The sequence below is a fragment of the Oncorhynchus nerka genome, linkage group LG9b, assembly GCF_034236695.1.
Source record: "Oncorhynchus nerka isolate Pitt River linkage group LG9b, Oner_Uvic_2.0, whole genome shotgun sequence".
In the NCBI taxonomy this organism is placed as follows: domain Eukaryota; kingdom Metazoa; phylum Chordata; class Actinopteri; order Salmoniformes; family Salmonidae; genus Oncorhynchus; species Oncorhynchus nerka.
Window position 1 is genome coordinate 2,102,295 of NC_088424.1, and position 209,654 is coordinate 2,311,948.

At 42.0% G+C, this 209,654-nt stretch overlaps 4 protein-coding genes and 2 long non-coding RNA genes across 9 annotated transcripts; all 6 read left to right on the plus strand.

Moving 5' to 3' along the window:
- Nucleotides 1–6,206: 6,206 nt before the first annotated feature.
- LOC115114799 (homeobox protein Mohawk-like) lies at nt 6,207–14,199 on the plus strand. The gene is made up of 5 exons (XM_065013891.1): nt 6,207–6,314; nt 6,491–6,644; nt 7,633–7,947; nt 13,623–13,656; nt 14,004–14,199. The coding sequence occupies exons 1-5, from the start codon at nt 6,207–6,209 to the stop codon at nt 14,197–14,199; spliced, it is 807 nt and encodes a 268-aa protein (XP_064869963.1).
- Nucleotides 14,200–32,116: 17,917 nt separating this feature from the next.
- LOC115114847 (ubiquinol-cytochrome-c reductase complex assembly factor 3-like) lies at nt 32,117–33,066 on the plus strand. Its single transcript, XM_029643341.2, has one exon. The coding sequence runs from the start codon at nt 32,221–32,223 to the stop codon at nt 32,494–32,496; it is 276 nt and encodes a 91-aa protein (XP_029499201.1). The 5' UTR covers nt 32,117–32,220; the 3' UTR covers nt 32,497–33,066.
- A 3,600-nt stretch (nt 33,067–36,666) lies between these two features.
- LOC135565769 (uncharacterized) lies at nt 36,667–37,171 on the plus strand. Its single transcript, XR_010461845.1, has 2 exons — nt 36,667–36,896; nt 37,003–37,171. It is a non-coding gene; the product is annotated as an uncharacterized LOC135565769 (long non-coding RNA).
- A 4,157-nt stretch (nt 37,172–41,328) lies between these two features.
- LOC135565770 (uncharacterized) lies at nt 41,329–42,039 on the plus strand. The gene is made up of 2 exons (XR_010461846.1): nt 41,329–41,764; nt 41,871–42,039. It is a non-coding gene; the product is annotated as an uncharacterized LOC135565770 (long non-coding RNA).
- Nucleotides 42,040–72,995: 30,956 nt separating this feature from the next.
- On the plus strand, nt 72,996–164,185 carry gpr158b (G protein-coupled receptor 158b). The gene is made up of 11 exons (XM_029642072.2): nt 72,996–73,901; nt 78,655–78,760; nt 115,163–115,265; nt 125,589–125,806; nt 131,788–131,856; nt 142,523–142,632; nt 143,879–144,117; nt 147,911–148,049; nt 157,739–157,844; nt 158,159–158,305; nt 160,525–164,185. Exons 1-11 carry the CDS (start codon nt 73,030–73,032, stop codon nt 162,343–162,345), a joined length of 3,930 nt encoding a protein of 1,309 aa, XP_029497932.2. The 5' UTR covers nt 72,996–73,029; the 3' UTR covers nt 162,346–164,185.
- Nucleotides 164,186–170,382: 6,197 nt separating this feature from the next.
- Nucleotides 170,383–197,771, plus strand: LOC115114098 (amyloid beta A4 precursor protein-binding family B member 1-interacting protein-like). Of its 4 annotated transcripts, XM_065013264.1 has the most exons (15): nt 170,385–170,520; nt 172,985–173,044; nt 175,940–176,087; nt 176,707–176,794; nt 178,641–178,739; nt 179,182–179,426; nt 180,392–180,469; nt 180,728–180,887; nt 182,268–182,389; nt 182,759–182,833; nt 182,996–183,139; nt 185,604–185,714; nt 193,923–194,021; nt 195,361–195,481; nt 197,230–197,771. In XM_065013264.1, the coding sequence occupies exons 3-15, from the start codon at nt 176,064–176,066 to the stop codon at nt 197,316–197,318; spliced, it is 1,455 nt and encodes a 484-aa protein (XP_064869336.1). In that variant the 5' UTR covers nt 170,385–170,520; nt 172,985–173,044; nt 175,940–176,063; the 3' UTR covers nt 197,319–197,771. The 4 variants fall into 4 exon arrangements, with proteins under 4 accessions (XP_064869335.1, XP_064869336.1, XP_064869334.1 ...); XM_065013263.1 differs by lacking the exons at nt 175,940–176,087; nt 197,230–197,771 and adding an exon at nt 196,610–196,697 and having other exon boundaries at nt 170,383–170,520; XM_065013262.1 differs by lacking the exon at nt 175,940–176,087.
- Nucleotides 197,772–209,654: the final 11,883 nt, after the last annotated feature.

Sequence of the window (209,654 nt, forward strand, 5' to 3'; positions counted from 1 at the left end):
TAACATTGGGTTGTTATTTTACCAGAAATGGTCCTGTACTCCGACAATTAATCCACAGATAAAACGCAGCAAAAAAAGAAACGTCCTCTCACTATTAACTGCATTTATTTTCAGCAAACTTAACATGTGTAAATATTTGTATGAACATAACAAGATTCATCAACTGAGACATAAGCTGAACAAGTTCCACAGACGTGACTAACAGAAATTGAATAATGTGTCCTTGAACAAAGGGGGGGGGGGGGGGGAGTCAAAATCAAAAGTAACAGTCAGTATCTGGTGTGGCCACCAGCTGCATTAAGTACTGCAGTGCATCTCCTCCTCATGGACTGCACCAGATTTGCCAGTACTTTCTCTGAGATGTTACCCCACTCTTCCACCAAGGCAGCTGTAAGTTCCAGGACATTTCTAGGGGGAATGGCCCTAGCCCTCACCCTCCGATCCAACAGGTCCCAGACGTACTCAATGGGATTGAGATCCGGGCTCTTAGCTGGCCATGGCAGAACACTGACATTCCACTCTTGCAGGAAATCACTCACAGAACGAGCAGTATGGCTGGTGGCATTGTCATGCTGGAGGGTCATGTCAGGATGAGCCTGCAGGAAGGGTACCACATGAGAGCTCAGTCCGATGATGCTGTGACACACCGCCCCAGACCATGACGGACCCTCCACCATGACGGACCCTCCACGCTCCAGAGTGCAGGCCTCAGTGTAACGCTCATTCCTTCAATGATAAATGCGAATCCAACCATCACCCCTGGTGAGACAAAACCGTGACTCGTCAGTGAAGAGCACTTTTCGCCAGTCCTGTCTGGTCCAGTGACGGTGGGTTTGTGCCCATTGTTGCCGGTGATGTCTGGTGAGAAACTGCCTTACAACAGTCCTAAAAGCCTTCAGTCCAGCCTCTCTCAGCCTACAGTCTGAGCACTGATGGAGGGATTGCGCGTTCCTGGTGTAACTCGGGCAGTTGTTATTGCCATCCTGTACCTGTCCCGCAGGTGTGATGTTCGGATGTACTGATCCTGTGTTGTTACACATTGTCTGCCACTGCGAGGACGATCAGCTGTCCATCCTGTCTCCCTGTAGTGCTGTCTTAGGCGTCTCACTGGCCACATCTGTAGTCCTCATGCCTCCTGGCAGCATGCCTAAGGCAAAATCACACTGAGCACATTGAGCAGGGACGCTGGGCATATTTCTTTTGGCGTTTTTCAGGGTCAGTAGAAAGGCCTCTTTTTTGTCTTAAGTTTTCATAACTGTGAACTTAATTGCCTTCTGTCTGTAAGCTGTTAGTGTCTTAACGACCGTTCCACAGGTGCATGTTCATTAATTGTTTATGGTTCACTGAAGAAGCATGGGAAACAGTGTTTTAACCCTTTACAATGAAGATTTGTGAAGTTATTTGGATTTTTATGAATTATCTTTGAAAGACAGTATCCTGAAAAAGGGTTGTTTCTTTTTTTGCTGAGTTTAGTAATCTCTCCTCCTTCAGGCTTCTTCTTCTTTGGACTTTATATGATGGTTGGCACCAACTTTAAGGTGCATTACAACCACCAACTGGACTGGAGTGTGGACTTCAGTTCATCTTTCAATCACCCAGGTGGATATATGCTCCTAAAAACCAATGAGGAGATTGGAGAGGTGGGACTCGTATCGCGTCAAGAGTCACAAATATAACCAAGTTTTATTTTAGCGCCTGACTACGCAGACACTTATTGTCTTGCGCGAGCAGTGTTGGTGCAATGATTTAATAGCATGTATTTTGCAAAGCTAGCTGTGTGGTCAGCATGTAAGAGTTTTTAGGAACATAAAAAGCCATACTTTATTGGATGTGGAGTCTCAACAAGTAGAATTAGACTGAGAATACCAAATCACGGACCTTCCTGTAATTGGTCCTGCTCACTTAGGAGTTAGGAATTTAGTAATTGTATAAGATTGTTGATTGTTTGATGAAAATATGTCTGAATCGTCCAGAAGCATTGAAATAAAAATATTAAGAGAAAATTTGTTGTCTTGCCATCAAGTCAACTATTACAAGGCAACTATTACAATGGAAATCATGTGATTTCATGCAAATATTGCTAAGTTAAAGATACAGGCTTACTGTTGGATGTTTTCAACGGCGAAATTATTTGATGAGGAAATGGTTTATGGTTCCTAATCTTGCAGACCGTCTAATACCAGACTTTTGGACACTGTCCGTGGCAGCCTTGCTGCTAGACACTAGCCATGGATCCATCTGAGCGTGGCAATATAATTTTATAACCACATTGAGCATCCACAGGCACCCTCTGACATCATAACAATCCTATTAAAAAGAGTGTAATGATCCAATGAAAATCCTTCTATTCTTTGTTTACAGTGGCTTGCAGTTCACCTATGATCTATTTTAGAGGTCCAGGGCAATACTTTACTTTAAGCATCCAGGTATAATGCTTGGTATAACTTGTTGTAAGGGTGTATGAGCCTTTATAATTCCTCTATAAAGTAGACTGGTCATTAGAACCATTGATTTCAGTACAGTTAAATATACACAGTGATATGATCGATTCCTATTTTGTAAACGTGCAATATTTTACAAGCTAAAAGTATACGATGCTTCTTTGAGGATCCTAACTAAGAATAGAGGGCACTTGGACACGTTACATTTAGTTACATTTTCAGAATTGAACGAGTTGAAATGGAATTGACTCTTGTAGACTCAATAATGTAACCGTGTCCGGGCAGGATAGGTCCTTAACGCTCTCAAGGCATACAGACAGTTTTAAAAAGTAAGGTAACCAATCTGCTTCGTTTTTATTGTGGAACATAACAGCTCCAAGCTACCTAAAAGAGACAAAGTCAATTCCCAATGTGTTTATTCCACAGGTCTCCAAGCTACGGAATGAAGAAAGAGCAGTCTAATGTATCACTAAGGGACAGGACTTTATGAGCTGTTATGCCATGTAATATTCTCGGACTACCGCTAAGGAATGCATGTGTGAAATGTATGGTACCATGATGGGAGATGCAGCATGTGTTTTTCAGCTTTGAGATGTTTAAACCGAACCTTCCCTGTTGTTGCTGAATTATGGGTGTCATGGGAAGTCTACCTGTACTTTGGTACAAGCTGCCCTATCATTCCAAGTGTGTGTGTGACAAGTAGCCGAGTGCAGAGACAGGGACCGTATAGTGTTTTGGATATCTGGTCTTCAATAGGGTATAAAACTTTATTTTAGCGTCAAACTGCAGTGGAAGGTATGCGCTGTCTGCAATACAGATTTGAGATTGAGAAAAACACATTTTTTGCTTGTGTTGGGAGTATTTGGAAGCCTTTATTTGACTCTTTTTCATTTGAGGGATTACTGTAAAAGTTAAGTGCCCAACATGTTGCTGGGCACAGAGCCTGAAGGTTGTCATAGAGTAACTTATGAACAGTGAAATGTCTCTGTTAGAGTGAGTTTTCATCACCACACAGCTGACTATCAATTATAGTGCTGCTTCATTTTTTTTTTTTTTACACATAAGTGTGCTCACCACTATATTTACACTCACTCTTCTCTATCTCACTCACTCTCACTAATGCACACACACTGTTGCTTGGGGTGGGGTCGGTGCACCGATGTTGTAAAATAAAGTATATATATTTTTCAAATGTCTGGTAACACTACATTAAGTTACTCTTACCCCTGTGTAGTAATGCTGATATTACAGTAACACTGATCTTACATGGTACTTTAGTTACATGTGAAATTAGGAACCATCCCCTATTACTCTTAGAACAACCGCTCCACTATTACTATGTAATTACTTTGGTACCATCTAACAACATGTTACAAATTGTTTCCAGTGCAATTACAGTGTTACTGCACAGGTGTAAGGGCAACTTAATGTAAAGTGTTCCATAAAATGGTTCATTTTCTACTGTCTTCATTGTGAGCGCCTAACATAACTACCTCTCACTCTAATGATGATTTATGTTGATCTCCAGTTATAGACCCAGGTGAGCTCATACAAAACACAGTTGAGGGGTTTCAGTGGACATTAGAAACCGTGTCATTACACCTATACATTTCCAGAATCCCTTCGTAAAAAGTATATTATCTGTAGACATGGCAGTTGAGGAAAAACACAAGGTTTCATGATCCTTGTGAGGTAAATATCGGGAGCATGTGTCAGATGACTTAAGAATGTATGATAGCCTACATTCTTAATGCTTACAAACTTCAAAAAAGCTCAGTAAAGTGCCCACGATGTGCGGATCCCCGTCACAATCCATACACGCTAGTTCATCTATTGGCGTTCTTGTGGCATGGTATTCATCCCAAGTCTTGGTACGACATACAGTGAACAGCTACCTCCACAGAGGAGAGAAATCGGTTGACTTTAATTGGATGTTGAAAGAGCCATAGCCAGCCAGTTAGACACAGGAGAGCAGGTTACTTGAACTACCCAGACAACACTCTCTCATTGGTAAAGGCAAGACTGGCATCAGTGTCTGGTTTGTAAAGGTCTGGTTCCAAGGGGCTCCTCCAGATGAGCTGTCTTTTGGACAAGTGGCCTGAGTCCTGAGCGCACAGAGACCTCTGGGTTACTTCTCTGCTTGTATATGTCACAGTGAGGATGGAAAGCTACAACATGTATTCGGATTTGAACTTCTGCAGTTGCGTCTGATGTTGTTTGGATAAAACGAGCAATCAAAAAATGAACAACATTGTTGTGAAGAGGTCAAATCAACAAAATATTTTGGAGGAGTGCAGAAGAAACGGTGTGGACTGTTTGGTAACAGATAGACAGCATACAGACTCACAACCATGCCAACAGGCAATAGAAGACAACCCTGTTGTTAAGTATAGGAGGTATGGGTAAGCACAATTTCATTTTTTGGGGGGTCGTATACATCGCAATTTACAAAGAGCAAAATAAAAAAAACCTGTACCTAGGTTTCCGTCCAATTATGCACATTTTCCTACCAGTGGTGGGTTTCCACTAAATGTAGTGCACACAAAATGTACTTTTTCGCTTAAGTTTTCATGTACCGAATAAAAATATAAAGTTCACCACGTTTCCTGTGCATGTTCAACTCTAACGAAAGTTCTGTCACAAAAACTGTTCGAGTTAAATGGCAAATGGCCAAGACTGGTCTTAGCACGTACACTCTAGCCAACAGTACGTGGATACAGATACTGATGAGAATATTATGGATAAGAGCGAGAATATTTCTATTTGTCAAATGGTAGTCAAGTATCGATCGTCCTGTCACCAGAATAAGACCCTAAATATGTATTGTAAAGGAGCATCAAGCTCCATCACCATAACTGATTTAATCTGTAGCCTAATAAACTGCACGGTTTCCTGAGTCGTAGTGGAACACACACCTATATTATCGAGTGACTCCAAGTTTACTCCTTGTTATTATATCAATGTTTGCGCATAAATTCCACCACCATTTCTCACATTAACTAAAACTAAAACTGTACCGACATCTCCTGTTTCCATCACAGCTGTCGTGATTTGTTATATACCATGTGACTTTACTCTCGTAAAAACTGTGGATGGAAACGTGATAATTGATCAGATGTATTTTTGCTTAAATATCTTCAGTGCAGCCCCATATTTTGCATTTATATGTTTTTTTCACACACAAAAAAAACACTTGATATTTTATGAAATATATTGAACGTTGTCTGTAATGCTGCAAAAATGTTGTCATATTGAAAATAAATTGTAAGTGTTGTGTATGTTAGACATTACTTATTCAAATTGCAAGGAGATGGCGGACATGATCAGGATCAAAAAGCATGTTCAAAATAATTGGGTATGTGCAAACTTTAGATTGCTTACACAGCCCAACAGTGACATCTATGGATTCCCACCAAAAATACATTTACATAACCTTTACATTTGAGTAATTTAGCAGACACTTTTATCCAGAGCGATTTACAGTTAGTGCATGAATCTTAAGAGACAACTACATATCACATTCGTAGAAAGTACATTTTTCAACTAAGTTATCAGCAAAGTTAGTGCTATGCGCGGGCTGATTTTTGGTCCTAGTCTATTCCTGAAATATCAGGTATAGCAACCCTATCCTTGTAATAAACCAGGAAATGATGACAACTCCTCTCCCATCAGAAGATTAAGCATAGTTCTATCATATTTCACCTTACACACAGGTCTTGTCTGGGCGGGGTCAAAGTTTGCCACAAGCGCCAGGCGCTTCAGGACATGGCGAGGCCTCTTAAGCAGTGGCTGTACAAACACAAGGAAAACCCCTACCCCACCAAGACAGAGAAGGTCCTGCTCGCCCTGGGGTCCCACATGACTTTAGTACAGGTGAGCGGAGGCAAACCACACACCCCTCAAAGCAAGGTATGGGTTTGGTCACATGGATACTACCATGGAAGAAAAAAGCAGAAGCTAGTCAGACATTTTGTTAGCTGACAAGTTGAAGTTCTGAAATTCATCAAATTAATGTTCCTTTTTTCATTTTTTTTATGCTTATGTTGCAGGTCTCAAACTGGTTTGCCAATGCCCGGCGGAGGTTGAAGAATACAGTGAGTCAGCCAGACTTAAGTTGGGCTCTACGGATCAAACTCTACAATAAATACATCCAGGGCAACGCTGAGAGAATGAGTGTCAGCAGTGAAGACACCAACTCTGAGGGTAAGAGAGACTGGGGTAGGCTAAGCAGGGTTATAGCTGAGGATGTAACCTCAAACATTCTAAGTGTTCGTTTTAACACTCCCCAAGTGTCTATAGTGTCCCATACCACACAGAGTTAATGTTACACTTTTTTCATTTCTGTAACTCTGTAAAAAGTAGAAAATGAACACCAGCCATTCAACAAAAAATTCACTCTACAATAACACTGAAGGGTGTGAATTTATGCAGTGGTGGAAAAAGTACTAACTTGTCATACATTAGTAAAAGTAAAGATACCTTAATAGAAAATTACTCAAGTAAAAGTAAAACTCGCCCAGTAAAATACTAATTGAGTAAAAGTCTAAAAGTATTTGGTTTTAAAAATACTTAAGTATCAAAAGTAAATGGAATTGCTAAAATGTACTTAAGTATCAAAAGTAAAAGTATAAATTATTTCAAATTCCTTATATTAAGCAAACCAGACAGCACAATATTCTTTATTTTATTGATGGATAGCCAGGGGCACACTCACTCAGACATATTTTACAAACGAAGCATTTGTGTTTAGTGAGTCTGCCAGATCAGATGCAGTAGGGATGACCAGGGACATTCTCTTGATAAGTGTGTGAATTTAACAATTTTGTTAATGTAACGAGTACTTTTGAGTGTCAGGGAAAATGTTTGGAGTAAAAAGTACATTATTTTATTTCGGAATGTAGTGAAGTAAAAGTAAAAGTTGCCAGAAATATTAATAGTAAAGTAAAGTACAGATACCCCCAAAAATACGTAAGTAGTACTTTAAAATATTTTTTACTTAAGTACTTTACACCACTGAATTTATGTTATGCGAAATGAACTCTGTGTATTCTTTTTACTAATAGAGTTGCTGACCTTTTAACACTGCAGTTGAAACTTAAAAATGTATGTTTGAGATGTTCAGCCTCTTTTGGAGACCAAAGGCAGTTGACGGAGGACCAACATTATTATTATTATTTACTTATTTTTGCAGATGATGAGTGTCACTTACAAACTCCAGCTAGCCAACCAGAGCTCTCCAGGCCCTCACTTAAGAGTGTCATCAAACAGGAGAACAGGACTGATCCTGCCTTCAGTGACGACTATGTCTCTCCACCCCCCAAGTACAAGAGCAGCTTGCTGAACCGGTACATTAACGACACCATACGACACGTGATCGCAACCCCTGATGACGTCACAAAGTCCCACCTGAGGAACCACTCAGGGTCGTTACGCTCCAACGAGTGTGACGACGACCTCGTCTCGCCTTCTTCCTCTGAGGCAGAGGCAAACTCTCTCTACCATATGGGTAAGGGATTTCTTATTCTTTGGAGACACTTTACTTGAAATGCTGAACAAAGTCTACAGAACGCTGCCATATGCAGGATATAAGAAATGTCATATGCAGACATACTAGCTAACGTACTGTATCTTTACAATGACTGGACTCGGTTGTGGATCAGTGACATGGCACTAGCTTACTTCAAGGGTTAACGGTAGAATATGCAGAAATAGCTCCACCATTTCCTGGTTGCTAAAATTCGAATAGTTTGCCTAATTTGAGTTTACGTGACAAAACAAGCAGTCATTATGTAGAGAATCATTGTATTCTCTAAACCAGGGATGGGCAACTGATGGGGGTGAGGGCCACAAAGTTACATTTTATAGTTAATTTTGTACATTTCTGCACAATTTGCCATGGCGTTTAGAGAACATTTAGCTGTTTTACAGCAAGTTTGCTGCATTTCTACACATTTTGCTATGGGGCGGAGAGAAGATTTTGCAATTTTATAACAAATTTCATGCAATTTTGCACATTCTGAGGCGGAGGCATAGCCATGGGAAGATATTGTGGGCAAGTCTCTCTCCAGAATGGCTCAGCTGTCTCCTGACAGTTCTTGCACAATATTGTTTTGTGTTAATTGTTTTCCCTTTGAATGTTTATTTTCATAAATTCCCCATTACATGTCACCTGTAGTAAATGTATCGTTAATCCCCGTCATTTGGTTACATTCATTTCTGTTAATGCATGAATTAAACCTCTCTAGGATAGGGGGACAGTCGCATCTCACTTGGCCAAAAGCCAGGGAAAATGCAGAGCGCCAGATGCAAATAAAACTTTCATTAAATCACACATGTAAGATACTAAATTAAAGCTACACTTGTTGTGAATCCAGCCAACATGTCAGATTTTTAAAAGGCTTTTCGGCGAAAGCATAAGATGCTACTATCTGATGATAGCACAACAGTAAACAAAGAGAGTAGCATATTTCAACCCTGTAGGTGCTACACAAAACGCAGAAATAAAATAGAAATCACGCCTTACCTTTGACAAGCTTCTTTTGATGGCACTGCAATATGTCCCATAAACATCACAAATGGTCATTTTGTTCAATTAATTCCATCCATATATATCCAAAATGTCCATTTATTTGGCGCTTTTAATCCAGAAAAAAACAGCTTCCAATTTGCACAAAGTCACAACAAAATATCTCAAAAGTTACCTGTTAACTTTGCCAAAACATTTCAAAATACTTTTGTAATACAACTTTAGGGATTTTTAAAAGTTAATAATCGATCAAATTGAAGACGGGTCTATCTGAGAACGAGAGGAAACTAACGCTGCTTTTCAAGTACTTTTCAAGTCCAACTCTCAACAGCGTTACCCTTTTCCAAGATGGCCGTACTTCTTCATTGCACAAAGGAATAACCTCAACCAAATTCCAAAGACTGGTGACATCCAGTGGAAGCGGTAGGAACTGCAAACAAGTGCCTAAGAAATATCGTTTCCCCATGCGAAACCAATGAACAGACAGTGACCTCAAAAATAAATAATTCTGAATGGTTAGTCCTCAGGGTTTTGCCTGCTACATAAATTCTGTTATACTCACAGACATGAATAAAACAGTTTTAGAAACTTCAGTGTTTTCTATCCAAATCTACTAATCTACTATCCAAATCTACTACTCTTGGCATGAGTAGCAGGAAGTTGAAATTGGGCACGCTATTTATCCAAAAGTGAAAATGCTGCCCCCTATCCCAAAGAGGTTTTAATTAGGCCTACAGTCATTTACTGTGAAGTTGGAGTGAAAATGTCACAACCTGCTACACTTGTGAGAAACAAGTTTTGTTTTATTTCATACCATCATTTATGAGTTTTGTCAATGTTTTCATTGTATTTTGTTTGAAGCGCTCCATGTGAGCAATGAGCACGTGTCTGGTTTTTCTGTCCTCTTAATGTTGATGGAGCGTGCGAGCATTAGCACACATAGGCTAACTGGATGTCTGATTTCTGATTGTCTTAACTCACCACCACTAAAAAGCTGAGCTTCTCAGTAATTTTTTCAACAAAGTTTTTTTTTTTAAATGCATCCATTGTGACCAATATTTCCTCACAGTATTTGAAAAATCTTTCCAACACTTTCCCCCTCGATAATCACCAGGCTTCGGAGTGAAAGACCAAAACGTCATGCTCCGAGTATCCCATATATCCAGTGGAAATCTCATAAATTAGCCTACCTGAACACGTTTCCTTTTGCGCAAAAACAGCTGTGTCTGTCCGGAGCTCACTGGTGTGGAAATTCTTAGGGTCCAGAATAGGCTAGTTGATATAAAGTTTGCAAGCTTAGGGCTGGACCTTCATATACAGTCATTGGGCTGGACCCAGTAAGACAGATAGAAAGGTGACAGACAGGCGGAGTATAGAGAGATAAAAGTACCTGCATTTTCATCAGGATATTTTATGTTTTTATTTGTCAGATTTATGTATTTTTACTTCGTTAACAATATAAATTATAGGCCTACTGCTACATTGGCCTAGGCTGTCTCATTTATTTGGCTGCCAATGGCTCATGGTGAACCAATTTGTCCATATTGCAGAGGTTGGTGCTCTCACATTGGTGGCATTTTAACTTTTAGATGTTTATCATTTTTCTTCCGATTTGTATTCTTAACTAAGTGAAAATGACTTTGAGAAACAAAAAGCCCAGATATAGCATATATAGAACAGATCTACCGCTTCATAGACTTGCTTTCAATGAGAATGACATATCTATAACTCACATTTCTACATAAATATGGTTTTGTCGCCCAAAAAGTTATATTGCGGCTTTTAAGATTTGCCGCTTTAAGGTTTGCAGAACTTCTGTTCATTCAGTTGGTCTTATCGGTCAATGTTGAAAGCTTAGACTAGACACAACTAGGTTAGAGGGAGATTATGTTTGACACTTGGGTGCACTTCAGGACCTGAAGTTAGGAGCACTGCCCTAAATCAGGTTGACAACTCTAAACTCCAGAAAGGTCCTGGAACCAAAGCAACAGCTAATAAGAACTTGTGCTGACATCTAAATCCATTGCTTATAAAATCCTTGATCTTGTTTAGCCAAAGACAAAGTAGTAGACTATTTCATTGGTCCTATGATTTCCATGATCCATATTCTAGTGTGTTGTTTCCTTGCCATGGTGGAAAATAGCAGATCTCAGGGTCAATTACAGAATGTCTGAGATTTTATCGTCCCCAAGGTGAGACATGAGGACCTTTGCCAAAGTTTCTGGTACAAATGGCGTTTCAATGTGGATTTTTGCTTAGACCCTGTTACTAAAGCACCACAGACTTGCTTCTGGAAGTTCAAATAATTATATCCACACTCAAAGTTGCAAGTACAGTTTCTCAAATTAGTTTATAAAGACATTACAGTATATATCACATACATTTCTTACCTCATTAGCCTATGTCACAAAATACCTAGTTTTAGGGTAGGCTACAAACAGAACATTGGTAGAACAGAACATTACATTCAGATATCAAGAAACATTTCCGATTTCTATACAGGCACACAGCAATTTTTTCGGTGTGTCCTGGAGTATTTAGAGGGTGCTTAGAGCTTCTCTGGAATGGGAGTGGAGAGCAGTGCTGAACCTTGATGCAGTCTCGAAAGAACTCAGTACGTTAACGCTTTTTTACACTGCACTGGGGAGGGGTAAAAGAGTCACTACGCCTATCTGGGACATGCTAATTAGTGTTGTTTCTTGGATGTCCAATATAACGACAGGTCATCAAACACTAAATCTGCCTGCCAAGTGAAAGTCTTCAGAAAGCGTCTATTACACTGGGGATCTTGACGTTGAAATATGCTGTTAAACTATAACAAGTGGTCTTTCCCTTCAAGGAGCCAGAGACGAATAAATCTTACTGGATTCATGTTTTATATGGAGTGAGGACACTGCACACTTTTTTTTTTACCTAGTTTGTTGCAAAATGAAAACATTCATGGTGAGACAGAAGTTCCTCGTTTTCTGATACCCTAGATGAACAGTTATACTTCTTGGTAGCTTGGTTTCAATCTCTCTCATTTAGCAACTGATTTCGATCTGTAGTGCCAATCCAGCTCTGACTAACTTTGGAGGGCAAGTGAACACTCTCTGCCCTGCATCCCCTTGAAGTCCAGGGTTGTGCAACACTACTTTATGAGTTCATGACTTCTATGATCAGAATGGTAATGTTATTTTCAGAGTAAGCCAAGGAATTTCATATTTGTTGTACTTGATGTCCCAGGTCAGACTTGGTCTGAGAGATGCTAACATGATTTTTAAGGTCTTGTACAAAACACTATTTCAGTCAAATGAATGGATAATTCTTGTAAAACATAAATGACGCAGAGACAAACACAGCAGAGTACAATTTCCCCATAATGATTTACATGTGCATTTTTATTTTGGTAATAGGTTTCCAGAAAGTACTGTTGTTGTTTTTTAAACATAAATGTCAGAACCACCAAAAAGAGTAGAGACATTCAGTAGCAAAATGTGAGAGGCGTCAAATTATTTATTGTCTGCCTATAGTTGCTCTTGGCCTGGGCCTTGTTATAGAAATAGGAGTCTGAGATGTTTCAGGCAGCGAATATTGAAAGCGGCATTTTGTATGCTCACAATTGGCCTCTAATTTTCCTGCTCATAGCTCCCTGAAGAGAAATATATTTTGGTCTGTCTGACTTGTCTCAACAAAACAGATAGCCCTACTGCTGTGTTCACATGAAAAACGTGTGAGCAAACATGCAAATCAAAACACTATTTCTTACTCATTTATAAACCGAATCATAAAAAATGATGATAACACCCAAACTATAAACAAAGTGCATTTTGTAGATTGATAAACCAACATTTGAGCTCAAATAAATATGTTTAGTGGAATCAAAGACACCCAGAAGGTGAGACACTGCCACTAAAGTTCCATAGAGGGAGTATTACAGTACATGCCGCTCATTCACACAATACTCCCATAGACATTTCTATGATGTATGATGATCTGCAGTCCTCAGCCAAACATAAAGGGAGAGGGCAGAGGGTGGATTGAAAAACAGTGAAATAACTTTATGGATGCAAACGAGCTCTGGAGACCTGGAAACAGAGTGTCTGCATTCATGACACTGCACAGATATTGTATTTTTCCATCTGAAAAGGCACAGGAGAAACATAATTGCATTTGTTTTGGCCGGAGTGCTTATGAGCAGCCAGACTGGAGTACTTCAGTGAGTTAAGGCCCTCTGGCGCAGTTAAAGTGCACATGTGCACACACACACACACACACACACACACACACACACACACACACACACACACACACACACACACACACACACACACACACACACACACACACACACACACATACACATGCAAATACTGTAATGCACACATAAACTGAAAAATATGAATAGAGAACACAATGCCAACAAACACTCATACATAGTACCAGTCAAAAGTTTGGACACACCTACTCATTGGTTACTACATCATTCCATATATGTTATTTCATAGTTATGATGTCTTCACTATTATTCTACAATGTGTGCAAACTTTTGACTGGTACTGTATGTAAATAAATATTTGCGAAGTATAGGTTCCAGAAAACTCCATACTTTATCATTAATTGGCCTTTCCTGTACAATAAATGTAAGTCTGGCTTTTTTCTATCCATGTTTTCAGACACAGTGAACTATGCATCAACTAGATGTGACAGGTAAGAGTATGTTTGTTTGTTTGTTTATGGACCCCTTCTATCCAGTGTACCAGTTTTTATAGCGAGTATAAGCGCTCTAGATGCATAAGAAAGAAGACATATTCACTTCACAGTCCAGCATAAAGATTTAGTATTATTAATAAACATGTAATAATGCAACCTTTCGTTGTGGCACACCCACATTGGGATGAGCAAATAATGGCAGTCTAGGCAGATGCATTTCTATGGCTGTTGTCTGTTAGTAGGAAGTCTCCCTGTTGTGAATGATGATTTCATCTTGGGGAGTGTGCATTAATGATACGGTCTAGGCTCTAAATCTCTAAATCTCTCCTTTATGTCATTCGCAGTGAGGGGAAGAGTGAGAGAGGCCAGAGGAGGGAGGAGGCAGAGTGGAGAGAGATCCACGCTGCCATGGCTCTGACTAACTTGGCGCAGGGGCAGTGCTGCGCCACAGGGACTACCACCACCAGCTGCATCATCCAAAAGTCCTCCCACATCTCAGAAATTAAGACTGTCAAAGTGTCCCTGCCAAACAATGTCTAGACCACTCCGGGGTGAAGTTTCTCTTGATCTAGCCTTCCCCTCCGCCAATCATAACCTTAACCATTAGTGGGGAAAACTCAAAACTGACCCAAGATCAGCATCTAGGGACAACTTTACCGTTCATCGTCTGGTCCAGGGCCACTCTGGTCCCTTGAATTACATATAATTTATATAAGAAGTGTTTACACCCTCGTGTTAAATGGTAGTAAGGAAAAAATATATAAAATACTAAGATGGAATCGATTTAACACGTAACACCAATGTAGAGTGAAGGAATAACCAGTGTTGGCCAGAGTTACATAAACTCTGTGAAAATTTAAAAAATGCACTATGCCATTTTCTGGTTTACTAATACTTCACCTAATTTCAGTTTGTGACAAAACAAGCAATTATAGTGGAGATAATCATTGTACCATCTAAACCGCTGTGAAATATATTTTCCATATCCAAAAGTATTGTATTTTCAGATGTTTGAAGTTTGTACAACACTGAAAGTAAAAGATGCAAAAGCTAAACTTAACCGGAAGCATAGAAATAGTGCACATACAACAGATATACTGCTTCTTAGACTTGCTTTCAATGAAATTACAGATACAGTAACTCCCATTTTTATGTGAATTCGGTTGAGTAGCCCAAAAAGTTACATATTGCCATTTTTTTTAAAGCTTACACTTTCGAAGGTATAAACATGTATTTTGGGGCAATAGACAGTGTTCATTTTAATAATTTAAGAGTTGATTTAACACTTTCGATATTGTTGTGAAAGAGAAAACTGAAAGGACAAATGGTTACCATGATGTAAATGTAAATATTAGTTCAATAGTTCTGTAGCAGTAATGCATAACAATGTGCTATTGAAATCGTGAAAGAATATAGCAGCAAATTTCAGAGTAAAAACAGAACTGAAGATTTTATAACACTAAATACCCGTTTTGGAAACCTTTCCTTTTGTAGTCTCACCTCATGGTCTGGGTAACACTGTTTTGCTTAGTTTCTCGCAGTTAACAATGCCCAAGTAAGCACATTAGCTTTACATTTGCTTAAAAGTGCAGTAGACACAGTGTTGATTCTTGTTTCTTTAGAATGCTGCTGGCTAGGGGTTTTTCATCCAGAAACCAGAAGCCTACAAGAAAACATATATTGAACCTGCCGAAAAGATCATAGTTCTTTCCATTAACCATGCTATGCCTTACAGTATTCTTCTGAGTCAGTATTTCTATCGGCTGGTAGATGGTGACATGTTTTGGGTCAATGTGTGTATTTTTCTATTGTAACCATGATATTTGTTTGATTACATGAGAACTATATTTTTCACTATATACTGTATATACTGTATAACCATTTTCTATTGTTCTCAATGACTTAATTTATATTAACTTTAGGAGACTGGATTTGTATCCTAGGCAAAACTATTATCACAACGTAGAGGTGGAAATACTTTGAATGAACTGCAGCTATTTGAATAAATACTTGACTTAACTCTTGTTAATCCTATCCTACTATATGTCACAAAAAATGATGAAACATGCATTTTGTTCTTTGCTCAAAAACCACTTGTGTCTTGGTCTTATAGAATGAGTTTTAAGGCTGCACAACCATATAACATCTGCTAGTATTGACTGGATGAAGGACATGGGAAGCCTTTGACATCTGTCAGAGCGGACTTATCGTGTTCTATTTGGGAAAATTCTCTTGACACTGAACATAAGCACATAATCATACACTGGGCTCTGAGACGATTCCCTAAAACATAGCTTAGTAGTATTTTCCACTGGTCCCTTTCTCAATCAATCAATCAATCAATCAATCAATCAATCAATCAATCAATCAATCAATCAAATGCATTTATAAAGCCCTTTTTACCATCAGCCGATGTTACAAAGTGCTATACAGAAACCCAGCCTAAAACCCCAAACAGCAAGCAATGCAGATGTAGAATGACGGTGGCTATGAAAAATTCCCTAGAAAGGCTGGAACCTGCTTTGGTGACATCTTGAGAAGTGTGTTCTCAGTCTTGAATGTTGAGGTAGGCTTGTGGACATACACTACCGGTCAAAAGTTTTAAAACACCTACTAATTCAAGGGTATTTCTTTATTTTTACTATTTTCTACATTGTAGAATAATAGTGAAGACATCAAAACTATGAATTAACACATATGGAATCATGTAGTAACCAAAAAAGTGTTAAACAAATCAAAATATGTTATATTTGAGATTCTTCAATTAGAAAACCTTTTATATTGATGACAGCTGCGCACACTCTTGGCATTCTCTCAACCAGCTTCACCAGGAATGTTTTTCCAGCAGTCTTGTATGAGTTCCCACATATGCTGAGCACTTGTTGGCTGCTTTTCCTCTGCAGTCTGACTCATCCCAAACCATCTGAATTTGGTTGAGGTCGGGGGATTGTGGAGGCCAAGTCATCTGATGCAGCACTCTATCACTCTTGATGATTTCAACAGCACATTATTAAACAATACTACTACAGCACTATCGATCAGCAATTTCATGTCTTCTTCAAGTTCTGTCAAGTTGGTTGTTGATCATTGCTAGACAGCCATTTTCAAGTCTTGCCATAGATTTCCAGCCAATTTAAGTCAAAACTATAACTAGACCACTCATGAACATTCAATGTCATCTTGGTAAGCAATTCCAGTCAATATTTGGCCTTGTGTTTTAGGTTATTGTCCTGCTGAAAGGTGAATTTGTCTCCCAGTGTCTGTTGGAAAGTAGACAGCCAGGTTTTCCTCTAGGATTTTGCCTGTACTTAGCTATATTCCTATTATTTTAATCCTATAAAACTCCCTAGTCCTTGCCGATGACAAGCATACCTATATAACATGATGCAACCACCATCATGATTGAAAATACGAGGAGTGGTACTCAGTGATGTTTTTTTGTTGGAATTGCCCCAAACATAAAACTTTGTATTGAGGACATAAAGTTTTACTTTAGTGCCTTGTTGCAAACAGGATGCATGTTTTGGAATATTTTCATTCTAAAGGCTTCCTTCTTTTCACTCTTTCATTTAGGTTAGTAATGTGGAGTAACAACAATGTTGTTGATCCATCCTCAGATTTTTCCTATAACACCCATTAAACTCTAACTGTTTGAAAGTCACTGTTTGAAAGTCACCAATGCTCATGGTGAAATCCATGAAAACCAAGTGATAATGCCCTTGAAGCCAATGTCTTGAGGGTATAGTGGCAAGGTCGACTATTTACTTTGTCTCAGGCCTAACATACCTGAAGGGCACTTTTCTGCATTTGCTGTATGATCGATGAGAATCTCCATATTGCAAATGTACTGTCCCTTACTAGACGTCCGCGAATGTGTTTAACATTTGCTGACGGTGTCGGGCCGTGCACCGGGGCCAGATCTTCCGGGAAGTCATCAAACGAAGTCTCTCGGACATTCGGTTTCCATTTTATAAAATGTTCAGATTTTGGTCATTTTTCCGCTGTCCCAGTAAATTCCACCAGATGGCGAATTGATTCTTATTGCAAATGTACAAAACATCACCAATCACGACATGGCCATTTCTCCTAAACGCAAAAGTCTTCAAAGACGAAACTTGGTGAGCATAGGTTTGGCCTAATGGGCTGTTACCCCAGAAACAAAATGCGTCGAGGCCTCAACGCTTTTTGAGTTAAGGCCATTTTTCTGGGATTAACTTCTTGCGTCGAGCAATCCCGTATCCGGGAGTGTAATCATAGCCTCAAGCTCATTAGCATAACGCAACGTTAACTATTCATGAAAATCGCAAATGAAATTAAATAAATATATTGGCTCACAAGCTTAGCCTTTTGTTAACAACACTGTCATCTCAGATTTTCAAAATATGCTTTTCAACCATAGCTACACAAGCATTTGTGTAAGAGTATTGATAGCTAGCATGGCATTAAGCCTAGCATTCAGCAGGCAGCATTTTCACAAAAACAAGAAAAGCATTCAAATAAAATCATTTACCTTTGAAGAACTTCGGATGTTTTCAATGAGGAGACTCTCAGTTAGATAGCAAATGTTCAGTTTTTCCAAAAATATTATTTGTGTAGGAGAAATCGCTCCGTTTTGTTCATCACGTTTGGCTAAGAAAACCCCCCCGAAAATTCAGTCATTACAACGCTAAACTTTTTTCCAAATTAACTCCATAATATCGACAGAAACATGGCAAACGTTGTTTAGAATCAATCCTCAATGTGTTTTTCACATATCTATTCGATGATAAATCATTCGTGGCAGTTTGGTTTCTCCTCTGAACCAAATGGAAAAATGCACGCAGCTGGAGATTACGCAATAATTGCAACGGAGGACACCAAGCGAGCACCTGGTAAATGTAGTCTCTTATGGTCAATCTTCCAATGATATGCCTACAAAATATGTCACAATGCTGCAGACACCTTGGGGAAATGACAGAAAGTGTAGGCTCATTCCTTGCGCATTCACAGCCATATAAGGAGACATTGGAACACAGCGCCTCCAAAATCTGGGGCATTTCCTGTTTGAAATTTCATCTTGGTTTCGCATGTAGTATCAGTTCTGTGGCACTCACAGATAATATATTAGCAGTTTTGGAAACGTCAGAGTGTTTTCTTTCCAAAGCTGTCAATTATATGCATAGTCGAGCATCTTTTCGTGACAAAATATCTTGTTTAAAACGGGAATGTTTTTTTATCCAAAAATTAAAAGAGCGCCCCCTATATCGATAAAATAGAGCGCTAATTTGACCACCTTATGTCAAAGTACATGAACCTTCGGTGTCAGGAAAAAAGGACCAGCCATTTATCTATCCTAATTTTTGAAAAATCGTACAATGTACAATCGGTGATGGTCAAAGAAATTTATTTTTGCGGCATGTTCAGACGAATCTGTTAAGGTGGGTGTTGAAACTCTACGTGATTTCCGTGATTTTCTGAAATAACACTCACTCATTCAACCCTCTGTAAATAAGTCAGTTCTTAACGTAAAGACTTAAAACTCAAAATTGTGTATGTGTTCCCTTTCAGCTTCCTGTGTCAACCGGAAATACCTTAAATTGGGTATTTCCGGTTATAGGGGCTGTTTGGAAGGGTTAAAAAGGTCAGATCATTCCAAAACTTCATATGTGTGATTAGGCAACCCTCATGAACTGTAAATCAGTAATTTCTCCCAACAGATGTCAAAGAAAAAACTCACACATACACACACATAAAGGATGGAGTGACACAGTGCGGGGCTTAAAGACACACAGATCCTGCAATGGCATTACCATAATCTCTAGGCTGTAACGAGTTCAACGAGATGCCCCACTTGACCGTAGCTCGTTCGGTCTGAGCGCAGTGACCGTGAAAAAAGTAGGCCCAAAATGAAGCCTGGCCCTAAATTTCAGGTGCTTTTGGGTGACAGCGGGAGAACCGTAGGGTTAGAAGCACAATTTGACCTCAGGAACATTCCTGAGGTCCTCCCGATCTGTGCAAACCTTGACCGTGTGGCATTAACACTTAATCCTGTTAAGGATAGGGCTGTTTACTGCCCCCTTTGGAGGAATTGGGTGCCCATATTAAACAGAATTTTTTTTTGTCAAAAGTTGCTAATATATGCATATAAAAAATATTATTGAATAGAAAACACTCTAAAGCTTCTAAAACCGTTTAAATTATGTCTGTATGTAAAGCAGAACTCTCAGGGCAGTCATTCTCCCAAACTCTCTCTTGTCATGAGAAAAGTTGGCCCAACTTTGACGTCATCGCCCCCACCCTTCCCAAGCACTTACAGGTCTGGGAACAGTCCCTATGTGTTCAGCGCGATGTCTGCTTCCAATGGGGCTTCTCATTGTGAGAATCGCGCGCTCACGAGAGTTTCGGCGGGCCGAAACCTTTCGGTCACGCGAAAAAACAGGTTACTATTATGCGCGCTCTGCTCGGGTGATGTCTTTTTTCCATGATCGATTAAACGATGAGTGTGTTTCTGTTCGTCCTCACGATTGCTGTGCACCTTTATAACATGTTAAAGCTTGATTATGAACATAGTTTGACAAGTTTAGTCGAAATATAATATGAAATTTCGACGTTTTGGTGCGCATCCACTTGACTTTTGGCTGCATTTCAACCGAAATGTGTCGTGTTTGAGAACCGAAAGACACAGACTTCAAAACTAAACGCTGTTTTTGGTAAGTATAATCCCTTCCAGGTCTTCTGATGGAAGAACAGCAAAGGTAAGGGAATATTTATGTGGTAAATTTGGGTTTCTGTGGACTCCAAGATAGAGGAGCCATAATGCTACTTTCTGAGCGCCGACTCATAGTATAGCCTAGTGAACGAAACCTGTAACGTTAAAAATAAATGTAACACAGCGATTGCATTTAGAAGAAGTGTATCTTCCTATACATATGTAGAACATGCATATTTAGTCAAAGTTTATGATGTGTATTCCTTGTTAGCTGACGTTATCTGCCGGAGCTATCGTCATTTCTCCGGACATTTGAGTAGCATTTTTTGAACGATGCGTCATTGTAAACAGAGATATATGGATATGTATAGCATATTATTGAAAAAAACATAAATGTACTGTGTAACATGTTATATTACTGTCATCTGATGAAGATTTCAAAAGGTTAGTGAAATTATATTTCTTTTAATCCTGCGTTTGTTGATTGCATATTTTTTCCAACGTGGCTATGCAAATGAGCTATGTCTGCAGTGGTGGTTTGACATAAATATGTGCTATGTTTTCGCAGTAAAACATTTTAGAAATCTGACTTGCTGGGTAGATAAACAACTTGTTTATCTTTCATTTGAGCTATTGGACTTGTTAATGTGTGGAGGTTAAATATTTTTAGGAATATTTTTTGCGTTCCATGCGCCACATTCCAGCTGAACGTAGGGGGGTGTTCCCAATTTGGAACGCCGAGCCCCAACAGGTTTTAACAGTGAAAATAATGTGTTTACATCAAACAATTTGCAATGACTTCTATCCCCATATAAATACATTGCCTTTTCCCCTAAATTTAACCTGAAGCATATGTGGGTTATGAATGCCTTATGAACCTGTCTTCGATGATAATCCATCGGGCCACTATAAGGTCTACCTGTGTTGATTCTAAACTTCCTGGAGCAACCGGTAGTGGTTAAATTCACCCTAAAGGTGTTTTGATAAACCAAAACTGCAGTTTGTGAAAAACACTGCATTCAACCCTGTGTAAATCAGTAAATTCTTAAATTAAGACTTTAAACTCAGGATTCTGTAAAAGCCTACCCAATGAGGATATGTGTTTACTTTAAGCTTCCTGTGCCTTAAATTGGGGTCACAGGGGCTGTTTCGAAGGGTTAAAAAAGTCACATCTTTCCAAAACGTCATATGTGTGACTAGGTAACCCTCATTCCTCCCATCAGATTTCCAAGAAAAGCTCTCTCACACACACAGCAAGGACGGAGTGACATAGTGTGGGGCTAACAGACACACAGAGCCTGCAATAGTTACCTTTGTTCAAACTATCAAAGAACCATCCGACCTAGAGCTCTGAAACTTTAGAAACCTGTTCTAGAGCTCAAGTCGATATGTGGCTCTAGAAGGTTCTCAGACCGAGAAACAGCCTCTTACATTTGCAATAACTTAAATTCATTTTAACCATCATGAAAATGATGACATTTAGAAAAGTCCCAGAGTCGCAAGACTGGGTGCATTGAAACCGCCTCGGCCCATAGAGGTGGACCCTAACGTTTCTGTCCGATAGCTTATTCAAGGACCCCGTAGCAACGCACAGAAAATGTGGATTTTCAGCACCAATTAAGGTAGCTTCTCGGGCTCCAAATGACCTATTGAGCCGAAACTTGGGATTCAGGGTCGCCTCAGCTAGGCCTACACATAATGTCAGAACTGGACCCGCAGCTAGAACGTAACTATGTGTTTTACGTTTTTATTATGGTTTAAACAGAAGGCGCTGTGAATTATGGGCCTGCTCTGAAATATGTGATAGTTGGCTTCTAAACGAGTTGGAAAAAGTGGTTGTGGTGTCAGTTTGTATCAGTTTGGTGTCAGAATGATATCTAATTAACTGATGGACGGTGACTTGCTGGCTGACTTTGTCCAATTGCAATATGTTTAACCTGTTGCGACGAGCCATCCCGGATCCGGGATCGTGAATACAGCCTCAAGCTCATTACCATAACACAACGTTAACTATTCATGAAAATCGCAAATGAAATGAAATCAATATGCTAGCTCTCAAGCTTAGATTTTGTTAACAACACTGTCATCTCAGATTTTCAAAATATGCTTCTCAACCATAGCAAAACAAGCATTTGTGTAACAGTATTGATAGCTAGCGTAGCATTTAGCGTAGCATTTAGCGTTAGCATTCAGCAGGCAACATTTTCACAAAAACCAGAAAAACATTCAAATAAAATCATTTACCTTTGAAGAACTTCAGATGTTTTCAATGAGGAGACTCCTAGTTAGATAGCAAATGTTCAGTTTTTACAAAAATATTATTTATTTAGGACAAATCACTCCGTTTTCTGCGTCACGTTTAGCTACGAAAGAAACCTGTATCCAGGATTGTGTAAATCTATCCGCAAGCTCATTAGCATAACGCAACGTTAACTATTCATGAAAATCACAAATGAAATGAAATAAATCTATTTGCTCTCAAGCTTAGCCTTCAAAAATATGCTTCTCAACCATTGCAAAACAAGCATTTGTGTAACACTATTGATAGCCTAGCATAGTATTATGCCTGACATTCAGCAAGCAACATTTTCACAAAAACCAGAAAAACATTCAAATTAAATCATTTACCTTTGAAGAACTTCAGATGTTTTCAATGAGGAGACTCTCAGTTAGATTTTTGCTGTTTGACACATGGCATTTGCCATAAGCTTTGAATGAAATGCCGTCAATTTGAGTGGTATTGGACATCATGTATATGTTTCGTACGGTGCCAATATGTTCGCATTCATTTTTGTCCATTTTAGGGGGGTCTTCCCTTACAATACCTGTGACAATATGTGACTGACCAGCTCAAATCGGTCTTATGTAGCAACATTTGAAATTGGGTTTTATATATTGGATAAAAGTAGAGACTCAGAGCTACAAAATGGTATATCGTACACTGCATTTTTTAGGAACAACGGGAAAGTAATTCTGCTTTGAAAGTTGATAAACTTTTAATCTCACTTTTGAGAAAAGGGCCTTTGAAAGTTTTGGTACCCACTGGAGAGCTCTCCTTTGTCTACACCCATTCAATCAATCAATCAAATGTATTTATAAAGCCCTTCTTACATCAGCGTATGTCACAAAGTGTTGTACAGAAACCCAGCCTAAAACCCCAAACAGCAAGCAATGCAGGTGTAGATGCACTGTGGCTAGGAAAGACTTCCTAGAAAGGCTGTAAACCCAGGAAGAAACCTAGAGAGGAACCAGGCTATGAGGGGTGGCCAGTCCTCTTCTGGCTGTGCCGGTTGGAGACTATAACAGAACATGGCCAAGATGTTCAAATGTTCATAGATGACCAGCAAAGAAAGAAAGAAAGAAAGAAAGAAAGAGAGCAAGAAAGAAAGATAGAAAAAGAGAGATAATTAGAGCATACATAAATTCACACAGGACACCGGATAAGACAGGAGAAATACTCCAAATGTAACAGACTGACCCTAGCCCCCGAGACATAAACCATTGCAGCATAAATACTGGAGGCTGCGACAGGAGGGGTCGGGAGACACTGTCCGACGATACCCACGGACAGGGCCAAACAGGCAGGATTTAACCCCACCCACTTTGCCAAAGCACAGCCCCCCCACCACCAGAGGGTAATATCTTCAAACACCAACTTACCATCCTGAGACATGGCTGAGTAAAGCCCACGAAGATCTCCCCCACAGCACAAACCCAAGGGGGTTGTCAACCCGGACAGGAAGATCCTGTCAGCGACTCAAAAGAAGAGTCGGAAGAGCATCAGTAAAGTGCTCTTAAGAGCACCAGTAAAGAGTCGGAAGAGCACCAGTAAGCCAGTGACTCAGCCCCTGTAATAGGGTTTGAGGCAGAGAATCCCAGTCCCCTGCCTCCAGCTGTTTGCTTAGAAATTCTAGGGACAGTAAGGAGGTACGGCAGGACCAAATCGGAACGATAGGTAGGAGAAAACCCATGTAATGCTTTGTAGGTTAGCAGTAAAAACTTGAAATCAGCCCTTGTCTTAACAGGAAGCCAGTGTAGAGAGGCTAGCACTGGAGTAATATGATACAGTTTTTTGTTATAGTCAAGATTCTAGCAGCTGTATTTAGCACTAACTGAAGTTTATTTAGTGCTTTATCCTGTTAGCCGGAAAGTAGAGCATTTTGGATAGAACATTTCAGATTTTTGCAATGTTACGTAGATGGAAAAAAGCTGTCCTTGAAACAGTCTTGATATGTTCGTCAAAAGAGAGATCAGGATCCAGGGTAATGCCGAGGTCCTTCACAGTTTTCTTTGAGACAATTGTAAGATTCATCAGAAGATCTCTTTGTTTCTTGGGACCTAGAATTAGCATCTGTTTAGTCCGAATTTAAAAGTAGAACATTTGCCGCCATCCACTTCCTTATGTCTGAAACACAGGCTTCCAAGGAGGGCAATTTGGGGGCTTCACCATGTTTCATCGACATTTACAGCTGTGTGTCGTCCGCATAGCAGTGAAAGTTAACATTATGTTTCCTAATGACATCACCAAGAGGTAAAATATATAGTGAAAACAATAGTGGTCCTAAAACGGAGCCTTGAGGAACACCGACATTTACAGTTGATTTGTCAGAGGACAAACCATCTACAGAGACACACTGATATCTTTCTGACAGATAAGATCTAAACAAGGCAAGAACTTTCCCGTGTAGACCAATTTGGGTTTCCAATCTTTCCAAAAGAATGTGGTGATCGATGGTATCAAAAACAGCTTTTTCAAACATTTGTGAGAGGAATGGGAGATTCGATATAGACCGATAGGTTTTTTAATTTTCTGGGTCAAGGTTTGGCTTTTTCAAGCAAGGCTTTATTACTGCCACATTTAGTGAGTTTGTTACACATCTGATGGATAGAGAGCCATTTATTATGTTCAATATAGGAGGTCCAAGCACAGGAAGCAGCTCTTTCAGTAGTTCAGTTGGAATAGTGTCCAGTATGCAGCTTGAAGGTTCGGAGGCCATGATTATTTTAATCAATGTGTCAAGAGATATAATATATAAAAACTTGAGTGTCTCCCTTGATCCTAGGTCCGGACAGAGTTGAGCAGACTCAGGACAACTGAGCGTTGGAGGAATTTGCAGATAAAAAGAGGAGTCCATCATTTTCTTTCTAATGATCATGATCTTTTCATCAAAGAAGTTCATGAATTCATCACTGCTGAAGTGAAAGCCATCCTCTCTTGGGGAATGTTGCTTTTTAGTTAGCTTTGCGAAATATTGTTCTTATTTTCCTCAATTTAAGTTGGAAAAATAGGATAGTCGAGCAGCAGTGCCCTTTCACTCTCTGCATCCTAGAGACTACATGTAACCTCGCCTCGGGACCTATACACACCCGCTAAGATTAGCATTCCTATGTAGGCACGCAGGTCAATCTCATACATCCTTTTCCAGTTGTCTCCATATTTACGGATACCCTCCAAATTTGTCATCTCCAGGATTATATTTTTGATGGCTGGTGTGATGAACATGTAGAATGTTGAGACGATGTCCTGGGCATGGGCAACTGCATGTCTTGTGGGCCATGGGGTCATCCTTATGACATTTTGTGCTGCCGTCCTACCTTGGTTGTCATATGGTGACAAGGGACATGTTATTTTGCTGTTCTTTGACAAAAATGTCTCTCTTTCATCTTGGGTGATTTCTTCTTCATCTGAAGATGATGCATCGTGCTCTGGGTTGTATTCTTCCCTATCTTCTTCTTCAGATACCTCCTCCTCTTCTATAAATCATTGTTCTCTTGTTCCTCCGGAACATCTGAAAAAATCAGATCCACGACCTGTTGGGCACTGAAACACTCATGGCTTCAGCAAAGAGAGAATCATTCCCCATTACTAAACAATGCTTTCAAGAAATGTTTATTTTGTCAGAAATTATGTTTATTTTGTCTGAAATTATTTTTTATTTTGTCTGTGAACTTGAGTCATGTGTGGGGTCATGGAGGGCAGAAGCTGCACATGCACAAGAACATTTTAGTTTTGCCTGAGTTCAATCAGTAGCACATGCAATCTCAATTTCTCATTGTGTGTGTGTATATGTGTGTGTCTTTCTGGTTTTTATGGTGTGTAAATTATTTTATAACTGCCGGATCAAGACAATCTTTGTACCCTGTTGGTGTACAGCTTTCATGGAAATATGAACAAAGTAAATGTTTCACTTTTTCTAATGTTGGGGTCACTTTAGGGGCTTTTCTCTGTTGTTAAACATAGTGGCAGGTCTTTTTTAACCTTAAGACAACACAAGGGTTAAAAACTGCAAACATTTTTCTCCACCACATGGCAAAATGCATAGAATTGCATGACATTTTTATAAAATTGCTAAATCTTCTCTGCCCCATGGCAAAATGTGCAGAATTGCTGTCAGGAGGGGGGCCTCAAACTGTTTTGCTTGCAAGGTGGGAAATGGGGCATGGATGTGGGTACACATACCCATGATCCACTGTGGCCCCTCATGACAAGTTCCTTTTTTTATGGCCCCCACCCCCATCAAAGATGCCCATCTCTGGCCTAGCGCAACACCTAATTTAATGTGTGTGTACTTTCTAAAGGCACCGTATAAAGCAAACATTATCCCTTATGTCAAGCTAAGCAAATACTTAAATTGTTAAAGTATGTTCCAGAACAGTGAGTACAATATTTTTTTTCATAATATTTACTCCCCGCCCCCCATGTTTAAGGGGGTTAGCCATCAGCGCCATTTTTGCCCCTAACATATCAGGTCTTTCAGCAGTCTGACGGAGTTGATGTTAGACAAAAATCTGATGGAGCTCATGCTTTACGGAGTCAACAAAAAATGCATTTTTCTTCCTTTCAAGTGGTATAGACAGTAGCAATTTACACTGAACAAAAATGTAAAACCCAACATGCAACAACTTCAAAGATTGTACTGAGTTACAGTTCATATAAGGAAATTATTCAATTTATCATTCAATTTGGGAATTAACATATACATCTGTTGGTCACAAATATCTTAAAAAAGGTAGGGGCGTAGATCAGAAAACGAGTCAATATCTGGTGTGACCAACATTTGCCTCATGCAATGCAAAACATTTCATTCACATAAAGTTGATCAGGCTGTTGATTGTGGCCTGTGGAATGTTGTCCCACTCCTCTTCAATGGCTGTGCCAAGTTGCTGTCATACACATCAATACAGAGCATCCCAAACATGCTCCATGGGTGATGTCTGGTGAGTATGCAGGCCATGGAAGAAGTGGGACATTTTCAGCTTGCAGGAATTGTGTACAGATCCTTGTGACATTAGCCCGTGCATTATCATTCTGAAACACAAGGTGATAGCGGTGGATGAATGTCACAACAATGGGCCTTAGGAGCTAGTTGCGGTATCTCTGTGCATTCAAATTGCCATCAATAAAATGCAATTACGTTTGTTGTCCGTAGCTTATGCTGCCCATACCATAACCCCACCGCCACCATGGGGCACTCTGTTCACAACGGTGACATCAGCAAACAGCTCGCCCACACGACGCCATACACGCCACGCCGTCTGCCATCTACAGTTGAAACCGGGATTCATCTGTGAAGAGCATACTTCTCCAGCGTGCCATTGGCCATCGAATGTGAGCTTTGGCCGACTGAAATCGGTTACGACAATAAACTGCAGACAGGTCAAGACCCTGGTGATGATGACGAGCACGTAGATAAGCTTCCCTGAGACGGTTTCTGACAGAAATTCTCCTGTTGTGCAAACCCACAGTTTCATCAGCTGTCCAGGTGGCTGGTCTCAGACAATCCCGCAGGTGAAGAAGCTGGATGTGGAGGTCCTGGGCTAGCGTGGTTACACGTGATTTGCGCTTGTGAGGCCGGTTGGACGTACTGCCAAATTCTCTAAAACTTGAGACAACGTGGCATTGTGTTGTGTGACAAAACTGTCTTTTATTGTCCCCAGCACAAGGTGCACCTGTGTAATGATTGACATGCCACACCTGTCAGGTGGATGGATTATCTTGGCAAAGGAGAAATGCTCACTAACAGGGACATAAACAAATGTGTGCACCAAATTTGAGCGAAATAAGCTTTTTGTGCGTGTACAACATTTCTGGGTTCTTTTGTTTCAGCACATGAAACATGGGACCCACACTAGACATGTTGCGTTTATATTTTAGTTCAGTCAAGTTTTTCCTCAGTTGCTTTATTACTCTAACACCTAATTAAATATCTGAACAAAAATGCAAATGATATTTTAATCTATCAGGCAGATGAAGTTACATTACAAATGGCATTTAGTTACTTTTGATAAGGAAAGAGATAAACAAGTAATATAATAATAAAACAATAACTTTATTTAAAGAATAAGGTTATGGGAATATTTTGTCTCATTCAAACCTGAAAAAAGTACATGTTATATCATGCTACCATAACATTATATACACAACATTCATCAAGGATATTGTCATCAAAATTGAACTGGAATAACCAAATATTTTTAGGCATATAATAACAATAATTGGCTTTTCCAACTTTCTTCTTACATATATTCCACTAGGCCTAAAGACTAATACACGGAGTCAGAATGGGAACAAATTAAAATCCAAGCAAGAAAGGGTAAATGACCAGTGACAGTCTGAGCTACTGGGTGAAGACTAAGAGACGTCCCACTACTAGTACCTACTGTATGTATGACATGTACAATCAGGGATCAAGGTAAGACCCAAGTGCAGACTGTGTGAAGTAACAATGTTTATTGTAACAAAATAGGCCTATGTTACATGAACTATTCTCTGGTGGCACAGCTAGCTGCGATGCAGTGTCTTAGCCCACTGAGCCAAGACCCTAACGCTGTTAGGCTTGAACAAACAAGACTTGTTCAATCAGTCATTCACATATACACAGGCTCAAAATACAATGTTTTGAGAGATAAAATACTTTTTTGTCCATTCTGCCTGCCCTAACCTTGACTGCTGTCCTGTACCTTGAAAAGATCCTGAACCCTGAAACTTTGGATCTGGATTACTGACCTCTGCCTGCCCTTGAGATGAGGATGTCTGCAGTAAAACAGAGGCATTTTTTGTAGCAGACAAAGAGAACAGCTGCACATTACCATCAAACACAGTTGTCTCCTGAACTATTTAACTTGTTCAATATCCCATCCCACCGGGTATTGAAAAATCCCAAGAAACCCCTGTGGTTCTCTGTGGTTCTCTTCTCTCTCCCAGTGGTATAATTTCCAGCCCTTAGTTCTCCTCCTCTTGAACGGTCTACTCTTCCATAGACACTCTATGTCCGCTTGCCTTCTTTGGTAAACACAGAACAGGGCATGATTCACCCATGGATTATGCTTCTTCCATAGACAATGCACTCTTAGAAAAAAAGGTGATATCTAGAACCTACACAGAAAAAAACATTTTTTCACATGTTGAAAGTCACATGAAAAAATGATTTCTGAACACTTCACGTGATCACGTTTTCACATGTGTAGTTTCATGTTATCACGTTGCTTTACATGTCACATGTTATCATATAAGGTCACATGTGATCGCATGAAAACCTGTTCATGTGGTTATTCTGTATGGGCTAAAAGGGTTCTTTGGCTGTCATCACAAGAGAACCCTTTGAAGAACCCTTTTTGGTTTCAGGTAGAATCCTTTTGGATCCAGGTAGAACCCGTTTGGGTTCCATGTAGAACCCTTTCCACGGAGGGTTCTACATGGAACCCAAAGGGTTCTAGCTGGAACCAAAAAACAGTTATCCTATTTGGACAGCCACAAGCACGGTGGCCAGCACTGTTATTAACAATAACAGTAACAAGCACTGTTATTGGCACATTGTTCATGTGCCAATAACAGTATCTGAAGATGATGATTGAAAAAGTCAAGATGATTCTGGGAGGGCCGTGGAGTTGTTATACAGGAATAAAGCTCAAGGACGGCTGCCAGAACCACTCTTTAAGGCTCACCAATCCAATGAGTAGGTTCTTCACCAGAGAAAAGAGAAAAATAATCATAATAATCTAAAAAATTAAATAAAAATCCCATGGAACAATGTGCCAGAAAAATCTAGATCAAGCATGCCTTGAACTTCTTTCCACAGTCCAGACTCATCAGATGTATCTTTTACATCTTATGTGTCGTATACTCACAAAGGGTACAAAACATTAGGAACACCTTCCTAATATTGAGTTGCAACTTTTGTGCTCTGAACAGCTTCAATTCGTCGGGGCATGGAGTCTACAAGGTGTTTAAAGTGTTCCACAGGGATACTAGCCCCAATGTTGATGCAAATGCTTCCCACAGCTGTGTCAAGTTGGCTGGATGTCCTTCGGGTGGTGGACCATGGAAATTGTTGAGCACGAAAAACCCTGCAGTGTTGCAGTTCTTGATTCACTCAAACTGGTGCACCTGGCACCTACTACCATACCCCGTTCAAAGGCACTTATATCGTTTGTCTTGCCTATTCACCCTTTGAATGGCACACATACACAATCCATGTCTCAATTGTCTCAAGGCTTAAAAATCCTTCTTTAACCTGTCTCCTCCCCTTCATCTACACTGATTGAAGTGGATTTAACGGGGATCAAAGCTTTCACCTGGTCAGATTATGTCATGGAAAGAGCTGGTGTTCTTAATGTTTTGTACAGTCAGTGTACGTGTGGTGGGACGTTGCATGTCAGTGATTATTGAACTAAAACATAATAACGTATAAGACCTTGCTTGCTCAGTGGAAAAGCAGGTTTAGGTGGCATATACTGTAGAATCTGCAGTGAATACAATACAATGGACATGCTTGAAAAGTAGCCTTGAAAAGCAGAATTTCCTTTCAGTCTCTCTTTGCTATTAGAAAGGCATTTGGAGAGGTCCGCCACACATTAATGGTACCCTGGTTACCATGTTAAAAAGGGGTTTTGAGGCTCTTGAGTGAAATGTCAAACCTAATTACCATAAATTATGTGTGCAAGATGGGTCCATTAAACCACCCGCTTTGGGCTGGATGTGTCAATGTGCAGTTCATATATGCATAATCTATGAGCAGAATTATTGTATTACCTCAATTAGCCACGAAATCTCTATTTTGAAAGCGACTATTTTTCCGGACATTTTCCCAACATTGTTCCCCACCTGGGCCAGTCCCCTAACAATTCGTGTTCATAGCCAATGAGCTTAGCTCCTTGACATTAGAGCGACAGCTAGCAAGATGCACACACAGCAGAGTGAGACAGAGAGACCAATGACGTGGTGCACATATCTGCATGTAACATAGTACGCGATTTTCGGCGACCACTTTTGGCTTGTGAGCACTACTTTCAGAACTACTGGGTAAAAAGTATGCAAAAGTACTGAAGAATCTCTTTAATTACATTACCGGCATTCAACCTCTCTACAGATTGAAAAACATCTACATGGTTCAGATCCTCTTATGTTTATTACTCACTGATATGCATATGGAACATGTAGAACCAATACCAAAATAATAATTGTAAAATTAATTAAATAATTACTTTGTTGATCATGTTTAAGAATATTCCAACTCTGTGAAGCATATGCCATTTACTACTACATCTTTGGTATGAATTTTGACCATTTGTAACATTTTGTACCAGTTTCATCTCAGGACTTTTATTTTGAAAGGGAATCACAGCGAACACATTCTTGTTCTTGCTAGTTCTTCTTACTCTTGCTTGGATCACACAGTTGACAGTCGATGCTTTTTGTGCCAGGCAGCTTCCGTTCTGTTCCCATCCCAGAATGCATTGTGACTGTCAACAGACCACAATAAAGCCACTTACAAAACCTCTGGGTGGACATTGTGCACTGCTGAAGGAAAAACACAACAGTGATTGATAACATAGAAAACAAATGTGCAAAACCGAACGGACCAAGTAATACTATGAGCAGAGTCACTATCCTGGCATCCAAAGCGCTGGTCGGTGCACTAGGTGTTGTATATACAGTGTTTTCAGTGATTTCCCCAGGAGAAGAAAGGAAGAAGGAATTAATTCAAAATTTCCCTGAAGCTAACCCAGTGAGAATGGAGGATACAAGGAGGAGAAATGCCCTTGTGATGCAGTCGCTTAAAGATGCTGCTGAGGACAGTGACTTGGACAGAGCATTTGAGGTGGCCAGAAATGGACCATGGGTGTGCAGAAAAGGACACCAGAAATAGAGAAATGATCAACCTGCTGCCTTCTATTGAACGTCCAGATGAAGGGACAGATGACTTCTACAGAGTGGAAGTGTAGGCCCTGCCTCAAACTTATGTGCTCTCTGTCACTTGGGGCTGCATGGGAATTTGCCCTAAAACAGCCCTTCCCCCTTTTGAGGGGCCAAAATGTATCTCTCCCTCTCTACAGTATCCAGCCGACTGACAATTGGAATGTGTGAGAATAATACTATAGCATCCATGTTTGTTATCTATTTGAAAGTTGTTCATTGAGAAGAACTAACTAATACCTTGGATTCTCTCTCATTACCTTCTCATTACCATCTTATTGCACATGGTTTTACTATATTAAATGGAGTCAGATAGTAAGATGTATTAAATGTAGATTGTTAAATATTATTATCCCTACAGTAGTTACTGAGGCAAATCGTCTGCCATAGGCCTATAATCTTGATGTTCACTTCCTGTTAAAAGACACAAGATGTTTGCTCTGACTTTGGGTATGAATGTAAAGGAGTGCAAGTGCTTTGTTTCATCACATAAGATAGTGTTAAAAATAAAAAATATCAGTTTGCAAAATCCATGATTACTTGACCAAATCCTGTGTTACAGGGAAACAAAACATGTATTATAAGAATATTGTTGTTGGGTGTGTAACGGTTTTCTAGGTGTGGTGAAGGAGAGTCGGACCAAAACGCAGCGTGTAGATTGCGATCCATGTTTATTCAAACAAACGTAAACACGAAATAACACAAACACTACAAAACAATAAACGTAACGAAAACCGAAACAGCCTATACTTGTCAACTAACACAGCGACAGGAACAAAGACACTAAGGACAATCACCCACAAAACAACCAAAGAATATGGCTGCCTAAATATGGTTCCCAATCAGAGACAACGAAAAACACCTGCCTCTGATTGAGAACCACTCCAGACAGCCATAGACCTTGCTAGATCACCCCACTAGCTACAATCCCACTAGCTACAATCCCAATACATACCAAAACCCCAAGACAAAACATACCACAATACAAAAACCCCATGCCACACCCTGGCCTGAACCAAACATGAAGATAAACACAAAATACTTCGACCAGGGCGTGACAGGGTGATTAGCCATTGTTGCTGTAGATACTTTATTGTATGACGAGAGATCGTAAGGCACCTATAGGGTCATTACAGATAAGATAGTACTTTATTAATCGCCCAGAAGGGAAATGTTGATTGCACCAGCCAATACAGAGAACGCCAATAAATACATAATAAAACACAACTAAAAACACACTAAAAGTAGCACATACAGTACCAGTCAAAAGTTTGGACACACCTACTCATTCAAGGGTTTGTCTTTATTTTTACTATTTTTACAAACTATGAAATAACACATGGAATCATATAGTAACAGAAAAAGTGTTATATTTGAGATTGTTCAAAGTATCCACCCTTTGCCTTGATGGCAGCTTTGCACACTCTTGGCATTATCTCAATCAACTTCATGAGGAATGCTTTTCCAGCAGTCTTGAAGGAGTTCCCACATATATGCTGAGCACTTGTTGGCTGCATTTCCTTCACTCTACAGTCCAACTCATCCCAAGCCATCTCAAATGGGTTGAGGTCAGGTGATTGTGGAGGCCAGGTCATCTGATGCAGCACTCCATCACTCTCCTTCTTGGTCAAATAGCCCTTTCACTGCCTGGAGGTGTGTTTTGGGTCATTGTCCTGTTGAAAAACAAATGATAGTCCCACTAAACGCAAATCAGATGGGATGGCGGATCGCTGCAGAATGCTGTGGTAGCTATGTTGGTTAAGTGTGCCTTGAACTCTAAATAAATCACTGACAGTGTCACAAGCAAGCACCCACACACCATCATACCTTCTCCTCCATGCTTCATTGTGGGAGCCACACATGTGGAGATCATCCTTTTACCTACTCTACGTCTCACAAAGACACAGCGGTTGGAACCAAAAATCTCAAATTTGGAGTCATCCGACCAAAGGACATATTTCCACTGGTCTAATGCCCATTGCTTGTGTTTCTTGGCCCAAGCAAGTCTATTCTTCTTATTGGTGTTCTGTAGTAGTGGTTTGTTTGCAGCAATTAGGACCATGAAGGCCTGAATCACGCAGTCTCCTCTGAACAGTTGATGTTGAGATGTGTCTGTTACCAGAACTCTGTGAAGCATTTATTTGGGCTGCAATCTGAGGTGCAGTTAACTTATCTTATCCTCTGCAGCAGAAGTAACTCTGGGTTTTCCTTTCCTATGGCGGTCCTCATGAGAGCCAGTTTCATCATAACGCTTGTTGTTTTTTTCTGACTGACCTTCATGTCTTAAAGTAATGATAGACTGCCGTTTGGTCTTGGTCTTGGTCTTTTACCAAATAGGGCTATCGTCTGTATACCACCCTTACCTTGTCACAACACAACTGATTGGCTCAAACGCATTAAGAAAGGAAAGACATTCCACAAATTCACTTTTAACAAGGCACACATGTTAATTGAAATGCATTCCAGGTGACTACCTTATGAAGCTGGTTGAGAGAAGGCCATGAGTGTGCAAAGCTGCCATCAAGGCAATGGGTTGCTACTTTCAAGAATATCAAAAATAAAATATATTTTGATTTGTTTTACACTTTTTTGGTTCCTACATGATTAATTTAATAGTTTTGATTCATTTCCTAGTTTTGATGTCTTCACTATTATTCTACAATGTAGAAAATAGTAGAATTAAAGAAAAACCCTGGAATGAGTAGGTGTGTCCAAACTTTTGACTGGTACTATAAGTGTTCATGTTAAAATCCCTCATAGCATAAGGTAAAAATGATCTGTGGAAACATTCTGTTTGACTCCTAGGTAAAATTCATCTGTCTACCATTACACTGCAACGGTGCGAACAGATACTGTGGAGGGGGTGGCCAGTGTTGGTCTCTATGCTCTTGAGCTGCTTGAGGATCGGCTTATTCAGAATGGGGTCTAGATTGTCCATGTGGGTGCTGATGGAAGAACCAGCTTCTTTATGATTTTGTTCAACCTGTTGCCATCCTCCCTTGTGATATTAATCCTTAACAACGCATCATTACAATGATTTTATATTGACAAATTCCATGGTACAAAATATAATCAGTAAAATAAAGGTATTTCATAAGATACCTTTCAAATGGAAACACATGGACCTTCATAGTGGAGACTGAACCACCACTAGAGAGCAGCAAATGCTTGGCTGTTACTCTACAGGTTGTGGAGGTATATGACACTGGCAAATCCTATTTAAACCTATAACATATGAGAGAGTGAGTGTGTATGTCTTTGTCTGTCTGTGTATGTGTGTGTGTTTGTGTGTGCAGGTGCTCTGTCACAGCTGTGGAAGGCGGGTGGGTTGTGCTGTTGTGTTAGCACTTCCAAGTTCTCAGGAGGCCTTTCTGTAGTTTTACACCTGCCTGTTCACACTTTAGTCGAGCCAGACTGCTCACGTCGCTACCGCACCTCTCAACACTCCATCACACATTTCAGCCCATCTGTGGGAAGACTGGCCGCTATTTTTAACTGGCTGGTATTTTTCCTGTTATACTCCTCACAAAAGTAACACATTCTTCGAGTAATTTGATTGACAGTGATATAGAAGGGCTTAATTAAGAAAGGTGTTCCTGGAACATGCGGACTGTGTGTGTGTGTGTGTGTGTGTCCAAATGGGTACGTTTGTACGTACTGTGTGTTTGCATGCATATGTACTGTGTGTATGTTTTTACATTTGTTTGTACAGGGAGTAATTTAGTTTAATTTAACTGTACAGGGGAGAGGATCCGATGAAGGATTAAAAGGAAGGGGAAGCCAAGCCTGGGAAAAAAAGGCTTATTACAGCCTACGTGTTGTGGTAATTGCATTGTTTGCTCTATAACCAATTAGTTAATACACCACTGTGATATACAGTGCCTTCAGAAAAAAATCATACTCCTTGACTCATTCCACATTTTGTTGTGTTACAGCCTGAATTCATAGTTTATTAAATTGATTGTTTTTCTCACCCATCTGCCCATCTGCTGTTTTTCTCACCCACATGCAATACACCATAATGACAAATTGAAAACTTGTTGAACATGAAATACAGAAATATCTCATTTATATAAGTATTCACACCCCTGAGTCAATACATGTTAGAATCTCTCTGTGTCACGAATCCCGCTTCCTGAGTCTGTGTTTGCCTGTGTTTCTGTCCTGGAGTGTGTTTCCGGTGTCCTGGAACGCACCCTGTCTGGTTGCCGGGCGAATTAGCTTGTTGGGAGATCGATGTTCACCCGCACCTGTATCCCATCAGTAATCTGCACACCTGTCCTGATCATCACCTCTCCCCTTCAAAAGCTCTGACCTGACATCCATTCCCTGCCGGATCGTTAGCCATGAACAGTATGTTGTGCCCACGAACCAGCCTCCAGTTTATAGAGTTTGTTTTGTTTTATTGTTTTGTACGTCTTGCTTGCCTTTAACTTACCGCCGTTTGTTTTGTCTACAGCCATTCACCCGGAACCCATACCCCATCCCTGTCTGCTCGTCGCCAGTGTGTTGTTATCCATTGGATCTGCCTATCCACTCCCATCAACCCACCTCCGCTGCCCGCTCCTCCACCCGGAACTATCTACCTCCACGTTCTCATTGATTAATAAATATTCACCATCTTTATACTCACCTTGTCCTGGTCTGCTTCTGGGTCCAATTCTGGTAAACCCTGACAGAATGATCCGGCCAGTGATGAACCCAGCGGACCTGGACTCCGTTTGCCATACAATTACCCAGCAGGAGAAGATGTTGGGACAACACAACACGGCGCTACACGAGATAGCGGGTTCAATCCGGAACTTATCGGATAGATTAACGAGTATCCAGGATCAGCTCAGGTTGCCGGCGGATCATCCACCACCTGTTTCACCCATACCGCCTGCCGATTCGGGGGCGGGTTCCTTCCGTGAGCCCAAGGTTCCGACACCGGAGAAGTACGAGGGAGATCTGGGAGGATGCCGTTCATTTCTTTTACAGTGTGGGTTAGTTTTTGATCTGCAGCCCTACTCTTACGCCACCGATAAGGCTAGGATAGCTTTTGTTATTGAGCTGCTGCGTGGTAGAGCTCTGGAATGGGCTTCAGCTGTTTGGGAACGACGGGACACATGCATGACGTCATACCAGGGTTTCACGGCAGAGATGAGAAAGCTTTTTGACCATCCAGTCCGAGGTAAGGACACAGCTAAACGTTTGTTCTCTCTTCGCCAAGGAGCTCGCAGTGTGGCAGACTTTGTGATAGAATTCTGGACATTGGCTGTGGAGAGTGGTTGGAATGAGGAATCACTACAAGCGTTTTTTTACCAGGGGTTGTCGGAGCAACTCAAGGACGAGCTGATCTCCTATCCAGAGCCTAGTGACCTAGATAGTTTGGTCACCTTAGCTATTCGGGTAGATAATAGAGTCCGAGAGAGAAGGAGGGAGAAGCAGTGGGGTCCATCTAATCAATCTGAGACTCGGTTACCGTTCGGGTCAGGAAGTGGATCAGAACGGGTTGATCATTTTCCCTCACACGGGATTAGTGGAGGAGTCCTGCCGCCAGATCCTGAACCTATGCAAGTGGGGCGGCACGGGTTAACTAAGGACGAGCGCCAACGTAGACGTGAGACCAACAGCTGCCTCTACTGTTGTAGCTCTTGTCCTCAGCGCCCGTTAAACTGCTCGGCTCGTTAAGTTTGGGAGGTTTGTTAGCGAGCCAGTTTCAACCTCTCAAGAGCCCTGTCAGACCTCGTTTTCCTGCTACCCTCATAAATAAGAATCAGAGTTTAGCGATTAACGCTTTCATCGATTCAGGTGCCGATGACCGCTTCATTGATGCCGACTTAGTGGAACAGCTGGGGCTTTCCAAGGAGCAATTACCGGAAGCCATTGAAGCAACCACTCTGAACGGCAGTAGTCTGGCACGGATCACGATGAGGACTGAACCGGTTAAGATGTTGTTGTCGGGGAATCATTCAGAGGTTATTTCTTTTTTCATTTTGCCTTCCCCCCATGTTCCTCTGGTTCTTGGATACCCCTGGCTAAGAGAACACAATCCTTCGTTCGATTGGGTGACTGGTAAGGTAACTAGTTGGAGCCTTGAGTGCCATGCTAACTGCCTCAGGACTGCCTGTTCTCATGCTGTCCCCAGTCGGGTCAGTGAGTCTGCTCCTCCTGATTTGTCCCTGGTTCCTGAAACATATCACGAGTTGGGTGAGGTGTTCAGTAAGCAGAAAGCTCAGTCACTTCCTCCCCACCGACCTTATGATTGTACAATTAAGCTGTTCCCTGGAGTTGCCTTTCCCAAGGGACGGTTATACAGTATTTCTCGACCTGAGCGGGAAGCCCTGGAGACCTACATAAAGGAGTCTCTTGCTGCAGGTCACATTCGTCCCTCGTCATCACCCCTGGGAGCTGGATTTTTTTTGTGAGTAAGAAGGATGGCTCTCTTTGACCGTGTATTGATTATCGGGGGTTGAATGATATTACGGTCAAGAACAAGTACCCCTTGCCCTTGATGAGCTCCGCTTTCGATTCTTTACAGGGTGCTACTGTGTTTACGAAGCTTGATCTACGCAATGCGTATCATCTGGTTTAGATCAAAGAGGGGGACGAGTGGTTGACTGGATTCAATACACCTATGGGACATTTCGAGTACCAGGTGATGCCGTTTGGACTTTCCAACGCTCCAGCAGTGTTCCAAAGTTTGGTGAATGACGTGCTGAGGGATATGATCGGTCTGTTTGTGTTCGTTTACCTGGATGACATCCTGATTTTCTCCAAGGAGCTTTCCAGCCACATCCAGCATGTTAAGCAGGTCCTGCAGCGGTTATTGGAGAACCGTCTGTTTGTGAAGGCAGAGAAGTCTGACTTTCACGCCCACACTACATCCTTCCTCGGATACATCATCTCCAGGGGTGAGATCAAGATGGACCAAGAGAAGGTTCGGGCGGTTCGGGATTGGGCCCGGCCCGGTACGAGATTGCAGCTCCAGAGATTCCTGGGATTTGCGAACTTCTATCGGAGGTTCATCCGTGATTACAGCCGGGTGGTCGCCACTTTAACTGCTCTGCCGTCTTGCACCAGAATTTTCTGTTGGACTCCTGAGGCAGACCGAGCATTTCTGAACTTGAAGAGCCGATTCACCAACGCGCCGATTCTCTCTCAACCTGACACTTCCCGTCAGTTTGTTGTTGAGGTGGACGCGTCTGATGTGGGGGTGGGCGCCATCCTGTCCCAGCGTAGCTCCACTGACGGTAAACTCCATCCCTGCGCCTTCTACTCTTGTCGTCTTTCACCAGCTGAGAGAAACTACGATGTGGGTAACCGGGAGCTTCTCGCTGTGAAGCTTGCCTCGGAGGAGTGGCGTCACTGGTTGGAGGGAGCGGAGCAACCGTTTGTGCTCTGGACTGACCACAAGAATCTGGCTTACGTGCAATCGGCTAAACGTCTCAACTCCCGTCAGGCCAGGTGGGCTTTGTTTTTTGGACGCTTCAATTTTTCCCTGACGTTCCGACCTGGGTCGAAAAATGGCAAAGCGGACGCCTTGTCCCGGATGTTCTCCAAGACGGATGAGAGTGGGGCCAAGACTGAGACGATTCTTTCCCAGAACCTTGTCGTGGGAGCCGTTACATGGAGGATTGAGGAGAATGTGATGGCGGCCCTTCGGACGCAGCCCGGCCCCGGTAACGGTCCACCCGGTCGGTTGTTCGTGCCTGAGTCGGTCCGTTCTGCTGTTCTTCAGTGGTCCCACGCCAGCAAGATAGCTTGTCACCCTGGCGTTGCTCGGACTATGGCGCTACTGCGCAGACGATTTTGGTGGCCTGCCATGGGAGAAGATACCCGGAGGTTTGTTGCCGCATGTCCTGTTTGTGCTCAGAACAAAAGTACCAATCGGCCCAGCTCTGGGCTTCTTCACCCCCTACCTATTCCTCGGCGACCTTGGTCGCATCTGGCCCTGGATTTTGTCACGGGATTGCCCCCTTCTGTTGGGAACACGGTCATTGTGGACAGATTCAGCAAGTTTGCTCATTTTGTCCCTCTCTCCAAGCTTCCATCTGCCACGGAGACGTCCGAGATCCTGGTTGGGGAGGTTTTCAGGGTCCACGGATTGCCCAGTGACATTGTTTCTGACCGTGGTCCTCAGTTTACCTCTGCTGTCTGGAGATCCTTCTGTTTGGCCATTGGAGCTACAGTCAGTCTCACTTCTGGATTTCACCCACAATCTAATGGTCAGGCGGAGAGTGCCAACCAGAAGATGGAGTCCACGCTGCGTTGTCTTGTCTCCTCTGATCCCACCTCTTGGTCATCTCAATTACCCTGGGTCGAGTATGCCCATAATACCCTTCCCTCATCTGCCACTGGGATGTCCCCCTTCCAATGCCTGTACGGATACCAACCTCCCTTGTTTCCTTCTCAGGAGAGGGATCTTTCGGTTCCTTCTGTCCAGGCCCACATTTGTCGTTGCCACCGGACCTGGCATCGAGCCAGGAAGGTCCTCTTTAGAGTTTCTGACCGGTATCAGATCCAGGCGAATCGTCGCCGTATTCCTGCTGCCGCTTATACCATCGGAGATAAGGTTTGGTTGGCTACACGGGATCTTCCTCTACGGACTGAGTCGAGGAAACTGTCACCAAAGTTCATTGGTCCGTTTGTGGTGGAGAGAATCATTAACCCTGTTGTGGTCCGACTCAAATTGCCGGCAATGCTTCGAGTACACCCCACCTTTCATGTCTCCTGCCTCAAGCCGGTTCTCCTCAGTCCTCTGTTGCCCCCTCCTCCTCGGATGATTGGAGGTGGTCCTGCCTACACGGTGCGCCGCATAATGGATTCCAGACGGCGGGGTCGAGGTTTCCAATATCTCGTGGATTGGGAAGGATATGGTCCAGAGGAGAGGAGTTGGATTCTCGGCGTCAGATCCTTGATGACGACCTGCTTCGTGACTTCTACCGCCTCCACCCTGGCGCTCCAGGTAGTCCGCCCGGTGGCGTTCGTCGGAGGGGGGGTACTGTCACGAATCCCGCTTCCTGAGTCTGTTTGCCTGTGTTTCTGTCCTGGAGTGTGTTTCCGGTGTCCTGGAACGCACCCTGTCTGGTTGCCGGGCGAATTAGCTTGTTGGGAGATCGATGTTCACCCGCACCTGTATCCCATCAGTAATCTGCACACCTGTCCTGATCATCACCTCTCCCCTTCAAAAGCTCTGACCTGACATCCATTCCCTGCCGGATCGTTAGCCATGAACAGTATGTTGTGCCCACGAACCAGCCTCCAGTTTATAGAGTTTGTTTTGTTTTATTGTTTTGTACGTCTTGCTTGCCTTTAACTTACCGCCGTTTGTTTTGTCTACAGCCATTCACCCGGAACCCATACCCCATCCCTGTCTGCTCGTCGCCAGTGTGTTGTTATCCATTGGATCTGCCTATCCACTCCCATCAACCCACCTCCGCTGCCCGCTCCTCCACCCGGAACTATCTACCTCCACGTTCTCATTGATTAATAAATATTCACCATCTTTATACTCACCTTGTCCTGGTCTGCTTCTGGGTCCAATTCTGGTAAACCCTGACACTCTGGGTAAGTCTCAGAGCTTTGCACACCTGGACGGTACAATATTTGCCCATTATTATTTTTTAAATTATAAAAATTCTATTGAGTTGGAGAAGGAAGAGAGAGAGAGCTGGAGAGAGAAAGACATTGTCATTTTTCCCCCCAGTTTCACCTACATAGCTAGAAAATGCAGCTGGCTAGTTTAGTTACTCAAACAACACGGCTCAAACAGAAGGATGCTATCTTAGCTAGCTGGCACTCTTCCAAGTCAAGGTAAGCTTTTGGTTTTATTAAGTTATTACCACCGGGGCCCGCCTGTCTAACTGCTTACTGACTATACACTATAACATTACTGCATGATTGTAGAGTGTTTACTAATGCATTAGTTATATTAGCTATGCTGACTATGACGTTATTTTAGCTAATATGGGGACAATGATGTAGGCTGTGTGTAGCGGTTATGACATGGTTGGGCTTCGAAAGTTTTTTTTTGTCTGGTCACATACAGCTGATGTGTTGTTCAAGTCCACAAACGAAGGGAAGAGGAGGAGAGTGCATAGAGGATAGAATGAATACAACGTGGCTGCTATGAAGTGAACTTTGTTCCGCTGATTCTGTTGAAAAATGTTTCTTAAACGGAAGCAAGTGAAACAGGGATAAAAATACCTGAATTTTTCCAATAGAAACACTTGTTTGCACCCTAGATAAGCTAGATGCAGGAAAGAGTGTGTCAAGCGGTATTGAATGTGTCACTGTCTGTCATCTCAAATTTTTCTCTCGACCTGTGTGCACCTAAGCTGTAAATGATGTGTATAGGGAAAATGTGAGCCCCATGTAGGGGCCTAAATCTATCGATATTACATTGAACTAGGTGAATGGAACATGAATGACAGTCATCCAACATGCTGTAATAGAAATAAGGCCATGCTTATGAAAAATAAATTGTCCTCCGTCATCATAAACGGCACAGATGATTTTCATCAGCAATATGATATCATCAGCAGTTGATATCATCAGCAATATGAGGTGAAATTGCTACTACAACACATGCAAAAATGAGAATTTAACCTCAAAAGAAATTGACATGAGAATTTAGAGCTTCAACTATGGTTATATGGAAAGAAACAGCAGACCCTCTGCAGTAAAGTTACTTGAGGATTCCAATGATTTGGGCTTAAATGCCATTTAGTCTTGGCGTCTACTATACAATCTACCACTTACCTTTGGTGAGTTGGTGTCTCCAAATGATCAACACTGGCATTTGCTGCTTTTGTTGCTTACAATAGTCAACATTGTATTTTCTCCAGTGTTACAGTCGATTTGCCTACTTGAATTTGAGTTTATTTTTTTACAGGGACAGAGCACATTAATCAACGTTTCAATAAAAGTGACAGTTTTAGCCAGCCGGCTAATTTTCAACAGCAGTCCCTTTGCAGGTTATTAAAAGCCCTTACAAAACAATATGAACAAACAATGAGCAGTGAGCACATGCAGAGCAACATAGGACCAGCAACACGTAGCACGCAGACAGAGCAACAACACAAAATCCATAACAGCAACAAAGTGTTTCCACACCTCATAAGCTACAGCAACAGATTTAAGTTTTATTTAACTAGGCAATACATTTTCTTATAGAAAAGGACGGCCTACACCGGCCAAACCCAAATGACGCTTGGCCAATTGTGCGCCACCCTATGGGACTCCCAATCACGTCCGGTTGTGATACACCATGAATTTGGTGATCGCACAAGGGAACCTAACAGTAACTCACTTTACAAAATGTTTATATCTCGTACAATTGGGTCAAGTAGTGAGTGAAACCCATAGGTTTTTATGTCTTGAGCATGAAATAGAGAAACCAGGTGAATATTGAGCAGAGAAATTCCAATTTGGAGACAGTTCTTAAAGTAAATTGAACCCAATTTATGCATGCCACGCGTCGATCCAAGAGGATTAGCGATTTCAAAGTATTTTTGTCAATAAACTCTAACAGATGTTAGAGATGTTACAAAATGGGGTACGTACATTAGTTTATCTGTAACAATAAACTGGTCATATGTTCCAGTGGTTCTATTGCATTGTGCCAAGAACATATTCAACTGGACTTACAGTTCCCCACTTCTGAGAAATATTTAAACCTTTTTGGTTTCAGAATTCAATACACTAAAGAATTTTCAATTATCCCAAAACATTCTATTTTACACCCAATATAATTGTTGCCAGTTTCCTGTAAAGACTGACTCTTTAGCTTGACTGTGGATATCTCAACTATCTCTTCCATGGAACTGACTAAAGTGTTGTTTTACCAACTCCCGCTGATTTGAGTTTAGCTATTGTTGCGGCACAATTATCTGCAATACAATATTATACAGAGCTGAATCACAATGTGAGCTTGGGGCTAGCACATCACCAAAATAGTTTGCTGCAAGACTGTTAGCAGTGTTAGAGGGGCCTCCACCATAATTACCAGAAACTGCTACGGATCGCTCTTCATTTTCCTTGTTATGATACTTTCTAAATCCAGAAAAAAGTGACAAATACATGTGAACAACCAACCTGACCACACTATAAACACAGAGATTTCCCTGGACAAAGACTGTGGATTAACTTCAGATGTTTTACAATGCTGTTGGCATTTGCCTGGTGGCATTTGCAAACAAAACAAAACATTACTGTGTCTCAAACAGATCTGTTTAATGCAACATCCCTCAGCTCTGCTACCCTGGGATCCGCCTTAGTTGTATCAACGTCAATGTCAGAAATGGTCATTTGGAGAAAAGTGTACATGTTTGCCAGACCCTGACTTTATGAGGTACCAAAGATAAAGTGAGCTTTGAAAAGCTCATCAAAACTGCCCAGTGAGCCAGATGCCTTACAAGGAACTGCATGTTTATCAATCACTACTTCCGGTGATGCCATCAAGATGCTGCTGGATGCTGGTCCCTGCCTATAATAAGACAATAATGTATTGTTAGAACATCTACTATTAATGATCACATCTACTAATAGTCTCCGAAGCCAGACAGTAGTGATTGTAATATGTATTACAGTGTTATAATGCCACATAGATATTATAGGGAAAGAGGGGTGAAGGGGAAGAGGGTGAAGGAAAGGGGGGGCAGGGATTAGTATAGCGCAACACAGTTTGTCTACAGCAATTTGTGTTGAATTGTAGCCTAACCTTGATGAACTTCAAAATATGTTCAGCTGTGTGTTTTGCTGACATCTTTCCCGGATTGTTGCGGCCTTGAGAGGAGGGAGGCAGAAGATGGATGATAAGAAGAATGGACGACATGTCACTGTCACAGCCTAGAAACACACATTGTAATTCTGACAGAAAACTTTCAGAACATGTCTGCCAGTGCTGGTGTGGGTTAACATTTAACCCACTTCCCTTTCAACCACAATGCTAAAATTCTTCTCCCTCCTACATGTACATACTAGAACTTCATATTACAGTGTAAAGTGGTATGCCTCTGCCATTTTCCACATCAGCTGTGGACTCAGCGTTGTGTAACAGGTCCTCTCAGTGCCAACCACCTGACCAGCCTGTTAGTGATCTTCGAGGGGACTTTATTCTTCCCTCTGCAGGCTCCTTTTGCAGGTGCTTCAGTCTCCATGCCAAGTAGCCACTCCCGTCTTCTGCATTGTAATAGTAGGCCTTGATAAACACAGAGAAATAGGAAACAAACCTTTTCTGGAAGAAAAGTTTAACAGTTGCAGTTTAACTGTTTAATATTTAACGCTCCTCAGTCACCTTGTCACGCCCTGACATTAGAGAGCCTGTTTATTTCAGCCTGTTTTCCACCTGAGTTTGTGGGATCTTGTTGTTGCACAGTAGCTGTCTAGCCCTGCAGAACTTTACGTTCCTTTATATTTTGTTGTTTTGTCTGTGTTTCATTATTAAATTTATCATGAACACTTTCCACGCTGCGCTTTGGTCTCACTCATTCAACGACGGATGTAACAGAAGATCCCACCACCAAGTCAGCAAGCAGCGTGCCCAGGAGTGGTGGACATCCTGGACCTGGGAGGAGGTAACAGCAGGGGACAAGACCCTGCCATGGAAGCAGGCAGAGGCAGCGAGAGAGGAACGGCGACGAGACCAGGAATCAAGGACACGACGCAAGCACGAGAGGCAGCCCCAAAAAATGTTTTTGTGGGGCACACGGAGTGGTCGGCGGAGCCGAGGGGTGAACCAGAGCCAGTCAGGGAGTCGAGTGAGGAGCTTGACGCAGGATTCCGGAGAGAGGTGCTGGAGTTGGGAGTGCTGCAGAGCGGGCGTGCTGAGGAGCTTGACACCAGTCCGGTGTCATGTGCACCGGTTTCACGCATCTGGCCTCCGGTGCGCCATCCCAGTCCGGTGCGTCCTGTATCTCCTCCGCGCAATCGCCCTGGGGTGTGTGTCACCGTTCCAGTAAAATGTGAGCCGGTTCTTTGCACCGTGTCTCCAGTGCGCCTTCACAGCCCAGTGCGTCCTGTGCCAGCGCCCGGCACTTGCTGGGCTAAAGTGAGCATCCAGCCAGGACGGGTTGTGCCAGCTCTACGTTCCAGACCTCCAGTGCGCCTCCACGGTCCAGTATATCCTGTGCCAGCTCCACGCTCCAAGCCCCCTGTGCGTCTCCCCAGCCCGGTGCGTCCTGTGCCTCCTTCCTGCACTCGCCCTGAGGTGCGTGTCACCAGCCCGGTGTCACCTGTATCAGCCCCACGCATCAGGCCTCCAGTGCGCCTCACCAGTCCAGAGCTTCGGACGACGTTTCACAGTCCAGAACCTCTAACGACGGTCCACAGTCCGGCACCTCCTACGACGGTCCACAGTCCGGACCTCCAACGACGGTCCACAGTCCGGAACCTCCTGAGGTGATCCATGGCCCGAAGCCTCCAGTGATGATCCATGGCCCGAAGCCTCCAGTGATGATCCATGGCCCGAAGCCTCCAGTGAGGATCCATGGCCCAGAGCCTCCAGCGATGGTTTGCAGTCCAGAGTCTCCAGCGACAGTCTGCAGTCCAGAGCCTCCAGAGACGGTCTGCAGTCCAGAGCCTCCAGCGATGTTCTGCAGTCCTGAGTCTTCAGTGACGGTCTGCAGTCCAGAGCCTCCAGCGACAGTCTGCAGTTGCCTCCAGCGACGGTCTGCAGTCCAGAGCCTCCAGCGACGGTCGGCAGTCCAGAGCCTCTGGCGGTGATCCACGGTCCGGAGTCCCCGACGACGATCTACAGTCTGGTTCCTTCGGCGACGATCCACGGTCCGGTTCCTCTGGCAATGATTCACAGTCCGGTTCCACGGAATCAGCAAGCGGAGCGGGGTCTACGCCCCGAACCGGAGCCGCCACCGAGGCTAGATGCCCACCCGGACCCTCCCTCATAGTCAGGTTTTGCGGCTGGAGTCCGCACCTTTGGGGGGGGGTACTGTCACGCCCTGACCTTAGAGAGCCTGTTATTTCTCTATTTGGTTAAGTCAGGGTGTGATTTGGGTGGGCATTCTAGTTTTCTCTTTCTTTGTTGGCCCGGTATGGTTCCCAATCAGAGGCAGCTGTCTATCGTTGTCTCTGATTGGGAATCATACTTAGGCAACCTGTTTTCCACCTGAGTTTGTGGGATCTTGTTTTTGCACAATAGCTGTCTAGCCCTGCAGAACTTTACGTTCCTTTATATTTTGTTGTTTTGTCGGTGTTTCATTATTACATTTATCATGAACACTTTCCACACTGCGCTTTGGTCTCACTCATTCAACGACGGACGTAACACACCTTCACACACACAAAGCCTGATTTATGTCATCTTCAAAAGCAAGTGACAGAGGAGGAGCATGTAAACTATGTAAACTAGCATGTAAACTTAGACAGCTTTGTAACTTGAAAAGAGACTAGAAAAATGCTGTTTATCATTTGAACATGGTGATGTTGCAGTGGCAATTTCACTATGGCAATTTCACTATCAGCAGTTTGAGCCTTCAAAACAGCAAAACCATAAAAAAAAATAGTCTACACCACTCCCCCTTGGCCATAATGTGTGCAGATCCATAACATGACAGCTTCACGACTACACCGCTTACGTCTATCCACACCCTTCAAATCGGCAAACATCAAAGGGTTAGCGCTAAGGGGAAGGGTAGCCTAGTGGTTAGAGCGTTGGACTAGTAACCGGAAGGTTGTAAGTTCAAACCCCCGAGCTGACAAGGTACAAATCTGTCGTTCTGCCCCTGAACAGGCAGTTAACCCACTGTTCCTAGGCCGTCATTGAAAATAAGAATTTGTTCTTAACTGACTTGCCTGGTTAAATAAAGGTAAAATAAAATAAAAAAAGGGGAAGTGGTAGGGAGTGAACTGGGACCCAGGTTTATTTCGTACTCACATAGTCAGTCATGCTTTTGGGGCCATCCAGGTACGGAAAGAAGGAAACTATTCCTCCTGCATATGCTTCCTTCACATGTCGTGGGGGACTTGTTATGAACCAAAAATAATAATAATGACTAGATTGATCGAATTACGTCTGGTGCAGTCAGTCAAGCTTTTTGTCCGAGCACACTCGTTCATGATCCTTTCCCCTCCAGCTTTTCACTGGAGAATGTCCTCAATCATCTAACAAAAGGCACAACAGACACAGACCCTAGTACACCAGGGTTCTTTCTCAAAATATTTTTTTGTGATTCCTCGCCTCCTTCTCAAATCACATTTAATAATAAGACCCAATGTTCCTCTCCTAATTCATTGTTCCGTAGTTGGTTTTCAGAAGGATGAGACGAGGACACAAGGAGACAAGGATAGACAAATTGAGAAAGAGTTCAGTGTTAGCCAGCCATCCTCCTGGAGAGCTACTGTGCAAGCATTGGTTTCAGCCCTGCTCCAACACCTGGCTATATCACTAAGCTGCACATTAGGATCTTCCAAGATGATTTAAGTTGATAAGAGCAGGACTGAAAAAAGCCTACATACTAAGTAACTCTCCTGGAGTAGGCCAACCCAATATCACAAAGACGGAACCTCAGGAAGATCAATACAGTTTTGAATTATAAAAAAGACAATCAAAGCAAATAATGAAAGGCTTACTTTGGCTGCTATCTTCCTCTGCTCTCCTGTTTCTGCTAGGAATTTGTGTCAGAGTAACAGTGTCATCAGAATCTGACAAACCAACAACATCCACAGAGCAGCTTGCAGAAGAGTTAAAAGAATCTGCTGATTACATGAATAAATAAATGCTCTGTTCTCAACAATGCTACGGGATAATACAACCAAATTGCATATCTGTGTCTCTACATTTTAATGTTAGTCATATACTAAACCCCATTTAGCATGCTATAAATGGCAGGCCCAAATAATCTGTTGAGAAATCAAGAACCTACAATTCTATATCGGATGTTGAGATAAGACACACAATGAATAGGGCCTGATGTGATCTGTGACATGCCACAGAATGTGTGACGTGTGACTCCATCCCTCCAAACCTTGGACCCCTGGTAAATTTCCCCCTCCGAAAAGTGTGTTTGGCATCTAAAAGTGTGTTTGGCATCCGTTTGCACGGAATGGCATAGCTAGCACAATACATTTGGTTATCAAAAGTAACTAGATGAGATGTGAAACAGTTGATTATACTTAGGCTAAAACCTAGCTTTTATATTTGTTTACTTAGCTATACAAGCAAGCTAAAACTGCACACCTCTTAGAACAAGCCATCTAATTATGGTAGCTAGCTAAATCAATGACGAGGGTGTGAGAGACATCCGCACGAGCTCCGCCATGCACACAAAGAGACCTGCTTGCAATTATTGACTGGGAGCATTTTTAAGCTGTGATATGTTTTACAATCACAACACAATCAGAACGATTGGGAACTATTTCACGCTGGGAAGATTTTTACATGACAACCTGCAGTTAAATGCTTTTGGGACAAAGTTACAACATTAATTTTAAAGAGCATGAATTCAAATATTCAATGGTCTTCAACCATTATGTTACAGCACCTTCATAAAGTAGTCACACCCCTTGACTTTTCCCACATTGTGTGTTACAGCCTGAATTTAAAATCGATTGAATCAAGAATTTGTGCCACTGATCTACACACAATACCCCACAATGTCATTTTTACAAATTAATAAAAAATGGACAATTTAATTGTCTTGAGTCAATAAGTATTCAACCCCTTTGTTATGGAAAGCCTAAATACATTCAGGAATAAATATTTGCTTAATAAGTTGCACGGACTCAGTGTGCTATAATAGTGGGTAACATTATTTTTGAACGATAACCCCATCTCTGTACCACACACATACAATTATCTGTAAGGTCTCTCAGTCCAGTAGTGAATTTCAAGCACAGATTCAACCCCAAAGACCAGGGAGGTTTTCCAGTGCCTCGCAAAGAAGGCCACCTATTGGTAGATGGGTAAAAAAAAGCAGACACTGAATATCCCTTTAAGCATGGTGAAGTTATTAATTACACTTTGGATGGTTTATCAATAAACCCTGTAACTACAAAGATACAGGCATCCTTCCTAACTCAGTTAAGGAGAGGAAGGAAACCTCAGGGATTTCACCATGAGGGCAATGGTGATTTTAAAACAGTTACAGAGTTGGAGTCAACATGGGCAAGCATCCCTGTGGAACGCTTTCAAGGACTTATAGAGTCCATGCCGCAAACGGAGGCTGTTCTGAGTTCAAAAAGGGGTGCAACTATGGTTGTTATGATCATATTACCGCCACACCACCAGTCAAATTCCACAGGTCAAATTCCACAGTTTAGTAACAGTAATTAGGCTTATCCAAGCTCTGATGCTGCTGATGGTCATTAGTAGCCTACCAAACTTGCTAACTGACTGGTACTCAGCACTCTGTTGTCCCTCTAATCACTATGACATCAATGCAAATGTAAATCTAATCAAACACTTCATGAGAGCCCATGAGCTCATGTTGCACAACATTTCTATAGGCCATCAGCTTTCTATAGGCTAGGCCTACTATATTTATTTCTCAACTTTCCTAATATTAAGCACATTGCTTCTCTTTACAACAGGAGTATAGCCTGCCTGGCAAGCATGAAAATGAACCGCGGGAAAAGCGTCCTCCCATTTGCTATTTAAAACCACTTAAGTTTAGGGCTTACTTTTTCGAACATTCTGTTAAAAATCACGCAACATTTCAGCGCCCTGCTACTCATGCCAGGAATATAGTATATGCATATGATTAGTATGTGTGGATAGAAAACACTCAGACGTTTATAAAACTGGTTAAATCACGGCTTTGACTATAACAGAACGTGCGTTTCATCGAAAAGTGCAGGAAAATCTGATCACTGAAAATGGAAAAATATATCCATGCGCGACTTGAACCCATTGATAAAGGTGAACCACATTTAATGGGGCTGAGGTTGCAACACCTACAGCTTCCACACGATGTCTAGAGTCTTGTCATTTGCCTACTCTTTGTTTCTTGCTCAAACAGACGCAAGGCAGCGCAGTTCTTCCGGTCTCCAACCGGATATTTTGGTTGAGATTTACCCGGACATTATTTCCAGACGTACAGCTATAGAATTTACATCGCCGCGTGATCAATTTGATCGCTTATTAACGTTTACTAATACCTAAAGTTGCATTACAAAAGTATTTCGAAGTGTTTTGTGAAAGTTTATCGGCGACTTTTTTTATTTTAAAAAATGACGTCGCGTTATAAAACGATGTTTTTTTCCTTGATTACAGTCTTCATAGATTGATATCTAGGCTATATATGGACCGATTTAAACGAAAAAAAATACCCAATAGTGATGTTTATGGGACATCTAGGAGTGCCAACAAAGAAGATGGTCAAAGGTAATGAATGTTTTATATTTTATTGGTGCGTTTAGTGTAGCGCCGACTATGCTAATTATTTTGTTTACGTACCCTGCGGGTCTTTTGGGGTGTTACATGCTATCAGATAATAGCTTCTCATGCTTTCGCCGAAAAGCATTTTAAAAATCTCACTTGTTGCCTGGATTCACAACGAGTGTAGCTTTAATTCACTACCCTGCATGTGTATTTTAATGAACGTTTGAGTTTTAACTAGTACTATTAGCATTTAGTGTAGCACATTTGCATTTCCAGATGTCTAGATGGGACGCCTGCGTGTCAGGTAGGAGCAAGAGGTTAAGTGCATAGATGACATGTATTTTTTCCGCTGCCCCTGTTTCGAGACAGGTGCATGACAATGGTCCATTTTAAATCATAAGAAATTTCACACATATATTATTTAGTATTGTAGCGGGTCTTATATGTACCACAGGGGAACCAAGAAATGAAGAGTGACACCATGGCTGTCTTTTTGGCTTTTATGTTGATCTGTAATAGTATTGTGAAAAGACAGAACAGGAACACATCAGTCTCCAATGCACCATCTGACAAGTTGTTCTTTCTCTCTCAGTGTTTTCTCGGACCCACACAAATCACATTCATACATAAAGCCATAATGTATAGTATAAAATAATAACCCGTCCTTAATACAACGAATGTATAATCTTAATTCTTAGACAATAGAACCATACCTGTAATAGTATTGTGAAAAGACAGGACAGGAACACATCAGTGTCCAATGCACCATCTGACAAATTGTTCTATACAGGAGCATGAAGAAAGGTAAAACACATATCCTATCTCAGTTCCCCAATACATTGCTAGGTGCTTTCAGTGTTGACAGTACCAAAATACAGTACCAAAATACAACAACTCATGTACAAAAACACTGCAACACAAACAAGTTACAACGTGAAATCACCTCTATCCCATTCAGGCCTTAGTGGGCCAAAACTACATCTCCCATAATGCAATGCCAACACCAGTCGGCAGCTCAGCTAACCGTCTGCATCACAGAAAGGCATGCTAGCTAGCAACAGCAGCACTTTTAGCACTCTGAAAACTATATTAATAACAACAATAAAATTGTGAAAGTTACATGTTTCAATAGGCTCACACTCCCTTATAACAATATACACAGCATTAACCTTGGGATGTTTTATTTATTTCATGTTATGGACTTCTACAAAGGAGTAATCTGCAACATAACTTTCTCTCAGTGTTTTCTCGGACTGAGGAGAATGAGAGCAACGGGTAGTACCAGGGTGTTAGTAGGTGCCGCAAGCACCCAGATTAAATAAAATGCATTTAATGAAACAAAACCCAAAGATGTTAACATCATTCAGCTACTGTAGCTGCCTACCTAACAAAAGTTCCTGGGGATCATAGCGATCTGACTCCCCCTTCTGTCTGAACTTGGAATATTCCTGTTCGTGGGCTTTGGCCACTGACCCTCAACCTGGTTGTTCTGTTCTGCGTTGTGTACTATTCTAATAACTTGAAGTTTGATGGAATAACCTTTAACTCTCCTACAGTATATGTAAAGACAAGATAAAATCAATAATAGTGTGATGCGTGACAATATTAGCCTATCACTTGTGAATTATATATTATCATTTGTGAATGATGCCCAGTTTAAGGCAAACTTCACATGCTTTTTTTTGCAACTTTATCGAATCATAGCCTAGCCAAAATGCCGATATATTTTGATAAGGTTTGTATCAACTAAAGTGGTAAATAACATTAATCTGCTTTACAACGGGTGTAGAGGCTAATTGGCATGCATACTCGGCTTGCGAGTTTTAAGTTTTATAATAATCACATTTGTGGTCCCTTTTGAGAATGGTGTTTTCCTGCTAATGGAACATTTGTGCTTATAGCCTACTGCCATGTGGGCACTGCTGTGCTTATAATGTAAAGAGATAGCCTAATAGTTTATCAACATTTTAAGCTAAACGTTCACATCTGTTGCATCAGGCTCATTGCTTAAAACAGTTTTTTTATGCTAGTGGTTGTATTCATCTGGGATCTATCGCATCCCACAACTGTCCCAGACTATGTTTGGAAAATGTATTTCTCGCACAGAATAGGTCAACTTTTGTACTATGGGGATAGTAGACAGCTTTTGCTGTCCATTAGGCCTACTTATCTTGTTGGCTGACAAAAAGTAAATGTGGACAGTTATTCCAATATCATCAATATGCGCATCGGAATTGGATAAGGACGCGCACAGTTGCATCCCATATGTGTCTGTCTTCACTTGTAGCCTGTGAGAAAGACCCGATCAGGTGACTGAGAGCCATGTGAGTGAGAGGTGCTTCGGCACACAGCCAGGAGATGGGAATTATAATTATTATATTCAACCTAAGGGCACAAGGGCCAATGGCCGCAAAAGGCATGGATTTTTTTAGGTGGCATTACGGCCACACAAAGGGGATGTAGCCGGAAAATTCAACGCATTATCAAGTGCTTGTCAAATTTTTAATGAGAGACTGATGACGTGTGTACAGCCTGCGCAAAAAAAACAAAGCAGAGCTCATGCCTTTCATGCAACTTTTTTCAAATCGTCATTAGAGTCGCATCATGGAGCCTTAGAATGTATTGAAAATCTAAACATATAGCCCAACATTTGTATCACAACTACAGTTACATAAATAACTGTAAATTAAGCATACTGTATAGGAGTACTTGTTTCTTTGTTAACCACTCAACACAGAAGAGCCGCATATGAAATATAATTATTATTTTGTTCAGCTATTTTCATACTTGTATTCTTCATACTATAAAATAATATAAAATAATGCCATGGAATTCTAAGCAAATTATGTCTGCTAAATGAACTAGTGTAGCCCACAGGCATATGGCATAGCCAGATCAGGGCCTAACATAAGGACAACTCAGAGTATGCTATTCTGTTCTTCTGAAATAGACTACATTTTTCTTCATACCATGTTTCTTTAGACCTGTCAAAAAAATGATAGGTCTATGAATACTTGAATACTTCCGGCGCCGACAGAGATGGCCGCCTCGCTTCGCGTTCTTAGAAAACTATGCAGTTTTTTGTTTTTTTACGTGTTATTTCTTACATTGGTACCCCAGGTCATCTTAGGTTTCATTACATACATACAGTCGAGAAGAACTACTGAATATAAGAGCAGCGTCAACTCACCATCAGTACGACCAAGAATATGACTTATGGAACAAATGACTTTCACGAAGCGGATCCTGTGTTCTGCCTTTCACCCAGGACAACGGAATGGATCCCAGCCTACCCCAAAAAATGACTTCGAAAAAGAGGGAAACGAAGCGGTCTTCTGGTCGGACTCCGGAGACGGGCACATCGTGCACCACTCCCTAGCATACTTCTCGCCAATGTCCAGTCTCTTGACAACAAGGTTGATGAAATCCGAGCAAGGGTAGCATTCCAGAGGGACATCAGGGACTGTAACGTTCTTTGCTTCACGGAAACATGGCTCACTGGAGAGACGCTATCGGAGTCGGTGCAGCCAGCTGGTTTCTCCACGCATCGCACCGACAGAAACAAACATCTTTCTGGTAAGAAGAGGGGCGGGGGCGTATGCTTCATGGTTAACGAGACGTGGTGTGGTCACAACAACATACAGGAACTCAAGTCCTTCTGTTCACCGGATTTAGAATTCCTCACAATCAAATGTCGACCGCATTATCTACCAAGGGAATTCTCTTTGATTATAATCACAGCCGTATATATTCCCCCCAAGCAGACACATCGATGGCTCTGAACAAACTTTATTTGACTCTTTGCAAACTGGAATCCATATATCCTGAGGCTGCATTCATTGTAGCTGGGGATTTTAACAAAGCTAATCTGAAAACAAGACTCCCTAAATTGTATCAGCATATCGATTGCGCATCCAGGGCTGGAAAAACCTTGGATCATTGCTATTCTAACTTCCGCAACGCATATAAGGCCCTGCCCCACTCTCCTTTCGGAAAAGCTGACCACGACTCCATTTTATTGCTCCCTGCGTACAGACAGAAACTAAAACAAGAAGCTCCCGCGCTGAGGTCTGTTCAACGCTGGTCCGACCAATCTGATTCCACACTCCAAGACTGCTTCCATCACGTGGACTGGGATATGTTTCGTATTGCATCAAACAACAACATTGACGAATACGCTGATTCGGTGAGCGAGTTCGTTAGAACGTGCGTTGAAGATCTCGTTCCCATAGCAACGATTAAAACATTCCCAAACCAGAAACCGTGGATTGATGGCAGCATTCGCGTGAAACTGAAAGCGCGAACCACTGCTTTTAATCAGGGCAAGGTGACCGGAAACATGACCGAATACAAACAGTGTAGCTATTCCCTCCACAAGGCAATCAAACAAGCTAAGCATCAGTATAGAGACAAAGTATAATCTCAATTCAACGGCTCAGACACAAGAGGTATGTGGCAGGGTCTACAGTCAATCACGGATTACAAAAAGAAAACCAGCCCTGTCACGGATCAGGATGTCTTGCTCCCAGGCAGACTAAATAACTTTTTGCCTGCTTTGAGGACAATACAGTGCCACTGACACGGCCCGCAACCAAAACATGCGGACTCTCCTTAACTGCAGCCGACGTGAGGAAAACATTTAAACGTGTTAACCCTCGCAAGGCTGCAGGCCCAGACGGCATCCCCAGCCGCGCCCTCAGAGCATGTGCAGACCAGCTGGCTGGTGTGTTTACGGACATATTCAATCAATCCCTATCCCAGTCTGTTGTTCCCACATGCTTCAAGAGGGCCACCATTGTTCCTGTTCCCAAGAAAGCTAAGGTAACTGAGCTAAACGACTACCGCCCCGTAGCACTCACTTCCGTCATCATGAAGTGCTTTGTGAGACTAGTCAAGGATCATATCACCTCCACCCTACCTGAAACCCTAGACCCACTCCAATTTGCTTACTGCCCCAATAAGTCCACAGACGACGCAATAGCAATCACACTGCACACTGCCCTAACCCATCTGGACAAGAGGAATACCTATGTAAGAATGCTGTTCATCGACTACAGCTCAGAATTTAACACCATAGTACCCTCCAAACTCGTCATTAAGCTCAAGGAGGTGAGTGCCCTCAGAGTGTGGTGTCAGGAAAATAACCTCACACTCGGAGTCAACAAAACAAAGGAGATGATTGTGGACTTCAGGAAACAGCAGAGGGAGCACCCCCTTATCAGCATCGACGGGACAGTAAGGTGGAAAGTTTTAAGTTCCTCGGTGTACATATCACGGACAAACTGAAATGGTTCACCCACACAGACAGCGTGGTGAAGAAGGCGCAACAGCGCCTCTTCAACCTCAGGAGGCTGAAGAAATTTGGCTTGTCACCAAAAACACTCACAAACTTTTACAGATGCACAATCAAGAGCATCGTCGGACTGTATCACCGCCTTGTACGACAACTGCTCCATTCACAACCGTAAGGCTCTCCAGAGGGTAATGTCTGCCCTCCAGGACACCTACACTAGCCGATGTCACAGGAAGGCCAAGAAGATCATCAAGGACAACAACCACCGGAGCCACTGCCTGTTCACCCCGCTAATATCCAGAAGGCGAGGTCAGTACAGGTGCATCAAAGCTAGGACTGAGAGACTGAAAAACAGCTTCTATCTCAAGGCCATCAGACTGTTGAACAACCATTACTAACATTGAGTGGCTGCTGCCAACATACTGACTCAAATCTCTAGCCACTTTAATAATTAAAAATTGGATGTAATAAATGTATCACTAGTCACTTTAAAACAATGCTACTTTATAATGTTTACATACCCTACATTACTCATCTCACATGTATATACTGTACTCTATACCATCTACTGCATCTTGCCTATGCCGTTCGGCTGTCGCTCATCCATATATGTATATGTTCATATTCTTATTCATTCCTTTACACTTGTGTGTAAAAGGTAGTTGTTGTGAAATAGTTAGATTACTTGTTAGATATTACTGAATGGTCGGAACTAGAAACACAAGCATTTCGCTACACTCGCATTAACAATTGCTAACCATGTGTATGTGACCAATAACATTTTATTTGATTTTACAAAGTATTGACTCAGGGGTGTCAATACTTATATACATTAGACATTTCTGCATTTCATTTTCAATACATTTGCTAAAATTTCTAAAAACATGTTTTCATTTTGTCATTATGGGATATTGTGTGTAAATGGGTCAGAAGATGAATAAATGTTTATCCATTTTGAATTGAGGCTGTAAATGTGGAATACGTCAAGGGGTATGAATACTTTCTGAAGGCACTGTAGGCTAAATGTACGACTTCTCTTCTAATGCCTTCACTTCTCTCTGAGCTTACTGTTCAGTTTCAGCAGGCGCTGATTATCAAATAGAACAAAGTCTATCCTGGCTCGCTTTGCAGTGAATAGCCGTCCAGCACAGCTAAAAAGATTCTCATAGGTGGCAGAGGCAGGCAGGCCTGTGTTCAGTTTGAGAGACAGCTTCTTTATGGATGTGGTATGGAAAGGAATGAAGCAAGTCTATCTTGTCTGACACAGGTATGGAAAGGAATGAAGCAAGTCTATCTTGTCTGACACGCAGGCAAGGTACCCATCTAGCTCCCCTTTGCCTTGATCTTTTGGGCATCAGTGATGACTTTATCAGATGAATATTGCGTCTCTTGCTCTGTCTCATCCTCTGTCATTGTGTCAAGATTATGCTTCAGGTAAACCAAACCTGTATAGTGGCAAATACACAACATACACATAGAATATTTAAGCAAATTCTGCTTTATGTGGTAACTTAGTTAATTATATCAGTGACATTACAATAGCTTAAACATATACTTTCCATACTTGTTATTCTCAGATACTGAGATTGAAGTTAGTTTGTCAGATGTTCTCAGACCTTAAAAGTTGTCAAAAGTTGTCTAATGTTGAGACTCACACAGTAATATGCACAGTTAGACTTACTGAGAGTCGCACACTCTATATATAAACTCCCAGTAATTTATTGGGTAAATCACCAACGTTTTGGCATCACTGTGCATTCTTCAGGGTAATGTCATGAATGCTTGAACCAGGTTATATAGACAAACAATGCAATTAGTGCAATCAATGACGATAGTGAGGGGTGTGTCAAAATGATTAAGTTCAAATCAAACATTATTTGTCACATGCGTCGAATATAACAAGTGTAGACCTTACAGTAAAATGCTTACTTACAAGCCCTTAACCAACATTGCAGTTCAAGAAGAGTTAAGAAAATATTTAGGGAGGGGTGTGTCAAAATGATTAAGTTCAAATCAAACATTATTTGTCACATGCGTCGAATATAACAAGTGTAGACCTTACAGTAAAATGCTTACTTACAAGCCCTTAACCAACATTGCAGTTCAAGAAGAGTTAAGAAAATATTTACCAAATAAACTAAAGTTAAAAATAATAAAAGTAACACAATAAAATAACGAGGCTATATACAGGTGGTACCGCTTGACGCGAGGTAGCAGAGAAAACAGTCTATGACTTGGGTGACTGGAGTCCCTGACAATTTTATGGGCTTTCCTCTGACACTGCATATTATTTAGGTCCTGGATGGCAGGAAGATTGGCCCCAGTGATGTACTGGGCTGTACGCACTACCCTCTGTATCGCCTTACTGCCAGATGCCAAGCAGTTGCCATACCAGGCGGTGATGCAACTGGTCAGAATGCTCTCGATGGTGCAGCTGTAGAACCTTTTGAGGATCTGAGGACCCATGCCAAATCTTTTCTGTCTCCTGAGGGGGGGAATGTTTTATCATGCCCTCTTCACAACTGTCTTGGTGTGTTTGGACCATGATAGTTTGTTGGACACCAAGGAAATTAAAACTCTCGACCCGCTCCACTACAGCCCCGTTGATGTTAATGGGGGCCTGTTTGGCCCGCCCTTTCCTGTAGTCCACGATCAGCTCCTTTGTCTTGCTCACATTGAGGGAGAGAGTGTGGTGCCAGTTCTCTGACCTCCTCCCTATAGGCTGCCTCATCGTTGTCGATGATCAGACCTACCACTGTTGCGTCATCAGCAAACTTAATGATCATGTTGGAATCGTGTTTGGCTAGGTGAACAGGGAGTACAGGAGGGGACAAAGTACACACCTCTGAGGGGCCCCTGTGTTGAGGATCAGAGTGGCAGACGTGCTGTTGCCTACCCTTACCACCTGGTGGCGGCCCGTCAGGAAGTCCAGGATTCAGATGCAGAAGGAGGTGTTTAGTCCCAGGGTCCTTAGTTTAGTGATGAGCTTCATGGGCACTATAGTTTTGAATGCTGAGCTGTAGTCAATGAACAGCATTCTCACATAGGTGTTCCTTTTGTCCAGGTGGGAAAGGGCAGTGTGGAGTGCGATTGAGATTGCTTCATCTGTAAGATCTGTTGGGGCGGTACGCAAATTGGAGTGGGTCTAGTGTATCCGGATGTGTTGACGTTAGCCATGACCAGCCTTTCAAAGCACTTCATGGCTACCGACGTGTGAATGGGGCGGTAATAATTTAGGCAGGTTACATTCGCTTCCTATTGCAGAGGGTGGTCTGCTTGAAACATGTAGGTATTACAGACTCGGTCAGGGAGAGGTTGAAAAAGTCAAGTGAAGACACTTGCCAGTTGGTCCACGCATGATTTGAGTACACGTCCAGGTAAGCCGTCTGGCCCCACGGCTTTGTGAATGTTGACCTGTTTAAAGGTCTTGCTCACATTGGCTACCGAGACCGTTATCACACAGTTATCCAGAACAGCTGGTGCTCTCATGCATGCTTCAGTGTTGCTTGCCACAAAGCAAGCATAAAAATAATTTAGCTCGTCTGGTAGGCTTGCGTTACTGGGCAGCTCATGTTTGGGATCCCTTTGTAGTCTGTAATAGTTTTCAAGCCCTGCCACATTCGATGAGCGTCAGAGCCGGTGTAGTAGGATTCAATCTTAGTCCTGTATTGACACTTTGCTTGTTTGATGGTTCGTCTGAGAGCATAGCAGGATTTCTCATAAGCGTCCGGATTAGTGTCCCGCTCATTGAACGCGGCAGCTCTAGCCTTTAGCACAATGCGGATGATGCCTGTAATCCATGGATTCTGGTTGGGATATGTACGTACGGTCACTGTGGGGACGACGTCGTCAATGACTGAGGTTGTATACTCATCAATGCCATTGGATGAATCCCGGAACATATTCCAGTCTGTGCTAGCAAAACAGTCCTGTAGCGTAGCATCCGCGTCATCTGACCACTTCCGTGTTGAGCGAGTCACTGGTACCTCCTGCTTTAGTTTTTGCTTGTAAGCAGGAATCAGGAGGATATAATTATGGTCAGAGCTTTGTATGATTAATCTGTGTGTGGAGTAAAGGTGGTGTAGAGTTTTTTTCCCTCTGGCTCCACATGTTACATGCTTGTAAAGAAAATTGTAAAACTGATTCAAGTTTGCCTACATTAAAGTCACTGACCACTAGGAGCGCCGCTTCTGGATGAGCATTTTCTTGTTTGCTTATGGCCTTATAGATTTGGTTGAGTGCGGTCTTAGTTCCAGCATCGGTCTGTGATGGTAAATAGACGGCTACGAATAATGTAGATGAGAACTCTCTTGGTAGATAGTGTGGGCTACAGCTTATCATAAGGTTCTCTACCTCAGGTGAGCAATACCTCAAAACATCTTTCATATTAGACATCACCCCTCGTCTTACCAGACGTAGCTTCTCTGTCCTGCCAGTGCATGGAAAATCCCACCAGCTCTATATTATCCTTGTCGTCGTTCAGCTACGACTCTGTTGAAACATAAGATATTACAGTTTGTAATGTCCCATTGGTAGGATAATCTTAATCTTCTCTGTCTTTTCTTCATGCAAATGATGGGGATTTGGGCCTGTTCCTGGGAAAGCAGTATATCCTTCTTGTCAGACTCGTTAACGGAAAAAGCTTCTTCAAATTCGAGGGGAGTAATCGCTGTTCTGATGTCCAGAAGTAATTTTCGGTCATAAGAGATGGTGGCAGCAACATTATGTACATAATAAGTATAAAAAAATAGGTTACAAACAGCACAAATAAACTTGGACTTGCAGTTGGTCAGGAGAAGGTAAAATGTCAGCCATCCTCATCGGCGCCATCTTAAAGCCAGTAATTAATTCAGTGGTTTGTTCAAGCTATGCTAGGCGCTCAGTATCGCATTGCCCTGTCCGGTCAATCCATGTTCATATGTGTGGGATTTCTTTATTTTTAGGAATTGCAGATTTAAAACACGTGTATTATTTTGGAAAATGTTGTGCGTCTTGGCGATTTATAAAGAACCTGGTGTCTGATAGGCTGACCACACCGCTCGCGTCACGTGCGCGATCGTTGCAAAATACATTTAGAAATCTATGTTATTCAATTATTGTACCCACACTGCTCGCTCGTGTCAACGAACGTCTGCGTTGCCAAGGGCTAAAATAGAACTCCTTTCTATTTCTGACGCAGATCAAGCTGCAAGTCCTGCCTCTCCCATCTCCTCATTGGTTTATAGAAGCAGGTACCTACGTGCCATTTCCTCATTGATTATACCCACGTGTGTGATTTAAAGACGAAAGACGAACTGTGTTGCCAGTCCGTGTAGTAATACTATGAAAGTTTAGATGCCAATCACCATATAAGTTCAAAGACGAAAAAGCCTGGAAGGAGGAGAGATGACTAGAAACTATTTGGTTGACCGTTTAATGTGTGGATTAATTGTCAGAGTAGAGGACCTTGTGCATTTCAGGTAAAATAACAACTCAATGTTTATATCCAAGGACAAATTAGCTAGCAACAGCAAGCTAGCTAAATAGGACAAATTAGCTAACAAGTGCAAGCTAACTAGCTAAATTGCCATAAATGTTTAATGCTTTTCGACCTGTTCCCAAATTAATGCAATTGGTTAAGAGTTTGTTTTGATATTTTAACCTGCCTGTCTTTATCGCGTTTGGTGTAGGGGAACAAAATACATTTTTGTTACACGATGGTGCATGCGCGCAGCCGGTTTGGTTCCGTGTTAGTCAGAGAGGAAGTTTGATACCATACTTATTATACTTACCTGGTTAGTCAGTCCTTCCTCTCTGGTAACATGAGCAGAACCCCCTCCATTGAGCATAGGATTTCCTTACATTGCTAAATACACTGATGTAACCATGCAATTTGAATACATGTGCAACTTGCCCCAAATACTGCAGATGTAGTTATTCCAGCTGTCAGTTTTTTGGTGGGAAGGAAATCTAAAGAATCCTGTGGGAACATACATTCTACGTCCCAAATGGCACCCTATTCCCTATATAATGCACCACTTTTGACTAGAGCCCTATCGGGCCTGGTCAGAGTAGTGCACTATATAGGGAATAGGGTGCCATTTGGAACGCATTCAGAGAGTGAGGGTGAATGCTTTACTAGTAGTGCTGCTACTGCTACTGTCAGAAAGGCCCCAGTTGTAAAGGCATGTAGATGAAGCACCCAATGGCCATGAAATATTCATAAGGCCATAAGAGGTTGTGGTGATTACAAGAGAGGAAGATGAAATGGAGGGAGCATGAGGAGTCTGCTGTCCCAAGGCCTGTATGCACTGGAACACACTGTCAGTATAGAAATGAAATAGTTAGATCTGTTAACACAGTATTATTACAGTAATCTGTGATTATAGGAGGGTCGGATAATGATGTAGGACTAGGTGGTGAGAAAAGACTGTGAAGGAGAAAAGAGGATGCCGACTTGTAGTCTGTACTCTAGTCAGCAAAGAAATGAAATGAATAGAACATAGAAACAAACATCCTGCCAATTTGGTTGGCTATTTTTAATACTAATCTGAAATTATGTAATTGATTCCTTGCAGTGTGCTTATCACAACCAATTACAGGGAGAACCTTTATCACTGCTCAGTGCAGATGCAACACCAATGCATCTTTAATGGTAAATATGAATGTGTCCAATGCATTACATTACGTTCTCCATTTTACCTACCTACCTACCTACCTACCTACCTACCTACCTACCTACCTACCTACCTATCTGTCTGTGTCGGTGTGTCAGTAGAGCTGACCTGGAACTAGTGGACTGTGCCAGATGCACTGAACCTGTGAGGCGTGTTCTGCTCCAATGACTTGAATGCGCTTGTATGGGGGCCTCGGTCACCATGGTAAAGGCCCATCCTTCACCCCAGGCGGTATGCCGCTCTCCTGGAACTGGCTTTAGATGAGCCCTAAAGACTACAATGCAACAGGATATGTCTGTGTGCGCAACACACACACACGCACATCATTGTTTCCCCTATATTAATTTAGCAGTGGCGGGTCATAATATTGTATTTATTAATTTGTTGTTGTCCATCATCCATTTCGTATGATATGTTATGAATTACAATTCGTATGATGTTACGTATTCCAATTTGTACAATATGTTAAAACATTTCAAAATGTATACGTTAAAAATTCCAATTGTAGCTAATGTTAGCTTGGTGGCTAACGCTAACATAAACTAGGTGCTAACCTTAGCTAGGCAAGGGCTTAAGGTTAAGGGAAGGGTTTGCTAGCATGAGTAGTGAGTAGTTGAAAAGTAGCTAAAAAAGTAGTAAGTAGTTGTAAAGTACTAAAATGCTAATGTTGTCTGTGATGACAATCGTACACAAAACCTTTGGGTTGCTAGATATTCACATTATATGCCTACCCATCCACCCTGACCAACCACCCTACTTTCGTTTTTGCCTTAAAGAAACTTCTGTCTTCTGTAATCATACCAAATGTAAAACTTCGTACAAATGTGAGTGTCCTTGAGTAGGCTAAACTAGCTAGCTCCATTCTCTTGCTAAGTAAGTGAAAGTGAAAAATTATCTGATTCTTTGATTGGATGGACAACATGTCAGTTCAAACTGCAAGAGCTCTGGTTATCACGACTCAGGATATGAGCCAGATGCAGACACAAGAGGTAGATGGTTCGGTTATCAGAATATTTATTATAACCAAGGGGCAGGCAAAAGGGCAGGTCAAGGGCAGGCAGAGGTTCGTAGTCCAAGGTAAAATCACAAAGGGAGAGAACGGCAGGCAGGCTCAGGGTAAGGGCATGCAGAAAGGTCAGAACCACCGGAAAGACTAGAAAACAAAAACTAGGAGACAAAGGGCTGCGAGACAAAGGTTTAATCCTAGAAACATGGAAAGTGGGATGTATACAGAGCGTACAGGGCAACAGAAGATGAATAGCAGAGGGGCTAAGGACTTGGGGAATGGACCAACAAAACGAGGGAAACGTTTTTGAGACTCCACCCAGAGGGGCAGATAAAGGGTGGACAGCCATACCCTCTGCCCGGGCCAATAGTGAGGAGCCGGGGTGGCGATCCGCCTGTCAACGATACCTGGAGGTGGTCTTAAGAAGAGTGGACCGGGCTCTCTTCCAGGTATGCCGACAGTGGCGGATGAACATCTGGGAAGAGGGTATGTCTTCCTCTTGCTCAGGGAAGAGCTGGGTCTGGTAACCCAATGAACACTCGAAGGGCATGAGTCCAGTGGCAGGGAAGGGAGTTGTGGGCCTACTCCACCCACACAAGTTGTTGGCTCCAGGTGGTGGGGTTGGCAGAGATGAGGCAGCAAAGAGTAGTCTCCAGGTCCTGACTGGCTCTGTCCGATTGGCTGAGGGACTGGGGATGAAACCCGGAGGACAGGCTGGCCAATGGCCCAATGAAGTTGCAGAATGCCACAAACACAAACCGGTTCAACATGTCACGGAGCACATCGTTGACCAGGGCCTGGAACACTGTGGGTGCGTTGGTCAGACCAAACGGCATAACCAGGTACTCGTAGTGTCCGCTAGCCGCATTGAAGGCTGTCTTCCACTCATCTCCTTCCCGTATCTGAACCAGGTGGTAGGCATTCCGAAGGACCAACTTTGAAAAGATAGTCGCCCCCTAGAGAAGCTCGAAAGCCGAGGAGTGGTGGCGGGTACTGATTTTTTACAGTGATGTCATTAAGGCCCTGGTAGTCGATACCTGGGCGCAGGATTTTGTCCTTCTCCCCAAAGAAAAATCCTACGCCAGCAGGGGAGGCAGAAGGACGCATGATTCCGGCAGCTAGAGAGTCCATGGTCTCCATGGTCTTGGTCTCCGGGCCAGTGAGGGAATAAAGTCGCCCCTGAAGTGGTGTGGTCCTTCATTCCCGCAGGCGCCCATTGATCCTTATAGTCGATGCTATGAGGGAGTCGAGGTCCCTGGGTAACTCCCGGGCTTCGAGCTTGTCTTTGAATACCTCCGATAATCCATGAAGGAAGGTGTCGAAGAGGGACTCCGGATTCCAGGCACTTTCGGCAGCCAGCGTGTGAAAGTCTACCACATAGTCTGCCACACTGTGGGAGTCTTGACGCAGAAGAAGTAGCCTTCGAGGCGCCTCTCTCCCGGACAAAAGGGAATCGAACATCTTCCTTACCTCTGCCACAAAATCCTCCAGACTAAGGCAAACAGCGGATTTCTGATCCCACACAGCCGTATCCCAAGTGAGCGCCCTTCCAGACATTAGCGTTTTAAGATACGCTATCTTTGATCGATCTGAAGGAAAGAAAGAGGGCTGCAAATCAAAGATGAGGGCGCACTGGGAGAGAAACGGCCCGCCAGGTTCCAGAATCTCCAGCATAGCATTCCGGAGGAGGAAACCGAGGTTCTCGGGAAGCCGGGGTTGGCTGGGGAGAAGCATCGCTAGTAGTGAGGTTACTGAGCACCCGGGAGGCTTCCGTTGTGGCTTGCTCCAGTACTGAGCTGAACATATGGTCATGGTGTTCCAATGTATGGAGTTCTTCCATAAGGTTCTGAAGTAGCTCATCGTGTCTTCCAATGGTGACTCCTTGTAGGGAGACAGCGTTGTGGAGCTGGTCTGAGTCTGCTGGGTCAGTCATGGCCTGTTCGTACTATCACGAATCAGGATATGACCCAGATGCAGACACAGTAGGTGGATGGTTTAGTTCTCAGAATATTTATTATAACCAAGGGGCAGGCAAAAGGGTAGGTCGAGGGCAGGCAGAGGTTCGTAGTCCAAGGCAGAGTCAAAAAGGGACAGAACGGCAGACAGGCTCAAGGTTAGGGCAGGCAGAAAGGTCGGAATCAGGAAGACTAGAAAACAAGAACTAGAGAACATGAGAAACACAATGGTAAGACCTGACAAAACAAGAGAAAACTGGCAACAGACAAACAGAAAATACAGGTATAAATACACAGGGGATAATGGAGAAAAATAGGAGACACCCGGGGGGGGAGACAAGCACAAGACAGGTGAAACAGATCAGGGTGTGGCACTAGTAGGTTGGAGGTGGTCCTCCTGAGGTTTTCATAATTACTGTGTAATTCTATGGACCCCGAGCCTCCTAGGTTTAGTATTGAAGACAATGTACTCAGAGGAGGACGGAAACTAGCTGTCCTCCGGCTACACCATGGTGCTACCCTACAGAATGCTGTTGAGGCTACTGTAGACTTTCATTGCAAAACAGTGTGTTTTAATCATTTATTTGGTGACATGAATATATTTAGCATAGATTTATAAAAATGTTAATGTTTCACTATTTTTATGAGGATGGTCCTCCCTTTCTCCTGAGGAGGAGCCTCCATTGCACAATAAGCACTTTACTCCTCATCCACTACAATAGGATAGGAAAAGCTTGTCTAAGCAACCCAATCGCTCACAATGTTTGAAAAGTATTTCTGCGTGGTATACATACACCGTTATGAGCGACTGGGTTGTAGTCAGACCTACACATTTCTGATTATTCCATGCAAAACAATTGCCCACATTTAGCTCTATCATCAAAGTTATACTGAAAGTAACTGTATGCTTTTCATGATCAGTAAACATCAATTCATCATGTAATTTCAGATACGTAGGGTAGCCTCATGATACCTCTCAATATTGGCCACCATTAATTGAATATTTCAGTGATATAAAATAAAAGTAAACTATACCTGACATGTATGAGTGGTTTAGGTTAACTTCTTATCTTTTTTGGGCTCTGCCTGTCAAACAGCAGAAGGGTGCATTTGCTGTGGTACTGTTAGCTGATAATGTTTACTTTGTAAGCTACCAGTAGAAACTTTGTACAGATGGATAAACATATGGTGAGTGGTAAGTAGACCTAATGTACTTTTTCTCCAACCAACAGAGGCCTACCTCGCGAAATTAGGTAACATGATCCCCTTTTCAACATTGTTTTTAATTATGATTGCTGCTGACAGACATGATTTAGGCTACATTGGTTGATGGACCATGTCAAATTGGCTAGTTAACAAGCAAACTTTCACGGGATAAACTAGATGACAATATCTAAATATTATTTTATTTGCATGCCATCTATAGTAGTGATGACAGTAGTACGTACGAATGACAACTTCACCAGGAAGAGGACTAGCCGATGTCAAGCTCTTTCCAAAAGCCTAACCTCTGATGAAGCAAGCTAAATGATGTTGTTTGCTGAGCTAAATGTGTGCTGTTTTGCATGGAATAATTGGACATCTGTAGTTCTGACTATGCTCAGTAGGTGATGATATGAAAACCAAATAGTTATAACATTTATTTAGCGCTGACCCCAATTTGTCGACTGGTCGATTGTTTGGTCGTTAGGCTGTTGGTCAACCGAGATCTCAGTGAATTTATCCATTGCGGAGGCCTACACTAAAAGCCTATTCATGCTTGATTCAAAAATGGGGTGTGAGGCTCCATATGGAGGGTGTGATGCAACGGCGGAGCCTCCAGAGGCATGCAGAGGCCAAATCGAGCTCTGTACCGCATTGCCATTCGCCTCCCAAATTTTGTAACAATGCAGAGGGCTCTGTATAGCTCCGCATCTGAACTGCTCCTCGAAGCGCAAGAAGTATGAATGTCCTTATTTCTGCTGAGGCCATTATTTCCCTGACTTCTGCTGAGGCCATATTACCTTGAATGCTGCACAGTCAATGAAGACGTTGGATTGACCATGCGCCCAGATGCACAATGCACTTCTCTCTAGAATGCACTCTCTACCACCAATTTGTGCACATTCATTGTGTGAATTGTTTGCATTTTATATTTAGTGTATATCAATTCCCCATTACATATATCATCAGTACCTCATGTACCGTTTTGTTACTATGGTTACAGTAATTTATTTTAATGCATTCACTGTTATTATTCCTGTCTCCTTGTTCTCATTGTCGGAGTGGACACATTGTTTGCAGAGTGCACAACCTATTCTACACTTGTGAGAAACAAGTTTAGGTTTGTTTAATTCCATTTACGAGTTCTGTCAATTTAGTCATTGTCTTTTGTCTGGAGCGCTCCTGTAAATGTTGAGTAAGGATGCGCACACAATGAAGTAGGCCTATAGGCTACCTGGCCTGTGCACAAATGTACGCATATAAATGTACCCATTTCGGGATCTGATAGTATTTCTGATTGGCTTAACGCACGACCACTAATGACATGGAGCTTCTCAAAGTAATGGTTTCTTCACCTCAAACAGCAAGCAAACAAAGTCTGTTTTCACATCCATTGAGAGTTACAATTGTTCCTCAGTGTATTTGAAAAATCTTTCCAGCTCTCTCCCTTTCAATAAACACTCAGAGTGAAAGGGAAAAATGTCATGCTCTGATCCAGTGGAAATGTCATAAAATAGGCTTCTTATCAGTGCTTGACTTGGAATGAAATAGGTTCTGGTACTCATTTTGGGTGCTGGTACTGTTTATATTTAGGTGCACGAGCCCCACAATACTTTTGAGCTAATATTCTATAAGAGGAACAGGAGCTCATCCACATGGTCCTAAACCACACCGTTCCCTCCTGTTGTATCCAATTCCAATGATAAAACTGGGAGGGGCACAAAAATGCCATTTCAAAATGTCCTCCCCGTCCCCAGTGAAAGTTGCACCCCTGCAGAAAGGCCATGTGTAGCCAATGTGATTTATAGAATATTTATTTTTATCAGGATATTTTCTACCTGCAGACTGCAATGGTAGCCTAGTGGTTAGAGCGTTGGGCCAGTAACCGAAAGGTTGATGAATTGAATCCCCAAGCTGACAAAGTAAAAATCGGTTGTTCTGCTCCTGAGAAACGCAGTTAACCCACTGTTCCCAGTGCACTGAAGACTTGGATGATAATGGCAGCCCCCCGCACCTCTCTGATTCAGAGGGGTTGGGTTAAATGCGGAAGACACATTTCAGTTGAATGCATTCAGTTGTGCAACTGACTAGGTATCCCCCTTTCCCAATGTTTTTATTTATTGGCTTTATGTAGGCTATTTTTACAAAGTTGGCAATGGAAGTTACTTTTTAGGTTTTCATTTAGATTTGGATAGAATTTAGATTTACCACATGACAGTGATTGAGATGTTATTAAAAATAAAATTAAACTGTTTCACGAAAATGTGCATAAGAACACCATAACTGGCACGCAGATCTGTAAAAATTGTAAGATAAATTGGCATTTCACATGAGAAAGGTTGCTGACTCCTAGTGTAGGCTATTCAAATCAAATCAAATTTATTTATATAGCCCTTCGTACATCAGCTGATATCTCAAAGTCCACCTGACCGTGCTGCTGCTCCAGTTTCAACTGTTCTGCCTTATTATTATTCGACCATGCTGGTCATTTATGAACATTTGAACATCTTGGCCATGTTTTGTTATAATCTCCACCCGGCACAGCCAGAAGAGGACTGGCCCCCCCACATAGCCTGGTTCCTCTCTAGGTTTCCTCCTAGGTTTTGGCCTTTCTAGGGAGTTTTTCCTAGCCACCGTGCTTCTACACCTGCATTGCTTGCTGTTTGGGGTTTTAGGCTGGGTTTCTGTACAGCACTTTGAGATATTAGCTGATGTACGAAGGGCTATATAAATACATTTGATTTGATTTTGATTTGATTTATGTAAATAAGGTATTTCTGTTTTTAATATTTATACATTTGCAAAAAATATATGTATATTTTTTGTCAATATGGGGTATCGTGTGTAGATTGCTGAGGATTCTTTAAAAAAGGCTGTTATGTAACAAAATGTGGAAAAAGTCCATTTGTCTGAATACCTTCCGAAGGCACTGTAGTTTATTTTATTAAAACACATAGGGTGTGTCTATATATGGAAAAGTACACCTTTAAAAATGTTGAGCAATCGATTGGTCGAAAGAACAGACGACTTTCAGGCAGCCAAGATAATATTTTTGGGGGACAGCCCTACTTTAACAATCCCTTGAAAATGGCACGTCTTTGGTTTTAGCAGAGCTAGGGGTCTTCTTGCCTCCCAGCAGCTAAATCTAACGTATTATGACATTTTATTGAAACATTCAATAAAATCTACTTCATGAAAAGGGGCATAGTATTTTCAATTAAAATGTTGAAAGTAGTTGATTTAATGATTGAAGACATGGATTTTTACAGGCAATCAGTTCCTACAGTGAGCGTCAGGGAACTAACCTCTGGTGGGCCAGATGGAGACCAGGACAACAACACAAGGTTTGTGGTTTAATGATGACTTACACATAAAAAAAACATTGTAACAAAGTCTACTGTGTATAGTGTTAAATTTAACCCTGCCTCGTTTCAAATTCTACTGCCTTAAATAAAACTTACAAAATGAATAATTGCAGAAGAGCACTGTAAATCAGATGAGTAAATAATAGGTTTAATGACAGCAAATTAAAATACTTTTCTACATTGAAACCTGTCTGTATAGAGTGAAATAGATATTTAAATACATTGGTAACTAGTCTTTATGTGGCCGATATGAAATGGCTAGCTAGTTAGCGGTGGTGCGCACTAATAGTGGTTCAGTCGGTGACATCACTCGCTCTGACACCTAGAAGTAGTTGTTCCCCTTGCTCTGCAAGGGCAGTGTCTTTTGTGGCCCGATGGATAACGATGCTTTGTGAGTGACTGTGGTTTATGTGTGCAGAGGGTCCCTGGTTCGAGCCCAGGTTGGGGCGAGGAGAGGGACGGAAGCATTTACATAATGCTCAATCCTGCTATAGGAGTTCACTAAACTACACAGTACAGTATGTTGTCCATTGACGTTGTAGTCTCTGGCTCTTTTGATATCAGATCCAGAATGAATAATAACAAGGTTTGTGGTAGTTTGAAAGGGCTTGATCCACCTGAGGCCAGGAGTGTTTCGAATTCACATGACCGGAGAAGAAAAACACCAGCCCTGTAGTCACAGATGAAAAAGGAAGCTATCTATAATGATACTATTTTGTAATTGCCTACAAATAGGAGCCAGAGATTTACCTGACTAGGTCATGAGATCAGGAAAATCCAGGCCCCAGAAGACACTACAAATTTTGCCACACCACTTTTGAACACTTTTGTCATACACCTGACATGCATTTTTAGTAATGATAAAATAAAGATATCACTGTGGGAGATGACTGGCCAGTTATCAAGGAAAATATAAAAATAATAGGCTCTATTTCATCACCTACAAAATCCCAATTAAAAACCCTGCACGTTTCACTTGACTTGTCATGCATAAATCGGTCAACGTCCTTTCCCATACTGACAGGCTACTTTCAGCACAGAACAGCTCCTGCAGCTCGCTCCACCCATATTATACCACTTCACAGAGAGGATTGGCAGCAATAGCAGCCACACGCGTGTGTCTACGACACTTCAGGTGCCCTATGCGATATTGGAAGGGATGGGACTATGAAAGCAATTTGCTCGAGCCTCCAGTATTTCCTCTGTTTTCACTCTAATTCTCCTGCCTGCTCTAGGAGGATTGAAGTAGGCGGCTTGTGGTTTACCTCGCCCATGGCTCTGTGTAAAAGCGACTACCAGAGCTCACCGCTGCAATAACATAGCTGTTTATAATTAGCTGCTTGGAGTTGGGAAGGCGTCACGTCCAACTAAAAATGTCTGGGCAGTAAGAAAATTGGTTGACTGAAAACATCTGCCTGACACTCGGTTGCAAAGCGTGAACGGCGGTTGGTGGAAGCAAGTGAAGTCGAGCATCTCTTTATCATGGACAAGTAGCAAGTAGCCTAGAGGTTTTTGGTAGAAGGCTATCTTTAAATGGCACCTTATGTTATAAAATAGGGAAGATACGAAGTAATCGCATAGTAGTTTAACATTAGCGTACACATTTAGTCGTTGCTCGAAAGGGGCTAGTTTTGGTTTTCAACAGAGCAAACGGATTCTTCACTGTGTCGGTAAAAGAAGTCAAAGTATGTGTTTTTTCCTTATTCAAATGCTTTTGCAAATGGGATTTGTTTTCGGATCCAATTATGGGTATGTAGAATGGTCGGATAACGACAAAGACGCAGAAATACGAGGAAAGAACCCTTCTATTTTCAGCACTCAAAATATCAACAAGGAATCGCTGCACCATCCAACTTATAACCCAGGATCCGCCACGGAGCGCACGGTGGTGGCGCACAAAATCGAGGAGGACCTGCCTAGAGTGGTGACAGCTTTCCTGCACACTGGAGACTCTTCGGCTCTTGAACAAGTCAACTGTTCTCGGAGGTATGAGTTGAGTAGCCTCCGCGGTGGAACCAATGTGGCCTCTCATTATTCTCTCCATAGCGTGCTGGACACTATAGCGCACGCGACCAACTTCCTGAACATGATTTTACAAGCCAACAGGTCGCGAGAGTACAGCCTTCGGAGGGATATTCACTGGTACCACGCGCTGGTCCGGAGTATTCTTGAAGGGGACCCCAAAATTCACAAGGCAGTGGTTACATTCCATAATGATGCTCCAACACCGGGTCCTCACGTTTTCCTTCAAGCGACAAGAACTGACAGGGAAGTGGTCCTCCAAGACCTTTCCAACTCTGCTCACCACCGTCTCAAGAGCAGGAGCCCGGATTCTGAGTGGTTTAACGAGTTCAGGGACCGAAAGAAAATGCACAGTCAGAGAAGGGCGTCAGGCAGAGACGCCACAGCCACTCAAAATAGCTACATTCTGGACAAAAGTCAAATCAAGTGGTCTGCGCCTTACCTGGAATGCGAACATGGGAATTTCGTACCACACTGGTTACTCACCTTGTCTGCGGGGTTCTATGGGTTGAAGACAAATTCCGCACCCGAGTTCAGGTGAGGCTAAGGCTGTCACTCGTGACTGTTTGTTTGAAAGTAACACATTCGGTTAAAATGTACCGCATCTATTGTTTATTGATTGAAGAAATGGTAGGTAGGCCTAAATATAGTTTTTCTGACCCTGAGTACAGCATTGCTGAACTGACCGCGCGCTTCCCGCGCTTTGAAGGGCCCTCATACATCATTTCAACACAAACAGTAGGATAAAGCTGCTTCCTCACAACAACGTTTTAAAGTTTAGCTAGAGCATCTTATTACGATAGTAACTTTCGACCTATCCTCTATTATGATGCTTGTGAATAGTTTGCACAGAGCTAGCCATTTCTGAAAACAGCGTTTGGTCCTGCTGTGGTAGTCGAATCTTCAGTAGTTTATAATTGAGAAAGCCAACCCAAACAACCCATAATATTCCCTCCACAAAGAATAGGTCCAGTGAATATGAAATAAAACTTACTCGGTGAATAACTATGAAAAAATGATTAGTCCCATCCAGTGATATGCACAGCAAGAGGGCAATACATTAAATTGAGGATAGGATAGACATTGTGGGACGTTTGAGTAGCCTATAGTTGTCTTCCTGCTTGTCTGATGCTTGTGCAATCCAGAAATCAGCCCTAGTGGAAGGAACAGATGGCTTGATATAATCTCAAAGACATTTCACATTATACTGTCTATGAACACTGCTGTCTGTCAAAAACAGCTCATGTTTTTTTGTAATCACACTGGAAGACTACACTTCCTTTTTGTGTTTGCTGTAAAAACGTAAAACTGAAACAGTAGGCCTAATTAGTTTAACTTTGCTATCATAGCTTGCATGGTTCGAAAGACCTGGCTTTGTTGTATGTTTTTGTGCGATAGGTGTTTGAAAGTGTAGGTTAGTTAATTAGGAAACACAAAGTATATTTCCATATTTCAAGGCTCCAGTCCAAGTGTGTCCAAAAATAGATTTAGTCATGAATAAATTATAAAAGACATGCAGTACAATGGCAATCTGAAACCACTTTGAATTTCAAGTCCACTTTACTCCCACTTAAATTTCAGTGCTGCTGTGTCCACATAATAATTCCAGCATGGTAGTTTATCACTGAGTTTGATTTGTTTAGGCAGGACTACAGATCTTAATTTGAACCATTTCTCACAGCAGGAAAATAATCTTTCAGCAACAGGAAATGTGAATTATTATTACATTTACATTACATTTAAGTCATTTAGCAGACGCTCTTATCCAGAGCGACTTACAAATTGGATTATGTGTGTTATAACTAATATACATTTTTGTAGGGGTGATATATTTTTTGTTAGTCTGATATTTCTAAGTGGAAATTACAAACTTTTTAGAAGTCTTTTTAAACCATGAATACACTACACGTTTGCATATCAAGTCGTGAAGGATAATTATCTGCGACAACAGAGTGATCAAATTAAGATAGTACATCTGTATGTAAATTAGTCAGTTTTGTGCATTTCTTTTGCATAAATGCAAGATGATCTCAAAGCGGTTGCCTGAGCCAATCCTAAACAATTACTAAGCCCATATCATTAAGCCAGGGGCTCTGGTATGGAGTGCTGCAGGTACAGCAAAAGTTTAGCCTAGTCCTAATCAAGCCCCACAACTGACTCTACTAATTTACAACACCAACTAAGCTGATGTATTAATATCAGTGATTGGCAAAATTTCACCTACCTGGCCTCCCAGGGATTCCATGACCAGGGTTGCCCACACTTGCTCTAGTCCCTTGTTGAAATCTCTTCACAGATTAAAAAGGTTTTGATAGGTCTCTGCAATAGGGTAGGAACTGTCATGATGCTTGCTCACACTGATCCAGACAATTCAGATCTGGAAGGGGATAAACAAAGGCCTATGTGTTGAAAGGTATTATTTGGCATTGGACCATTGTTGATGTGTCTCCACTACAAATTTGATACATTAGCAGCCAGACAAAGACCCCTGCTGTTGCTGCTTAGCATAAAATCATAGCAATCAACTCGAGCTCAACCATAGAGGAGGCATTATCGACCTTGGAGCTGCTTTTAAGACTTTTCCGATTTCAAGTCCAATGTACTTGATTTTTAATGTTCAGTCCTCTCTTTTTATGGCCACGAACACAACGTGACAGCCATTTTATGAGGACATTGGTATTAAGCCATCGGCAAGATGACCTTTAATTAGCTGCGAAAGTAACTGCTTCTATTGGTTTTTAAAGAGCTGGTTACTGTTCAAAATTTCAGAATGTCCTGAGGGCACATTAAAACTCAATTGACATTCCCACAAATGGATATGGCATAGTCGTCTAGTGATTACCAGCAGCAGCATGACTTTAAGAACAGGCCTATGGATTTGGTTTTACAACTACAACCCCAACGTGTCGAGATCAAAGAGAATCCCACTGCACTGTCTCGTCTTTCTTCCTTTTTCTGAGAGTTTGTGGACCAACTCTTTAGATGTACATCCAAAGCAATCTATTCACCCCAAGGATAAAAGAAACCAAGATGGATCATGTTTTTTTGTAAACCTAATCAAAATGTAAATGATGCCAGTGTGCTTTTTTGGAGGATATGCAGAATGAGAACATTGGCTTTGAGCTTGAGGTATTGGTCCATGTCCTCAGAGGCGTCTCCTCTCTTTCCTCCCAGCTGGATACAGGTTCATTTAGATCTCTTAAAAAAAATAAAAAATAATAGTAAGCCTATAACACATTGGTCGAAAGATGATTTAATATAATGGCTGTTTGGTAATGGTTTGTTTGGATTAGATTGTTAGGCTAATCAAATATGGTTAAGTACTACTTAATTCATTTTTTAGGGTATCTTTACTATTTATATTTTGACAACTTTGACTTTTACTCCTACATTCCTATAGAAAATAATATACTTTGTACTCCATCCAATTTCCTTGACACCCAAAAATACTTATATTTTGAATGCTTAGCAGGACAGGAAAATTGTCCAGTTCACGTACTTATCAAGAGAAAATCCATGGTCATCCCTACTGCAACTGATCTGGCAGACTCATTAAACACAAATGTTATGTTTGTAAATTATGTCTGAGTATGGCCCTCCCTGGCTATCCGTACATTTAAAAAACAAGAAAATCATGCCGCCTGGTTTGCTTAATATAAGGAATTTGAAATTAGTAACACTTTTACTTTTACATTGGATACTTAAGTAAATTTTAGCAATTACATTTACTTTTGATACTTAAAAAGTATATTTAAAACCAAATACTTTTAGACTTTTACTCAAGTAGTATTTACTGGGTGACTTTCACTTTTATCTGGTCATTTTCTATTATGGTACAGTATCTGTGATTTTACTCAAGTATGACAATTGGGTACTTTTTCCACCACTGGTTATGTATGGCTGTATGGTTTTGTTTCTAGCAGAGTGACTTAAAAAGAAAATCCCTCCTGCTTGGTGGTTACCCCATGAGTCCTCACATTCTCACACACATTTTTTCTCACCTTCCTTCTCTCCCTCACTCCCTCCCACATGCACACAGATTATTCCGCTTATCAACACTTCCTCTATCACAGTTACATGTTCTTTCTTTCCCATCTTATTCTTGCGCCAGGGGAAAGATGGCATGAGCCTCAGCCTTTTTTCTTCATTGGTGTTTGTTCCAGTTCCCACCAGACAGATGGAGCTAATGGTTGTCAGACTCCTCTTGAGAACAACCCCTGAGGCCTGGGCATTATAAGAGAGGGAGAAAGACAGACAGACTGGGTGAATTGGGAGATAATGTTTGATTTTGTAATAAAGAGTGGCAAGATTGCCAGACACAGAAATACAGAGATCAGGGAGATTAGTGGCAGACTGAGAGAAAAAAAGTTAAGAAAGAGAGAGAAAAGGAAAGCGAAAGAGACTAACAGGCAGAGATTGAATAAAGAGAGCGACCCACCTGGGGCTCATTTGATAATCTTAAACTTCATGAAAGAGAACACCTGATGGGAGCTAGCCCCTCCCCGTCCATATAATCATATTTACTGTAGTCTAGAAGTCTAAACTAATCCTAGATCAGCATTCATACTCTCAGACTTTTTATGTATACGGGGCCTGAACAATAGCTAGCCTAATTTAACTATAGCTTACTCAATATGCATCCAGCAGTCCATCTATCCAGTTGTCCAAATGCAAACTGTGGTTTTATGAAGGTGCTTTGGATGCACGCCAATGCAGTAGCCTAATTAACCATGTGCCAGTAGATAGAGAGTGTGGGTGCAATATTGTCTCCCAGAGGTAAACAACATCAAGCGCACCATCAGTCTATTGATTTACTGTAAGCCTAAAATATATTTATGTTTTGGTTACAGTAAACATGATGCTCAGAGCTGGAGTCAACATAATTCAATTTGGCTATTTAAGCTTGGCTACTTCTCTCATTAGGGAACATTTAAATAAAGATGTTTATTTTACGTAACATATAAACCAGATACACAGGATACATTTTTGTTGTTGTTGATGTTAAATTGGACAAAATACTCTGGCATTCAATGCTCATACCAGTTTTTGCCTTGAATAGTTTATTTCTCTCAATAGTTCACCTGTAGACATTGGACCAAAGTAGAGACCCTGTTATAGATGAGGTCACAATGGATTGCAACATTTGCCTTTCTTTCGTTCTTTCTTTCGTTTTCTTTCTTTCTTTCTTACGCTAAAAGAGACGTCTGAGTGTACGCTAACTGCTCTCTCTAACCTCTATCCACCCCCCCTCTCCCCCTCTCTCTCTGTGTTTCTTTCTCTCCTCTTACAGGGGTGTGGTGCGAGTGGATGTCAACCTACAGGATGTGGACATTGACCAGTGCTCCAGCAGTGGCTGGTTTGCTGGAACTCACCGATGTAACGTGACCAGCATGGACGTGAGTCTACTTCCATTCATCCATTCAACTTTCCATCCATCCATCTATCTATCTATCTATATATCTATCCATCCATCCATAGTTCATACATTGGTGGTGTGTGCTTCCTACACTTTACATGCAAACACAAACACCCCCTCTTGGTTAAAACATGGTTGTAATTGTTAATCCCAGTACTAAATCTAGTGGCACTTCCACAAATGTTTTGCTAACAATGAAAAATCATACAGTACATAAATCAAATCAAATCAAATTTATTTATATAGCCCTTCGACCATCAGCTGATATCTCAAAGTGCTGTACAGAAACCCAGCCTAAAACCCCAAACAGCAAGCAATGCAGGTGTAGAAGCACGGTGGTTAGGAAAAACGCCCTAGAAAGGCCAAAACCTAGGAAGAAACCTAGAGAGGAACCAGACTATGTGGGGTGGCCAGTCCTCTTCTGGCTGTGCCGGGTGGAGATTATAACAGAACATGGCCAAGATGTTCATAAATGACCAGCATGGTCCAATAATAATAAGGCAGAACAGTTGAAACTGGAGCAGCAGCACGGCCAGGTGGACTGGGGACAGCAAGGAGTCATCATGTCAGGTAGTCCTGAGGCATGGTCCTAGGGCTCAGGTCCTCCGAGAGAGAGAAAGAAAGAAAGAGAGAATTAGAGAGAGCACACTTAAATTCACACAGGACACCGACTAGGACAGGAGAAGTACTCCAGATATAACAAACTGACCCTAGCCCCCCGACACATAAACTACTGCAGCATAAATACTGGAGGCTGAGACAGGAGGGGTCAGGAGACACTGTGGCCCCATCTGAGGACACCCCCGGACAGGGCCAAACAGGAAGGATATAACCCCACCTTCTTTGCCAAAGCACAGCCCCCACACCACTAGAGGGATACCTTCAACCACCAACTTACCATCCTGAGACAAGGCTGAGTATAGCCCACAAAGATCTCCGCCACGGCACAACCCAAGGGGGGGGGGGCGCCAACCCAGACAGGATGATCACATCAGTGACTCAACCCACTCAGGTGACGCACCCCTCCCAGGGACGGTATGAGAGAGCCACAGTAAGCCAGTGACTCAGCCCCTGTAATAGGGTTAGAGGCAGAGAATCCCAGTGGAAAGAGGGGAACCGGCCAGGCAGAGACAGCAAGGGCGGTTCGTTGCTCCAGAGCCTTTCCGTTCACCTTCCCACTCCTGGGCCAGACTACACTCAATCATATGACCCACTGAAGAGATGAGTCTTCAGTAAAGACTTCAAGGTTGAGACCGAGTTTGCGTCTCTGACATGGGTAGGCAGACCGTTCCATAAAAATGGAGCTCTATAGGAGAAAGCCCTGCCTTCTAGGGACAATTAGGAGGCCTGCGTCTTGTGACCGTAGCGTACGTGTAGGTATGTACGGCAGGACCAAATCAGAGAGAAAGGTAGGAGCAAGCCCATGTAATGCTTTGTAGGTTAGCAGTAAAACCTTGAAATCAGCCCTTGCTTTGACAGGAAGCCAGTGTAGGGAGGCTAGCATTGGAGTAATATGATCACATTTTTTGGTTCTAGTCAGGATTCTAGCAGCCGTTTATTTAGTGCTTTATCCGGGTAGCCGGAAAGTAGAGCATTGCAGTAGTCTAACCTAGAAGTGACAAAAGCATGGATTAATTTTTCTGCATAATTTTTGGACAGAAAGTTTCTGATTTTTGCAATGTTACGTAGATGGAAAAAAGCTGTCCTTGAAATGGTCTTGATATGTTCTTCAAAAGAGAGATCAGGGTCCAGAGTAACGCCGAGGTCCTTCACAGTAAAGACCTTAGTAAGAATACAGTACATTGCTTCTTTGCAAACAATGTACTGCATGTCACTCTGAATATAATTGGTAATGCATATAAAAATTCTGGGTACTTGTCAAGATAACAAATACACATCCTATATCTCTACTGCTACTGGGGAAATCATTGAAGGCATGAGAACAAAAACAATTGTGCTCTCAGTATTGTTTCTCTAGGTGTGAAGTTTATGCTTGAAATGTTGCTCGTCTCCATGTAGACAGTAAATTCACTCTTGTCAGCTGCAGTGCATGTTTATTTTTGTGTAGGTTTATCTTTGTTGTTATGTAAAGAATAGCAAGATTAACAGAGCTCTGAAGCAATATTTGCATTGAATATGCAGGAAGGATGCTGCATATAAGCCTTTGCTTGTGGGCGTGTATTGTTCACTGCTTAATACAGTGTAAAACACTCTGGAAGTGAAATGAGGAGGTTTTTACTAGTGTTTTCATTACTGGCACCGGAGAGACATCATGTTTTATCACACTCAGAGTGCAGGCTATATCGACACAACCATCCGTCTTCCAAGTTGTTGATGCTGTTTGGTTGAAGTAGAGGGTGTGTGTGTGTGTGTGTGTGTGGTTTGGTTTGGTTTTACTATCCTTGTAGCGACCAGAAGTCCTCACAAGGATAGTAAAACAAGGAATATTTGGACGTGTGGACATTTCGACAGTCCCCACAAGAAAATAGCTTTTTTAGGGTTACAATTAGGGCTAGGGTAAGAATTACAGTTACAGAGGAAAAATGGCGGCACAATTAGGGTACGCGTTGTGCATAGCGCTCTGAGAAATTCATAGATAATTTCATTTTTCAACCACATTTATGCTGTTAACCTACTAAAAAAGCAAGTAGACATAACGCTATCACTTACCAGCTCCAAAACAAGATTCCTCCTAAAAAGACAGACCTTCCTAAACCCTCAGTTACCTCCCCGTCAAAGACGGACAATGAGGCAGTGCCTGCCTGGTTCAAGATGGAGATGGATAAGACCATCGTTCAAATAGAATATCTGCCCGACTCAACAAAATTGATTAAATCATGCATCAACTACACTAAGACCAACTGGCCACAAGTGAGCGGTTAACCCAGTTGGAAATCAGGCACTCTAACCATGAAATCGCAATTGTTGATGTACGCAAAGATGTGGAGGAAACAGACAAGAAGCTAGTTGACTCCATCTTGAAGCTAGAGGAAAAGGTTGATGTCCTCCAAGGTTGATGTTCAGGTTGGAGTTTTAATGACCTAAGTTGATGTTATCTTCTGACTTCAACTGTGTGTGTGTATGTGTGTATATCAATAAATGAAGAGATTAGGAGTAAAAGTCACTTTAGAGTATCGAGAATGATGCACCCAAGGTCTCCGGGGTCTCATTTTCTATATATATGGATGATCTAGAGGAGATCTACATGGAGGAATGGGCCAAAATACCAGCAACAGTGTGTGAAAACCTTGTGAAGACTTACAGAAAACGTTTGACCTCTGTCATTGCCAACAAAGGGTATGTAATAAAGTATTGAGATAAACTTTTGTTATTGACCAAATACTAAATTTCCACCATAATTTGCAAATAAATTCATTAAAAATCCTACAATGTGATTTTCTGGATTTTTTTTCTCATTTTGTCTGTCATAGTTGAAGTGTACCTATGATGAAAATTACAGGCCTCACTCATCTTTTTAAGTGGGAGAACTTGCACAATTGTTGGCTGACTAAATACTTTTTTGCCCCACTGTATATATATATACAGTTGAAGTTGAAGTCAGAAGATATACATATGTATTATTCAACAGAGGTGATGGCAATACACAATTAAAAGATGTATAATTTAATTTATCTTGGGGTCACCATGCATAGCAGGGCTAGGTAAGTGGGAATGTGTTACCACTTAGCTGTAATAGCCTCGATAGGGTTGGGTTGTTTTACTCTCTCTGTTGGGGAGAGAGTCGACAGGGGGTTGGGAAGGGGAATTAAACTAGCTCACACAGGTTGGAGAGATGTATGCTTATATACCAGTTATTGTACCTTTTCATTTGTTTTACATTTTTCTCCGCACTCAATATATTTACATCTCTCATTATAATTTGCTTCAATCAAACCCCTAAACGTCTGCCCCTAACACTCATAATTTGGAATGTGAAGGGTATAAACAGACCTGTGAAATGTATCTTAAGCTACCTGAAGCAGCATAAGGTGGATATAGCCCTTCTACAGGAGACTCATTTAACAGATGCTGAGCACAGCAAGCTTAGAATAGAATGGGTTGATCAGGTGTATTTTTCCTCTTTTACTTCTCACTCTAGCCATGCTAAGCCATAGTGCTTGTTGGCTTAAATTACAATCACAGATTAAGGACAAGTAGGTTTGTGATCATGCAAGGCTGTATTGATTCTGTGCCCTTGTGCATTGTGAATGTTTATGGGCCAAACTATGATGACCCTACATTTTTATCAAGATCTATTTCTCAAATTAAATTGCCCATCGTCACAGATTATCATTGGAGGAGACTTAATTTGGTTTTGAACTCAGCCAATTATAGATCCTCCTCTAAGGTGACTAACCTCACACAAGCAGCTAAGAATGTTGAAAAGGGAAATGAAAACATTTGGACTCGTAGATATATGTAGACTTCTCAATCAGTCAGCCAAGTAATACTAATTTTACTCTTCTGGCCATAACTGCTATTCAAGAATGGACATTTCCTATTACCGGTGGGTAAGGCCTCTTGATTCTCATTTGTGAATATCTAGCCAGAATCCCTATCAGACCGTTCACCGCTGGAGGTTAGGGTCATATCTCCTCAATGACACTAACTTTGTAACATTTATAAATGCACAAATTTATATATTTGTAAGTATTAATACTAATTCTGCATCCCCTGCAATTGTATGGGGGACCCTAAAAGCATATGTAAGGGGACAGATCATCTCGTATAGAGCCAGTGAGTGGAAGATGTATACAGCCGAAGTAGAATTCTTGAAAAGAGAAATTAAAGACCTTGAGAACAAACACAGCGCAACATTTGAGGATGCAACTAAACAAAAACTGACCTCAAAACAGCTAGAATACAACACCTTAATGACGTGTAAAGCAGAACATGCGCTCACTAGACTATACATGTCAGAGTTAGAGAGAGTGATTACAGGCCTCTCTCATCTTTTTAAGTGGGAGAACTTGCACAATTGGTGGCTGACTAAATACGTTTTTGCCCCACTGTATATTCATACACTTTAAAACGCCCAGAAGAAATCTCCAGATCAAATGATTTTTCCACAGCCATCAGGCTCCTGTATACCCTCCACACAATACATAATATTGAATAATGTCCTAATATTTTCTGACGATTCATACAAAGCCTGTCTGATCTACATTAACCAGGCCTGGTAAGACCCCATCGAGTCTATGGGTTAACAATAATTTTGTTTAACAAGAATTTTAGTTGCACTGGGCAGGGAATACAGTAATGAGGGCTTGATCATATTACACGTGGGTCAATTAACTTGGGAAGGAAAGCCTTGTGAAATTAAATGGAAAATCCATCCAGCCCAGGTTGCTTCTCCCCTGCAATGCAAAAAATGGCCTCCTGAATTTCATCAGATATAATTACCTCTTCAAGGTTATCTCTGTCCTCATTAGGCAAGGACTTAAATTTTTCTCTATGCAGAGACCCCTGCATAATTTCTGACGAAACCTCCTTTAGACATTTATTTATTTAACTAGGCAAGTCAGTTAAGAAGGCAAAAGGCCTCATGTGGGGATGGGGGCTGGGATTAAAAACAATATATATACAGTATATATATATATATAACTCACGCGAAGCAGCCACAACTGTCAGTAAATGTCCATGATTGAGTCTTTGAATGAAGAGATGGAGATAGAACGATCCAGTTTGAGTGTTTTTTGCAGCTCGTTCCAGTCGCTAGCTGCAGTGAACTGAAAAGGTCCCCATTGTGTGTGCTTTGGGGACCTTTAACAGAATGTGACTGGCAGAACGGGTTTTGTATGTGGAGGATGAGGGCTGCAGTAGGTATCTCAGAATAGGGGGGAGTGAGGCCTAAGAGGGTTTTATAAATAAGCATCAACCAGTGGGTCATGCGACGTGTATACAGAGATGACCAGTTTACAGAGTAGAGTGCAGTGATGTGTAGAGAGTGCAGTGATAAGGAGCATTGATGGCAATTCTGATGGCCGAATGGTAAAGTACATTTAGCCGCTCGACAGCACCCTTACCCGCCGATCTATAAATTACCTGTAATCTGTAATCTAGCATGGGTAGGATGGTCATCTGAATCAGGGTTAGTTTGGCAGCTGTGGTGAAAGAGGAGCGCTTAAGTCATCTCGCCACACCCCCAAGTACTCGAATGGGGTGACTGCATCAAGCTCTAAAGCCTCAGAGGTAGTAATCACACCGGTGGCGAGAGGGACATTCTTCTTACCAAACCACATCACCTTTGTTTTGGAGGTGTTCAGAACAAGGTTAAGGGCAGAGAAAGCTTGTTGGACACTAAGAAAGCTTTGTTGTAGAGTGTTTAACACAAATTCCAGGGATGGGCCAGTTGAGTATAAGACTGTTATCATCTGCATATACATGGATGAGAGAGCCTCCAACTGATAGAACTATGTTGTTGATGTAAATTGAAAGAAATGTGGGGCCTAACATTGAGCCTTGGGGTACTCCCTTGGTGCCAGGCAGTGGCTGAGACAGCAGATGTTCTGACTTTATACACTGCACTCTTTTCTGAGAGGTAGTTAGCAAACCAGGCCAAAGACCCATCAGAGAAACCAATACTCCTTAGCCGGCCCACAAGAATGGAATCGTCTACCGTATCAAAAGCTTTGGCTAAGTCAACAACAATTGCAGCCAGATCAGTCAACCAGGCTGAACCTAGAATTCTAATTTTCTTTATGGGCACGTATTTGTAAACGATACCACTGAAAATATAAAAAAAGAAGGTCAAAGCATCTTCGACAGAGGGGATCAAGCTGATTCTATACCCATTTACAGAGGCCAGATCAAGAAGGAAGGGTTGCTCATGAAAGTTTTTAGCAAACGTCTATGACAAGTCAGGATAAGTCGTTTCACTGAGCAGCCATTGCGAACACAGGCTGTAAAATAGTGATCACTAAGGTCACTACAGAAAACACCAGACTGATACCTATCAGGATTATTTGTAAGGATAACATCGAGGAGAGTAACCTTTTCTGGGTATTTAGAGTCATACATTGTGGGATTGGTAATAATCTGAGAAATATTTAGGGAGTCCCATTGTTTTAGGACCTGGTCAGGTGGTTTAAGCATGTCCCAGTTTATGTCACCTAGCAGGACAAATTCAGACTTAGTGTAAGGGGCCAGGAGAGAGCTTAGGGCATTTAGGGTAAAGGCCGGAGCTAATGGTGGCCGATAACGGCCAGCAACAGTGAACAAAGAGTTATTTGAAAGTTTAATGCGTTAAACCGACAAATCAAATTGTTAGGGGACAGACTTGGTGGAGACAAACGAGCACTGAAGGTGTTCCTTGGTAAAGATTGCCACTTCACCACCTTTGGAAGATCTGTCTAGCCGAAAAAGGTTATAACCAGAAAGGTTAACATCAGTGTTCAAAACACTCTTTCTTAACCACGTCTCAGTAATGACCAACACATCTGGATTGGAGCGGTAAATCTACACTTTCAATGGATCAATTTTAGGTAATAAGCTTCTAGTGTTACCGTGCAGAAAACCCAGGCTTTTACAAGGGCTAGCAACAGTAGATGGGCCAGGGTGTACATGCACATTTCCAGATAAAATCAACAGTAATACAAGCAGGGCACGGCAGAGGACAGGGAAGCTCTGCAATGTTTATTTATAACATTTGAATGTGCATTAGATGGCAACAACATCATATTGTATAACAATTTCATCAGGTAACATGAATACAAAGCTGGTGAGAAGTGGTTAGAATAGGATGGAAGGCCAAGAGTCTGTAACCAAACGAGAGTCAGAGTCCCGTGTGTGGGAAAAAACATAGACTGTCCCACAGTTGGGTAAACAAGCAAGTTCATAGTCAACAAAGCATGCAGGAGTCATGAGGCAAATAGCATAAAGCACAAGCAAAAAATATGACAACTTGGGGCTAGCCATTGTATGTTCAGAATCACTCGCCTCAACAGTGCATGTGTGCTGGAGGTGAGGGAAAGCTCGGGAGAGAGGGGGAGTGTGTCGGGGGTACATATACCTGACAGGGGAGACAGGCCAGGGCAGACAGTGAACAGATTGCCAGGTTGAATCCAAGCAGCAGTGCAGCAGGCAACGGGAGTAGGAGAAGCTTTTTCAGGAGGCAGATTCCTTGTAGAAAACTCCAGCAAGCTAGCTAATGTAGCTAGCAAGTCTCTATCTGTCTTTTCCACGTGGAAAAGGAGGTCGTTAGCTAGCTATATCAGTATCGGCGAATGGTCCTTTACGACATCCAAACAAAGTTGTCCAGTGGCTGTTGTATTTTGGGGATTCTGAGGACGATATCTTCTCTGCACAGATGAAGGGAGCTTCAAAGGCTTCTGCATTTGGGTGGGGAGGGGCTGTGAAACTCTCCTTCTATTGTTAGGCTCAAGAGTTTTTACACCTCTCACTTCATACTTCAGTGCTAATTTCAGTCAGTTCTTTCCTAGCAGCTTGGTAGCCTTATTTATATACAGTATTAAGCTTATATATGTTTTTATGTAATTGTTAATTGGAATGAAGGTTTTGATGTTGAGGTTAGTATCCTGTATAAGTCCATGGAAAAAATTATAGTTTATCTACATTTATCCAACTCTAATTCTATATTTTTGCAGAAGAACTCAGGAGCTCATGCTCTCTGAAAACCTTGTGAAGACTTACAGAAAACGTTTGACCTCTGTCATTGCCAACAAAGGGTATATAATAAAGTATTGAGATAAACTTTTGTTATTGACCAAATACTTATTTTCCACCATAATTTGCAAATACATTCATTAAAAATCCTACAATGTGATTTTCTGGATTTGTTTTCTTCTCATTTTGCCTGTCATAGTTGAAGTGTACCTATGATGAAAAGTACAGGCCTCTCTCATCTTTTTAAGTGGGAGAACATGCACAATTGGTGGCTGACTAAATACTTTTTTGCCCCACTGTAAGTCCGAAATATGTATCAGACTACAATATAACCGTCCTGTTACCCAGATTCTGACTAACAACAATATTTCCTCTCAGTTTAAGCTTTCTCGTGGGATCAGGCAGAAATGCCCCCTTTCACCACTCCTTTTTGCCCTGGCTATTGAACCCTTAACGGAAGCTATTAGGTAGCTATCCATGGTATTTGGGTAGGTGAACAGGAACACACTATTTCTCTCTACGCGGGCAACATCTACTTATCCAAACCAGAGCAATCATTCCAAGCAGTAGTAGAAACGTTGAATTAATTCAGTTCCTTTTCAGACTACAAGATCAATCTGACAAAAAGCATAACCCATTTCCTGGAGGTCTCAGATAATTACTTATTTAGGGCAACAAATTCCCACAGAAATGACTAACACCTGTAAAGTAAATGATGTGCCGTTACTTAAAAAGGCTGGGAAGAACTAGATAGGTGGCATGATGTCACAAATGTTACTAATTGGACGTGTTAATTGTATAAAAATTAATATTTTGCCAAAAGGTGAATATCTGTTCCAAACTCTACCCAAACTTGAAATACTTTTTCTGACAAATTACAGTTTTTCTTAATTGTTAGCACACGTTTGCTGAAACAACATCTCAGGTACTCAAAACTCTAAACAAACAGCCAATTTCCCCAAAGCCCACAGACATCTTGCAAAATGAAACACAACAGTTAAAATCATATACTTCCTGCTAAAAAGGAAAATCTGCATACAAGTGAGACACACACACATCAAATTAATCTACCTAAGTGAGAACTAAGATCACACTGTGACGTATTCAAAACACTACTATTAGAACCTATTTCAGTGTAAAGACTAATATTTTGTTGTTATACTGTGTATTGTTTGTGTGTACTCAAACAAGAAAGGAACACAAATGCAAAAAATGACTCAATTCATGTCAAACAGCATACTGTAAGCACACATACAGTAAAAATGCAAACATACAGTAAATATATTTTGCATATGCTTTGGAACAAAATTAGGCCTATTTGTAACTACTTTACTGTATGTTAGATAAATTGAACGGAATAGATAAAGAAACTGTCAAAACACAGTAAAATCTAAATCATAAGTCAAGACACAAATACTCCATTGCTAAAACAATATCAGTCATGTATGTTGTTTTTGTCCGGCCACAGATCTTTAGCAACATCACAGGCGATATTCTCCTTGGCCAGACAGCAGGAGAAATATCTTCTGGCATGACGCATCCACCCCTGACAGGACTCTGCTGAAATGTCACCACAGAAGGGCATTACGTTCATGGGGTTTGCGATCATACACCTTCCACCGCCATGCTGAAAACAACTTTTCAAAGGGTTTGAGAAATGGAGAATTGTAAACCTGGGATGGTGATGGAACCAGTTGCGGACCTGAGCAGCCCGATAGAAACTCACGTTGTCCCAAATTAGAACATACAGTACATTTTCTGCTCAGGATCACCTGGACCTCTCTGCACTGACTTTAAAAAAAAACTGTCATGTAAGTTGTTCAGGACATTAAAGAGATGGGCAGTGTTGTATGGTCCAAGGGTGGCATGGAGGTGGAGGATCCTATTTTGGCTCATAGCTGTGCATATGGTGACATTTCCCTGCACTGGACAGGTACCTCAATGATGGTGCATTGACAAATGATGTTCCTTCCCCTCCTCCTCGTCTTCGCTAAATTGAATCCAGCCTCATCTATGAATATGAGGTACCTGACCAACGCAGAGGGAACTCCATGATTATCTGAAATTACAGTAAATAATGTAATTGCTGTATAGTAAAGTTCACTGGCAACATCAATGAGTCTGTAATGTTTAAAGAGTGTAATACTACTTACTTGCACATATTCGTACCATTTGTGCTTCACTCTTTGGGAATTCCTTTTAAATGGGACTGTAGATTTGCTTCGTCCGGAGATGGTGTTTCTTAAGGATACGGGGCTATAAGCTCACCCTGATGTTATGGAAGATGGCAGGGTTTTTAATAATCTATTGTTGGATTTCCCACAGTCTTAATGGCATTATTTTCAACTACCATTTTCCCAATGGTAGCCTCCTGTTCATCTGTAAATAGACATGTTCTAACACCACGTGGTGGTCATCTTTCAGTTGTACAAAAACAAAATAGCATACAGTACAGTAAACACTATGGTAATATAGTATACAAGATAAACATGTTAGAAAGTAATATAACTCCCAATTTCGTACAGTAATGCATGAAACATTTACTTTGTTGCCCCTTACAGTATGTATTAGAATATACAGTCTTTACTGTGCTTTATGTTGTACTACTGTTAAGTAGTAAAAGTAGTAGATAGATCCAATGTATGCAGTACATACCTATTCTCATTTTGGAATGGATGCTACGGTGAAGCGGCTCAGATTGGCCTGCACTCTCTGCCCACCCTCTCTCAAGGTCAAACCATGGTTGGCCACATGGTCCACCACAGCTGCCCGAATTTCATCAGAGAGTACTCTCCTTGTACATGGTCTTCCTCCACCTCTACCTCTCAGCCAAGTTTGCTTCCATTGTTCTCCAAACACAGGAGTACTCACCTGTGGCATTTTTATCCATACCAAAGGTCTGATTGCAAAATGAACATTTATGCAATTAGTGTTTGTACATGTGAAAGTGATCAATTGGTAATTGAGCTTAGCTTGTTGAACAGTGTTGCTTTTCATTTGCACACAATAGATTTGTGGTTGTGCCAAAGGTAGAGAATTGTGTGTTGTGTTTTGCCAAATGTTTCTTATAGAATTGCAATCTGAGTGTAAAGCAAAACGTGTGCCAGTATTATTGCAGATTTGGTGTATGGTTCTGCTAAATGAGTTACAGGTTTGGGTCATTGTGCCTCATGGACCAGTTTTAGTGTGTAAACAATTGGGGGAAACTGTAACACTCTGATTTTTAAATTCTTATGGAAAAAGGAAGCCCCCCAGAGTTAAACTCAATACTTTGTGCAGACCATATTAAACACCAGTTCTGATCCACTGGCTTGGAGGCAAATAGAAGAAAACTCTCTTCATTCCATGTCACCAGGCAACCGTGCCTTATCACCACCCAAAGCATTTAGTAGCTCCATAAATAATCCCTTTATAAAACATTACCTTATTGACAGAAGTTCGCAAGCTGACTGGAGGAAATAAATCAGTATATAAGCGAACTCCATTTCATGGAAATCCTATTTTACCAAAAGCCTTAAGAGATGGTATCACTCTTTTCTGGTTCAATAAAGGTATAAGGTCAATTGGTCAATTATGTGAGGTTGGGGTGATGCTCTCTTTTCAAATATTGGCCTCAAGGTTCCAACTTCCCCAATCTCACCTTTCAAGTATTTACAGGTCAGACACTACATAGCTTTTCAACAGGGAAGAAGATCACAACCTTTGGCCTCAACTGCAGCTGACAAGCTGTGGCAGGATAGAATGGGGTGAAAGGCTTTATAGCATGCATATACTCTGGTCTACAGACCTTGATAGAAAATGAAGCCCTGAATGTAAGTTCTAAATGGCAAGACGACCGTGGCCTCATTATTGAAGAAGAGACGTGGGAGACACTTTTCTTAGATGCCCAACAGTTGTCTTTTAGCACTAGGCATAGAATGTTTAATTTGCTGTTTAATTTGCTGCATAGGGTATACTTCACCCCAGAGAGGCTTCATAAGATTTACGCAAAATACTGAAAATACTGCCCTGTGTGAGACAGAGGTGGGAACCCTCATAAATATGTTTTTGGCATGTCCAAAACTTGATGTATATTGGGAGGTCATATCTCACGTGACCTCTTTTGAATATTTCAATAATTCCTTCCCTGGTACTTTTAGATGAGTCTCTATTGCCAACTAGAAGTCAATATCAAGCTAAATTAGTTAAATTAGCAATTATAGCTGCTAATAAATGTATTGCTCTGAATTAGAACACTAATTCCCATGTGAAAGGATAACATACAATACACTGAAGAAACCTTATGTATTTATGGTGGTTTGGGGAGACTTCATAGACTTACTAGATTATGTAATTAGAGTTGACATTGGATGTGGGGCTTTAAAACGGATCCTTTTTTATTGAATAATATATATTTTTTTAAAATATATCTTTAAGTTAGCTAGGTTGATTTGCGTTAAGTAATAAATTATGTATCTAAAACCTTATTCATGTGTAAATACGATCTGATGACTGTGTTTATATAAATCTAATTTGTTTGTTTATGCATTTTTTCTCACTGCAATTTTTGTATGTAGGACTTTCTGTCGAGCTAGTACTGGGGGAATAGGGAAGGGAGGGAGGGAGCCCTACGTGCAGTTAGGATACTAGGGACTCGGGGAGGGGGATATAGGATATAGGTTGTTCTTGTTGTATGTATATGGATGTTTATATTGGAACATTTTCAATAAACAGAATGTAAAGAAATAAGACAAAAATATAAGAATTAGGGTTACAAGTTAGGGTTAGGATTAGTTTTAGGGGTTAGGGTGTTCTGGGGTTAGTGTTAGAGTCAAGGTTAGGTTAAGCGTTTAGGGAAAATAGGATTTTGAATCGGAATTAATTGTTTGGTCCCCAACAAGGGTGTGTGTGTGTGTGATGTGTTGCAGCTCAATTCAATAGTGGGGTCGGGCTTGCTGTTCAGGCTTGCGTGGCATTGCCCTGGCTATATAATGTATTATAAATGCAGTGTAATGGATTGCAGCAAGAACACTGAATTATTGACCATGCTCTTTGTCTGTGTGCTCCCCCTCCTAGGCTTCTCCCCTCTTGTGGGAGTTCCACTGAAGGAACATTCCAAGATTCCATGTATACCACCAACCTGTCAGGATGTGTTCTATTGTTCCATTTTTAACCTTCTAGAATCTAACGGGGGGAGGGGTGTCTGTCTCATATCTAAGAGGTATAAGAAAGATCAGGAATTGTTGTTGTTTTATACACCTATTTTTACACCTATTTATTTTAGGCACTAAACTATAGTACTTCCATATATACTTCCATGTATTTTTTTTACTTGTACCGGGGTACCTTCAGACGAGTCTTGTGAGGCTTGTGTTCATCCTAGACAACAACCAAAACAACCTTTCCGTAGAGGGGTCATATTAGTGTGTAGCCCAAACTGTTTGGACGCTACAGACAGAAGTTGGCAGATCTGCAGTATTGTTGGGGCCATAGAGGCTAAACCGTTCGGACGCGACAGACGTTTTTGTGAGAAGACAGATTTTCGGGATGTCTCATGGTATGAACAACACCGCTGTATCTCTGTCACCTTTCACTGCAGATGCGGAGGTGTGACATCGTTGGATGCGATGCATGTGTGCTCAGCCCCTCCTGTACTCCCTGTTCACACATGACTGCGTGGCCAAGCACGGCTCCAACTCAGTCATCAAGTTTGCAGACGACACAACAGTAGTAGGCTTGATTACTAACAATGACGAGACAGCCTCCAGGGAGGAGGTGAGGGCTGTGGGAGTGTGGTACCTGGAAAGCAACCTCTCACTCAACGTCAACAAAACAAAGGAGATGATCGTGGACTTCAGGAAACAGCAGAGGGTGAACCCTCTATCTACATTGACGGGACCGCAGTGGAGAAGGTGGAAAGCTTCAAGTTCCTTGGCTTACACATCACTGACAAGCTGAAATGGACCACCCACACAGACAGTGTGGTGAAGAAGGCGCTACAGATCCTCTTAAACCTCAGTAGACTGAGGAAATTTGTCTTGTCACCTAAAACACTCACAAACATTTACAGATGTACAATTGAAAGCATCACCACCTGGTACCGCAATTGGGTGGTGCAGTCTGCCCAACTCATTACCGGGAGGAAAGTTTTCATAACAATCGGAAATTGGTATTTTTGGATACCGATTTTGCAGTTTTTTTTTTACACCTTTATTTAATCCTTATTTAACTAGGCAAGTCAGTTAAGAACACATTCTTATTTTCAATGGCGGCCTAGGAACGGTGGGTTAACTCCCTCGTTCAGGGGCAGAATAACAGATTTTCACCTTGTCAGCTCGGGGGATCCAATCTTGCAACCTTACAGTTAACTAGTCCTTGTGCACTCCACAAGGAGACTGACTGCCTGTTACGCGAATGCAGTAAGCCAAGGTAAGTTGCTAGCTAGCATTAAACTTATCTTATAAAAACAATCAATCATAATCACTAGTTAACTACACATGGTTGATGATATTACTAGATATTATCTAGCGTGTCCTGCGTTGCATATAATCTGACTGAGCATACAAGCATACACGTATCTAAGTATCTGACTGAGCGGTGGTAGGCAGAAGCAGGCACGTAAACATTCATTCAAACAGCACTTTCGTGCGTTTTGCCAGCAGCTCTTCGTTGTGCGTCAAGCATTGCGCTGTTTATGACTTCAAGCCTATCAACTCCCGAGATGAGGCTGGTGTAACCGAAGTGAAATTGCTAGCTAGTTAGCGCGCGCTAATAGCGTTTCAAACGTCACTCGCTCTGAGCCTGTGGTTGTTCCCTTTGCTCTGCATGGGTAAAGCTGCTTCGAGGGTGGCTGTTGTCGTTGTGTTCCTGGTACGAGCCCAGGGAGGAGCGAGGAGAGGGACGGAAACTATACTGTTACACTGGCAATACTAAAGTGCCTATAAGAACATCCAATAGTCAAAGGTTAATGAAATACAAATGGTATAGAGGGATAGTCCTATAATTCCTATAATAACTACAACCTAAAACTTCTTACCTGGGAATATTGAAGACTCATGTTAAAAGGAACCACTAGCTTTCATATGTTCTCATGTTCTGAGCAAGGAACTTAAACTTTAGCTTTCTTACAAGGCACTTTTACTTTCTTTTCCAACACTTTGTTTTTGCATTATTTAAACAAAATTGAACATGTTTCATTATTTATTTGAGTCTAAATTGATTTTATTGATGTATTATATGAAGTTAAAATAAGTGTTCATTCAGTATTGTTGTAATTGTCATTATTACAAATCCCCAAAATGTAATTGTCCGATTAATCGGTATCGGCGCTGAAAAATCATAATCGGTCGACCTCTAATCTCTAGGCCGTCAGACTGTTAAACAGCTATCACTAGCACGTTAGAGGCTGATGCCTATAGGCATAGACTATAAATCACTGGTGACTTTAAGGAATGGAACACTATTAATAATGTTTACATATCCGGCATTACTCATCTCATATATATATATACTGTATTCTATACTCTTCTACGGTATCTTAGTCCGTTCCGCTCTGACATCGCTTGTCCATATATGTATATAGTCTTAATTCATTCCTACCATAAGTAGAGATGATGAAGTCCTCCATCGGGGTCCTGAGAGACAGTAGGGCAGATTTGGTTAGGTTTATTTTATAACTTGAGATGTAGCTGAATTTGTCTATGATCTTCAAAGCGTTTGGGAGGGATTGAGATACATCGTCAGCTTATGAGCTGACGTGATCCGTAGAATTGAGAGATATTGTCGAATTGCCTGGGCCAGGGGCTCTATGGACAAAAATAGCATAGGTGAGTTGGGATCACCTTGTCTGCTACTTCCAATTATCCTGAACAGAACAGAATATCTAGAAGTTATTACTATGGCTGAGGGATTGGCATGTAGTATCTTAATCATATTAATGAAATTGGAGCCAAGTCCCATATGTTCCAAAACCGATATAACCATTCTACTCTATCAAAAGCTCTGTCTGCGTCGAGAGATAGAACTGGTATTTTATTAGAATCTCCATTAGCTGTTGCAAATGCAGCAGCTATTCTTCCTGGGATCCACACAAAACGTGAAACATGACAATACAGTACGTTAATAGACAAGAACAGCTCAAGGACAGAACCACATACATTTCTGATGAAGCATATAAGATATGTAAAAGACGGCAGAGGTTATCTGAGGATAAGCATTTTTAAACAAACATGCTTTGGGCTAGATGTACCAATTTGTGTAAGTAAGTTTCGAGACGGGATGACAAAATAAAAAATAAAATAGTTTAATATCTGTGTTCATCAAGATAGAGGGCAATAGTGAGTGTACTGGCGGCCTTCCCTTTTTTAATAAAAGCGAAATTAGTACGGTATTTACATTCCTTCCAAATGTACCTTTGTGCATGTCTGTGTTAATCATTTCAAGTAACAGTATACCTAATTGGTTCCAACATTTTTAATAGACCTCAGGAGGAATACCATCACATGGGGAGAGATTTTGTATTCCTCAGTTGAGAGAAGAGGACTTCTTATATCTTTTAAAAAGGACTAAATCCAGCTTGGTGTGAATTTACAATCTGAGGTGTACAATTCTTTATAGAAACAGGAGAATCTTTGGTTGATGTGCTTCAATAAAGTACTGAGTAAAGGGTCTGAATACTTATGTAAATGTGATATTTCAGTCTTTTATTTATTTTTTGCAAAAATGTCTAAAAACCTGTTTTTGCTTTGTCATTATTGGGTAATGTGTGTAGATAGATGAGGGGAAAAACAATTGAATCCATTTTAGAATACGAATGTAACGTAACAAAATGTGGAAAAAGTTAAAGGGTGTGAATACTTTCCGAATGCACTGTAAATGTATTACAAAGCATCAATAACTGTATTTCATGCTTTATAAATCACCAATCTCAATTTTGTCAAATATGATATAAACATGTGCTTAATGAAGGGTGACTTGCTGAAGGATGGCACATGCTCTAAAGTGAAGTGATGTTAGTCTCATTTACACCTAATCTCGTTCGGATAGTGCTATCCCATAATCCTTGGGATGTCCCTCCAGTGGTGGAAAAAGTACCCAATTGTCATACTTGAGTAAAAGTAAAATGACTCAAGTAAAAGTGAAAGTCACCTGGTATAATACTACTTGAGTAAAAGTCTAAAAGTATTTGGTTTTGCATATACTTAAGTATGAAAAGTAAATGTAATTGCTAAAACATACTTAAATATCAAAAGTAAAAGTTTAAATCATTTCAAATTCCTTATTAAGCAAACCAGATGGCCCGATTTGTCTTTTTTTAAATAATTTACTGATAGCTAGGGAGACACACTCAGACACACTCACACACTCAGACATAATTTACAAACAAAGCATTTGTGTTTAGTGAGTCCGCCAGATCAGAGGCAGTAGGATGACCAGGTATGTTCTCTTGATAAGTGTGTGAATTGAACCATTTTCCTCTCCTGCTTTCAAAATGTAATGAGTACTTTTGGGTATCTGGGAAAATGTATGGAGTAAAAAGTACGTAATTTTCTTTCGGAATGTAGTGAAATAAAAGTAGTCAAAATGTAAATAGTGAAGTAAAGTACAGATATCCAAAAAAACGACTTAGGTAGTAATTTAAAGTATTTTTGCTTGAGTACTTTACACCACTGCCTAAATCCTAACCTTAACTCCTACCCTAACCTTAACCATAATTCTTACCTAATCCTAACCTTAACCGTAACCATTTATAATGTCAACTTCAATGGGGGAGGGACCTCCCAAATGCGTGGAAGATCTGGTGAACCAACACATCAAACATGGCCTTCATTAGCCAATACAGAATGCCGGGAGAATCTCCTGGCGCCTTACTCATTGGCTTAATACACCAACCAATCATCTCCCACAACACCTTCCCCTATAGGTCCGACATCTTGGTAATAAAGAGATTGTGTTTGTAACTCTTATTGGGATAGTGTTCCCCACAAGTGCGACACATATCAACCACAGATTTTAAGGGTGTGGTCTTTCTTCTTCTCTGTGAGGCCATTAGCTAGCTAGCTATGTCTTTGCTAATTAGCTAGCTGGAAGGTAGGACCGGTAGTTTTCTCCCTTGAGGCCAGGGTGAATGTTTTCCAATAGATAGCACAGCCATAAAGTCAAGTGGCTACATCATAAGTATTTATTTTATTTATTACATAAAGGCTAAGGGGGTTTTCACAGCTAAAACAAATAAAGATTAAAGACAAGTTTAAACCATACATTTAAAACAATGTAAATATATAAAGTTTCAAAAAGTCCAGCAATGCAATAACATTGAACATTACACAGGGCTGTGAATAGTGTAGCTTGTTCCTGAGGTGGTGGACAAATGTTTCTTGCCTCTCTGCCTGATGGAGGTATTTAATGTTGATTTCAATCTTTATAAGTAACAACAAATAAAGTAAGCAGGTCTGTTAGGATATGCATTTGTCACACCATATGGATAAGGGTCTGTTCTGCACGGAAATACTCTAAATGGGGAGATGGGGAAACTGTAAGGGTTTTCCTGTGGTGAAGGAGAAGCGGACCAAAATGCAGCGTGGTGGTTATTCATGTTCTTTAATAAAGGATCTAGACATGAAATAACTAACAAAACAATAAATGTGGAAAACCAAAAACAGTCCTATCTGGTGCAAACACAGAAACAGGAACAATCACCCACAAACAAACAGTGCAACCCAGGCTACCTAAGTATGATTCTCAATCAGAGACAACTAATGACACCTGTCTCTGATTGAGAACCATACTAGGCCGAAACATAGAAATCCCAAATCATAGAAAATCAAACATAGACTGCCCACCCAACTCACGCCCTGACCATACTAAATAAATACAAAACAAAGGAAATAAAGGTCAGAACGTGATAGAAACTCCATTTTATTCTTACTATTATATTCCTCTTTAGTTTACAAATCTCATGACTTGACCTATAGCTGTAGCTAGCTAGCTAACAATTGCTGTGAAGTCACCGAAATTATTTGCAATAATGATTGAGGTAGCTATGTAATCTAACTCAACACTTAAATGCTACAGACTAATTTAAATGTACAATAAATAAAGGTTAACTTACTCAGTTTTCTCTGTCCAGTGGCACCACAAGTCAGCATTTGATTTGCAAACTCCATCACCTGTGTGCTTACTCCACTACAGAAACACATGCATGTGCACTGAATTAAAGTGTAATTACACTTAGATTTTTCCCAGACCTCCAAAGTGGTCCCTTGGTGTGGTTTAAGCATTGCTGTGAACACAAGAACAAAAAAGATTTGTTGTTCTGTTAAAGTGTTGAAAAAATGCCTCCCGGGTGGCGCAGTGGTTAAGGGCGCTGTACTGCAGCGCCAGCTGTGCCACCAGAGACTCTGGGTTCGCGCCCAGGCTCTGTCGTAACCGGGAGGTCTGTGGGGCGACGCACAATTGGCCTAGCGTCGTCCGGGTTAGGGAGGGTTTGGCCGGTAGGAAAATCCTTGTCTCATCACGCACCAGCGATTCCCGTGGCGGGCCGGGCGCAGGGCGCGCTAACCAAGGTTGTCAGGTGCACGGTGTTTCCTCCGACACATTGGTGTGGCCTCCGGGTTGGATGGCGCTGTGTTAAGAAGCAGTGTGGCTTGGTTGGGTTGTGTATCGGAGGACACATGACTTTCAACCTTCGTCTCTCCCGAGCCCGCACGGGAGTTGTAGCGATGAGACAAGATAGTAGCTACTAAACAATTGGATACCATGAAATTGGGGAGAAAAAGGGGTAAAATTAAAATGGTAAAAAATGGGGGAATAAATAAATAACGAAAATCTGAATCCTGGAAAAACAAAACTGCCAAAGCTGAGAAAAAAATTGAATTAGGCCAAGTTTTTTAAGCGGGTGTCATCCTGCAGCACAGCATTTTGGGGAAAGTTGAGGTCTGGTCCAATATTGCCTAGGTTGGGCCATCATAGAAATGTTAAAGAGTAATATAATATAAAATAATATATGCCATTTAACAGACGATTTTATCCAAAGCAACTTACAGTTATGCGTGCATACATCAGAGTAAATTGGCACCCGCAAACCATTTCTCAAGCACAGACTTTCACTTTGTGGAGCACTGAAAAATACCCATAGCTATTCTGAATGCTCTGTGTCTCTCTCTTTGAAGAAAAATGATTAGTCATAGCGCTTGTCTCCAGTAGACTGGAATCCATGGTTACGGAGCTCAAGGTGATTGTAATACCACAGCGAGTCAAGTCATAATCATGCCTGGCGATCTCTTATGAGCTCATTTGAAAGAGGGAAACAGTTATTACAGTAGGGATCAATATGGAACCGTATAAATCTGTCAGTCAGGTACTTGGTAAGTGATTCTAAATCACATTAGTGTTTCACTTAGCATTGTTCAGGCGGGGCACCCTACGAAAGGGTTAGCTGTTGATTTTGGGGTTTTGTGCTCTAGCTGGAAAATAATTAAGGATGAACACGTTCACATAGGTGATATTAGTAAGCCTATGTCAAGGCCAAAACCTGAGCTGGTTTAATTGTATCTGTTTTTGAAGCTCCCTGTCCTCTTCTCTTACTTGTTGTATTATCTTCTCTACTTTCCCCCATTCAGTATCTCAGTGCTTCTACCTATTCATGACTCATTGGCCCAATTCCCCCCTATTATCTCTATTATCCTACAGTTGCAACATGGTTATCTGGTTGCAAACTGCCTTTTTGGTTGAGAAGACATAATAGAACCAGATTATAGCCAATTGGTCTCTGTATAAACCAGGTAACGACATATTTGTCATAGCAAGATCAAGACATCATGGGAAAGACGTCATAAAAAACGTTAACAAAATTTCCCTTTAAGCCTGACAATGTTGCAACCAGTTTTGCCCAATGGGATATTATTATCAGACCAACATGTTTGTTGAATAGCTATAGAAATCGTATGCAGGGCTCATCAAGTCCCCAAAGACTACAAAGACCTCCTCAGGCGCTACCCAAGATACCTCCCTTAAAAGAGCGATTTGCTGCTCTATCCTGACGCAGGGGAGCTGTCATGGACCGACAAATAACCAAAATATTCCCTACACACAACGTGCAACTTTGTGGCAACTATTTTATGTGGTTATCTGGTTGTAACAGAGAGCTGTTGGTTATTCTGGTTGTCTGACGCCTTCTCAACCAGACAACCAGTTTACAACCAGAAAACGATGTCATTACATGACATGGTATGCCAAAAGTTCCCCATAGGGTCAGTATCTATGTGTGCCACAACCTGACTTGCTATCATCTGGACATTTTGTGTATGAACTTTTACTTGTGGTTCCATCCACACATCTACTACTTCATGCAGAGGAGCTGCTGTTGCCCTTTTCTCATTTGCCCCGAAACAGGGAGCATGCATAGGAAGTGCCTGTGTTAAGAAAACAAACACAAGCGCTCATGCATTATGGATCCTCTGTTGTAGGGAAGTATGTTACAAAAGGACTGTAGCATATGTAATTAATGGGAGTTAAGAATGTTTTGAGTCTGTATTAGGTGTGTGTGTGTGTGTTTTCCCTGCAAATCCTCTGAAACCTGGCGATGGAGATAAAACAGCTTCAAAGTGGTCGTTTTGCTTATGAGCATGAGCTGCTGTGACAGCTAAGGAGGGTAGTCCGCCTTCGACTCTCCTCCATTCCTCCCTTCCTCTATTCATCTGCAGTTTCTTCTCTCTCTCTTTCCCTCTCCATCTTCATGGAGGCACTTACAGTTTTTCTCAATTGCTAAAACACTAAAACCCATTGGCTGAACAAAGTTCTCAGTTGCCTGGACTCATTTAGCTAATTATGCAGTCTGTTTTTAATACCTTAAACCATTTCACATGGTAAAACACAATTTGCAGATCTCACTTAGACTTTTCAGGATAGAATGGATAGAAGAAACAATGTGAGAGGACGAGTGCGTATGCGAGGTGGGCGACGAGGAGGAAGAGGGGGAGGAGGGCAAGAAAGAGGAAGAGGAGGATGAAGAAGAAGAGGAAGACAAAGAGTGGAAATATCTGATGAAATTCGAGCAACAGTTATAGACCATGTTCTTGTCCATGGACTGACAATGAGGGAAGCAGGACTTAGAGTGCAACCCAATTTGTGCCGATTTTCTGTGTCCACCATAGTAAGGACATTCAGAGAAGAGAACAGGTACAGTATACTACTGTATTTTTGTAATTGCAAATTTACTGTACTACACTATATGCAGCTGTTTCAATAGACATTTTTTAAGTTAATCACTGTATGTATTGTACTGCATGAATATGTTTTGTAACTGCACAACTACTTTTTGTAGAATTGCAAGGCTGCAACATGCAGATGGAAGGACAGCTATATTCAATCGGGAGCAAGAGGCCGTTATAGTTGGCATGGTCCTTCAAGATAATGCAATACAACTCAGAGAAATCCAGGAACGGGTGATACAAAACATTATTTCCACAATCGTAACAGGATGCGAATGAAACAAGGATACAGAGTACCTTTTGAGCGCAACTCACCAAGGGTGAAAGAACTGCAAGCTCAGAAACATTTACTGTAATTCAGATTGTCTACAGTACTATGTGAATGACATTACTCTTCAGTACATACAATGTATGTGAATCAGAAGCCAGATTGTACTCTACAGTATAGCACTGTTTCTGTACGACAAAATCCTACATACAGTATATTTTATTCCTACACAGACAATATTTGACTTGGAGTCCTTGGACAGACCCCATGAGTTCATCTTTGTCGTTGAAGCAGGCTTCAATCTAACAAAGAGGAGAAGGAGAGGCCCAAACATGATTGGACAGCGGACCATTGTTGAAGTCCCTGGTCAACGAGGTGCTATCAGCAACCATGGTGTTCGACATCACCATGTTACACTCGGGCCATATAACACCCAGCACCTTCTAAGATTTATTGCCAATCTAAGAGAGATTTTATTTGAGCAACAGGGTCAAGAGCTAAATGAGAATCCCATTCCCACCTATGTGATAGTGTGGGACAATGTCAGTTTCCAATGAGCTGCTCAGGTAAGGGAATGGTTTAACATCAATGGGCAGTTTATGAACTTGTACCTCCCTCCATACTCGCCTTTCCAGAATCCGATTGAGGAGTTTTTCTCCTCTTGGAGATGGAAAGTGTATGATAGACAACCCTACACCAGAGTAAATCTGCTGCAAGGCATGGATTTAGCATGTAGTGATATAGGTGAGGAATCATGTCAGGGCTGGACATGGCACACAAGAGGCTTCTTCCCCCGTTGCCTCAGGAGGGACAATATTGCTTGTGATGTCAACGAAGTGCTCTGGCCTGACCCAGCCCAAAGACAAGAAGAAGCACATTGATCACATGTTTACTCCTTAGATTTTTGTCCCTTTTGGGACAAATTGGGTTGTTATTGTATACTGTAGTACAGTGCATTGTAGGCTGTATACTGTACAATGGACAAATTGTATGGCCCTGAACATTGTGCTTTCCATTTATTACAGTTTTTTCCAATTGCCAACACACTAAAATGACATGCACAGCACAATTATTTAAACAGAGAGCAAAACCTCTTCTCAAGTCTCCAAAAGTCTAAACACATTTTCTGCTTAACACACATTTTGCAATTCAAAATGGCACTTTTTAAATGCACTGCACACGGTTCTCTGCATAAGACACAACAATCTGACATAAAGTCACATGTTTGCCATCTCAAAACACTGCCATTCAAAATTACACTACATGAGCTAATTGGCCAATACATGTGCCACCTGGCCAAACACCTCAATGGTTCATTGTTACCACTTCAATCAGGAAGTAAGCACTATGAAAAAAACACAGGTGAGCACCTTTTGTTTTACAACAACAATGGAAGCCGTTGCAGAGAGAGGAAGAGGGAGGGTGAGAATGACAGGGGGAGGAAGAGTGAGAGGTATGGGTAGAGCTGGTAGAGGAGTTCATTGCCAAAGAAGACAACATCTTTCAAATGAAATCAGAGCAACCGTAGTTGATCATGTCATCAACCATGGGCTGACAATGCGAGAGGCTGGACAGAGAGTGCAGCCCAACTTGAGCCGTTTTACTGTCGCCTCTGTCATCCGGACATTTAGACTGGAGTACAGGTATGTAACCAAAATTTATTTCACACTATGTAGTACACCCCATGTCATAGTGTATCAGTTGGGTGACACCTGTTTACTTCATGAATGGCTGATGTCATACACTAACTGCACACATTTCCTGTAGAATTTACTCTACTGTGGGGGAAATATCTTTAGGCTGCATTGTCCAAGCCCTATATTTTTGTTTTTCTAAAGGACTGAGAGACGCAACCATGGTAGAGGAATGGGCCAAATGTTCACCGGGGTACAGGAAGCTAACATTGTAAACTTGGTTTTGGAAAATAATGAAATCAGATTACGAGAAATTCAAAGCCACATCATCCAAGACAACACCATATTCAACAACATTCAACGAGTCAGTCTGTCCACATTGGCTCGCATTCTCACGCGAAACCAAATCAGAATGAAACAACTTTATAAGGTGCCGTTTGAGAGAAACTCTCAAAGAAACAAAGAGTTCAGACGAGCATATGTGGATGTAAGTACAATATTGACTGCAGTACACTACACGCAACATTGTTTCCCAGTGTACTGGATAACACCATATTGACTGCTTTTGTTCTTTGTTTTCAGGGAGTACTGGAAATGGATGCTCATGCAATCCCACATGAGTTCATCTTTATAGATGAGGCTGGGTTCAACCTAGCAAAGACCAGAAGAAGGGGGAGAAACGTCATTGGCCACAGAGCCATTATAGATGTTCCTGGCCAACGTGGTGGGAACATCACAATGTGCGCTGCCATCTCCAATACGCATGGTGTCCTCCACCGTCATGCCAACCTTGGACCATACAACACAGCCCATATTATCACATTTCTGGACAGACTCCACAACATTCTCATAACACCAGAGCGTATAAATGATGCAGATCATCAAAGAACCCGGTACGTTGTAGTATGGGACAACATGAGCTTTCATCATGCAGCCCCAGTCCAAAACTGGTTTGCTGACCACCCACCATTTCTCATGCAATACCTCCCACCATACTCACCGTTTCTGAACCCCATAGAAGAGTTGTTTTCGGCATGGCGGTGGAAGGTATACGACCGGCAGCCCTTTGTGCTCATGCCTCTTGTGCAGGCAATTTTCAGTTTACTGTTTTTTTGTGAGCATATTTTTGTTCAGTCCAATGTAAATATATCTGCTGTGCATATGTTGCACTGACTTGTTTGGTTTAAAAATGGTAAAAAAAATGTGTGTGTATCTGCAAATATTTCTGTGCATCTGAAGATTTTCTACAATTTGAACTATTTTAGTATTATGGCAAAGCATACTAAAGATGAGAGTGCTTTTCATTATGCCCAACAGTGTGTAGTTGGTTAGACAAAAATCTGGTAATATGAATGAAGTGTGTGCCATTTCGTGCAAACGTTTGATTTTGATAATGCTATATGTAGTTTTGGTTGCAGTGCTTCATTTTGCAGGATATATGAGGTATTTTACAGTTTGGGTGTGTGGTTTTGTGAATCGTGTTAAGTATTTTCATAAAACCAGCCTAGTTTGAAAAATTGTGTTTTAGCAATTGGGAAAAACTGTAACAGTACTGACTGCTCAATAGATTTTGACTGGTTGCAGGTTCATATCAACAAAGAACAAGAATTACAGTATCACAGAGACAAAGGACAAATTTGTGAGATGCAGGGTACAGTACTGTAAAAATAGGGGTACAAGGGGTGGAAGAACAAAAAAACATAATTGCAAAGAGCAAAGCAGAGTAGTAATTTCTGATCAATTTTGAGCTATTATGATAGAACATGTTTTCATTCATCAAAAGACAATGGATGGAAAAATATGAATATTTTTTTAGATTAAAAATGTACTTCTCCCTGAGAATTGTATGTTTTGAACAATGTGTTTTCTATTTTTCGGTGTATTGTTTACTGACTGCTTGAGAGTGTATATCATTTTGATCACTTTGTTTATGATTTTAGAGCAGTGTTTGATTTTGAACACAGGTAAAACTGTTTTGAGGCGAATATTTCATTTTGCGAGAGGAGTCAGAGGTTATGTAAATAGTGCTTGAAGATGAGGTTTTGTGTTTAATGTTTTCAGGAAATGAAGCAAGGTTTCAGAAATTGTGTTTTAGCAATTGAGAAAAACTGTAACACTTCAGAGAAGCCCAGAGACAGAATCTTCAAGTCATTTCCCTACCCGTTAATACCTCATTCTCTTTGTTTCTCTCTCCCTTCATTTTGCATCATCATGGTGACACTTTTTGTCTTGAAAGTCTAATATCTTGAAAACTTGACTGCTGACATGAAAAATGTTTTCGGACTGTATCAACAGTGGACTAATGATAAAATAAAATAACAAATGGTTTGCTTTGCAGTCTCAACCTTGTCTCAGCGCAACAACAGGAGAAGGCGCAATGTAAATATTTATGTTTCTACCTAGCTGCCTCCTTCACTTCCCTTATCATCCCTCGCTCAGGATGAGAGGAGAGTAGTGGATATTGACAAAAAAAATATTGTGGCAAAGAAATAAACAAAACCTTTCTCGTTGTGACGTGCGTGCCTGCAATGTACCATCACTAAAATACTCATGTTTTTTCATGTCATTGAAATGAGAACTGCTTCGGTTCCACCACAATCAAAAGAAGTGCATCACTGACCCTGTCTGTTTTTTTGTTGTTGTACTTTTCACTTTGGTGACTCATCATCTTGACTTCTTTCAAATTGAAATGTCAGATTCTACGAGTCATCCTATTATGTGCTGGAGAATAAAATAAGAATCGGCTGCCTTGCTGTGAATATTCACAAACCATAGGCTCAATGTTGCATTATTCTCAAAGTTGTCATAAGGATTACTTCAAATCTTTCTGTCAAAATCATCTTAATGCACAATGTTATCACTCAGAATTCAAGTTGAGGTCATTTTCGATTACATAAAGCACAAAGGCTGTACTCTATAATGTTGGGGCCTTTCAGTCTGAGAACCACACAGGTTGTGTTTTATTTATCACCACAGCAGAATGGTCCAGTGAATGCAGTTCTAAAGCTGAACAGTCTCTGGATGTGTGTGCTGGCTCCGACAGAGTAGCATAGTTCCAGGCAGGCACGAACATCCATCCCCATTTTATCTCCAACAGATAAAAAAAACTGGCAAGCGGAGGAAAAAGCAAAGAGACAAAAATAGAGTTCTGTCAGAGTCCCCTCGTATCTCATCTTTCCAGAGGGAGTTTCAAACAAAAAAAGTTGGCTGCTTTGGTATGGCAAACCTTTATTTGGGAATTAGTATTTTTCCCTGTTAAAGTAAACCAACAAAAAGGCCTCCATAGCCTATTCTGGCTGAAGCCACTGAAGTCTCAAGCTGCCTGTTCATCAACCGTAATGAAGATGGTACATTCACAGATGCTCATTATGAAATGCCAAATTGCATTTCCGGTTGACTGTGACAATTTAACAGCTCGATGATAGGAAGCCACAGCTATAGCCGTGGCTATAAGAACCCTTATGAAACACATGGAGCTACCCTAACAGACTTGGAGAGTGAATTAACATTGCCTCATCAAAGCTTTGTTGTTTATTAATTCCACTCATCCTCATACTACACATTCTCAGATGTCTTGAACACACCTTAAGGGATGTGACAAGATGGCTGCTGACAGGATGGAATGTCTCAACTAGCGAATAAGGCAAGGCTGCTCAAAGAGATGTTGGGAATTAATAAGCTCAAGACTTAAGTTTCAAATGACTTTCGGATATTGGACCTAGGCTACTTGCTTACATGCTGGCTACACCGAGCACGCGCATGCATCTGCGTACGCCATCACTCGCATGTTGATTTTGTCCATCCACACCAGATGCGATCAGGACACGCAGGTTGAAATATCAAAACGAACTTATATTAATTTAGGGACAGGTCGAAACGCATGAAACATTCATGGCCATTTAGCTAGCTTGTCCTGGGATATAAACATTGGGTTGTTATTTTACCTGAAATGCACAAGGTCCTCTACTCCGACAATTAATCCACAGATAAAAGAGTAAACCTAGTTAGTTTCTAGTAATCTCTCCTCCTTCAACCAACTGGACTGGAGTGTGGACCTCAGCTCATCTTTCAATCACCCACGTGGGTATATGCTCCTAAAAACCAATAAGGAGATGGGAGAGGCAGGACTTGCAGCACATCAAGTGTCAAAAATAGAACCATGTTTTATTTTAGCGTCTGGCTACGCAGATGCTAGTTGACGTGCCCAAGCAGTTTGGATGTAATTATGGAATAACATGTATGTGTACATTTATTTTGCGACGCTCACGCTCGTAACGCGAGCAGTGTGGTCAGCATGTTAGAAGCTAAAAACAAGTAAGAACTAAAGGGAGCATAAATGACTTTGTGTTACTGATGTTTTACGGTGTTAAACAGAATGAAACTGGCGGATTAAAAACTGTTTTCTGGCAGGACTGGGATAATGGTGTTATAATTGGTCCTTTGACATTTAGCCGGTGTACACCTCTGACAATGGGCTTTTGGGTGATGATAAATTGGCAGAGAAATGCGTGCAACTCCCAGTTACTTACCCTGAGATGAGAAGCCACTATTGATCTGCATGAGTGTTACCACTGTGCAGGCTGAAGAACGATCTGTTGCCAGCAGGAACAACTAAACACATTTTAGAGTGTATAAAAGACTTGATATTTTACCTACAAAGGTCCAAGCTTATTACAGTTTAATTAATGGCAAAAAAAGATTACGACAGCAGTCTTCACTCACGTTTCATTATAGCCTATTTTGTCAATTCACTTTGCAATTGGAAATTTTAACTTCCGGCAAATTGCATTCAGTTCTTCTACAATCCTATTATGCCATATTGTAAAAGCAAACGTATTCTCAATTACCTACTTGGATGAATAGGTAGTGAGTAAGAATAAAAAATACCTTATGCCTGAATTTTTGGGGAAGGTCTGTCATTGTTGAGCCTTAGATACATATTGCCTCTCTTCACTTTCCTATTCTTTGGCTGTACTCCCCTGACAACAGACATGCTGGCAGGATAAGAGGGATGCAGCCTCACGGAAACATCATTTACTCCTAATCTAATGTCTGCAGCTCTGCGGCTGCCACAGCAATATTAAAGAGGCTGTCAACAGAACACCAGCTTATCCTAATTGTCTTGGGCCTCCTGGACCTGACTGTGTGGGGCTCAGTGACCACCCACTAGTGCCCATGGTGGATAACAGAGGCTCGTCTGTCTTATAAAACACAAATGTCAACGTCTGTTTTCCTCTCTGTGTCCGCTTTATAACCTCTTCCATTGTCATTCCATTATGTCCTCTTCCGTTTGAAGTGATTTGCATGTGACGGGAAAGGACTCTTTTTACAGTTCTCTCAGTGTTTGAGGAGTTTATCATTGCATGTATAGCTAAAACATCACCAAATGAGACCCTTAATTAGCCATTTAATTAAGCACAGGTTATGAGGAAGAATGGCTATGTATTCCCTTCAGGGAGTTTTCAGTTCACCACCTTCTTATCACCACATTCTTGATGGGATTCTCCTCAGGCTAGAGAAAAGTCTGCTCCCAGAAAACCAACATCGAGTCCTATTTACCGCACACTGTAGTGGTTTGCAGTAGGGGACCATCTAATAGTGGCTAAATTCTTCCTGTCTCATACATCGATAGAGAGTTTCCAGAGAGTCTAGAGACCAAGGCCTTTCTTCTCAGACATATTTCAGTGTGAGGCTGCAGTCTGCAGAACCCCTGGGGAAAGAGTGATTGCTTTCACGGTTTAATGATCTCAGGGATATTTTCAGATTTTGGAGGAACAGTGTGTTCTCTCTCCCCTAGCGTCCTGTTTACCGCTTTCTTGCCGAAAGTTGCATTCAGAGAAAACTAACATTGGACAGAGAGACTAGCGATTATTTCTCAGGAAGCCCACAAACCACACAAAACAATCTATTAAATTTGATCTCAAGAAACACAAAACCTTTCAGAGAAACTCCCTCTGCGAGGTGGGGATTTTATTTTCATTATCTTGGAGCTTTACCTTCAAAAATGTCTTACTTGGTCCTTTTCATCTCGCTTTGGTGTAACTAAAGCCACCACGAGGTTGTCCATTTCAAACTGTCATTTTAGTCTTGTACTGAACATCAGGTTATGTGCATCACTACCACATCATTACCACATATTGTTTTTGTCCAATTAGGATTCAATACAATGATAATGTGGAGGTATGGTTCCGATGCATTCTGAAGGCATGTCCCAGCCAACTGATACATGATCTCTTGACGAAAGATACGACTATTGAATCCTCCACTCTAAAATGTTCTAAACCTATACCTCAGCGCTTCCCAAACTCGGTCCTCGAGACCCCAAGCGGTACACGTTTTGGTTTTCGCCCTAAAACTACAGTACACAGCTGATTCAAATGATCAAAGCTTGATGATTAGTTGATTATTTGAATCAGCTGTGTAATGCTAGGGGGAAAAAAACAAAATGTGGGTGTCTGAGTTTGGAAACCCTGCTATAGCTGAAGCTGAAAGGATTGCAACATGCGACTTTCACCCTATTAATGTCTATTGTTACATGCTGCAACTCTGACTCACTTCTCACCCTGCCTTCCCTTTCCCCCAGGGAGTGTTTGCACAATCTATTTCAGTGTAATGATACTCATTTTTGAAGACACAAGCTCAAGTACATAGTACAAATATTATGAAAATACAAAATAGTGGGGCAATAGGTCTTGAAATTACTGAAATGCTTTCTAAATATATTAACAATCAAATTATAAATGACTTCGTACTTAGTGGAAGTAAAATATTGGCACTATTTTAAAACTGTCAACAGAGGTACCATTCAAATGTGTGCAGACTCATTATAACTTCAACGTTAAGCACACAGTGATTTCGTGCATCTGTGTCCAAGATAAAGTGGTCTTCTTTCAATTCTATGAAATGTAGTATTTTTTCATGTTGAGACCTCTAAATCGGGTTGAGAATATCACAGCGAGATGAATGGCTGGACTCGCTACACTGTCATCGTTCATTTGCTGTCTCGCAAGCTGGGCTCACTCACTTAGAGGAAGAGAATCTATTTGTGCTAGGATAGGCTAGAAAATGTGACACGTCACTTCCAATGCAAATATGGGGTCTGAAACCTGACACTTCAAGTCAGCTCCTTGGAAACTCTCCTGGAAACAGAGAGTAGACAGATGGGTCTTTTTGGCATTATAAGGCATGGGAATGTACACCAAAATGTTAGTCGGAACCGGTCCAGAACTGCTCAAAGTCCCCGATATGGGGGACTTTAATGTGCATGTCTGAAATGTAGACTTTCTTGCTGCACTTTGTAAGACCTTGCCCATTAACGAGCCACCACCAGTCTATTAAAGACCAGGGTTAAATATAAGAAAGTGGCTAAGAAGATGAGGGGCATAATGCAGATTCCAAAATCTATTTAGAGACAAGGTTAGACAGTTTTGGAGTAAAGGTCAGAGTAAGTACCTGGCTACACATTATTCAAAGGGAAATTCCAAATGGCGTAACACAAAAGGGAATCCCCCTCTAATTTGCATATTGTCTGATTAGAGCATTTGGTTGACAGCACGCCACGGGAATATAGACTCAAGTTCTTTAAAGTCATTGTAAGATCCTAGTCTCATTCCAACCATTTTGACAACGAGGTGCATACACCAAGATTAATGTGAACTTTTCTGTTCTCCCTTGAATTATTCTCATGGTTGAATTAAGATTTAATGGGTTGCGCTTTTCTTGACTGTTTCACAATAGCGTCTGCTAGCCCTGTCACATGTACGTGGTAATATGTGAAATAACATGTTACCAAAATAGCATGGGCACAATCACATATTATTTCACTCTCCTTTTACAAGATGAAGGTGATATAATAAACTGTGACATATCTAAAGACTAATTCACACATTTTCGTAACTCCAGAAGAACAATGAGAGACCCTGGCACCATTTAATTCCAGCCTGGAGCCAAGTCAGTATAAAAGACTTCCCTGATTAGTGATGTATGGAGAGGTACTGTTATTCACTGTTAAAGGAAAACTCTACTTAAAAACTATATGTTGGTATTTTTTTAATTAGTCCACTGTCAGCAGTCAAGTTTTCAAGAAAGAAAAGTGTCACTTGGCACATCATCATGATGATGCAAAAAACTTGACTGCTGACAAACAAAACATTTTGGGGCGGTATCAACAGTGGACTAATGAAAAAAAATACCAAAATATAGTTTTTGAGTAGGTTTTTTCTTTATGAGCCTTGAGGCACAGTTTCAAACTCCCATGTCAATCTACTGTATCACACACATGGCACAACCAAGAACCACATCAACCCTTGTCACATGTGTATCGTTTAAATACACTGCAGGTGGCTAAAGAGATGAATTTGTGCTCTAGATGCACCCTGAACATGAGACACAGTGACAGATGTCATGTCACTGAGCACATATCAACACAAGATGTTATTTCAACTTGATTATAAATTCTTCCATTGACTTCGATAATCCCACGCAATAAGCATACTTCCATGCGCTCCATGGCCCTTGGTGGGTGTTATCTTAATGAGTTTCTCCTTCAGAGCTAACGTAAGCACAAAATAAATCCATAATAAAGCTTTATTTACCCACACTCCCCTGCTGGGCGGAAGATGATATTAACATGCTTGTGCGCTCTCTGCAGATGTTGGAAGTTCGTGCAGTCTGACTCTCGGAACCTCTTGGGAGACCAGTTCTTTGCCGCCTGCTCCAATAGTAGTAGCAGCTTGCCCATTAACTCGTTTCGCTTATTCAAATCGGTGCCCTTTTCAAATCAACCGTTCCTCATTTTCAGGATCCCATTTCTGACACCAATATGCAACGAATACAGTTGTAAACTATTTATGCCAGTAAATGTACAGTATTTTTCAGATAATGTAACAACGGCGTGTTCAGGGGGTGGCCCAGGCCTTGCAAAATAAATATCAGCCCCTGCAGAGAAGCATGAGATTGAACTTCACTCAACTTTCTGGAGTTTTCCCCATTAGTTGACAGTCTCAACGTATCCCTTTACTGTGGCAATTGTGATCAAATCAATACAATATTAGCCACTTTCAATGCAACATACCGAAACAAATCAGACTATGCAAGACTTGGTATGCTAAAGGACAAGCGGATAAACAGGTTAATGTCAAATCCTGCATGTATTTTTCAACTCTCATGCAATGTAGGCCTACAGTACATTGAACACCACACATTGACTGCTACTGTAGGCTGAACAATAGAACAGCTATTTCCATGTTAAAATGTTATGGGAGGCATTTTCCATTGTTTTTGATGGTAGGTCCTACATTGTGGTCAAATAGCCACAGTAGCCTACTTGACCACTGTTAAAACTAATTTAAAGATGTTACAGCGCCAGTGTTCACAGTAAACGTGTGCCAGAAGTTTCAAAGAGCTATGGGCCACATATACTAAGACAGAGGGGAGCTGTTTTGCTTGGATGCTTTCTCCAGTGAGATTTATGAGTCTTGCTATCAGTGTGCATCTTGGTCAAAATTATCAATATATTCAGCAATGACCTATCAGATCTCAGACTTCCTGGAGGGGCCTCGCTCAGACTCTTTCTTTGGTTAAATAGATTTAGCCTCTTCCGAATTCAAGTAAAATTATGAAACACGGATAGACACGAATGAGAAATAATTGTATACGTTGGGTTATTTTTGTATTGTTCAAATTTTTTGGGAAGCCTGGTTTCCCTTGGCATCGATCAATACACACCACTTTGTAGGCTGAATGTCATTACACATGGTGTTTATAATGTCGGTTTCCATTCAAATGGCGGGTACACATTGCACTGTTCGGATGTAGATTAATTTTGGAGTAGACGAACGTGCGCAGGTAACCTATTTTTAAGTGATTTGTTTGACAATCAGATGAAAACATCATGACTGGTTGTGTTCATGACACATTAAAAGGTCATTCATTTTTACAGTTAAATGATGTCTTTACTATAAAGCCCACAAATTAGGAGGTCCCCTTAAAACATTTTAGACCCCCCGAATTTCACAGGATAATTCTCACTCTGGGTGGCACTTTGAAATGTTATGTGCCCCAACATGACCACCCCATTCAAAATGTTCTGGACACGCCACTGGAATGTAAGAAACAAAGTGTTGATCAACTTGCCAAGGGATATCTCACACTGCTTCCTCAAAACATTGGTGATAAAACATTCATTATATTTTCCCCTAAACACAGTAGAGCTTAACAGCAAGGTTTTATCTGTTTGTTTTTGCCAGGCTTTCACACTTCAAATCAGACATTACAAAACCTTCTCCTCCCAGTAGAATATGATTAGTGGTGAAGGGAGCTAGTTCTCTAGGCTCATAGACAATTGATCTAAACCACTACAGTTTATGCTTCAAAGTAACAAGTAGGTTTGACTGCCCTTCCTTCAAGGCATACCCCAGTTTCTCTACATCACCACTGAAATACAATGTATGTCTCAAACCCTACGTAATGCCATCACACACACACTGTATAATCCACTATTCATGAGCATTCATATCATTGCAAATCTATTTCGGACGGAGCTCAAAACTGCACATTTTTAAGGGAAGTGTTTCCTCCCAGTCGATCCAGATGGTCCATGAGCTCATAGCCAGCCATCACCCAGTCTCCAAGCTGGAATTATGCAGCGAATTTAAATTCTGCAAACAGGTTTTAATTCTTAATTTAGATATTAATTAGATTCCTTCAACTTGGCAAGGGTGTGTTATTTCCCCCGACGCTGTTCTCAGGATCATTATTCGTCCCGTTTGCTTGGGTTCTGCTCGTCAGAAGAAAATACGCTTAATTTAATAACAGGGTTGAGACGAGTTCATTTAGACAAATCGCTCCCAGTGTCTGAATAATGATGTTATGTGCAATGCAGAAATCAAGAGCTAAAATTTGCATGGGAAAATGGCATCCTGTAATATGGTTTACATTGTTTTTGGTAGTGGGCCCCCTCTGATGATAAATAAATCTGACTGAATGTGGCTTTAACAATTTTCTAATAAAAACATTCTGCCAGTTGTCTTTATGGAAAGTTGATTGAACTGTATGGAATTCTACGTCAGTGTTATGGGACAGTGTTGTAGAGGCATTTCGTCAGGATGCTTTAAGTTTGACCTAATACCCGGTCTTGTGTTGTCATGATTAATGTCTACATCCGCTGTAGTGTTTGTCTGTGATTATATGATTACACAATGTAAACGTTAACGTATAGCTGAGGAAGGTAAACTAGGTTCTGTTTAAATAACTGAATTCCAAGGCTGTTAGTAAAGGCCTGTCTGAGTTTAATTTGAATTGAGTTGAGATTTGAATAGGAAATGAGAGTGCCTTTTCAAAGAGCACAGACCAGAATAGGGGGAAAAAAGTAAGAGCTAGGGACTGTTCTGTCGTATAGACATTTTCCAACATTATATAACCAACCCAAATATTTCCGTTTTTGACTGAATTTGCGGTAACAACGCCACAGGGTATTTCATATCATTTTAGCAATACACAAAACATGTTTTTTTGTGAGTTTCAAGAAACACAAACAGAAGGCTGAGTCACATTCCCTTCATTCTTGCCTCCATCCTGTTTACCTGGCTTTCATATAAACACACTTTCATTATTTCTCTCTTGCTTTCTCTCTCGCTCTCTTTTTTCTCTCTTTTCTCTCTCCCTAGTGCACTCCCATTGTCGGCCATGGATTCGTGCTGGACAAGTACAAGTGCCAATGCAGGAGAGGCTTCTACCACCCTAGCAGAGTGGCACTCAACGGTTTCACAAGTAGGTTTGCGGTTTCCCTACCCAGCAACATGTGGCATCTGTTCCCTCCTCTCTGATTTCAATCACTTTATTTGAGCTATTGCAGCAGATGTGTGTGACGGAACAACATGGAAATCAAGGAGCACCTGTGCATTCGTTTTCATTGATATTGGTTTGGCATCATGATTATTTTATTCATGTAGGTTTAATAAGTGATTATAAAATCCCTGTTTTGTTGTTGATATTGTTCAAATCAAATCAAATTTATTTATATAGCCCTTCTTACATCAGCTGATATCTCAAAGGGCTGTACAGAAACCCAGCCTAAAACCCCAAACAGCAAGCAATGCAGGTGTAGAAGCACGGTGGCTAGGAAAAACTCCCTAGAAAGGCCCAAACCTAGGAAGAAACCTAGAGAGGAACCAGGCTATGAGGGGTGGCCAGTCCTCTTCTGGCTGTGCCGGGTGGAGATTATAACAGAACATGGCCAAGATGTTCAAATGTTCATAAATGACCAGCATGGTCAAATAATAACAATCACAGTAGTTGTTGAGGGTGCAACAGGTCAGCACCTCAGGAGTAAATGTCAGTTGGCTTTTCATAGCCGATCATTGAGAGTATCTAAACCGCTCCTGCTGTCTCTAGAGAGTTGAAAACAGCAGGTTTGGGACAGGTAACACATCCGGGACAGCAAGGAATCATCATGCCAGGTAGTCCTGAGGCATGGTCCTAGGCAAGGGTAATTTCAGTCAGACATGTTTAAGACATGTTTCAGTCAGGCCAATCACATCAAGATTATGATCAGTGATTAGTTAATTGACTATAACTGACTTGGAAGTGAGGGATCTAACATTAAGTAGCCCTATTTTGCGATAATGGCAGGAATAGATAGAGGAGGTCTTTATTCCAGTGAGATTGCTAAGGTGAACACCACTATGTTTAGTTTTGCCCAACCTAGGTCGAGGTACAGACACGTCTCAATGGGGATAGCTGAGCTTACTACACTGACTGTGCTAGTGGCAGACTCCACTAAGCTGGCAGACTGGCTAACAGCCTGCTGCCTGGCCTGCACCCCATTTCATTGTGGAGCTAAGGGAGCTAGAGCCCTGTCTATGTTCGTTAGTAAGATGAGAGCCCCCCTCCAGCTAGGATGGAGTCCATCACTCTTCAACAGGCCAGGCTTGGTCCTGTTTGTGGGTGAGTCCCAGAAAGAGGGCCAATTATCTACAAATTCTAACTTTTGGGATGGGCAGAAAACAGTTTTCAACCAGCGATTGAGTTGTGAGACTCTGCTGTAGAGCTCATTACTCTCCCTAACGGGGAGGGGGCCAGAGACAATTACTCGATGCCAACACATCTTTCTAGCTGATTTACACGCTGAAGCTATGTTGCGCTTGGTGACCTCTGACTGTTTCATCCTAACACCGTTGGTGCCGACATGGATAACAATATCCCAATACTCTCTACACTCGCCAGTTTTAGCTTTAGCCAGCACCATCTTCAGATTAGCCTTAACGTTGGTAGCCCTGCCCCTGGTAAACAGTGTATGATCGCTGGATGATTCGTTTTAAGTCTAATACTACGGGTAATGGAGTCGCCAATGACTAGGGTTTTCAATTTGTCAGAGCTAATGGTAGGAGCCTTCGGAATCTCAGACCCCGTAACGGGAGGAGTAGAGACCAGAGAAGGCTCGGCCTCAGACTCTGACTTACTGCTTAATGGGGAGAACCGGTTGAAGGTTTCTGTCGGCTAAATGAGTGACACCGGTTGAGCATTCATACAGCATTTCCCTCCAGAAGCCATGAGAAAGTTATCCGGCTGCAGGGACCGTACGAGGGGATTTATACTACTATCTGAACTTACTGGTGGCACAGACGCTGTTTCATCCTTTCCTACACTGAAATTACCCTTGCCTAACGATTGCGTCTGAAGCTGGGCTTGCAGCTCAGCTATCCTCGCCGTAAGGAGATCGTTCTCCTGTATATTATGAGTACAGCGACTGCAATTAGAAGGCATCATGTTAATGTTACTACTTAGCTTCGGCTGTTGGAGGTCTTGACGAACCATGTCCAGATAAAGCGTCCGGAGTGAAAAAGTTGAATGAAAAAAAAGTTGAGTGAGGGAAAAACTAAAAATATAAACGGTAATTAAAAAGTAAAAACTGTAATGTTGTCAGGTAGCAAAGTAAGGTTAGCAACAAAACGCACAGCAGCACGTAAACAAGTCTGCAAGTTGTGACCGGAAATGACACCACCTCACGCCACCAACTCTGTCATTGTTCATTTGCAGTTTGTAGGATACTAGTCTGCTAGGTTGGTTGGAGGGATGAAAGAATGGATGGAATGGTGATGGATGGAACGATGGTAGAATTATTTTATTTTTGATTCCTCTGTACAAATACCTTGGATGACTTTGCAAGCACAGACTTAGGTTAGCACCAGGGCATATGGAGTAAAGTATTAGTATGTATACAGGCCTTTTCATAAAATTTCCTAGACAGCACCCCTGAGGATGTGACAGCCTTATTGGAATGCAATGGGAGACTTGAAAGTAGCATCGAGGGGTAAAAGTCATCTTCAAAAGCCCACAAACACGTCATTAAAAAAATATTTCAAATGCATCTCTCCGGCTTAGTTTGGATTGTAGGAGAGATACTCATTTCCACTTCCACTGAATTGACCTGCCACTGTTATTCTTCACAAACCGATTTCATGTATTGTTGTTTCCCAGAAACTATCAAGACCATAAAGAAATAAAGCATTAAGTAAAAACTGGCGGGGAGAAGGTCTCATCTTCCAAGGCATGGCAAACCCCATGAATTTAGATGCTGACAAAAAGTGAAAAGATTTCCTTTAATATTTCTTTGATTAGTCAATGATTTTTCTTAATTTTACTCATATAAGAGAGTTCATATAAGAGGGTGTCTATGCATAAATATGATCAGCAACTCTCAGACAGAAATCTAAGATTCCCAAAGGGTTCTTTGGCTGTCCCTCTAGGTTTCTACCTGGAACCAAAAGTGTTCTACCTTCCTCCTGTGGAAGGCTACCCAAAATGTTTGACCCAAGTTAAACAAGGCAATGCTACCAAATACTATTTGAGTGTATTGTATGTAGAGTATATTCACTTCTGACCCACTGGGAATGTGATGAAAGAAATAAAAGCTGAAATAAATCATTCTCTCTACTATTATTCTGACATTTCACATTCTTAAAATAAAGTGGTGATCCTAACTAACCAAAGACAGGGAATTTTATTAGGGTTAAATTTCAGGAATTGTGAAAAACTGAGTTTAAATGTATTTGGCTAAGGTGTATGTAAACTTCCGACTACAACTGTATGTGCTGATGACACTGTTGTTGTAAGTGAGCCTGAACAATGATTTGGGTTGTGTACCTATTCAAAGTAGCCTACCACCAATTTGGCTATATCAATATTTTGGTAAATTTCACCTCACCTGGAAGTTGTGAAGCTTAAAGGGGCACTTAATAGCTTTTTTAACCTTTAACCTCTACATATGGGAAAATAGCAAACTGTAAAAAAAAAAAAAATATCCCAAGAAAACTACCCCCTTTTATTTCAGCAGGGGTAGTTTTCAGACAGAAGTTTCCAGAACATCTATCAAATCAAATCAAATCAAACTGTATTTGTCACATGCACATAGACCTTACGTGAAATGCTTACCTACAAGCCCTTAACCAACAATGGAGTTCTAGAAGAGTTAAGAAAATATACAATAACAAAGCTATGTACAGGGGGTAACGGTACTGAGTCAATGTGCGGCGAAACAGGTTAATCGAGGTAATATGTACATGTAGGTAGGGGTGAAGTGGCTATGCATAGATAATAAACAGCGAGTAGCAGCAGTGTACAAAACAAATGGGGTGGTCAATGTAAGTAGTCCGGTGTCCATTTGATTCATTGTTCAGCCCTCTTATGGCTTGGGGGTATACGCCTTTGGGTCCTAGACTTGGCGCTCCGGTACCGCTTGCCGTGCGGTAGCAGAGAAAACAGTCTATGTATAACTTGTGTTACTGGAGTGTCTGAACATTTTTTGGGCTTTCCTCTGACACCGCTTATTATATAGGTCCTGGGTGGTAGGAAGCTTGGCCCCAGGGATGTACTGGGCCGTACTCACTACCCTTTGTAGCGCCTTACTATACCGAGCAGGTGCCATACCAGGCGGTGATACAACAGGTCAGGATGCTCTCGGTGGTGCAGCTGGATAACCTTTTGAGGATCTGTGGACCCATGCCAAATCTTTTCAGTCTCCTGAGGGGGAAAAGGTGTTGCCATGCCCTCTTCACGACTGTCTTGGTGTGTTTGGAGCTTGATAGTTCGTTGGTGATGTGAACACCAAGGAACTTGATACTATCGACCCATTCCAGTACAGCCCCGTCGATGTTAATGCCTGTTTGGCCTGCCTTTTCCTGTAGTCCACGATCATGTATCGACACACAAAATCAAATCAAATTATATTTGTCACATACACATTGTTAGCAGATGTTAATGCGAGTGTAGCGAAATGCTTGTGCTTCTAGTTCCGACAATGCAGTAATAACCAACAAGTAATCTAACCTAACAATTCCAAAACTACTACCTTATACACACAAGTGTAAAGGGATAAAGAATATGTACATAAAGATATGTGAATGAGTGATGGTACAGAACTGCATAGGCAAGATGCAGTAGATGGTATCGAGTACAGTATATACAGTGGGGCAAAAAAGTATTTAGTCAGCCACCAATTGTGCAAGTTCCCCCACTTAAAAAGATGAGAGAGGCCTGATGAGAGAGGCCTACAATGTGATTTTCTGGATTTTTTTTCTCATTTCGCCTGTCATAGTTGAAGTGTACCTATGATGAAAATTACAGGCCTCTCTCATCTTTTTAAGTGGGAGTACTTGCACAATTGGTGGCTGACTAAATACTTTTTTGCCTCACTGTACATATGAGATGAGTAATGTAGGGTATGTAAACAAAGTGGCATAGTTTAAAGTGGCTAGAGATACATGTATTACATAAAGATGCAGTAGATGATATAGAGTACAGTATATACATATACATATGAGATGAGTAATGTAGGGTATGTAAACATTATATTAAGTAGCATTGTTTAAAGTGGCTAGTGATATATTTTTACATCAATGTCCATCAATTTCCATTAAAGTGGCTGATTTGAGTCAGTGTGTTGGCAGCAGCCACTCAATGTTAGTGGTGGCTGTTTAACAGTCTGATGGCCTTGAGATAGAAGCTGTTTTTCAGTCTCTCGGTCCCTGCTTTTATGCACCTGTATTGACCTCGCCTTCTGGATGATAGCGGGGTGAACAGGCAGTGGCTCGGGTGGTTGTTTTCCTTGATGATCTTTATGGCCTTCCTGTGACATCGGGTGGTGTAGGTGTCCTGGAGGACAGGGAGTTTGCCCCCGGTGATGTGCAGACCTCACTACCTTCTGGAGAGCCTTATGGTTGTGGGCGGAGCAGTTGCCGTACCAGGCGGTGATACAGCCGACAGGATGCTCTCGATTGTGCATCTGTAGAAGTTTGTGAGTGCTTTTGGTGACAAGCCGAATTTCTTCAGCCTCCTGAGGTTGAAGAGGCGCTGCTGCGCTGTTACGTTCCCCAGTTTATGTGTTGTAGTTTGTGTTTGTGCATGTGTTTATTTCAGGAAATGGCTTCCGGAAATCCTTCAAACAGCTGATTGGTCAACTCCAGGGCTAATTGGAGAGCTGACCCCGCCCCCTCATCAAGACGCAGCTGTCTCCAATTACACATTCCCTCAGACGCTATATAAAAGCCAGTGTTCTGTTCAGGAGAGAGATTTTCTGAGAGCTTTTTGTAGAGAGATTTTCTGAGAGATTTTGCTAGAGGTTGATTTTGCTGAGAGTTGGTATATTTTGTGAGTTTGTTGCTCAGATAGAGCTTATTTGATGTCGTTTGTTAGTTTGTTTGAAAATTGTTTAATATTCTGTTTCATTTGTTCCCAGGGGGAGAAGGGGAAGGCACCTTGGGAGTGCTTAGGCAAGAGGCCCGCGGGCATACATATACCCGTAGCATATTCGCTGTCTAGGCACACTAGGTAAGACCTGGGCGGACCACCCCCTGTATTTTGGTTAGGGCACCAGGTGGTGCTAAATTAGGTAAGTAGTGGGTAGGCAGGTAAGATAGGAGAGGGGGAGGTTTTGAGATTTACTTTCTTTGCTTTGGTTCCGTCCAGCCCCTTTTCCCCATATTACCGTGTAAAGGAATAAAGTCCTTGTAAACGGTACCACATTCTGCTTGTTGTTATTCTTACTCACACCTACAGTCCATACCTTTCTCACTTCACAGAGAGTTTAGTTGTAGCAGGGTGTTGCGTTCCCTCTTCATAGAGGCGTGCGTAACATGCGCCTTCTTCACGACGCTGTCTGTGTGGGTGGACCAATTCAGTACTACCCTCTCCACTACTGTTCCGTCGATGTTGATAGGGGGGTGTTCCCTCTGCTGTTTCCTGAAGTCCACAATCATCTCCTTTGTTTTGTTGACGTTGAATGTGAGGTTATTTTCCTGACACCACACTCCAAGGGCCCTCATCTCCTCCCTGTAGGCTGTCTCGTAGTTGTTGGTAATCAAGCCTACCACTGTAGTGTTGTCCGCAAACTTGATGATTGAGTTGGAGGCGTACATGGCCACGTAGTCGTGAGTGAACAGGGAGTACAGGAGAGGGCTCAGAACGCACCCATGTGGGGCCCTAGTGTTGAGGATCAGCGGGGTGGAGATGTTGTTACATACCCTCACCACCTGGGGGCGGCCTGTCAGGAAGTCCAGTACCCAGTTGCACAGGGCGGGGTCAAAACCCAGGGTCTCGAGCTTGATGACGAGTTTGGAGGGTACTATGGTGTTAAATGCTGAGCTGTAGTCGATGAACAGCATTCTCACATAGGTATTCCTCTTGTCCAGATGGGTTATGGCAGTGTGCAGTGTGGTTGCGATTGCGTTGTCTGCGGACCTATTTGGGTGGTAAGCAAATTGGAGTGGGTCTAGGGTGTCAGGTAGGGTGGAGGTGATATGGTCCTTGACTAGTCTCTCAAAGCACTTCATGATGACGGAAGTGAGTGCTACGGGGCGGTAGTCGTTTTGCTCAGTTACCTTAGCTTTCTTGGGAACAGGGACAATGGTGGCCCTCTTGAAGCATGTGGGAACAGCAGACTGGAACAAGGATTGATTGAATATGTCCATAAACATACCAGCCAGCTGGTCTGCGCATGCTCTGAGGACGTGGCTGGGGATGCCGTCTGGTCAGCAGTGTTAAGCAAGCATTAACACACGAGAGACTGTGCGTTGCCAGGGAATTTCCGCGCAAAGCACTGTCTGGAGTGTGTTAATGAACTTATAAAACAACCTAACGTTACAGCAGAGTCATAAAGAGACTTGACAGCTGGAATGAGAACAAACTCTATCTGCCTAGCTAGTAATGCAATGACTGCTATACAGTTGAAGTCGGAAGTTTACATACACTTATGTTGGAGTCATTAAAGCTTGTTTTTCAACCACTCCACAAATTAATTGTTAACAAACTATAGTTTTGACAAGTCTGTTAGGACATCTACTTTGTGCATGACACAAGTCATTTTTCCAACAACGCAGCCATCATACGTCTCAGGAAGGAGATGCGTTCTGTCTCCTAGAGATTAACGTACTTTGGTGCGAAAAGTGAATGTAAATCCCAGAACAACAGCAAAGGACCTTGTAAAGATGCTGGAGGAAACCATTACAAAAGTATCTAAATCCACAGTAAAATGAGTCCTATATCAAACATAACCTGAAAGGCCGCTCAGCAAGGAAGAAGCCACTGATCCAGAACCGCCATAAAAAAGCCAGACTACAGTTTGCAACTGCACATGGGGACAAAGATCGTACTTTTTGGAGGAATGTCCTCTGGGTTATAACATTGTTATGTTTGGAGAAGAAAGGGGGAGGCTTGCAAGCCGAAGAACACCATCCCAACCGTGAAGCACGGGGGTGGCAGCATCATGTTGTGGTGGTGCTTTGCTGCAGGAGGGACTGGTGCTCTTCACAAAATAGATGGAGTCATGAGGAGGAAAATTACGTGGATATATTGAAGCAATATCTCAAGACATCAGTCAGGAAGTTAAAGATTGGTCGCAAATGGGTCTTCCAAATGGACAATGACCCCAAGCATACTTCCAAAGTTGTGGCAAAATGGCTTAAGGACAACAAAGCCAAAGTATTGGAGTGGCCTTCACAAAGCCCTGACATCAATCCTATGGAAAATTTGTGGGCAGAACTGAAAAAGCATGTGTGAGTAAGGAGACCTACAAACCTGAATCAGTTACACCAGCTCTGTCAGGAGGAATGTGCCAAAATTCACCCAACTTATTGTGGGAAGCTTGTGGAAGGCTACCCGAAATGTTTGATCCAAGTTAAACAATTTAAAGGCAATGCTACCTAATACTAATTGAGTGTACGTAAACTTCTGACCCACTGGGGATGTGATGAATGAAATAAAAGCTGAAATAAATCATTCACTCTACTATTATTCTGACATTTCACATTCTTAAAATAAAGTGGTGATCCTAACTGACCTACGATGGAATTATTACTCTATTTAAATGTCAGGACGCTTGTTTTTCAGCTACATTTCAGTCAGTTTTCCTCATAAATTTGGTGGTTAGTGGATAAAGTATCTATGATGAACAAATTTTTCTGAAAATGAACTAGTCATCAGCCATCAGCTCACGAGTGTAGCTGCGTCTAGCTAGAAAGCTAGCTATTGTCATCTCGAACTAGCACTTCACATAGGCTAACTGAGCTGTTTTATTAGAAAACAGTTGAGATTACTCAAATCCTGTAGCTAGCTAGCAAGTCCACCTCGGTGACAATGTTGTTGGGTGAGGAAATGTTAGATTAGTCTTAGTTTTAATATAACCTGATTTGTGATTACTACTGGTTATGGATATGAGGCAACATAAATTGTCCCCCATGTTTTTTGTTTTGGACAGGGCTCGGAGTTTGGCGTATTGATATTTTGAAAACTGGCACTCATTCAGTGAGTCATTAGTCTACTTCAAACAGTTTGGAAAACAGGGCATTGTCAATGGCTTGGAACCCCTTTTCACCCAGTCAGATTGCAGGTTTTTCCAAACCTGTTTTATAGCGAGCTTTAAAGATGATAACAGTATGACTGATGAGGCTCTATTGTTGTCTCTGTTAGCAATTAGGCTCTTTTTAGTGAGGGATTATTTGAGCTGAATTCTCTATCAGTTCTTTGCCTCGTTTAGTTTTTTATTGTCGATCCAAAGTGTGCATATCTTTAGTTGGGGACTACATTGTCATCTCAGCCTGCGCTTGGTAACTGTGTTCTTAACAGACAGTATGCCTTGTGTGTGTGTGTGTGTGTGTGTGTGTATTTGTTTGTTTGTTTGTTGGCAAATACGCTGCAGCACTTTACTTCACTAAATCGAAGCACTGTTTTAGTGACTGGGTGTTTTGTGGGTTGTCCACTCCACATGATTGGGTGTTGTCTAAAACAGGGAACAGACCGTTTTTAGCTTGTTATGGTTTGGTGGCCTGGGTTGTGGTCAGTAGGATGAAACGGTGCGGTATTACATGAACTTCCAATAAGAACACCGTTTTTTGTAACACTTAACTTAATGCCTTGCATGTAGACTATAATGCATTATTATGCCGTTATAATGCATTGTAAGACTTGACATGCATACAGTATTTTAAGCTTTATTATAAGAATTTACATACATGCTTATAACAAGTTATAACTAATTGTATCTGCAGGGTAGGCTTTAAGTAAAGTGTTACCCAACAGGTTTTTCTTCAGTGTCCCCCACTCAACACAACCCTGGTCTTTCTTCACACATGAATCAGAACAACAAATTGTGAGAAGATACACAACCCACTGCCCCTGTTCTCTTTAGTGATATAACCATAACCAGATAACCTATAGAGGGCCACAGCAGTTATGACTCAGTGATGCTCTTACCCATTGAAACACCAACAGAAGGTTATACATGGTCTTGAAGAGAGAGCATGATTACAAAACCCACTCTTTGATTGGTTTTCCACTGAAGTTGACTTCCTTTTGCTAAGGCTATCTTTTCAGCACTGCACACACACACACACACACTGTTGTTCTAAATGTTTTGACTTGAATGTTTCACTCAGCTACTCTTGCTGGGGTCAGTACAAATTATACACAGAAAGAACGACATTGAGAACACACTTTTTTTAACGTAACTCAAATACACAATGTTATTGCCTCCACAATGCTTCCACAACACATCATCCTCTACTGTATCTCCTCGATGTTCTGTCTATCTGCCCTTTCCAGGGAAAGAGAGCAATGGTCACGCTCACAGCGAGGACCCCTCAGAGGTGTCCAGTAAGTGCCTGCCGTGCCGTGAGGGCTGCCCCTACTGCCGGGGCGACACACCCTGCCTGGCTCAGGAAGACGGGGCCCTCCGGCTTTCTGTAGCCTCCTTCCAGGGCCTTTGCATGCTGCTGGACTTAGTGGCCATGGTGCTGGTCTACCACTTCCGCAGGAACAAGGTAAGGGCTCAGTGGGAGGAAGCATGGGTTAGGGGTCAAGCAGGGGAACTCCATCCAGAAAACTGGTATTATGTATTAAGACTGGTATTATGTTTTTCACCAAAGGTATTACTGGTATAGGTTGGTGTTTCTATTTCATACACTTGTGATTTCTGGTATAACTTTATTTAAATGTTTTATTATTTGTTATAAGCATGTTTGAGCCCTTATAATGTATTTCTATGCTACAACGTACTGAAAATGGCTTTTATTGAATTAGTTAAGATCATTATGAGATGATTTCAAGACATTTTAAGTTAAAGGATACATACAATTTGTAGGAGCATCCACCTGGAGGATGCATGGTAGCCATTTTGTGCCAGAATGTTCATCACACGAAATCCTGTTGGACTTCAGTAAACTGTTACTGGATTGCCATTTTTGAATGGTAAGAAAGAGAGACCAAAATATCTACTGATTCCTACCCTCCAGGACCTGCATTGATGAACACAGCTGCTTGGAGGTTGTGACCCAAATGGCACCCTTTTCCATATATAGTGTACTACTTTTGACCAAGGCCCATATGGCTGTGGTCAAAAGTAGTGCACTATGTAAGGAATTAGGAAGCAACTCAAGTGTTGTGCCAGAACTCCTAATTTACCATTTGTTTGACTACCAAATGACTACCACAGTCGTGTCGTCAGCAAACTTGATGATGGAGTTGGAGTCGTGCATGGCCACACAGTCGTTGGTAAACAGGGAGTACAGGAGGGGGCTAAGCACACACCCCTGGGGGGCCCCTGTGTTGAGGGTCAGTGTGGCGGATGTCAAATCAAATTTTATTTGTCACATACTCCGAATACAACAAGTGTTGTTCACCTTGCAGTGAAATGCTTACTTACAAGCCCTGAACAAATAATGCAGTTTTAAGAAAAATACCTAAATAAAAGTAACAAATAATTGAAGAGCAGCAATAAAATAACAATAGCGAGGCTATATACAGAGTGTACCGGTACAGAGCCAATGTGCGGCGGCACCAGTTAGTCAAGGTAATTTAGGTAATATGTACATGTAGGTAGAGTTATTAAGTGGGCTATGCATAGATAATAACAGAGAGTAGCAGCAGCATAAAGAGGGGGGGGAGACAATGCAAATAGTCTGGGTAGCCATTTAATTAGATGTTCGGGAGTCTTATGGCTTGGGGGTAGAAGCTGTTTAGAAGCCTCTTGGACCTAGACTTGGCGATCCGGTACAGCTTGCCGTGCGGTGGCAGAGAGGACATGCTATGACTAGGGTGGCTGAAGTCTTTGACAATTTTTAGGGCCTTCCTCTGACACCGCCTGGTATAGAGGTCCTGGATGGCAGGAAGCTTGGCCCCAGTGATGTACTGGGGTGTACGCACTACCCTCTGTAATCCCTTGTGGTCGGAGGCCGAGCAGTGGCCATACCAGGCAGTGATGCAACCCGTCAGGATGCTCTCGAGGGTGCAACTGTAGAACCTTTTGAGGATCTGAGGACCCATGCGGCAGGGTAGCCTAGTGGTTAGAGCATTGGACTAGTAACCGGAAGGTTGCAAGTTCAAATCCCCGAGCTGACAAGGTACAAATCTGTCGTTCTGCCCCTGAACAGGCAGTTAACCCACCTTTCCTAGGCCGTCATTGAAAATAAGAATTTGTTCTTAACTGACTTGCCTAGTAAAATAAAGGTAAAATAAAAAAAAATGCCATATCTTTTCAGTCTCCTGAGGGGGAATAGGTTTTGTCGTGCCGTCTTCACTACTGTCTTGGTGTGCTTGGATCATGTTAGTTTGTTGGTGATGTGGACACCAAGGAACTTGAAGCTCTCAACCTGCTCCACTACAGCCCCGTCGATGAGAATGGGGGCGTGCTTGGTCCTCCTTTTACTGTTGTCCACAATCATCTCGTTTGTATTGATCATATTGAGGGAGAGGTTGTTGTCCTGGCACCACACGGCCAGGTCTCTGACCTCCTCCCTATAGGCTGTCTCGTCGTTGTCGGTGATCAAGCCTACCACTGTTGTCATCTGCAAACTTAATGATGGTGTTGGAGTCATGCCTGACCGTGCAGTCATGAGTGAACAGGGAGTACAGGACAGCACTGAGCATGCACCTCTGAGGGGCCCCCATGTTGAGGATCAGCGTGGCATATGTGTTGTTACTTACCATTAACACCTGGGGGCTGCCCGTCAGGAAGTCCAGGATCCAGTTGCAGAGGGAGGTGTTTAGTCCCAGGGCCTATGGTGTTGAACGCTGAGCTGTAGTCAATGAATAGCATTCTCACATACGTGTTCCTTTTGTCCAGGTGTGAAAGGGCAGTGTGGAGTGCAATAGAGATTGCGTCATCTGTGGATTTGTTGGGGCGGTATGCACATTGGAGTGGGTCTAGGGTGTCTGGGATAATGGTGTTGATGTGAGCCATGACCAGCCTTTCAAAGCACTTTATGGCTACAGACGTAAGTGCTACGGGTCGGTAGTCATTTAGTCAGGTTACCTTAGTGTTCTTGGGCACAGGGACTATGGTGGTCTGCTTGAAACATGTTGGTTTACAGACTCAGACAGGGAGAGGTTGAAAATGTCAGTGAAGACACTTGCCAGTTGGTCAGCGCATGCTCGGAGTACACATCCTGGTAATCCATCTGGCCCTGCGGCCTTGTGAATGTTAACCTGCTTAAAGGTCTTTCTCACATCGGCTGCGGAGAGTGTGATCACACAGTCTTCCAGAACAGGTGATGCTCTCATTCATGTTTCAGTGGCACTTGCCTCAACGCGAGTATAGAAGTAATTTAGCTCATGTCACTGGGAAGCTCTCGGCTTTACTTCCCTTTGTAGTCTGTAATTGTTTGCAAGCCCTGCCACATTAGACGAGCATTGGAGCCGGTGTAGTACGATTCGATCTTAGTCCTGTATTGACGCTTTGCATGTTTGATGGTTCTTCGGAGGGCATAGCGGGATTTCTTATAAGCTTCCGGGTCAGAGTCCTGCTCCTTGAAAGTGGCAACTCTACCCTTAGCTCAGTGCGGATGTTACCTGTAATCCATGGCTTCTGGTTGGGGTATGTACGTACAGTATCACTGTGGGGACGACGCCATCGATGCACTTATTGATGAAGCCAGTGACTGATGTGGTGTACTCCTCAATGCCACCGGAAGAATCCCGGAACATATTCCAGTCTGTGCTAGAAAAACAGTCTTGTAGCTTAGCATCTGTTTCGTCTGACCACTTTTTTAATGACCGAGTCAGTGGTGCTTCCTGCTTTAATTTTTGCTTGTCAGCAGGTATCAGGAGGATAGAATTATGGTCAAATTTACCAAATGGTGGGTGAGGGAGAGCTTTGTGTGCGTCTCTGTGTGTGGAGTAAAGGTGGTCTAGATTTTTTTCCCCTCTTGCTGCACAGGTATGTTATTCATGTCGTCGTTCAGCCACGACTCGGTGAAACATAAGATATTACAGTTTTTAATGTCCCGTTGGTCGGATATATGTGCCTGGTCCACTTTATTATCCAGTGATTGTATGTTGGCCAATAGTACTGATTGCAAAGGCAGAATAGCCACTCGTCTCACCGGGTGCTCACAAGGCACCCTGATTTCCTTCCGCGATACCTCTGTCACTTTCTCCTGCGAATGACAGGGATGAGGGCCTGTTCGGGTGTCTGGAGTAAATCCCTCTCGTCCGACTCATTAAAGAAAAATTCTTTGTCGTCCAGTTTAAGGTGAGTAATCGATGTTCTGATGTCCAGAAACTGTTTTTGGTCATAAGAGACTGTAGCAGCATCATTATGTACAACATAAGTTACAAACAATGCGAAAAAAAATAAAAATAGCACAGTTGGTGTAGAGCCCATAAAACGGCAGCCATCCCTTCCCTTCCGGCGCCATCTTCAAACTAGTTTTGTTACCTACTCTCACCACCTGGGGTCAGCCCGTCATTAAGTCCAGGATCCAGTTACAGAGGGAGGTGTTCAGTCCCAGGGTCCTAAGCTTGGTGACGAGCATGGAGGGCACTATGGTGTTGAACGCTGAGCTGTAGTTGATGAACAGCATTCTTACATAGGTATTCCTCTCTTCCATGTAGGAGAGGGCAATTTGGAGTACAGTTGAGATTGCATCATCTGTAGATCTGTTGGGGCGGTCAAATTGGATTGTGTCTAGGGTGTCTGGGGTGATGGAGTTGTGTACCATGACCAGCCTTTCAAAGCCCTTCATGATTACAGATGTGAGTGCTACAGGTTGGTAGTCATTGTGACAGCCTTAGACTTCTTGGGAACATTTGACGGTCTTCTGTTGTGGTAATGGCTTCCTTTGACATAGTGCTTTTCATCTGGTCTCAAAGCACTTTACCTTGATCTGGAGTAACTCATTATTCCATCCAACCCCAATTTGTAGTAACATCCACCCAGGTGATGCATGGTAGCCATTTTGTGCCAGAATGTTCATCACACGGAATCCATTTCCACTGTGGAGAGGTGATGAGTGATTGGGCCAATTTGAAACTGGGGAGGGCCCAGGGTGAGTATAGCCAGAACTCTGGGGTTAACAGCCATAATCAAGCATTAAGTGTCATGGGATTTTTAGCGACCACAGAGTCAAGAACTCTATTTCTCATCCTAAGGGCACCTTTTGCAGTACGTATTCCACAGCAATGATGGTTATTGACACACTATAGGACAGGGTTAAACAAACCTGTATATGATATTCCAATATGGTTGTCTCTTATAGAGTCCACACATGCCAGGCCGTTTGTTTTGTATATCCAGCTATATGCCACGATTCGAAGCTTGGGTTGTTCCATATAAGAATCTTTCAGAAATGCAGTTCAGATGAGATGTCCCTTGAGGTGTGTGAATTTACATATATACATAAAATACATTGCCTTCTAGGATATAATGAGTAATTAAATTAAGCCCAGAGTTGTCCAGTGGCCCTCGCTCATTTTCACTAACATGATTGGTAGCAGAGCAGTTCAACAAAGGGACTATCTTGATCATTTATATCCATTGTGTTGTGCCATTGAGTCAAATTCTTTATTTATTTTCAGCCGAGTAGATTCAGAATGAGTGAATGGATGACAATTTCTCTCATGTGATATGATTGTGTAGATCATCCTAGTAACTCTATGACTTACATTTGGCTCATTCATCCCCCTCCTCTCCCCTGTAACTATTCCCCAGGTCGTTGCTGTAAATGAGAACGTGTTCTCAGTCAACTTACCTGGTAAAATAATGTTAAAATAAAATAAATAAAAATGGATGTTACACTACATGGCCAAATGTATGTGGACACCTGCTCTTCAAACATCTCTTTCGAAAAATAATGGGCATTAGTATGGAGCTAGTCACCCCCCCTGCTGCTTTAACAGCCTCCACTCTTCTGGGAAAGCTTTCCTCTAGATGTTGGAACATTGCTACGGGGACTTGTTTCCATTGAGCCACACAAGAATTAGATAGGTTGGGCACTGATGTTGGGCGATTAGGCATGGCTCACACTCGTCAGTTCCAATTCATCCCAAAGGTGTTAGATGGGGTTGAGCTCAAGGCTCTGTGCAGGCCAGTAAAGTTCTTCCACACCGATCTCGACAAACCACTTCTGTATGGACCTCGCTTTGTGCATGGGGGCATTGTCTCTGTTTGTGGCAACTCTGTTGCAAGTACAGATCGTCTAGAATGTCTACGTGCTTCAGCACTCAGTGGTCCCGTTATCTGAGCTTGTGTGGCCTACCACTTTCCGGTTGAGCAGTTGTTGTTCCTAGACGTTTCCAATTCACAATAACAGCACTTATAGTTGACCGGGGCAGCTTTAGCAAGGCAGAAATTTGACGAACTGACTTGTTGGAAAGGTGGCATCCTATGACGGTTCCACGTTGAAAGTCACTTAGCTCTTCAGTACAGGACATTCTACTGCCAATGTTTGTCTATGGAGATTGCATGGCTGAGTGCCCTCTATTGTTCTCTACTGTTGAGTCTCTCTCTCTCGCTCTTTTTTTGTAGAGGATCCGAGCATCTGGTCTTATCCTCCTGGAAGCCATCTTGTTTGGAGCCTTGCTTCTCTACTCTACCGTAAGTCTCCAATTTAGACGTGTGTTTGTTTGTGACTTTGTGTGTGCGTGTGCATTTGTGTGTCTCTGACCGTCTGCATGCCTGTCCATTGTCCACAGTCCCTCTGAATTGATATATCACAGCTATATTTTAAAATGACACAAAAAAACAAGCCACAGACATCCTGGATGACAACACAGCTGGTGATGTGTGAGTAATGCTTTAAAGTGTGTCGTACAGTCCAACCTGGAGCGCCACACAGAGTTTTAACAGACGGGGAGCTTACAGCCAACGTTGCATGGCGTTTTTATGGAGCTACAGGGATTTCAAATTCACTCACTTCAAATACCTTCAATGGCTGCCAACAGCAAAACACAGCTGTCTAGAGAACACATTTGGAAAATTATAAAAGAAAAAGGGAAAACAAAGCCAGAGAAGTAAACCACACAGGAGGGACTATTAAAAGTTTGTTGACAAGGATGAGGTTCGACGTTGTTGGCTAAAGTAAGCTTTAGAGATTGGGCTTTTCCTCTCAGGCTAGAGTTGTAGCAATGTCTCTGTAGCAGTGTAGTATTTACATAACTTAGTAATAACGTAACTTAGTAATAATGCAACTTAGGAATAATGCAACTTAGTAATAACGTAACTTAGTAATAACGTAACTTAGTAATAACGTAACTTAGTAATAACGTAACTTAGTAATAACGTAACCTAGTAATAACGTAACTTAGTAATAACGTAACTTAGTAATAACGCAACCTAGGAATAATGCAACTTAGTAATAACTCAACTTTATTATAACGTGATGTAGTAACAACGTAGCGTAGGAACAATATAACATTGTGACAACATGGTAACAACATTATATTGTAACAATGTTACGTAGTAACCACGTTATGCACTGGGAGACCTCACCTCACCATGTTTTTTTTTTACTGAACATTATTTTTGGTGCATTCCACACAAATGGGGAGATAAACCTAAGCTTATCAACAATACTACTATGGTTTGGTTGTCATCATTATCGTTGTGATATACTTTTAAACCAGGGGTGCAGCACTCCAGTCCTCAAAGTTTCTGCATCTCAGGCTATTCCTGGACCAAAGTGGAGTGACTCCATCCCCCCAAAATATACTTTCCCCTTTTCATCTCTTCTGCCACAGGACCCAGGAACTCCTCACTCCAATGTGCTCATGCAACCCTGGTTATCTCTCTCTATTCTTTCTCTCGCTCTCTCTCACCCTCCCTCTCTCTCTTCCACAGTGATGTGCTCTCCTCCTGCTGCTGCTGTTGCCACAGCCGCAGCTTAGTGCAGCTGCTCTGCCGTGGTGCTCAATTTTTAAAGAGTCCGTCAAGTTCTAGTGCAACTTGTATTAAAAATACATCTGCTGGTTAATTTATTGGGAGGAGTTGGGGGTATGGACAGGGGAAAGAAGAGGAAGCCACCTTAGCAGGTTGATGCTGGAAACAAACATGTAGCTCCCTTCTCTTTCGCTCATTTGAGTGGCCCATGCAAGTTATACTCTGCTGGGTATTGCGTGTGTGTGCTATTGCACGTGTGTGCTTGCGTATATTTGGCCTAGTTGTACGTCTTGTTTGGGACGTGATGTATTTTGACTTGTCATGGAGGAATGTGGGACTTGCTGTTCTACATGGACAGGGCTTGGTTACTACAGAAGCCTGGATACAACTAATACTAGCCGGAGGTTATCAGTACAAGTGAGTTTATTGTCACGAATCTCGCCGAAGATGGTGCCTATTCCTGTTCGGGTGGCGCTCGGCGGTCGTCGTCGCCGGCCTATTAGCTGCCATCGATTCCCTTTCTATTTGTTTCTGTTTATTGGGTTTAATTGGGTACACCTGTTTTGAGTTAGTTTTTGTTTGTAGGCTATTTAAGGGCACTAGGCCCGCTGGGTATTTGTGCGGGCTTGTTTCCTGTTATCTATGTATGTGATCAGTGTGTCCGGTGTATTTTTGGGACAGGTTGTTTCACGCGCCCTGGTGTTTTGCATGTCGTGGAATCACAGTCTATGGAATAAAATATCCACGTACTGAATTACCTGCTCTCTGCGCTTGACTCCTCCACTCACCATCATTAGAAGTTGTAACAGAAGCCCGCACCACCGAAATGGAGTCAGCAAGGGCAGCGACCACCCCTCTCCCAACTATGGAGGAGCGCGTCCATCACCATACGGCTGTCCTCCATCGGATCGGTACAGCGATGGACCAGATGATGGAGAGGATGGAGCGATGGGAGAGGAGTGGTCTACCGACGTCTACCCCAGCTCCCCCACAGACGACGCCACCTACTCCACCTACGTCGTCCTCTGGGTCCAGCTCATTGCGTCTCTCCCCCCCCCCGAGGGAGTACGATGGAGCGGCGGCTGGGAGCCAGGGATTTTTGCTCCGGCTCGAGCTCTACCTGGCTACCGTGCGTCTGGCTCCCTTGGGTGAGGAGAGTGTGAGCTTCGTCGTCTCCTGTTTAACGGGTAGGGCCCTGATGGACCATTACCGGTGCAGTCTCCGGGAGGACGTCCGCCGGGAGCTAGCTTGTCGGGACACTACTCTCTCCCTGGATGAACTGATAGACATGTCGATTCGATTGGACAACCTGCTAGCTGCCCGCGGGCGTTCAGAAGGGGTCCTGTTAATTCCACCCTCCAGCCCTCCCGCTCCCACTCCGATGGAGTTGGGAGGAGCTGCATCTAGGGAGACCAGAGGAGGAGGCTCCTCCTGCGCCTATTGTGGACGGAGAGGACACACTTTGGACCGGTGCTGGAGGAGTTCCTCTGGGAGTCGAGCTGGTCGGCGGAACACTCCTCGGCCACCCCAGGTGAGCAGGCAACACACTCACCCAGAGCTCCCTGTTGGTCACATGTTTTTTTTTTCCTGTGTTTTTCCCCTCTCTTCAGCATAAGGCGCTAGTCGATTCAGGCACAGCTGGGAGTTTTATGGATCGCGGACTCGCCCGTAAGTTGGGTATTCCGTTAGTGCAGATAGACCCACCTGTCCCCGTGCACTCCTTAGATAGCCGACCGTTAGGGTCAGGGCTGGTCAGGGAGGCCACGATTCCGCTGGACATGGTGACGCAGGGGGATCATAGGGAGAGGATCAGTTTCTACCTTATTGATTCACCTGCGTTTCCAGTGGTGTTGGGGATTCCCTGGCTAGCTATTCATCACAATCCCCTCATTTCCTGGAAACAGGGGGCTCTTCAGGGGTGGTCAGACGAGTGTTCGGGTAGGTGTATAGGAGTTTCCATCGGTGCCACGACGGTGGAGAGTCCAGACCAGGTTTCCACCGTGCGCATTCCCCCAGAATATGCCGATTTGGCTATCGCTTTTAGTAAGAAAAAAGCGACCAAATTACCACCCCATCGACGGTGGGATTGTGTGATAAACCTCCAGCAGAACGCTGCACTTCCCCGGAGTCACGTGTACCCACTGTCACAGTGGCTGTTGGCTATGGAGACATATGTCACGGAAGCTCTGAGACAGGGGTACATTCGGCCCTCCATGTCACCCGTCTCCTCGAGTTTCTTTTTTGTGAGGAAAAAAGAGGGAGGTCTGCGTCCGTGCATTGATTATCGAGGTCTCAATTCGATCACAGTGGGTTTTAGTTATCCGCTACCTCTCATCGCTACGGCGGTGGAATCATTCCACGGAGCGCGTTTCTTCACAAAACTGGACCTCAGGAGCGTGTATAATCTGGTGCGTATTCGGGGAGGAGACGAGTGGAAAACAGCATTTAGTACCACATCAGGCCACTATGAGTACCTCGTCATGCCGTATGGGTTGAAAAATGCTCCAGCCGTCTTCCAATCTTTTTCAATAAATTTGTAGATGAGATTCTCAGGGACTTGCACGGGCAGGGTGTGGTAGTCTATATTGATGACATCTTGATTTATTTTGCCACACGCGCCGCGCATGTCTCCCTGGTGCGCAAGGTTCTTGGGCGACTGCTGAAGCATGACCTATACGTCAAGGCTGAGAAATGTGTGTTCTCCAAACCAGCCGTTTCCTTCCTGGGTTATCGCATTTCCAGCTCGGGGGTGGTGATGGAGTGTGACCGTGTTAACGCCGTGCGTAATTGGCCGACTCCGACCACGGTAAAGGAGGTGCAGCGGTTTTTAGAGTTTGCCAATTACTACCGGAGGTTTATCCGGGGTTTTGGCCAAGTGGCGACACCCATTACCTCACTGCTGAAGGGGGGCCGGTGCGTCTGCGGTGGTCGGCAGAGGCTGACGGAGCCTTCAACCAGTTGAAGGTGCTGTTCTCTGAAGCTCCCGTGTTGGCGCATCCGGACCCTTCGTTAGCATTTCATAGTGGAGGTGGATGCGTCCGAGGCTGGGGTTGGAGCCGTGCTGTCTCAGCGCTCGGGCACACCACCGCAATCTGGAGTATATTCGAGCGGCGAGGAGACTGAATCTGCGTCAGGCTAGGTGGACCATGTTCTTTACACGCTTTAGATTTACGATCTCTTATAGACCAGGTTCCCTTAACACTAAGGCCGACGCGCTGTCCCGCCTCTATGACACCGAGGACCGGTCCATCGAACCCACGCCCATCCTTCCAGCCTCTCGGCTGGTGGCCCCGGTGGTATGGGAGGTGGACGCGGACATCGAGCAGGCGTTGAGTGTTGAACCTGCGCCTACACAGTGTCCGACCGGTCGTAGGTACGTGCCGCTTGGTGTCCATGATCAATTGATTCGGTGGGCTCACACACTACCGTCTTCGGGTCATCCGGGGATTGATAGGACAGTGCGGGGTCTTAGGGGGAAATACTGGTGGCCCAACTTAGCTAAGGATGTGAAGCTCTATGTCTCTTCCTGTTCGGTATGCGCTCAGAGTAAGGCTCCTAGGCATCTGCCTAGAGGGAAGTTACAACCCCTCCCGGTTCCACAACGGCCATGGTCCCATCTCTCGGTAGATTTCCTTACTGATCTTCCCCCATCTAAGGGGAACACTACCGTTCTGGTCGTTGTGGATCGGTACTCTAAGTCCTGCCGTCTCCTCCCTTTGCCTGGTCTCCCTACGGCCCTACAGACTGCAGAGGCTCTATTTACCCACGTCTTCCGGCACTATGGGGTTCCAGAGGATATCGTATCTGATCGGGGTCCCCAGTTCACGTCCCGGGTTTGGAAGGCGTTTATGGAGCGTCTGGTGATCTCGGTCAGCCTTACCTCTGGTTATCACCCCGAAAGTAATGGGCAGGTGGAGAGAGTAAACCAGGAAGTGGGTGGGTTTCTGAGGTCGTATTGCCAGGACCGGCCAGGAGAATGGGCGAGGTATGTCCCGTGGGCAGAGTTGGCACAGAACTCACTTCGCCATTCATCCACAAATATGTCACCATTCGAATGCGTACTGGGCTACCAGCCGGTCCTGGCTCCGTGGCATCAGAGTCAGACCGAAGCTCCTGTGGTGGAGGAGTGGGTACAGCGCTCTAGAGAGACCTGGCGGGCAGTCCAGGATTCTCTCAGGCAGGCCAGTGAACGGCAGAAGAGAGACGCTGACCGCCACCGCAGTGAGGCCCCGGTGTTCGCACCAGGGGACAGGGTCTGGCTCTCGACCCGAAACCTGCCCCTCCGCCTGCCCTGCCGGAAGCTGGGGCCGCAGTGTGTGGGGCCATTTAATGTCCTGAGGAGGATAAACGAGGTGTGTTATAGATTGCAACTTCCCTCTTACTATCGCATTAACCCCTCGTTTCATGTGTCTCTCCTCAGGCCGGTGGTAGCTGGTCCCCTACAAGACGGTGAGGTACCGGAGGTCCCTCCACCCCCTCTGGACATCGAGGGGTCCCCGGCGTACACAGTACGAGCGATTTTGGACTCGAGACGCCGGGTGAGGGGCCTGCAGTACCTCGTGGACTGGGAGGGGTACGGTCCGGAGGAGAGGTGCTGGGTACCGGGGAGGGACATTTTAGATCCTTCCCTCTTGAGGGATTTCCACCGCCTCGAGGACGGAGCCGCGCGTCGGGGGGGGGTTACTGTCACGAATCTCGCAGAAGATGGTGCCTCTTCCTGTTCGTGCGGCGCTCGGCGCTTGTCGTCGCCGGCCTATTAGCTGCCATCGATTCCCTTTCCGTTTGTTTCTGTTTATTGGGTTTAATTGGGTACACCTGTTTTGAGTTAGTTTTTGTTTGTAGGCTATTTAAGGGTACTAGGCTCGCTGGGTATTTGTGCGGGCTTGTTTCCTGTTATCTATGTATGAGTGTGATCAGTATTTTTCCGGACAGGTTTTAGTCCGGTGTAGTTTTGGGACGGGTTGTTTTATGTGCCCTGGTGTTTTTTGCATGTCGTGGAATCACAGTCTATGGAATAAAATAACCACGTACTGAATTAACTGCTCTCTGCGCTTGACTCCTCCACTCACCATCATTAGAAGTTGTAACATTTATGAAGAACATGATCAAATGCAGTTAATGAGTATGTAACTGGTGGCTATGTTTGGGAGGGGTATACAATATGAATCCCATTGTTGTCATTTGAGTGTTGTTGTGATGTTGCTGTTGGGCGTGCTGTATGTGTATGTGTGTGTGTGTGCATGCTCTGTACACTGTTACATTTCGCTCCTCAATCAAACTCATAACATTCCCGTTTCTAGCCTCAGATACTACTGTACATTAGGAAAATATAAGTAACTTTGAAGGAAACCAACGTGGTATGATATACAGGAGTCTGTCTCTTGCCTGTGTACCAACCAGTTAATGTGTCTCATGACTGCAGTCATTTACTTTACCAATAGCGTCACCACTCTAAGCCCTCCACATATGGACGTGGCTTTATATACACTTTTCATGACTCGCATGCAAATGAAAAGCTTTGGAACTTTAAAAGCCAGCTTACAGCCAGGGATACATGTCAGCTGACTGCAGCAATTCCTTGATGCCCTCGATCACATTTACAGTCATGATGCATGATGAGCAGGAGCCCATGTTGAAAAGATATTGATAGTATTTCTTCTTAATGTATAGGATATAAATGCATCTTGGACAATTAGGGTACACTCACTTACTTGCTTTTTTATTCCTGGAGGAACATAAACTTAAAAATCTCCAGTGCTGCCAGTCTTGTGTTGCTTTTATTGCTTCTGGCCATGACAAGTGGATGCAATTAGGGTGTACTAGTAGTAATTGTGGATCTTTCCTACATTACGCACATGTATTTAAATCCATAGACTGTAGGTGTACCTATTTCCCTATCACCGAGATGAGAGATGCGTGCGTGAATCAAAACTTTGTACAAATGTTCTGTTGACAGTGCTTGATATAGGCAAAACTTTGGGTAAAGGATTAATAATGCAGGCAACTTGTTGACATAAGCATTTATGAAGTGCCTAGACTTATGAATGGCCTATGGATGGTTAATAATGTGTTATGAAGTCCTTATGCAGGTACCCTTCAAGAAAAGTGCAGCTAAAGCTTTTCATATCATCATGAAGGTGTCCTTATGTATTGCTTATGAATGTGGTATGTATGGGTTATGAATGTGTTATGTATGGGTTATGAATGTGGTATGTATGGGTTATGAATGTGGTATGTATGGGTTATGAATGTGTCATGTATGGGTTATGAATGTGGTATGTATGGGTTATGAATGTGGTATGTATTGCTTATGAATGTGGTATGTATGGGTTATGAATGTGTTATGTATGGGTTATGAATGTGGTATGTATGGGTTATGAATGTGGTATGTATGGGTTATGAATGTGTCATGTATGGGTTATGAATGTGTCATGTATGGGTTATGAATGTGTTATGTATGGGTTATGAATGTGGTATGTATGGGTTATGAATGTGTTATGTATGGGTTATGAATGTGGTATGTATGGGTTATGAATGTGTTATGTATGGGTTATGAATGTGTTATGTATGGGTTATGAATGTGGTATGTATGGGTTATGAATGTGGTATGTATGGGTTATGAATGTGGTATGTATGGGTTATGAATGGTATGTATGTATGTATGGGTTATGAATGTGTTATGTATGGGTTATGAATGTGGTATGTATGGGTTATGAATGTGGTATGTATGGGTTATGAATGTGGTATGTATGGGTTATGAATGTGGTATGTATGGGTTATGAATGTGGTATGTATGGGTTATGAATGTGTTATGAAGTCCTTACCTAGGTACCTTTCAGGTAAAGTTTTACCAACATTTTCTTCCAGTGAATTCTGCAGCTAAATGAGGCCTCCTCTCATATCATGGAAGTGTGATATGTGCTTTGCGGGTTGTGTGTGGCACTGTGCCATTGTTTCATCCCATATCCACGAGAACATTTCCCCTGTTTGCGAGTTAAGCAAGCTGGTTGCCGATGTTCTGCCATCTCGCCGCAGGGGACAGGTGCTGTCGCTCTGCTTAATTATAGAGGATACCTGCCATCTCTCAAACAGCCACACTGCATACCTCAAATTGTGGAATATACCATAGAGACAAGATAAAACTGTATCTCTGGGAGCTATAGTGTATAGCTGTGGAAATGTGAAGGTTGTACTAAACCTGGATTAGAAATGGTATTTGTTGCCTCTCAAATGCTTTGAGTGTTTTGATTTAGCTGAACTGGAGGGCCAGATGGCTGGGGTTTTCACTTTTTGAGACTATTCCATTGGTTCCATTGTGTCATGCAAGTTCAATCGAGCGCACCTTTAGAATTTAATTTTTTTTTTTTTAACTATTTGAATGCAGGTCTGATTTGTAGAGTACATACAATATGTAAACAAGGAAGGAAATGGGATTGGGGTGGCTATCACACTTATTTAAAGGGATAGGTTGTGAGTATCGTGGAAGAGTCTAAAACCTGGTGCTTTTTGTTATTTTGCTGACAGCCAGCAAAGCAGTTCAGTCTGTGGAGCTGGGACAACAGCTCAACTTGAACATTCTCAAATATGTAGACTAGCTCGTGAGAAGGACGTTACTAAATTGGCTGACATACTGGTTGTGTGGTTGACATAATAGTTACAGTTGAAGTCAGAAGTTTACATACACCTTAGCCAAATACATTTAAACTCAGTTTTTCACAATTCCTGACATTTAATCCTAGTAAAAATTCCCTGTTTTAGGTCAGTTAGGATCACCACTTTATTTTAAGAATGTGAAATGTCAGAATAATAGTAGAGAGAATGATTTATTTCAGCTTTTATTTATTTCATCACGTTCCCAGTGGGTCACAAGTTTACATACACTCAATTAGTATTTGGTAGCATTGCCTTTAAATTGTTTAACTTGGGTCAAACATTTCGGGTAGCCTTCCAACAAGCTTCCCACAATAAGTTGGGTGAATTTTGGCCCATTCCTCCTGACAGAGCTGGAGTAACTGATTCAGGTTTGTAGGCCTCCTTGCTCACACGCTTTTTCAGTTCTGCCCACACATTTTCTATAGGATTGAGGTCAGGGGTTTGTGATGGCCACTCCAATACCTTGACTTTGTTGTCCTTAAGCCATTTTGGCACAACTTTGGAAGTATGCTTGGGGTCATTGTCCATTTGGAAGACCCATTTGCGACCAAGCTTTAACTTCCTGACTAATATCTTGAGATGTTGCTTCAATACATCCACATAATTTTCCTTGCTCATGAAGCCATCTATTTTGTGAAGTGCACCAGTATCTCCTGCAGCAAAGCACCCCCATAACATGATGCTGCCACCCCCGTGCTTCACGGTTGGGATGGTGTTCTTCAGCTTGCAAGGCTCCCCCTTTTCCTCCAAACATGACAATGGTTATTATGGCCAAACAGTTATATTTTTGTTCCATCAAACCAGAGGGTATTTCTCCAAAAAGTACCATCTTTGTCCCCATGTGCAGTTGCAAACCGTAGTCTGGCTTTTTTATGGTGGTTCTGGAGCAGTGGCTTCTTCCTTGCTGAGCGGCCTTTCAGGTTATGTCGATATAGCACTCACTTTACTGTGGATATAGATACTTTTGTACCGGTTTCCTCCAGCATCTTCACAAGGTCCTTTGCTGTTGTTCTGGGATTGATTTGCACTTTTCACACCAAAGTATGTTAGTCTCTAGGAGACAGAACACGTCTCCTTCTTGAGCAGTATGATGGCTACGTGGTCCCATGGTGTTTATACTTGCATACTATTGTTTGTACAGATGAACGTGGTACCTTTAGGCGTTTGGAAATTGCTCTCAAGGATGAACCGGACTTGTGGAGGTCTACAATTTATTTTTGAGGTCTTGGCTGATTTCCAATTGACTCAAATGATATCAATTAGCCTATCAGAAGCTTCTAAAGCCATGACATTTTCTGGAATATTCCAAGCTGTTTAAAGGCACAGTCAACTTAGTGTATGTAAACTCCTGACCTGCTGGAATTATGATACAGTGATTTATAAGTGAAATAATCTGTTTGTTAACAATTGTTGGAAAAATGACTTGTGTCATGCACAAAGTAGATGTCCTAACCGACTTGCCGAAATCTATAGTTTGCTAACAAAACATTTGTGGAGTGGTTGAAAAACCAGTTTTAATGACTCCAACCTAAGTGTATGTAAACTTCCGACTTCAACTGTATGTACCGCTGTAGGTATGGGTTTGAATCCAATCCGCTCTAGCACACTCTCCTTGCTTTTTCACTACACTTTTTCACTAGCGAAAATACTAAAGGAGTGGGACTGCCCCACTCTTTTTTTTAACATAAATTAAAATATAGTCAAAGTAATGTGCATCTCCACTTGTCTTTAGGTGATGATACTGTACTTCAACCCCAGCATGTTCCGCTGTATCCTCCTGAGATGGGTGCGTCTCCTGGGCTTTGCCACAGCCTACGGAACAGTGATCCTGAAGCTTTATAGGTATGTTTGTATGTTCATTCTATTTTTGGAGTTTGCTAAAGGAACCTAAATCACAGGGGTGTATTCATAAGTACACACAACAACAATATGTTTTGCACCGTAGAAAACGTTTTGCAACTGCATAATCAGGTAGGTCCCTCTCCGTTACGACCTACCCTAGTGAATACACCCCAGATGTATCATGCAGAGAAACCAATGACATATGGCCAAATTGGATAACTTCTGCAGTATTCGGCTCAGAACATTGAGTCCTTTCTCCCCCCAATTTTCCCAATGATGCTCCTTGATGAGTTTGCCCTGTGGAGCGCTCTCTCATATCCAGGTTCTTCTCAGAATTGGTCCTGGTTTGCAGTCGTTCTATTTTGCTTCTTAGTAGTCGAAGCCAGAGGACTTAGAGGCAAAGGTAGCACTTTACATTCTCAATCACACAGAACTACTTACCGTAGCATAGAGTTTTCTCCACTCTCTTCTTCTGGAAATGAGTTGGCCCTCATGTTGGCCTTTTTACATTTCACTGAGACAGTAGAGAAACAACTCAATCTGACCATGTGTGTGTAAGAAATAGATGTGTGTGTGTGTGTGTGTGTGTGTGTATTGTATTTGCGCGAGAGGGGGTACACCCCCACTTCAGTCAGTATAGTTTTGAGAGCAGTGCAGAAAAGAGGGGCCAAAGGGCAGCCTGCTACTTCTCACCTGACAAAATTACCAATTAAATTCCTCCTGGTGTAGAAAGCTCGAACCATGACCTCAGTGTCAGTACCCTCTAGGGGAATCCCACACACAGATCTGAGACAGGATCAATCATGGTTGTTCCCTCAGAGAACCCAAAGGTCAAAATATCTCCTCATTATATATCTATGCTAATCTAGCCCACACGTCTCAGTGAGATACTAGTGCTTGCAAGGGCTTGCAGCAGTACAGGTAGTATAGAACAAGTAATAACCAAAACAATAGAAAGTGCAGTGGTGGAAGGAGTAATGTTGGGATGGTAGTGGTGGTAGTACAGTAGTTGCAGTTAAAGTAGTGTTAGTTGTGTCAAGTTCCATAATTTGTAAAATACATAATGATAAAGCAATAATGAAAAGGATATCTTTACCTGTTTATAACAGAGACCTGTTGGTTATAATCTAGTTATATGTTTTTCTCAATGAGAATCATAAAACCAGAAAATGATGCCGTTAGATGCCAAATTTTGCCTGTTGGGATTTGGGAACAACAAAAACCTTCTCTCTCTTCCCTCCTCCAGGGTGCTGAAGGTGTTCTTGTCCCGTACAGCCCAAAGGACTCCATACATGACCAGCTGGCGGGTGCTGCGTCTGCTGGGGGTCATCTTGCTAGTGGTGCTGTGGTTCCTGGTGGCCTGGACCTCGGCTGTGTGTCAGACACCTGACCTGACGTTGGCTCTTATCAACATGGGCCTCACCCCCGATGGGCTGCAGTTCAGCATGTGCCTGCTCGACCGCTGGGACTACATGATGGCAGTCGGTGAGTTGTGACGGAAGTGTGGACCCCTAGTCAATACCCAGTGGGTAAATGACATCATTAAGCTAAAAACTGGTTGAAATTATGTCATTGTGACGTTCCGTTTTATGTTTGTAGCGGGTTACGCCAATTGTTGTTTTCATTATTTTGGTTTTACAACAGTACCCAGTACCCTGCCCTGTACGTTAGTCACTGTTACTAGATGGCTACCACCCCGTACTCTACCCTTCACCTTCCCCCCAGTCTCAGGTCCTGGGTGCTTTGGAGCAAGTTGTTATCAAGGATCTTTCTGTGCTTTGCTCCGTTCATCTTTGCCTCGATCCTGACTAGTCTTCCAGTCCCTGAAAACATCCCCACAGCATGATGCTGCCACCACCATGCTTCACCATAGGGATGGTGCCAGGTTTCCTCCAGACGCTTGGCATTCAGGCCAAATAGTTCAGTCTTGGTTTCATCAGACCAGAGAATCTTGTTTCTCATGGTCTGAGAGTCTTTAGGTTCCTTTTGGCAAACTCCAAGTGGGTTGTCATGTGCCTTTTACTGAGGAGTGGCTTCCGTCTGGCCATTCTACCATAAAGGCCTGATTGGTGGAGAGCTGCAGTGATGATAGACCTTCTGGAAGGTTCTCCCATCTCCACAGAGGAACTCTAGAGCTCTGTCAGAGTGACCATCGGGTTCTTCGTCACCTCCCTGACCAAGGCCCTTCTCCCATGAATGCTCAGTTTGGCCAGGCGACCAGCTCTAGGAGTCTTGGTGGTTCCAAACTTCTTCCATGTAAGAATGGCACTGTACATACACTGAACAAAATTATAAATGCAACATGTAAAGTGTTGGTCCCATGTTTCATGAGCTGAAATATAAAATCGACTAAATTTTCAATACGCACAAAAAGCTAATTTCTCTGAAATTTTGCCAACAAGTTTGTTTATATCTCTTTTATTGAGCATTTCTCCTTTGACAAGATAATCCATCCACCTGACAGGTGTGGCATGTCAATAATCTGATTAAATAGCATGATAATAACACAGGTGCACCTTGTGCTGGGGACAATTAAAAGCCATTTTAAAATGTGCAGTTTTGTCACACAACACAATTTCACAGATGTCTCAAGTTTGCTGACTGCAGGAATGTTCACCAGAGCTGTTGGCAGAGAATTGAATGTTCATTTCTCTATCATAAACTGCCTCTAACATCGTTGTAGAGAATTTGGCAGTACGTCCAACCAGCCTCACAACCGCAGACCATGTATAACCACGCCAGCCCAGGACCTCCACATCCGACTTCTTCACCTGTGGGATCGTCTGAGGGTGTGTGGGGTGTTTGCTGAGGAGTATTTCTGTTTGTAATTAAAGCCCTTTTCTAGGGAAAAACTCATTCTTATTGGCTGGGCCTGACTCCCCAGTGGGTGGACCTGGCTGCCAAGTTGGCGGGCCTATGGTTGTACCCCTGCCCAGTCATGTGAAATTCATAGATTAGGGCCTCATTAGGGCCTGACTGATTTCCTTATATGAACTATAACACTGTAAAATCTTAAAAATTGTTGCATGTTGCCTTTATATTTTTGTTCAGAATACATTTATATTCCGGACTCTGGTATTGCTCATTCTAATATTTTTTTTGTGGGTGGGGGGGGGTGTATTGTTAGGTATTACTTCACTGTTGGAGCTAGGAACATAAGCATTTTGCTACACCCGCAATAACATCTTCAACCAGTAACATTTGATTTGATACTAGGCCCTACTCCTATTATCATCGCCACTGGAGCTGTTGTTTGTTTCATCATTTCCAAAAGCCAAACTGTAGGTGGGAACACAAATGGACTCCTCCAGTCTCCGAATAACAAGAGAAGAATTGGAGAATTGCCAAGCCCCTTCTAGAGGGGAATGTGACAGGCAGCTGAGACACAGGACCTATCATCCAATCCTTTTTAAAGAGGATGGATCCCTGAGAAGCGATGTGCTCTGCTCTGTCAGAGGACCTTGAGAGAGATATGGACAGCGATGCGGAGAGTGTTTTCTCCAACGGATTTGAGATAAGGCGTAAGAACATTGTGCAGCTTCGCAGGGGAGGCAGAGACAGCTAGAGTGCCTGTAAATAGAAATGTTGAAGAGGAGAGATCGGTCTGCGGTCGGGGGTAGGGGGTCAGCAGCCCCGCTGATTGTTCTGACAGCTTCTGGAAACGCGTGGGCGATATCCACCCTTCTAAGGTGCTAAGGTGCTGTACAGGAAAATAATTTTAAAAAGAGAACATACAATTATTATTTGTATTGTTTTGTGGTTCTACAATAATGATAAAAATTATTTATCAGTTAATGAAAAAAAAGTGTTGATCTAATAAGAAATGACTTATTCCTCCCACCAGCATTTACAAACAGCTCACCATGCATACTGATGACATATTAAATAGCTTATAATTAGTCATCATGATTCACAAAACATTAATAATAATACACTCTAATCACTATTTACAGATGACAATCCACAATCCGACATGATCCCTGTTGTCTTTGGTGTTAATTATTGAATGAATGTAAATTAGGGCTGTTTTTATGGGCAGACAATAGAGAGTAATTCTGAGAATGTAGAACAACAGAAAGATGAGAGACTCGGACTGCTTTACAGTTCTGATAACAGTTCTTGGAAATGGAATATAAATTATCATCACCGTTATGGGCTCTCGAATAACAGTGAATCAGTCCTGAAACAGTTCTGAAAAGTGGGTCGTATTCATTTGGGCATGCAACGGAAAATGTTTTAAACAGTTTTGAGCTGTTCTGAGAATAGTTCTAAAAACATAGAATAAAGGAGAGACGAGAGACGTGGACTGTCTTACAGTTCTGAGATCAGTTCAGAGAACTTAGGATAATGCCAGTTCTAAGTACAGTTCTTAGAATGTAGAATAAACCAAGATGAGAGACTCAGACTTCCTTTCTCTTTGCTAACTACCAGCTACCTTTGGACAATAGAGAGGATCTCTATCCAGCAGGAGATCTGTCAATGAGGCAGTGGGCTGGCAGTCAAGCAGTGGGAAATCACTGTAGGCAGAAAGGGGAACTCTCACGGGCACAGCAAAATTAGTAACTGTCAGTGGCTAGTGACTACATGATGTGCAGCCATCAACACTTGACAGGCTGAGGTCCTTGAATTTTGCCAATTCTTTCCTGCTGAATTGTGGCCTTTTCAAAACCGACGGGACATGAGGATAGGGCTGTGACGATTATGGAATTTTGGATAACGATTGATTGTCATGCAAATGGCCACGGTTATGGTCATAATTGTCATTTTTGTATAACTTTTTTTCAGCTTGTACTGTATCATAATGCATATTTGAACATTTTGTTAAGACATACCTAATGAATACAACACAGCTTTGATGACACCCCTGTCTCAAAAACAAGTGGGTTTCTCCTTGTGACCGTGCCATTTTGCTCATAAAATTATTACAACTTTTACCCACTTCATGTCAAAATGAAAAACTGCTATTGAGTAAACTATATCTACTTGAATATAAAGTTGAATCCCTCCATCTCCTAAAATATATTATGACAATTTTTTTTTTTTTTTTTACACAATCATATGATAATTGTGCCCTACATGTGGAGACCCTTGAATTGTATTGCTAAATAACAAGTTACACGTATGCCATTTTGTGAAAACCAAAGCAAACAATGGTTGTCGTAAATAATGCAGATCTTACAGAATATAATTTTACATTTCCAGTCATTGTATGTTGTGTATCTCTGCTATTTGTGTGTTAGAGTTAACGACAATGAATTGTTGACCTCTCCTTATCTAGCTGAGTTCCTGTTTCTCCTGTGGGGAGTGTACCTCTGCTATGCTGTCCGGACCGTACCGTCAGCCTTCCATGAACCACGCTACATGACTGTTGCCATATACAATGAACTCCTCATATCGGCAATATTCCACACCATTAAGTAAGTAATAAGAGAGAGAGAAAGAGAGAGAGAGAGAGTCCATACTGTGTATGCCCTTACAAATGTGTGACCCTATAGTTTATAATCATAATCAAGAAGCGATATAGGCCTCTAAGCAGGAGAATAACAGGAGCAGAACATCCCCAGTTAAAAGGCAGAATAGAGCGCTCCCTCCCATCAAGCAAATGAATAGTCAGCAGGACAGCTTGGATAAGCCACTTGAACAGAGGTGAATAAAATATGCCTGCACCAGGCAGACAGTGCATAAATCTGCCAAGGCTTAAAATAAACTCCTTATGCCCTGTAACTGTTCCTCTACTTGAATCTGCTGGTGGAGCTGACACTGGTTGGTGGCACTGGCTTGATGAGCCACCTCTTCATTTGACCACCAGGAGAACTACAAGTGTTTGTGGGGAAGGGGGGTGGGGGGAAAGAGGGTTGTGTGTGTGCTGCTCACGAACAGCTGGGTCCAATTAATACCTTTTACAAATCCACAATGAAAGGGATTGGCGTACGTACAGTATGAGCATAAACAAGTCTATTGTCATGCAGAACAAACCAGCAAGGTTATGGCATAACCATCCATTTAACCCCGGGGTTGTATCTGAAGAGGTTTCATAACATGTTGGCATGCCTCACCCAATAACAAACCAGCTGTGATTGAATATGCCTACATTGAATATTACAACGGTGACGGGAGGGGAGGGGGGGGGATCGATTACTGTAAATCTGTCCCCTAAATGTAAAATTCTAAACAGCACCCTTATGAATGTCTCAGATGAACCAAACCCCAAAAAGAAACCATCTCTGAGGGATCGGAGAGAGCAGCCAGGTTGCTGGAGCCCAGAGATAAGGGCTGGCAGACTAAGGGAGGAGAGGAGGAGGGGCTGGAGGGAGGAGAGGAGGAGGGGATGGGGGGAGGAGAGGAGGAGGGGATGGAGAGAGGAGAGGAGGAGGGGATTGAGGGAGGGATGGAGGGAGTCGTGATGTTGCGTTTCAACCAATGCCAAAAACATGACTAAGACTGCTGAACTCTATTTCTTGAACCTCATTGTTGGTTAAGGGGTTGTAAGTAAGCATTTCACGGTATTCGGCGCACATGACAAATACGATTTGATTTGACTAACATGATTAATGAGGTTGAATCTTATTATCGGAGGAGCAGTTAGAGGGATGGAGGGACGGAAGGACAGAGACTTTTGTGGCACCTTGACCGCCGTCCCTCGGCGCCATGATCCCCGTTGAATTAGTCAAGGATATGAAAAAGCCCAAATTCTTGTAAATTCACTTGCCTCATTTAAAGTTTGACGCTTAGCCCTTATCCTAACCTTAAACTTAATCCTTACCCCTAACTCTAACCTTAATCCACAGAATCGTCTAGAATGTAATTTTATGCTGTAGCGTTAAGATTTCCCTTCAATGGAACTAAGGGGCCTAGTCGGAACCATGAAAGGACAGCCGCAGACCATTATTCCTTTTCCACCAAACTTTACAGTTGGCACTATGCATTGGGGCAGGTAGCGTTCTCCTGGCATCCACCAAACCCAGATTCGTCCATCGGACTGCCAGATGGTGAAGTGTGATTTGTCACTCCAGAGAATGCTTTTCCAATGCTCCAGAGTCCAATGGCGGCAAGCTTTACACCAGTCCAGCTGATGCTTGGCATTGCGCATGATGTACTTAGGCTTGTGTACAGCTGCTCGGCCATGGAAACGCATTTCATAAAGCTCCCGTTGAACAGTTTTTGTGCTGAAGTTGCTTCCAGAGGCAGTTTATAACTCGGTAGTGAGTGTTGCAACCGAGGACAGACGACTGCTACGCGCTTCAGCACTCAGAAGTCCCGTTCTGTGAGCTTGTGTGGCTTACCACTCCGCAGCTGAGCAGTTGTTGCTCCTAGACGTTTCCACTTCAGAATAACAGCACTTACAGTTGACCGAGGCAGTTCTAGCAGGGCAGAAATTTGATGAACTGAAAGGTGGCATCCTATGCCACGTTGAAAGTCACTGAGCTCTTCAGTATGGGTCATTCTAATGCCCATGTTTGTCTATGAAGATTGCATGGCTGTGTGGTCGATTTTATACACTTGTCAGCAACGGGTGTGGCTGAAATAACCGAATCCACTAATTTGAAGGGGTGTCCAGATACTTTTGTATATATAGTGTATATGCAGAGTACGATAGAATCTAATATGGGATAAAACAACAAGGACTGTACCTAATAATGACCTAATAACCATGTATTCCATAGTAACACCAGCTTAATGACTAGCATGGCAATAGCACAGTAAGAATAATGGCATGGACTGTATATTATACAAATAGTAGGCTATTGTACAGCAGCACACAAGAGCAAGAACTGTATTTAAATGTATAGTATAGGAAATAGGAAGTAGTAAACAATATCAGTAGTAACATAACAATAACATGAATGACAACCACATAGAATACTGCTACTGTAGCACATACTACAAGGATAACAACAACGTCAACAGTGATAACTTTGTATACGCATCCCATGCACACGTGTCCACCCACGTTCTGAGACTGGTAAAACACAGTACAGGCCTGGCTAATACTTATACACTTGAGAGAGCATGCAAAAGACCCGATTTTCCAGTGCTGGGCTGGCTAGGAGCATCTGACCAATCAATCACAGGATGTATGATCAATGCATGGGCAGAGTGTGGGGGTGCATTGGGACCAGTGATGCCAATTTAGCAATTTTGTTGCTAGATTTAGCAACTTTTCAGACTACCCTGGCAACTTTTCTTTCAAACAGCACCTAGCATCAAATTTAGCTACTTTTAAAAATGTATTTTGAATTTTTAGTAACTTTTGAAAGTGACTCAAATGCTAAAATGCACGCATTTTCCCTCTAAATGACACAAAAATGATTCTCTGTCACACACTCAGTCACAACACAGGTGCCTGGCTGCAAAAGTGCATTGTGATTGATGTCAGCAGCAGGCGCTCAGCAGCAATTTCAATAAATTGCAAATCATTGATGGCTGACTGTAGCAGTCAGCCAGCGAGCCAAACCCAATTAATATAGTTGGTCACGAATGTTTGATCTTGAACAGAACTTACAACATCAATCAACATGTCTCAATCAAAAATGTACAGCCAGAAGTATAGAAAAGAGTGAGAGTCTGTACCTGAACAAATGTCCAATCATATTTTTTGCCGAGATGGCCGGTTAATTTGAGTAACGTTATTGTGTATTCTACGTAATGACGCAGTTTTACGTTATCACGCAATGACATCACAACGTCATTTAGCAAATTTTAGCAACAAATCAACCTGCCTCTAGCAACTTACCCTGAAAATTAGTTGGCAACACTGATTGGGACAGTCTGATTGGCTGAAGCCACAAGCTGGAGGTAATCGATATCCCGTGTGAGGCTAGACTATGCAGTGCCAGCCAGACATATACAACAACACACACGCTGTAAATTAGTCCCACAGTGCCCTCGGCAGGGAGATTCTGTAACACTTTTCTCTTTTCTGATTTTTTGTTCAGGACTAGGCTTAATCTGTGTCTGGGAATGCCACTGTGCTAGAGCAGGGTCCAGATTCTACTACTTGACAGAGGTGCTGCAGATAAAGTAGAGCTCCTGGGTCTCAGGCAGACTAACCCACTGGTGACATCCATCTCTTTTTACTGCCCCGGTTCTCACAGCTCCGGTTCTCCCACAGTCCTCCATGGCAGTCCCGTTTCCTGGAGCCCAGTTGTGGTAGCTGGTGGGCTCTTCACTGACCCTGAACCACTGCAGCTAGAGTGCAGAGCCCAGTGAGCATGTAGTTAAGTTCCTTGCTCAAGGGAATATTGACATCAGGTGGCACCTGAAATATACAGTAAATGAAAAATATAGAATTCCCACCCCATCTCACGCCCTGACCAAACCAAAATAGAGACGTAACAAAGGAACTAAGGTCAGGACGTGACAGCCTTGATGACAGCTTTGCACACTCTTGGCATTCTCTCAACCAGCTTCATAATGTAGTCACCTGGAATGCATTTCAATTAACAGGTGTACCTCATTAACAGTTCATTTGTGGAATTTCTTTCCTTCTTAATGCAATGGAACCAATCAGTTGTGTTGTGACAAGGTAGGGTTGGTATACAGAAGACAGCCCTATTTGGTAAATGTCCATATTATGGCAAGAACAGCTCAAATAAGATAAGATCAATGACAGTCCATCATTACTTTAACACATGAAGGTCAGTCCATCCAGAACATTTTAAGAACCTAGAAAGTTTATTCAAATGCAGTCGCAAAACCACAAGCACTATGATGAAATTGGCTCTCCTGAGGACCGTCACAGGAAAGGAAGACCCAGAGTTACCTCTGCTGCAGAGGAAAAGTTCATTAGAGTTACCAGCCTCAGAAATTGCAGCCCAAATAAATGCTGTACAGAGTTCAAGTATCAGACACTTCTTAACATCAACTATTTAGAGGAGACTGCGTGAATCAAGCATTCATGGTCAAATTTCTGCAAAGAAACAACTATTAATGGACACAGATAATAAGAAGAGACTTGCTTGGGCCAAGAAACACGAGCTATGGACATTAGACTGGTAGAAATCTATCGTTTGGTCTGATGAGTCCAAATTTGAGATTTTTGGTTCCAACCGCCGTGTCTTTGTGAGACGCAGAGTAGGTGAGCGGACGATATCTGCATGTGTGGTTCCCACCGTGAAGCATGGAGGAGGAGATGTGATGGTGCTTTGCTGGTGACACTGTCAGTGATTTATTAAGAATTCAAGGCACACTTAATCAGCATGGCTACCACAGCATTCAGCAGTGAAATCCCATCCCATCTGGTTTGTGCTTAATGGGACTACCATTTGTCTTTCAACAGGACAATGACCCAAAACACACCTCCAGGCTGTGTAAGGGCTATTTGACCAAGAAGAATGGAGTGCTGCATCAGATGACCTGGCCTCCACAATCACCTGACCTCAACCCAATTGTGTTGGTTTAGGATGAGTTGGACCACAGAGTGAAGGAAAAGCAGCCAACAGGTGCTGAGCATATGTGGGAACTCCTTCAAGAGATGGGAGAATGCCAAGAATGTGCAAAGCTTTCATCAAGGCAAAGGGTGGCTACTTTGAATAATCTCAAATATATTTTTATTTGTTTCACACTTCTTTGGTTGTATTATTGCATAGTTTTAATGTCTTCACTATTAATCTACAATGTAGAAAATAGTATAAATAAAGGAAAACCCTTGAATGAGCAGGTGTGTCCAAAACTTTTGACTGATACTGTAGGTGCCAGCAACCCTCTAGTTGCCAGCTCACTCCCTCCTGATTTTTCATCCTGTCAGTACTTTGATTTTGAACCGGCCACAAGGCTATGACATATACTACTATATCAACAGAGATTTGTAGAATATTTTATGATGGATTGTGTGATTGAGATTGCTTACCGTTGTAGCAGATAAACCAAATATGTAGACCTTCGCATCAGTGATCTTTCCAACGAATACTTTTTCTCATAAACACACATTCCTCCTTCCCTATTTGAAATATCCTTCACTGTAAGTGTTATCTGACCACTATCACTTTCTTAACACTGTGCCCTTCTCCAGCCTGCTTCAGTGTAGCCACTGTCCACAGTTTTAGTCAGTCTGTCCATGTCCTCCGTGTTGTCTATGGTGGCCAAGTCAATGTACTTGTCTCTGCAGTAACGCTGTGCTTTAGTCCACAGCTTGTTTTCGTTCAGAAAGTGATACTCTTCATGAAGGGAAAGGGAAAACTTGTTGTTAGGGGTTAACTGTCTTGCTCAAGGGCAGAACGGCAGATTTTCCCACTTTTCCGGCTCAGGGATTCAAACCAACAACCAAAAGTTATTGACCCAACGTTCTTAACCGCTAGGCTAAGCATACATCTGAGCCAGGGGTTCCATAGTGCTCAAACAGAGAATCCAACAGCCTTGTGCACTGGCTATCAGATTTGAAAGAACACATCAAATGTCAAGAAATGTTTCATGCAAAGGGTAAGTTGAAGAAGAGTGGTAAAGAAAAGAGAAGCTAACTCTTTACACTGGAAGGTGTGGGTCTCTCCTGCTGAGGTGTGGAAGATGACAGCACATCTGGGGTTGTTGCCATTGTTCCAGTGAGTTACCGATGAGGATCTCAGCGCCATCGAGCTTCTCAGGATTTTGGTATCCTCTGTTGGTGAGAAAAACAGCAGTCACTCTGTACACATCCAGCAGGTCATCTCTCCACCAGAGGTTGGTGTCCTTCTTAGTGAAGCTGCATATCCAGGAATATACTGGGTTTCCATTTCCGATTATTGGCATAAGAAGCTTCATATTCACCAAACTGTGATGACTGAGTGGCCACTCGTTTCAACGCCACGTTTACTATTGGGGTACTTCCTAATAACACAACTCCCATTAAAGAGCAAAGAGACTCCACTGCATAGGTAGTGGTGGAGCAAAGTCTTGAGTTTGCGTGCATCCTGGTACTTTTGTTTTCCCACACAGTTTTTTTTGCTCCATGCAAATCATGCAAAAAAATGTTTTCCTGGTATTTGGTATTAATTAGGATCCCCATTAGCTGCTGCTTTTGCAAAAAATCTTATTCTCTGCTGCCTGTGACTGGAACGAATTGCAAAAATCGCTGAAGTTGGAGACTTTTATCTCCCTCACCAACTTTAAACATCTGCTATCTGAGCAGCTAACCGATCGCTGCAGCTGTACATAGTCTATCAGTAAATAGCCCACCCAATTTTACCTACCTCATCCCCATACTGTTTATATTTATTTACTTTTCTGCTTTTTTGCACACCAATATCTCTACCTGTACATGACCATCTGATCATTTATCACTCCAGTGTTAATCTGCAAAATTGTAATTATTCGCCTACCTCCTCATGCCTTTTGCACACAATGTATATAGACTCTCTTTTTTTTCTACTGTGTTATTGACTTGTTAATTGTTTACTCCATGTGTAACTCTGTGTTGTCTGTTCACACTGCAATGCTTTATCTTGGCCAGGTCGCAGTTGCAAATGAGAACTTGTTCTCAACTAGCCTACCTGGTTAAATAAAGGTGTTCTCAACTAGCCTACCCGGTTAAATAAAGGTGTTCTCAACTAGCCTACCTGGTTAAATAAAGGTGTTCTCAACTAGCCTACCTGGTTAAATAAAGGTGAAATAAATAAATAAATAAAAAAATAGGATTCCAATAAATAAAAAATCATGTTAGAATCCTAAATAAAAATGTATCCGATTTTGGAACCTATCCAATAGGGTTTGTTTTATTATTTTAGATTCTAATACAATTTTTTATTGAAATGCTGAAGGATTTTTTTGACTAGGGTAAAAATGTGTTCTTTATTAGGAGATTGGATATATTATTATTTCATTTTTTTAGGGACAGATGTAAGTTCAGATAGGGAGACAGATATAGAGAAGGGTACAGAAAGTGGTTTAGGGAAGACAGTCGGCCGAGCCGGGGCTCGAAGCCCCGTCGAGGAGGGGGCATGGAAACACGTTGTTTCCATGTGGTTGATACCACTCCATTGACTCCATTCCAGCCATCATTATGAGCCGCCCTCCCCTCAGCAGCCTCCACTGCACTCTTGTCACTTGAGATGGTGACCCTATAGTGGGAAACCACTGGCAATGTCCCCTCTAACCAGTACCTAACTTATATAAACAAAAGTTTGTGGACACCCCTTCAAATGAGTGGATTTGGATATTTTAGCCACACCCGTTGCTGGCAGGTGTATAAATTGAGCACATCGCCATGCAATCTCCATAGACAAACATTGACAGTAGAATGGCCTTACCGAAGAGCTCAGCGACTTTCAACGTGGCACCGTCATAGGATGCCACCTTTCCAGCCGCGAAGTGGTTGTCACGTTCGTTGAATGCAGGAGACCAAGTGATATGAATACATGTTACTTTTAATAAAGACGGACACTAAACAAACTATACAAAATAACAAAACTAACGTGAAGCTACAATATAAACTGTGCAGACACAGGCAACTAGACATAGACAATAACCCACAAAATACCCAAAGAATATGGCTGCCTAAATATGGTTCCCAGTCAGAGACAACGATAAACAGCTGCCTCTGATTGAGAACCAATCCAGGCAACCATAGACATACAAAACACCTAGATAGTAAACAACCCCATAAACATACAAAACCCCTAGACAGTGCAAAAACACATATCACCCATGTCACACCCCGACCTAACCAAAATAATAAAGAAAACAAAGAATACTAAGGTCAGGACATGACAGTGGAAGAAAACAAGCAGAACGGGACCGACGAGTTCTGAAGCGCATCAGCACAAGAACGTCAGCACAATAACTCTTTATCGGGAGCTTCATGAAATGGGTTTCCATGGTCGAGCAGCAGCACACAAGCCTAAGATCACCATGCGCAATGCCAAGCGTCGGCTGGTGTGGTGTAAAGCCTGCCACCATTGGACTCTGGAGCAGTGGAAACGTGTTTTCTGGAGTGATGAATTACGCTTCACCATCTGGCAGTTCGATGGACAGATCTGGGCTTGGCAGATACCAGGAGAATGCTACCTGCCCCAATGCATAGAGCCAACTGTCAAGTTTGGTGGAGGATAAGTAATGGTTTTCATGGATATGGCTAGGCCCGTTAGTTCCAGTGAAGGGAAATCTTAACGCTACAGCATACAATGACATTCTAGACGATTCTGTGCTTCCAACTTTGTGGCAACAGTTTGGGGAAAGTCCTTTCCTGTTTCAGCATAACAATGCCCTTTAGCACAAAGCCTGGTCCATACAGAAATGGTTTGTCGAGATCAGTGTGGAAGAACTTGACTGGCCTGCACAGAGCCCTGACCTCAACCCCATCAAACAACTTTGGTATGAATTGGAATGCCGACTGCGAGCCAGGACTAATTGCCAACATCAGTGCCCGACCTGACTAATGCTCTTGTGGCTGAATGGAAGCAAGTCCCCGCAGCAACATCTAGTGGAACGCCTTCTCAGAAGAGTGGAAGCTGTTAAAGCAGCAAAGGGGGGACCATTTTTTAGAATGGGATGTTCGACATGGAGGTGCCCACATACCTTGGTCATGTAGTGTATCTCAGTGTATCTCACGCAACCATCCCCCAAGGTCCAAGGGACACAACGTGAGAAAATATTTGCATCTGGTGCATCATCGTCACACATTAAAGTTATGGTGCCAACTGTGACAACAATTGCTGTGAAAGCTTCTGAGATTGTCCGCAAGGATGTTTACGTTTGTGTCAAAAAGGTGTACTATTTAGCATTTCAGTTAAGATAAATTATAGGATTCAGATTGGGGTGGCAAAATCCTACATGATTTATCAAAAACCTATAGGATTGATTTCCAATAGGGGGAAAAAAATAGTCCAATAAGATTCCAATAGATTTCTGACAATGACATAACATTTTATAGGATTGTGAGAATCCTATAGGATCCATTAGGATTACTTTTGATTTACAAAAGGAAAAGAGTAGGCCAATGGGACTCTGGATAGGATTCGGATAGAAGTGACACAAAATAGGATTGTGAGAATCCTATAGGATTCTATTGGGGGAAAAAAATCACAAAACAGGTTCTTTGACTAGGGTTGTGAGTTCCAACCCTACTCAGGGCAGAATGGAATGCACTCTGTTACACTTCAATAAAAGTGTCCTATCTGTTGCTATCTATCTGCAGGTTCACTCTGGCCCCTCTGTGGCACCCAGACTGGATGCTCATGCTGGTCTTCACTCACACACACCTCACCGTGACTGTGACTTTGGGGCTTCTGCTTGTTCCAAAGGTAACCCTGCTCTCTCTCCTCTCCCTTTCCCATGAATACATGAGCATTACATTTAACAGCTTCTTACTGCAATAATAATTATCGTATTGTGATTTAAGTGCACATCTGGGTATTTTTAAGTCTTATTTGAGAACATTTAAACACTCGATGAGTGGGGAATAAACCGTTAATTTCTCAAGATTTAATTAGATGACAATTATGAACAGTGGGATGATGTCAATCTTTCCTCCTGAAAATACAAGCACGCCGTGAACAAATGCACTATAACATTTTAAATAATGTCACCCTAAGTAGGTTTTTTCCCCTCTCGTTAGTTTCTGTCCACAGGGACTCAGGCAAGGGATGACATTGCCACTGAAGCCTATGAGGAGGAGCTGGACATGGGCCGGTCTGGGTCCTACCTCAACAGCAGCATCACCTCAGCCTGGAGTGAGCACAGCCTGGACCCTGAGGACATACGTGTGAGCAGGGTCCCTCTGTCTTTTTTTGTTCTGTAAACAAATCAAATCAAATGTTATTTGTCACATGCATTGTAAGGTCTACACAACAGGTATACAGTAAAATGCTTACTTACAAGCCCTTAACCAACAATGCAGTTTTATGACAAAAAAGTGTTAAGAACGTATTTACTCAAATAAACTGAAGTGAAAAATAAGAAAAATAAATCATTAAAGAGCAACAATAAAATAACAGTAGGAAGGCTGTATACAAGGGGTGCTGGTACAGAGTCAATGTGCGGGGGCACAGGTTAGTCGAGGTAATTGAGGTAATATGTACATGTAGGTAGAGGTAAAGTGACTATGCATAGATAATAAACAGAGAGTAGCAGCAGCATAAATGAATGTAGTCCTGGTAGCCATTTGATTAGCTGTTCAGGAGTCTTACGGCTAAGGGATAGAAGCTGTTAAGAAGCCTTTTGGACCTAGACTTGGCGCTCCGTTACCACTTGCCAATCGGTAGCAGAGAGAACAGTCTATGACTAGGGTGGCTGGAGTCTTTGGCAATTTTTAGGGCCTTCCTCTGACACCGCCTGGTATAAAGGTCCTGGGTGGCAGGAAGCTTGGCCCCAGTGATATACTGAGCCGTACGCACTATCCTCTGTAGTGCCTTGTGGTCGGAGACCGTACCAGGCGGTGATGCAACCATTCAGGATGCTCTCGATGGTGCAGCTGTAGAAATTTTTGAGGATCTAAGGACCCATGCCAAATCTTTTCAGTCTCACTGTTTAGTTTTTACTTGTCAGCAGGAATCAGGAGGATAAAGTTATGGCCAGATTTGCCAAATGGAGGCTCGAGGGAGAGCTTTGTACATGTCTCTGTGTGTGGAGTAAAGGTGGTCTAGAGTTTTTTCCCTCTTGTTGCACATGTAACATGCTGGTAGAAATTAGATAAAATGGATTTAAGTTTCCCTAAAGTCCCCGGTCACTAGGAGTGTTGCCTCTGGATGAGAATATTCTTGTTTGCTTATGGCCTTATTCAGCTCGTTGAGTGCGGTCTTAGTGCCAGCATCGGTTTGTGGTGGTAAATAGACAGCTACAAAAAATATAGATGAAAACTCTCTTGGTAAATTGTGTGTTCTACAGCTTATCATGAGATACTTTACCTCAGCCGTGCATAACTAGAGACTTCATTTATATTAGATTTTGTACACCAGCTGTTATTTACAAATAGACACAGACCGCCACCCCTTGTCTTACCGGAGGCAGCTGTTCTATCTTGTCGATGCATGGAAAACCCAGCCAGCTGTATGCTATCCATGTCGTTTTTCAGCCACGACTCTGTGAAACATAATATATTATGGTTTTTAATGTCTCTTGGTAGGATACTCTTGATCAGAGCTCATCCATTTTCTTATCCAATGATTGCACTTTGGCTAATAGGACTGATGGTAGAGGCGGATTACCCACTTGCCGTCGGAATCTTACAAGGCACCTCGATCTACGTCCCCGATATCTCTGTCTCTTCTTCATGCGAATGACAAGGATTTGGGTCTGAAGTATATCCTTCAAGTCCGACTCGTTAAAGAAAAAATCTTTGTCCAGTATGATGTGCGTAATTGCTGTTCTGATATCTCTTTTCCGTCATAAGAGACGGTGGCAGAAACAATAGGTACAAAATAAGTTACAAATAACACGAAGAAACACACACAATAGCACAATTGGTTAGGAGCCTGTGAAATGGCAGCCATCTCCTCTGGCGCCATTCAGCTTATTTTACAGAGAAGAGACTGGTTAGATTAAGTACCCATTTGCTGTGTCTTAACAAAGGAAAATACATTTTGTTTGGGAACATGCCCAGTCAATGAAGGCGTATCACTCACAGCACCACATTTTAGTAATTAATTATCAAGTTTAATTTGTATAGCACAGTTCATTAGAGCAGATGCCAAAGTTTGATAAGGTAGAGATGTTGTGTCCCTTTTGTTTTTCTGTATACTTAGGTATTTGGTTTGGGGAGAGCATGTAGATTAAAAACGGTATTGTCCCCGACACTGACCCCTGTGGGAAGTCACTACCTTGTGGCAAAGTTCTGGTCTGTCAAGGAAATGGACCATGGTTAGTTTGTGTCTGTGATGTCAGAAAATGTCTGTAGCACAAACACTTAGAGAAATAATTTTCCTCCTTATGATTTCTCACCCACTTTTCTCTCTCTCAACACCTCTCTCTGTGTTGCTATTTTAGGATGAGCTAAAGAAGCTCTACGTCCAACTGGAGGTCTACAAGCGCAAGAAGATGTTGGCCAACAACCCCCATCTCCAAAAGAAGCGCAGCTCCAAGAAGGGCCTGGGCCGCTCCCTCATGAGGCGCATCACTGAGATCCCAGAGACTATGCACCGGCACGGCAGCCATGGCAGTCGTGAGGATCGTGACTGTAGTGAGCATGGGAGCAACCGGAGCACCCTTCGACGGAACCCCTTTGACCCATCCCACTCTGGTCACAAGTCCAGGGAAGACTCTCTGAAAAACAAGGTCCTTGGCCTGAAGAAATCGCACAGCTACGACCACGTCTGTGACCAAGGGGAGGAAACTCCTGGCGGAGAGAGCTTGTGTGGGGACAAAATGGCTGCCGGTGAGGGTTCCTTGCTTGGATCCCTCATGAGGAGACAGGTGAAGAAGTCACCAGAGCATGCCCCAAGGGTTGAACCTTCCGAGTCCACTGAGTCAGTGCCCTTGGTCTGCAAGTCAGCCAGCGCGCACAACTTTACAGTGGATAAAAAGCCCATCCACCTGAGGACGTCCATCATGCAGAAGTCACTGAGTGTCATAACCAGTGCTAAAGAGAAGATGCCCGGGCTCACCAGCAAGACACATTGCGTGGAGGAAGCAACCAAGAAGGGACTCAAGGGCTGCGATGGGACGATGCTTTCTGAGGTGGACGAGGCGGAAGAGAAGGAGTGTTATCCCAAGATGATCATCAGCCAGTCGGTGGAGTACTCCAAGACGCCCATGGGCAAGATGGGCATCATGAAGCAGCAGGTGAGTGGCAGCCAGCCGTCCATCAATACAGAGCCAGGGAGAAACCTGTATGACCTCTCCGAGGTGTGCCCTTGGGATGTAGAGGACCCCCCAACCCCCTCGGAAGGAAGGTCACAGAAGCATGTGTCCATTGCTCTGGGAGAGACCACCACGGTCCACAGGGGGGGTGGTGGTGGTGGTGCGGTTAGCACCAAGGGCAGTCGCTCCCAACAGAAGCAACAGGGAGCCGCAGGGCAATCACCTGCAGGCCGACGTCGCTCCAAAGGTAAGGGTTGTGAACCAGACGAGGCCAGAGAAACAAGGAAGCCCAGGTCTCCCAGATCTCCACTCCCCCTCAAACCAGAGGTGTGCCCCTGGGCCTTTGAGGAGCAGCCGGTGTTGGGAGGTGACTCAGACTCCATCTCCCCAGAGAGGATCAGAAGTAAGAAGAGTGTTACACCCACCGATGGGAAGCCCAAGATCCTCCACTCAGACTACTCCAAATCCACGGGGAGTCTGCTGCAGCCGCCCACCCTGATGGTGGACATCTGTCCCTGGGACTACAATGAAGCACCTGCCCCGCCCTCCCCCAGCCAGGAGAAGAACTGCTCCAGCCCCACGCCTCACTCCAAGCGGAAACGAAAAGGCTCATGCTCCTACAAAGAGAGAGGTGAGAGAGAGAAAGGAAGGAGGGACAGGGAGGAAGAGAAGCAGCACAGGTCAAAGAGCAAGGAGAGGAGGAGCTCCTCCAGCAAGCCCCCGGAAAGACGACGTGTCAGCCAATCCTCGGAGGGCGGTTCGGTCACCGTGCCCGCGTCTGGGAGACGGAAAAGCTCGACAAGAGACCCGGAGGCGTCGGAGAACAAGAGAGCGGAGGCATGCCCATGGGAGGTAGAAAACGCGCCAACCAACATGGCACAGACAAAAACTTCTCCAGCGAAAGAAAACTCTTTGAGTTCTAATTATAAACAACCCATGAGCACTGCCAAAAAGGTTGACGTTTGTCCGTGGGATTTTGAAGACAATGGGTCAGAGAAAAGTGCATGATATTTGACATAATGGACTTTATATGTTTTGTATTCACTGCACAAAAACCCTGCAAACTGGGTTTTAAAGATAGGGAAAGTGTGGTGAAAAAAACAATTTGCCTTGTGGTTATGTCAAAATCATATTGTGAAGAAAAACATGACACTACCGTCTCTTAAAGCATTCCAAACAAAGTATTTGTTGTTTTGTTAGTTGTGTAATTATGCAACTTAAAGTCACTTTTCTGAAATGTAGAGGAAAGTGTTGTCGGTACTATTTGCTGGTAGATTTTCTCAGTTTGCATTTGTGCACGTTTTTTCACATTCTTCAATACATTAAATTGTGTCATAAGAGTTCTCTTTGGCCTGAATCCTGCTTCTGTGCCATTTTTGTCAAGTAATGGTTGGAGTATGAGTTCAGAATGTTGGTCATTGGGAAGTACATCATGTCATTTCCATATTAAGCACAGTGCATAGGTAATTATGCCTTAATTTTGGGCCTTATAGATTATACAAAGGATATTCATTTTGAGTGTTGAGCAGGAGAAATAGGTACATAGGTGAACCGTACATAGTTAACATTTAGTACATAGGTAGCAACATGATGATACATGCCCTGAAGGAAAAGTATCTCACCTGGTCTCCATTTAGTCAAACATGCTTGATGTCTGTAATAAAAAGCAGAAGTGTATCTTTGATGTATTCATTTCTCAAAAAAACCTGCTGTAGCATGTGGCAAAGCACTTCCAAAAGTGTATTTATGTCCATTAGTCAACTTACATCCAAAACATTTGGTAATGAAGATGTAATACTTGATGTTGCCTACTATAATTCAATGTTCAAGTTCAAAGTTAAAATACAACTTAAAACATAAAGCTTTCAAGAATGTTTCTATGTGCATTCATCTGAAAATATGATATGGAAAAAATATTGAAGCAGTATTGTAATCCCAAAGGTTCCCCCCCCCTCTTATACAATGTTGACATTAATTTACATATGTTAATTTTAGGTGAATCATTAACAAGTTTTGTCTTGTACTTTTCCCAAACATTTTTATTTGAAGGTTTATGTATAATCACTTCAGTGCTATCTTATGGACCAAAAGCAAAGAAAAGTCAGATGGATTATACAGCATATTTGACTTTTGCTTGCTTTCCAAAATCCATGCAATTGCTTGATAACACCTTATAGTTGTTCACCTAAAATCAAATGCTATGACATTGATTGTCAAAATAGTGTCACCATAGATTCCACACGGGTAGGTGTTTGTGTGTGCATTATTGCATGTGTGCGTGGGTGTGTACAGCGTGAGTGCATTATTGCATGTGTGTGTGGGTGTGTACAGCGTGAGTGCATTATTGCATGTGTGTGTGGGTGTGTACAGTGTGTGTGTGTCTGCATCATTGCATTGCATGAAAAACGTTTGCCACTTTAGCATTATTACCGATTCCCTCTTCCTTTATTTATATGGCCTTTGTAACATTTTAGTGGTGGTGATTTGATCTACTCCACCAGTAACTAGTAACTCTTGTTGTTGAATGTTGTCAAAGACATAAGGGTCATGTTCATTATTGCAATGGAAAACTTTCGCAATGGAAAGAAACATTTCTTATTGGACAAGTTCGGTTTATTTCCTCCCTGTTTGTCTGTTTTCCTCCATTTGGTATCCTAGTGAATAAGATCTAGGTAATCAGGAACACGATGATGCTGTATGAATGCTACAGTGGCTTCTGCATGACACTAAACATATTGGCCCAGCGTCTCACTGCTCTTCACAAACCCTGCTCCATCAGACTGTTATGACTGGTTTGTTAAGTGAACTTGTACCACTATTGTATGCTTGCAATAAATATTCATATAAAACTCAATCTTATTTCCTGTTGTTATTTGATGGGTATTGTCGAACAGTGCTGACTAACCATGGTCTGGAGAGAATACCTACTACTTCATCACATAGAACAACACTAACCCCTGGTGGAGATAAGCATACATAACTGTAGACATAATATTTTCTGCCATACCAAATCATTTCAAAGTCTCTGGAAGGGATTGTGTTGCTACTTAATTTATTTGAATTTTGGAGAACATTGATTTTGGTTAGAAAATACTAATATTATTGGCAGTGACAAGGTAAGCAAAACCAAAGGGTGGATTGCAGTTTTCTCCTTGTCCATAGACTGCTTTCAATAAGCAAAAAAATATGTACATTTGCAATTTGGCTGGTCTATCCATTTAAGGGGCTCATACATGCTTATGACAAATCTTAAAATGTTACTTCCTCATCCTTGAATTGTTTTTACAGACTAGAATTTCACCAGGAGCCTAATATCAGACAAATGAAGTCCCAGCAATATAATTTATGGTTGAACCAAACCGATTGCTCATTTGTAATGACCCTTAAGTTTTTAGACACTTAACGCATTAAATAAAATAAGTGATTGAATATTGAATATAATGAAAATATACTGAATATGTATTGATATTGCATATCAGAGAAGGAGAAGCTTTTGGTCAGTGCTGGGTCAAGCTGAATAGACAGAGGGACTGTGGGCTGTAGTTATTTTGTGTTCTGACAATGAACAAGAGAGGCTTTTGTCTTGTATGAGAGGCTTTGTCTTGTCTTGTAAGTGTGTATGAAGTCCCTTGGCAAACTACCAAACCATCCAATGATGGAATTTATAAATAGATTATCTGGGCTCCCAAAAGAACTGATCTCTATAGATGGGTTTGTCGTTTAGCAACAAAACCAACTCGTGCACAACTGTGGGGCAAAACTGACTGGTTGGCTTACATTGGTGACAACATGTAAACTATATTTTGTCTCCAATGTTTATTGAAAACATACAGTGCATTATGAAAGTATTCGACCCCTTCACTTTTTCCACATTGTGTTACGTTACAGCCTTATTATATAATGGATTCAAATGTTGTTGTCTTTCCCCTCATCAATCTACACACAATACCCAATAACGACAAAGCAAAAACAGGTTTTTAGACATTTTTGCTCATTTATTAAAAGTAGCTCTTAGCCGTGGTATATTGGCCATATACCACACCCTCTCGTGCATTATTGCTTAATTATAAACCATATAGTTTGGGTCCTGGATCCTGATTGGTGGAATCAGTTCAGAGTGTGTATATCAGACAACATACCACAGGTGTGATGGAAAAACACTTGTTTACTGTTCTATTTATGTTGGTAACCAGTTTATAATAGCAATAAGGCACCTCTGGGGTTTCTGGTGTATGGCCAAAATACCACGGCTAAGGGCTGTACCCAGGAACATTGTTGCTTAAATATATAACAAACATTCCAACCATAATTAAAATATGTAGCCTACAGTCTTGTTAAAGCAGAGTTTAATGACCTTGATAAGCATGAGGTTTGGTGTCACAATGTTTACAAATGCGTGTATTACGGCAGTAAAGACTGGCACTTTGGCAGGTGGCATAATTGCTATTCTTAGAACTCTAATGAGTGGTCATAGTAAGCCTACTATCTACTGGAATTAGCCACACATGTCTCTAAATGTCATGCTAAACGTGTGCTAATGCGAAGAGACACTACAGCAGCAGCATGGCACATCTGGTATTACAAATGCATTTGATTGGAATCACTGTAAATATATATATATATATATATACATTTTATTACAGCTCATTTGGGGTAAACAATATGTTTATATTACTTACATACTGTGTCCATGTTAAAACAATATAATTGTTTATGGATGTCTAACACAACAGTGTACAACCCTAGTCTGGTAGCCTAGGGTCTCCTGAAAATTGTCATTATATGTACAGTATACATGTTTTTTTTTATTTAACCTTTATTTAACTAGGCAAGTCAGTTAAGAACAAATGGTTATTTGCAATGACGGCCTACCAGAAGGCAAAAGGCCTCCTGCGGGGACTGGGGCTGGGATTAAAAAGAAAAAAGAAAAGAAAAATATATGATAAAAACACACATCACTACAAGAGAGACACCATAACACTGCATAAAGAGAGACCTAAGACAACAACATAGCATGGCAGCAACACATGACAACACAGCATGGTAGCAACACAACATGACAACACAGCATGGTAGCAACACAACATGACAACACAGTATGGTAGCAACACAACATGACAACAACATGGTAGTAACACAACGTGGCAGCAGCACAAAATGGTTGCAGCACAAAACATGGTACAAACATTATTGGGCACAGAAAACAGCACAAAGGGCAAGAAGGTAGAGACAACAATACATCACGCAAAGCAGCCATTATATAAGGCATGCAGAGGATACTCACATTAGAATATGGTGGCTAACATGAAACATACAGTGCCTTCAGAAAGGGCCTTCACACCCCTTTATTTTTCCCACATTTTGTTGTGTTACAGCCTGAATTTAAAATAAGTATTCAACCCCTTTGTTATGGCAAACCTAAATAAGTTCAGAAGTTACAAATGTGCTTAACAAATCTCATAAATTGCATGGACTCATTCCGTGTTCAATAATAGTGGTTAACATGATTTTTGAATGACTACACCATCTCTGTACCCTACGCACACAATTACCTGTAAGGTCCCTCAAGTACATATTCAGCCACAAAGACCAGGGAGGTTTTCGATGGCTCACAAAGAAGGGCACCGATTGGTGAAAATAAAAAAAGCATATGCTGAATATTCCTTTGAGTATGGTGAAGTTACTATTTAGGCTTTGGATGGTGTAACTATTACACCCAGTGACCACAAAGATACAGGCATCCTTCCTGACTAAGTTGCCGGAGAGGAAGGAAACTGCTCAGGGGTTTTACCATGAGGCAAATTGTGATTAAAACCATTTTTTTTACCTTTATTTAACTAGGCAAGTCAGTTAAGAACAAATTCTTATTTACAATGACGGATATCGGGGAACAGTGGGCTAACTGCCTTGTTCAGGGGCAGAACAACAGATTTTTACCTTTGGTTACTGGCCCAACACTCTAACCACTAGGCTACCTGCTACCCCAAAGACAGTTTAAAACAGTTACATAGTTTAATGGTTGTGATATGAGAACTTAGGATGGATCAACAACATTGTACTTACTCCACAATACTAACCTAAATGATAGAGTGAAAAGGAAGCCTGTACAGAATTCCAAAACATGCATCCTGCATACAAAAAAATGATGTGGCAAAGAAATTAACTTTATGTCCTGAACTTTTTGTCCAGAACTTTTTGTACCGAATACAAAGCGTAATGTGTGGGGCAAATCCAACACATCACTGTGTACCACTTTTCGTATTTTCAAGCCTGGTTGAGGCTGCATCATGTTATGCTTGTCAGTTATGCTTGTCATCAGCAAGGACTAGGGAGTTATCTGGGATAAAAAATAAACGGAATGGAGCAAAGCACAGGCAAATTCCTAGAGGAAAACCTGGTTCAGTCTGCTTCCAACAGACACTGGGAGACAAATTCACCTTTCTGCAGGACAATAACCTAAAACACAAGGCCAAATCTACACTGTAATTGCTTACCAAGATGAGATTTGACTTAAATTGGCTTGGAAATTAATGGAAAGACTTGAAAATGGCTGTCTAGCAATGATCAACAACCAACTTGACAGAGCCTAAAGCTACAATATGTCACTTTTTGGGAGAGTTATAGATCTTTCATTTCCATTGAAAGAAAGTCTAAGAGGCGGTAGATCCGTTCTATGTGGGCTGATTCTATGCTTCCTGTTCTGCAGTTTCATTTTTGCGTCTTTTACATTTGGTTTTGTACACCAGCTTCAAACAGCTGAATATAAAAAATGTTGATTATAGAAAACATATTTCACTGTGGTTTACATGGTACAATGATTCTCTACACAAGAGACTGCTTGTTTTATCATATAATTTCAGTTTAGTAGAACTAAGTGAATTTTTGCAACCAGGAAATGTCAGAGCGATTTCTGCATAGTGCACCTTTAACATCTTAAAAAATAATAATAATAATAATGATAATAATGTGCAAATATTGTACAATCCAGGTGTGCAAAGCTCTTAGAGACTTACCCAGAAACACTCACAATTCTAATCGCTTCCAAAGGTGATTCTAAAATGTATTGACTCAGTGTTGTGAATACTTACATAAATGAGATATTTCTGTATTTCATTTTCATAAAATGTGCAAAAATTTCTAAAAACATGTTTTCCCTTTGTCATAATGGAGTATTGTTTGTAGACGGGTGAGAAAAAATATATTTTAATCCATTTTGAATTCAGACTGTAACACAGCAAAATATGGATTAAGTCAAAGGGTATAAATAAATTCATTAAAAATCCTACAATGTGATTTCTCATTTTGTCTGTCATAGTTGAATTGTACCTATGATGAAAATTACAGGCCTCTCTCGTCTTTTTAAGTGGGAGAACTTGCACAATTGGTGGCTGACTAAATACTTTTTTGCCCCACTGTACGCTCACATACACATATATATGCATATTAGCGTCACACACGCACACACACACTCACACATAGACACACTTTCACATACGCTGCTGCTATGTTTATTATCTATCCTGATTGCCCCGTCATTTTTACCCCTGCCTAGATTTACATATTGCCTCGTACACAACTACCTCGTACACCTGCACATTGATTCGGTACCGGTACTCCTTGTATATTCTAACTCGTTATTGTTTTTTGTGTGCTATTTTTATTTTATTTCTATACTCCAGCATTTTAGATTTGAAATCAAATATTTCATATGTGTCCGGATTTTTCTATTGAGGGTTTTATCAAATGTAAGTTACTTGCCAATTTGACATTTTATGAAAGTACAGACTTTCATACACTGTAACTGGAGGAAACATGGGAAAGTAGGGGAAAATGCCCGTTGAAAGATTTTGATGAGATTTTCACACTTCCTAGAGAGCTCTTTGTTTACGCCTATTCAACATCGTTCACACCTTCTTAAGCCTTAGCTCCTCCCCACCCACAGATGTAAACACATGCAGTGCATTCAGAAAGTCCCTCATACCCATTGACTTATTCCACATTTTGTTGTGTTACAGCCTGAATTAAAAATTGATCAAATATATTTCTCTCTCACCTATCTACGTAGGTGCATAGGTGCAAATGTCTAAAAACTTCAATACAGAAATATCTCATTTACTTAAGTGTTCACACCCCTGTTAGAATCACTTTTGGCAGCGATTACAGCAGTGAGTATTTCTGGGTAAGTCTCTAAGAGCTTCGCACACCTGGATTGTACAATAAATGTGGAACAAGTCAAGGGGTGTGAATACTTTCTAAATGCACTGTATGTAAATTATATTTCTGTATTTCATTTTCAATCAATTTGCTAATATAAAAAAAAACAGTTTTCACTTTGTTATTATGGAGTATATAGATGGTTGAGAAAAGAAATCAATGAAATCTATCCGGAATTCAGGCTGTAACATAACAACATGTGGAACAAGTCAAGGGGTCTGAATAACTTCTGAATATCTCACTGTACATCAAATGTTTTACTTCAGTTAATGATGCATTCTTGAAGAATGTAACAAAAAAATGCCTCACAAGCTTAATTCAACATTCCAACCCCATCAGAACCCCAAATATAACATTGTTTTAAACCATAATTGTAAACAAATGAAATATAAACAAAACTTGTATAGCCTCAAAACTTGGGTAAAACTCTCATTTTGATATCATGGATGGTCAGTCCTTGCATCCATAGCTCTATGTCCATGAATTTGAGAGTGGTTACATTTCTCCAGCCCATCCCATCCACAGTGGTGGGGTGTTGCTCTGTTATTGTTTGAACTGCTGATTTCCACTTTAAGACAACCTATAGTAAAATTAAACAACACCTTTGATTTTCAGACTGAATATTAAATCCTCCATCAAATCTGGACAGGCGCAAGAAAATTCACAGTAAGTGTCAACCATTTTGTTGGCACCTATCCTGCATCTTCAGACCAGTGCAGATTAAGGAGACAAGAAGAGGAAGCCACCTCATTGTTAGACACAAACCAAGCCTCTTCCTGAGTCATGTGACAGTAAGAAGGTCAACTTTCGCATAGAACAGGAAATAGAGCCCCTATCATTCAGTCTCAGTAGTCATACCATTTCCAATTCAACCCCACATGTGCAAGGTGCACATGTACTTAACGATACAATATCTTATATCTAATCTATTACCGAAGAGTAATCCAGGAGATCATTAAACTAGAAAAGGTAAACTCTCTGGTGATTTTTGACAGGATGCTGTTTATCTTTGACATTTGTGTCTTTTGACTTTTATTACATGACTTTGCTTCCTTAATATGTCGGTGAATAGATGCTTAGCATTACTTGTAGAGTCATTGTATGTTATGTTACCTTACAGTCTAGATTTGAGCTTTAATGCTTCTTCATAGTACTACCAAAGACAATTATGTGATTGTTACATTCAACTTTCTCATATTGGGCATTGTATTACTCTCATGTTCTGATGCAATGTGATAAAAAAGTTATACAGTATTGTACAATACTCACAAATACAGCCCATTGGCCAGTTAGGAAATACTTCAACAGCCATCGTTGGTTAAAGGGGCAATCTGGAATTGGTACATCCACTCTGGACATTTAAATTAATAAGATTGCCCCTTTAAAGTGAACAGTAGCAGCCAGCAATTGTTTATTTACTCAATTATAAAACAGTTATAAAACAATTATAAAACAGTTATAAAACAAGTATAAAACAGAGGGACCATTTGAACACAAGAACATTCAACATATGTAGCCAGCCTATCGAGAACCACAGTATCTCTTTCTATGTACACTAAGTCATTGTTGATGATTAGGCATTGGTCACTCTCTCTGTCTGAACTTTAGTGAGTCACTTTATTGTGTCAGTGCAGAAGTAGCATGCCCACAGACCACATGTGGCATCCTTATGCTATTTTAAAAATCAAATACAATTTTATTGGCCACATGCACCGAATACAACAGGTGTAGAATTGACTGTGAAATGCTTACTTACGAGCCCATTCCCAACAATGCAAAGTTAAAAAGTAAGAAAAATATTTGCTAAATAAAATAAAAAACAAAATAGTAACACAATAAAATTACAATAATGAGGCTATATACAAGGAGTACCAGTATGTATGTATGTGTGTGTGTGTGTGTGTGTGTGTGTGTGTGTGTGTGTGCGTGCAAGCGTGCGTGCGCGTGTGCGTGTGTGTGGTGTGTGAGTGAGTGAGTGAGTGAGTGGTGTCAATATGCATGTTTGTGTGAGCGTGTGTGTGTGTGTGTGTGTGTGTGTGTGTGTGTGTGTGTGTGTGTGTGTGTGTGTGTGTGTGTGTGTGTGTGTGTGTGTGTGTGTGTGTGTGTGTGTGTGTGTGTGTGTGTGTGTGTGTGTGTGTGTGTGTGTGTGTGTGTGTGTGTGTGTGTGTGTGGGTAGAGTCAATAGAGTGTGCATAGAGCCAGTGCAAAAGAGTCAATGCAAAAAATAAAATACCCCAAAAAATGAGTAGTGGTTGTAGAAGGCCTCTCAAATTTGGTGAGACGGTGCTCGTATCTAAACTGCATACTTGGAGAGATGATCCATTTGGCCAGAGCTGCCTGCTACACACGTACTGGTGCTTTTTTCCCTTCACGTTGACTAAATCATCCGCTAACCTGAACAGGCCTCGCTCAAAGAGCAGCAGACTTTGCTTATGGGATCGTTTATTGTTCAGTGTCACCCTCTGTGTCAATGCAGCTCTACTTTGATGGCCTCTAATGAAAACGTGTTTGTCTCTCACAGTCCAAGCAACATGGAAGCAACAATAGTGGTCACATAACACATTGTCACATTGCAGACTCCCCGTGGTACTATGGGCATGGCATTTAAAACATGCTAACTGGAGCACATTGGTTTTTGGTTAGAAATAGCTCAAATTAGCAGTTGTTGGCATTGGCTAGTATTATTTGATTTTTTATTTATCCTTTATTTTACCAGGTAAGTTGACTGAGAACATGTTCTCATTTGCAGCAACGACCTGGGGAATAGTTACAGGGGAGAGGAATGAATGAGCCAATTGTAAACTGGGGATTATGAGGTGACTGTGATGATTTGAGGGCCAGATTAGGAATTTAGCCAGGACACTGGGGTTAACACCCCTACTCTTACGATAAGTGCCATGGGATCTTTAATGACCTCAGAGAGTCAGGACACCCGTTTAACGTCCCATCTGAAAGACGGCACCCTACACAGGGCAGTGTCCTGGGGAATTGGGATATTTTTTAGACCAGAGGAAAGAGTGCCTCCTACTGGCCCTCCAAAACCACTTCCAGCAGCATCTGGTGTCCCATCGAGGAACTGCCCAGGACCAACCCTGCTTAGCTTCAGAAGCAAGCCAGCAGTGGTATGCAGGGTGGTATGCTGCTGGCAAAAGCCAAGGATGGATTACTGCCTCTCTTTGTCCATAGACTGCTTTCAAAGTTATGAAAGAAATATGGACATTTATAATTTGGCTGAACTATCCCTTTAATCATGATTTTACAAGTTTAAGTGGCATTGGTTGTGTTATTGGTTGTGCTATTCTCTGTCTGCCACAATAATGGTCCTTAGTGTTTATGTCAACATCAATGTCATGTTTAGGTATATAGGGCTCATTGATGGCCTTCTAGTGTGCAGACGTTTGTCTAAAATATGTCTGTTTGTTATCTGTAACAGATGGATGATATAGACTCCATGTTCACTGACCTGCTGGGAGAGATGGACCTCCTAACACAGGTGAGTTCTCACTGGGACCATTTTTATAAACTACACTTTCCCTGATTCATCAGAAGTGTTTTACCAGAAATGGACAAACCAGACATACGTCAGCTGTGTAAAAGTAGTTTTTGTTGAGACTCAGCAATGTAGAGGTGTAACCCAAAGCCTACAGTTGGAAATTAACCTTTGGGCTAAATCTGGAACATTTACAGAGGGTGTTGATTATTATGCATTATCTCTGTCAAATAAATAAAATAAAGTCAAATGAATGATGAGAAACATTATCTGGGTTGAGTAATGGACACAAGCCACTGATATTAAGGTCATGGCACCAAGGTGTCCTCAAGCACTTTGTCCCTCCATGACACTACAGTCATATGTGGCTTGCCAGATGAAACATTAGATGCCATTAATAGAATCCTGGCTAATACCTATGTGCATGGTACATTGTATTCAGCAGTAAACTCCTCTTAAAGGGGAAGTTCAGTATTTTACAACTTTATATAAAATGGTTTCTCACCCTGTACCCAGTCTATGGGACCAGACAAACTGTAATCGATGGCTGAGTTTTCATTAAACAGCCACTAAAAACTACAGCTAACTTGAGACACTGCTAGCAAACAATCAATGGAAGTGATAGGGGCAACCGAGCAAATCAAACAACTCAATATCTGGTTTGATGCTGCCATATCACTTCCATTGATTTTTAGCTGCTAGCAGTAGATAATGTTAGCTGTAGTTTGTAGTGGATGTAAAGAAAACCGAACGATTGATTACAGTTTCACCTGGCCCATAGACTTATTTCAGGGTGAGGAACCATAAAATACAGAACATCCCCTTTAATGAATGTAGCTCTAAGAACAAGAGTAGTAATTAGACCAAATGGCATTACATTTAAATCGAAATCTACGGAATGGTTATTTATTCCAATTCAACCTCATATGGGCAGCCATCCTTTTGGAGAGCCACAAATATTGTGTCACTGTCTACAGTCTTATGCAAATTAGGAAGATAACCATTTGATTAGAATAATCATTCATCCTGAACTTAAGAGATCAAATGATTTCAAATTTGACCATGATTAGATTGATACATAATTTGGATTACTTTCTGGGAGCATGGAGATCAACAGACCTCAGAATCAATCCATATGTTTCTCTCTATATTAATCAGGGTTCAGTTATGTGCCAGGGGAGATCATATGTAGGTCACCCAGTTCTATAGACTGTTTACGATAGAGTGCATTCGGAAAGTCTTCAGACCCCTTGACTTTTACCACATTTGTTACGTTACAGACTTATTCTAAAATTGATCATCAATCTACACACAATACCCCATAATGTCAAAGTGAGAAAAGGTTTAAAAATGTTTTCCCAAATGTATATAAAAAAGAACAGAAATACCTTATTTACATAAGTATTCAAACCCTTTGTTGTGAGACTCAAAATTGAGCTCAGGTGCATCCTGTTTCCATTAAGTCAACCTCTGGTAAATTCAATTGACTGGACATGATTCGGAAAGGCACACATCTGTCTATATAAGGTCCCATAGTTGACAGTGCATGTCAGAGCAAAAACCAAGCCATGAGGTCAAAGGAATTGTCCGTAGAGCTCAGAGACAGGATTGTGTCGAGGCACAGATCTGGGGAAGGGTACCAAAACATTTCTGCAGCATTGAAGGTCCCCAAGACCACAGTGGCATCGATCAATCTTAAATGGAAGACGTTTGAAACCACCACGACACTTCCTAGAGCTGGCCACCTGGCCAAACTGAGCAATCGGGGGAGAAGGGCCTAGGTCAGGGAGGTGACCAAGAACCCGATGGTCACTCTGACAGAGCTCCAGAGTTCCTCTGTTGTGATGGGCGAACCTTCCAGAAGGACAACCATCTCTGCAGAACCCCACTAATCAGGCATTTATGGTAGATTGGCCAGACGGAAGCCACTCCTCAGTAAAAAGCACATGACGGCACGCCTGGAGTTCGCCAAAAGGCACCTAAAGGACTTTAAGACCATAAGAAACAAGATTCTCTGGTCTGATGAAACCGAGATTGAACGCTTTGGCCTGAATGCCAAGCTTCACATCTGGAGGAAACCTGGCACCATCCCTATGGGGAAGCATTGTGACGTCAGCATCATGCTGTGGGGATGTTTTTCAGCGGCAGGGACTGGGAGACTAGTCAGGATCGAGGCTAAGATAAATGGAGCAAAGTACAGAGAGATCCTTGATGAAAACCTGCTCCAGAGTTCTCAGGGGCTCAGACTGGGGTGAAGGATCACCTTCCAACAGGACAACAACCCTAAGCACACAGCCAAGACAACGCAGGAGTGGCTTCTGGACAAGTCTCTGAATGTCCTTGAGTGGCCCAGCCAGAGCCTGGACTTGAACCCAATCGAACACCAGGGGAGCTAATGCAAGTCTTCAGATCTCAACCAAGATTACAGAACTATTTCTGTTTCAAATGCAGGGGTGCACAATATCAGGCCCTTGAGTTCTGCAGTTCTATTGATTTGCATATCAAGGCATTTTACCTTTCTGTTTTTGTAGCTAATTACTGCCAATATACAGTAAACTGTACTATGGTATAATGACTATGGTATTCACTGTCGATTTTTTGCACAAAAACACTACAGTGAATACTTAGTATTTTTAGTAGTGTACTACAGTCCCTAAAAACACTACAGTGAATATACAGTATAATACAATCTGCAAAAACCATACTTTCGTTACTTTAGTATATACTACAGTTTTACAGTATTTTTATACTAAGGTGTAATTAAAAAACTGTAAAATAGTGAAGTAATGAATGTAGGGTTTTTGCAGATTGTATTATACTGTATATTTACTGTAGTGTTATTGAGGACATCAGTGTAGTATTTACTATGGTGTATTTGTTTTATTATCTTTGACATAGGAGTGGAGGTTTTCTCCTTCAGGAAACCTACTGGAGAAATGCTAAAAGAGCACATTTCTGGAGAGACCTGAAAATAGCTGTGCAGCGACTCCAACCTGACAGAGTTTGAGAGGATCTGCAAAGAATGGGAGAAACTGCCCAAATACAGGTGTGCAAAGCTTGTAGCATCATACCCAAGACGGCTCGAGGCTGTAATCGCTGCCAAAGGTGCTGAGAAAAGGGTCTGTACTGAGAAAAGGGTCTGAAAACTTATGTTAATATAATATTCAATTAGTTTTTTTCCCCCATACATTTGCATACAAATTACAAGCTGTTTTTGCTTTGTCATTATTGGGTATTGTGTGTAGAGTGATGAGGAAAAATGTTTTGTAATCAATTTTAGAATAAGGCTGTAACGTCACTAAATGTGGAAAAAGTGAAGAGGTCTGAATCCACTGTGTATGTTTTGCTGGAATTGCCTGCTGGGGACATTTATGAAAATATGACATATCAGATTAAATATCACATCCTCACCATAGTGCCGTTTCTTTTGTTGTGTTTTTTGCATTCGAAGTATAAGGTTTGAATTTTGACTGTGCTCTGCAAAGCTTATAGATGTGGCTTCTGAGATGGTCCTTGAAGAGGGTTTTCTTAGAATTAATGTAAAAAATGTTGCAAATATTGTTGTAGTGTTCTCTATCTGTATTAGTGTTATGTATGTAAAACATACAATTTCTTTCTGGTTCTGTACTATGCCAACATTTAATCTGAAACCATTTTTTTTACAGAGTCTTGGGTATGAAATGGAGCCCTCAGAAATGTCATCCAGCTCACAGAGAGAAAACAACTTCTCTATTGGGTTCACAGATTTGAACGGTGCGAAACATAATGCAACAGTACATCAGCAAACAGTGGAAATTGTATCTTGACGCAGTAAGACCCAAGGGGGTGTAGTATATTGGCCATATACCACAAACGCAAAGTTTCCTTATTGCTATTATAAACTGGTTACCAACATAAATATTACATTAAACAAGTATTTTTGCATCGTACCGGTGGTATACAGTTGAAGACAGAAGTTTACATACATTAGGTTGTAGTCATTAAAACTAGTTTTTCAACCACTCCACAAATGTATTGTTAACAAACTATAGTTTTGGCAAGTCGGTTAAGACATCTACTTTGTGCATGACACAAGTCATTTTTCCAACAATTGTTTACAGACAGATTATTTCCCTTATAATTCATTGTATCACAATTCCAGTGGGTCAGAAGTTTACATACACTAAGTTGACTGTGCAACTTGGAAAATTCCAGAAAATGATGTCATGGCTTTAGAAGCTTCTGATAGGTTAATTGACGTCAATTGGAGGTGTACCTGTGGATGTATTTCAACGGCTACCTTCAAACTCAGTGCATTTTTGCTTGACGTTATGGGAAAATCAAAAGAAATCAGCCAATTTTTTTGGACCTCCACACGTCTGGTTCATCCTTGGGAGCAATTTCCAAATGCCTGATGAAACAAAAATAAACCTGTTTGGCCATAATGACCAATGTTATGATTGGAGGAAAAAGGGGGAGGCTTGCAAGCCCGAAGAACACCATCCCAACCGGGAAGCACAGGGGTGGCAGCATCATGTTGTGGGTGTGCTTTGCTGCAGGAGGAACTGGTGCATTTCACAAAAAACATGGCATCATGAGGAAGGAAAATTATGTGGATATATTGAAGCAACATCTCAAGACATCAGTCAGGAAGTTAAAGCTTGATCGCAAATGGGTCTTCCAAATGGACAATGACATCAAGTATACTTCCAAAGTTGTGGCAAAATGGCTTAAGGACAACAAAGTCAAGGTATTGGAGTGGCCATCACAAAGCCCTGACCTCAATCCCATAGAAAATGTGTGGGCAGAACTGAAAAGTGTGTACGAGCAAGGAGGCCTACAAACCTGACTCAGTTACACCAGCTCTGTCAGGAGGAATGGGCCAAAATTCACCCAACTTATTGTGGGAAGCTTGTGGAAGGCTACCCGAAACGTTAGACCCAAGTCAAACAATTTAAAGGCAATGCTGCCTAATACCAATTGAGTGTATGTAAACTTCTGTCCCACTGGGAATGTGATGAAAGAAATAAAAGCTGAAATAAATCGTTCTCTCTACTATTATTCTGACATTTCACTTTCTTAAAATATAGTGATCCTAACTGACCTAAGACAGGGATTTTTACCAGAATTAAATGACAGGATTTGTGAAAAACTGAGTTTAAATGTATTTGGCTAAGGTGTATGTAAACTTCCGATTTCAACTGTATTTAAGCAATAAGGCCAGAGGGAGTGTGGTACATGGCTAATATTTCACGGCTAAGGGCTGTTCTTAGGCACGACGGAAGCCAATCAGCATTCAGCCAATAGCAGTGGTATATTGGCCATGCACCACAAGTTCCCGAGGTGCCTTACTGCTATTGTAAATTGTTTCCAAACGTAATTAGAGCAGTAAAAATGTATGTCGGCTCAAACCACATTTCTAGCTATGCCAGGCAAAAAACTGGCATCATCAGCTCCTTATGGATGTATATCCACATGAATGTCAATAGAAAACAGCTTAAACAAATGCAAATGCAGCTACTTTGCTGTTGTTTAATATTTAATATCAATGAAAATGTTTCATTTCTACCAGTAAAAATGTGTACTTTAGTATTGTTTTCTTTGGAAACTGTGGTATTAGCGGATGAACGCCTTCGTTCTGTACATTACCTTGGAAAAAGGAACTACACAAAGGGACTCAGCTCCGCCTCATCATGCTTCGTCGTCCATTATTTCCAAGGTACAATCTTAGAAAAAAAGGTGCTATCTAGCACCAAAAAGGGTTATTCAGCTGTCTCCATAGGAGAACACTTTGAAGAACCCATTTTGGTTCCATGTAGAACCCTTTCCACAGAGGGTTCTAACTGGAACCCAAAAGGGTTCTCCTATGGGGACTGCCGAAGAACCCCTTTGGAACCCTTTTTTCTAAGAGTGTAATGTACTGAACGTCTGCATGTATCCCTTACGTATACATATGGCTGAAATACTGGACCCAAACTACCTGGTTTACAATTAGAGTTGATGCATATAACAAATATTTTAAGTCCTGCTTGCCAATAGCAACCTTATTAAGCACATTTCACTAGTACATGAGTTAGAATGGTAAAAGTATTCATAAGAAGGGAAGTGGTTGCGTTATCACGTCTAAGATAAACCCCTCATTTCCCATCTTCCTCTGGCAGAATCTCTAAATGCGCTAGAGGATCATGACCTGGACGCTCTGATGGCTGATCTGGGGTCAGATTTGTCAGAGACAGAGGAGAAACTGAACGCAACCAAGACGGGACATGTCCACACACAGCAGCACAAGTCTGGCTATTCCACCCAACAACAAAATGTCCGAGCACCTATCTCCTTGTCCCAAATGTCATCGCTGGCGTCCTCCTCATCCTCTCTACCTCCTGAACCCCTCAAACCACTTCCACCGGTAACTATGACTGTGTAACCCTAGGCATTAGCCAGGGCAGCTAATGCAAGTCTTCAGGTCTCAACCAAGATTACATAACTATTTCTGTTTCAAATGCAGGGGTGCACAATATCAGGCCCTTGAGTTCTGCAGTTCTATTGATTTGCATATCAAGGCATCTTACCTTTCTGTTTTTGTAGCTAATTACTGGCAATATACAGTAAACTGCCACATAAAAAATATTATGGTATAATGACTATAGTATTCACTGTAGATTTTTTTGTACAAAAACACTACAAAAGTGAATACTTACTAAGATGTATTAAAATACTGTAAAATAGTAGTATATACTAAAGTAATGAATGTAGGGTTTTTGCAGATTGTATTAAACTGTATATTTATTGTAGTGTTATTGCGGACATCAGTGTAGTATTTACTATGGTGTATTTGTTTTATTATCTTTGACATAGGAGTGGAGGCTTTCTCCTTCAGGAAACATACTGGAGAAATGCTAAAAGAGCAAATTCTCCATAACCTATAGCTAGGTATGACTGTGGTCTGAAAGGATAGTTCTATGAACGGATAGTTCAGAGCCTCTGCTCTTTTCTATAAACTGTACGGAACACAATGTATGTTCTACACTCTGCATGTAGGTTTCTCAGTTATGGGTGGCACGAATTGCGAATGAGCGGAGTATATGCAAATAAGATACAGTAGTGTTTTTGCTAGTGTTTTTGCTGACATTACTGTAGTATTTACTATAGTATTTTACAGTATACTATAGCATTCTATGGTAAGTACTTCACATGATCGAGGGATACTACAGTGTGTAGTAGTATGGTATTCTACAGTATACTACAGTTTACTATAGAATTCTACTGTAAGTACTGTAGTTTTCTATAGTAAACTAGTATTTTTTCATGTGGGTGTGGCACTTTTTCACATTCCTGCTCTTTTAATCAAACAGTATACTAAAATTTTTCCAGGGAGAGGCCGAAGCACAAGTCAAAACTGACAAAATCAAGCTGGCTCTGGAGAAGCTAAAAGAAGCCAAAGTTAAGAAGGTATAGTGGGTTAATTTCACTAAACCCGGCTATAACAGCTTCACATTGTGAGGATTTGAGCTACCCCTATATCATGCAAAGAACTTTGAGTTGGATAAAAATGCAAATATATGCAAATGTTTCTATTTATCATTGTTTATTACTAGAATGGCAATCCCCATTTAAGTCAACATTCTGTGATGGGTGGGCCAGCAGTCATATTGAGTGTACTCAATAAGTACTTATATTTCAATGGCTATTTGTATGTACCCCTGGTAGTTGGTAGTGAAGGTGATGATGAGTGATGGCAGCTCCAAGACACTGATGGTGGACGAGAGACAGACGGTCAGGGATGTGCTGGATAATCTGTTTGAGAAGACCCACTGTGACTTCAGCATGGACTGGAGCCTGTGTGAGACCAACCCCGAGCTGCAGACGGGTGAGAATCATACACAACAGACCTTGGTTCAGGTGGTATTTGTTTTCTGTCCGGCTGAAGCCCGGCTGAAGCTGGGCGCTTCTGTCTGGCTGAAGCCCGGCTGAAGTGCCAGTTGGGTCACGTTTGCACTTTTTGGGCTCTTCCATTGGTTCCATTGCACCAAGCAAGCTCAATTAAGTGCAGTCAAGGTACACTATATATACAAGAGTATGTGGACACCCCTTCAAATGAATGGTTTCAGCTATTTCAGCCACACCCGTTGTTGACAGTTGTATAAATCGAGTACATAGCCATGCAATCTCCATAGACAATCATTGGCAGTAGAATGGTCTTACTGAAGAGCTCAGTGACTTTCAACGTGGCACCGTCATAGGATGCCGCCTTTCCAACAAGTCAGTTTGTCAAATATCTGTCCTGCTAGAGGTGATGTTATCATGAAGTGAAAATATCTAGGCGCAACAACGTCTCACAAAATGGGACTGCCGAGTGCTGAAGTGCGTAGCGCGTAAAAATCATCTGTCCTCAGTTGCAACACTCACTACCGAGTTCCAAACTGCCTCTGGAAGCAACGTCAGCACAATAACTATTCGTCAGCAGCTTCATGAAATGGGTTTCCATGGCCGGGCAGCCACACACAAGCCTAAGATCACCATGCGCAATACCAAGCGTCGGCTGGAGTGGTATAAAGCTTGCCACCACTGGACTCTGGAGCAGTGGAAACACGTTTTCTGGAATGATGAATCACACTTCACCATCTGGCAGTCTGACGGACGAATTTGGGTTTGGCGGATGCCAGGAGAACGCTACTTGTCCAAATGCGTAGTGGCAACTGTAAAGTTTGGTGGATGAGGAATAATGGTCTGGGGGTGTTTTTATGGTTCGGGCTAGGCCCCTTAGATCCAGTGAAGGGAAATCTTAATGACAGCATGTAATTAAATTCTAGGCGAAGAGGACTGGCCACCCCTCAGAGACTGGTTCCTCTCTAGTTTTCTTCCTAGGTTCCTGCCTTTCTAGGGAGTTTTTCCTAACCACTGTGCTTCTACATCTGCATTCATTGCTGTTTGTGGTTTTAGTCTAGGTTTCTGTATAAGCACTTTGTAACATCTGCTGATGTAAAAAGGTTGATTTGATTTGTGCTTCCAACTTTGTGGCAATCGTTTGTGGAAAACCCTTTCCTGTTTCAGCATAGCAATACCCCTGTGAAAAAAAGGGAGGCCCATACAGAAATGGTTTGTCGATATCGGTGTGGACGAATGACCAGGTGTCCACATACTTTTGGTAATTGAGTGTACTTTAGGAATGATTTAAGATATGACATTGTATGATTGATGTATATAATTTTCATAAAGAAATGAGGCTCCTCTTTTGTTCTCAATGCAGAAAGGGGGTTTGAAGACCATGAATATCTAGTGGAGCCTCTTTCTGCATGGACACGAGACAGTAAAAACCAAATCATTTTCCTTCTGAGACCCAACAAATATCTCTTCTTCAAGGACCCCCAGGTGAGTACAGTAGAGAACTGGGCACCAAACATTAAGCACCAAACGGAAGAAAATAGACTGAAACAGGGAGAAGTTACCTGGACTTCTACCCCCCCAATAAAATATTTGTTGTTTTCTGTTGCAAGCTCTTTAAAACGTTTTCCATTTCGTGCCCATGTGAACATGACCCAGAGTTCACACAAAATAGTGCAGTTAACTGTGCTTTCTAATTTAAGCCAATGATCTGTCTCTACTTCTGCCAACGTTTTACCAAACAAAAAAGTGGTTTAAGTAGAGACAAACTAGCAACCAAGCTCTTTGTTTTAGTTCCATTATTTATATCCTTGTGCTGACATTGTCTTTTCGCTTTTTTTTCACGTCAACTTCAAGATATTCTACCTATGGAAGAAAGACCAAAAATGTATTAATGAGATAAAAGAAAGGCATAAGGAACTTCTGCTAAAGGTGAGTTATCACAAACACACCTGTAGTCTTCTCTATAGCCTATACAGTACACACATTTACTATACCAATATTTTGTTGGTGTTCTCCTTCCTCTTGAGAAAATCAGGCTTATCTAAACCCTCAAACACTTCCACAAACCTTATTTTTTATTTCTGAGTCCAGGAAAACTTTGATGGGCCTTCTCTCATCGTCCCAGACCTGGAGGGGCTGCTGTATCTGAGAGAGGACGGGAAGAAATCGTGGAAACCTCGCTACTTCCTGCTCAGGGCATCTGGGATATATTATGTGCCTAAAGGAAAGACAAAGGTACAGGAAGTGAAAGGAGTACCAAGGCACTCTAAATATAATTTATTAAAATGCATTTATTTGTATGGCATGTTCAATGGAAACAAAGATTATGAACCCAGATGCATTTCGGCTGCATGTCCTTCGTCACAGCAAGTTGAGTAAACATCTTGTCAATACATAGTCTTGCACATAAAGTATATTGTGTAGGCAGGAACTAATATAAAAACGTATTGTATTCAGACCCCTTGACTCTTTCCAAATTTTGTTACATTACAACCTTATTGATTACATATTTTTTTTAAATCCTCATCAATCTACACACAATACCCCAAAATGGCAAAAACTTCTACAAATATATTAAAAATAAAAAACAGAAATACCTTATTTACATAGGTATTCAGACCCTTGGCTATGAGACTCAAAATTGAGCTTAGGTGCTTCCTGGGGATGTGACCAAGATGTGACCAAGAACCCAATGGTCACTCTGACAGAGCTCCAGAGTTCCTATGTGGAGATGGGAGAACCTTCCAGAAGGACAACCATCTCTAAACCACTCCACCAATCAGGCATTTATTGTAGAGTGGCCAGATGGAAGCCACTCCTCAGTAAAAAGGCACATGACAGCCCACTTGGAGTTTGCCAAAAGGCACTTAAAGGACTTTTAGACCATGAGAAACAAGATTCTCTGGTCTGATGAAACCAAGATTGAACTGTTTGGCCTGAATGCAAAGCGTCACGTCTAGAGGAAACCTGGCACCATCCCTATGGTGAAGCATTGTGGTGGCAGCATCATGATGTGGGGATGTTTTTCCGAGACTAGTCAGGATCGAGGCAGAGATGAATGGAGCAAAGTAACTCTGCAGCGCTCCACCAATCAGGCATTTATGGTACAAACAGTGTAGTTATTCCCTCAGCAAGGCAATCAAACAAGACAAATTTCAGTGTGGAGACAAAGTGGAGTCGCAATTCAACGGCTCAGACACGAGACATATGTGGCATGGTCTACACACAACCACGGACTACAAAAGGAAAACCAGCCACGTCACGGACACCGACGTCTTGCTTCCAGACAAACTAAACACCTTCTTTGCCCACTTTGAGGATAACACAATGCCACCGACGCGACCCGCTATACCAAGGACTGTATTCACTCCTCCTTCGTGGCCTACGTGAGTAAGACATTTAAACGTGCTAACCCTCGCAAGGTTGCCGGCCCAGACAGGATCCCTAGCTGCGTCCTCAGGGCATGTGCAGACCAGCTGGCTGGTGTGTTTACGGACATATTCAATATCTCCCTATTCCAGTCTGCTGTCCCCACATGCTTCAAGATGGCCACCATTGTTCCTGCACCCAAGAAGCCAAAGGTAACTGAACTAAATGACTATCGTCCCGTAGCACTCACTTCTGTCATCATGAAATGCTTTGAGAGACCGGTCAAGGATCATATCACCTCCACCTTACCTGTCCTCCTAGACCCACATCAATTTGCTTACAGTCCCAATAGGTCCACAGACGATGCAATCACCATCACACTGCACACTGCCCTATCTCATCTGGACAAGAGGAAAACCTATGTAAGAATGCTGTTAATTGACTATAGCTCAGCATTCAACACCATAGTACCCTCCAAGCTCATCATTAAGCTAGAAGCCCTTGGTCTTAACCCCGGCCTGTGCAATTGGGTCCTGGACTTCCTGACTGGCCGCCCCCAGGTGGTGAAGTTAGGAAACAACATCTCCACTTCGCTGATCCTCAACACTGGGGCCCCACAAGAGTGCGTGCTCAGCCCCCTCCTGTACTCCCTCTTCACCCATGACTGCATGGCCATGCAAGTCTCCAACTCAATCATACATTTTGCAGATGACACAACAGTAGTAGCCTTGATTACCAACAATGACGAGACAGCCTATAGGGAGGAGGTGAGGACACTCAGAGTGTGGTGTCAGGAAAACAACCTCTCACTCAACATCATCAAAACAAAGGAGATGATCATGGACTTCAGGAAACAACAGAGGGAGCACCCCCCTATCCACAACGATGGAACAGCAGTGGAGAAGGTGGAAAGCTTCGAGTTCATTGGCATACACATCAAGGACAAACTGAAATGCTCCACCCACACAGACAGTGTGGTGAAGAAGGCGCAACACCGCCTCTTCAACCTCAGGAGGCTGAAGAAATATATCTTGTCACCTAAACCCTCACAAACATTTACAGATGCACAATTGAGAGCATCCTGTCGGGCTGTATCATCGCCTGGTATGGCAACTGCACCGCCCACAACCATATGGGTCTCCAGAGGGTGGTGTTCAAAATAGTTTCTGATTTTCATAATTGTATGTTCGTTAATAATGGGAAAATATGGTAATTTTCACAATTTCCTGAAAAGTCTAAATTTTTAGAGATAAGATGTTTTCATCAGACAGAGACGATATAACCTAAAGTCTACTTATTCAGGTTTTCTCATGTTTTTCTTCTTTGACAGACATCCAGAGACCTGGCGTGCTTCATTCAGCTTGACAAAGTCAATATCTACACCACCACTGATTACAAACAGAAATACAAAGCACCATCTGATTTCTGCTTCATCCTCAAGGTAGGCCATCCATCTTGGAAGAAATATTAACAGATGTTATCAGTTTGTCACAGTGGACATTTGTCTTCTGCTCTTCTCCAATCGACTCGCTGAGGTAACAGACCGGGTAACACACACACACACACACATCTTTGACAGGCTGAAAAAATTCACAGTGCAATGGTCCTGGAGCACTTTTGGGGGTTTAAACTAGGTTCAGGGTTTAGACTAACTGGGTGAAATAGTGTCCATGTTTGGCCCATTTGGCAAATCGATTTGTTGAAAACTATTTGAAGACTGATAGTCAGATGTTATGGGAAAAATCTATTTCCACCTCAATACTGTACATTTGCAACATTTAAAAATGCAAAGTTTTGAGGGCCAGCAGGGAAGAAAATAAGCTGATAACTTAATTCTGAATATTTGCATGTTTAAATATAGGCTAGATGTGTTCGACAGGAAGTTGTGCACTGCAACTACTTTAACATATTGGCAATGCACCACCACACACAGACAGACCCACATGTTTCCCACGGTGATCTCTAAAGGATCACACAAAACCAGCTGTTATGTGGAACGAGAGAGACTGAGAATACAAGACAATCAGAGAGACAGACAGGGGTCAACTTAAACAACCTAATGTCAGTCTTCAAGGAGGAGGCATTTTAATAAGGAATATTTTCCATACCCAGAATAGGACTTGCTCAGACAGAACGAACGCAGGGGGAAGTGAGGTGTTAGTTGGTTGAAGTGTAAAGCAGCTCTGACATGCTGGGTTGTGGTTTCCCTTCAAAATAATGTTTGGTGTCGGGTATTTAGAACCTTGCAACTTGGTTAAACTGTGTAATGGTTGGTCTTTACTACAACAACTACAATTTACCGCTCAGCCCCTATGTGCTCTCCAGAACTGGATTCAAATGCTATTTGAAATCTTTCTAATACTTTGAGTGTTTGCTTTAGCCTGCTTGGAGTGCCAGAAGAGCAGGATTTTCCCTTTTTGCTATTATTCTATTGGTTCCATTGTGCCAGGCAAGCTTAATCAAGCCCAGCTAAAATATTTGGAAAAATTTGACATAGTTTGTGATCCCAGATCTGCCCCCATGTTCTCTCTACAGTTACACCTCACATTTTCAGGAAATTAGTGAAGTTTATGATAGTGGTCGTTCTCATGGTAAGGTCACACCAGCAAGGAAATAAATGTAGGTTCATGAAGTTCGCAAAAATTCATTTTAGTAGTGGAAGCCTTTAGCAGTGCAATCTGAGCCCATTTACACTGGATTTTGGATAGGCAATCACTTGAAAAACTACAGACCTCAGATTTCCCACTTCCTGGTTGGATTTTTCTCAGGTTTTCACCTGCCATATGAGTTCTGTTATACTCACAGACATCATTCAAACAGTTTTCGAAACTTCAAAGTGTTTTCTATCCAAATCTACTAATTAATGATATGCATATCCTAGCTTCTGGGCCTGAGTAGCAGGCAGTTTACTCTGGGCACGCTTTTCATCCAGTCGTGAAAATATTCCCCCCCTATCACAAAGAATTTAAACAAATCAAAATATATTTTAGATTCTTCAGTAGCCACCTTTTGCCTTGATGATAGCTTTGCACATTCTTTGCATTCTTTCTACCATCTTCACCTGGAATGCTTTTCCCACATATGCTGAGTACTTGTTGGCTGCTTTTCCTTCACTCTGCGGTCCAACTCATCCCAAACCATCTCAATTGGGTTGAGGTCGGGTGATTGTGGAGGCCAGGTCATCTGATGCAGCACTCGATCACTCTCCTACTTGGTCAAATAGCCCTTACACAGTCTGGAGGTGTGTTGGGTCATTGTCCTGTTGAAAAACAAATGATAGTGTCACTAAGCGCAAACCAGATGGGATGGCGTATTGTTGCAGAATGCTGCGGTAGCCGTGCTGGTTAAGTGTGCCTTGAATTATAAATAAATCACTGACAGTGTCATCAGCAAAGCACTACCACACCATCACACCACCTCCTCAATGCTTCACGGTGGGAACCACACATGCGGAGATCATCCATTCACCTACTCTGCGTCTCACAAAGACACTGCGGTTGGAACCAAAAATCAAACATTTGGAGTCATCAGACCAAAGGACAATTTTATCGCCCCCAGACTTTTACTCTCTGTTCCAGACGTCCTAGACGACCAATTCTCATAGCTTTTAGCCGTACCCCTATCCTACTCCTCCTCTGTTCCTTCCTCTGGTGATGTAGAGGTGAATCCAGACCCTGCAGTGCCTAGCTCCACTCCTATTCACCAGGCGCTCTCTTTTGATGACTTCTGTAACCGTAATAGCCTAGCCTTGGTTTCATGCATGTTAACATTAGAAACTCCTCCCTAAGTTAGTTTTATTCACTGCTTTAGCACACTCTGCCAACCCGGATCTCCTAGCCGTGTCTGAATCCTGGCTTAGGAAGACCACCAAAAACTCTGAAATCTCCATCCCTAACTACAACATTTTCAGACAAGATAGAACGGCCAAAGGGGGCGGTGTTGCAATCTACTGCAGAGATAGCCTGCAGAGTTCTGTCCTACTATCCAGGTCTGTACCTAAACAACAAACTTCTTCTTTTAAAAATCCACCTCTCTAAAAACAAGTCTCTCACCGTTGCCGCCTGCTATAGACCACCCTCTGCCCCCAGCTGTGCTCTGGACACCATATGTGAACTGATTGCCCCCCATTTATCTTCAAAGCTCGTGCTGCTATTTTTTTAAATGCCTTCCTCACCATCTTAAATAAGCATGCCCCATTCAAGAAATTTAGAACCAGGAACAGATATAGCCCTTGGTTCTCTCCAGACCTGACTGCCCTTAACTAACAAAAAACATCCTATGGCGTTCTGCATTAGCATCGAACAGCCCCCGTGATATGATATGTGGCTGTTCCACTGGATGTCATAAGGTGAACGCACCAATTTGTAAGTCGCTCTGGATAAGAGCGTCTGCTAAATGACTTAAATGTAAATGTAAATGCAACTTTTCAGGGAAGTTAGAAACCAATATACACAGGCAGTTAGAAAAGCCAAGGCTAGCTTTTTCAAGCAGAAATTTGCTTCCTGCAACACAAAAAGTTCTAGGACACTGTAAAGTTCATGGAGAATAAGAACACCTCCTCCCAGCTTCCCACTGCACTGAGGATAGGAAACTCTGTCACCACCGATAAATCCACTATAATTAAGAATTTCAATAAGCATTTTTCTACGGCTGGCCATTCTTTCCACCTTGCTACCCCTACCCCGGTAAACAGCACTGCACCCACCACAGCAACTCACCCAAGCCTTCCCCATTTCTCCTTCACCCAAAATCCAGTCAGCTGATGTTCTGAAAGAGCTGCAAAATCTGGACCCCTACAAATCAGCCGGGCTAGACAATCTGGACCCTTTCTTTCTAAAAAATTATCTGTCGAAATTGTTGCAACCCCTATTACTAGCCTGTTCAACCTCTCTTTCGTGTCGTCTCAGATTCCCAGAGATTGGAAAGCAGCTGCGGTCATCCCCCTCTTCAAAGGGGGGACACTCTTGACCCAAACTGCTACAGACCTATATCTATCCTACCCTGCCTTTCTAAGGTCTTCGAAAGCCAAGTCAACAAACAGATTACCGACCATTTCGAATCCCACCGCACCTTCTCCGCTATGCAATCTGGTTTCAGAGCTGGTCATGGGTGCACCTCAGCCACGCTCAAGGTCCTAAATGATATCTTAACCGCCATCGATAAGAAACAATACTGTGCAGCCGTATTCATTGACCTGGCCAAGGCGTTTTCGACTCTGTCAATCACCACATCCTCATCGGCAGACTCGATAGCCTTGGTTTCTCAACTGATTGCCTCGCCTGGTTCACCAACTACTTCTCTGATAGAGTTCAGTGTGTCAATTCAGAGGGCCTGTTGTCCGGGCCTCTGGCAGTCTCTATGGAGGTGCCTCAGGGTTCAATTCTTGGGACGACTCTCTTCTCTGTATACATCAATGATGTCGCTCTCGCTGCTGGTGAGTCTCTGATCCACCTCTACGCAGACGACACCATTCTGTATACTTCCGGCCCTTCTTTGGACACTGTGTTAACAACCCTCCAGGCAAGCTTCATAGCCATACAACTCTCCTTCCGTGGCCTCCAATTGCTCTTAAATACAAGTAAAACTAAATGCATGCTCTTCAACCGATCGCTGCCTGCAACGGCCCGCCCGTCCAACATCACTATTCTGGACGGTTCTGTTGAATTGAGAGCTATGGAGCTCATGACTGCTCATGAATTCAAGGGACTTTATTGGCATGGGAAACATACGTTTACATTGCCAAAGCGAATGAAGTAGATCATATACAAAGTGAAATAAACAATAAAAATGAACAGTAAAACATTACACTCACAGAAGTTCCAAAAGAATAAAGACATTACAAATGTCGTACATGTATATATACAGTGTTGTAACGATGTGCAAATGGTACAAGGCTGTATATATACAAAAAAAAGTACAACAACAAGAGCAACACAATGGTGTTTGTTCTTCACTGGTTGCCCTTTTCTGGTGGCAACAGGTCACAAATCTTTCTGCTGTGATGGCACACTGTGGTATTTCCCCCAGTAGCTCTCTCTGTTGTGGGGCACCATAACTTTGACACCTTTTTATTTGGGAAAAGTTGATTCTCTATATAAACTTTCCATTTGAGTCCATCATTAATATAATGTTGGGTTTTTCGTCAAGTCTATGGAGGATGGCAGGAGTGATGGGAGTAATTACAGGCCGTGAGATGGGCATGGAGAGGGTCAGCTGGGTTGGTGCATTGGTTGGTTGGGTTGGTAGGTGGGTTCTGATTCAGCTGTTGGCCTGGTCCTGCGTAGTTGTGTGACTCTTTGTAGATGGATGGTGGTGGCTGAGAAATTCCTGCCTTAGGTCATGTACTGTAACTCCTTCTGGAGGTTGTGCATGTGGCTGGTGTTGTCTGTGCTGGACAGTTCCTCTCTAAGACTGCACACTTCCATCCTGAGAGCCTGGTTGTCCTCCTCAACATTTTTCATTGCACACTGCAGCTCCTGGATCTCACCCCTATGCCGACGCACCAGGCTGATCTCCTCCTGTATATGATGCAGGTGTCACGTGTGAGAGAGGCATGCTCAGGGCTGTGTCTGCTGCAGGCGAGGGAGGGAGAGGGACACTGGGGACTACATACTGGGGCACAGAGGGAGGGGAAGCTGTTGTAGGTAGTGACAGTGGCGCGGTTTTAAGTTCAGCAAGAAGAGGTTTTATTTGGTCGAAGTAGTAAACAAATTGATCCAGACTGGCCTCCGAACCTTGATCCATCACAGTGCCGTTATTATGAATATGAATGTTACATTTGGGGGTGGAATCAATGTACAGTTACCTCATTGTTCTGTTTTCTGACATTTTAAGGCCTTATGGATAGCTGTGTGCAGGCATTAGGATCATCCGTGTTCACTTTTAGGATGAAGTCTGCCCTCAGAGTCTCTGGGGATTCTCTTCTCTTAGCAATTTCTTTTGAATGTCTTTTTTCCTGACTCACTTGTAACATTTTCAGGATACGTGATGGCAAGGTCTCTGAAACAATGCTTAGAGAATGCATCCATATTCATCTACATGGTGACCTGTTTTAACAATCCACTTTGCTCTAGAATGTTGTGAAGTGCTTACCTGATGAAAGTGCTTATTTATAAAATGCACCTAATGATAAATGCACTTTTAAAACAATGCACGTTTTATTAATAGTACAAATAAAGATATTGAATGTGTTTTTCAATGAAACAACACATTACACATAAATTAAGATACTCTCTCAATGTTTGGAATGTTTCTACCTCCTTTAAAAGAGCTATTTTGCTTGTTTGTTCGTCTGAATGCTTGTTTCACTATCAAGGCCTGAACTATCCTCCAGAAATCCCTCAGAGATGCTTTCTCTTTCTCGCTCTGTTGCTTTTGTTTGCTTATCTATGTCCTAATTCTTGTTGTTGTCCTTGTTGGGTTTATGGTCCTCCTATCCGATTCCTTCCTTGTGTTGCCTGAGGATTCAGCAGGGGAGTCCAGCAAGAACCAAGTCGATAAATCTCTCAAAATCGCTCCAAGCTATTTCCACAAAAGAAAAGTATCTTCCAATTCTTCTAGATGGGCAGAAGACAGCAACGCAATAACATAATCATTTGTTTTTACAAAGATTGCAATTTAAGGAGGACCTTTTTTCTTAAGTGCTGCTGCTCATGGAATTGGTTGCTAGGAGATGAATGTCCACAACGGAGAAAGGTTGGCGTGAGGAGGTGAGGTCAGGTGGGAACATTCTAGCTAATAAGAGGGCAGATACGTGTGTGAGCAACAGACATAACTCCGATATAAAATATTTTTCTCAAAGTTGTCACAAGTGTCAACTTATCTTTCCATTTGTAAAAACCTAAACATTACGAAAGTTCTATTGGATCAAATAAGCTTCACGTGGCAAATTAGCAATAAATGTTGTGGACCAAATATGACACTCTCTCATAGACGTCCATACAAAAAAATCCTCACTTGGTCTTATTCTAAACTTAACCCCATTCACCAGTGGTGGCTGGTGGCACTTTAAATCGGGGACGGCTTATAGTAATGGCTCGAACGGAATTAATGGAATAGTATAAAACACAGTTTCCTTGTGTTTGGTACCATTCCATTCACCATGCCAACCATTATTCTGAGCCGTCCTCCCCTTACCAGTCTCCTTTGCCGAACCTGCTACGTAAATTCACCTAAGCTTTGTCGTTTTAGTTCCCCTAACCTTTTTCCATAAATTAACCTAACCTTAATGTTAGTTCCTCTAACCGCCAAGGTAAATGCTCCCCGTATTTCTCCTCTGTTGTTACAGTGCAACAAGCAACCTGGTCTCAGAGAAAGAGGTATAATACTATACCTGCTGATTCAGGATGTATGTATGATAAGTTACATTATCCAATCCGTATGCTATTCAACTCAAATCAAATCGTATTAGTCACAAGTGCCGAATAAAACAGGTGTAGACCTTAAAATGAAATGCTTATTTACGAGCCCCTAACCAACAATGCAGTTTAAAAATATACGGATAATAAATAAAAGTAACAAGTAATTACGTAATTGTATTGCCGGGTGAGACATGATACTATACTGTACGTCCTATAATTTGTTTGATATTGTACGACCGCTATTACATTCATAATGTAACCTAAAGTAACTTAATATATCAAACTAAAATGAGTGCCACAGATTTATGTACAGAATAATACGAATTGCCCTGAGACCACCTTTGAAATATTTTATATTTATGTTAATTCATAAGTATATGGACAGTGTGGATTTCCCATGTTTGACAGGTACTTTGGTGGCTTTTCAATATTGGTTGCTTAATATTTATGTCAGTTACTTGCAGAACCATGTCTGACAATGATCTGTTTTTAAAGGTACATTAAAGAAGTTAACTTAGCATATATTTAGCGTATATTATAACTGTATGGTTCGTAACAACAACATATGACCAGATTATATTTCTGTCCATTTTGGAGAAAAAAAATATTCACCAGTGTCCCTAAACTCCAAAAGGATTCTTCAGCTGTCCCCATAGAAAGAACCCTTTTTGGTTCCACGTAGAACTCTCTGTGGAAAGGGGCCTACATGGAAGCCTAAAGGGTTCTACCGGAAACCAGAAAAGATTATTCAAAGTGTTCTCCTATGGGGACAGCCAAAGAACCCTTCTAGGTTCTAGATAGCTCCTTTGTTTCTAAGTGTAAAGCCAAAAATTAGTTTAAAAAATAGTTATGGTTCAAATTAGGGCCTTTATTTTTTACTCACCATTTATTATGTTTATGAGAATGTTCAGGCATTCTTAACATGAATGAGAAAGGTTCTTAATGCGAGAGGGTTTGAGAACATGGTAGTGCAACCCACATGGATGTAAACATTTCGTTGGGCAGTGTATACCATGTGTATCCTGTACGTACGACTAATCAAACATGAAACTTGGTAGTGCAATACAAATAGTGCTCCTCTAATGGCTTGACTCAAGTGAGCATTGGCTGCCCCCTGTTGTCTCTTTGATGAACTACAACAACAAAAATACTGGACCACTTGAACAAAGACGGAGAAGTGAGTCAAGCATCAATACAGTATTTTGTGACAGACAATGCATGCACAGGAGATGTTGCTCTAAGAGCAGAGATTAACATCAATACCATTTGTTCTGTTCTTTTCCCTTCAGCATCCTCAGATCCAGAAGGAGTCCCAATACATCAGATTCCTGTGTTGTGATGATGAGCACACTCTCTCCCTCTGGGTCAACTCCATCAGAGTAGCCAAGGTCAGGTTTTATTAATAGTCTTTTCCCACTATCTTGCCAACCTGAGCTGTACTGTGCTGGCTCAGTTATTAGTTATAATCCTTTCACATGATTCTTTCCAGCATGGTCCTAACAGATCCCACATGAAAAAATACTATAGTATACTATGGTATAAATACTATATACTGTAGTATTTACGGTAAACTATAGCATAAATACTAATTTAAAAGAAAACGGTAGTATAATACTATAGTAATTAATGTAGTATTTTTGTAGTATACTGAAGTATTTACTGTTGTTTTTTTGTTTTATTATATTTGACTTGCTAAAAGAGCAGATTTCCACAATCTGTAGGTAGGTAGGACTGGGTAATTTTTGTATTACATTTTTTATAAATTTCTTTACAGGTAAAATGTCACAAGTTAAAATTCAATAATCATTCATTTAAAAAAATGGAGAGAATCAGTCCGTTGGTCAGTCAGTCCACAATGTGTCTGCTTCTTTGTGTTGGGGAAGGGGTGGGATCTGGGCTGGCAGTTGCTGGATGGAGGTGGCAGTTGAGGTTAGTCGGTGCTGTGTCCAGAGTTTTTGCGTGTTTTGTTGCTGGGACCGGGAGAAAATTGGGTTGGTGCTGGTGTTGGGGCCGGGACTGGAAGTCGTGCTGAGGTTGAAAACTGGGGGGGTGGGCAGGAACCGGGAACTCGGTCAGGATCTGGGTCTGTAGAGGGGAGGAGGACAACCTGAGAAGCAAGCAGACACACAAGCGAGCCCTAGACCCAATGGTGGTACTTCCCAGTGGTCTGCTCACTCCAGATGAAGGTTAGATCTTTGATCCCTCCTCCGCGCCTCTTCCGGTGTTCTGGTATGGGGGTTGGGTCTGGATCTGTAGCAGAGGTAGAATTAAGGTCTGAACAGAACTGGACAATAGTTTGTGCCAGGTGTGATATCCCTCCTAAACAGCTCAGGCTAATGTTCCTATCAACCCAGTAAGGCCAGCAGGCTAGATTATTTTTATTGGTATGTAACTGTAATGAATGTTGTATTGTCAACTTGTTTTCTACTGCATTTAAACACTACTTTAAACGTGTACTACAACCAAATTTCCCCATGGGGACAATGACATCAGTAAAGAGAGTTCAGAGCTTGTGCTCTTCTCTACAATCTGTAGGGAACACAACATTTGGTCTTTACTTGGCATGTAGGTTTCTCAGGTTCCATTTATCTAATATTAGGTTTTGGTTGAATATATGATAACATTCAGTATCAAAAATATGCAAAAGTAGAGAAAATTCAAAAGGTGGCAAATACTTTTCCACTGCACTGTATGTTGTGTGTACCTATTGTATCTATCTTTGTTTAGTATGGGGCCACCCTGTACAAGAACTACCAGATGGCAGTGAGGAGAGCATCAACCATCAGCTCCACTCTGCACCTGACTAGTCTGCCTGCCCCCAGCCCTTCCACACCTACTGTGCACAGAGGTGACACAATTACACACATACAGTTGAAGTCGGACATTTACGTACACCTTAGCCAAATACATTTAAACTCAATTTTTCACAATTCCTGACATTTAATCCTAGTAAAAATTCTCTGTCTGAGGTTAGTTAGGATCACCACTTTATTTTAAGAATGTGAAATTTCAGTATAATAGTAGAGAGAAATATTTACTTCAGCTTTTACTTCTTTCATCGCATTCCCAGTGGGTCAGAAGTTAACATACACTCAATTGGTATTAGGTAGCATTGCCTTTCAATTGTTTAACTTGGGTCAAACGTTTTGGGTGGCCTTCCACAATCTTCCCACATAAGTTGGGTGAATTTTGGCCCATTCCTCCTGACAGTGCTGGTGTAACTGAGTCAGGTTTGTAGGCCTCCTTGCTCACACACACTTTTTCAGTTCTTCCCACAAATTTTGTATGGGATTGAGGTCAGGGCTTTATGATGGCCACTCCAATACCTTGACTTTGTTGTCATTAAGCCATTTGGCCACAACTTTGGCAGTATGCTTGGAGTCATTGTCCATTTGGAAGACCCATTTTGCAACCAAGCTTTAACTTCCTGACTGATGTTGCTTCAGATGTTGTTCAATATATCCGCATCATTTTCTTCCCTCATGATTCCATCTATTTTGTGAAGTGCACCAGCATCTCCTGCAGCAAAGCATCCCCACAACATGATGCTGCCACCCCCCATGCTTCCCGGTTGGGATGGTGTTCTTCAGCTTGCAAACCTCCCCCTTTTTCCTCCAAACATAACGATGGTCATTTTGACCAGAGGACATTTCTCCAAAAAGTATGATCTTTGTAACCATGTGCAGTTGCAAACTGTAGTCTGACTTTTTTATGGCGGTTTTGGAGCAGTGGCTTCTTCCTTGATGAGCGGCCTTTCAGGTTGTCGATTTAGGACTCGTTTTAGATACTTTTGTACCCATTTCCTCCAGCATCTTCACAAGGTCCTTTGCTGTTGTTCTGGGATTGGTTAGCACTTTTCGCACCAAAGTACGTTCATCTCTATGAGACAGAACACGTCTCCTTCTTGAGCAGTATGACAGCTGTGTGGTCCCATGGTGTATATACCTGCTATTCATCTGTACTATTGTTTGTACAGATGAACATGGTACCTTCAGGCGTTTGGAAATTGCTCCCAAGGATGAACCAGACTTGTGGAGGTCTACAATTTTTTCCTGAGGTCTTGGCTGATTTCTTTTTCCCATGATGTCAAGCAAAGAGGCACTGAGTTTGAAGGTAGGCCTTGAAATACATCCACAGGTACACCTTCAATTGACTCAAATGGTGTTAATTAGCCTATCAGAAGCTTCTAAAGCCATGACATACTTTTCTGCAATTCTCCAAGCTGTTTAAAGGCACAGTAAATTTAGTGTATCTAAACTTCTGACCCACTGGATGTCCTAACTGACTTGCTAAAAACTAGTTTGTTAACAAGAAATTTGTGAAGTGGTTGAAAAATCAGTTTTAATGACTTCCGACATCAACTGTACGCACATCCTTATGGGGATTTACCATAACCCCTAACCTTAATCCTAACCCTAATTCTAATCCCTAAACCTAAAATAGCCATTTTCCTCCTGTCTGAATTTTCCTTGTTTTTACTATCCTTTTGAGGATTTCTGGTACCCAGAAATAGTTAAGCAAAAACCACACACAAATGGAATATAATATGGTCAACCCCAAAACATAATCTAAATAATATTGTTTTCTTTCCCTCAGCAAATGGACACACCCCTCAGGAGGACCTCCCTGAACCTCCCCCAGACTTTATTCCCCCACCCCCTCCTGGTTGGGGCTCTGGGGTCTAGGGAAGGAGCTCCACCCCCTCAATGCACAACCATGACTACCATAGGACATTCTCAACCTACCTAAAGACAGGCAGATGGACAATAATATTTTAGATTTAGATTTAGATCAGATTTAGGTCAGAACTGAGACTACTAGACTATTTAGGAACACTCAACACCTCTTAGAAAGCCATTCTGGTGTATCTTTAGCATTAGAATTTGTGCAATTGTTCCGCAAAAATATATAACTATCGCAGGGTTAGCTATTCAGAAGACTATGGTGGGTTTTCCTCTAACTTTTTACCTGTCCTTTGCTCTTTTTATATTTATTTTGATCCTAACAAACTCCCCAGCCCCTTCCAGCAACAAGCATACCCATAACATGATTCTGCCACCACAATACTAATCTTATTCAAAATGATTCACATCTGTAATGGCTGCCAACAGTGCTTCCATAAATCAAATCAAACTTTATTTGTCACATGCGCTGAATACAACAAGTGTAGACCTTACCGTGAAATGCTTACTTACAAGCCCTTAACCGACAGTGCAGTTCAAGAAGAGGCACCTTATCCTCAAGGTCACCTCAAGGTCGCCTATCCTCTTCACGTTGTACACAAACCTTTGCATCTGCTCTGCAAGCACTGCAATAACTACGTAGTTCAGTTCTCAGACAAAACCGCTGTCCTCGGACTCTTAAACAAAGGCTCTGACACCAACGGCTACAGGGCGGCGATTGAAGGATTCGTCAGATGGTGTGACGAACATCACCGACAACTGAATGTGAAAAAAACTGAGGAGATGATCCTTGACTCTAAGTCCATTGGAGACTACATCCCCATGGTGGTACACGGACAGAACATTAGGCAGGTAAACTCATAAAAGTACCTGGGGGTCCACATTGACAGTGGGCTTTGCTGGCGCACCCATGTGGAGAGCGTGTGCTCACGCATCCAATAGCGTTTGCACTTCCTGCGTTGACTTTAGGGTCTATGGAGGCTGGTGACAAGCATTTTGAGGAGGATGGGAGACCCACGGTATAGGCGCGTAACGCACGGAGACGACAAAGTGTGTTTCAAAAATCGGCAAAGACTAATTACTTTAACCTAAAGCATTTCATAAAGACATTTATAGTACAATATTATGGGTAATGAGAGGGCTGAGCGGGATCACAGAAGTGATTGAATGAGGGTATGAGGCATGAGTTGAGGTGTTCAGAGGCTTGACCAGTGCAGGACAGGATTTGACGGGGAAGACAAAAAACAATAACACAACACACTACATAGATAAACAAAAGGGCTAAAAATGAGTTAGTCCAAGCAAGGAGTAAAATCATAGATGTCTAATAATGTGATTGTGTACGTGATTGACTCTAATGAGTTGACTCTATTGACAGGAATGACAGAAAATGTATAGGGGTACTCATTGGTGAGGAAACATTCAATGTGCCAGTGGATGAGTGGGCACGAGACGTGGCTTCAGTTCATGTCAGGAGAATGTTGACAAAGGTAGAGGAGTGGAGTAGTCATCTCCTCTTCATCAGGGAACAGGAGGGGACTTAGCTGTAAATACAAATAACAGATACATTCCATTACAGCTGCGCCATCGTAGGTTTGGACAACGAGTTTCTCTATGAACTTAAACATCTCAAAATACATAGAGTCAACCACAGACTGCACATTTTGCCCACATGACACCTCAAAGAATCCCAAGAAACTTTCCTGAATAAAGCCCTGATCATCCACATACCTGACGATAACGGACTACTGCAAGCAGACTGGTGCCACCATAGGTCCCAGAGCTGTGGGTCAATTTTTACCCCCTGGGGCCTGGAGTTTTTCCTTATATGTTAACCTAACTAGGAATACTCTGGACCCTATAAGTTATGACAGTGATTAATCAGTTGTAAAAAGGTTTTATAAGGGCTATGACGGGACCAGTTTTTAACAATCAGGTCACTTTTTTTTTCTTTTTTTAAATTCCTGACTACAATTTGCAGCTATCTTATATTTGTTCATATAAATTATATTCAGACTAGATTGGGAGGGGGATTTCCTCTACCCAGACACAGACAACAATTGATACGGCAATACAACTCACAGGGCTGAGCTTGCTTTAGGCATGTTTGCATCATGCAGGTCTATGCAACTGTAGGCCTTACAAAACATTTACTCACATCCGTCATCACTATTATGTTGATTCGTTAATTCCAGTTAATCATTATGGATTAAACACGTATAGGCAGCCTAGCCAGCCCAATTATAAATATACACTCAATTTCATCCCATTCACATTTTCTCCTGACACACAAATGGACTATAAATAGATAACGTTACCATTAGTTTATCCTGACCAGATGGACAGGGCGCATAGGCTGTATGCAGCTGCTCTTATTAGTGACCTACAGTTGATCAGACTGAAAAATAGTCTCGTTTTCATCCCATACAGCGTGTCAGATTTCTAATGTTTAGGTGTAGCCTAGGCTGCTGCAACATTTATATCATGAGTTGTTTCTTGTGTCTGTCCGGAGTGATTATGTGTTATCATATTTGCTAAATGTATATTGGATGCAAGTGGAAAGCCTACTTCAGCGCACGCGAAAAAATGCGCTGCGTCAAACTCTCTCTTTTATCTTTTAATGGATGATGAGATGGAAGCATTGGGAATTCGGAATTGTTTTCGATATGCCAGAAAAGACAGTCGAAAGTTCGATATGTTCAGCAAGTGAAGCATCGTAACGTGCAATTACCTCTGCAAGCTCCTTGTAGTTCCCCTTGTCGGTGGAACTTTCCATCTCAAAATCTTGCAAGGCCAGCAATAGAGGCGGCTTGATGAAAGGCTCCCTGTTTACCAGCTATACATACTGTTGATACCAGATGCCATTGAACACCCTCACCTTTTCACCCTTCTTCATGAAACTGATCTCAGGCAGAGGTCGACCCTCGCTTTTAATTCGCAGCTTTTCCGTGTACCCCAGAGAATGGAAGGGGTCAACAAAAAGTCCACAACATTTTCGGCAGCGTTGGCCATTCTAACGTTACCATTATGGCACAGAAAACGGCACACTCGCTCTGGTAGCTAGCTATAGCTAAGGTTAGCTAAATTACTGAAGTTAGGCAAGGCAAATGTAAATAAATTGCACAAACTGGACGCAAAAATAAAGTTAAGAAAACAATTGATAATATTTCACCTATGTCTCCTGTAATTTGAAAAAACTAATTTTAATTGAATAATTTCCAAAAAATGCTCAACTATCACTTTTCACTCTTAATCTCTATCCAACAATGTCCCCAAGCTTCTCAACACATAGAACCCCCATAATGCTCTGTGGCACAATCCCAATACAAATCATGGGTTCGTTCTTTGATCCTAATTCTATGACTGGATGGACAACATGTCAGTTCATACCTCAAAAGCTTTGATTGGATGGAGGACGTCCTCCAGAAGTAGTCAGAATTACAATGTATGTCTATGGAAGGGGGTGAGGCCTACAAGCATCCTAAGTGTTGTATTGAAGTCAATGTAGCCAGAGGAGGAACATCCAGGAGGATGGACTTTGCTATAAAATTCTGTGGCTCAAATCCACTCGTTGGGCTCTCAACGAATCACCTACGGGGGCTCTTTGACAAGCTCCATTATTTCAATAATTAAATAATAAAGTTTTGAAGAAATTTAAAAATCTCTCCATTTGATTACAATAATTCCACGACAGTAGGCTTATCCTGGTGTGCCGTTTTGATAACTGTGTAACTATTTCTAGCACAAGGTGACTTATACCAATATATTTGCCTGCACTTACCCCCCAAAAATGAAATGCTAATTAGCTGAAAATGTGACTATCGTAAAGAACTACAAACACCATGATGATCTGGACAAAACTGCCAAATCAAGGCAAAGATAAGAATCTTTGGATGAACTATTTAATGCCAGCTAAATTTAGTAATGAATAAATTGGCAAAGGTTCTTTAAATTGACAATTCTGTGAACTGTCTTGTGCACATTTTAAATTAACACAATACCTATTAGCAAAGGTTTCAGCTACAGATAACACGCAGGAGCTTGCAGGGATTTGTATTTTTGCATGATGTTTACTTTGATGCTAATTAGCATTTTCGAATCTGAGAGTAAATAGAGCTGAATATATTGATAAAAGTCACGTTGTCTGAGAGATTTACATGGTTATCAAAACATCCCACCAGGCCTACACAAAACACAGCCCTTATGTTCAGTGTTTTTAAAATCCCCTATGGGAAAAATGAATGGTGGAAAAATTATTGGAACCATTTTCCTGTTTGACCGCTAGGATTTATGGGTATTATGACACCTCCACTGTGGGGCTTTATTGGCACCCTGTCATGCCTCCTAGATGGCATCAGCTGAAACTCAGTGCCTCAGTTTGTATGATGGCAATTTGCATATACTCCAGAATGTTATGAAGAGTGATCAGATGAATTGCAAAGTACCTCTTTGTCATGCAAATGAACTGAATCCCCTAAAAACATTTCAACTGCATTTCAGCCCTGCCACAAAAGAACCAGCTGACATCATGTCAGTGATTCTCTCATTAACACAGGTGTGAGTGTTGACAAGGACAAGGCTGGAGATCACTCTGTCATGCTGATTGAGTTCAAATAACAGACTGGAAGCTTCAAAGGGAGGGTGGTGCTTGGAATCATTGTTCTTCCTCTGTCAACCATGGTTATTTGGAAGGAAACACATGCCATCATCATTGCTTTGCACAAAAAGGGCTTCACAGGCAAGGATATTGCTGCCAGTAAGATTGCACCTAAATCAATCATTTATCAGATCATCAAGGAGAGCAGTTCAATTGTTGTGAAGAAGGCTTCAGGGCGCCCAAGAAAGTCCAGCAAGCGCCAGGACCGTCTCCTAAAGTTGATTCAGCTCGGGGCACCACTAGTACAGAGCTTGCTCAGGAATGGCAGCAGGCAGGTGTGAGTGCATCTGCATGCACAGTGAGGTGAAGACTTTTGGAGGATGGCCTGTTGTCAAGAAAGGCAGCAAAGAAGTCACTTCTCTCCAGGAAAAACATCAGGGACAGACTGATATTCTGCAAAAGTTACAGCGATTGGACTGCTGAGGACTGGGGTAAAGTCATTTTCTCTGATGAATCCCCTTTCCGATTGTTTGGGGCATCCGGAGAAAAGCTTGTCCGGAGAAGACAAGGTGAGTGCTACCATCAGTCCTGTGTCATGCCAACAGTAAAGCATCCTGAGACCATTCATGTGTGGGGTTGCTTCTCAGCCAAGGGAGTGTGTTCACTCACAATTTTGACTAAGAACACAGCCATGAATAAAGAATGGTACCAACACATCCTCCGAGAGCAACTTCTCCCAACCATCCAGGAACAGTTTGGTGATGAACAATGCCTTTTCCAGCATGATGGAGCACCTTGCCATAAGGCAAAAGTGATAACTAAGTGGCTCGAGGAACAAAACATTGATATTTTGGGTCCATGGCCAGGAAACTCCCCAGACCTTAATCCCATTGAGAACTTGTGGTCAATCCTCAAGAGACGGATGGACAAACAAAAACCCACAAATTCTGACAAACTCCAAGCATTGATAATGCAAGAATGGGCTGCTATCAGTCAGGATGTTTCCCAGAAGTTAATTGACAGCATGCCAGGGCGGATTGCAGAGGTCTTGAAAAAGGAGGGTCAGCGCTGCAAATATTGACTCTTTGCATCAACTTCTTGTCATTGTCAATAAAAGCCTTTGATAATTATGAAATGCTTGTAATTATACTTCAGTAGTCCATAGTAACATCTTACAAAAATATCTAAAGACACTGAAGCAGCAAACTTTGTGGAAATTAATATTTGTGTCAATCTCAAACTTTTAGCCACGACTGTAGACACTTTTATCCAGTTACTTACAGGAGGAATTAGGGTTAAGTGCATTGTGCAAGGGTACATTGACAGATTTTTCACCTAGTCAGCTCCGAGATTCAAACCAGCGACTTTGCGCTTACTGGCCCAACACTCTTAACTGCTAGGCTACCTGCTGCCTGACATTAATTTATTAACCTTTTGTGTTGGAGTGGGGTATATGATGGGTGTCACGGCTTTCGTCAGATGAAGAAGGAGACCGAGGTCCAGCGTGGTAAGTGTTCATGATAAATGTATTATTCCAAACACTCGAACAAAATAACAAAGAGTGAAAACCAAAATAGTCCTGTCAAGTGCAGACACTAAACAGAAAATAACTACCCACAAAACCCAAACGAAAAAGGACAACTTATATATGATCCCCAATCAGAGACAACGACAGACACCTGCCTCTGATTGGGAACCACACAAACATAGAAATAAAGAAACTAGAATGCCCACCCTAGTCACACCCTGGCCTAACCAAAATAGAGAATAAAAACCTCTCTATGGCCAGGGAGTGACAATGGGGTATTATTCTCAATCGATTCCATGTATTTATATGGAAGCAGCAGCCCTCTCTATTGTCTCTATTGTATTTCCCCATTTCCCCAAGTATCAAATCATATTAACTATGGGTTGTGAAGACATACAGAACGAAATAAAAATGATTACTTAGGAAAATGTTGTCTCATTTAGAAATGTGGGGCAGCTTGTACACATAAACAAATATATATCATACATTTTTTACATTTTATTTTAAGGCAACAAAATGTGAAGTTTCTTGGCGCTCTCTCGCCACCCTCATCATTGACATGCAAAGCACCAGAAGCTGGTTTGTCTTAATAATGCTAAATATATGCTAATATATGCAGAATTCATTATCAATAATTTGAAGTTTGTATATAAAATCATTATTTATTGACGTAAACTTTTAATTCCAAAAATGTCATTATCGATATGTATACTACAGGTAAAGGTTTTTGAACATATACTCATTAGAGGGGTTGTTATGTATTTTTACTATTTTCTACATTGCAGAATAATAGTGAAGACATCAAAACTATGAAATGACATATGGAATCATGTAGTAACCAAAAAAGTGTTAAACAAAATTGTAAAAATAAAGAAAAACCCTTGAATGAGTAGGTGTTCTAAAACTTTTGACTGGTAGTGTATATATATTATATAAAACATTGAATTATCAATATAAACAATAGGTTCCTCCATTGAAGCCTATGGGGAATTATGGATATATATATTTTTTAATTATATCGATTAAAAAAATGATGTTAGAAATTAAATTAATTGATTTTGAAAATAAAATATTTTTCAAATAAATAATGTCATGAATCAAATCAAATTGTATTGGTCACATACACATACAATTGAATTCGGAAGTGTACATACACCTTATCCAAATACATTTAAACTCAGTTTTTCACAATTCCTGACATTTAATCATCGTAAAAAATCCCTGTCTTAGGTCAGTTAGGATCACCAATTCATTTTAAGACTGTGAAATGTCAGAATAATAGTAGAGAGAATGATTTATTTCAGCTTTTACTTCTTTCATCGCATTGCCAGTGGGTCAGAAGTTTACATACAAACAATTAGTATTTGGTAGCATTGCCTTTAAAATGTTTAACCTGGGTCAAATGTTTTGGGTAGCCTTCCACAAGCTTCCCACAATAAGTTGGGTGAATTTTGGCCCGTTACTCCTGACAGAGCTGGTGTAACTGAGTCAGGTTTGTAGGCCTCCTTGCACAACATTTCAGTTCTGCCCACAAATCTTCTATAGGATTGAGGTCAGGGCTTTGTGATGGCCACTCCAATAGCTTGACTTTGTTATCCTTAAGCCATTTTGCCACAACTTTGGAAGTATGCTTGGGGTCATTGTCCATATCCACATATACACATAATTTCCCACCTCATGATGCTGATCTATTTTGTGAAGTGTACCAGTACCTCCTGCAGCAAAGCACCCGTGGTCCCATGGTGTTTATGCTTGCGTACCATTGTTTGTACAGATGAACGTGGTACCTTCAAGTGTTTGGAAATTGCTACCAAGGATGACCAGACTTGTGAACGTCTACAATTTTTTTCTGAGGTCTTGGCTGATTTCTTTTGATTTTCCCATGCGGTCAAGCAAAGAGGCACTGAGTTTGAAGGTAAGCCTTGAAACATATCCACAGGAACACCTCCAATTGAATCAAATTATGTCAATTAGCCCCTCAGAATGTAAATGTAGTGATTGTAAACTTCTGACACACTGGAATTGTGATTAAGTGAATTATAAGTGAAATAATGTAGCGAAATGCTTGTAAGTTAAAATATGTATGTGTGTTAAATATATGTTATAACGGCTTTCCATACTTGCATTATCCATTCATTTGTTCAGATGCACAATAACCACCTCATCAAGGAGTCCTGTGGCTGCATTGATTGCCATGTGCTCGTGGGGCGTTTAAGCCCTGAACGATACCTGATAGGCAACTATGTCTACCAGGCTGCGTGTCGCCCCCAAGACCACAGCCAATTGCATGCTAGGAACAACGCAGCTAACTTGGCTATTCTTGTAACATGGCTAGTTAGCTAGGTAGTCTTGTTATCTAACTAGCAAACTAGCTTGTTATCTGTGCTGGTTGTTAGCTTGCTTACCTGATATGTGTATAATTATAAGGGACACTTCATGTTTTGTGGATATTATTACAATTTACAGTGGGTGAGCTCCATTCTTGACAAGCTGATCAGATTCAGTTTCAGCCTCAGATGCTGATAAGTCAGGATGCTGCCTTATAGGCTGTTTCGTAGGTCAAATTTCTTTATAGGCAGATGCTGTTATCTGTTATACAAGCTAACAACCAGAATAGAAAACAACCTAGCTAGCTAGATAGCTAACAATACTACCTAGCTAACTAGCTCGCTCGTTCACAACACTAGTCAAATTAGCTGTGTTGTTGCTTACATGCGAGTAGCTATCGTCATGGGCGTGACGCAGACTGGGAGACAGGGTTTCCTGTCAGGAATGGTTCAGGGCTTAAATGCCCCACAAAGGCTTAGCTGTCCCATGAGCTCTTAGCTCAAGGTAAGAGCTTGCTAACATTCTAACTTATAAACTGATAATGAGCTCCACACAAATGAAAGCATGATGTTAGTATGAAATGCAAAAAGACTAGAAATCATGGTGAATAACAATCTAACACAGGATGCAGTCGAAATAGCAATAGCCTTCAATTCCTACTTTATTGACTCTGTCAGGGTACTGACACATAACCCCTCCACTGGTTTCTTGGGCTCAGTGCTAGTGAATAACACTCAACCTGTCTTCATCATAAGGGAGGTTTCTGAGTCAAAGGTGAACAAGGTGATTAGCTCACTAAAGAACTCTAAAGCCAAAGATGTGTTTGGGATGGACTCTACCTTTCTTAAAAACTACAAAGAGTCACTCATTGGCCCCTTTACTAAGGTCACCAACACATCTATTGGTCTCGGTGTGTTTCCAAGGGTATGGAAGTCGGCCATAATAACGGCCATCTTTAAATCAGGCGACCCTGCTGACGTGAGTAACTACAGGCCCATTAGTATACTACCTGTGGTGTCAAAGGTTGTTGAAAAGTGTGTAGCAGAACAACTGATTGCCCACCTCAACAACAGCCCCTTCACATTACACTCCATGCAGTTTGGCTTCAGAGCGAAACACTCCACAGAAACGGCCAACTGCTTTCTTCTGAAAATGTGAAGTCCAAGATGGACAAAGGGGGTGCTGTTGGGGCTGTGTTTCTGGACCTAAGGAAGGCTTTTGATACTGTTAACCATGAGATTCTCATCACAAAATTGTCCAAGTTCAACTTTTCCCCTGATGCTTTGAGATGGATGAAATCATACCTTGAAGGCAGAACTCAGTGTGTCAGAGTGAGCAATGAGCTGTCGCCCACTCGTAGCTATGATGTGGGCGTGCCCCAAGGGTCAATACTGGGGCCCCTCCTGTTCAGCCTGTACATTAATGATCTGCCTTCTGTCTGTACTGGGTCTGAAGTTCAAATGTATGCAGATGATACAGTGATATATGTGCATGCAAAGAGCAAACAACAAGCTGCACAAGAACTCACTACTGTAATGGTCCAGGTTACAAAGTGGCTCAGTGACTCGTGTTTGCATCTCAATGTGAAAAAACTGTTTGCATGTTCTTCACAAAGAGGGCAACAGATGCTACTGAGCCAGATGTCTATGTGTCAGGGGAGAAGCTCCAGGTGGTATCCGATTTTAAGTACCTTGGCATCATACTTGATTCCAACCTCTTTTAAAAAGCATGTGAAAAAGGTAATTCAAATAACCAAATTCAACCTAGCTAATTTCCGATTTATACGAAATTGTTTGACTACAGAGGTAGCAAAACTGTACTTCAAATCTATGATACTCCCCACTTAACATACTGCTTGACTAGTTGGGCCCAAGCTTGCTGTACAACATTAAAACCTATTCAGTCTGTCTACAAACAGGCTCTCAAAGTGCTTGATAGGAAGCCCAATAGCCATCATCATTGTCACATCCTTAGAAAGCATGAGCTCTTGAGTTGGGAAAATCTTGTGCAATACACCGACGCATGTCTTGTATTCAAGATCCTTAATGGCCTGGCTCCCCCTCCACTCAATATTTTTGTTAAACAGAAAACCCAGACATATGGCAGCAGATCCACAAGGTCTGCCATGAGAGGTGACTGTATAGTTCCCCTAAGGAAAAGCACCTTTAGTAAATCTGCATTCTCTGTGAGAGCTTCCCATGTCTCGAATACACTGCCATCAGACACACATAACTGCACCACATATCACACTTTCACAAAATGCTTGAAGACATGGCTAAAGGTCAATTAGATTTGTGAACATGGTCTCTAGCTGTGTGTTGCCGCTTTCCATGTTGTCTGTAGCTTGTGAGGTGTGGAAACACTTTGTTGCTTTTATGAATTTTGTCTTGCTGCTTTTTGTTCTATGTTGCTCTGTCTGTATGCTACGTCTTGCTTGTCCTATGTTGCTCTGTCTGTATGCTATGTCTTGCTTGTTCTATGTTGCTATTGTCTATATTGTAATTGTTTTTAATAACCTGCCCAGGGACTGCGGTTGAAAATTAGCCGGCTGGCTAAAACCGGCACTTTTACTGAAACGTTGATTAATGTGCACTGTCCCTGTAAAAATAAAAATAAACTCAAATACAACTCAAAATGTACCATAACTTAATGCAGCAATCTACAAATACATTAATCCACCATGGGCTCTGCCTTCTCAGCCATACTGTCAATCTATCATCAATACATCCACTCATATCACCTCTACTCCGCACACAGAGACGAGTACAAAGCTCCCCCTCGCCCTCCATTTGGTAAATCTGACCACTACTCTATCCTCCTGATTCCTGCTTACAAGCACAAATTAAAGCAGGAAGCACCAGTGACTCGGTCTATAAAAAGTGGTCAGATGAAGCAGATGCTAAACTACAGGACTGTTTTGCTATCACAGACTGGAACATGTTCCAGGATTCCTCTGATGGCATTGAGGAGACACCACATCAGTCAGGAACCAGGCTATGTGGGGTGGCCAGTCCTCTTCTGGCTGTGCCGGGTGGAGATTGTAACAGAACATGGCCAATATGTTCAAATGTTCATAAATTACCAGCATGGTCCAATAATAATAAGGCAGAACAGTTAAAACTGGAGCAGCAGCACGGCCAGGTGGACTGGGGACAGCAAGGAGTCATCATGTCAGGTAGTCCTGAGGCATGGGCATAGGGCTCAGGTCCTCCGAGAGAGAGAAAGAAAGGGAGAAAGAGAGAATTAGAGAGAGCACACTTAAATTCACACAGGACACCGAATAGGACAAGAGAAGTACTCCAGATATAACAAACTGACCCTAGCCCCCCGAGGCAGAGAATCCCAGTGGAAAGAGGGGAACCGGCCAGGCAGAGACAGCAAGGGCGGTTCGTTGCTCCAGAGCCTTTCCGTTCACCTTCCCACTCCTGGGCCAGACTACACTCAATCATATGACCCACTGAAGAGATGAGTCTTCAGTAAAGACTTAAAGGGTGAGACCGAGTTTGCGTCTCTGACATGGGTAGGCAGACCGTTCCATAAAAATGGAGCTCTATAGGAGAAAGCACTCCCTGTTCATCCACGACTGCAAGGACAGGCACGACTCCTACACCATCATTAAGTTTGCAGACTACACAACAGCCTATAGGGAGGAGGTCAGAGACTTGGCCGGGTGGTGCCAGAATAACAACCTATCCCTCAACGTAACCAAGACTAAGGAGATGATTGTGGATACAGGAAAAGGAGGACCGAGCATGCCTCCATTCTCATCTATGGGCTGTAGTGGAGCAGGTTGAGAGCTTCAAGTTCCTTGGTGTCCAGATCACCCACAAACTAGAATGGTCCACTACAGAGAGTAGTGTGATCGGCCCAGTACATCACTGGGGCT

What these genes read in the sequence shown, in the direction of transcription:
- LOC115114799 (XM_065013891.1), top strand. Translation starts at nt 6,207, where the DNA reads ATGGCGAGGCCTCTTAAGCAGTGGCTGTACAAACACAAGGAAAACCCC. An exon ending in TGAAGACACCAACTCTGAGG is followed by an intron (nt 6,645 to 7,632) that starts GTAAGAGAGACT and finishes TTATTTTTGCAG; the next exon opens with ATGATGAGTGTCACTTACAA. An exon ending in GCATCAACTAGATGTGACAG is followed by an intron (nt 13,657 to 14,003) that starts GTAAGAGTATGT and finishes TGTCATTCGCAG; the next exon opens with TGAGGGGAAGAGTGAGAGAG.
- LOC115114098 (XM_065013262.1), top strand. Translation starts at nt 172,985, where the DNA reads ATGGATGATATAGACTCCATGTTCACTGACCTGCTGGGAGAGATGGAC. An exon ending in CGTCGTCCATTATTTCCAAG is followed by an intron (nt 178,740 to 179,181) that starts GTACAATCTTAG and finishes TTCCTCTGGCAG; the next exon opens with AATCTCTAAATGCGCTAGAG. An exon ending in ATAAGGAACTTCTGCTAAAG is followed by an intron (nt 182,834 to 182,995) that starts GTGAGTTATCAC and finishes TTCTGAGTCCAG; the next exon opens with GAAAACTTTGATGGGCCTTC.
- LOC115114847 (XM_029643341.2), top strand. Translation starts at nt 32,221, where the DNA reads ATGAGCAGAGTCACTATCCTGGCATCCAAAGCGCTGGTCGGTGCACTA.
- gpr158b (XM_029642072.2), top strand. Translation starts at nt 73,030, where the DNA reads ATGTGTTTTTTCCTTATTCAAATGCTTTTGCAAATGGGATTTGTTTTC. An exon ending in ACCACTTCCGCAGGAACAAG is followed by an intron (nt 125,807 to 131,787) that starts GTAAGGGCTCAG and finishes CTTTTTTTGTAG; the next exon opens with AGGATCCGAGCATCTGGTCT. An exon ending in TGGACCCTGAGGACATACGT is followed by an intron (nt 158,306 to 160,524) that starts GTGAGCAGGGTC and finishes TTGCTATTTTAG; the next exon opens with GATGAGCTAAAGAAGCTCTA.